The 288,358-nt window shown below is 47.4% G+C and overlaps 2 protein-coding genes, 3 long non-coding RNA genes and 1 other non-coding gene across 8 annotated transcripts; 3 read left to right on the top strand and 3 right to left on the bottom strand.

Annotated features, from left to right (window-relative positions):
* Positions 1–50,304: 50,304 nt before the first annotated feature.
* On the bottom strand, positions 50,305–199,222 carry LRRK1 (leucine rich repeat kinase 1). Of its 3 annotated transcripts, XR_006203399.1 has the most exons (36): positions 199,146–199,222; positions 193,592–193,807; positions 152,420–152,583; positions 143,920–144,091; positions 141,080–141,259; positions 140,489–140,637; positions 119,325–119,551; positions 117,972–118,099; positions 117,695–117,858; positions 116,733–116,870; positions 114,053–114,165; positions 112,889–112,965; positions 107,658–107,787; positions 106,876–106,988; positions 106,228–106,442; positions 104,016–104,180; positions 103,129–103,301; positions 101,967–102,087; positions 101,269–101,428; positions 100,605–100,881; positions 97,156–97,327; positions 94,225–94,388; positions 93,103–93,242; positions 91,070–91,319; positions 87,842–88,008; positions 85,317–85,514; positions 83,196–83,473; positions 81,374–81,568; positions 80,252–80,403; positions 74,643–74,760; positions 73,452–73,568; positions 70,020–70,867; positions 69,538–69,639; positions 67,561–67,734; positions 51,961–53,449; positions 50,307–51,319 (listed from the first exon to the last, which is right to left on the bottom strand). XR_006203399.1 is itself a non-coding variant. In XM_042941183.1 (35 exons), the coding sequence occupies exons 2-35, from the start codon at positions 193,686–193,688 to the stop codon at positions 53,434–53,436; spliced, it is 6,054 nt and encodes a 2,017-aa protein (XP_042797117.1). In that variant the 5' UTR covers positions 193,689–193,807; positions 199,146–199,222; the 3' UTR covers positions 50,305–53,433. The 3 variants fall into 3 exon arrangements, 2 of the variants coding, with proteins under 2 accessions (XP_042797117.1, XP_042797118.1); XM_042941183.1 differs by having other exon boundaries at positions 50,305–53,449; XM_042941184.1 differs by lacking the exons at positions 50,307–51,319; positions 51,961–53,449 and having other exon boundaries at positions 66,345–67,734.
* On the top strand, positions 103,761–105,283 carry LOC122221691. Its single transcript, XR_006203401.1, has 2 exons — positions 103,761–103,802; positions 103,932–105,283. It is a non-coding gene; the product is annotated as an uncharacterized LOC122221691 (long non-coding RNA).
* On the bottom strand, positions 151,599–151,762 carry LOC122223394. Its single transcript, XR_006204271.1, has one exon. It is a non-coding gene; the product is annotated as a U1 spliceosomal RNA (small nuclear RNA).
* Positions 157,209–180,811, top strand: LOC122221690. Its single transcript, XR_006203400.1, has 3 exons — positions 157,209–157,236; positions 162,136–162,328; positions 180,353–180,811. It is a non-coding gene; the product is annotated as an uncharacterized LOC122221690 (long non-coding RNA).
* A 3,452-nt stretch (positions 199,223–202,674) lies between the features above and the next one.
* Positions 202,675–241,797, bottom strand: ALDH1A3 (aldehyde dehydrogenase 1 family member A3). The gene is made up of 13 exons (XM_042941182.1): positions 241,612–241,797; positions 236,396–236,500; positions 234,272–234,412; positions 229,649–229,778; positions 228,828–228,889; positions 226,482–226,610; positions 224,806–224,919; positions 222,530–222,632; positions 219,694–219,878; positions 213,916–214,080; positions 212,561–212,718; positions 211,186–211,260; positions 202,675–204,577 (listed from the first exon to the last, which is right to left on the bottom strand). The coding sequence occupies exons 1-13, from the start codon at positions 241,708–241,710 to the stop codon at positions 204,505–204,507; spliced, it is 1,539 nt and encodes a 512-aa protein (XP_042797116.1). The 5' UTR covers positions 241,711–241,797; the 3' UTR covers positions 202,675–204,504.
* An 11,258-nt stretch (positions 241,798–253,055) lies between these two features.
* Positions 253,056–257,275, top strand: LOC122221136. Its single transcript, XR_006203096.1, has 3 exons — positions 253,056–253,228; positions 255,464–255,652; positions 256,674–257,275. It is a non-coding gene; the product is annotated as an uncharacterized LOC122221136 (long non-coding RNA).
* Positions 257,276–288,358: the final 31,083 nt, after the last annotated feature.

The raw sequence follows: 288,358 nt of genomic DNA, 5'->3' as shown, positions 1-288,358 counted from the left end.
TCCTTCTTGTGGGTTTCAAGTGTGTGGCTTTTCTTCTTGCAGCTGTGCTCTCCCTAGAGGGTTTCCCACCTCCAGCCCAGGAAGGGGAAGCCACCCCCGGGTGTCGGAAGGGGCCGGGCCACTCCCATGGGGGACACTGGTCTTTATGGTTCAGTCCCTTGGAGGGGGACTGCTGCATCCTTGGAACAGGATGGAGGGTGGAGCCTCTGGTCAGAGGTTTTGGGGGCCGGCCTGGCCACCCTGAAAGAGAGGAAGGAGATGGGTGTTGGAATCCTGCTCAGTGGTGAGCCCAGCACCCTGAACAACCCACCCCCAGACAGCATTTCCTCTGGGTGGTAGGAGTGCGGGGAGACCTCCTCCCCACACTTACGTAGTTTGGGGCTTGTACCCTGCAAATGTGTTCCGGTAAGACTTGCTCAAAGACCATTTTTTTTTTAAGTGTAAAACTTTATTTAGAAAACAGATGTTTCTTGCATGCAGGTGTCATGGAGCAAGTTCTTAGGTGCAGCACGTTCATATGTCAGTGGATCATGTGGTACCTTTCACGTTTCTTTCTTTTTTTGCCAGTGCTGTGTTGACCACTGGCTGTGTACTTGGGCCATTAATTTAGGGATGTTCCTGTCCCAATTTCCCCAGTCGTTTTGTTGAGTCCTGCTTCTACTGCTCTCAATTGCCTGTGGCATCGAGAGCCTGGCCTGGGAGAAATGCTCAAAGGGCGTGAAGTTGGCAATAATAATAATAATAGCTAATTAACATCTATGGTGGGCTTTGTGTGAGTCAAGGACTAGTTTAAGTACTTTACAAGTATCATTTCATCAAGAGTTGATACTGAGAGAGATCCTAATTTTGTAATCTACATAGATGTGCATGGGCTGTTACTGACCCCTCCCAACCCCGCTAAGGAGCCAGGGCTCGCCGTTCCTTCTGGAAAGCACGCTGAGAATCTGGTGGGTTTATTCCCAATGTTGTTCATGCCAGTTGCACTTGTTACATTAAGGAAGCAATCTAAATATGATGCAAACTAATGAGCTACAGGGTAATAAGACTGAATTGTTGTCTTTATGATATGTAGATGAGATGCTTTGGAAACACTTGATAAAGGTGAGTCACCTTATAAAAATCTCTGTCAAGCTAGATGTGGGCAACACAGCTATGAAAGATCAGGAAAGCCCAGTCACAGTGACCCTGCCCACGAGCCGCTCGCTTCACACGGGTTTGCAAGTTCTGGCTCCGCTTTGAGGCAAACCAAGTGGAAAATCATAGATGCACATTATAGACACAAGTGATGCAAAAAAAATAAAAGCGGACGTGGAATTCTATCAAGTGGCTCCTTGTTGCGGGCTTGAACCTGAATCAAAGTGTAATTACTAAGTGTGCTTTCAGTTAGAGGCTTCAACTTGTAAGAGTGCTTTTATGATTCCCTGCTTTAACTGTCTTTTTAAATTAGCCCACCTACTGTTTGGGGGAGGGTTTGGCCACAGGTATGTATGGGTGTGGAAGAGGGGTCCTGTGCCTACCACTGTCTTTCGGAGGAAGGTTCCTGAGACATTCCCTGTTTTGGTTCCTATCCCCTTGTCGGGGCAGGATTTTTCCTTCACACCACCCCCACCCCTCCTGGTATCCAGGTCACCTGCAGGCCCAGGTCACAGAAGAGTCCCTGTGATGACTCCAGCTAACCTTGACCCCTCCCTTCTCCCTGGTCTTCAGGAGATGCCCCTCATCTGGCCCTATGAGCACATATCCAGATCTTTCTGTTTCTTACTCTGGCACCTTCTCTGAGACTTCATCATGAGCTGGGAGAGGGAAATGGCCCTCGGGACACCAGTAAGTCAGGGGGAGAAAAGTCCACAGAAAACACTCAGTGTTTGGACAAATGGATGAACAAAATATGGTCCCTCCGTATAGTGGACTAGTACTCTGCCTTAAAAAAGAAAGAAATCCTAACACCTGCTACAGCATGAGAGAGCCCTGAGGACATTGTGCTGAGTGACACGCCAGTCACAAAAGCACAAATCCTGCATGACCCCACTCAAATGTGGTACCCAGAGTAGGCACATTCACAGAGACAGAGGGTGGAATGCTGGTGCCAGGCCTGGACTGTAGGAACGAAGGAACCGGGAGTCGGTGTCTAATGGTGCAGAGTTTCAGTCTGGGAAAATGAAAAATGTCACGGAGATGGACAGTGGTAATGGCTGCACGACAGTGTGAATGTCTTTCATTCCACTGAACCATGCACTCAAAAATGGGTAAAATGGTAAATTTTGTGTTGTGTATAGTTTCACACACACACACACACACACACACACACACACACGAACCATACCCTGCTCTTCAGTGCTTCACCTCAGCGGGAAGCACCGAGGTTGTTTCTGGTGGATGGGATTCTTTTCTTTCTTTCTTTCTTTCTTTCTTTCTTTCTTTCTTTCTTTCTTGTTTCTTTCTTTCCTTCCTTCTTTCCTTCCTCTTCTTTTCTTTCTTTCTTTCTTTCTTTCTTTCTTTCTTTCTTTCTTTCTTGTTTCTTTCTTTCCTTCCTTCTTTCTTTCCTCTTCTTTTCTTTCTTTCTTTCTTTCTTTCTTTCTTTCTGCCTTCTTTCTTTCTGTATTTCTTTTCTTTTTTCTTTTCTCTTCTTTCTTTTTTTCTTTCTTTTTTTCTTTCTTTCTTTCTTTCTTTCTTTCTTTCTTTCCTTCTTTCTTTTCTCTCTTTCTTTCCTTTCTTTTTCCTTTTCTCTTTTATTTCTTTCTTTCTCTCTCTCTCTCTCTCTTTCTTGAGCACAGGAGGGGCAGGGAGAAAGGGAGAGAGGATCCCAAGCAGGCTCTGTGCTATCAATGCAGAGCCCAATGCTGGGCTCAAACCCATGAACTGCAAGATCATGACCTGAGCTGAAATCAAGAGTCAGAAGCTCAACCGACTGAGCCACCCAGGCACCCCTGGTGGATGGGATTCTGGACATCTTAGTATTTTCCCTTGAGCCTTAATATATTTCCCCAACTCTCTGCAAAGAGCACTTATTACTTTAATAATTGAGGGGATGGCGAAGGGCACTTAAAGAATTTAAAAAGCAATAAGAAGTAAGGGAGTGAATTGTCTGGATCTCATCCCCAGCCCCCACTGCCCAGGGCCTGAGTCTTGTGCCTGCGGGCAAGGTGGCTGGATATGCCCTGAGGGTGGACTAGAGTGTCAGGGGGGCCAGGAAACCAGGGTGAAGGGCAGTTGTCCAGCTATCAGCCCTGACAACGGCCCTTGATTTAACCATTAGATAAATAGGTGCTACAAATTTTAGGGCACCAACACTGGTCCGGTCACCAAGGAGGGCTTTATAGGCATTATTTTTAAAATTCTCACAGAAATCCTGTGGTGAAGGATCTTTATTTAAAAAAATTTTTTGTAAACGTTTATTCATTTTTGACAGATAGAGCACAAGTGGGAAAGGGGCAGAGAGAGAGGGAGACATAGAATCCAAAGCGGGCTCCAGGCTCTGAGCTGTCAGCACAGAGCCCAGTGCGGGGCTCAAACCTGTGAACCATGAGACCATGACGTGAGCTGAAGTCGGACACTTAACTGACTGAGCCACCCAGGCACCCCAGCATCTTTATTTTAAATAATTTTCCTTGTAAAATATATGCTACAGATACAGAAGCAGGTATAATATATTTGTACATTTATTTTTGAGTTTTTAATAGGAAATTAATTGCATTCATCAGGGTGACTACTGTAACAAATAGGCCCCCATATGTCTAATGGCTAAAACACAAAGACCTTTGATTTCTACTCACCAAAGCAGGCCAAAGCAGGCCAGGGCAGTGGAGGCAGGCAGAGGAGGGGTGGGCGGCTGTTGTCCACACTGTCACTCAGGGATCCAGGCTGCCAGGGGCTCTGGTATTTCCAGCTCAGGGTGTATGAGGCTGCCCTTGGCATGGACAGGCAGCCGCTTGGAAAGGAACTCACAGGGCAGAGTTTTACAGCCAGCCCTGAGAGTCATGACGTAACTTCCACTTATGTTTTACTGGCTGGAACTCACTCTCATGGCCAAACCTAACTGCATGAGAGACTAAGAAACACAGTCCAGCTGTGCACTCAGGACAAAAGAGAAATGGCTTTGGATTTGGAATAGGGTGACCCTTGTCATTTATCATTCAAACTAAGGCCCTACCACCGACAGGGAAGACTGTGATTAAATTATGCCAGGAGAGCAAGCCCAAACTAGAATGGGGACAGACAATCATTCTGATTTGGGGGAGCAAGAGCAGGCGAAAAATATGTTTTCATATTTTTCTTATTTTCTACAAAAGGGGAAGGCACGGCACGTAGCCTCTTCTATACTTTGGCGTAATTTCTCCGACTTTGCAGTGTATCCCGGAGATCTTTCACGTAGAGATCGTGCATTGGGTGGTTGCTTGCAAGCTTTGGTATGGTGACACTTGGTGAACCTCAGTCCCTACCGAGGGACAGGGCTTGTTTCGATCCTTTGCTATTACAAACCATGGCACAACAAGTCATGCTGTACAAACATCACTTTAGATACATCTTAAATAGTAGGAGTAAAATGAGCACAGGCTGTTAGCACCCTTGTATGTGTGCATCTCAGATTAATGCACTAGATGGTTTTCTTTAGTTTTGTACCTTATAGAAACAAGAATAGATTAAATATATTCTTTTTAAATTCTGTGACTCTCCCCCCATTTTTGCACAAAATGGCTTTGTTTGTTTATTTGTTTTTTGTTTTTGAGAGAGAAAGAGAGAGAGAGAGAGCTCACATGTACAAGAGCAGGAGAGGGACAGAGGGAGAGAGAGGGAGAGAGAATCTTAAGCGGAGCTCGATCCCATGACCTTGAGACCATGACCCGAGCCAAAATCAAGAGTCAGATGCTCAGCCAACTGAACTACCCAGGCACCCCTCAAAATATTTTTGAGATTTATCCATGTAATGAATGTTGGATTCCATTAAGTGAATGTACTGCTATTAAAAAATAATTTAGTCTACATTTGAGGATGGTTTGCATCATTGCTGGTGTTCTGAGCTTTGGACGATGGGGAGTGAATTCCCTGGCCTCGAGTGCACTGTGCATGTTTTCTGTAGGGCTTACACCCTCATAGGGCAGGAATGTATAGCCTCATTAGATGCTGCTAGACCGTCCTCCAGGCTGGATGTGCTGAATGGCACTGGCATTTAACAGACCCCCACCACTCCACATTCCTATCTTAGCTTTCTTTTGCATTTAGAGTTAAGCAAATTTTCCTTTCTTTGTGATTTGAGTTTCTGCATTTGCAAATGCCTCTGTGACCTTTGCCCATTTTTCCCACCAGACCGATATCATCTCCCTGTTGGATTGGAGGAGCTCTTTCTATACGTAGTGAATACTAGCTCTTTGTTGGTTATAATCGCTGCAGATACTGTCAGTTTGCGACTTGTGTTTACCCTCTTCATGATGTCTTCTGATAACAGAAGTTCCTAATGTAGTGTGGTCAAATACATCTTTCCCTAAGGGTTGGTGTTCTGTTGTTTCTTTGAGAAGCCTGCCTAGTCTGGGTCTCAGTCCCCAGTTCACATGGGAGCAGACAGTGGTTCAGATGTTTGGGTAATGTGTTCAAGGCCAAGATTTGGTGCCCAGGTTCTGACCTAGCCTGCTCCTCCTGAGGAGTTTCTAGCACAAACCTGGCCACCCCAAGTCCAGAGTGAGGCTGGGAGAGGCCTGCCCCTTCCCAAACCCGCCAGGGGCATGTTGGAATCTCCTGCTACACAGGAACCCTCTGACCCACTCTGCTGACCACCCCAGGCCGGTCTCCCTGCCTTCACATACCATCATCGGCTCCTCCTTCGGGCCTGGAATTTTATTTTTTTTGTGTAACGCGCTTCCCCATGGTGGGACCAGCCTGTATTCTTTGGGATACAATGCAGGATACAGTCCAGGATGCATCTAGGTGACTGCCACATGGCGCCTTCCTGGGCAGCCGCTCTGGGGCTGGAGTCTCTGAAAATGTGGTTTTATCAGGGGAAATGGGGTTTAGCATGGTTCTGGCTTTAATGACAACAGCAGTGGACACGATGATGCTTTTTGTTGTTTGGACTGCACATGGGCTGAGAGGTAGAGCAAGGATTTTGACACAAAGAAGAAAGCTGGGAAAGAGTTTGAGGGCATTTCTCCCTCTCTCTACCGGCCAGGAGGAACCATCATGGGGGCTCTGGTCTCTGCCTGTTGAAGACAGACAGAAAACCCAATGGCCTCCTTTACAGGCAGGAAGAGAGAGTGAAAGAAAAAAAGAAAAGAGGGAAGCAAGGAAGGAGGGAGGGAGGGTCCCCTGCAATCCCCAAATCCCAATACACAACCTCCTTCCAGGTCACGGGCAGACCTGTTTCATGTCAGTTACTGCACAGGCCATTTTGTGTTGCTCTGTTTGTCCTTGTGAAACAGACATCATTTTCCACAGTCATACAGGAAGTCATTGAGTTGATAGTCACACACTAATAACAGCCATCTTTCTGGTGTTTGGACAGACATGAGGCCATTTCCAGAGTCATCTTAGATAATTTAGTCAAAACCTGCAGCGGGTGGCTTTAACTGTTACTCTTTTTTTCTTCTTTTTAATTATTACCTTAAGCTACATTCTCAGAAAATGAGGTTTCTGAGTAAAAGGGGATGGATTGTTTTTATGGCCTTTTAAAGATAGTGGCAAATTTCTTTTCAAAGATGCTGTGCTAATTTGCAAAACCCAAAATAAGTTTCATACAGTTTTCTAAAGCTAGAGCGAGGCAGGAAGAGCTCACGAGAATGTCTCTCCAGTACCTCCCAGAGGGGCTGTGGCCTTAGTGCCGTTGGAAGATTCTAATCAGTGGTGCTATTTTTGTGTGACCAGGCTGCAGCAGAGGGCAAGGCTTTGTGGCTATCTGGACTGATAAGATTATTGGAGGGCTGTTTCTGGGCAGCCAAAGTGCCCGCTCTGCAGGGCTCCAGTCTGGGGGCCCAGTAAGCGGTGACGGGGCCCTGTCTCCCAGATCTTCCATTTTAGGTGAGAGGTGAAGCAACCAAGAGGATTGCCAACTAGGGTCGGGGAGCCTTGCTTACTCAGCACTCTTGTTTGGTCTCAGAGGTGCAGGCCTGGGTGGTTATGGCCAGACCCAAGGGTGCCTTGAGAGGGTCTCAGCCCTCAGGCCAGTGGCCCAGCCAGGGTGGCCGGGTCCTGGGGGTTAGAGATGAGCCGGACCCTTAGGGAAACAAAAGGAAGGTCCAGGCAGACCAACAGTGCGTGGTACCAGCCAGAACATTTCCCTTCGGTGCCTGGGCCTTCCCAGGACAGACAGGGAGCCACAGCTCAGGGATGAAGGACAGGTGTCTCCACCCTGGCTGGGCCACAGACCCACACGCATCCCCCATCAGAGGCGGCTGATCTTTTTGCAGGTGCCTGGCGTGAACCCAAGCCCACTCTTTGGCCACCCCAGAAACAGGCCAAAACCTCAGCAGAGGCCTGCCCAGGACAGGATTATGGCATCAGTTCACTTCCCCTTGGGGAGCAGGGTGGGAGGCCGTGTGGGGATGGGAACCCTAAGAGGTCTGAACACTCAGAGCAAATGTCACACAAAACTAAACCGCTTCCTGGGTGAGGGTGGGAGGGCGTGCAGCACCTGGGGTGTCGGGGCCCAGCTCGCTGCCCTCCACCCTTGCCCTGCTAAAGTGGGCTTTTGGGGCTCCTAGCACCCGCGGAGTTCAAGACACCCTCCCCTGTTACTGCCTCTGCCACACGGTTTCACAAGCTTCTCTGCCCACTCTGGCATTATCAGCTGCAATGAAAATAATAAGATAGCAATCACTGATACGTCCCCCGCCTGCCAGAGCCACAGCACTAAGTGCCCTATGTCGCCTAGCTGGATGCTGGATGCTGCTCTCATTATTCCCATTCTACAGATGAGGAAAGTGAAGCCAGAGAGGTTAAGAAACTTGCCCCAGGTCACTCAGCCGGAGGGTAGCAGAACTGGGAACCAAACCGAGGCTGCCTGTCTCCCGAGCCTGGGAGTTACCTCACCTTCAGTACTGTAAGGCAACAAATGCCCACACATGTTCTCTAAAGAAATTTGTAGGTGCCCGCGACTGGGTCTAGGGGCACAGTGGTGGTTCCCAGCCCTGACCCAGGAAGGCATCCCAGCACGGCTGCTACCAGCCAGGTGGCTATGCCTAATTACCGTGTTTCTATTAACCTGTTACTTGAGGTGAAATGCGGTATAATCCCCACGTCACAGGAGGCTGGGAGGATTAAATGAGATCACATCCGTGACCATGAACAGCCCTATAGCCCCCGGCCCTGGTGGACATCTACGAAGCGTGGGCTCCAGGCTCCACTCCTCTTCTTTCTTGTATGTCCTCTGAGGGTCCTCTCACTGTCCTGGGTGCAAGAGAGCACCCACAAAACAGTGACAATTCTGTGCATCTTGCCACACGAGGCTGTTGGAAGAGGCAAATGCACTCAGCATCATAAGACTCCATGCACGAGGCTGGTGACCTCTGGAATTCTCTACGAAGCTGTGAACTGTGGGGTTCGGATAATGTTTTCCTGACAGTTCCCTGCCTGTGTGGAGATTTGTGGTTCAGCTGCCTGATGTCCTGCTCTTGGTTTTATAGTTTCATCAGATGGCCCCTGGGGACTAGCCAGCCTGCAAGCCCAGGGCACAAGATTATGTTCGGTAATCATTTTCTTCTTCCAGATTCACCTCTTGAATTCCAAAAAGGGCCATTGGGGAATTTTACTCGTCTTCCTGACCTCCCCATTCTACAGCAAGGTCAGCCTGCCTGGCCAAGGCAAGAGTGAAATATTTATTAATACCATAAAAATTTAATGCTAATTTAGATTTCAGTTTGATTTTTCGATCCACTTAAAAAGATTGGAGGGTTGCAAGTGTGTATAGCTCGCTGTGCCGTGAATATCACTGATTATATTGTTCCTGTTTCAGATAATTGATGGTATTAGAAGATGCTTGGCCAGGTCACTTACTTGCCTGGGCTGCACTCTCTTTCCCTCTGTGTGTCCTTCTTCCTCCTATGTCCCCACAGTGCCGTGTGCTCCTCTCTGAGCTTTGGTTCCTTGACAGCGGTGTCGTATCTGACTTTATTGGCCAGTTTGCTCTTCCACTCACCACCATTTCATGTCTCTCCTCTCTCTCTTAACCTCCCACATCTCTCTGGCTCCCTCCCACTGGCTGATGGCCTCCCTTCACACCACATCGTCCCAAGATGGCTGCTGCATCACCAGGCATCACATCTCCTTTCTACGCAGGAAGAGGAGGAAGGGGGGAGAGTCAAAGGAACACAGGCAGTCTTTCTTATAGCAAGGCTTCAACTTTTTATCTAAACAGGGTTCTTCTCCCCAGAAACTTTCACCTACATTTTGTTGGCCAGACCTGTGTCAGTGGCCACCTCCGAGAAGATGAGTGTTTTTAAAGTTTATTTATTTATTTATTTATTTATTTTGAGAGAGAGAAAGTGAGAGAGCAGGGCAGGGGCAGAGAGAGAGGGAGAATTCCAAGCAGGCTCTGCACTGTCAGTGCAGGGCCTGATGTGGGGCTCAAACTCATGAACTGCAAGATCATGACCTGAGCTGAGATCAAGAATCGGATGCTTAACCCTCTGAGCCACCCAGGCTCCCAGGGCACACTTACTATCCCTTCCAAACCAGGACTCTGTTAGTGAGAAAGAAGGGGCGGCTGGGGGGCGGGGCTGGGGTGGGGGGATGGGTGCTGGATAGGCAGTAGCAGTGGCTGCCTCACAGTCTGCCCCCTTGCTAGCTCACACCTGTCACTCCCTTCCCTCACACACAGAAGACATGTCTGTCTCCCAGGGCAGACAGCCAAGGTCTCAGCCTGCTCCACCCAGGACAGGCTTCTCCATAACGTTCCGGTGGTCCTGCGACCTTTCAACTACGAGATAAGTTATCTGCTCCAACGTTCTCCAATTAGCATTGGTGAGAAATGGCAGAATGCAGAAACAGCTTGTGTTCAAGAAAAGGGAGCAAGGGCAGCAGTAAAATCCTCCTCTGCGAGGACGCCCGGCTCCTCAGGCTGCCACAAGTCGCCTGCTCTGCTCCTGGGAGACTCTGCCTGTAGTAGCCCCTGTGGACTCGGTTCTGCCCTTCAGAGGGGTCCTCCTTGTCCGTTATTCTCCATGGCCACACCAGAGGTATGCCATCTCTGGGGGCCACGCAGCTTCCTGTTGGTGTGAGTTTGGGGACCTGGGGGTAGCTTCAGGGATTGGCTGTTACCCATCAGCCTTGGGTTATTTGGGGCAATACATTTCTCTCAAAAACTTGGTTGGCTTCTGGTCTTTTGGTGGCAGGGGGAGGAGGGGTCAGTTCCATTTGAGAGTAACTCCAGCCAAAGAGCTGTCTGGCCAAGCCTTACATGTGACAACTCCAATTATGTGCCCACTGACCCCTGCGGTGCCCTCACCCTAACTGAATGGTTACTGTTCTGAGGCAATTCAAAACAGTGACCTCGGTGGGAGACTGTCTCTTTATATGCTCTTTTCCAGGGGCCTCTGTTAGTTGGAATTCTTAAGAGAAAGTTCTGGAAAAAGACTTTGTGTCTTAATTTTCTCTCCCACTATGGCTGTCACTTAAAAATTTTTTTTTAATGCTTATTCATTTTTGAGAGAGAGAGGAAAAGAGACAGAAAGAGAGAGTGAGAACAGGGGAGAGGCAGAGAGAGAGGGAGAAACAGAATCCAAAACAGGCTCCAGGCTCCAGGTTCTGAGCTGTCAGCACAGAGCCTGACACGGGGCTTCAACCCACGAACCATGAAACCATGACCTGAGCCAAAGTCAGACACTTAACCAACTGAGCCACCCAGATGCCCCCATGGCTGTCATTTGCAGGCAAGAACTTGCTTTAGTCTGGGATAAAGAAACTGTGTGTGTGTGTGTGTGTGTGTACATGTGCAAGACTGCAAGACTCTAAACTCTGGAACATTCCATCCATTCAGATGGCAGGCCACTGGCAATGGGTGCTTCTCTCAATGCTGTCACGTTCCCTTCTGTCACTGCTTCACATCCATCACTGGTCTCAATTCTTCCTCTCTTGTAAGACATTGCCCAAAGTAGCCAACAGCAACCCCATTCTGGGTTTTCTCTCACATTTCCCCAATTCTACAGACCCAGTTTGCATATAGTCTGTGTCCCACTATGCAGCAGGCAACCGGTTGGCCAAATGTCTTGCAGAGGTCGCCAGCTTTCCATCTTGCAGCGCTGGGGTTCTCAATGCCTGCCCCTTCCTCCCCCCGCAGCCCATCCCTGCAGCCCTCCACTGCCAGCTACCAGAGTTTGGCTTAGTTAGGAGTGCACTTGGCTGTAAGAAAACATGAAAACTGGGGAGAGATTTATTGGTCTCATGCAACAGGAAGTCTGGGGCAGTCCAGGGCTGGCCCAGCATCTGAGAGTGACAGGCACTCAGGCTCTTTCTTGCTTTCTGTTCTGCCCTTTCTGTTCTTTCTAGCCTTTGAAATCAGGCATAATTCTTAGTTTGGGCAACAGAAGCCAAGTTAAGAACATTGAACAAAACATGAGTTTATTAAGAGGAGTTTTGAGGAAGGCTGGAGGAGCAGGCTGGAAACCAAACCCCAAGGATCAGCAACCCCCCCCCCCTCCACCAACGCCATGGAGTAGCTAGAGAGGAAACCACTACCGCTGCTCCACGGACCACCAGATGCTACAGTGGGTCCACTGCCTGGAACTTGACCTTACTGAAGTTGGCATTGGTGCCACCACCAGTGCCCTTTGGTGCTTGGAGCTCAACCACGGCTGCCCAGTGGAGCTTCCTTCTGGACTGATGCCATATGCCCTTGAATCTGATTGGTGGAGCCAGGTCACATGCCTGTGCCTGGCTGCAAAGGAAGCTGGAGAGAGAGTTAGAAATTTCATGAGGTTGCATCTGCTTGTTTTGAGCCCTGGGTGCAAAGGAGACCAGGAGGAGAATTTTCTCCAGTCTGCCTCAGGGGCACGGGACTCTCACAAACATAGCCTGAGTGTTCTCAAAGTATAGGGCAGCCAGAAAACATGACGGGTGTCACCCCATGCACCATTTCCTGTTCGTCACCTCTCGGTCACTATTCTCTCCACCCCCGTTCACCTCCTGTCCCACAGCCACAATGGAGCTGCTCTGGCCAGGCACCAGTGGCCCCCTGTGACCATCCCCGGGCAGGTCTCTGTGCTCATCTAACTTCTCAGCAGAAGGGGACATGTTGACCTCCTCCTTAGAACACTTGTCTCCTGCCTTCCTCAGCACCCTATCTCCCAGGTTCCCCTTCCTCCTGTGGCTACTCCTCTGGCTCCTCAGCTGCCTCCTCCCTTTCCTCCCCCTCCTCCTCCTGGCTTCTATGTTTGAGGGGTCCTGCACCACCTAGATGATTCCACCCGTGAGTCATGGCCTTACATTTCCATCTCTAGGCCAGACCTCTCCCTTAAGACCCTAACACTCCCTGTGTGTACTTGTTCCACAGACACCCCTAACTTCCTCTGTCCACCCCTACTTCCTCTGTCCACCGCACAGCTCCCGATTTCGCTCTTTAATTTCTCAGTCTGCGTACCCCGTCCAGTCACTGACACTGCCATGTTAAAGCCAGCAGCGTGAGGGGTCCTCCTTCTTTCCTTCCAATCTCAGATCCACCCCCAGCAGCAAGCTGCATTGGGCTCTATATTCAAAACTATCCCAGTTCTCCCTACTTCACTGCTATCCAGGTAAGCCTTGGTTTTCCCCCTGGAGTGCTCTGAAGGCCTCTCCGTTGCACTTGTGTCTCTTCCAGCCCATTCTCCACACGGCAGCAGAAGACTGGCAGTGGGAAGATGTGGGTCCTCTGCCTCAAACCTCCCAACAGCTTCCCATCTAACTAAGGAGGAAACCTACACTCTTTATAGCTTGTGTGGCCCCGATCATCTGTTCCTGTGTCTCTTTTGCCTGCGCTAGCCGCCTTAGTCTCTCTCAGGGAGTTGAGCGTGGCAACTTCTTCCCTGCCTCAGGACATTTGCACATGCTAGTCTCAGTCTGCAATGTTTTTTCCTTGCATTCTTCCATGACTGGCTCATTCTCCATTCTTCCTCAGTTTAAATGTCCTGCTGTCAAAGAGGACTCTGATCACCTGGTGTTATAATTGTCTCAGTCTGTTTATCTTCTTGACAATACTTGAGCATTTATGGATTCAGTCATTTTATTTATTCAACCGCCTCCTTATCTGCTCCTCAACTTGAATTGCAGGCCCATGAGGGTGAGACCAACCCTGTCTCACTCACTGACTAGCAGAATACTGGGAAAAGTAGGCTCTCCACAGATTCAAATTGCTTGAATATTATCTGTCTGTCCCTCAAACATAGCCCGGCACCTGGTGCTCCAGAAATCTTTATCGACTCCTCTGGCTCGAACGCTTGGGCAAATGTTGCCTGTAAGATATGTTCTTGTGGGGGAGAAGTGGTTTGGCAAACCCTGTGGCCCACTCAGCTCTCAAACTGCATTTACAACGAATGGATCTGATCTTGAACCTTTTAATAACTAGCAGTGAAATGCAGCCAACCAGCTCGCCCTCAGGTGTGCGCAGGCCTAATCTTCCGCCCGCCAGGAATCCAGGCTCCGTGGCTGTTCACACGCTTGTAAAAGGCGGCTCCCCGGAGGCCTCGGACCTCCTGGTTGTTTGGCACGTTGACATGTGTGATGAAAATTCTCTAAAGACTCAGGTGAAGTGTGTGGGGGAGCAGATCTCCTAGGCAGGTCAAAGGTGTTTTGATTTATGATGTGTTGCCCTTTCCTGTTGAGTACAGGCCGGAGACCATGTACAGCGTGGTTTTGTTCAGGCTTTGTGAAGTTACAGGAGCAATCCCGCGTGCCTCAAATCTCCAGTTTATAGCATTAGAATTATGTGAGAGTGGAAAGGGAGCCCTTTGCGCATGGTAACCATGTGTAGCATTTGCTAGGCGTCAGCTGTATACCAGTCCCCAGATAGGCCTTTATTCACACCATGTGCAATCCTCTTGCGATTCTGAAAGGTCTCTACATTCTACAGAAGGAGGCTCTGAAGCTCTGAGCAGCCCCTCCCCCCACCCCCGGTCCCCCTGCCAGCTCGAGAGTGGAAGAACTGGGACTGTGGTCAGGTCCACCTTTTCCAACCCCCCTGAAGGGAAGCTGAAGCTGAAAAGGCAGCCTAGGCCAGGCTCCTCTTGCAGGTGAGGTCACCCCTTGGGGGTTCTTGGGTTTGTTCCCCTTGTGGGGGTGGAGATTTGGCAGCCTGGGAATGGGACCACAGGCGGGCAGGTGGGGGGCTGACCTGGGTCCCACCTTGGCTGAGTGGCCTGACCACACCAGGTCCTGGGAGGTCACACAGCCTCCCACAACACCCTTAGGGTGTCTGGGCCAGTCCCAGCATGTGGATTGACAGCCTCGCTTGAGAAGCGCCCTCTTGCAGAGGAGGAGGGACCTGGGCAGGCTCCTTAGCACTCATCAGTCTTTATCATTTGCTGTGTCTCCATGGGGCATTCATTCCACACTATCAGAGCACTTATGACACCACCCAGACACTTGCTGTTGTTCATTTGTTTTTGTACCCACAATACTTGGAAGGTAAGAGTATGGTAATAGGTGGATAAATGGATGGATGAATGGAGAGGTGGATGGGTAGGTGGGTAGATGTATGGGTAGATAGGTGGTTGGATGGATGCAGGGGCGGGTGGATGGATGGATGGTTGAATGAGTGGGTGGGTGGATGGGTTAGTAGATGGTTACATGGGTGGATGGATGGGTGGATATGGAAGGGTGGTTGGCTGTATGTTTCAGTGAATGGATGGGTGGATGGGTGGGTAGATGAGGAAGTTGAGATCAGGGAGGGGATTTGCTTCCACTTGCCCAGCCAGCCATCACAGAGGTACTCCAATCCTCAACTGTCTTCCTCCTGTCCCTGTTGGTCTCTCCTCCCTTTGGGCCCCTGCATCAGGCCGACTGTCCATTCCACTGGTGGGTGTGACAGGGCCAGGGTGTGGTTCTGGTCACCAGAAGTGGGGATTGTGGTGAGAGAAGAAGCAAGAGTACTGAATGGGGCCCACAGCTGTAGTTCCCCAGGTGGAAGCTTGAGGATTCTGGACCCTCACCCTCTGGGGCAGAACTGCCAATAGAACTTTCTTCAATAATGGACTGCTCTATGTCCGTGCTGTCCAATATGGTAGCCACTAGCCCATGTGACTATTAAACACTTAAAATGTTGAAATGTTAGTGTGATGGAGGAGCTGATGTTTTAAATTTATTTAATTTTCTTGTTTATTTTTTATTGAGATATAATTACATATAACATTATATTAATATACATGCAATTAACATCCATCACCGCACACACTTACATTGTTTTCTCATGATGAAAAGTTTTAATATTGGCTGTCCTAGAAACTTCCAAATATACAATATAGAATTATTAATTATAGCCACCATGCTGTACATTACATCCTCAGGACTTTTTTTTTTTTTTAATAACTGGAAGCGTGTATCTTTTGACCACCTTCTCCCCTTTCACCCACCCCCATCCCCTACCCCTGGCAACCACTAATCTATTCTCTGTATCTATGAGTTTGGTTTTGTTTTGATTTCACGTGTGAGATCATATGGCATTTGTCTTTCTCTGTCTGACTCATTTCACTTAGAAGAATGCTCTCAAGGTCTATCCATGTTGTCAAAAATGGCAAGATTTCCTTCTTTTTTATGGTTGAGTAATATTCTTGTGTGTGTGTGTGTGTGTGTGTGTGCACGTGTGCCACATTTTCTTTATCCATTCATCTCTTGATGGACACTTACATTGCTTCCATGTCTTGGCTATTGTAAATAATGCTCAAATAAACATGGGGGTGCAGATACATTTTCGAGTCAGTGTTTTCCTTTCCTTTGGATAAATACCCAGAAGTGGAATCGCGGGAATCATATGGTAGTTGTGTTTAATTTTCAAGGAACCTGCACACTGCTTTCCACAGTGGCTACACCAATTCACATTCCCACCAAGAGCGCACAAGGATTTTTCTCCACATCCTTGTCAGCACTGGTTATCTCCTGTCATCGTCATACCTGAGAGCTGATGTCTCATTGTGGTCTTGTTTGCATTTTCCTGATGATTAGTGATGTTGGGCACTAAAATCTATTTAAGTTCAATTTAAATTTATATTTCAACAGCCACAGATGAGTAGTGGCGGTGAACCATTTGAGGAGGCACAGCTCTGGTGGGCTGGGTCAGCTCTAATTTGTAAGACAACCTCATTCAAGGAAGAGTCCCAGGACAGGGATGCCCCTGACTCCTGAGCCTGAAAACCCAGAATGTAGCAGGGGGAGAGATGTCACTGTAGCATAGACATGGGCAGGCACAGCCTTGGGGGGCTCAGGTATCCTTCCCTGTTTTGCAGAGGCTGGAGCCTGTCAGGGCCGGCTGAGCCTGAAGGTCACCTCCCCCACATCCCTTCACCCCCTCCGAAACTCCTGGCTGAGCTGGCTCGTGGCCTCCTGAGCTAAGACCACGTGTGTTCTCAGCCTCCGTGGCACTTGGGTGGGTGTCTTTGTTCTGGTGGAAAGGATGAGAGCAGAAGTGCTGTCAGGAAGCGAATGTGGAACATCCTGAAGACATGTCTGCAGGGTGGCCTTTGCTGAGTGCAACTGTGCTGAGGTCCATCTCTTGTCATGAGGATCAGCCAACCCCCCCACCCCCAGGGATGATGGAGGGGAAAGCCAGAGGTGGCCTGGGCCTCATATTTAAGCACAACTAGCTCACCTGCTGTGGTGGGAAATCCTGGCGGGATGAGGCTTACCAGGCCCGACTCTCTTCTGTCCTCTCCTGACTCCACAGGGGTTCCGTCCATTCACCTCCAGCCTGTGCACCATCGTGACCTGGGCTGAGGGGCTCAGCGCGGCCGCTGCTCCTGCTGCCTGCCACCCCCTCCTCCTGGACAGATTTCTTCCAAGTGGCTTTGCATGCATCCTTTCTTTTGTATGGTCTAACGCCTGTCCTCTGGCCAAAACCCGAAACCAAAACTTTCTCTCTCAAGCTGGGTTCTTGCAACGTGAAGCTTTGGCTCGTACTGTCTTTCCTCTTCCCCGAGTCTCAGCAGCCAGTAGTGGACATCAAAAGTCTACCCATGTGTGCTCTGTGGTCCTCCCTCTGAGGACCACCATTCTGAAATAACCCCCTTCTGAACGGGCTAATTGATGGAGTAAACATAGTGTACAGAACACCCCCGAACAGAAAACAAAGCCCTTTGATTAATATGTCAAGGTAGTATCCTGTCACAAACAGAAATAGCTCCCTGTGGATTGAAAACAACCCTTTCCCTCTTTCTGTTAATGACGAAGAACCTTTTGGCCTAAAAGGTATTTGGATCCCCTGGGGAACAGTTGGGAAGGGCAGAGTGGAGGGGTGGGGTGAGCCCATCTCAAAGGTTGTAGCCCCTCTGAGGTCTTCTGGGCCTACTCCTCAAAGCAGATGCAGCCCGAGTCAGGCCCCCCAACACCTCCCCACCACACACACACACACACACACACACACACACGGACACGGACAACGCCCACACACCCGCTCCACCTACCACTTCTCTTGGCTTGATGTTTTCACTTCCTGCCTCTCAGTTATGTCAAAGAATAACATTTCCATTTGTTGGTACTTTGTTAGGCCCTGGAGACTAAGGCGTTGTGGTGGAAAAGGAAATGAGATTTCTTCACTGACCATCATGAGTTTAATGCATTGTAGCCATAAAGAGCGTCTGTGCCCAGCAGAAGCTAGGTGTTCTACATCTAGCCCCAGGAGCCCCAGGGGGGTCTCCGAGGTTATGAGGGGTGATGCATTTTTTTCCTAGAGCAGTGGGTGGGCAGGGGGTTGAGGCTGCCAGATTGTGACACGTATCTATGCAGTGGTGCCCCAGACCTAGACGGTCCCCAAGGTGTGTGTAAGTCCCCAGGCCCCTCCCTAATGTAGGGTGGCCTCTCTTGCCAACCTTGGGGCCCAGGCATCTCAGAGTCATCTGTCCCATCGGTGACGTCTGCTCTTAGGAACAGTTGAACCCTTCAAGTGAACTCCTCAGGGAGGTTGTACTTGAACAAGGATCTACTCCACATTTAGCAATGAATGGTGGAATTTGAGGCGTCAGCTAGTGGGTGGGCAGCTCTGTTTCTGTGACTGGCCTTTTCCAGTGCTCTTGAAATTACTCATCATCTGGGTTTAAGGCCCTGATTGCAGGGTTAAGACCAAGGATAAGAAAAGGACTCTCACAAGGCCTCCCTTGGGAGAACCATGAGCCGCAGGTTGTATGCCTGGAACTGACCAGCTCAGCAACGCCTCCCCACCCCAGAGAATCTGTGGAGAGTCAAGGGGCTGGACGCTTAGTCCCCACTCTTTCCCAGCTGCCTGTGGGAACTGGGGGCCCCCAGACTCTCTCTGCCATCAGATCTTTCCTCTGTAAAGGGAAGTGGGCCACCTCTGTAGCAGTGAGCACACCGAGAGCCAAATCCTAGGTTCTAAATCCTGCTCCCATGCTGGGGACCCGCGGCTCTTTGGGAGACCAGCTGGTCCTAGATCTGGGGCAGGAACAGCACGAGGCAGGTCTGGGACATCTTGTGCCAGAAAGTAAGCAAGTGCTCAGATTTCTGGGGCAATTGGAGCACTGAAAAGCATAATGACCATAAGTGAGTGGAAAGAACCATACATACAAATCATGGGCCCACTGTGATTATCAAGGAGAGAAAAGAAAGAAAGAAAGAAAGAAAGAAAGAAAGAAAGAAAGAAGAAAGGAAGGAAAGAAGGAAGGAAGGAAAAAAGGAAGGAAGGGAGGAGAGAAGGAAGGAGAGAAGAAAGGAAGGAAGGAAGGGAAGGGAAGGAAGGAGGGAAGGAAGGAAGGACGGAAGGAAGGGAAGGGAAGGGAAGGGAAGGGAAGGGAAGGGAGGAAGGAAGGAAGGAAGGAAGGAAAGAAGGAAGGAAGGAAGGGAAGGAGAAAGAAAAGCCCATTTCCCACCATTGGAGGTGAGCATGACACATTTTTAGAAGAAGCACTTGTTGCCCCGGGGGGTAAGGGAAGCTCTTCTTCACAGAAAAATGTCGGATAATGTAGAAAGGAGAGAATCAGAAAGTCACGAATCTGCAGCCCTCAGTGTGTAACTGATTCAGGCCAAGACCATCGGTGGAGGCTAAAACCATTTAGTGAGATGCTCCTGGGGATTGGGGTATCCATGGGACATGGAAGTATCACGCTGTGGATAACTTGACAATCACAAAAGCAAAAAAAAAAAAAAAAAAAAGCCCTTTGTGAAAGAGATCTAGCCGTCTCTGAGCTGACAAAGGGCTGCCCTGGGCAAGGGTCCCCGCCCCAGCTTCCCAGACCCCTCTGTTAGTCTTCTGGAATGGAGGGCAGTGAGTCTGGTCACATGTGTGGCTCCAGGTACAGGGACAATCCATGGTGTTGGGGATTGGGTTCCTCAGAGATGCCTTCCTCTGAGCAGAGAGGCTTCCTTTGAGGGTGGTGGGCTGGGCCCTGGGGGTCTGACTCTGCTCTCCTGAAGGGTGGTCTTGGAGCAGGCTCCGGACTTCTTGGCCTCCTAACCTGGAAAAACATCGCTGCCGACTCTGGACAGAGTTTCTCGGTCTTTCTTTGCCTCGAGTGATGTCTGAGATAACCCTGCAGTGAACTGGCCCTGTGAAATTTGGCGCTTCCCACAGAGGATGTCCTGGTGGCCGGGAGGAGCAGGGTTGTCCCTAAGTCCTGGTGTTAAGTGACAAAAGCAGGTTGGATCAACACATATGCTAAGAGCCAATCACATGCATACACACACACACACACTCCTCACTTGGGGTGCTGAGCATGTGTACTAAGTATAGAAGAACAGGACCCAGCCCACTCTGCTACTGATGGTGGGGAGGGATCAAGGGTTTGGTGTGTGTGTGTGTGTGTGTGTGCGCACATGCATGTGCCTGGCTTAGTCTATCCTGTATGTTATCTGTGGAATCAGAAGACTCATGATCTGGCATGTGTGTGGAGCAGGGAATCATAAGAAGGCACTGTATGTACCTGTATGTTCGATGTCTCTGTCCAGATCAGACTCCATCACATCCCTGCTCAGGAAGCCATGCAGCCACCTCAGTGACACCACCTTCTCTTCCACCTTCACTAGCGCAAATGTGGCGACATGTGGCGACTTGTGGCGTCATGTTCCCTCTTGGCTTACACAGCACATCATACCTTGACTCCCCACCTCTTCTCAGAGGCAGGCTGGCTTGTTAGGCCCACTCCACAGAGGAGAAAAGTGAGGCTCCAGGTGGCCCCTCCGCTCAGCTCCTGCATGGCTGCCCAGCCCCCTGCTCCCATCCTCTGCTTAGCGGCTCAGCCCTGCCCTCTCTGTGTCCTCTCTCCCGAGTGCCATCCACACTGCCTGGTGCCAGCTAAGACTGCTGCTCCCTGCGGACCAAGTGCTCAGGCCTTGGTCTCTGCCCTGCATTCACTGCCCACAGGCACTACTCAGGAGATGTTAGATCTAGGAGTTCAGAGGCATGACAGTGACTTCTTCCTGGAAGATGCATCTGGTGCATCTGGGACGAGGTGTTCCTCTCAGAGGCACAGAGGCATGAGGTGTGTGTGTGTGTGTGTGTGTGTGTGTGAGATGGAAGACTGCTTGAGGCCGCTGGAAGAGGGCAGGTGACACCGAATGACACCAACAGAGGCCCTCGGACTCCTGCTGCAGGAGTGGCAATAGTACCCTGTGGGTAATGCGTGGGAGCTGAGCCTGGCTTTGCAGAGATGGACAGGTCTGGGGGGCCCATGGTGCCTGCAAGACCTCCTCCTAGCCTTGGTCTCTAACTTGGGGGCCTGGATTTCAGGCTCAGCAAAATACTGAATTACTAGATTATGGTAAGGATGAACGCTGACACTTAGCACTTGTGGTTTGCGTGGCACTGACTAAATGCTTTCCCTGTATGTAATTCATCTTTGTAGGTACTATTTTTTACTTTTTCAGGGAACTCGGCATTACTACCCCTCTGGATCCCCGGGGGTGTTGCCCACAAGAAGGACAGGGCACAGCAGGGCAGGGCAGGGCAGGGCCATGTCCTGGCTGTAGCCCAAGGCAATGCCTCCCCTTGGCCCACCTGTGGCTGGCTCTCACTTCGGTGCAGCCTGCGAAGTGAGTCTGGTGGTCGAGAGACAGCATGACCCTGAGCTGAGAGCCCAGTGCTGAATAAACGGGCCCTTCCCCGACCTGTGTTCCTGATGAGAGTTTGCTAATTTCCCCAAATGCTAGGAAGCCCTTTTGACAGTTTTCTAAGCCTTTTAAAAAAGTGGGGTGCGGGGGCTGGGGGAGAAGATCTGAACAGATACTTCATCAAAGAAGATGCACAGCTGGCCAATCAGCACATGACAAGATGGACCGTCATCAGTTGTTAGGGGAAATGCAAAATAAATTAATGATAAGATGCCACTGTATACCCGTTCGAACAGTGGAAATGAGAGGCACTGAGAACACTGAGTGCTGGCGAGGATGCAGAGCTACTGGAACCTCCTTACGCCGCTGCTGGGAACATAAAGCAGAAAAAACACTCTAGCAAACAGTATGGCTGCTTCCTACAGAAGGAAACATTTACCTACCATATGACCAGTAATCCCACCCCTAGGTTCACCCACGTGTTGAAAACGTAGGTCCTCACAAAAACGTGTGCCTGATGGTTCCCAGCGGCACATTTCACCGTAGCTAAGAGGTTAAACAGCCCAATGTCCCTCAAGCGGTGCACGGAGAGACAAAGCATAGTGTAGCCACCACACAGGGGAACACGGTACCCAGCAGTAAGAGAAGGAAGTTCCAAAGCAGGCACTGATGTACAGGAAGCTCAAAAACACTGTGAGAAAACTAGGCCCGCTTGTTTTATGGTTCCAATTATATGACAGTCTGGCAAAGGTAAAACTCTAGGGATGGAAAAGAGATCAGCGGTTGCTGGGTTTGGAGAGGCGGAAGGATACTGACCACAAAGGCACAGGAAACGTTTTGAGGCGGTGATGTTGCTTCCCTAGATTGTGGTGGTGGTTACATGACCATGCGCTTGTCCCGAAGCATCAAGTTGTACACCGACAAAGGCTGAATTTTACTATATATAGAGGACACGTCAATAAATTTGATTTAAAAATAGTTCCGCCTGGGAGGCGCCTGGGGGCTCAGTCGGTTAAGCATTGGACATGATCTCATGGTTTGTGAGTTCGAGACCCGCATCGATCTCTCTGCTGTCAGCACAGCCTGCTTCAGTTCCTCTGACCAAGCTCCCCGCCCCCCCCGTCTCTCCCCTGCTCGTTGAACATTAAAACATTAAGCATTAAAAAAAACTAGTTCAACCTGAAGGGCCAAACCTCACCATATGATCAGCTGTCAGGCTATGCCGGTGAGCGACCATCTTCTGTACAGACACCCGGGTTGGAGGAGACCACAGGGCAGAGCTGGGAAGGAGAGAATCATACTCACAAAGGAGCCGGGGTTCTATCTCCCAGGCTCTGGGGAAATGGCTTTGTCCTCTGCTTCCTTTACAGGAACACTGGGCAGGCCCATCTCTGGGGAGGGATTCTGTCAGGACTTTTCCAGGCTAGATTCTAGAAACATCCAGCCTGGGAAAGGCCCGTTTCAGCCCGGCCCTGCTGGCTACTCGCTGCTCCCCCGCTGGCTCTGGGCAGGGGACAGGAGCTCCCTGGGGGTAGGCCAGGCCTGCGTGGGCAGCCCCCGCCCTGCCCCTCCTGGTTCCCCAGCCCCGGGGCTGCCTGGCAGCCTGCAGTTTCCTGCCAGGCGCTGCCCCCTCCCACCTCAGGCCCAGTGTCAGGGAATTAGAAACATGTGACTGAAGGGCTTGACAGACAGGGGAGATGTCAAGAGGTGCCGGCAGCTGTGGCCCCTGCCAGACCCAGACCCTGGGACACCGGGGCCCTGTCAAGCGGGAGCATGAGGCTGTGCTAGAGGAGGGTCAGAGGAGAAAGGTCAGTGAGCACAGGGACTTTGAAAAGAGCAAGTGGAGAATACTGCATAAGTCAGGGAAGAGCTGCTAGTCGTGCAGGGCCCCTGTGGTGCTGGGGGCCGTCGGGCCGGGCCAGCGTGGCTGCTGTCTTGTGGGGCTGACCAGAGCCTTTTTCTAGCACATTGTGACCAGGTTTGGGCTGCTGGACTGCGGAGAGTCGCCCCCTAGTCAGCCCCAGGTGCGGGGGTGCATAGACCCCGTGCCACTTGGACCCATGGCCCTTAGCTGTAGTGTCTTTATCCTTGACCTCAGGGATGCCGTGAGGACCGGCAAGGCAAGGTGGTGTGACCTGTCACTTCGCTCCTGTCTCAGGGGTGGGGGTGGGGGTGGGGGCGGTGCTCAGGTGAGAGGGGCTTGGGGGCCTGGGTTCCATTCTCCTTCCAGGGGCCTTGGCCTAGCCTCTCCGGCCTTTCTTTGATGGACAAGGGCAGTCACAACACCCATCCTCCATGAGCAGCTCTTGTGAAATGCCATGGTCCGATGGGGGGGGGAAGGGTCAGAGCTGGCGAGCCTCCTGGAACAGGCCAGGGGAGAACAATGCACCTGCCCCCTCTCTGCCTGCTCCCGGCACTCACTTCCCTTCACTCTCCAGGCAGCTACAGGAGGTCAGGGCCAAGGGGAGCTTCTGCCTGGGTGTGGAGGAGAGACGGCAAGGGGAGGAAGAGAGGCTCCTTGTGGGGAAGGATGGAAGGAAGGGGAGAGGAGCCGTGGTGGGCGCTGCAGCCGAGCCGGGTCCCCTTAACCTGGCCCAGCAAGGCCAGCTGAGGACATCTACATGCGTGCTTCAGCGAGACCTGCCTGCTCCCAATTGCTAAGCCATCTGTTCCTTCGAGCGAGCCTTTGAGTTTGTATGATGTTTTAGTCACCGGGATGCCATGAAGCAGCTGTGGTGGCCTCTCCTGGCCAGAGCCGAAGCCGAGGAAATAGCAGTGGCCAGCATTTATGAGCTGTGTAGCCCCATGCCATCATCCACACCATGGGCCGTGTCCCCTGCAGTCCCCACAGCACTGTTTAGAATGGACCAGAGTTGTCCCTCAGGCCAAGGTGAGACGCAGGCAAGGGTAGTGACGGCCGGGCCAGGACGTAAGCCAAGCAGGGACTCCAGTGCCCACACTTGCCACCGCTCTTACTGACCGCTAGCACCGCTGGCCTGCTTGTCCTCCTCGCGGAGATCAGAAGTGGCCTTCCTGTGGATGCCTGGGGTGGGGGTTTTATAGAAGTGTCTGGTTTGGGGTCCATTCTGGGCCTGAACCCCTGCCTCGCTTAGGATGAGAGCCCCCCTCACCCCTAGGTTTGTGCGGTCGTGCATAGGTTATGGCTGCCCCCGAGCTGGGTGGTCGCCCATGAAGACACTGAAGCCACAGGGATGAATGGCTCTCTCAAGGTCAGAACAGGCCCAGGCCCCCGTGTGCCCCGAAGTCCAGTGTTGATTCCTGCAGAAAAGCAGGCGTGTAAGGTGGTGCTGACTCTTCCAGCCCAAGCTCGGCTCTTCCCTGGCCAAACACCACATTCCCATGGCCGATGTATTATATTTCTGCAACCATTAAAACAAATATTTTTGAACTGGCAATAGTTGTTCGTTGGTACAAAATTCAAAATGTATCAAAAGGCATATGGTAAAAAATATCCTTTCCCATCCCTGCTTCCCCCTACTCTCCCCTGGAGGCAAACCTTTTGCTTGGACTCATTTTCTTGGGTATCTTTCTAGAGACTGTTCTACTTAGCTAAGTAAATACATTTATAGATTCCTTTGACTGCTTTCAACCTGAGTGACAGTATACTATATACATAATGATTTGGAAAAAAATCCATTTTTTCATTTAACATATTATGGAGGGTCTTCCTTATGCTTATAGAATTGCCTCTTCCGTTTTCATGGTTGCATAGTATTTCAGTGCAGGAGTCAGTATTGCTGTTCGTGCAACTCTGGGGAGGTGTCTTTCACGTGGTATTCAATGTGGCCCTGGATAGATGCACTATAATTTATTTGACCAGTTCCCTGTTAATGGACATTTGCTTGGGTATTCATCTGCTTGGGCTGCCGTAACAAAATACCACAGACTGGGAGGCTTCACTCATTTATTTCCTCACAGTTTTGGCACCTGGGAGTCCAAGAACAAGGTGCTGTCATGGTGGGTTCCTGGTGAGTGTTCTCTTCCTGGCTTGCAGGCGGCCACCTCCTTACCATGTCCTCATATGGCAGAGAGAGTGAGTGAGCTCTGAGTCCCTTCCTCTCCTAATAAGGACACTAATCCTACTGGATGAGGACCTCACCCTAAGATCTCATTTAACTCTGCCTCTTTAAAGGTCCCATCTCTAAATACAGTCACACTTGGGGTTAAGGCTTTAATATATGAATTTTGGGGGAATGCAGTTCAGTCCCTAGAGCTTATTTCTGTATTTGGCTATTATTATTATTATTTAAATGTTTATTTGTTTTTGAGAGAGAGCGAGAGAGAGAGAGAGAGAGAGAGAGAGCATGTACATGTGTGCATGTGCATGTGCAGGGAAGGGGCAGAGAGAGTGAGGGAGGCAGAAGATCTGAAGCAGGCTCCGTGCTATCAGTCCAGAGTCCCATGTGAGGCTTGAGCTCACAAACCATGAGATCATGACCTGAGCCAAAGTCGGACACTTAACTACCTGAGCCACTCAGGTGCTCCCATATTTGCCTATTATTAAATAAAAACCAAAAACAATGATTAGGCAGCCAGAAGGTCATGCTGGCTAAGGAGACAAAGCAGGGCCTGGTTGTTTGGCCCTCGGGTCTTACCTCTTCTCGATGCACTTGCCAGCTCCTAGGGGCTGACGGGCCCGCATCTGGCTCCTCTGGGCCACGAAACTGGGTAACTTTGTATGTCTAATTGATAGCCACAGATGTACGGTGTCTTGGATTTGTTTCTTTTCTTGTTTTTTCTTTTTTTTTTTTTACTGTTGTTTCTTGTTATTTCTGACGAACAGTTGGCCTCTCTAAAAATTGTCTCTAGGATTATTGTGCCTGGAATTTCATTGGCTACAGCTGATACGGAAGTAACATGTCAATGATCATGGCAACTGAAGCCGTAATCTTGACCTTAATAGCTGCCTCTTTTCCTAATGAGCTGCTTATGCAAGCCTTCTTTCCCTGCTGTGGACACACATCAGCAATTTCCAAACCCTGTTTTGAACCAACACACTATTTTGTCACTTTGCCAGTTCCCTTTGCTGGGGGGTTAATAAATTTCGACATATGGTCAGGAGCAATTTGTGCTGAGAAATGTAGCTTGAGCACAATTACTAACAACCCCATGACATAATCAGTCGTAGGTCATTCCGCACACATGTGCGTTTCCTTCAAGATGTAGTCCCGGAGTGCGGGGGATGGGTGGTGGTAAGGGCATCCTTACCACCTTCTTCTTTCTTCAAAGGTTGGTAAGTGAACAGCTGCATTTCCTGCTTCCCTTGCAGCTAGAGTTCTAGTTGTGAATCGGGCTCTGCCCAGTGGTGTGTTCAGCCAGCTCTCAAAAAAAAAAAAAAAAAAAAAAAAAATTTAAAAAGTATACTCTGGCCGTGTATACTCCGACCGTGGTCGGTTTCAGTCAAGCTATTCATATTATGTCACTGACTGTGAAGCTGGATTGCTGTGTGCCATCGACCCTTGCTGGGTGAGCCGGCTCCAGCACATGCCCAGATCTGCCAATTAGTTGCATGGGACTATACGTAGTTCAAGGCCAAGAGCATCCCCCCCTGCTGCTTTTGGCTGTTCCTGCTGGCAAGCAGGGTTGTGGTGGTTGTTTCTGCTCCAGTGGAATCCAGGGTCCATTGAGTCCATCTGTGGGGTCAAGAGGCAGGTGTGGAGGCAGCAGGGTGACCTCCTCATCCCCACCTGGCTGCTGGGGCTGAGGCAGCAGCACCCGGCCGCCTGGTCCCCAGGCATTGTTCTGGGCATCTCTCCAATCATCCTGGCCCACGCCTGCTCCTCCAGCCCTTTCAATAAAATTGTAAGCCCATAATTTCCTGTCTAAACCCCCTTTTGCTTAAAATTGTTTGAGTGGTTTCTATTTCCTGTAAGTAAACCCTGGATGATATAAAGTTGAATCTGAAATCATTTTTTTCCTCCTTAAAACAGATAGACATTTTTCTAATCTGTTCCCTAATCTGTCTGTGCAGAAGGATGTTAATGAGTCATGAGGTCTGGGAAGACAATAATAAAGACATCGGCACTTGATGAGCTCGGTAAATCTGGCAACTCTGGAGGGAAGATCTGAGTGCACTGAGAAGGAAAGGCCCCCCTTCCAGAGCGTTCTCTTTTCTCTCACAGCCTCTTCTCCTGGGCCCTGCTCAGCCTGCCTGCATTCACGGGCAGAGGCTAAGCTGTTGGATGCTAGCTCCGGTTGGGGAAGAAGCTAGATTTTCTTGGCCCCACATAACCAGACACATGAGAATGTGTCATGCAATTGTTACTCTAAATGCACTTTGAAGCTGAGTTGTCTTTGGGGTCTCTCTTATCCTCAGGCAGAACTCATGTCTGGGGAGCAAAATACTCCTGAGGTGATATGGAGGAGGAGGGATGTGTATACGGATGATTCTGGCAGCTTAGTAGAGGCATTCTTTTGGCTACTTACGAAGTACTCCCTTTGTTAAAGGCAAATATCTCCTGAGAAAAGAGGCTGTTATCAGCTCTGGGCACCTTAGTGTGAAGGAATTCCCAGGTTCTATCCAGGCTTATAACAGACACTGAGCTGAGGACAGTTTCTTAGGAACATGACCCACCTGGGGTGAGTCTGACAGCAGAAATGTGGTGAGTAGATCAATCAGTAGCAGCAATGAGAGAGGCCAGTCTGGGTGGGAAGCTAGGCCCTGAACCAAAATGGCAGACCTGGCTTCAGGCTCTGATCCCTCCTCCTAGCTCCTGCACAAACCACTCACTCTCTGGGCCTCATTTGTAAAACGGGGACTATAATAGCTAACCTCTTAAGTTTCTCCAGAGGGTTGGCTAAAATAAGAACTATAAGGCATTGGGGAACAGAAAGTGTAGGTGGTGAAGCAAGGGCAGAGTGATGGAGCCTTCGGCTTGGGTTTAGGCAATAAAAAGGGGGCCATCTGTAGAAAACTGGACAATAATGACACTGACACCAAGTCAGACTGCTATCTTTTTTAAAAAGTTATTTTTAAAATGTTTATTTTCGAGAGAGAAAAAGAGAGAGAGACAGAGCATGAGTGGGAGAGGGGTAGAGAGAGAGGAGACACAGAATCTGAAGCAGGCTCCAGGCTCTGAGCCATCAGCACAGAGCCCAATGTGGGGCTCGAACTCACTGTGAGATCACAACCTGAGCCAAAGTCAGACGCCCAACCGACTCAGCCACCCGGTGCCCCAATTTTTTTTTAATTAAAAAAAAAATGTTTATTTAATTTTGGGGAAGAGAGAGACAGGGTGTGAGCTGGGGAGGGGCAAAGGGGGGGGTGACACAGAATCCGATGCAGGCCTTTAAATTTATGGATATACCATAGTTTCTTTATCCATTCATTAGTTGATGGCATCTGAGTTGTTCGTACTTTTTGACTATTATGAGTAATGCTGCTGTGATGATTCATGTACAAGATTTTGGGGAGACATATGCTTTCATTTCTCTTGGGTATATGCCCAAAAGTGGAACTGCTGGCTCATATAGTAACACTACGTTTACATTTTAAAGGACCCACCACACTGTTTTCCAAGGTGGCTTCGTGATTTTGCATTCCCATTAGCAGTGTTTAAGTGTCCCAATTTCTCTACATTCTTGTAAATACTTATTATCTGCCTTTTTAAAATTAGAGTAATCCTAATGTATTTGGAGTAGAATCTCATTGTGGTTTTGATTTGCATTTCCCTAATAACTAATCATGTTAAATATCTTTTTGTACATGTTTTTGTACAAACACTCATTGTAAATCTTCTTTGGAGAACTGTCTATTCAAATCCTTTGCCATGTTAAAGCCAAATTATTTGTCTTATTCTCAGTTTTTAGAATTCTTTACATATTCCAGAAACAAATCCTTTATCAGATGTATGATTCATAAATATTTTCTCCTATTCTCTGGGTTGTCTTTTCACTTTTTTGATGGTGTGCTTTAAGACACAAAAGTGTTTAGTTTTGATGATGTCCAATTGATTTATTTTTTTCCTTTTTTGCTTATGGTATCATATCTAAGAAACTATTGCCTGATACAAGATCAAGATTTATGTCTATGTTTGCTTCCAAGAGTATTTCAGCTTTAGCTCTCACTTTTGGACATTAAAAAAAATTTTTTTTTTAATGTTTATTTATTTTTGAGACAGAGAGAGACAGAGCATGAACAGGGGAGGGTCAGAGAGAGAGGGAGACACAGAATCTGAAACAGGCTCCAGTCTCCAAGCTGTCAGCACAGAGCCCGATGCGGGGCTCGAAACCATGGACCGCGAGATCATGACCTGGGCCGAAGTCGGACGCTCAACCGACTGAGCCACCCAGGTGCCCCTTGGACATTTTTAAAAAATCTATTTTGAGTTAATTTTTTTCTATGGTATGAGTTGGGGGGTCCAATTTCACTTCTTTGCCAGTGCATATCCAATTGTCCCCAAATCATTTTTTGAAAAAGCTTTTCTTTCACGCATTAACTTGTCTTGGCACCCTTAGTGAAAATCTATAGACCATAGATGTAGCTATTTGAAGTTTTATTTATGTTTGTCCCCTCCATCTTATTTTGAAAGATGTAAATTGATTTGGAGTGCTGGGTGGCTCAGTTGGTTGGGCTTCTGACTTCAGCTCAGCTCATGATCTCGTGGTTTAAGGGTTCAAGCCCTGCATCGGACTCTGTGCTGACAGCTTGGAGCCTGGAGCCTGCTTCGGATTCTGTGTCTCCCTCTCTCTCTCTCTCTCTGTCCCTCCCCCATTTGCGCTTTCTCTCTCTGAAAATAAATAAATAAACATTTTAAAAAATTTAAAAAAGAAAAATATAAGTTGACTTGACCTTGACTCTTCTGTGTTGTTTCGGTGAGATATTCTTTCCAAACAGGTCAACAGGTGGCCCCACTCACAACCCTGGTAGTTGGTTGGGCTGTCGGCTTGCTGCCCGGGTTCTCCTGCACATGCCTCTCCAGCAGGTTGGCTCAGGCCTCCTCCCAGGGAGTTCCAAAGGAATGAGAACGGAAGCTGCAAGTATCTTGAGTTTTTGCTTGGAGTCACACGGCATCATCTGTGCCACACTCTGCAGCTCAAAGCAAATTTACAAGTCGGCACATCTTAGAAGGGTGTGGACATAGACTGCCTTTGATGGAAGAAGCTGCAAAGAATTTCCAAAGTATCTGTGGCCATTTTGAATTCACAACAATCTCTAAACACACCAGTTTGTATCTTCTAAGAACGAGGAAATTCTGGATTATACATAGATTACACAAGGCTGTTCAGGGGGTGTCCCCCTTTTCAGGGGAGGGGCCATTTGATAGAAACCTGAGTGAAGGGAATGCAGCATGAGGAAGAGTATTTAAGCCAGGAGGAAGAGCATGTGCAAGGGTCCTGGGGCAAGAAACCATGTGGTGTGTTCAAGGAACAGCATAGAGATCAGTGTGACAGGAGAGAAGTGGTGCTGTTGTGAACATCAAATGGGAAAAAATATGTAAGCAAGTTATATTATGGGATGAGAAAGGTGGGCTATTTCCTATCACTGAGATTCTCCCAAGATATTTCCAGAGGGTGAGAGAAGACAAAAGAAGATACCCTTGGTAATAACATCCAGCTAGATCAGGGCCAGGGACGAGCATCAGGCATGCCACATTCCCCTTAGTGTCCAATGCCTGCTACCCAAAGTGGGCACTGCGTTGGGAACCTGGGCCAGTCCTCCCAGGTAGGCTGAGTACCTGCTTTGGATCCCCTTTCTTCCTGGTTTCTCAGCCCCAGCTAGGGGCCCTCTCATGTGCCACAGCCAGGTGGCTTCCCAGGCTACCCTGGCTTTCAGGGTCCCTGATTCCAGTGACTTCTAAGGGGCAAGAGGATTCAAAGGTCTTAGCATTTTGGGGTACAAGGCTTTCTCTGGGACTGCTATAGGTCCTGGGGCCTGTGATGGGGTCCATGGGAAGCCTGTCATGCTCTCAGTGAGGGCACTTACAGAGCCACACCAGCCTTCTAGGTGACCTCAGGTTGGAGGCAAGTCCTGGCCACACTTGTGCTCTTGGAGCATTTCAATATATTAAAAAAAGAAAGAAAGAAAGAAAGAGAAAAGAAAAGAAAAAAGAAAAGAGGGAAAGAAAGGGAGGGGAAGGAAGGGAAGAAGGAAGGAAGGAAGGAAGGAAGGAAGGAGGGAAGGAAGGAGGGAGGGAGGGAAAGAAGGAAGGAGGGAGGGAGGGAAGGAAGGAAGGAAGGATGGAGGGAGGGAAAGAAGGAAAGAAGGGAGGATGGAGGGAGGGAAGGAAAGGGAGAGAAGGAAGGAAAAAAGGAAGGAGGGAAGAAAGAAACGGGAGAGGGAAGAAGGAAGAAGAAATAGATTCAGAAAAAAACAAGCCGGCAAGCATGGGGTGTGCTCAGCATATGAACAAACCTGACCGTGTTTTAATCCACAAGATACAGCTGAACAAACTAGCACGGTGCGCTATTCACAACACAGTCATGGGCTTCCTGAAAACCTTACTTCATAGCGCAGCCCAAGGCTCTCGTACCGGGTGAGCTGTAGCTTCTGTCCATCCCCTGTGTGACTCCAGGTCCAGCTTCATTTGGGGAGAGGTGGCCCGGGATGCCCTCCAGGGCAGGGTCAGCGAGTGGGAGCCGGGCCTCAGCAGCGGGGAGCTCTGTTCCGGCACGGGTTGGGGCATCGGTCCAGCAGGGGGGCAGCTCAGGGGGGGCCCGGGGTTCCAGCAGGGACCTGAGCGCCTTACTCCGCTCTCCAGCTGCCCTTACCCTGTCTGAGCATTAGAAGGTCTCTCTCCCTCTCCGTCTGTCTCTTGTCTCTTTCTATCTCTGTCTTCTCTCTTCTTTGTGTGTCTTTCTTTTCTCTGTCTCTGTTTCTCTCTCGCTCGTTCCAGAGGCCTTCCTGCCTCCACGGCCTGGCCTCCTCACAATAAAGCTGCATTCGGACATCTCAGGGTTGGAAAACAGCAGAAGTTTGCCGGCAGGGTGGGGACTTTCTTCTCTCTGGCCTGGCTTTCTCCCAGTTGGAGGGCCCGGCCAGCCCTGCCCCAGGACCCCCTGCCGTGTGTGGTGTCTGGCCTGGGCCAGGGCCAGGGTGCTGGTGTCTGATGTCTCGGTGGGGCCCCCACGGGCCAAGGATTCGGGGGAGGCGAGGGCATTCTTGCAGGGCCGCCCACACTCTCGTGTGGAGAGAATGCTCTGGAGAGGCGTTTCCTTTCTTGGTCTCCTTCTGACCTTCTTTCCGGATCAGTCAGTGTTTTCCCCAGAGGCTGGGACGTGGGGATGCGCGTGGACATCACAGCGTTTGTCCTCTTTCTAGGCCAGTCCTGGCCACTCCAGTGCTGGAGGCACGAGGGTGTCATTGTCCCAGCAGGCTGAGGGGGAGTCGGGTTGCCTCTGAGGCCCAACGCGGCCTGGCCCAGCCACACAAATGTGGTGTTTAAATATTTATTTTTAGTGGCCACTGGTTAAATAGAGCCTTCACTTTGATGGGGGCAACCCTGAAAAATAAAAATAAATCAGATCTTTGCCTTGTCAGTACATCGCACTGGTCCCTGCTGGGTGGACCCTGAGCCCAGTCCTCAAATGTCCAGGGCAGTCATCAAGGCTAGTTGAGGGTCCCTCACGGAGCCAAGCTGGTGATGACCACAGCCCCTCACTGGGAAGACCTCAGCCCTTCTGTCCCCAGCCTCCTGGCCTGGGCCCAGCTCCCCTGCATCATGCTGGGTCCTTCAGAGGCTGGCAGGCTGTTGACCGGGACCAGGGGCTTTGGGTCTCGCAAGGGCACCGGCTTGACCTCTCTGACCTCAGCTCAGGTCAGGAGGTCCTGCCTGCTCGGAGAGGCACACAAGAGTCTGTTGGCTTAAACGCTCTGGAAATTCATCTGTGTGACCTGATAGCACCAGCTCCCGGGGTTACACCTGCTGGAGCCCTTCTGCTTTAAGGTCAGGGGCGATAGCTTTTCTTGTGCTAGCCCCGGAGGGCATAGGGGAGGCCGAGTTCACCCTTTGGTTTGGATTTGAGAGCGTCAGATGACAGAGTCCTTGCCTCATAGCCCGAAGGGAAGCTGGCCCCTCGTGGGTCTTGGGGGCCACTGCTCCAGAGGCCCCCGCCAAACCCTCTCCTATCCTGCTCATCAGGGGCCTGGCATCCTCACTGGGGAAGGGCTTTTCTTGGCTCAAGGTGTCTCTCCAGGGTGCAGCACGTCTGCCTTGGGAAGAGTGATGCCAGAGGACAGAGACCACCTAATCTTTACCAGTGCTCTGGTTTTCAGATGTGAAAACTGCCTCAGAGACTCCAAGTTCCTTTTCCCAGGTCAGAGCTCATAAAAGAATGTGAGTTCAAACCCAAAGTTGTCTCTGGGTTTTTGACCATCTTCCAGGCTACTCCCTCACGAAGTTCCTTATTGATTATTGACACCTCAGATGGGATTGATTATTTTATCACAGTGTTTTTCTTAAGTTTATTTATTTGAGAGAGAGAGAGAGAGAGAGAGAGAGAGCACGCAAGCAGAGGAGGCACAGAGAGAGAGGCAGACAGAATCCCAAACAGGCTCTGCACCGTCAGCACAGAGACTGAATTGGGGCTTGAACTCACAAACCGTGAGATCATGACCTGAGCCGAAACTAAGAGTTGGACACTTAACCAACTGAGCCACCCAGGCGCCCCTTGATCACAGTGTTTCTTAAACCCAAATAATGCAGGACCCTCCCCACTCCCCTTTTAGAAGAAAAAATTATCTTGGATGCCTAGTACTGATCTAGATGATTTTCATTATAACGTTCTTTAAGTACATGAAAACGTGAAAGCAGGCATGGCCCTCTTCTGTTTGTAGCTGTTATGGACCCATCCCCCCAAGACCGTTCAAAAGTTACAAACAAAACGAAAAGAAGAGATTCCAAAGAACGGCATCCACCTGATGAGGTGGGTGACGCCATGTTGCAGAAGTGAGTCCCCACTTGCTGTGACAGGGTGACCACTTCAGAGCTTGCCGGGCCTGTGGCGTCTCCACCCGGTGCCGGCACTTGAGCTGTGGAGCCTGTTTGGTACACATCACACGGTGGTGTCACTTGGTCCTCTCCATGTTCATGACACGAGCTTGCTCACCTACCTGCTCCACAGGACAGAACACTGTGGGGGTGAGGTTAGGGCCTGCGCCCTGGCCACTGAGCAAAGCCCCAAAGACATGTGGGGTTGGTCAGGGAAGTGCTGGGGTGGGACTGGAACAGGGACCTGAGTGGCCAGTGTGGACTGGGAAGTCCTGGGCTTGGAGCAGAGGAGATGCGGGGAAATCTTACGGCCAGAGTGAAAATCTCAAGGCCTCCAACCTGCAGGCACATGTGAATGGGTGAAATCAGAATGACATTCCTGTCCTTGTCCCAGGAAAGTTCTAGAGCTCTCCTAAGCAGGTCCTCCGGGGGCTGCTGCCTGCTCTGGGCCCCTAGGGGTGGCCCAATTGGGCCACTGACTGCTACTGGTCCTGGAGGTCCTGTTGGGCCCTCACTGCCCCTGAGCAGCCCCTGTGCACCTCTGACAATGAAGGGGCACAAACTCAGATTACATCCTCAGTGAGGACCTTGCTGGGCTGAGGGGGCAGATTTGAGACAGCTCCATGCTGCCCCATGCTGAGTGTTAGAGAAGGGGGGTGGGGGAGGGGAACCAAATCAGAGAGGACTTCCCTGAGGAGGTGACATATGCCTTGAACTTGAGGGAAAAGATGGGGTTTGGCTAGAGAGAGAAGAGGCCATGGAGGCACCGGCCAAGCAGCTGACAGAATACAGAGTGTGTGAAGAAACCGCAGGCAGGGAGCTGGAGGCCAGTGTCCCCGGAGCCGGGGAGGGCAGGAGGACAGCGGCAGCCCCGGGCCCGGCTCCTGCAGGGGCCCTGGGGCCGGCCCTCTGACTCTGTCTCTGCCCGTGGTATCGGTGTCGTCGGCTGGAAGAGACTGAAGGCAAGCTTGGGAGGACATGCACGGTTGAGAACGGGGGAGGGAGGGGGGAGGCAGGGGGTTGGGAAGGGAGGGATATGGCTATTTTCTTTCCCCTCCTAATGGTAAAGACACAAGTTTCCTCCTGCACAAGCTGGACTTCCTGCAGCTGCGGGAAAATGTACTAATGCCATGCCCTGCGATGCTTGGCCTGGCAGGGTAGGGCCACAGCAGGCTGGCGTGCTCGCAGCCAGCCCTGCTGCCCTTGATGACACGGCGGCTGTCCCTCTGGCCCGGAGGCCCACACGTCCAGGCCGGAGAAGCTTGGCTCCACTTGCTCGTCTCCGAAGAAGTGGTTTTCATTTCACGTTCACCAGGGAGGAACAAAAAATGATCGGGGTCGCCGTTTCGCATATTACTTATGTGATGTTCTCCCATCTCCCTGCCCCAAAGCCACTCACAAAGGGGTCTTTGTTCAAAGTCAGCTCCTCCAACGGGAAACGGATTGGCGATCACAAGGAGGAGACTGAGTTTTCCTGGCTGTCCGACCAGAAATATGGGACGCATCAGGGTTCCGGCAGGAGCCAGGGTGAGTGTGGTTTGCAGGCCGCAGAAGCCAGTGTGAATGGATTTCCAGTGTGAGCCGAAGGCGGGCTGTGGGGGGGGCAGCCCACATCTGCCTCTCTCCCTGCAGCCTCAGCACACACCCTGCCGCCACTGTCTTGCTTCCCCACCCATAGTGTGGGGTCCTCATCCCCTGGAATGAAAGTAAATCAGAGGGTTTCCTTGGTTTCTCGGGGGCTTTTCGGAGGGGGGGTGTCTCATACAGGGCGGGCGGGGCTGGGGCAACCACACCCACGTCTATGCTTCTGAAGTTTTGACTGAATGAACGTCCAGGTCGGACTTTAAGGAGGAAGGTTTTTCAAAGAAAGTTTGTGAAGGGCCGACCTGGGTGACCTTGAAGGCCTAGGAGGTGCTGGGCCCCAGGATGTTGTGGGTGTAGGAGACTCAGAGCCCCGGGGATCTTGTGCAACCTCGAGCAAGGTGGCCAGCCTTTCTGGGCCTCATCTGTCCCTCTGGGAAGTGGAGTCACAGCTGCCTGATGGGAGCTGAGAGCAGGGCTGGGGACTGCAGGCTCAGAGGTGCAGAGGATTAAGACCACCCCGACGTGGACACCTACTGCGTGGTCGAGCCAGCCTTTCCCAGGGTGGAGAGTGTGCCTGTGGCCCCTGTACCATGTCGAGCGTAGGCCCCTTCCCAAAGCATGCCCCTCATGGACAGCAGGGGATCAGGCCTGTGGGCCCTGGGCTGAGAATCCGGCTTCAACCCAAAGGGGACACTCCAGCTCCAACCAGCCTGCAGTGGGGGGCTCGTTCCCAGTATCCCTGAGGAAACTGAGTAGGTGCACTTCCATGATCTCAGCGAAGCTAGGCCTCCTCTCACGGTGGTGGTCCCAAGGGGGGAGGTCAGCCCACAGGGCCCTCCATTGTCAGGCATCAGGACACAGCAGGCCCTCGGGGGCCTGCGGGGAGGATGCCTGGCTTCTTTGGCCATGAACCTGGCCCAGGACCCACGCGTGGCTGGGATTCTTCAAGGCAGCGGCTGTGGCCTAGGCTACCCCCCACCCCCACCCCAGGACCCACTCCCTGGTGCCTGGCCTCTTCTTCCTCCCCTGGTAAGCCTCCCCTCCCTGCCATCCCCTGCTGGCCTGGCTATCAGACTGGGGTCTCACAACTCCCCAGCTTTCGTTCCAGCAACAATAGCCTAGATATTTGGAGGTTTGGTGGAGGAAGTGGTATGTCCGGGTTGCCTGGCCTGGCCTTAGGGCTCTTTTCCATCCCGGGGTGGGGGCTGATGGAGTGAAAGTGAGGCCCACCTGCCCTCCCCTTTGGCGGGGAGCAGTGCTTCCTTGGGGAGGTCACCGGTATGTTTCTGTGCTCCAGGGCCTTGCTGGGACCAAGCAGGGAACTGAGGGTAGGAGTAGGAGGGGCTCCAGGGAAACCAGACCTCCCCCAGCTTCCCCAGAGGAGAGGAGGCTCCTGAGTGAGCTTCACAGAAACTAGAAGGAGACGGAGGGTCCCTCTGAGATCCTTCTTACCGGGCTCCAGGGTTCCAGATCTTTCCAGAGCACTCATCTCAGAGCATTTCCGAGCAGAAGCCAGACCCATATGGAGGCTGATACAGAGGCCCCTCCCCAGGCGGGGGGGCTTTTCAGAAATGGCACTTCCTGTGGCTCCCAAACTGCCTCCCTAGGTGGCCTCACTGTCACCGCTGCTGGCAGCCGTTGAGCTCACTGATAAACACTGGATCTGGCAGTTGAGACATCGGGGCCCATGTGAAATTCTGTGCAGGCTGGAGGTACTCCACTAAAACCACATCCCGGGGGTGGCCTCTCCACTCACACCGTTTATGCAGGAAAGCAACTGTTTTACAGTAACGGTTTCCGCATCCATGGAAAGGCCACCAGCGGAGTTGTAGGTGTATTCTCTGCAATCGTGGGCCTCTGTCCACCTTAGACACAACTCACCGTGGGAGGCCACATGCTCAGGCAGGCTCGCCCTGGGAGGTGCCGTCTTCTACCAGAGGATGGATCCTGATTCTCCCCATTTTACAGCCAGGGAAACTAAGGTTCACAAAGCCAGGAAGGGTTAGGATTGGGGCTTTGCTCCAATCTTGGGGTGCTCACAGGACACACTGCCTCGTAGGGAGCAGGCTCTACACCAGCCTTTATCTGGGTCTCCTCATTCAATATTCATACCACACCTGGACTGTGGGTATTGACCCATTTTACAGATAAGAAACTGAGGCTCAGAGAGCTTAAGTAACTTGTGTTAAGTGAGCTAGGATGGAAACTCAGCCCTGTTTGACCCCAAAGGTCTCACCCACTCCACCCCTGTGGGGCTTTGCTGCTTTCCTGTGCTGCTTCCCCTAAAGCTTTCCCTAACTATCCCCACAGGAGCTTACAAAAGAGCTATGTCTGTACTCCAGCCCCAGAGATTCTAATCTACTGGCTGGGGTGTGGCCTGGATGTCAGGGCCTTCTGCACACAGGCAGCCACGACCTGCCCAGGAAAGCAGGGCTGGGCCTGGGCTTAGGTCCCTAACCTGCACACCCTGAAAGATGTTGAGTCTGGCTTGCCTAAGTCTTGGCCTCCTTGGGTATTCCCCCTTGGATCTGGGGTGATTGCTCTGAGTGAAATCTTGACTTTTTTGGTAAACACACTGAGTTTATTCGACCTCCTCTGGCCTCATGACCACCCAGCCTGACTCTGCACGCCTCACTCCAGGAACCTCTGGGTCCCACTGGCCCTATCCTCTTCCCGCCACGTATCGTGAACTGCACGGATTTTCTCATTTATTTGTGTGCTCATTAATGTCAGCCTCCTGTTGGAATGGATCCCTGTGGCAGGCAGGACCTTGGCTGTCGCACCCATCACAGGGTCCCTGGGTCATGCAAAGTGCCTGCCCCATGAAAGGTGCATGATCTGAGTGTGTGGACAAATGAATCATTGAGAAGAGGGGGATCCATTCATCGGGTTCAGATGTCCTGTCTGGCTTGAGGCTGAAATACCAAGACCCCTGGTGACTAAGCCAGTCCTGAGGAACTCTTGGCCTAGTGGGCTGAGCAGGAAAACACCAGAGGACAAGCCCCCTGCGGGAGGGTAGTGTCTGCTGCTTTCGCCCCAGGGCCCCCCTCCCCCTCTCTGATGACCTTGGAAGGGCCAGGTCCTCTGAGAACCTGGGGTCTTGTCCAGGACAAAGAGGGGCTGGCAGACCCCAGACTAAGCACCAGGTCAGCCTGCACTGGGCCCCAGGGATCTGGGATGTCTTGCTCACCCTCATACCCTAAACCGCCCCTAGGAGGGTTCCCTGAGATTTCGGTAAGGCGCTGATGTGCACATCCCTTGGTGAAGTTAAAACAGCTCAACCTGAATATCGAACACTTTGATCTTTAAATTGTGCCTCTGCAGCTGTGCGGAAGGGTGTCCCAGATGTCCTGTCCTAGATCTCAGCACCATGGTGGGGCTGCACACACCTCCATCCGGAGCGGGCATCCCAGGCCCCCAGGCAGGGAGCTTCATACCAGCAATTGGTAACCAGGGCTTCCTTGACCGTGGTCTTGGTCAGGGGGGCTCTCGAAGGCCTGAAATAATGCCCCTTCCCCCCATCACTCTCCCCGGCAGGTACAGGGCTGGCTGGGGAAGAGGCTCAGTTTCTGGCCCTCCACTCTTGATGAGCCCTGAACCCCTGCATTGGAGGTGCTGTGAGCTCTTCCAAAGACCAGTGCCCACGTCTCCACCAGGGAAGTCAGTCACTGCAGGTGGGACCTGGCTTCAGCGGCTCACAGGGAAAGGACTTTTCTCCAAGTAACTGAGATGCTCTTATTCCTGCTGTTGGCATGTTTTCGTTCTAATCTTATGGGTGTGTTTCATTCCGTGTGATTTCTAGGGCATTTGGATGGCACGTGGGGACACCCGGGTGGAGTTTTTGCTATCAGGATGACCTCAGGAAAGTTAGGGTGTCTGGTGATCTCCTGATAAGCATAAATGCCATGAGTGACAGAAAGGGAGGGGGTACCCCAAGGATGGCTGAGATGGGTTTGGGGAGGTCATGGTGGGAGGGATAGGGATTGAGCTGGGATGGAAGGTATGTAGCTCCTGGAAGGGAGCAGACTGCACTCTAGGCAGGTGCAAAGGGCTACTAAAAGTGGAGAAGTGAGAGGCAGATGGAGTGTCCCGGGAGAACCCCGGGAATTCTAGTTTGCAGGTAAAGGAGAAAAGTGTCCACGCCCTGTGGTTAGGAACCAGCGAATGACCTGGATGAGGCCCAACTGTTAGAATAGATCAGTTCTTGTGAAGGAGTCATATCCTTCAGCATCCTGTGGGGTGAGTTGGACCCAGGCCTGGCCAGCCTCTGTAGCACCCATGGGAGCTGCTGAGAGCCTTAGAGCAGCTGCTGCTGAGCCTGGAGCCTCTCCCACAGTTCTGGGCATTCCCAAGCTGTTCCCACCAGCCCTGGCGATGGTTCAGAGATCTCAGCCGGGACCAAAGACAACCAGCCACCAAGTACATGTCCTTGGGACTACAGCACTTGGCCAGCCTGGACCATAGGATGTGGTCCCTGCACCTGGCTGAGGGGGAGCCGGCTCCTTAAACTTGCCTCCCACCAGGCGGTGCTGAAAACTCCTTTATGGATTGTGCATGGGCAATTTCAAGTGAGGGCTTCATATATACACATATATATGAAGAAGGGTCATCCTTTCAGAGCAAGCAAATGACATCCTTATTGGACAAAATTTTTTTTCAAGTTTGTAAATTTGTTATAAATAGTACAAAATCATTTTTACAAATGTATTACTTATTTACCAAAAATATATATAAATAAAATTTAAGTATGGTTTGTTATTCAGTCAGCAAAGCCACATGAAGAATGACATTGTATAATCAAAGATTGGAAATACTGCAAAGAACGCATCTGTGAATGGGGATATTTGAAAGTTTGAACTGGAAACTTTACCCTCAGCCCTCACAGTCTGGACAGGCTGAAGTTCCCCTTTCTTCAGATTAGCCTGGGGGGCACAGGGCCGCCAATGGATGCCATAATACACCACAGGATGGGCTTGGTGAGGGCTAGGCTTCCCTAGGGTAGGGGTGGAGTGCAGACCCCTTTCCTTTGTATCTACACCCTTCCTTCTGAGACTCTGCACCAGGCCACGCACCCTCGGCTGCCCTGGCGGGATTCATTGCTTAGCAGGGAACATGTCCCAGGAAGTCACCCAAGGTGGGCTGGGGGTGGGGTGGGGGACACTACATTCCTCCCTGGGGGCCTGGGCTCCCCTGGGCCTGCCTCTAATATCTTCAGGCCCTGAAGCAAGGGCACAAGGGGACATGCAAATACGATATGCAAAAATATTTACTAAGTTATAACTTAAGTTATATTTTTAGTAAAATATTTTCTCCCCTCCTACCTTGGTAGATCTATTTTTGTAATGACATGAAAGTCCTGCTTCAAATAAGGGATTTTAGTGCTTTATAAATACTGCATGAGAAAGTGATAGAGAAGAGAGGTCTGGAACCCAGCCCCAGCCTGCTCCCCACCCCAGGCTCTGTCTGTGAGGGGCCATGTGACCAGACATTTGAGCTTTATCCAACTTCCTCATGTGCATCCTAAGCACGCACCGTCAATGGTGTGGCCTCCCTACAGAGGATGGGTCTGTCAAGAAGCCCATGCAGGCTTGTGATGGTAGGGGGTGGTTCTGGGCTCTGGGACAGGGGCTTTTGAGTGGGCTTATCCCCTGCACCCACATACCACTGGCCAAGCTGGAAGAGGGCTTGAGCAGGCCTCACGAACAGTGCCTTCCAAGGTAGGTCCTACAGTCCCCACACTGCCTTTGGTCCCCGCTGCAATTGCTAACTGCTTGCTGGCTGGATACATAAACAGCCCCGATGCCTCTTCTGAATTGGTCCCGCGTCGTGGAACGCACAGAGACAGGACACCCCCGTCCCTCCAGGGGTAGCTTGTGCCTCCTCGCAGTTCTCCTGCTCTGAGAGAAGTAAAGAAGATGCTTTCAGCTTCTAGCTGGGGAAGTCAGTGCTCGGGTGCAGGGTATACAGATCCTGTGGGGGCAGGAAGAAGGACAGCAGCGGCGGTAGGGTGGGCTGGCAGGAGGGGTGAAGGAAGCTTGGAAACGAAGGGGAATGAGACCCAGCAAAGGTCTTGAGTTTGGGGCCCGGGTATGGGGCTTCCATCCCAGCAGCCCCCTGGGGCCCCCAGTTGTGTCTGTTCCTTGCTCCCATCTGATTAGATCTAAGGGGCTTCTTCAGTGTTCCAAGCCTCCCAGAATGATGGAGGTGGGCAGGTCTGGGAAGGAGGAGAGAGGGGATGGGTTCATCCCCCAGGTTCCAGAATCTCCTTCCTTTTTAAGACTAATACTCCATTGGATGGAAAGGCCACATTTTGTTTATCTTTTCATCCATCAGTGGACACTTGAGTTATTCCCACTTCTTGGCTATTGTGAATAATACTGCTGTGAACATCTATGTACTGCTTTTTTTTTTTTTTCTTTAATTATGTCATGAATATTTTCTTTGCTGGTGTCTGGCTACAGTGGGCGTCAGGAAACAGAAGAGATTCCTTGAGAAGGCCAAGGAGGGTTTCCATTGTCTTGCCTCCAAGGTGTCTCCTCGTGTGATGCTGCCTCAGCAGGGACACAACATTTCCAAAGAAGCTCAGAGTCAGAAAAGGCAATGTGATGAGCTCATGGCTCCAGAGTATGGCTTTGGCATGAGTCTGATGTGGGTCGAGGGAAGGGGAGTTCTGACTGTTGAGATGTTAGACTGAGTGTCTGCAAATGGATGATGACAGTGTCACTTAGCTAATATTGGTTAAGCAAATGAACCAGTTGGCAATTGACATTAAACAATGAGACCGGTTTTGAAAAAATAGCCATTTGTGAAAGTGTAGTCAGCCAAACAGAGCATGATCAACTTTTCAAAGACATTTTGGTCCATGTGGAAGGGATGAATGAATAAGAGAGATGTGACCCTGAGAACATGGCAGGCGGGGGGCATAAGATCAGCCACCTTTGAGCAAGCACCCGCTGAGTGCCAGGAAGCATGTGGATTGCTTCTTAGACACAAAGTAACAAAGGGGAGAAAGGTTGGCCCCAGCAGTGGGTTGAAGGGTGACTCCCCAAAACTCATGTCCATGTCCAAGTCCATAGAAACCTGTGAATGTTGCCTTATTTGGAAAAAGGGTCGTTGCAGGTGTAATTAAATTAAGCATCTTAAGATGGTATCATTCTGGATTACCTGGATGGGTCCTAATCCACAGACAAGTGTCCTTATGAGAGACAGAGGAGGAGATACTGTCACATAAAGAAGAAGCTTGTGTGACCACTAGGGTGACTGAGTCACCAGATCATCCCTAGAGCCTGTGGAGGTGAGCATGGCCCTGTGACCCCTTGACTTGGGACTTCCGTCTCCAAAATGGTTAAAGGAGAAAGATCTGTTGTTTTAAGCCACCAAATTTGCAGTAATTATCGTGGCAGCCCCAGGATATCAATATAGCCCCTTGAAAATTAAGTCATTAAAATCTGCCAATGAAGGGTGAGTGATTAAATGGGATTGTCTGTCGGTTTGCGATCACTCAGCACCTGGCCTGGGTGAGGGGGGACAGAAGGATGAAGGGTTAGTAAGAGGGGGAAGTTTGCAGAACAGAGTGGGAGGAAACTGCACGAGGTGGGTTGCAGAATCCTGAGGTTCTGCGGGAGACTGCCCATTTGTTTGATTCCAATTTCATTTATCAGATTTCTAACTACATGTGACCCTTGAACAAAGTGGGTTTGAACTGTGTGGGTGGGTCCACTTATGTGTGGATTTTGTGTAGGACAGTCCTGTAAATGTATTTTCTCTTCCTTATGATTTTCTTTCTTTTTTTTTTTAAGTTTATTTATTTTTAAGAGAGAGAGAGAAAGAGAGAGAGAGAGAGAAAATCCCAAGCAGGCTCGTTGAGGGGCTCCGTCTCATGAACCATGAGATCATGACCTGAGCTGAAATCAAGAATCAGATGCTCAACCAACTGAGCCACCCAGGTGCCCCACCCCTTATATTATTTTCTTAATGTTTTTTTCCTCCAGCTTACTTTATTGTAAGAATACAATATATAATACATATAACATGTGTTGATCTATTGTTTATGTTATTGGTAAGACTTCCAGTCAGCAATAGGCTATTGTGATTTAATTTGGGGGGATTCAAAAGTTATATGTGGATTTTTGACTGTGGGGCAAAAGAGTTGGTGCTCCTAATGCAACTATATTTGCAAATTGTCCTGAAAATCTCTCCCTCTCTCCCTCTCTCGCCTCCCTGCCTCCCCTCCCTCCCCAACATCTCTCTCTCTCTCTCTCACCCTCTCTCATACACACACTCATCCAGTGTGACCAACTATTTACACATCTGTCAGATCTGTGGCATGGGTCTTGAGGGAGGCTCTCTAGTGGCTCTGGAACCTTGGAGGGATTTCTGCATCCAGGTGTCTGAGAACAGGTGGTTGAGACCCATAGAAGAGGGTATCTAATTGAAGTGTGGATGTGTGCTAGTCTCATCCCACGCTGGCTCTGTTAGGGAACTGTCCTCCACTCTGTCCAGGGCTGTGTCATTCTGGTTGTCAAGGGAGTGAATCCTGTGCTTGTCCCTCAAGCTCCTGTGCAGGCACAGACTCTGCAAATGAAGTCGGACTGTGGACGGGTGGATGGCCCTGGGCTGCCCGGCTTCTGGATTATGACCAAAAAACCCCATGTGCTTTAAAACAGTCATGCTATCTGTACGTTCTCTTCTACCTTTATGGCAACTACAACGTGTGCTGCCTAGCACCTGGAAGGGAGCTGCCCCTGTGAGTGCACTCGCAGCTCTGAAGGTTGAGGTGGTGCAGCTTGTGCCTTTGGCTTTGACATTGGTTGGCAACTGTGAAGTGGATGTGAAAGGGAAGTTGCCTTTAATTTGGAATTGATTGAGCATGGTTCCTCAGTTCCTATTAGTATGTGGGGCTTTGAAAAGAGCTCAATAGGGGCACCTGGGTGGCTCAGTCGGTTAAGCGTCTGAACTTGATTTTGGCTCAGGTCTCAGTTAGTGAGATCCAGCTCTGCGTGGAGCCTGCTTGGGATTCTCTGTCTCCCTCTCTCTTTGCCCTTTTCCCAGTCATGCGCATGCATACTCTCTGTCTCTCAAAGTAAATAAATAAACATTTTTAAAAAAGAAAAAAGCTTCAGAAATCCCCTAATATGGCAAGAAATCAATGTTTTCATTTGCATTCAGCGCAGACAGCCATTCCCAAGCAAAAACCTCCCGTCCCAGCGTAATTGGTGTGGATTTTCTAGTTCAAAGCTCTTGGGGAGAGAAACAACATTGCATGCTTTAAATTCCTCAGAGCACCTTTCAAACATTCAAATGTAATCAGTGGGGATGGGGAATATCAGTCTGGAGTCCAGCTCCTCTGTGTCCCAATGGGGAGAATGTCCCAGACTTTATGGTTTGAAGAGGATGGCCGACATTGCCAGTTGATCGCAGCATCTCTGTCCGGCTCACATACCCTTCCCGACATGGTACCTCAGCAACGCTTCCGGTGAAGCAGAAGACGAGAAAGTCCTGGCTGTCGTGAAGTTTACAGTCTAAGAAGGGACCAACGTGGTGAGGGGCCCCCAGGAAAACACACACAATTACACCAGTGGTAGGAGAGGGAGGTGGGACTAGGATATCTTGTTCTGGGGATGCTGAGGAGTGACAGTTGAGTTCTGGGAGGTAGGTAGTAGCTAGGGGAGGAAAGGCATGTGTAGGGAGTGCCTGAGTGGCTCAGTCGGTTAAGCATCTGACCCTTGATTTAGGTTCAGGTCATGGTCTCATGGTTCGTGAGTTCGAAACCCATATCAGGCTCTGTGCTGATGGTGCAGATTCTGCTTAGAATTGTCTATCACACTCTGTCTCTGCCCCTCCCTTATTTGTGCGTGCACACACACACACACACACACTGTCTCTCTCTCTCAAAATAAATAAATAAACTTAAAAAAAAAAAAAAAAGAAAGAAAAGAAAGGCCAGTGTAGCTATAGCAGAGATGGGCTCTGACTCTGGAGAGCTGGAAGGACCAGACCACATGGCCTTGCAGGCCTTGTTGAGAACCGCTGACTTCGCAGAGAAAGAGAAAAGCAGCCCCTGGTGTCCAGGAGCTGGCCTGGCCCCTAGAGCTGGGCCCTGGTTTTCGTGGGACCCTCTCAGCCCAGGCCTGGTGTCCCATAGGCACCATGGAGCACCACCACGAGGCACGATGACCCCGAGGCCGTGATGAAGTGTAACAGAACAAGGCCACTTCATAACCGTGTCTAAGCACAGACACAAGCAAGGTCGGGGTGCAAACCGCAAAACAGCAAATGTCATCTCTCGATTAAAATCAGCGACCACTGCTTCTTCACCTTGCTCTGGACTGCCCTCCCTGCAGACTGTCCGGACACACAATCCCTGACCTGCACCTGCTTCCCAACAACACCAAATCTATAGAGCAAAGTCCTGCTTCCTTGGACCAGCCCCAAAGTCACCATGCAAGCCAAGCCCTCTGCCCTTTCTGACACCCTCTGCCTAGAGGGCCCTTGGTCGCCCTTGGTGTCTGGTCTCTCCCTGCTTCAGCGAGGTACTCACCTGTTTCTGGAGGTGTTCCCAGGAAGCCTGGAGTTGGGGAAAGGGTGATGTCCTCTCTTCCTCCCCCTCCTTATCTTGCTCAGGTTCTGATGCCCTCAGAGGGGAGGAGTGGGGGAGGGCAATCAAGAAGCTATTACTTGGCTGGTACTGTCATTGTCGTTTCACATGTGCTCCTCCTAGACCAGCTGGCTTTTTTTTTTAATGTTTATTTTTGAGAGAGACAGAGATAGAGTATGAGCAGGGATGGGGCAGAGAGAGAGAGGGAGACAGGGTCCAAGCTCTGAGCTGTCAGCACAGAGTCTGATGCGGGGCTCGAACTCACAAACTGTGAGATCATGACCTGAGCTGAAGTTGGGAGCTTAACTGACTGAGCCACCCAGGTGCCTCACCAGCAGGCTTTTTAAAAAGAGCTGTCTTTCCTGAGCACTGTCTGAGCTCTCCAGGGAACCCTACCTTTATACTCTCTGGGATAGGCTCTGCTGAGTGCCTTTGGCCTCAGTGAATGCATTTCCATAAGGCCCAGCATGCCCAGCCTCTCTCTTGCTGGGCCCCTCGGCAGTTATGCATCACATATGGTCCACGGTACTTAACCCTTGGACAGACTTTGGGGGTACAGTCTTGCCTCGCCCTCACTCTGTCATCAGAGCAGTGTGCCAGCCCAGTGCATGTCTCCTATCATCCAGGGGGGTGTCTGTCCATTGTGTGCCCTATGCTGCAGGGGACAATATGAAGGTTACAAGAGGTCCTCTCTGCGCCCTGCTTGTGAGATTTGAGGGGAAGGGGGAACACCCTCAATTCTTCTTCCCCTCTGGAGGGTAGAGAGGGGACTCCCAGGATAGCAATGGCTCTTTCTAAAACTTGGCTTCTCACCCCCTTGGTGCTTCTGACCCTCAGTGTGGGTGAGGAGTCTAAATGCCTTTATGGTTTCCTCCGGAATGTGAAATCGATGGTCTTGATGTTTCCTAGGAAACTTGTATAATATTCAGATGGACCCACTGTCCCCATTTTCTGCCCCCACCACTGAGAGGTACCCTGCCCGGGAATGAATGAGTGCCCGTCTCGTATATCCTCATCCTGGGGTAGCTGCTGATGCTGGTGGTTCTCCCAAAGTCCAGGGTGTTTGCATCTGTCCCATATCCCTTGGCCCCGAGTCCTGTGGCCATCAGCACGGAGTGGAGCTCCAGAGCCAGTGTTGGTGATGGGACCCGGCCGACAGAGGAACCGAGGTACCAGACCACTTCCCCTCATGACAAGAGGCTGTGACAGCCACCAATACACCCGGAGTCTGTGTCAGCCCCTGTGTGAGTTGAGTGGACCCCGGCTGTCCTCCTGAAAAGCGTGACCATTTAGTTTGAGGGGACTGTGGCGTCCCGACCCCCAGCAGTGGCTCTGAAGGCTTCCAGCTGCTTGGCCGTCCTCTCCGCTCCACAGGGGAAGCCGTGCCAAGGCCCAGCTGAGTCCAGTCTGCAGTTCCCAATGCCATCCACTTAGAAAGGGTCTTGGCACAGCCAGGGGCCAGAGTGATGGGGAGAAAGAGCCCAGGTTTCTTTTTAGGAAGTCCCAGCCAAATTAGGCTTGTTGAAACACTTCACGGAGCCCCAAGAGAAAGACCCTTTGCTTCCAGCTCTGAATGTAGGATTCTCGTTCTCATGTGGATTCTCTTCCAGTGGAATTTGGAGAGAGGCCTGGACTTGGAGGCTGCCCCTCGCCGTGTGATCGCAGGCAAGTCCCCCGACCTCTGTGAGCTTCGGTTTTCTTGCTTGCACAATAGGCCACAGGAAGCTCATGGATGGTGAGCAGTTTCTAGACGCCAGGCACCATATTAGGGGCCCTCTCACCTCATGAGTAACACGGTTGCTTCATAGGTGGTGACTGCACCAGGGGCCTCGGGCTGGCCCCATGGGTGACTTACTCTTTTTCTTCTGAGGCAAGGTCCCCAGCCTCTTAGCTGCAGAGATTGTGCCTTCTGAGGCTGGCACTCAGCCCTGTGACTGCCACACGGAAGGTTGCTGACTAGATGTTGCATGGATGGACGGGTGCTCCCCGGGAGGGAGCTTTCACACATAACGTTAGGTTTTCAAGAACTCATGAATCAATGAGAGAAAATATGTAGCATTTTACTGAATACCTTCTCTGCCCGGTGATTTACATTTTCTTATTTGAGCTTCACAGGAGTCCTGTGAGGGGCTGTTTCCCGTTTTCTGGGTGAAGAAATTGAGAAAGCTCAGGCTTGGTCAAGATTAGTCAGTACGTAAGAGGGAGGGACAGGATTTGGACGGAGTCTGACCCCTCAGACTGTGCCCTGTGCATTCCACGAGGCTGCCAACAGATAGACATCTGGCAGATCATGGTTGTCACAGTAGAATCATGGTCTAGCAGGGAAATAATGAACTCCAGACCCAAGTGTGAAGGAGGTGCCAGCGGAAAGCCTATGCCCCCCACAGGCTGTGGGGATAAAGGACTGGGATCGGGGCCTTCCCAAGGAGTGCCTGGAGACTTCTCCACACTGATTGTCTTGGCCCCAACCTGAGGCCAGCCCGGGCAGCAGTGAGGGGAGGCTGGGCCTTGGTCTGCCACCCCTTAACCCCTTGACCCTCTAGATGCTGCATTGCAAAAACCACATTACTCTGTTTTGACTTCCTCTTGGGTTCCCAGAAGGTTTATTTACAGACGTGAGATTGCCTCACAACTTATGGGTTTTTTTTGTTTTTTTGTTTTTTGTTTTGTTTTTACTATGGTAAAATACACATAACACAAAACTTACCTTTTTAACCATTTAAGTTAAAAAAGTGTACAATTCTGTGGCATAGAGGTGGAATCACACAGTATTTGTCCTTTCCTGATTGGCGTATTTCACTCAGTATGAGGTCCTATAGGTTTACCCATATTCCAACAAGTGTTGGAATTTTTCTTCTTTAAGGCCGAATAATATTCCATTGTATGTTTATTGAAAAATGTTTTTAATGTTTTTTAATTTTTTTTTGAGAGAGAGAGAGAGAGAGAGAGAGAGAGAGAGAATGCAGGTGGGGGAGGGGCAGAGAGAGAGGGAGACAACACAGAATCCGAAGCAGGCTCCAGGCTCTGAGCCTGAGCTGCAAGATCATGACCTGAGCTGAAATTGGATGCTTAATCAACTGAGCCACCCAGGCACCCCTCCACTGCATGTGTATATCATATTTTGTGTATCTATTCATCTGTTGATGGACACTTGGGCTGGTCCCACCTTTTAACTATTGTGAATAATGCTGCAATAAACAGGGTTGTACAAATACCTGTTTGAGTTCCTGCTTTTGGCTCTTTGGGCCTATACCTAGGAGTGGAATTTCTGGATCTCACAGTAATTCTACGTTTAATTTTTTGAGGAAACGCTATCCTGTTTTCCATGGATGCGAAATTTTACATTCCCCCCAACAGTGCATGGGGTTCCCTTTCCTCCACATTCTTGCCAACACTTGCTATTTTAAGGTTGTGTACTTTATTTATTCTTAAAACTTTATTTCGAGAGCAAGAGCAGGGTAGGGGCAGAGAGAGAGAGAGAGAGAGGGAGGGAGAGAGAGAGAATCCCAAGCAGCCAAGCAGGCTCTGCACTGTCAGTGCAGAGCCCTATGTAGGGCTCAAACTCACGAACTGTGAGATCATGACCTGAGCCAAGATCAAGAGTCAGACGCTTAAAGGACTGAACCACCCACGTGCCCCTGTTTGTGTGCTTTTGCAAGAGCTACCCTGATAGTGTGGTTTGTGCCTCTTAACTTTTTAGAACCCTCATATCCAATTAAAAAATTCTAGGGATGCCTGGGTAGCCTGGTTGGTTAAGTGTCCAACTTTGGCTCAGATCGTGATCTGGTGCCTTGTGAGTTTGAGCCTCACATCGGGCTCTCAGCTGTCAGCACAGAGCCCGCTTCACAGACTGTCTCCCCCTCTCTCTCTGCCCCTCCCTAGCTGGTTGTCTCTCTGTCTCTGTTTCTCAAAAATAAACATTAAATAAATAAATAAATAAATATTCTATTTCTCCTATTTTACCTGACTCATCATTATTTTTTTTAGTACACATGCAGTGTCTTAACATATTCTTTAGGAAACAAATACGCAGAAATGGACCAGTTGGGTCCAAAGGCACGTGGATTTGAATGTTTGGTGGCTATTGTCAAATTGCTCTGCACGGCGGCTGCTCTTACCTACTTTTCTGCTAGCAGCATCCGAAGGGTAAGCTTTCCTCACAACCTCACCAACATTTGATATTATGAATCTTTTAAAAACTTGACAATCAGCTGGGCACAAAGAGGTGCCCAAGTGGCTAGAGTTCCAAGATCTCCTCATTCGGTCTCTTGGATCCCTGCGGTCCGTCCTTGGCAAGGGCAGGATGCAGCAAGGTCGAGTTGCACCAGCTCCCCTCCCCTCTGCCTGGTTGCCCGGTCTCCTGGTCTCACTCAGTCCTGCATGTGGGTCCCCAGGAGCTGTCCCCAGATCCTCCTTCAGACTGGACCTCAGTGGAAAGACAAGCCCAGTGGTGTATGGAGAAGGCAGGGTGAGGAGGGCAGGGCAGCCCCGCGAGAGGGTATGGGGAGCCTGGGGCCATGGCCAGGAGTTAAGAGGTTTGTCTCAGCAAAAATGCTCAGGATGTAATGAGTGGAAGGAACCTCCAGCTGGGCTATGCTGACTTGATTTCTTTTGAAACCAGAGAGGCTGGAATTCTGCCATAATTATCTTTCTTACTCACCAAGAAGTCTGGAGTCCTGTCCCACACAGCTGGATTAGTGCCATTTTTTGGTCTGATGTGACAATTAGTTGAATGTATGTGACAACATGAGCTCATGACAAATGACCCCTCCACCTTGAGATGTCTAAGTTTTCCGAGAAGGGAAATTGTGGCAACTGAATCAGATCATGGACAAGGAACTCAATCTTTTACTTTAATTCAGGCATCAACGTTGCTGACTGAGCAGAGGGGACAGATACCCGCAGGAAGCATTGGTCCTGGGCGGGAGCTGCGCACGGGTGTCTGGGAATCTGCAAGGGTTTCCGTCGGAATGTGTCCACTCTCTGCCTGGATCTGCCCCTTCGGGCCGTCTGCAAGCCGTGCTGTGTCCTGGAGCAGAATTTTAAAAAGCTGATTTGGTTCAGGCTTTTAAAAAATCAAAACAAAACAAACAGCCGACTGGGGTGAACCACAACTTTTTCCCAGGGAGCGGGCGAACCCCTCGGCCAGGTTGCCCCTGGTGACGACACATTTTGGGTTAGCTGCTCCGCTGGGTCTTTGTTTCCCTCATGCACAACCACCGGGCTGGGAAAAGGTCAGGTCGTTTTCGGCTGCATGTTCTGGGAAGCCAAACCCATACCTTGGGGCCCCTCTCCTGTCCCGGAGCCCCCTGGTGGGCATCACAGCAGGGAGAATAAAGGCCTCTGTGGTGCTGGTTTCCCAAGGCCACTTGCCTGGGAGCAAATACCTGATGGCTAATGAAGACGGCTGTTGACCACCACAGGGCCCTGACTGCTGTGGACAAACCTGGGTCCCCGGAGCACTTGTCCAGGCTTCCCAGCCCAGCCCCATCTCTGCAGCCACAGGAACCTGACACCCTTTTTCTGCTCTTGAAAATCCCCACTCATCTGTCTACTCCCAAGCAGTGAGAGTGGCTGATGGAGAGGAGGGCAGAGCCCAGGCCAACAACAAGGGGCGAAGGCCCGTTCCCTCTCTCAGTTGACCATCCATAGTGGTAGGGGTTTGCTTACCTCTCGTGAGGACTTCGTTGCTGTGGTAACCCATGACTTGAGCCTCCGTCCATCCATCAGGCTCAGAAACACTGAGCACAGCCTGGCAAATGGAGCCCTGGAGCTCATGGTGTAAACGGCCAGTTCTCGGCCACCAGTGCCTTCCCCAGGCCTGGGAGCAGGCAGGCCAGCTTTTCCCAGCAGGACCCACTGACTCTGGTTCCCTGGGCTTGGGGCCACAGGGTCTTATGGTTAAACTGCCCCCTAGGAGACAGCTCCCAGCCCAGAGCCCAGGTCATTAGTGGCTTGAAACAAGGAGGGGCAGCTGTCCAAGGGACCTGTGGCCTCTTAGGTCCCTGCAGCATTTGAGAAAAGGAAAAGGACAGGAGGGTGGATTGGCACAGCTTTTCAGAACCCCACTCGGTCCAGTTTCTGTCAGAAATAATCAGCCATTCCCAAACTTCGTAGTGTACAACTATCTTCCAATGCTCATGGTTCTGTGGGTCTGGAATTTGGACAGGGCATAGGAGGCTGGCTCGCCTCTGCCCTGTGGTGTCTGAGGCCTCTGGCAACAGCAGAAGGGTGACCAAATGGCTGCAATCATCTGAAAGCTCCTTCCCTCATGTTTCCTTCACATGGTGCTGGCTGCTGGCTGGGACTGCAGCTGGGGCTATAGGTAAGGGCACCTCCATGTGGCTTGAGTTTCCTCACAGCATGGCAGCCTCATCATAGTCACACTTATTTATTACCTGGGGGCTCAGGACTCCAGGGGTGAGTGTTCAGCTTCATTGCCTTTTCTGACTGAGCTTTCAAAGTCACACGGCATCATTTCCATGGTATTCCTTTGGTTATAAACAAGTCACAAGCCCTCCAGATTCAAGGGAGGGGGTCCAGACACCCCTCCTCCCCCTTTGATGGGAGGAACATCAAGGCCAGTTGTAGTAAAGCACACGGGGTGGGGGATGCTGTTGTGGCCATCTTTGGAAAACATGGCAGAATGCACCACTCATCGGGTTTCCTCAGTCTGCACAGCTGGCCTTGACCAGGCCTCTCTCATGTTTTCTTTCCCTCTTGACCAGTGGTGGGGCAGGTCCTCAACAGGCCCATTAGTGAGCTGGGCCACACAGTGTGGGGGAGGTCCCGCACCTCTGCCTTCTGACTGCCTGGGCTCGCCCACCTCCCTCTGTATCTGTGGCTGTCCGTGTGGCTTTGGGTCTTGTGTTTCTTGGCTCTTAACCTGCAAGTCTGGAATGAGGGGAGCCAGGCAGAGCCTCACCCTGGAGCCAAGCGGCCTGGGGCCCCACAAGCCCCCACAGTGGTCCAGGGATTCCTCCGTGGATGGTTGCCCCTCGGTGGCTATGGTTCAGGGGTCTTGGGACAGAACCCTTGAGGTGCCCTTTCCTTTTATGTAAAGGTTGGTTTTTTGTGGATGACAGTGTCTGTGGGGCTGAGGCAGAGTGAACTCCAGTGGTGCCTCTTGCTGCCTTTGGTGGCTCAGGAGCAGAGGACCCTGAAAGGATTAGTGGGTGAATTAGCTGGGAGAATTGAGGGACCTTTGTAGTTCCAGAAGCTGCTTTTTCCAGAGACTCTCACAGGAATAATTTTCTCTGGAAAATTATTATCAGAGAAAAATTTAAAAAATTTATTAAATTTAAAAAATTAAAAAATTATTATCAGAGAAAATAATTTCTCTGGATTTTCCAGACCTCCCTCCATTCTTTTGCCTGCTCCCACTGACCTGAGCGACCTCCCACTGCTGCTGACCCTCAGACCTGAGCGATCCCAGAGTGGACGCAGGGCCCCACTCAGCCTGCATCTGGCCGTGCGGCAACACGCACACACACAGACCCACACACTGCACATACGTGCACACATGTGCGTATGCACCGCATATTACGTCACACACTGTGTGCACATGCCTGCATACCTCATGCGACACACTACACACACCCACACCACATGTATATACCACACACAGCACCACACATGCACACACGCTCACCCATGTACACGCCATACTCACACATGTACACACACCACACATTCACGTGCAGACACCACGCGTGCCACACACGTACACACACCCACCACACCATACACACCGCGCGTGCATGCACACACACATACCGCACACATGTACACCATACACTCTCACACGTGGGGACTCACACTACACATCTCATACGCACCCACCCCCTCCATATGCACGTGCACATGTACACATAAGCACACATACACGCCGAGAAGAGACTCTTCGCAAGCCTGTGGCATATGCAGGAAAGCCAAGTCACATTCTTAAAACGTTCTAATACGCAGAGAATGCAAGATGTCGATTAGAAAGTTCCAAGAAGTGGAGAAAATGGGCCACGCCTCTCCTCCAGCCGGGGCTCCTTTGGGCCTCTGCCCGCCCCAGCAGCTTGCTTGAGTGTCTGTATTTACCGACGTCCACACACAGCCGCAGGGTTCCTTCTTCCTCAGATGGGCTCATACTTGGGAATACTTGGTAAAGTAAACTCATCAAGCCCACAAACCCTCCTCAGAGGGCCAGGAGCCCAGAGGCATCCATTTCTCAGCAGGCGCTGTCGAGGCGGGGAGCGCAGGGGCTGGGCCTCCTGGACCAGGGCGCCCCCTGGCCGCGGGTGACGGAACTGCTGGCAGTGAGTCTGGTGAACTTGGCAGGGGGAGGTTGTAGCTGTGAGGAATGGGGGGTGCAGAGGCCGCATCAACTCCCTTCCTCCCCTGGGCTCCAGGGAGGGAGAAGAGCTCTCATGTTTTGGAAAACATCGTATCCTCTGGCTGAGCACCCAGCAGCTGGCCACCATGGTCTGCCCAGTTCTTTCTCTGCTGTGGAAGAGGGTGGGACCCAGCCCCTGGCCTTACCCCAGGTGTTACTGGTACCATCTGGGGGCTACCGACAACTGGGGCAGACTGGCTTTCAGAAAGGGGCCACATCCAGAAGTGTCACACATGCTGGGGTGTGGAGGACGCCTCTGCACCCCAACCTCTACATTGCCCTGGACCAGGGTCCACCTGCCCACCTGTCTCCCTTTAACTCGTAGGTCCTCTGGGCCTGGTCCCTGACTTCCATGCTATCCCTGCTGGGGACCGGGAGGGGACAATGACGGTAATGTTCAGGCATGGTTTTGTGCACAGCCCTGGTCTCTGTGACAGGGATAGCCGTGTGCAGGGGCAGAAGAGGAGCATGCCCATGTGGCTTTGGGTCTTGTGTTTTTTGGCTCTTAGCCTGCAACTCTGGAATGAGTTAACCTGCAACTCTTAAGTTGCATCTAGGTCAGCTCTCCTCCCTGATTTGAGCAGACGTGGACAGCAGGAGATGGCTCTCCCACCAGGGGCTGACACAGCCCAGAGCCCTGATTGTGCCAGCGTGCTCCCACGTGTGTGTGTGTGCATGCACGCGCGCATGTGTATGGGTACGTGCGTCTTCAGCTCTGGTCTGTGGATGTCACCCAAGAAGTGTCAACAGGAAAGGGTCAGAGGCCTCCTGCAGGCACCTGACACAGGCACTGGGAATCAGGGTGGGGACCCCTGGCCCTCCAGAGGTGTTGTGCCCTCAGGGGTTTGACTCTCATGTCGTCCTCTCCACAGTCAAAGGTCGACCTGTGAACATATCCTCACAACCAATTGTTCCAGGCCTGTGTGGGCCCTCAAAACCTGGCCACCGTCCCAGACACACACACAGACACATACACACACACACACACACACACACACACGCTGCTGGGCACACTGCTGGGTCAGAGGCTTTCACTTTCACTTTCACTCACTTTATTGTGTGCCTGGAGCTGTCATGAAGTCACCCTTGTATTCTGTGACTGAAGAAACGGGAGTCACAAAGCTGAGAAACCCTCCTGGGCCTTTCAGGGCAATCGGCAGAGGCAGGATTTGAACCTGGGTCTCTCCGTGTCTCCAAACCCCTCCCTGGCCACCACACTGGGGAATGGGCACTCCCTTAGTCCTCGAGGAAAGTTCGGGGGGAAAGCTCTGGGGCATTTGGCCTTTGGGGGTTTAGAGAGGCCGACGACAGGACCAGGCAGAGACCTCCAGCCACCCCTTCCCTCTGCTTGGGGTCTTGGGCTTTTCTGTTCTGAGGACACACCCGTCCTCCTCACGCGGGGGCTAAGTGATTTACTGCACACTCACCATGGGTTCTTTGTTACTTTGTCACCTAGGAGGCGGGTGGGACAGAGGAGAGGAGGTCCCAGGAGAGAGGGGGCTGCTGTGGGGCTGCCAGGAGGTGGTAGGTGGAGACAAGGCCTAGTTTCCGGACTCCCACCCCAGCCACTGCTTTACCACATTGCACCGTTCATTGTGACCCTGCTCGCTCAATGCCCACCGCTGGACACAGCAGCGAATGAAAGGGAAACCGCGAGTGGGCGGCTACAAGGACAGGAGTTTGGGGGATGGGAGGCCCAGGGGCTGGAAGGGGTCCAGAGATCACCAGTGGCCCTGGGTCCCCACCCAGCAGGCTTCTGTGGAAGGATGTCTCCCTCACCGACGCGTCAGGCTGAGCTCCAGCCCGTTCTCTTTCCCACTGAAGGCCACGGCCACCTAGTGTACTTTAGATCCAGTTTAGACCATTTTGATAAATAAAATCCAGGTAAAATGTGATTCAGTTTCCCTTGTCAAGCTGCACTTGGTTGGAGGCCTCAGTGACCTGGTCCAGCTATTTGAGAGGTGGAGGGGGCTTCTAGTTCCCAGGTGTGGAGTATGTCCTCTGCCGCAGCTTCTACCCCACCCGTCCCCCCTCCCCACTCCCTCATCCCCACCACTGCTCCGAGGGCAGGGTTGACACAGGCTGGCCTTGGCCGGACTTGAAGACAGGCATCCTTTCCTGGCTGGTGGTAAAGATGTCACTTGCCCTGCGCTGCTCACAGTATGTCTGGGAGGCCACCTGAGGAGGAAGTGAAGAAGGTGGCTCCCAGTCCCTGTGCAGTGGAGGCCAGGCCACCAGCCAGAGCTGTTTAGAAGCTTCCTGCGGGACTGGTGTGTACCTGGAGGGGAGGAGAGGGCAGGACGCAGCTGTCCAGGGCCCACGGAGAGCTGCCTCCTGCAGGTTCAAAACGTGCCCTGTCCTCCACACCTGTGTTATTTTCTTTCCAACTTTACTGAAGTATTATTGGCAAATAAAAATTGTGTATATTTAAGGTGTACAACGTGACGTTTTGATACACGTGTACGTTGTGAAACGAATACCATAATCAAGCTAATTGACATGCCCATCACCTCAGAGTTACCACTTTTTTTGTGTGGTGAAAGCACTTAAGATTTACTCTTGTAGCAAACTGCAAGCATAGAATATACAGTAAAACCTTGGATTGCAAGTAACTTATTCTGTGAGTGTTCTGCAAGATGAGGAAACATTTCTAATCAATTTTAACTTGATAAGCAAGCGATGTCCTGCAATACGAGTAGTATGTGATGCCGAATGTCACATGATCACAACTGAGCCAACGGTTCTATTCTCGCTCTCTCTCTCTCTGCTGGATTTTGGGTAATCATTTCCCATGCCCGGATGCTTGATCTCAGGCTGCGGTGTTTGGCAGAAATCAGTGATCCTTCAAAACATTGGAAGGTGCCCACAATTGGCACTAGTGTATCTTTTGTCACTTCAAAGCCCCTATGGACAGTCCTTTGCTTTTCCAGACAAGAGTAAGCTTAGGAATGCTTTGCTTCATTCTAGGTCATTGGATACATTCCTTGTTAAAGTTGCATGAACAGAAAAACATTCCATTGAGCCAATAGATAGCAGTGATAATTCTGTTACTGATGGTGAAAATCGTTCTATATAATAACCCTCCTCTTTTCTCCCTCACACCAGCCTGGAAGGTTTTTCAAAGGTGAGTGCAAGTTAATTTATTTTTCTTTATATTTTATATTTTCTTTATTATTTTGTACTTTATTCCAGTATTGCAATCATTTTTATATGAATATTTTTGGGTTGTAGAATGACACATCTGAGTTTCCATTATTTCTTATGGGAAAATTCACTTTGATATACAAGTGCTTTGGATTACAAGCATGTTTCCGGAATGCATTATGCTTGCAAACCAAGATTTTACTGTATTGCTATTAACTACAGTTACAATGTTGTACACTAGGTCTCTAGAACTTATTACTGAAAGTTTGTACCATGTGACCAACATCTCCCCTTTTCCCGTGTGCCCCAACTCCTGGTAATTACCATTCCACTCTGTTACTGACTTTGACTTTTTCAGATTCCACATGTGATACCATGCGGTATTTGTCTTTCAGCTTCTGGCTTATGTCACCCTTGCCTAATGTCCTCCAGGTTCATCCACAGTGTTGCAAATGCCAGGATTTCCTTCTTCTTAAAGACTAATATTCCATTGTATATATGCATACACACCACGTTTTCTTTATCCATTCATCTGTTGATAGACACTTAGGTTGTTTCTATCTAGGCTACTGTGAATAATGCCACAATCAACATGGAATAGCACGCATGGGGAGATCTCCACACTGTTTTCCATTATAGCTGTAACAATTGAAATGTCCAGAAGCGTACAAGGTTCCCTCTTCTCACATTCTCACCAATATTTTTTATTTTTTGACTTTTTTATAATGACCAGCCTAACAGATGTGAGGTGATATCTCATTATTATTTTGATTTGTATTTCCTCATGATTAATAACATTGAGCATCTTTTCATATACCTGTTGGCCATTTGTATGTCTTCTTTACAAAAATGTCTGTTCAGGTTTTTTGCCCATTTTTAAATCAAGTCGTTTGGTTTGTTTTTGTTATTATCATTATTATTATTATTAATTATTATTATTGTTGTTGTTATTATTTTGCTATTGAGCTTTACAATTTCCTTAGATATATTTTGGATATTAACGTGTTGTTGGATATATGGACTGCAAATATTTGCTTCCATTCCGTAGATTGCCTTTTCACTTTGTTATTGCTTCTTTTCCTGTGAAGAAATTTTTACTTTGATGTAGTCTCACTTGTTTGTGTTTGCTTTTGTTGCCTGTGCCTTTGATGTCAAATCCAAGAAATCACTGCCAAGACCAATGTCAAGGAGATTTTTCCTTATGTTTTCTTCTAGAAGTTTTATTGTTTCAGGTCTAACATTGAAGTCTAAATCCATTTTGACTTGATTTTTGTGTAGGGTGTAAGACAAGGGTCTGATTTCATTCTTTGTGTGTGGATATTCAATTTTCCCAACATCAATTATTGAAGAGAGATGATGCTTTCCCCATTCTGTTTTATACTTGGTGCCTTTTTTGAAGACCAGTTGGCCATATATGGATGGGTTTATTTCTGGGCTTTTGATTGTATCCCATTGGTCCATCTGTCTATTTTCATGCCAGTACCATACTGTTTCAATTATTATAGTTTTGTAATATAGTTTGATATCAGGAGGTCTGATATCAGGAAGGTGTCTCCAACTTTGTTCTTCTTGCTCAAGATTGCTTTGGCTATTTGGGATTTTTTTGTGGTTCCATACAAATTTAGGATTGTTTTTTCTATTTCTTTGAAAAATTCCATTTGAATTTTGATAAGGATTACATTGATTACATAGATCACTTCATATAGTATTTACAATATTAATTTTTCTATCTATGAACACAGTGTATCTTTCCATTTATTCATATCTTTCACCTATGTTTATAGTTTTCAGTGTACAGAAGATATTTCCCCTCTTTCCTTAAATTTACTCCTAGGTATTTTATTTTTTTAAATGCTATTGTAAATAATATTGTTTTCTTAATTCCTTTTTTTGGAGAGTTCATTTTTAGTGTATAGGAACACAACTGATATTTGCATGCTGATTTTGTATCCTAAAATTTTACTGAATTTGATGTTAGCTGTGGGCTTGTCATATATGATCTTTATTATGTTGTGGTACATTCTTTACATATCTAATTTGTTGAGAATATATTTTTTTATCATGAAACAATGTTCAATTTTGTCAAATGCATCTATTGAGATGATCATGTGAATTTGTCCTTCATATGTCCATTGGACATATGCAATATGCAATATGTCCATTGCATATGTTGATACATCCTTACATCCCAGGGATAAATCCCATTCAGTGTGGTGTATGGTCACTTTAATGTGTTTTTAAATTTGGTTGTTGTATTTTGTTGGGGATTTTTGCATCTATGTTTATCAGAGATAGTGATCTGTAATTTTGTTTTCTTGTAGTGTCCTTGTCTGACTTTGGTATAGGGTCATGCTGGCTTCATAAAATGAGTTTGGAAGTGCTCTCTTCTGAATGTTTTGGAAGAATTTGATAAGGATTGATATTAATTCTTCTTTACATGTTTGGTAGAATTCACTAGTGAGGCCATCTTGTCATGGTCTTTTCTTTGTTGGGATATTTTTGATTACTGATTGAATCTCTACCCTTATTTATCTGTTTAGATTTTCTATTTCTTCATGATTCAATCTTGGTAGATTGTATGTTTCTAGGAATTTATCCATTTCTTCTAGGTTATTCTATTTGTTGGGGTACAATTGTTCATAGTAGGCTCTCATGGCCCTTTGTATTTCTGTGGTATCAGTTGTAATCTGTATTCCCTTTGTTTCCAAGTTTATGTGTTTGAGTATTTTGTTTCTTAGTCTAGCTAATCACTTGCAAATTTTGTTTTTTCAAAAAGCGAGCTCACTTTCACTGATGTTTTCTACTGTTTTTCTAGTCTCTGTTTCATTTATTTCTGTTCTGATCTTTGTTATTTCCTTCCTTATGCTAACTTTATTTTTTAGTTTATTCTCTTTCTAGTTCCTTGAGGTATAAAGTTACATTGTTTACTTAAAATCTTTTCTTTCCTTCTTACTGCAGGCATTATCTTTGTAAACTTCCCCCTTAGATTTGCTTTTGCTGCCTCCCATAAGTTTTGGTATGTAGTGTTTCCATTTTTGTTTGTTTCAAGATAGTCTTTGATTTCCCTTTCAATTTTTTTTTTTATCCAATGGTTGTTTGTGTGTTGCTTAATTTTCACATATTTGTGATTTCTCCAGTTTTTTTCCTCTTATTAATGTTAGTTTCTTACCATTGTGGTCAGAAGAGATGCTGATATGATTTCAATCTTTTTAAATTTGTTATGACTTGTTTTGTGACCTAACGTATGATCTATCTTGGAGAATGTTGAGAAGAATGTGAATTCTGTTGCTGTTGGATGAAATGTTCTGCATATGTCTGTTAGGTCCATTTAGTCTCAACTGTAGTTCAAGTTCAATGTTTCCTTATTGTCTTCTGTCTGGGTGATCTATCCATTGTTGAAAATGGGATAATGAAATCCCCTACTATTATTGTATAGTTATCCATTTCTCCTTTCAAAATGTTAATATTTACTATATATATTTACTATATATATTTTGTGCTCTGATATTGCATGCATATATTTTTACAATTATTATATTCTCTTAATGATTTGACCCCTTACATAATGACTTTTTTTTGCTATAGTTTTCACTTAAAGTCTATTTTGTGTGATATAAGTTTACTTATCTGTACTCTCATTGGGTTTCCAGTTGCATGGAATACCATTTTCTATCCCTTCGCTTTCAGCCTATGTGTGTCCTTAAAGTTGAAGGAAGTCTCTTGTAGATAGCATATAATTGGGTCTTGTTTTTTATCCATTCAGCCATTCATTGTCCTTTGGTTGGAGAAATTAATCTACTTATTAAAGTAATTATTGAAAAGGACTTACTTTTTGCCATTTCCTTAATTGTTTTCTGCCTATTTTGTAGTTTCTTTGTTCTTGTCTTCTTGACTTCTGTTGTTATTTGATGATTTACTATAGTAGTGTACTTTCATTCCTTTTTCTATTGTGTATCTACATTTTTGCTTTGTGGTTACCATGAGGCTTACATAAAACATCTTATAATAATCTGTTTCAAGCTGGTAAGACTTAACTTGGATAAAACTGTCTTTAGTGGGCCATGATGCAGACTGTGGCTTCTGGTGGGGGTCTCTGTTCTGCAGCCCTCAGGGTGGGAAAGGGAGGTTCCAGAGCTGCACGGCCGGTGGGATGGTGCCAGGCCGTCCCTGGCCTCCCCAAATGCAGCTAAGTTCCACTCCTTGAAGGTTCATTTGCAGAATCACACAGATATGCACAGATCTCCTGTGCTGATGTTTCTTTTCATCAGTCAGACCTCTTCTGCATCCTCTGTAGATAGAGGGGAGGTGGGGAGTTTGTCCTGGAGAGGGGTGGGTGTGACTTTGGGGGAAAGGTGGGAATAGGATGCCATCTTCTTCTGGATCTTTCTGGCACCTAAGTCAGAGAGATGGGGAATATTCCAGAATTTTAAGCCCCCAAACCTGAAGTATTTTTTTTTCTGTCTCCCTCTGCTTTCAGTTAACTCATATCTGTGAGCATTTCTTGGGTGCAAGGCTGGGGATTGGGCTGTGGGCATCCTACAGGCTCATTTGTTACTGCCTGTACACTGTCTGATATCTGATTAATGAGGCCTGTGGATCTATCAAATACAAAACAATCAACTGATCTCTAAATGTTATACTCCTTATATTCCTAATGTGTAACACCTGAGTTTTGACCTATTTATCCAATTAGATATTGATTTAAAGTTTTATTGAATCCCCCTATAAACATTCAACTAAAAATCAGAGTATGAAATATTAGATGACCTTCAATGCTTTAAATACCATAAAATACTACATCTGTTACCCAAGAGTACTTTAAAACTGACCCAAATTCTACTGCCTTAGATTCACATCTTCCTTGTTTCACATGAGCCTCCTTCTTACTTATAGCCATAGTTCTTCCAAGTGTTTGTGAGCCTTCCTAGGCTGTAATGACAGGAGAGAGGATGGTCATGACTGGGGGGCAGGGAGGGCGTCCTGGCCCTGGGGTTGGACTGGGCTGGGCCTGGGCTGGGGGCTATCACATACCCTCTCTCTCCTGATCCTGACGGGGTGAGAATTGTCATTGCCATCTCACAAAGAAGAAACCAGGGTCACAGGGGTGGGGTAGCTTGCCCTGAGTGGAAGGTTTAAACTTGCAGGACATCAGAGCTGGTTTTTGGGTAAGCAGGCCGCAACCCTGGACCTCTTTGTAATTGTGTTAAGAACTAGACCGTGTCCAGCCCTCATGGTGCAGAAGGAAGCTCTCAGGGCAGGTCTGGCCACAGAACGTTCCAATCCATCATTGCTCAGGTGCGTCTGACTGAACTGGAACAGAAACTTGTGAGGGCCAGCTTGAGAGCTTCACTTGCTTACCTTCAGGGCTCTGGTTGTGCTAGTGGGAAAGGTACCCGAACATCCAGGAATATGGCACTGGGCTGCTGGTAGAGGAGAACTGGGAAATACTCATTTAAACAAGGAAGTGCTTTCCTGGTCTGTGAGGTAATGAGGAGACTGGAGGTCAGCTTCCAGGGATGGCATGGAGGGCTGCCTCCCCATCACTGTCCCAAGGCCTTCCTGGCCTCCCCAGAGGGCCCTGCCATCATGCTCTGTTGAGGACCAGGGAGGCAGAGGCAGGGCCGAAGGGGCTCCCATTGAGTCAGACCTTTGGGGGTGCTTCCTTGAAGCTCTACTCAGCCATTTCCACCCCTCCCTGGCTGAGCTCAGTCCCCGGCCCACCCCCCCACATAAGGGAGGCTGGGAACTGATGTGCCAACAAAAGAAGGGTCTGTTACCAAGCAGTTTCTACCAGTGGTTCTTCAAGGGCTATTTCAATGAACGGCCCACCCCTCCCCTATTTCCTTCAGGACTGCCCCATTCTGCCCAGGATGGGAAAAACCATCAGGCACTTAGGGAGGCAGAGGGTTTGAGGCCCCAGGCCCCGACACTCCAGGAGATGTGGCTCCTTCCAGGACAGCAGCCTGCTGGCATCTGGAGGGGCTTCACGCTGCTGTTTTTCTGTAGCCTTGGTGGGGTTCCGTGTCATCGTGCTTGCTCTGGGGTTCAGCAGATGCTTTCTGCAAGAGGAACAGCAGGGAAAGCAGGACCCACTCCCATTGCTCGAGATGCTGTGCAGGGGCGTGGGGTCTTGTGCATTCCCAGGTAGGGTCACTGCAGAGACTCCAAGTAATCAGTGGCAGTGACTAGCCGGTGATCGTCAGCAAGGCTGCTGCCTTCTCGGGGCGCCTGGGTGGCTCAGTCGGTTAAGCGTCCGACTTCGGCTCAGGTCATGATCTCGAGTTCGTGGGTTTGAGTCCCGTGTCAGGCTCTGAGCTGTCAGCACAGATTCTGTGTCTCCCTCTCTCTCTGCCTCTCCCCCACTTGTGCTCTGTCTCTCAAAAATAAATAAATGTTAAAAAAATTAAAAAAAAAAAAAAAAAGGCTGCTGCCTTCCCTAGTGCAGGGTGGTGGGTGGGAGGAAGCTGGGCGCTATCTGCTGCGGGAGGGGTCTTGACCCTGCAGCTGGGCTGTCCATGTTCACAATACCAGGGCAAGGGCGGACCAGAGTCAGAGCTCACTGGCTTCTGTCAACTGTCCCCAGCCCCTCCCACCTGTCCTCCCACTGTGGACATCCACCTCTGCCTGGGACTCTGCCTACGTCCCAAAGGTGGCCGGGGTGGGCTCTGCTTGAGTCATGCCATGAGGTCAGACGGATGTGAGATTATTGGCCCTGCCCCCTGGGACCTGATACCCTCCGTGGGGGTCAAGTGCCCTCATGGAGGAGAGCGGGCAGAGGGGGACTTCCCTTTACCTGCGGACAGCAAGGCTGAGGTGTGTCCTTCCTGGGGTCCAGGAGAGAAGTCCCTCCCAGCCTGGCTTACCATCATGAAGAGACTTCTATACAATTCCAACAGTGCAGTGAGGAAAGAATAAAGGGAAAGCTAAGGACCTACCACTCTGTGCCCCCTCAATTCTCCTCCCCAGAGGTAACCAAGGTCTACCAGACTCTTGGGCATCCTGTAGGATAGTTTCCCCATGCGTGCCCGTGTAGCTAGACAACATTTTCTGCTCAAATAGTAACTCTATACACACTGCACTGTGAGTTGCTTTTTAGAAACACAATGCATTTATTATACCCTGGAGAACATGTTGGACCAGCATGGTTAACACCACCTCCTTCTCTAACCAGCTGCAGAGTATGGCATTGTGGGAGGTTCAGGCGGTCTCCCATTTGGGGCCATTATAGGCAATGCTGCAATGACACCCTTGTTCTGTATCTTTGGGCACTTGCATGGAAATTTCAGGATCAAATGCTTAAGGAGGGCTGCTGGGGCAGGGGAAGGACGGGACCCAGTTTCAAAGGGTGTGCGCACTTGAAATTTTGATGGATATGGCCAAAGTGCCCCCTTAGGGGTGGCCCCCCTGTAAATATGCCCCCTTTAGGCCATTTTCCACTCAGCAATGTGATCTTTAAAGATAGGTCGTCTAACAACCCTGCTTAAAACTGCCAGTGGTGTTGACGGAGATCCATGGCCTAGAAAGTCAGGCCTAGCGGGCCCACCCTTAGCTCCCCCTTCTTCCAAATGCTCCACCAGCTCTTCATCTTTCTTCCAGCACAGCAGCTCATTCTGGCCACAGGGCCTTTGCATGCGTGGATCTTCTGACCTGGTGCCCTCAGGTCTCCACAGGGATGCCAGCATGAGGGTAGTAAATGACATTTTGTTGCTGTCCTCCTATTTCCTGACTGTTGGGTGACGTTGGGTGCTATTTATATCTTCTACCTTTTTTCCTTTTTGTGTTTTCTCTTTCTTATCGATAGGTATGAACTCTTTGTTTATAAGACAAAATAGCTATTTGTCTCTCATTTGCCACCAATATATTTTCCCAGTTGACTGTCTTTTGACTTTGTGGTAGTTTTTCCCATTTAAGGTTTCTACTTTTTATGTAGTGAACTTCATTACGCATTTCCTGCACGGTGTCTAACTTTTGTAAAGAGGTGCCCTGAGCTGGTTCCATGAGGCCGTTGGCTGATCACCTGGCCTCTCCTCACAGCAGCCTGGGCCTTGGGCTGGGAGGAGGCCAGATTAGAAAGGCAGTTTAGGACTGAATCATGGGGGCCCTGAGTGTCGGCCTCTAGCAGTCTGGCTGCAGGTTATAGGGCACAGGATTTGGGCAGGGGAAGGACAGGACCCTGTTTGCACTTGGGGGGTAACTGGGCAGCTGTGGTGTGCTGGAATGAGAAGGAAAGGAGAGGAGAGCAGTGACCACCAAGGCCCAGTTCAGGGACAGGGCAGGACAATGCTGATGATGTGGGCAGGAGGCATAGCCGAACAGTCCCTGTAGGACTCAGTGCTCAGGCCAGCAAAATGAAGTGGGGAGACTAAGCGTGGCTGTTTCTGCCCACAGAATCTGCTGTGGGACTCCTTGCATGGGGGCAGCTGTGGGCAAGGGGTGGTTTTCCTTTCCACCCCTGCAGGGAGCGGGCCTGGGTGGGACAGACCCGTGCTGCTATGACACGGGCTCTAAGACAGAGGCTGTGACATCGTTCTCAAGAGGGTCTGTTTATTTTCAGATAAAAGGAACCACATTTGCCTGCATACCCCAGCAAATCTTAAGCTTGGTTTTCATAACTTAATTTTAGAAAAAGATTAACAACTTGAACTGGAGTATGACCTCACGGTCATCCTGCCATCCCGGGTGAAGCAGCCTCAAACAGTTACTCTGGGTAACCACACGGTATGTGTGCGTGTGTGTGCGTGTGTGTGCATCATTTGTAAAAATTCTTGCCGTCACACCCATACACCCCCCATTAACAATTTCACTTTTTCTACTCTGCTGTACACATGTGTAGTAAATGTTTAGCAAATACATCATTTGGTAGAAGCCCCATACAATGTGACTTCACAACTGAGGCCCAACCACTGAGCTATTACTTAATTTGTTAAAGTGATAAGCAAGATTATTATGTGCAAACAAACAGGGTTTGCGTTCCAGCTGCGTCCAAGTGTATTTTACAAAGCTATAAACACACAGCCCTTTCTCAAGTCCCGATGATTGAGTTTCCCCTGCCTTTTGTCGGCAGAAGAAGAATGTAAAGGCTGAGGCGGTGCTCTGGGCGCTGGACTAGCTCTGGGCTTTCTGGCTGTGTCACTTGAAGGAACTCATTCATTCCCCCAAGGGTTTCTCACACAGAGACTTTCCTGAGCGGGAGATACCTGATCTCCGCTTGCCCAAGCGGGGCCCCAGGCCCCGGGGACCCAGAGGCTTGTGAAATGTCCTGAGAGCCTGGAGGCCACTGGGGGGAAGGGGCAAGGGTCATCGCCCTCCTCCTACCCTGCCCCGAACTGCTCCCCCAACTGAGAGCCTCTAGTGTAATTCTGTCCCAGCCGTGGGGAGGAAAACGGGCAGGCCTGCTCTGTAAAGGCCCAGCCCACACCCCTACTTTGTGTGACCCAGCACAGAGCAGGATCCTCCTCCCCTGCTCTTTGGAAGTGGATGCAGGAGGCAGGGAGAGTTTCTCCCACCCATCTTCTCTCCGCAGTGGGAGAATGGAGGTAGGCAGCTAACTCCGCCCTGGAGAACCGGAGAACCCCAAAACCACCGCCAGGGTGGTAACTTCTCAGCATTTCTAGCAGCAAGTGGTTCACGGGAGAACCCAGTCTGTCTTCTGGGTCCTCGGGAGGCTGTGGGCTGCAGGCAGAGGGGTCAGGGTGTGGGCCTGGGGCGGCCACTCTGCACAACTGTCATTCCATAGGAATTACCTTCTCTTCCGCATGCAAGCCTCCAGCCGGCCCAGCTCTTCGTAGGAGTGGTAGAAAACATCAAACTCTCTGGTGCCCCAGCCCCTCCAGACAGCCAGGCACCACTCCATGTTTTCGTTCTCAAAGCCACACACAACCGTGTCCTTTGCCACCACGGCCGCATCCACAAGCGCCCTACAGAGAGAGGGGGGTTTGAGAAAACCTACAGGGGTCCCCACCTAGTCGGGGCCAGGACCCCCAGCCTGCACCTTCTTGGGAGCCTGGCTAAGCGGGTGCATCTGTCCATCCCGGCCTAGCAGCTGCGATGTTCTCTGATGCCCTGCTTCGATGGGTGGTCCAGCCTGCGGGCAGAGACTTCCTACCGTCTGAAGAAGAGCCTAGCATGGCAGTGCACATTGATGGGGACTGTCTATAAGGGACTCAGGAAGGCCACAGATGCAACGAGAGCAGGTAGCCTCTATAACTGGACCCAGACTCCCAAGTGTCCGGAAAACACCAACTTTGACTCCTGCTTGTGAACGGCCCATGATGGATTTGAAGCAGTGACTCCCTTCCCTTGCCGTCTGCTCAGGCATGGCTCTTCTCCCGTGCAAAGTGCCCAGCTTAGGGAAACGGGGTGGTATATCGGGCAGAAGACCTGTGCCAACATGTCCTAACTACATACACTAGTTTTTTGAAGCTGTGGATTGTTTTGCTGATCTGTGCACACACCGGTTTTCCTTCTGGGCCTCTGCCGGGCCGTACAGCCCACGTCTGAGCCCTCACTGCCTTGCCCTGTGGCCAGCACGCAAACCGGCATGCACAGGGCCTCTGGCCTCCTCGGGGCCTTGCACACTGCAGGCACTCACTAGCTATTTGCTGAGAGAATCAGTGTCTCAGATGCATTGCAGAGAGCTGGGGGGCAGGGTTCAGGCTACGGCCCGCCTGTCAGCTGGCTGCCTGGGCTGCTTTCTCCCTACAGTGAACATGCCTGGCTCCTAGTAAACCTGTCTTTGGGGGCTGAATAGGAAAAACGACACCAGGGAAAAATTCAGGAACACAAATCATGGGCAGTCTGAGGTTAGCAGGCCTGGGCTCTACGGACCAGCCTGCTCCACCAGAAGCCCCGCTTGCGATCTGGTAACTACTTTGGCCCACAAACTCAGCCGGGACTCAGCGAAAACACCCAGATCTTGTTTCTGCAATCACTGGCACAGCAGGGGTCAATGGATCTGGTGACTCTCTGAGAACGCTCAGTGCGTTCAGGCAGAGGAGGGGACCTGCCATAGATGTTTCCCCTCCCATTGTCATCCCATTCTGGGGAAAATGGGTCAAATGATGTTTGTCCATAAGCGAGATTTATAGCATGGGGCTCAGTAGACAAAGTGAGGTGTGGACACTGCTGGCTGCAGGGGACTCTGAGGATACCAGCTGGTGCCAGCCTCCCATGCCCACAGCCATGCTGTCCTGCCCCAGAATGACCCTCACAGTGGGGTATGACCTGCCTCCCGGTCGGACGCCTCCCAACAGGTATGGAGCCATGGATGAGCCTGGGCTTGGGCATGGTGGAGGGTGGTGGGTGCTAGGTCTGTGGCTCCAGTAGGTGCTATATGGGCAGGTGGAGCACCCAGGAAGGGCCCTCCCACTTGGCGGGGAGGACAGTGAATCACCTGGCTCCCTGTTTCCATTTCAGCTGAACTCCGGCCCCTGGAGACACACCCCAGTCAGGAGACCTGGTCCACAGGTGCACGGGGTATGCCAGAAACAGACAGCCATGACCACTGGCTGATGCCTGGTTCAGATGGTATTTGCTGAGCCCCTAGGTGCTGCCTGGAGGACCCCATTTTGTTCCTTCTCTGCCCTATGGCCACACCGGTAGATGTGGCATTTATTTGCGGAGGCCAGAAGGGCGAGAGGCCGTTGTGCGGGGATGTGGTGGAGGGGCCTAGATTCCCCACATCACACCTCGGGTCCTAAAGGAGGTGCCCTCAGTCTTACCCACGCGGAGTCAGCTCGCGGGCTTTTAAGACGGCGATGACACGGCCCCGCTGGCCTCCGGCGTCCTTCTCCAGGCCGATGACGATAACATCGCCGCCGCGCCTGCGAAACCAAAACCGAGAAGGGGAAACGTTTTGTCCAGGGCTGTGCTCTCCAGGGGAAACGGAGCCGGCGTGCAGAGAAGCACGGCCACAAACGCGCAGTCTCAGTGAATGGATTGAGTTACCGGGAGGGCACCGAAGCCGGCCCCAGAAGGCCTTTCCCAGCGGGAAACCCAATCGCAGCTGACCACGGCTCTGCCTTGTGCTGCCGGCAGCTTCCCTGCGGGCAGGTGAGCGTCAGCGCGGCCCTTCTCAGGTTTGCTAAAGAGATCCCTCCAGGCCCCAGCACAGAGGGGGTGGCCCCTGATGGCCCCTGATGCCACAGCATCTGAAAGCTCCCTCAGGCAGCACAGGAATGTGCCCCACTCCCGGGAAATGTACCTGGGGACCCAGATGACGTCTTTCACAGCTAGGATCCTCACGGCCTGCAGGTGCTGGCTGAAAGCCTCCCCGTCCACGGGGGTCAGGTCATGCTCAGACCTGTCGGAGCCCGCGGTGGGCTCGTGCAGCCTGTCGGAGTCCTCGTAGTTGGCGGCGAAAGGCACGCTGGCAGAGCTTGCCGGGGAGCAGGGCAGGCTTGAGGACGACCTGGGGGCCCGGTGGGGGGAGGATGAGGAGGAGGACGTGGAGCAGTAGTCAGTCAGCGAGTCCTGGTGGGTCAGGATCTGCGTGCCCAGCTCCTCGCTGTACATGATGCTCACGTCCGCGATGGAGTCCCCCTTGGGCTCTTTGGGGCTGGCTGTGTGGCCGCCACGGGGCTCTGGACCCAACGGGCACACGGGAAACATGTCTCTGAGCGGGCTGGGGTCCCCGCAGAAGTACCGGGCGCACAGCTGGTAGGTAGCTGCATGGTACATCACCAAGGAGTTGGCCCTGTCGTCCAGGCACCAGACGACCTCCTCCCCCCTGCACTCGGAGCTGCCCACGACCGAGGTGACCACCGAAGGGGCCGAGTAGGGCTCCAGCCTCCTGCTGATCTCCAGGGCCACACAGTCGATGACCAGCAGGCCGGGCCCGTTGCTGTACCAGACCTCGGAGCCGCTGTTGACCACCTCCATGGCCTTCACGGGGTAGGGGTTCTGCCGTGTGTCTTCATCTGGGATGCTAAACTTGGACCTGTTGGCTGTGTGTGAGCACAGGTAGGAGCAGCTGTCGTCCGGGGCACCCCGCACCACGGGAAACACTGCCACAAGCCCGTCGGCCAGGCCTGCCAACACCAGGTAGGAATTCTGCAAGGAAAAGACAGCACCGCTCATTGGTTGCACGCATTCCAGGGGAGGAAACAGTACGGGTGCAAGACTCATCTCGGCACACACCCCGTGCACCCCAGAGGAGCAAGGCTCCTAAAGAGGCAGGGGCTGCCAGTGGGACCTTCTGGACGTGCTCCCAAGGGAGGTAACCCAGGCCCAGCTGAGCCAGCCTGCCCATCTGGCACTGAGCAGGAGAGGAACGTGTCTGGGGAGAACGAGGCCCACGGCGCCCAGGGGAGGAGCGCATGTGGCCTGAACCACGTGGCCCGCCTTGGCTCAGGCTGGGTTCTTGCAGTGTGACAGGAGGGGTCTGCCTTCTCCTTCAGGCCACAGGAGCCTCCTTCAGAGGCAGGATGTGGCTCCCCCCTGCCGGTGAACTCTGCTGATTAACTACAGGACAGTAGCTGTGGGCAGAGTGTGGGGCTGCTTGCCATCTCCTGCCCGCCAGCCCCACTGGGCAGGCTCTGCGCGCCCACCCCCCACCCTCTTGCCCTGGGTGCTGGCCTGCCACAGGAAGGGCCACGTCTCATCTGTTTCTCTGGCTCCACCCGGTCTTCTGCGCCCGTAGACAATACGAGCCTGCCGACCTTATTTATTCTTGAAATTGCTTCCAACTCAACCCTCTTGTGGAGGCGCTTCTTGGACACTGCCTACACTCCCCAATTAGCACACCTACCCTGAAATGCCTAGCTGGCAGTGCTAGGGTCTGTGGGTTGCTCTCCGCCCCTGCAGTGAAGCATGTGATCTTCTACGGCACCAGAGATCACTGGGCAAAGTTGCAAGGACAACGCTAAATGCTGGGACCCACCCCAGGCATCCCAGGAGCATCCCTGTGGAGCCGGGGACAGAGGGAGGCTTTGACGCCTGGATGCCCAGCTTGGGCTGGGGTGGCACAGGAGAGGTTCGGGAGCACAGAGCCGAAGCCACAACAGAGTGGGGATCCAGGCCTGTATCAGCAAGGGTGAGTGGCAGAAAGCCCCCTTTCTGGGACCTGAGCACCCTGGGAACCCGGGAGGCGGGGCTGTCCAAGGTAACAAGGGAACCAGCTCGAGCTCAACAGTGAGGTCAACAAGCCCTAGGAACATTTATCAAAATCTATCTTCAGAATTTTAGGGAAGAAAACAGCCAAAGCAAACAAGAGCAATGTCTCTATCCGATCCCGGCCCTGGGCCCCAGTTGGGGCGGCGAGCCCCACGGCCCGGCTGGGTGTGAACGTGCGCGTGCAAGAATGCAGGGGCCGCCGTCGCGGCCACAGGGCGGCCTGGCCTCGGAGGGGCAGGCCCCTGACAGGGAGGCTCCGCACAGAGCCGGCTTTATTCCCTCTGGTCGCGAGGGCGGTGGTGCCCTGGCTCGGGGGCTCTGGCCAGCAGTGGCCTTAAATAGCGCTTTGTGTCATGTTCTCCTGTGCTCTGGGGCGGACCGGGTCCCGCACTGCCCAGCCTCACCCTTGGGGCCACAGTCGTAAATGAGGGTGGATTTCAGACATTTTTTTTTTTTTTTAAAGAAATAAACTGTAGTAGGATGAAGAACGTATATATTTCACCACTGCCAGGAAGTAATAATAATGCTCACATTTACCCAAGTGCTTGCGCCCAGAGCTTGGGGCACGTTATGCCCAGGGAACCCTCTCTGACTGCTTCTTATCCTCGATTTGCAGATGGGAAAACTGAAATTGGATGGTGACAGCCAGCATGTTTTAAACAAACACCACCAATAATGACACCGATAATGATTCCTTGAGCATCTACCATGAGCAGAGAGGACGACCAGAGCAGCCTGAGAGCACCACTGGGGGCCTGGGGCCGGGGCAGGCCAGCTGCTCAGAGCAGGGTCGGGGTCTTTGATCTTGAGAATTGAACAGGAGGTCGTCCTGCAGGGGTATGTGGGGTGGGACTGTTGCTAACAGGCAGGGTCTCCTCAGAGTGCAGTGCTGGATGAGGTGGGGAGCAGGGGGCCAGTAGGGGGAGGCTCGCCAGCCCTGCAGAAGGTCAGGGTCCCACTGGAGGAGCAGGAGAGCCCGAGCCCCGGGCTGTGGAGATTACCACTCGGGCTTCCATTTCAGAGAGGTGGGGGCTAGAAGGTCAAGGACATGGACAAAGAGGGACCCAGGTCTCAGGCTGACAGTGGGCACCACAAGTGGGGGGAACCGACTGTTCCCCAGGGGTGGGGGCAGGGGGACCAGCGCCTGTTGAGTGGCTCTGGGGTGGCGCTGGCCCTGACAGGTGGGGAAGTAACCCCCCACACCACTATCAGAAGGGGAAGGGCACACGTCTAACTACTCTTTTACTCTGGGACCATGGCATTTGCAGGTGGAATGCAAGCTTCCACTCAGCCCTCTGCTTTGCTTTGCTGGTTACATAGGTTCTTGAAAAGGCACTAATTGTGGTCTGTCCTCCTAAGGCTGACTGTGACCTGCCCTGGGTTTGGTGGTCCAAGAGGGCCCGGCTTTGCTCCCACTCCTCATACTGTTCCCCCCAAGCTGGGTGGGCAGAGGGAGTCCCACACCAACGGAAGAGGAAGGGGGAATCAGACACCCGGGCAACCACCTTTCCCCTTATCTCACCTTTTTAATAACAGGCACTGCCAATAAGCAGGTGACGACAGCCGGGGTGTCCAAAGCCCGTTGGGGTGTGTTTAACGGGCACATGCCCTTGAGGCTATAGATGTAGATCTTCTGGTCCTGCAGAGGCAGAGGAGCCAACGTGAGACTCAGGCTGGAACACGGCGGCCATTTCCTACCAGGTGCATTCTGCCTTGGGAATCCCTTTGTGCTTTAAAAAGTAACACGTACTGAGGCTATCTGGTTGTCTGTTTTCATATTCCTATTCTTGGCAGAAATGTTGAAAACTACAGAAGAGTTTAAAGAAGAAATGTAAAATCACCCATAACCCATTATTTGGAGAAAATTGCCATGGGGACATGGGGCCCAGACTCCGTTTCCTCTGGGTATCTGTGTGTTTGTGTCCACATTCCGGGCAAACGTGGGACCACACGACTGTGCTGGTTTTCCTCACTGATCTCGCGACGATACCCAGCAGGCGGGAGGAGGCCCTGCCCTGTCTGGCTGGTGAGGGAACTGTGTCCGAGTGCCTCTGTGCTGCCCGTTGCTCAGGGACGCCATAGCCTGGCTAACCTGCTGTCAGAAGCTCAGGCTGTTTCCAGGTTTTCATGACTAGGTGTTTCTCTGGGGTGAACATTCAATAGAACAGACACGTCTGCCTGTTCTCTGCATACCTGGGACGGCTGCACCTGTCCCCCACTGCACCCGTCCCCCACTGCTGCACCCGTCCCCCACTGCCCCACACCACCAGGAGCTTCACAGCATTTGTTTGGGGCATCCTTCTCTGCATTTCTCAGAAGAAAGCTTCTCGGGCTTTCCGCTGACTTCTTTGACAGGAATGCAAAAAGCCTTCAGAGCTGAGTGGATTTGCTGTGTAGATCCGGCTGTGTTATAAGAAACCTGGTCACTTCACTAACCTAATGGGGTTCTCCTGCTGCGATCCTGCCCCTGATACTTATCTCGGCTGAGTCTTAGTCACCAGGCAGGGACAAGGCAGGCTGTTGGCCTTGGTGACACGCTGCTGCTTCCCAGGGCTGCTGCCACTGTGCTGGGGGCCTCACATGTGCAGATGGGGTTCATGTGATATTCAGACTTACCTGGGCATCCTATATTTTTATTTGCTAAATCTGGCTTCACACAGGCTGCACCCTGTGCTGCCCACCTCGATGGCCCACCCTGCATGGTGGCATTTACCTCAGTGGCCGTCCACAGAGAGTTCTGGACCTTGAGCTGGCAGCTTAGTGTCATTCCCGCACAGCTCATCCGCTGCACCTCCATGAGGCCCTTCTCCGTGTTCACCACCGTGTAGTTCCTGCAATGGGCAACCACAGTGTGGTCAGCTCACGGTGGCCAGGGGCCACATCCCTTATGTCGGCTCTTGGCCTGAAGCACCTTGGAGGAGGACGTTGACTACAGGCCTTGAACCCAGAGTTGAATTTTGCCATGTTCTGAGAGACTCCAGAACTGTTCATGGCATTGGGTGCAAGGGGGTTCTGGCCCCACTGGTAGTGCTCGAACATTCGGGCAATGAAAGGGCCTTCCCTTTGGGAAGAGAGACACTCTTCTGTGACGTTGGAGGGTTCAACGGGCTGCCCCCAGTGTGAAGAAGGGGCACAGGGGGCTATACCTCCACCAAAGCCATTCACTGCCCTCCCACTGGCCTTATCTGCTGTACCCCAGTAGCAGGGGAACCCCTCAATATCACAGTAGACAAAGTCAAGACTAAAGATAGTTGGGTGAATTTCATAGTAGGCTGGGGGGCCTCAAAACACGCCTTCCAACCTAGGTGCTCTGAGAACTAATAAGCTGTCATTTATGAGGGCAGCTGTGTGCTCACCAGGTCTGGCCACCCGCTAGCATTTTTGTCTCCCCACTGTCCTCAGTGGCATCCCAGTGTGCTCACTGTCTGAGGCAGAGACTGAAGTTCTTTACCCAGGTCACACACATCTTTTGTCCACACTTCCCCTGGTCTTTATGTGTCTGTCTGTTGACTGACTTCCTTCCCCTCTTTCTCTTTTTTCTCCAGCAGGTTATGTGCTGAGGATTCCAGGGGTGGGGGTGTCCTATGAGGTCCTCACATCCTGGGGTGCCATCTGTCTCAGCCCCCTGCCCCCAATCTCGAGTCTCGGTCAGATTCTGTTTGATTTTTTCAGGTACAAACATTTCCTCATTGGGGCTGTGGATTTCTATTGGGAATGTCTGGTTCTCCTTTTGTGATAGTTAATGATCATTGTCTACATGCATTATTTCAATAGAGATCACAAAAGGCGGACATTCTGTTTCTGGCATTTCTTCCTCATTTATTAGCTTCATTTATTCTCAAAAGAGAAACTTCCTCCTTTTATCTCTTTTGTTACCCTGGGGTACACATAGGAAAGACAGGATACAATCTTGATTCCTCTGTATGTGCCGAGTTTCAAAATAAGGTGTTGGTTCTCTAGGAGCCTCCAATGGTGATCATTGAGGGGTTTTTGTTTATTGGCTTGTTTTTCCTAAACAGCATTAGAAACTCATGAATGTAAACAATTTGATGTACCTCAGTCCACTGCAGTTCCTCTTACTCATGGCCGGCCGACTGCCCTATCTTTGGCCAGTGGGAACCTCTTTAGGTTGGCTCCTAAATCCCTTTAATCTACCCTCATAAGTGTCTGATGGCATCCTTTATTCTACTGTGTCAGATGTTTCTGGCTGTCTTCCTGTCCCAGACCTGGAGTCAGCCACTTCTCAGATAAGCTTTGCTTCCTCATGGTACTTAGAGACCATCATGTGGGTCCCAGAGCTCATCATTGGTAACTGGTCATCGTCTCTAGGCCTTTTCAATGGGCAGGATGAGGAAACATGAGTTCATTTTTCTTAAAGATACAATATATCATGAGCCTAAAAATTTAAATTCAGAACTGCAGCTTTTTTATTTAACCTCTCTTTGATATTTTCCATGCCAAAGAGCCCAATGTGCAACGCGTGACACCATTGTAATTACCCACTTTGCCCTGCAATTACAAGCAAAGCCTTAAAATAGCAATAACAACACTGCTACCAATGATGTAAAAACTGAAAACATATATCTTTACATATATAAATAGAAATTAATAAACACACACACACATATATGTATTTTTTTAGGCCATGGTTCCTTAGACTGTGTCTTAGGTCAGAGCACTCAGTCCCAGTGCCATAAAACCTGATGTGAAGCTCACCTAGGCTGACCTAAGGGAAATGGCAAATTTCCTTCCCTTTATCTCATTGTGTCTCAAGCTTCACTTTGTCTAAGCCTTATCATATTTTAGCACCTATAAATATCTGTCACAAGGCTTACTAGAAGACTCCTCATGCCATGAAATGCTCTCGTGGCTCTGAAGATGTCACACTACGTAGGTGGGAGAGACCACACACCTTGGCCAGGACTGACGGGTCTCATATTAGATGGTGATTTGGGGGAGTCTGAAAAGTCTTTGATGCTCTTTCCAATACCCTGTCATTTTGGTCCGGTGACCTCCTCCTTGTTTCTCAATGATCTTATCCCCACTTTACCCCAGCCAGCCTCTCCCAAAGTTGCATATCAGATCTTGCCTTTCCTAATATTTTCATCCCTCCCACCCACTCAGTGTCAAGCATCTGTTTTCTGACCATTACCTCCTGGTTTCCCAGATCACTCCACCTACTACCATAACTCATTACGGGTGTGTGTGTGTGTGTGTGTGTGTGTGTGTGTGTGTGTGGCGGGGGGCGGGTTTACACTCTGCCAAGACCTAGGATTTCCTGGTACATTCCATTGTTCCTCATCCGTTTTATGGCCTCCCTTAGGTTCTATGATCCATCTCTGTCATGTGCCTCTTGAAAATACCCCCCCCCCCCATGTCCTTCTCTCCTTCCTGGCAAAAACCCAACTCGGCTTAAAACCAACGGTTGCCTATCTTGCAATGTGGGTCAGCAAAGCATGCTGGGGGAACATAACCCCTCTGATGAGTCTCATTTCCAATGCACAATCTCCAACCTCCAGTGGGCCTCAGTGCCATCCTGTAATCACCCTGGTCTCATGTGTCACTGCTCACATCACACATCATCATTTTCTCCTCGAATATTCAAAACCTCTCCCCATGCTTTTGACCCTCCTGCCACTTCACTGAGAAAAAGATGCAACTAGAAGGGAAGGCCCACAAACTCTCATTTAAGGGCACCAGTTGTGCTTGGCTCTGGGTCCCCTGCTCCTCTTGCGACTCAGCAACTGCACTCTGGTGACTGTCCTCTCCCTCCCACCCCCAGCATCATTGACTTCTTCGACTATCAAGCTGCAAATAGCATCCATGTTAAAACAAAGTCCCCTCAGGACGGGAGCACTACTCCAACTAATAAATGACCCCAGGAGTGTTTCAGGATACAAAATAATGATATAGGAATCTGTTGTGTTTTTATACACTATTAACACACTAGCAGAAGGAGAAATTCAGAAAACGTTCCCATTTACAACTGCGCCAAAAAGAATAAAACACCTAGGAATAAATTTAATCAAGGAGGTGAAAAACCTGTACTCTGAACACTTAAGACATTGAGAAAAGAAATTGAAAATGACACAAATAAGTGAACAGCGTGTTTGTGGACTGGAAGAATTAATGTTAAAAGGCCCATGCTGCCCAAAGTGGTCTATAGAGTCAATGCAATCCCTATCAAAATAGGAACAGCATTTTTCACAGAACTAGAACAAATAATCTCAAAATTTGTATGGAGCCACAAAAGACCCCAAATAGCCAAAGCAAGCTTGAGGCAAAAGAATAAAGCTGGAGGCATCACAATCCCTCATTTCAAACTATACTACAAAGCTGTGGTAATCCAAACAGTGTGGCACCGGGACAAAAATAGACACATAGATCAGTTGGACAGAACAGAAAACCCAGAAATGAGCTCACAACTATATGGTCAATGAATCTTTGAATTTGTTTTGACATTTATTTATTTTTGAGAGACAGAGAGAGAGAATATGAGTCGGGGAGGGGCAGAGAGAGAGGGAGACCCAGAATCTGAAGCAGGCTCCAGGCTCTGAGCTGTCAGCACAGAGCCTGACACAGGGCTTGAACTCCTGAACTGTGAGATCATGACCTGAGCTGAAGTTGGATGCTTAATTGACTGAGCAACCCAGGCGCCCCAATGAATCTTTGAAAAAGTAGGAAAGAGTGTCCAATGGGAATAAGACAGTCTCTTTGACAAACAGTGTTGGGAAAACTTCACAGCAACATGAAAGAGAATGAAACTAGACCACCTTCTTACACCATACACAAAATAAACTCAAAATGGATAAAGGCCTAAATGTGAGACATAAAACTTATAAAAGAACACATATGCAGTAAACTCTTGGACATCAGGCTTAGTAATATTTTTTTGAATCTGTCTCCTCAGGTAGAGGCAACAAAAGCAAAATAAACAATGGGACTGCATCAAACTAAAAAGCTTTTGCACAGTGCAGGAAGCCATCAGCAAAATGAAAAGGCAGCCTACTGAATGGCAGATGATATTTGCAAATGAAGTATCTGATAAAGGTTCAGTATCCAAAATATATAAAGAACTCATACAACCCGACACCAAGAAAAGAAACAATCTGACTAATAAATGAGCAGAGGACCTAAATAGGCATTTTTGCAAATAAGACATCCATATGGCCAACAGACACACGAAAAGATGTTCAACGTCACTCATCATCAGGGAAATATGACACAAACCCACAATGAGATATTACCTCACACCTGTCAGAAGGGCGAGTATCAGAAAGACAAGAAACAAGTGTTGGTGAGGATGTGGAGAAAAGGAAAGCCTCGTGCACCATTGATGGGAATATAAATTGGTGCAGCCACTCTGGAAAACAGAATGGGGACGCCTGGGAGACTCAGTCCATTAACCAGCTTCCAACTTTGCCTCAGGTCATGATCTCACAGTTCGTGAGTTGGAGCTCCATGTCGGGCTCTCTGCTGTCAGCACAGAGCCTGCTTCGGATCCTCTGTCCCCCCACCCTAGCTCCTCCCCCACTCATACTTTCTCTCCCTCTCTCAAAAATAAAAATATTTAAAAAAAGGAAAACAGTATGGAGGTTCCTAAAATAGCATATGATATAGTAATTCCATTTCTGGGTATTTACCTAAAGAAAACAAAAACACTGATTTGAAAAGATACATGCACCCCTGTGTTTACTGCAGCATTATTTACAATAGCCAAGATATGGAAACAACCCAAATGTCTATCCATAGATAAATGGATAAAGGCACTTTATACACACACACACACACACACACACACACACACACACACACACACACACAGAATATTACTCAGCCATAAAAAGGAACGAAATCTTGGCATTTGCAACAGCTTGGATGGACCTAGATGTATTCTGCTAAGTGAAATAAGTCAGAGAAAGACAAACACCATATGATTTCAATTATATGTGGAATCTAAAAAACAAAAGAAAAAATAAAGCAGAAACAGACTCATAAACACAGAGAACAAACTGGTGGTTGCCAAAGGGGAGTTGGGGTGAGAGAATGGATGAAACAGGTGATGGGGATTAAGAAGGAAAAACCAACAAAAAGCAAAGCCCTGTGTTGACCCCACCCCTGGCAGACACCACCTTCTCTTTGCTCCTCTTAAGCACAAATGCATACATGCCTGTCATTTGCATGGACTCAGTTTTATCTCTGGAGCAAACTCCATCAGGCTCCCAACCCACCGTCTGTAAACATCTCTCACCGTGGTCAGCCCTGACTGCTCCCCAAGTGCATGGTCACCCCAGCAGGGCAAAGTAAGCCTCAGGACATTACCTGGACTCCTCTTTCCCATCCCAGAACACCACCATGTACTCCTGGCCCTGGGATGAGAAGAAGGCCGTCTGCTTCCCACAGGGTAGCTGGTACATGAACGTTGCAAAGGTTGGGTCCTTCATCTGGCTCACCACCGACAGGGCCAGTGGGCGCTGAGGGAGAGAGGCCACCAGAGCCATGAGCAAGGGTCACGTAAACCAGATTGATGCCTATATTGCCCATGAAACCAATGGTCTTGAACAAGGGAGGAAGGTCTAGAAACTGCTCAAAACAAGAGGCTGAAACAACTTCAGATGCCAGAGTATCTGGGTCATCACTGTCAATGGCAACTTGAACTTTGGTCATCTGGTTGGCTTAAACTCTAAGATTCCAACCTCCATGCCTATAGACATACAGTCTTGTAAAGGATTTTTCTCAGAAGCTTCTTTTACTCCCAATACATTGAATTAGTACCATCTAGTTTGATGAATGCATTTTAACCTTGAAACCACTGGCCTCTTCCCCAAACAGCTAAGTTTTAAAATGATAATAGTCAGGGCGCCTGAGTGGTTCAATTGCTTAAGCATCCAACTTCAGCTCAGGTCATGATCTCGCAGCTTGTGGGTTTGAGCCTCGCATTGGGTTCTCTCCTGTCAGCATGGAGCTCACTTCAGATCCTCTGTCCCTCTCTTTCTCTATGCCTCCCCTGCTTGCACTGTCTCTCTCTCTCTCAAAAATAGACATTTAAAAAAAGTGATAATATGACTCCTGCTCTCATGAGCAAACTTGCTCCCCATTTCTTTAAATAAAAAGAGATACAGACATTCTCTCTGCTCTTGCACGGGGACTGTACTGCTATAAAGGGGCTGGTATGTTTTGCTTGCATGATGGTGTGACATAAAAGTGGGGAGGAAAAAAAGCTCATTTTTCCTGAGAGTGACACACACACAAAGAGATGAGCTGGATGTATTAGGACAGTAAACATCTCTTTCTAGAAGGGATGAGCAGAGGAGGGTTGCCTCATTTGTTCTAGACCTTTAGTGAAGGATGGGCAGTTAGCTGTACACGTGCATTCTGGAGACGCAGACCCTCCACCACTGTGGCAGGAGGTGTCTGGTCCCCCAGGTCCTGGGCCCCCGGTACCTTCTCGGGCTTTGTGTCCCAGCACTCCATCATGAGTGCCTGCAGGCGATGGAACTGCACCTCCTCGGGCTGCCCCAGAACAGGACGGATGCCCTTGGACAGCTTCTTGGCGATCTGAAGCTGGTGGTGGCCCAGCGCTGGCCGCTGCCCCGACAGCAACTCGTAGAGCACCATTCCATAGGAGAACATGTCTACCTGGGCAAAGAGGCAAGCCAAGTCAGGTCCCCTGCCTGAGCCCAGCACCTTTCAGAAGCTGGCCCTGAGATGGAGGGAGCAGGAGGACACAATTAGACAAGGGATCCTGTCCAGGGATACAATCATCAATCATCCACCAATGAATGTATCCATCACTTCCTACCTGTCGAAACATCTGGCCAACCATCTGACCATGCATCATTCTGTCCCTTTCGCCACCCATCTTTCAATCCTTCCTTCCTTCCTTCCTTCCTTCCTTCCTTCCTTCCTTCCTTCCTTCTTTCCATCTATCCATCATCCATCCATCCATTCCCCCACCCACCCACCCATCCATCCAATAAACACACACTGAGAACTTGCTAACTACCAGCCACTGGTTAAGGGCTGCAAGGATGTCATGTTCCTTTATGTTTGACAATCAAGACAAGGCAGGAGAACACGGACCCTCAGCTTAATGTGCTAGGCACTAGAAGAGCAGTGTCTGCAAATCATAAAGAGGGGGATGTCTCCTAAATCATAACATGTTGACTCCTCTAATTTTAATGTTATCAAAAGGCCCAGTAAGGAGAAGTTAGTATAGGCCTCCATGAGGGCCAAAAAATAACGTTTTAGCGGGAGAATGGCTGAGATAGACCTGAGAATTTTCAACATGAAGGTCCCTGTTATAATCTTAGTTTCAAGGTGCCTTGCCTGTGTCACCTGCTACTTAAGAAGCTCTTATTTTTATCACACTGATTTGCCTTTTCTATTTCGGTTAATAATCACAGGCGATGAGTTAACCTACACATGCTAAGGTCATTCTTCTTCCTGTTTTATTTGAAGGTGGTACAAACTTCTAGTTATAAGATAACATGGGAATGTAATGTCCAGCATTGCCATTTAGGCTGTTCCTGAAGCAATTAGCCAATGACTCATCTGTAAATCACCAAATAATGAAAAATTATAGACCAGGGGAGTTTCAGTGCCAGGCGATTAGTGAAGCAGGGATGGCACCAGCTGTAACATGGTTTTTAGTTGCCTGTGTGCCTGCATCTATTTCAGGGAAGAAGGCAAACATTTAGCCATCATGTTGGCCGAGGCGGGCCAGGCAGCTGCTCGGGAGTCCAGTCCTGTCTTGCTAGAATTCACTCTCTTCTGGCTTTGGAGGATGCTGTCTTGGCCATCTCTGCCATTCAGTTCGGACAATGCCTTGTGGACAGCACCTATGGGCCGGGAGCCCTTGCCATCCTTACTCTGTCTGCCCCTCACGAGTCCCCATGAGGCTGGTCCACTGTCTCCAGTTTACCCATCTAAATGGCAGAGTTGGGACCCAAATCCAGACCCATTTCTGTCTTGGGCTCACTGTCCACTGTGTACCACCTTCATTATGTCTCTGAATCAAGGTTAGAGAATTCAGAGGCTATAGCACCATTCCTAAAGCTAAGGAGAGGTCAACTTTGACATTGCTAGGTGGACACAGGCCCCTGTGCATTTCTGGCTCAAGCCATACCCTCCTGGTTGAGCACAGGAGAGGGACAGACGTGTGCCTGGGGAAACACAGAGCTCAGAGGCTGCAGGCTCCTGGCTTCACCAGGGCCTGGGCTTGGCTGTGGGGCTGGGCTGGGTAGTAGTGGGCCAGGGTGGGTACCTTCTCGTCATACACAATGCGAGGACGGATCTCTGGGGCCTGGTAGCCGGGTGTGCCCTCCACGCCGAGGGCACCCTCATGAAATGACTGCCGTGAGATCCCGTAGTCCGACAGCTTGATATTGATGTGGTCCTTGACGTCCAGAGACCAGACCAGAATGTTGTCTGACTTCAGGTCACAGAAGATGATGTTTTTCTTGTGCAGGTAGGCCAGGCCAGAGGCAATCTGGTAGGCTATTTTTTGGGTGAGCATGTGTCCCAGGGGCATAAAGGAAGAATCTTTGCAAAGAAAAAAAAAAAAAGCAAACCATCATTACAACTGTCTTTTCTAACCTTTTCTCTTCCCAGATACTTTATATTCTACAGATACTTCTCATCATTATCCGTGCTGGATATAGGAGGAGACAGAGAATGACTTTCTGAAGTGCAATAGTATTTAGAATAGACATTGCTTGATTCCCGGTATCTCATGCCTGGAATTGTTGGTGTTTTTACTAAAACAGCAAGGATTCAAAATTCCTAGAGTTCACTGTAGGCCAAGTTTACTATATTGTAAGAGGTGGGTTGCAGGAGTAAGAGCTTCATTTTAAAAAAGCTCTCAGGGCACCTGGAACTGATCTCGTAGTTCGTGAGTTCAAGCCCTGCATTGGGGCTCTGTGCTGAGCGCTCAGAGCCTACAGCCTGCTTCAGATTCTGTCTCCCTCTCTCTCTGCTCCTCCCCTGCTCGTGCTCTGTCTCTCTCTCAAAAATAAATAAACATTAAAAAATAAAAGTAAAAAAGCTCTCGGGGCACCTGGGTGGCTCAGCTGGTTAGAGTCTGACTTCAGCTTAGGAGATGATCTCATAGTTCGTGAGTTTGAGCCCCACATCGAGCTCGCTGCTGTCAGCACAGAGCCCACTATGGATCCTCTGTCTCCCTCTCTCTGCCCCTCCCCCACTTGCGCTCTCTCAAAAATAAACATTATGGGGCGCCTGGGTGGCTCAGTCGGTTAAGCGTCCGGTTTTGGCTCAGGTCATGATCTCATAGTTCGTGAGTTCTAGCCCTGCGTCCGGCTTTGTGCTGACAGCTCAGAGCCTGGAGCTTGCTTCAGATTCTGTGTCTCCTCCTCTCTGGCCCTCCCCTGCTCATGCTCTGTCTCTATCTCTCAAGAATAATAAATAAACTTAAAAAAAAATTAAAAAAAAAACATTAGAAAATAAATAAAATAATTTAAAAAGTTCTCTTCCATCGAGGGAGAAACGATTTGAGTTTAATTGCATTTCTTCTTCCTGAATCGAGAGACAACTACCTCTCTCCTTCTGTCAGCTCTTTGGAATTTAGTTACCAATTCATTTCCCAAGGAAAATTATTTTAAAATTTCCTTAAAAACTTGGGGTGCCTGGGTGGCTGAGTCGGTTGAGCATCCGACTTTGGCTCAGGTCATGATCTCGCGGTTTCTGAGTTTGAGCCCCGCATTGGGCTCTGTGCTGATAGCTCAGAGCCTGGAGCCTGTTTCAGATTCTGTGTCCCCCTCTCTCTCCGTCCCACCCCTGCTTGTGCTCTGTTTCTCTCTGTCTTTCAAAAATGAATAAACATTAAAAAATTAAAAAAAAAAAAACAAAAAAAACCTAAGATAAACCTCACCCCAGGGTCTCAGGGTTTTAATGATGATGGACACGTGGCTGGTGGGCTTCTGGGGGCCAGGCTGCAGCCTGGGCCCTCCCTGGCCTGCCTCACTTGAGGCCCTCAACTGCCCCCTCAGTGGGGCTATTATCCCCCTTTTATAGGCCAGCAAACTAAGCACTAATTCACTGGATTATGGCTGAGAACCAGGTCTGGGAACGTGCATGGTTGCATCTGACTCCAAACCCTAAGCTTCTCTAGCCTTGCCAACAGCACCATACAGGGCGTAGACCTGGGGAAGGGTAGGTCTTTGCCCGAGGGGACTTGGCCACATGAGCCGTGGGGCAGGCGTGCTCTGCCCCAGGCAGCCAGGCCCAGCAGGAGGAGGGAACCTCCAGGGTACAGCTTCCCTGGGGCCTGTGCTGCCCAGCAAGGGCTCTCTGGTCCCTGAGGGGCTATATCTGGCCAGGCGGGGCCCCAGGCAATCCCTTTCCAGACTGTTCTGGGTGTGGCTAGTACCTCTGGCATTCTCTGACAGCACGGTGTTGAGGCTACCCAGTGGGGCGAGCTCCAGGGCGAAGCAGAGCGGGTGGATGCTGATGCCGATGAGGGACACAATACAGGGGTGCTGCAGGGCGTGTAGCATGCTGGCCTCTTGCCGGAACTCCGAGAAGTTCTTCATGGCGTCCGTGGCCCGCAGGTGCCTCAGCATGGTGTCTGCGGGGGAGGGCACAGCCATCAGCGCAGCCCAGGGGGTGAGGGACACAGAGCACCTGCTGCCTTGCTGGGAGCCCCTCTAGGGCCACTCGGGGTGGGGGGCCATCCACACTCAGAGCTGCCTCATGGGGACTCGAGAGGCTGGAGGGCAAGATATATACTCTAAGGCACTTAACACATCAGGGATTGCAACACTGTCACCCAGAATTTGGCCCCACACGCTGGCATTCCTGAGGCATTCCAGGCTGGTATCAAACTTCTCCTCCTCAGGTGCTAAACCCGGCCCAACAAAGTGGGCAGTTCCTGCCCCCTCGATGGAGAACCACACACGTCCCTGCCCTTGTCACACAGGTCCCACTCTCGTAGCCCTCACCACACCCACTGCTGGCTACTTGAGGGTCATAGCTGTGGCTTATTCCAGTTCTGCATCCCTGAGTGCCACCCAGAGCCTGGTTCGACCAGCATGACCAGAATGGGGCTGAGCACTGGGTCGTCACTGCTCACCTGGCTCCCTGCCAGCAGCCAGGACCGCCAAGGGCAGAAAGAACCAGCACTCTCTCCTCAGTCAGAGAGAAAACTGGGGCTGTCACAGGCCTAGTGACACGTCATCTCAGGCCAGAGGAGCAAGGTCTGTGGGCAGTGGTGGGCGATCGCCATTCTGGACTGTAACCGGTCTAACCCGTGGCTGCTAAAGTCCCCCCTGCACCCCCACCCGCTGAGGGGTCCCTCCCATCAAGTGGAGGGTCAGGGTGCTGCCCACTGGTCTGTGGCTGGCTCTGAGGTCATCGAACAGGGTCCACCAGGTCTTTCTTGTCCTCTTGTATCCCTCTCTGTTCCTCCCCTACGTTCAGAATTGAAAATCAGGGATGTTTGGATATGGAGGTTTAAACAGCATGAAAAAACCCTTGGCAGTTAAAATGCATCAGTTGTGTCAGATTTGTGTGCAGGCTGGCCAAATTTATTTTTCAAGCACAAAGGTTCTGTTTTTTACATGAGGTCTTTAACCCATTATGAATTTATTTTTGACTATGGTGTGAAGTCTGACCCAAGTCTCTGCCTCAGTTAGGGAAATGTCAGCCTTTCCCCTCTGACTCACGATGTGACCTCTGCTAAGCGCCAGCTTCCCACGCACACGCAAGGCTGTGTCTGCTCCCTTGGCGGGCCTGGCGGAGCCCTGGAGAACACTGCCTTCGTGTCTGTAGGGTTCTAAGTCATGACATCTGCTGGGCAGGCCGCTTTCCTTTGTCTCCTACTGTAGGATTGTCTCAGCTGTCAGCTGTCCTTGGGATTTTGTCATTTCATACGCATATTTCAGAATCAGTGAGATTCCCCCCCCAGCCCACACATGCGCGTGCACACACACGCGCGCACACACACACACACACACACACACACACACACACACCCCTTGCTAGGATTTAAATGGGAACTAAATTGAATGGTATATACTAATTATCTCTCAATACTTTGTGGTTTCATCGCTGCCACGGGGACATTTTCTAGCAATGGGTCATTGCCGTGTGTGGGAACGCTGCTGAATTCTGAGGTTGAGCTCACGTCTGGCAACTTTGTGGAACTCTTCCTGGCTCTCATTTCTGCCAGTGGATTTGCTTAGATTTTCTGTGCAGGAAGTCATTCTCTTCCCATAGCAATAACTTGTCTCTTCCTTTCTGATCTGATTGTTCTAGGATTCTGCTTTTTCTACCAAGAGTGTAAATTACATCAGTGGTCATAAAGATGAATGTGCTAAGCCAGGGGCAGTGAAAATGTGAAACTCAGCTGGCTGGAAGCGAGGCAGCTGCCCAGTACCCGCGCTGGCTGGGTGTTAAGAGGTGATGGGTTGCTCTAGGTAGAGAGCATCTCTGAACTGATGTGCCAAGGCAAGACCCTATCCCCTCCTTCGTGTGGGTGGGGTAGAAGCCACCCCATGCTGGCTGCCCCATCTATTCAGCCAGAGTATCACTTCCCTTCCTTAAGTGCGGATGGCTGAGAGGGGCCCTGCAAGGTAAGGGGTCCACCTGAGGTCTAAGTGTGTGCCCACCATATGCCAGGCCTGTGCTGGCTGTGGAGCAAGCAGATGGAAATTTTAAGGATGGCCCAGGCTCTTGGGGGCTTGCATCTAGACAAGGAAGCAATCTTCCAAAACAACTTCCGGGCCTTGCTCAGCCTGACCTTTCAGCCTGTCCCACATCCTGCCAGGAATAAAGCAGGTTGGCCACCCAGGGGCCTCCGCTGGCCTCACTGACCCTCCTCCCTAAGGTGGCAGGGAGTTTGGACCATGGGAGCACATGTCTGAAAAGAAAGGACATAGGGCCCTCCCTGTTCACCTGCTGGGGCGTTGGCAAAGTTCTTGAATTTCTTGATCTGGAATCGCTTCACTGCCACGGGCTGGCCTTGGTACCGGGCCCGGTAGATGATGGTGCCGCTCCCACCTTGACCCAGGACACTGCTCTCATCCTCGCTGTGCTCCAACTTGCTGTTCTCCAGGAAGAGCCTGCCGGCAACACAGCATGTGGGGCAGATCAGACCTCCCTAACCGTTCCCTTACCCACCCCTCCAGAGGGTCCCACTGGGGTTGGGGGGGAGGTCCCAGGATGGGTGGGTGTGAGGACACCCATGGTCATCTCTTCCTACTGCAGGGAGTCATGGTTCAAAGCCGCCGGTGGGGTCAGACAGATCTGGGATAAACCTTGGCCGTGGGCAGGTCATACAGCCTCCACAAACCTTTTCTGTAAAGTGGGCTCATAATAGAAACTGCCTCCTGTGTGTGGATGGTGGCTGGCACTGGGGGACACCTTAGAAAGTGGCCTACATAGAAAAATAATTCTTCTGGATGTTTTCCTCCAAAAGGTTCTGTGTTTTGAGAACTGGTATCCATCAAACTGCATTTATCTAGTGCTAGGTTAGTTGTTTCCCTATTTCTTTTTATCAAGCAATTGAGACGGGGGCGGGGAGGGAGAGAGAGAGAGAGAGAGAGAGAGAGAGAGAGAGAGAGAGAGAATTCCAAGCAGGCTTTGCGCTGTCAGTGCAGAGCCCGACACGGGGCTTGAACTCATGAACTGTGAGATCATGACTGAAATCAAGTCAGATGCTCAATGGACTGAGCCACCCAGATGCCCCAGGCAGCCACAGAGGGCTTCTCACTGTCATGAGCAGTGTCTGCACAATGGATGACTAGGATTTCACCCAAGGGCAGGCAGTTTAGACCTCACTGGTCTGTGTGTTCTAATCCAGGTAAAGGGAAGATTTCTGTGGGGCTTTGGAAAGACTGCACGTCATTCCTGGAAGGGAGGGAGATGGAGAGGGATGATGGGAAGCAGGGAAGGAGGGGGAGATGCCTTCCCATTTCAGGGCCTCCCCCTGCTCTGCTGAGGTCTGTCTGGGTTCCTGGTCAGCTGCCTACACCAGGTGCACCCACTGAAGCCCTTCTGGCCCCACAGGCCAACCCTGCCAGGCTGTTGTTTCCCACGCCTTCCAGGAACAGATTCTGCAGCTGCTCAGACTTTGCACGGCTCAACCGCACGCACTGCACTCCAGGAGGGTGCAGCCGCACCCACGGTGGACCTCAGTGGTGCAGCGGAAGACGAGCTGGGCTGCTCTCCAAGTGCCCACCCCAAAACCACCTGCTTGGGCAGCGTGGGCACATGGGAGCCTCCCAGGATGGGCATGAGAAGCAGCAGGACCATCGGGGATCCCTCAGGGCATCCGGTTAGGACTCCTGTGAACTCGGGGCCACAGGATGGGGCTCCCTGGATGCCACGTAGTCACTCTCCCAACCCCCACCTGCCCAAACTCGCAGCATGGGGAGTGCGATGCTTCAGGGCTGCAGTTGGGGCCACTGCCCAAGTTTCCAGAGAGCCTCTGCCAGGTTGGGAATCCTGTTCACATTGTTGGGCTTTTCAAGTCCCAGCCAAGTACCGTCATTTAAGAACCATGCCATAGCTTGTAATTAGATCCACACCAATGGGGACATCCAAACTGGCTTTCCAGATTTCATACAGTAGATGCCACAGCCTGGATGCAGTTGGGGCATAAAACCTGACAAGGTTCAGCAAATACATGAAAATCCTAACATTTGGAGCTGCCTAACTGGGCACCCCTCCCTCCCCCCCCACAAAAAATCTGATTCACACATATACAAAACTCTGCATGTGGTCTCTGAGAAGTGATAACCCTCACATTAGAATTCTAGGAATAAAGGGCTCATTTGGCAGAAGAATAGCATTTTATTGCTCTTTCTACCAGTGAGGTAACTGGGGATATTGAAAAGGGCTGTGGGGAGGGGGACATCAACCAATGCAGGAAGCAATTTCTTAATCTGATAGACTCATCCAGAAGCAGGCTTTGGAACCCACATCTGCAGTATCTCCGAGTGCTCTGTGTCTATTCTTTGGGAGAGAGGGCAATCTGGAAAAATGAAAATAACCCCATAAAGTTTACTTTTCTTTAAAGAAGCCAGATCTAGCAATCCTTTGAATAAGATAACAATAGGACTACATAACTCCAAAATAGTTGGTAATGGCCAATGTCAAACTGTCTCCAGGGAGACGAAGTCATACCTTTTGGTTTCCATGACTACAGAAGATTCCTTCTTTTACCAAGCACTTGGATTTTGTGACTGTTTCCTGTTGGATGGGACCTCAAAACATTCTCTATTTCTCCAGCATTCTTTGCCCAGCCATTATCTTGGGTTATAGAATAGACTCAACTTTAAAAACAGATTTAGAGGGGCCGCCTGGGTAGCTCAGTCAGTTAAGTGTCTGACTTCACCTCGGTCATGATCTCACGGTTTGTGAGTTCAAGCCCCGCATTGGGCTCTGTGCTGACAGTGTGGAGTCTGCTTGGGATTCTCTCTCTCTCCCTCTCTCTCTGCTCTTCCCCGACTTGTGCTCTCTTCCCAAAATAAATAAATAAACTTAAAAAAAAAAAAAAAGAACAGATTGGGGCACCTAGGTGGCTCAGTAGGTTAAGTGTCCAACACTGGCCTAGGTCATGATCTCACTGTTCCTGAGTTTGAGCCCCACATTGGGCTCTGTGATGACAGCTCAGAACCTGGAGCCTGCTTCCAATTCTCTGTGTCTCCCTCTCTCTCTGCCCCTCCCCCACTTGTGCTCTGTCTCTCAAAAATAAACATTAAAAAAAATTAACAACAAAAAAAGGAGAACAGATTCAGGGATCCAAATGCTCTCGTTTGCCAGGAAAGGCAAATGCGGCTGTAGGTCTGGAGCGCCCCCTTCCTGAACACCGCCAAGGAGAATTTGCCTCCCATTCCTTGAGCCGGCAGGAAAAGGAGGAATCAGGGGGAATAGCAAACTTAGTGCAAAGGAGCTCAGGCGATGTGATGGAAACACAGTGTGGGGACCCAGAATGGTGTGCCCCTCCAGGTGATCGGCTCAGCTGAGCCTGTTGTGGCCTCAAAAATGGCAAGCTGACAGCCTGGTTCCCTTCGGGCAGCCTAGGACAGGGACGTAAAGGTCACAGGAGATTGTGTGGGAAGCATGGCTAGGGCAGCCCCAAGGTGGGGGCCAGCCATGCAGTGTGGTGCTGTGGCCTACCTGGCCGGGAAGTCAGTCATGAACAGCTCAGGAACCAGCTCCTGGAGAGGCACGGGGAGGTCAGGGTGTCTGGGGCAGGAGATGAAGTCCTGCTCAATGGCTGTCAGCACGCAGTCTTCCATGTCGAAGTACTGTACGCCCTCTGATTTCTCACTTGGGTCGGTGTGCTGGGCCCAGGAGGTCTCGCAGACTGGGCAGGGGACGTACTGCTCCATGAGTGGGGTCCCGTCGCTTTCTGTGGCTGTCAGGGCTAAATGGGGACAGAGGACACAGTTCACATGAAGGTGGCTGCAGGTAGCACCCTGCAACTTTGGGCTGGGTGGGCTTTTCACGGGAGGGGGTCTGTGTGCCCCTGCCTGGACCCCAGGGAGTGGCTGAACCATGACTTGGGTTCTTTTTTGGACAGCGAGATCCTTCACCAGGAAAGACGCGCACAGGGAAAGGTCAGGGATGCACTGGACAGACAGTGGGTGGTCTAGACCCTGAGCCGGCTGGCTGAGGCAGGGCTGAGAGGTTGGGGATCCCTCCTGCACAGCCGGGCCCTGACAGGATGCTGCGGGCTGGGTCGGAGCTATGTCACGCTCCAACAACCGAACCACAACCAATAAGGAGCCGTTCTTAAAATTAGAAACATAAGGCTTGCAATTACTCCGATCCTTCCTAGAAGAGCAATGCAGGGGGGAGAAATGAGTACAAATTAAAATAGAACCTAGTCATTTTACCTGCGTTCCCCCGGGCAGGAGACACACAGCTTTGCTGCCCGCCTCTGAAAGGAGGTGCAAAGAAACAGGCTCCATGGCCCCCTGTAGAGGAACCCTCAGGGTGAGCTGATGGCCTGTCTTGTGCAGGGTAGGAGGGGGACTCTTAGAAGCTTCTGGGCACATTTGCTATCTGCAGCCCTGTGTATAATATATCCTGCTAGCTGGCGGGTGGTGCTCTCTCCTGGGCAGCCCTGTCTCAGGTGCTCGGCCCAGCCCCTCCTGTCTCAGGTGATTATCTAATGCACCCCCTGCCCCGCCCCCCTCACATCTGCAGAAGCACCTGCTGTAGGGCTCTCTGGTTGGCGGGGAGTCATAAAAGCCCAGGGAGGCTCCCTTGGATGGCCAAGCACACCCAAACTGCCTTCTCTTAGGCTCCTTTCTAAGATTTTTGCCTTGTAGGTCAGCTTTTCCATCAACCCTGGAAGGATCCCAGGCCCAGGTGTCCAAAGCATACATCCTGCCGTGTCCTCCGATGACCCCCTGCCCGGGGATGCAGGGATGGCTTCAAGTGAGAAGCCAGCTTGGGGAGGTTAGAAGGCTGGCCAAGCAGGTCTTGGTGTCCAAACCCAGCACTGCCCTCTCAGCTGCCAGCCTTCAGGGGTTGAGGGCTCATGGGGAAGAGGCTGCCTGCTTGGCCCCAGACAGCCTCCTCTCTGCAGGACACCCTGCGGGTTTGTCTCCACTCTGGTAGCAAAACAAACAGAGGGCCTCAAAAGCTTCACTTCAAAAAGTGTTTTCTTTGGGTGGATTGTCAATGGAGAAACTGATCAAAGGGCCATGTGGGTGGTTGATCACCTCTGGGATTTGAGGATGAGGGCAGGCAGGAAAGAAAAATGGGGTCCTTGACAGGTGTGGCTCTCTTGCCTCCCCACCCCTGTGTAAGGGTTAAATCTGCATCCATGCGGTGCCCCCAGATTTCAGCACTAGCCTCACTGTGCAGAAAAGACCCACGTGAAGTTCACACGCAACGTCTTCCTGGACCATGCGTGGTACCCAGGGTAGTCTTCCTTCCCACACACTGTGGGAAGCCAGGGGGTCAAGTTTTGCACACACCCTGTGGGGCCCGGGCCCACGTCTTCCCCATAGCACCCACCCCCATGACACAGCCATACTTCCCCGAGATCAGGATTCTGCCAAAGGGCCATTAGGACCTCTCTGGTTGCCTTGGGCTGAATCCCAGTGAGACTTCTGCTCCCTAAATAATGTGCCCCACCCTGATTCATAAAGAAATATTAACATGAGCAAAGACTTGGTTCCAGAACATTCTCTTACCAGGAAACCACTGATCGATCAAGGAATTGACATGGTCTGTGATAAAAGCCATTGCAGAGAAGTCCCTCATTTCTGACTGGCAAATGATTTTTATTCCTCCACTTTTTTTCTTTTTCCAGTTCACGTCCGAGGATTCCACACTGCAACCCAGAAAGAGTCCACTGTGATCTGCCCGTGGAGGGCCCTGGGATGATCTCCTTGCCGCCAGGGCAAGACCTAAACCCCAGGGACCCCACCATCCCACCCCAGTACCCTGTGCCCAGGCAGGACTGTCAAGGGGACCCCCTCGTGTGCCTGACCCTGCCTTGTGCCCCCACGACTTCCCAATGCCATGAGGTGGATGTAATGAGGCCTTGGCAGTAGGGGATGCTCAGGCTAGAATCAGATCTCCAGGTGTGGCCTTGGGGAAGGTTCTCGCCTTCTCTGAACCACAAGATTCTCATCTGCCAGGTGGCAGCTGTGAGCTTTAAGTGGGAACATCTACATGAAAACCCTAGGCAAAGAGAGGGGCTCAAGTCAGGCCCTCAAAAGAAGATACATTACTCTTCTCTTCTCATGCAACTGAAGAATATTTTGAAAAACTCATTGTAAATATGAAATAATTGTGTGTGTTTATTAAAACTGATTAAAAGTCATTTATTAAACCTCTTGAGTTGACTTTATGTCTTTCTGTCTCTCAAAAAGGTAGACAGGAAAAGGGAGCTAAATGAGGTAACTCGTTATGTTGCACGTAGGATCCGGGCTGGGGAACCAGCGGGGTCACCTGGGCCATTGTCACTTAGGACAAGGGGATAGGGCTAGATGGTTGCAAGGCTCTTGCAGGTGTCACCTAAGTGACCACGGGGGTGGGGGGTGCTGGAGCTCAGTGCCCGCCCACTTCCCTCAAGTCCTGGGCTGTGGTCACCATACCCTCTCTCACAGGGAGAGGAAGGAGGTGAGGAGACAGGGAGCCTCTGGATATTTTCAGGGGAGAGTCTCGTATTTCTAGCAAACTGCCATGATGAGCTGCTCTTGGGAACAGAACTCTGGACACCAGTGGACAGTCTCCCAGAAGAGGCCTCCACGGGGCTATTTCCACGGCACCACGTTGACCCAGTCACGTGGGTTCTCAAGTATTCCTACCTGAGGTAGCCCCCATCAAAAGTGACCAGGAGCCCTTCCTGCCAATAGATGGTCTGATTTCTTTTCACTCTGAACGTACTGCAGCGATTTCTCTGGTTTCCTGTAAAACTATAAATGGTGACTTTCCTGTGTCTGCTTTTAGTATTCTTCTTGTTTTCAAAAAGCTGAAAGACAGAGAAAAGATGCTGCTTAAGTATTCCGGCCTCCTCACTGGCCCTGAACAGAGCTCTGGAGAGACCGGTGTGGCCCCATCGTGATAAATGACCCCCATCTTTCCCACCCCCTCCTCCTGCACCACGCATCCTGCTGCCAAATTAAACACTGCATTATCTGAACGGGTCTCCAGGATACTCTAGGAGCACATTTTCCCCAAAGGATTGATAATAATAGGCTTCTTCTGTTTAAATCTTTTCCCTCCCTGACTTTACGAGCAACAATTTATGTTAGAAAATGTAGAAAATACAGACAAATGTGCAAAAGAACACAAAACAACACTATTTTGGTATATTTTGGTGTATATTAATCCAGGATTTTTTTTCTGTTTACATGTATGTTTAGAAAATAGCTGAGGCCATATTTTCTAAATTTGTACTTCTAATTTTCTAAATTTGTATGCTTTTAAAAACCTCACTTTTCCTATGCCATTAATAACTCATATAAAATTCATTTTTCTAAAGCTCAATATTTTACTAAGTGTAGTAACTTCCCAGGGCACCTGGGTGGCTCAGTTGGTTAAGCAGCCAACTCTTGATTTCCACTCAGGTCATAATCTCATGGTTTGTTCGTGAGTTCGAGCCCCAAGTTTGCACTTACCAGCGCAGAGCCTGCTTGGGATTCTCTGTCTCACTCATTCTGTCCCTCCTCTGCTCACACTGTCTCTGCCTCTCTCAAAATAAATAAATAAACTTAAAAAAAGAAAGCCTTATTTAATAATGCAGACTGTGAGCCAGTAGAATGTGAAAAGTCACAAAACTTTCTCTGATTTCCTTAGTTCACAGTGTTAGCAGTGGGATTATTGCATCAGAGGGTTGGAATACTCTTAGCCCTGGATGTGTACTGAGCAATTGCTTTCGAAACGATTAGAACATATACACTCTGACCACAGGGTATGAACCGCGTCATGATTCTGGGGGCTACTATGGCTTTACTCTTTGCTGATTTGAGAGGTGAAAAGTGGCCAGCATTTCATCCTCGCTTGAATTTGTACGCCTTGATTGCTCCTGAGACTGAAATCCCTCTCATCTGAATTTCAATGGGAGCTTTCCCCCTCATTTTGAGTGAGGGATGCTGCCTGGAAGGGCGCCTGCCCCCCACCCCCAACACTGAGCCCACTTGGGAGCTCAGACCCCACACGATGACGAGGATGAGGACGCTGTGTTGTGACCTCCCACTTAGAACGTGGCAGGACAATGAGTTCAAAGGGAGGGCAGCGTGACCGAATCGGGACTGTAGATGAGCCAGCTCCTGCACCCGCTCTTCCCACCAGTGTGCCCTCCAGGCCTTGCAAACAAGCCCCCCCCCCCCCCCCCCCACCAAACTCCCCATAACATGGGCCACAGCAGTTATGATTTTCAGGCTCTTGTATTTATTTTTTAACATTTCAGTAAAATGGGGAGATCAAAGAATATCTTTAATTAGTCAAGGAGTTGCTAATTCTATAAGAGCCTTTTAATTACAATGTGGTAAAAAATAAATCCATTCTGAATTTAATGCCAATTATTCAATAGTCCAAGTTTATGCCGGGGTGCTCATATTGTAGAGTGGGTCAGAATCCCCTGGAAGGCTTGTGAAAAACAGAGTGCTGGCCTCCATCCTGGGGGTTCTAATGTAGTGGGTCCAGGGTGGGCCCAAGAATTTGCATTTCTAACAAGCTCCCAGGTAAGGCTGCCTCTGCTGGTCCAGGAACCCCACTTTGAGAAACACCCCTCCACACAAATGCTACTTTCATGTTACTGTTTTGCATGAAATTCACGTTGACGGACAGCCAGGACGCCTTTCAACCACCCCAGGTGAACCCACAGAAAGTAACTTCTTGGGTTAGGTCTTTGTTGCTTCCAGACCAAGTTAAAGCTCTACACTCCTGGTTCTCAAGCTTGACTGGATGATGAAATAACCTGCCAAGCTTTAAAAACTACCAATGCCTGGGTGCTGCCCTGAGAGATTCTAAGTTAAGCCGTCTGGGCTCTGTCCATGTCTGTTAGAAGCTCCCCAGGTTCACATTGGCTTCTAGCGCACAGCCTGAGTGGGCAAAAACATGGTTCTAAAGCCATGGTTCTCCAAGTGTGGTCCCCAAACCACCCAGTGGCATCACTGGGGACAAGGGTTAGGTATGCAAAATGATGGGTCCCAGTCCATACCCACCTGATCAAAACCTCTGAGGGGGACCAGCCATCTATGTCCTAACAAGCTAGGGGATTTTGTTTTCTTTTTTTGAGAGGGAGAGAGTGAGAGAGTGCATACACATGCTCACACAAGCAGGGGAGGAACAGAGAGAAAGGGGGAGAGAGAATCCCGGGCAGTCTCCAAGCCCATCGTGGAGCTGACATGGGGTCCATGAAATCATGACCTGAGCTGAATTCAAGAGTCAAATGCTTAACCGACTGAGCCACCCAGGTGACCCCTCCAGGGGAATTTTGATATCGATTGATTTACAACCACTGCTCCTAAAATGAGTATTCTGAGCCAGTGAGGTGCTGATTTGGTATTTGCAGAATGGTTCAAATGGGTCTGCCAGCCTACAGAAGAGAAGGCAGCCGTGCCACACTGGCCTCCTGGCCCTAAGTCAGTAGCTTTGCTGCAGGAAAAGGGGTTTTGATCAAGCCCCTCCCATGAAGGGCCATCTCCTTCCCTCGAGGGCTCAGCTACAGCTGCTGCGCACACATTCTCCACCCCCTCCCCCGCACGCCAACCCCATGCAGAAACCGCAGCTACCTGGAGGTCCATCTCCGCCAGGCTGATCAGCATCCGTGCTATAAACCTTTGCCAGAAGCCAACAGGAACGAAGCTCATCTTAAACACTCTCTGAATGGTATTGGCCTTGGGGTGTCGCATGCCGTGAGTGTCCAGGCCGGGTTTGGACGGAAGGAGGTGTGGCAGAAGATAGCTGAAACACAACAAAGGGGACAGGTGAACAGCGTGGCCCGAGCTGGCCAGGGCACTCTGCCCAAGTCCCTCCCCCCTGGGGCCTTTGGAATTTTACTTTTATAAAGAGACAGTAGTTTCTGTATTGAGAATAAATGCTCCAAGAGAAAATGAAGATGGGCACAGCAAGCACACGTATCAAGGAAGGTCTCTAAGACGGCGACTAGGATATCCCGAGGGAAGACATGAAAACATCTGTAGTCATAAACCCGTCAGACATAGCAAGTCACGGTTCGCGCTCTGTAAAAGTGGGTTGTGATCGGGGAAATCACTTAAAATGAACTTTGGATGGTGGAGGAAAAACAAATACAGCTGCACGGTTCCAAGGACAATGCAGATATTGGGGTCAGAGTAACATTTTTGGCCTTCGAAGCTATTTATTGTTCTTGGACAGTTGAGACAACACAATCGCCTTCAAAGTCAGGACGAGGCTGTTTTTGCACAGAGGGATGGTTTATGAGAGCACTCTTGCTCATCGTAAAAGTGCTGAGTCACCGAGTCAGTGAGCTGTTCATGACTGTGGTCAGTGGGAAACAGCTGAAGCCTGGGGAGGTCCCACTGAGAGCGTGCCTGAAAACCAGCATGTTCTGTGTGTGTGTGGAGCTGTGGAGGCAGGCAGGCACAGGGGAGCCCCTGGGTGTGCCCTTTTCTCAACAAAGGCCTTGCCTTCAGCTCCCCTGATGCTTTTAAAATACATCAGTTTAGGTCCAATAAAATGTCTTTAGAACTTTCTGGAAGAGACCCTCGAAAATACTGTAAAAGAATACTTAATCCCGGCTCTGTGTTTTTGGCATGCAGTGTAACCGTATTGAGATTCCACCTCCCTGACGTGGGACGAGAAAGGACACTTATCCCACAGAGTTGGTGGAGGATGGACAGGGGCTGTGCAGGTGAGGCCCAAAGGGGGCAGGCAATGAAGTGTTAGGTTCTTTTTAGCCACTTCAGATCCTGAGTAAAAGGACCTTCTCAATCACCTTTCCCTCCACCCCTGGCCTTGGCCAGCAGGACACCCTGATTTATTCCTTCATGTTCTGAAAAGTCCTTGTTATCTAGCTGTTCTGTCTCTTCCCCAAGTGGGAGGCCCTTGTCAGTGCCTTGCATGATTTATTCCGCTTCTTTCGCCCACATCACACTCAGCTTGGATCTTACGCTGCCCACGTCTTTGTAGGTGTAAGAGTGAGTGCAGAGAGCTTGCTCTGGACGCAGGAGCCCCCGCAGGCAACACGGCACACACAGAGCAGGGGCTCAATATTTCCAAAGGCAGAGATGACTCAGAAGCCAGCATGGTAAACGAAGAGATCCAGACTGGCAACGGAAGCTCTTCTCAAGGTGTGTGGAGCAAGACCACGGACGCCTGCTGACCTACTTGAGAGCAGTTACTAGCTGGGAAGCCTGAACCAGGGGATAACCACAGTGTCAGCAAGATGGGGGCTATGTTCATGTGCCTGTTGAACATAAAGCCATGAAACCCTGGGCAGGGCACCGGGTCTGTACCCGGGAGCTGGTTCACTCATGCTACACCACCATGACTGCCTTGGTGGGACAGGAGCTCTCAGAGATGGTCAGTAGCATCACTGACCAGATAAAGGCTTATGTGCAAAGAGATGGAACTCAGCCTAGGGCACAGGGGAACCATCACACCTGTGCTAAAATGGAAAATGCTCGGATATTCCTTACTTTATATGAAACCAGATGCCACTGGCTCTGAGTACTTAACACAAAGGAAGAGTGACAGTAAGTTGTACTGATGTCTTTGGAGCCTTCAAGTGCAAGAGATACCTTGAATACTTTACGTGTATTATCTAATTTTATTATTATTATTATTTAAATGTCTATTTATTTTGAGAGAGAGGGTGAGAGAGAGAAAGTGGGGGAGGGGCCGAGAGAGAAAGGGAGAGAGAGAATCCCAAGCAGGTTCTGTGTTGTCAGCATAGAGCCGAACTTGGGACTTGATCTCATGAACCATGAGATCATGACCGGAGCTGAAATCGAGTCAAACGCTTAACCGAATGAGCCACCCAAGTACCCCAATGTGCATTGTTGTATTTAATCCTCACAACAACTATAATACTCGTTGGTAATCGCATTATTCCCATTTTACAGGTGAGGCAAGAAGGGCAGTTGGGGTTCATACTCAGGCATTCTGGCTCTGTGGTCTGACCCGCTGTGCTATAAGCCTCTTTGGACACTTGGCCATGACCTGGCTGATTTTATGGTCCACCCGGACACACATGTGTGGACAACTGCCTTGCCTTTCCTGAGCGCAGGAATTCCCACCTTTCTCTGTCCTGTCGGTAAAATAACCAGAAAATCGTCAGATTTTGGCAATGCTGTCAACTCAGAGGCTGCCTCATGTTGCACGGACCAAAGTCCAGGACACACCCTGGGCCACGGTATGAGGTATCTTGCGGACTCTCAGTTCCTCTCTGGAGTTTCTCTTTTTAGGACTCACTCATGGCCCCCAGGGGGCTGGAGCGACAAGAAGGACTGAGGCCCTCTCCTGTAGTTATAAGGTTGAGTGGAAATCTGAGTCGTGCCTCAGGCACAGCGACTGAGGTCTGGCTCCTGAGAGGCCCCAGTCTATGCAGGCAGAGTCTCTGGGCTGGCCACACAGGGTCCAGGCCAGCTTCGCGGGAGCTCCAGATGACCTCCAGTGGTCATCTCCCCAGAGCTCTGGGGTCGGGGGTGGGTGGTGACAAGGTCTATAGTAGGTGGATTTGGTCTGTGTGGTCTGGTCTATGGATCTGGAGTCCCGGCTGCTGCCTCCTGGGCGGCACTGGTATTAGACCCAGGAGGAAATTAGGGCCAGGAGGCCCTGAGCACCCAGCTGGGTTAGATGTATCATCACTAGCTCAGACCCATGAGTACCCGGCCCCCAGCCCCTGCCCTCTCTGCCTTTTGAAGCCAGGCTGTGTAATTAGCGTGGGCACCCTCGTCACTTAACCCATATGTATTCACCAAATACCCAAGCAGTCAACCCTCTAAAACATGAACTCCCTCCCCCAGCCTCCAGAATATTTTTAATGCCATTCTTGCACGGTTTCCTGCACTTTTTCAATAAATGCATTTTCTTTGAATCCCCTGAAAAGGGAATCCCACGGCACAGGAAGGAGCAGCCAGCCCAGGCAGGTGGGTCCTCACTATGGCCCATCCCTGGACATCTCGTTCCAGCCACCAGTGCCCCCAGTCCCAAGTCCTTCCTCCAGGGAGCAGTGCGGGCAGCCCGGCCGAGGGCTCACCTGTCGTTGGCCACCGGCAGGGCGATCTCGAACTTGGCCAGGAACTGGAAGTACTGCTCCTCTGTCTGCTGTGTGAAGCCGGTCCCCACCAGCAGCATCCTGAGGTCCTCGGCCCGGATCACCCCGTTCTTGGCCACTGAGCGGGAGCCCTTGATGTTGAAGATCCTCTGCAGACATTCGGACAGCCAAATGGGGTCGAGGAAGTAGAGGTTCCTCAGGCCGTGGCTGGTGTCCGGGAAGTGCAGCAGTGTGCCGGTCTCTATGAGGAAGCTGATGGCTGCCCAGGGAAGCGGGCGGGAGGAAGCAGCGTCAGACAAGGGGCGAAGGACTCTGGGGTGGCCTCATCCCGAGGGGCCCAGGCCACACGTTCTTCCTAGGAAAGCAACCAAGGCTCCCAAAACGCATGGCCCTTTAGCCGGGTCGGCCGCCCAGTCTCGTAAGTCTTGCCCATGTGCTAATCCGACGCGGCCAGCGGGGGAGCCCCCGGCCGTTGATCTCCACCTCTCATGGGTTCCAGTTGGGCACACTTGCCTGCTCCTGACAATTTTTTTTGTGGCCCCCGAATCACAAACACCTGAAGTGCTTTGCCAGCCATTCGTAGACACGCCTGTGCCGGTGGGAGTCCACCTGGGCTGCTGCGCCCGCCTCCCCGCCCCCCACTCACCGGACTGCAGGTCCTCATAGTCTTTGATGTCGTTGTCTGGTGTCTGCTCCACCAGCTGCTCCAGCTGCCTGTCCGTCAGGTACTGCACGTCGTCGCTCAGGCTTCGGCGCTGCTGCTCAGCCAGCACTGCCTCCTGGAGGCTCAGGTAGCTCCTGGGGATCTGGGGGGGGGGGGGCGGGGACAGGTGGGTGGCTGGGTCCCCAGGTCCCCAGCCCTGCCTGCCAGCCCCTGAGGCCCAGCAGGTGAACTTCCTCTTTTTTTTAATGTTTATTTATTTGCAAAGAGAGAGAGAGAGAGCACAAGCAGGGGAGGGGCAGAGAGAGAGAGAGAGATAGATAGGGAGAGAGAGAGAGAGAGAGGGAGGGAGGGAATCCCAAGCAGGCTCCACACTGCCAGCGCAGATCCCGCCGCGGGGCTTGAACTCACAAACCGTGAGATCACGGCCTGAGCCGACATCAAGAGTCGGACGCTTAACCGACTGAACCACCCAGGTGTCCCCCGGGTAGGTGAACCTCTCCCCTCACTGCCCCATCCCCTTGCCTCCCTCCCCCCCGCCTCCTGAAAACGGTTCTTGTGTTGGGACCACCGCGCCTGAGGACCCAGCATACTTGTTTGACAGCAGGGAGGGAGGGAAGCTTGGGTTCCCAACGCAATGGGAGCAGCCCCTCTGGTTCCGGTCAGAAGCGCCGGGTACCCACCAGCCTCCCCGCGAGTCTCTGGCAGCCTATGGTGCTGCCCACATCCTTCATGTTGCACGTGACGTGGAAGATCAGCTGCCGTAGCCCTTCCTGGCCTTCCAGACTCTTGCAGGAGAGTTCGCTGCGAGTGTAACACAGAAGGTGATCACTCATCATGCGTCTTCCCTCTGACAAGCCCTGTAGTGTCTCTGTTTCCCCAGGTTTTGTCCCTAATGCTGGCAAGTCAAGGGAGCTCGTGAGAGGTGGGCACGGACAAATGTATCCAGGTCTCACTAGGAGCAACGCGGTATGTGTTCTGAGTGCACCCGTTTTACAGAGGAGGAAGGTGACACCTTGCACACGGGTGCAAGGTGACCTCCAAGCTGGAAAGGAGCAGACTTGGGGTGGACCCAGGTGTCTGGCTCAGAGCCAGCGCTCCTATTGTCACAGGACTCAGGGGTGTTCTCAAGGACACACGAAGAATTCCGGAAATTCTGCATCAGAATCTGCCAGATCCCGCATTCTGAGCGGGGCAGAAGTGGCCCCAGGCTGTCACCTGCACCCAGGTCCGTGGCACTGCACCCAGAGTGAGGGAAGCTGAGAGCCACTGGCACGGCTGTAGTAACACACACTTGATTCCTCTGAGAGAACGCTTACTTCACTCGCTGGGCTTGTTTTACCATCTGTGAAGTGGGCACAACGGTCCCTGTACCCCACGGGGCTGTCGTGAGTCCAAGCTCAGAAGGTGAGAGAAGTGACAAGCCCAGGGCACCAGTTCCATTGGCACTGGCCCAGACCGCTCAGCCCCAATGCAAGGACCAAGACTGCCCGTGGGGTCTGTCCTTGGTCAGGGATCAGCAAATGTGATGCGTGGTGCACGAGCTCAAATCTCCTGGTCCCGTGGGGGCCATGCACACTCAGCACTGGCCCCGGGGAAGGAGGGGACCAGGAAAGAAGCGTGGAGAGGGTGTGCCCAGGCTCTGCCCTGCCACTCCTCTAGCGGCTCCTTGCCCTCCCCAGGGCCGAGTCTGCTCTGGGGGCTGAGCCCGGAAGGGGCCCCCCGAGGAGCCCAGCCCCCGGCTCGGGGAGCCCTCTGCAGGCGGATCCCAGTGTCCCCGGGAAAGATGGACACCGGAGGGAGCAGCAGCCTCAGGCACAAGGTAGGAGCAAGCAGGACACTCACTGTAAGTGTTTGAAGGTGATGTCCGGGAAGCCCGTGGCCCTGGACCCGGAGGGCGAACGGCACAACGCCAGCACATAGGCGCGCAGGGTTGCGATTCTCTCCACTCGGAATTTGGTTTCGATTAAGTCCAGGTGTGTTCCAACCACCAGCACCACAGCGTTGGGGGCCTTGGCCTGCCAGAGAGAACCCCGTGGCTGAGCATCGGGGCACTGGGAAACAGCTCCCAGGTGCCCCGCACTCCTCTCTGCAAAACCTGTTTGGCCCTGAGGGGTTCCATGAGGCACCCCGGAGGGTCTGGATTTCTGATCCCTGCAGCCAGCACGTCAGCTCCCTGGGGCAGTGGCCTGAATCCAGGCTCTCATCACCTCTGCTCGTGAGAGGGGAGTTCTGTTTTCCTTTTGGGTCCAAGGGTGGGGGGCTCTTAAATTTAAGGTAGAAGAAAATTACAAGAGCACCACCAACAACCTGGCTGAGGAGGGTTTTTCACTTTTCTTTTTCTTTTTAGAGAGTGAGAGAGAGAGCATGAGCAGGGGAGGCGCAGAGAGAGACGGAGAGAATCCCAAGCAGGCTCCACGCTCAGCAGAGAGCCTGATGCAGGGCTCAATCTCACGACCATGAGATCGTGACCTGAGCTGAAATCAAGAGTCGGGTGCTTAGCCGACTGAACCACCCAGGTGCCCCTGGCTCAGGATGGTTGTGAAGTGTTTCACTGTGACCTAGGATCCTGGGTCCTCCGAAAACCAGCCCAAACGCAAAGTGTTTCTCCCTGACCATTTCTTTTCTGTTCTCTTTTTTTTCCTCAGTGAAGGGGGATGCTTCAGAGAAGTGGCAGACCCCTGTGACACTCTGAGGACTGGCAACCGCAGGGCTGGCTGGCATCTCCTCACCTCGATGTTGAGCAGCCAGAACTGGAGGTTGGCCACGGCCTCCTCCCCCAGTGCTAGGTTCCAGACCACCACATACAGGGCCTTGTCTGTGAAGAAGCACTGATTGACAGTGGCCATGCTGGCGGGGCCACCGATGTCCCAGACGGTGAATTCCACGGACTCAACCTGCTTGAGCAACAAGGGCAGCGACAGGAGGCATTTAGGAACCAAGGCTGTACAGTTATCGGGATAACTGATCACTTCAGATGCTGGGATTGGGGCCTAAAAATGGCCCAGCAGTGGAAGGGCTTTGCCCATCCTGCTGTTTGTCTCAGGAAGCAAGTGACCCAAGGGAGGGAAAGGGGCCCAGCAGTGTGGAGGTGGACTTCTGGAAGCATCTATCTACCCCTGACAGAGCCCGGGGGTAGGAGGGAGGGCAGGCCTTCCTGGATGGCTGGCTCCCGTTCGCGTCCACCTGTATCTGCCAAACACTGGGGGCTCTGTCCTGCCTCTGTCTCTGCTGCAGACAGTTAGGAGACATCCTGCTGGAGGGAACCCCGGTGCTGACGTCAGCGCCCACGCCAAGGCTTAACCTCCATCTGTGCAAGGGCGAGGCCAAGGAGACGGGCCTCCGGCCTCCGGACTTGAGTAGGCCAGAGGGCGGCGCCCACCAAGGATGATGGGAAACTTCCCCGACGTGGGAATCAAACAAAAGATTAGCTGTAGTGCTGCCGGGAAAGACTGTGTAAACGGTGGTTTCTCTATCGTTCTATGAGCTAAGAGTCTGGCCCCACCAGCTAAGATTGCAGTTTTCTGTAGCAAAGAATCATTTCCAATATGCTGCATTTTGGCCTCCAAGACAAGGCGTGCTGACCTGCTTTTGCAAAGAAATGAAAACGGGCAGCTGTTCTAAACTGGCAGAAGGCCCAGACACACAGGGCGTTACGGGGCTCGGCGTCTGAAACATCAGGTGGTTGTCCTTCCACTAAAGGAGGGGAAATGATAATAACGGCAGAAAGGAAGTAGGGGCCAAAGGACAGGAAAAATGGAAACTGCAATTCACCCCCCAGACGTCAGACAATCATTTGCTAAAGAATAGCTGGGAGAAAGTGATATTGAGTAGTTTTGCTTAAAAAACCAGGAGAGAATCCAGAGATCCTGGGGGCTTTAGAGAACCTTTGGACACGGGGTAGTTAGATTCACTCCTGGGGCCTTTTGGGGGGTTGTGGTGGGGCTGGTATTATTTGACTGTTATGGCATTAAAAGGTGGGGCTCTGCCCTTTAGAGGACCGGTTTCTGAGTCTGCTAAAATGTACAGCCTAAATGCCTAACGACCCGAACCGGAATTTCCTACTTGGAAAGTGATTTTGTAAAAAAGATCCTGCAACAAGACATTGTTGTCTCTAGTTGGCACTGTGCTGGGGGCTGGGGCTGGGGGAGGGGGCGGGTAAACCATGCAGCCTCTGGCCCCAACGCCCCTTGGTTTTCCCCGAACAGCCTCCCTGCACCTGGGTCCCTGTGTGGTTCTGTGTGCCTACAAATACTGCGACAGGTACGGGGGGCATTCCAGGGGTGTGTTCTCCCCTGAGCTGTTGCTCCCAGCGTTCTATATTCTGGGATATTCTACCCCTGCATTCCTCTACAGGCTCTCTTCTCTGATTCCAGTGCGAGGCAAGTTTCATTTTCCTTTGTCTTACGCTGAACGCAAAACAAGATGATTAACAGGTTCACCACATAAGGGCTTGAAAACCAGACTTTTCGGAACTTGGGGTGGAAGCAGGTGTTAGGCAGGACAGTGCATTCATTCCAGGGGGTGGGTTCTCAGCCTCCCCGCGAGGGGCAGGTGCTGCTGGGTCTCACTGTCTATGGTAGCAGTTTGCTCTCAGCTCTGGGGGGCAGCTACCCCAGACCATTTGAATTATAATCCTTAGAGCCAGGAAGGGCAGAGCCTGGCCACTGCTGCCTTCAAAAGCTCATCAAAGAAATCTAACGGACGGCCAAACCACTGGCCCGAAGCCTCAACTTAACCGTAACAGAACTATGAAGTCATATTAAGAAATTATTCACTGGCCCTTGGCAGGAACTTTGAAACAGCACACAGCGGCCCCTGTAAATATCCTGGGCCCCAGACACCAGGCTGTGAAAATCCCAGGCTCTCTGGAGAGGAGACAGAAAGTGCCAGGGAAAACTCCCTCCCACCCATGGGGGACTCTGCACACCGAACATCCTTGACCTTGGCTCTCGAGCCAGCTGGCCTCTGGAGCTCCCACTTGGTGGTCCTGATGGTGGCCTCGCTGTGCACCACCTGGGGGGCCCTCCCCGTCTGTAAGATCTCCAGGAGGGTGGACTTGCCCTGGCGCGGAGGACCCACGATGATCATTTTCATCAGCTTGCACTTCTCTGCTTTCCGCAGCTGAGCGCGCAGGTAAGACAACATCGCTTTGGGGCCTATGCAAAATCACAGAGCGGGGAAAGTAGACACTGTGGACGTATAGACGAGAACATGCTCACGGCCCTTGGGAAACAACATCCTGTCTTGAAGGAACACTTTGCACATGTTCTAATGGGGCAAGTTGAGAGCAGTATTGGGTTTGATGGGGAAAAGGTGTGATACTAATCATCCCAAAAGTGGAGTCCAAAAGTCAAGGGCGTCCAGACAAAATCCTTCCTGCCCACAGAACCAAAGATACTTTTATCATGTGGTCAATCGCAATACCACGGTGCCCAGCAACTATCACTTTCTGGGTAATTTTACAGCACCTTCCCAACCATGGGAGCCCGCAGTTGGGCTCCATGGGACACCCAGCAGCTTCCACCCCAAGGTCCTTAACAAGTGGACTTGAGTCATTTTTCCCAGGGGGCGGTGCTGAGGAAGCCCTACCTTCCTTTCTGATCTCCGTGGGCACGTTGCTGATGTTCAGGTCTTCAATGTCCAACTGCCAAAGGTTGCCCAGCTGCCCCAGCTCAGGAGGGAGTTCTCGGAGGCCAGGATTGCTGAGGGCACACACACACACACACACACACACACACACACCGTGGGAGAACACACACATGTGCACACACACACACAGCAGCCTGTCAGCCTCTGGGGCCCGCACCCCAAGCCTGACATCATGGGCCCCTGCTTTCTCGCCTCCCATTTATATAGTAATTCCAAAGCCTTTCTCCCTGGGAAGCCAGCAGTACAAATGGGAGCCCTGTCTTCTGCAAAGCCCTGTGGCTTAGAACTGGATTTCCACCCCCAACGTCCGCCTCTCTTCTATGTATTACGATGATCCATAAAGATTACTAGTATCTCTTCTCAAAAAGGCAACATAACCTGAACTTTTTTTTTCATATTTTCATTGTTTTGCACACTGTCTGAACCCCCCCAGCAGTGCCTGGCAGTAGGTATCCAGTAAATGGAAGGATGAAGGAGCACTCCTTTCATTATGACTGAGTCAAGTAGCAAATGATGCATCATGGCGTCACTTGCCAGCCTTCCCCCCACCCTCATCCCCCACCCCGATTCTTTGACTAAGCCCCGTTCTCAAAGTCCGCCTGCTGCTTCCTGGTACATAGATGGCTTCTCTTTCCCCGTGTCTGTGTCCTCAGATGGGTTACAGGACACTCTGCCTCCCCGGGCCAGAAGGGCCAGTGTGGCTGCTCTGGCTGGGTACTCACTTTCCCAAGTAGAGTTCTGATAAGTTCTTCAGTAGGCAAACCGAGGGAGGGACTGCATCCAGATGATTGTCGTTCAGACAAAGGACCTCCAAAGACTCACTTAGGAAGGCCGGAAATTCCAGCACACCGGCTGCAAAGAAATGGCAAAGCAGACTGGATATTTGCAGATAATTCTGGACCGTCACAGCCTGGAGGCCAGGTGGCCATACAAAATGCTGCATCCTCTGGAGGGTATTTTGGGCAAGGCAATCTGAATGAGATGCCCATCTGACTGCCCCAGGGATTCTAATTCGAGGGAATGGTCCTACAGATGCCCTTGTCCGTGTGGCAAAGATGCAAAGACAGGACACTCGATGGCACACTGTTTGTAACAGCAAAGACAAAAGATGGCTTACATGTCTGCCCCAAAGGGGGGTAGCTAATGAATAATAGGATAGTATTCAACTATTACAAAGCATGGGGCAGGTCTACACGTGCGGGTATGAAGTGATACTCACGAGCTATTGGTGAACTGAAAAGCAAGGAGGTGGCATCAGGCATCTAGAAGGCTTAACTTGTGACCCACCAAAACGTGTGCAGGCATGTGAGCAAACACACACTCATGCATTTACATGAATGTGTTACATGTATGTGCGGTATATGCACATGGATATGCTATCTGATGCTGTTTATGTGCACACTACACAGGCACACAGGTATATAAGTGTGCTATATGATATTATAGGCGTATGCACACACACCACCCATGTGCGTGCATTTTACGTGCTGCTATAGGCATGTGGATACACACAGGCACGTATGCACGTACGTGTTCTACAAGTATGTTAGACACAAACATATCTGTTACCAGAGACACAGCAAATTCCGTGGTTGTCTCTGGGGAAGGGGATGACTAGGAGGCTGGATATTCATTCCATACCTTCAGCACTGTTCAAAAATTCTGTTTACTGCGGACATGAATTACCTCTCCAGTTAAGAAAGAGCCAGGCAACTAGAAAATAATACGATGGGCTCAGTTTTTAGGCTTCCTAAGATGGCATTCTCTGAAAAAGTAGCCAGCTCTCTAGTATTTCAGTGATTTCATTAATTAGGCTAATTAGGAGATTCCCATTAAACTCATGTCACCTGTGCTCTTTCCAGGGGCGCCGGAGGGTGGGGGCGGAGAAAGACCGTGGCAGGGAGCTTGTGCTTGCACTCTGATGGGGATGAGAGGCTTAGGTTTCTAGCAGAATCTCTGAAGTGCCTTATCCTCCCTGGTCAGGCACAGAGGGGGGCAGGACTGCAGGCCCCCAAGGGTCCCTTTCAGCTCCAGCTCTGAGAACTCAAGATAAAAGACTGGCCCAAAGCCCTCTTCTCCGGCCCTCTGCCAGCCAAGCGAGATAGAGAAGCTGGGATTCTTTTGTTGGGCCGAGCGACTTTCCGCTGTCCTTGATCACAACTTCCTCCCTGTCCTCTGGCTCTCCTCCACACATGTAGCCGAGGTATCAATGCTAATGGGGGTAACCTGGCATCAGAGAATGTTCCGGGAGAGACGATAACAGAATACTGAAAGCAGCGCCCGGAAAACCGATCCAGCTAGCAGCCACAGGGAGGGGACTCAGTGAAGGGGCTCCTTTAGAAACAAAGGTGTAACACGCTTTCTAAAAAAAATGGATTTGGACATAGGAAGATGCTCAAAAGGACTTTCTTTTTTTCCCCCCAGTGAAAAAGAATGATCAACTTCAACCTGCCGCAACACACACTGAAAACACACGCACAATAAGAAAGGCTCCCTTTCTACCCTGAGAACGTTCTCAACACCTGGCCTCTGCGCGTCTCGATTTTCCAGTTTGACCTTGGTGTTTATGAAGCCTCTCTAAGTAACGGACGGAGGGAACAAGCAATTACCACTGCAAACAGAGACAGCACCTGTCACAGAGTTCTCGGCCCGGTGCAGAAACTATGGAAACGGGGCTGCGCGAGCACAGCTCGAGGTATTTATGAACTGTAATTATTTATTCATAAGTAATTTATGACTCTGCTGGTCTGAATTTTACCGTAAAAACGGCTGTCCAAATTATTTTTGGACAAGGCCGCCACACAAACATGACTACTTGAACGTACATAAATCTCCTCGGAATTCTACTCTCCTTCTGCAAATAAGTTATCTTTTACAGATAATTCCTCACCCAAGGATCAACAGCCCTGAGAGAATCGCCCCACCGAGGGAGAATTTGCAATCCCAGGTGTGGGCCTCAACTCACGAGGCGAAAGTTAGGAACTCAAGCGGACTTTGTCGTGTGCTGATGCCTCGGCCCACCTCTGCCAGGGAAACTGCCAAGCCGTGTGGTCCCCCTCACTTCGCTCCCCAGACAGGCTCCTGAGGGGCCACCAGCAAGGTCATTTTCCAGAACGGTGCACGCTCCAGTTACGCTGCTCATGCGTGCCTTTGGCCTTGCGCTCTGGTAGCCTCATGAGGGAGTGTCTGGTCCCGCTCAGCGTTGGGCCCACCTCCGTCTGCGAGGCCTACATTTCTAAACCGGAGACACCTTTCTAATCCACTCATGAAGTACGAGGCTCAACCTGCAGCAATGGAAACATGACTGAGATCCACCTCCACTACACTTCTCGTGTGTTATCATCCCGTTTGGGCATCGACGAGAAGAAAGGGTGTGTTTCTCTTTCCTTCCAAGTGAAATCCTTATGTCTGGACTCAATTTCCAAAGTCCCAAGGCCCTTCATTTTATTTTATTTTTTTTTAATTTTTTTTTTTAACGTTTATTTATTTTTGAGACAGGGAGAGACAGCATGAATGGGGGAGGGTCAGAGAGAGAGGGAGACGCAGAATGTGAAGCAGGCTCCAGGCTCTGAGCTGTCAGCACAGAGCCTGATGCGGGGCTTGAACTCACGGACCGCGAGATCATGACCTGAGCCGAAGTCGGATGCTTAACCGACTGAGCCACCCAGCCGCCCCAAGGCCCTTCATTTTAAAAAGGACCGGTTATGAGGGGCGCCTGAGTGGCTCAGTCGATTGAGCGTCTGACTTCCGCTCAGGTCATGATCTCATGGTTTGTGAGTTCAAGCCCCGCGTCAGGCTCTGTGCTGACGGCTTGGAGCCTGGAGCCTGCTTCAGATTCTGTCTCTCTCTCTCTCTCTCTCTCTCTCTCTCTCGGCCCCTCCCCCACTTGCACTCTGTCTTTCAAAAATGAATAAAATGTTAAAAATTTTTTTTAAAAAAGGACCGGTTATGAAATTCCTAATTGTGTGTCCCCAGTAGTTGGTTCGAGGCCTCATCATTTGTTACAGGGGCCATTTGGACTTCCTTTTCTGCAAACTGTTTATATCCATTGCCCTCCCCTGTTTTTTTTTTTTTTTTTGTCCTATTGGTTTGTCTTTACAAGCAAAAACAATTTGTAAGCAGTCTTTGTATATTAGGACTTAAGCCAGTTTATGTTGCAACAATTTGTGTTGCAAACATTTCTTGTCTGTTTGCATTTTGACTTGGTTTATGATGCCTTTTACTGAACAAAGCTTTCATATTTCTACAAAGCCCAAGATTTTGGTCCTTTTCTAAAGACTTCTGGGTTTTCCGCCTAGTTTTTAAAGGTCTTCTCCACTCCCAGATTATACATATATTCTCTTAAATGCTTCTTGTTTTCTTTTTCTTTTATATGTAAATCTGAAATCCACATGGAAATTTTTGTAGTTGATATAAGGAAGGGACCCCAGCCTTGTGATTTTTCCCCTTCCAACTGGACAGGCAGTTACACCACAGTATTTATTAAAACAATAAAACATTTTTTCCCTACCAAATTGAAATTCCACCTTTGTCATATACTGAATTCCTATATTTACTTAGGTCTGTTCCACTGCTGACATGTTACTTTTTCAATCATATGTAAACACACACACTCATACGTGACTGCTATATACGCATATATCCATATATATACTGAACATATCAGTTCATCAAAAGGCATAACAGGTGAACAGACCATTTGGGTCATGCCTGCAATATGTCTTAGCCTCTGGCATTTCTCGTCCCCATCTTACACCATCTGTACTGAAAGAGCACTTGCCAACATAAATCGAGCCAAAGAAGAACATTATGTTACATTTCAAATGACCTAAATATTGGTTCCAGTTCTACGGGACAGCATCCTGAGGGATATTTCTGTGACCCCTGCTGGGTTTAGAAGTCTTAGTTTTCAGGTTAAAAAGAAAAGGGCCAGCTGAATAGCTCCAGGGACAGGTTCACACCTGCCCCCATACCTCACAGAAGACAAAATGAAACCAGAAAAATTTGTTTTCCTGGAATATTGTCTGCTGAACTGGCCTGGTTTTAAGACCAGTAAAAATACTCTAAGAAAAGTTCTGTTTCTGATGAATTTGGGGGAAGACCCTAAGCCCCCCACAGAGTGTCAGGCTGGCCAGGATAGCATGCGGGGGTGGGGGTGGGGTGACTGTGTGCCCACGTGGACTTCCCGTGGATGCAACGGTGTGGCAGTAAGGACTTCACAGTGCTGCCCTTCCCAACCTCGGGGCTGGAGTGCCACAGTGCTGGGCTGAAAGCTGGTTGTCACCAAGCAGCCGTGTGACCTGGGCATATCAGCCAGGTGCTACAGACTGAACTGTCTTCCTCCCTTCATATGTTGAAGCCCTAACACCCAGAGTGATGATACTTGGAGTTGGAGCCTTTGGGAGGTAATTAGGTTTAGATGAGGTCATGAAGGTAGGGTCCCACGATGGGATTAGTACCCTCACAAGAAGAGACACCGGCGGGCTCGGTCTGTCAGTCGGTCTTTGTGAGAACACAGCAAGAAGGCTCTCACAAGGAGCCGACTGTGCTGGCACCCTGATCTCAGACTGCCAGCCTCCAGAACCGTAAGAACATAAATTTCCATTGTCTAAGCCGCCCAGTCTGTGATGCTTTGTTATGGAAGTTTGAGCTGAATGTAAGACGGTGGAAGCCTCAGTTTCCTCACCTGCAAAATGGGGAACCCCAATCCATACCTCATGCTGTGGGCTTTCAAGAAAGGCTCTAACACGTGCACCATATCTAGGGCGGTGCTCGCTCATGGCAGACCCACCCACACAGCAGCTACCAGTCTCATTGGACCGCAAGCAGGAGAGGGGACTTCAGGATACTTGCAGGCCAAAGGGGGAGAGAAAAGCCCCATGCAAGGGCGACCCCCGGTGGTGGAGCAGGGAACACCCGCCCAGCTGTCTCCTGCCCGCACCGCCTTACACACCTGTCTCCGTCCCAGAACGCTGGCGCCCTCTGGTGGTGAAAAAGGAAATACGCTTTGTTTTAAGTCCGTCTTCATTTCTGCCGGGGCCAAAACCAAAAAAAGGTCAGATTTTGAGGAAAGCATGGCAAAGACATTACTATTTTGCTGTGATTATACAACGCCAAGCCATGCAGAGATAAGGGAGAAAAGTCGATCAGCAGGATGTTTGGGCTCCCCTGCAGCTGCCTATGTAAGCACCCATAGCCCTTGACCGCTAATTGCACTAGTGATGTTCACAAGTCTTTGGGGGAAAAAAACCTCTAAAGGAGGTGATCAAACACTGGCATGATCAATGATGATTTCCTTTCTTGAGCTTCTCCATTTGAGGCAGATGTGAGCGTTTCTGTGCCTGGCAGGAAGGCCTTTTCCAGTGGCTCTTCCATATTACACATTCTCACAGGAGTGGGGGGCTCTCTTTGTGGGGTAAATTCTGCTAAGAAGTGGACTTCAGCAAATGAAATTGGGAGTCTGGTCTCCAGGGCCCCAAGGACCAGCTGTGCTCATCCTCAGATTTTCCTGTTTTATTAGAAGGCTTTGGGAGTGATTTTTATTCATTGGATGCTCATTTTGGCTAGTGATTGGCCAAAATTTTGGAACAGAATGACAGGTTAGGTGGACATGAGAAGAGTCTCCTGGAGCCTTTAAAACTTAGAGATGGCAGGACACTGTTTTGGGTGAGTTGTGCCTCTTTCTTCCAAATTATGTTTTGAAGTCCTAACCCCCAGGACCTCAGAATGTGACTGTATTTGGAGGAGGGGTCTTTAAAGAGGTGCACGAGTTACAATGAGGTCATACAAATGGACTCTGATCCAGTCTGACTGATGTCCTTCTAAGAAAGTGGAGATTAGGACACAGGGAGACCATGCGAGACACAGGGAAAAGGTAGTTATATTCAGGCCAAGGGGAGAGGCCACAGGAGAAAGCAACCTTGCTGGCACCCTAATCTCAGACTCCCAGCCTCCAGAGCCATGAGGAAATAAAAGTCTGTTGTTTGAGCCCCCCAGACTGAGGTACTTTGTTATGGCGGCCCTAACACACCAAGGAAGGCACCAAGCCAAGGGTCGGCTTGACTGTGGTTACACGCACATTTTCGAGCTCGCCAGGGTAAGGAGACCCCATGCTTACTTGCCAAATTGGTTTCTGGAGAGATCCAGGGTTTTAAGTTGTCTACAGGTCCACTTATCTTGAGGTGGCAGCACCATGAGCTGGTTCCCCTGTAACCTCAGGAACATGAGGGCCTGGGAAGGAGAGAGACAGAGAGAGAGAGAGAGAGAGAGAGAGAGTCAAAGGTACCATCAAACACCAAAGGGAGCAGAAACTGAAGAGAAAGGTCATGTGCCTGACAAAATGCACAAATGATTGTAACGGATTCACTTTAGCAAAGATTCCAATAGTGTGGGGCTTCATAGTCTCTTAGAACTCGGAATTATATTGGGGCACCTGGGTGGCTCAGTCCAGCGTCCGACTCTTTTTTAATATTTTAACTTTATTTATTTATTTTGAGAGAGAGAGAGTGAGGGAGGGGCAGAGAGACAGGAAAACAGAGAGAGAGAATCCCAAGAAGGCTCAGGGCTGCCCGCACAGGGCTCAATGCCAAGCTCAAACTCACGAACCGTGAGATCATGACCTGCGCTGAAGTCAAGAGTCAGACGCTTAGGCGCCCTGAGTGTCCGACTCTTGATTTTGGCACAGATCATGATCTCATGGTTGTGGGATGGAGCCCCACAAAAAAAAAAAAAAAAAGAACTCATGAAATTGTATCAAATACAGCAAACGGGACAGTTTATACACTATCCTTCCCTCCAGATCAATGGGAGGCAGTTCATTTCAGGCTGAAAGGAGTCCAAGTGCTTCTCAGCGCTGGGCCTTCTTAAGAGTAACAGTTACTTACGGCCCGTCCTGGGAACAGCAGCCGATGCTGAGGGTCCTGGAGGCCGAGGCATCACACCCCAGGGGAGGGGGCTGCTGCACAGTGCTGGGTCCCCCTGCCTCCCGTGACCTCCTCAGGTGATGCCCCTGGCAGGGGCAGGGTGGCAGGGACACAGAGGGTCATCTGCCCCAGCTGGGTGCCCTCTGCTGGCCAGGTGCCTGGCACCACCCGTGTGCCTGTGGTGCCCCCTGGTGACTACTCGGCCCTCGGCCCTCTGTCCACCCACCAGTCACAGAGGGGCACCAACTCTACCCTTGGACTTGTGACGTGTTTTACTTGGAAGTACAGGGGGCAGATTGTGACCTTTTTTTTTTTTAGGTTTTTATGTTTTAAAGTATTTTTTAGTGTTTACTTTTGAGAGAGATTGAGAGAGAGAGAGAGAGAGAGAAAGTACAAGCGGGGGAGGGGCAGAGAGAGAGGGAGTCACAGAATCCAAAGCAGGCTCCAGACTCTGGGCTGTCAGCACAGAGCCCGATTTGGGGCTTGAACTCATGAACTGCCAGACCATGACCTGAGCCAAAGTCAGACACTTAACTGACTGAGCCACCCAGGCACCCCATATTGTGACCTTTCTTGATGCCACCACTGGGGACACCGACTATCCTGTCCTCTACGTGGTGGCTTAGCAGTGTGAACAGGCTGCCTGCTTTGAACTCCTTACTTCATGCACTTGTCTCTTCCCTTGTCAAAGGGGGTCCACGCCACCCCCGCCATCACAACCAGCTTGTCACCGAAAGTTGTGCAGGGCCTCCCAGTACCCCCACTGGGAGGGGAAGACCGCAAGCAAACATGAATTCCCCCGGGGCCGAACAGTAAGGTCCCAAACAGAGTTCTTTCCCTCCTGATTTGTGGCTTCTGGCCCCACTAGGAACCAGAAAACCGAGTCGGCAAGCTGATGGTGGGAAGAAATGGACCCAGAGCTGGGGGCTGATACAGGCGATCTCCCCAAGGGCGGAGCTGGGGCGGTGGACTGAGCGTATGGCCCGGGGTCCCCCTGGGGGTAGCAGTGACTTCTGTCCCCATTGAAACATGCACACCTTGGGGCTTGAGACTCGATGCCCATCCTCCCTGAGAACACACAGATGCAAGGTGCCCTCCTGGCCCTTTTGGGGTCCCTGAACATGGGGGGAAGCTTCACTTTTCCCTGCAGGAGAACCTGTGGGGACCCAGGTAGCCGGTGCGGCAGGACTGAGGGCCGAGGCCTGTGCCCTCTGCCTGGGGCTGCCCTGATGCCTTCCGGCAACACTCGTCAGCCCCAATCTGGGGCAGGACCCAGAGCCAAGGGATGAATATGATCTATGCTCTAGGCCTTTAGGGGCTCCCATTCGAGTGGGGGGAACAGGTCTGCATATACCCCAAGATAAGAAAGCAGCCCGTGTTGGTGGGTTGGGTGGGGCGGGGGGACTCGGGACTGTGGCAAAAGGCACTTTCCTGAATTCACATCCAAAGAAGCTTCTAACCCTCAGGAATTCCAGCTGGGGAGGGAGACAGGGGTGGGGGGTGGGGGGGCAATAAGGCCCCGCCTACAGTGCTCCCTCTGGTCTGCACACGGGCCTCAGTGGGCCCCAGGGGCGGGGGCGGGAAGGACAGAGCCAGAGCAGGTCAGACAGAGGGCTGCTGGGCTGTGCTTACAAGTTTCAACCCTGCAGAGTCCTGGTGGATAAAACCCCACGCTCCCCCTTCCCCTTCACATAGCTGTTTTCATTTGGCTCACTTCCTCCCAATCTTTGCTCATAAACATGCACATTTTTGACAGCTCAACATTTTTTGTTTTTGGTCTCAGAAGCTCAGGAGAAGCATGTGAATTGCACTGCAATGTAGAGCAATTTCCTCACAAAGGCTGAAAATGAGAAATAGAGGGCCTGTTCGACTCACATCGAGCTGGAAAAGCCCCAGGGGGACTTCTTTGAGAGCGTTTTCTGAGAAATCCGCATCCCTGAGGTGGTTTTTCCAAAAGACAGCCATTTTGTCTGGTAGAGATTCCAGGGCATTTTTGGATGCTCTACAACATTTCTAAGAGTTCGACAAGAAAGAGAATGAGACATTAGTTAGCTTGTCAAGTGCCGGAGGGCCTAGGAGAAAGACTGTTTCCAAACCTGATATTAAAAATCAGAATGCTACAATAAGCTTCTGTCATAAGTGCAACGGAGTCAAGACGCTACAAACTGTTATTGTCCCGTTTTCCTGTCCTTTTGCCCCAAGAAAGGGACGGGAATGGTTTCCTGAGGGAGACAAAGGTGGCTCATAGTCCTTTCCCTTCATTCCAGAACATCTGGCCCATTGTCCTTGGAAATAATGGCATCATTCAGGACCATGCTCCAGAGAGGAACAGTTTCCCACACACATATGTTTCCACCAGAATGTTAATGCTAGTGACAGAGAATTTCTTGGTTCAAAACCAATGGCAATAAAACATAAATATTCTTTATGGTATTCCATCTGTTTTAACAAGCAAACTTCCCAAGAAGCAAAACCACCATTTAATTGGCAGTGCTGTGGAGGCAGATGATTTCTGCTTCTTTATTCTGATTTCACAGCTATCTGAAAGGAACTGTGCCCCCATTCTGGGGCAGAAGTCTTCCTACACCGGACATATGAGCTGTGACTGTGGAAAGTTCTATGGGCGTCATGACGTGAACCTCAAGCCCGGAGCCAGGTGCTGGCTCTCACGTGAGTTACCTGCCTGAGACACTCAGGGGCTGGATGCTCTTGAGGGACACTCTTCCCAGGGTAAGAGGGGGACGGCAGTGCTACTACCCAGTGTGGCCACCCAGGGGGCGCAAGTGAGCGCACTGAGAGAGCCCTGGGTAATGACCAGCTTCTGGCACAATACTAACCAAAGGGCAGGCCCAGGCATCTGGAAACACCTTCAGGTTATTTCTGGAGACATTCAGATAACTGAGTGACTTGAAAGAATGAAGAAAAAGGGCAGGGAGTTCCGTCAATTTATTGTTAGAGATGTCGAGTTCCTGCAGCTTCCGCAAACCGATCCAGTTAGTGGCTAGGGGAAAATAAATAAATAAATGCATCAGTAAACAAACAAACAAACAAAAAAGGTCCTATCAAGAAGTACACCACAACAAAGTAAGTCAGGTTACTGATGATCCAACATACCACTTTCTTCTTCAAACAACTTTTCCAAGTAGTTTTTTGAAGCTGTCAATTTTTGAAGTTTTAAGAGGTGCAAGAATCCTGGTGGGAGATGGGGCAATTTATTGCTGGAAATGTCAATTTCCAGGAGCCTGTGGTTGGAGAAGAAGGAAGGCAAGGCATCAGAACAAAGAGGTAAAGCATCAAGGTTCCGTGTCTCTGCACACGTCTTTCTCTTTTCCCCTCGGACCAAGCTAAAGAGTGTGGGTTGAAAATGCAGAGTAGGGTTGGTATTCATTGCATTAACTGTGTAGACAAAGAAAATCAACTGTCTCTTTTGTGGGCCCTGGTCTCACTGACTCATAGGGTTGCAAACCTTTCTCAATATATGATAGCAAAAGAAGCTGGTGTCCTGAAAGTTCCTGGAAGGCCACAGGGCGGTGCTTTCAGGCATCTGGAACCTGGTTAGGGACCCCCGCTCAGATGGCACTTGACCTTTAAATGTTTGTGTGCAGTTGGGGCACCTGGGTGGCTCAGTCAGTTAAGCGTCCAACTTCAGCTCAGGTCATGATCTCACGGCTTGTGAGTTCGAGCCCCGCATTGGGCTCTGTGCTGATGGCTCAGAGCCTGGAGCCTGCTTCGGATTCTGTCTCCCTATCTCTCTGCTCCCCCCCCACCCCATTCACGCTCTGTCTCTCCCTCTCTCTCAAAAATAAATAAACATTAAAAAATTAAATGTTTGTGTGCAACCTTCTTCCTCATGGGTTATGTCTGACCCTATGCTCTTTGCAACATTCTCCCTTAACTTTGCTTAGAGCCTTAGCTCTAAGGCTCCAGTCCTTCGGAAGATGGGGCTTTGCAGGTAGGCATCATCAGTACATCCATGTGCTGCAGGGGGAAGGTGCAGGCCTGTTCCCACGCTCTCCCTCCCCCCCGCAAAAGGAGACCAGGAGTTGCCCACACTATCCACCCGCTGTTAATTCTTTCTATGATGCCTTTCTCACTTAACTTTCTCTGGGAGGTGGAATAAAAGCTTTGCACCAACCAGGAGTATTTCAGCATCCTCTGATTCCTGTGTGTGAGACCAAGACTGGATGTCTCAGGCAGGCAGGTCTGCATGGCCACCAGTGGGAGTATAAATGTGTGCCGGACAAACCGCCCCTCTAGACTTCTCTGCGTTCACCCCAAAAAGCGGGGAGGCCTTATTCCTCAGAGCTTGTATAAGGGCAGGCAGAACTTCTCTCCCATTCCTGAGAGTTTGTTTTCAAAACCACAAAGGACACTTAGGGAGTACGTGTAGGAGGAGGGCAGTGGTGGCGGCTGGGTGCGGAGGTCCCCATCCCCACTCTGGGAGGCCTGAGTGGGCCGAGTGCCCACCTGGAACAGATGATTTCATCCGATGACTGCACGCCAGGCAGCTCCCCCAGGTGGTTGTTGGAGAGGTTCAGCTTCCGGAGGTTGATGAGTCCCCAGGGGATGACGGAGGGGAGGGAAGACAGGCAATTGGCAGAAAGGTCCAGCTCTGTGATCTGGCAGGAGATGTCTATGAGCCAGTCTAGATCCACCCAGGGCAACTTGAGATGGGACCATTTCACACGCAGCGCCTGGATGTGGAGAAAGGAGAAAAGCACCCACGGATGGTGAGCCCACGGCTAACATAGGCTTGGGATAAAGCAATGGTTTATTCATGTGTGAGTCTGTCTGTTCATCTCGGCTGGAGTCCCTGGACGTCAGGATCTTGGCTGACTTGTAGCTGGCATTGGGGACATACCTGTTCCCATCTGCACCTGTGTCTCACAGGTCATCTCTGCAAGACTCCACCTCACTCTCCGGCCTCTAGAGGGAGCAAGCGTTACCTCTCACAGGGCAGGAATCAGCAGGAATGGCACCTGCTGTGTGCAGGGGGGAGGCCACCCACACTTAGAGGAACCTCCCCAGACTGGAGCAGAAGGCTGAAGGTCTTCTGACCTCCCTCCAGGGGCCTCTTCCCTGTGATTAGAGATGCTGCTGCCGGCAACATGGAGGGCCCCATGTTGGGTGCTTTGTGGATGGGCTTGCAGAGAGAGAGAGAGAGAGAGAGAGAGAGAGAGAGAGAGAGAGAAAGAGAGAGAGACAAAGAGACTGAATACACAATGGCCAGGCCATATGTAAAAAATGGAACTTTGACACACAAGCAGCAACCTGCCCAGAAAACTAACCCCCTTATCTGTAGTAACCAGCCCAGGAAGCCAGCCTGTTCTAAGCCAGACTCATAGGAAGCCAAGCCTCCATGGCTAACATCAATCCAGGAAGCTACACAATAGCTTCTGGAACAGTTGAACTCAAATCGCCAGGGCTTGACTCATAATGGACAGTTTCACTAGTCTTTGGCCCTATGTCCAACTTAAACCAACCAGAGAAAGCCAAAATGCTCCCCCAACCAAACATGTAGAACACCCCCCCCCCCCCAGCCCCGCTTCTATTTAGCTGCCTCCAGCTTTCCCATTGAGAGCCTCCAGTTGGGAAACACCCAAGGCTTTCCCTTTTCCCCACTATGAAGCTTTCTCACTCTTCTGCCAAAACACAAGCGAACGTAGTTGACTCCCTTCCTACAGCAAGCTCTGAATAAATCGCCTTTGCTTTCCTCATCGGGTTAGTTTTTGTTTATTTCCACAAGGCAGAGTCAGAAAGGCCAGAAGCTTGCTGGTGTGTGGTGGTAAAAAGAGATCTGGTAAAAAGAGATCTGGTTAAGTACACACGAACAGGGCTTTTCTCTTTCTTCTGGATTATCAAAGAATTTGGGGCTCAGTTAGGTTTCGGTGGGGGGCGGGAGGAGGAAATCAGCTTCTGGGCTTGTTTCTCCAAAGCAGCTGGAAAGGCGTATGAGAAAATTAGAGGAACAAAAACCAGGGCTTGGCAGATGGGAAAATGTATTCACCAAGCCCATGGCGGGAAAGACCAGTAATAACTTGGGGTAAAGTTTGCTTTCAAAATTGGCAGCAGCAGACTGCTTATGTGGCCACTAGATGGTGATAGTGTGTCGTCTTTATCTCCTTAGCTGAGCTGCCAGGATTGGAAAGGGTCGGTCTATCACGCCCTCTCAAAGCTCTGGTCTTTGAACCAGGGGATGAAGGACTGTGTCTCTGTCTTATTTCTCTCTCCATTCACGTGGATGAAGAGAGACAGGTGATGGCATACTGGATTTCAGGACAAAAGAATGGAGTTTTAATTTCAGCTGATTTTTAAAAAAAGACAAGTCATTCTATTGCTGTTTCTACTGTCATTACTGTTCCCCCCACAATTTTTTATTTTGAAAAAGTTCAGAACTGCAGAAAAGCTGAACTTGGACACAGTGAGCACCCCTAAAATGCCCTGCACCTAGATACCACTGTTACTCTGTTGCCACATTTTGCTTTCTCTCCTTTCTCTCCACAGACACTTTTCATTTTTTGTGGAATCATTTCCAAGTAAATTAGCGCCACCAGGACACTTAACCCCTAAATACTTCAGCATGTATCTCTAAAGAACAAGAATATTTTTCGAGGTGACCTCCATTATTTATCATTTTCAAGGAATGAAATCGATACGATATTATCAAATCTACAGTCCACATTCAAATAGTCCCAGCCGTCCCAGACATGTCTTTTATAATTATTTTATGTCCTGATCCAGGATCCCATCAAGAATCACACACTGAATTTATTGGTCATGTCCCTTTACTCTTCTTTAAGCTAGAAGAATCCTCATGGCTTTTTATGTCTTTTCCAACATTGGCATTGCAATTTTTCAAGTCATTCCAGTTGTCTCATAGAATACCCCACAATCTGAATCGACTCAATTGTTTCCCAATGTTGAGATTCAAGTGAAGCATTTTTGGCAAAAATCTCAGACAATGATGAGTCCTACCAATTGGATCTCATGCGAGGGCAACTGATGTCAGGTTATTCCCCTGTTGGTGATGCCAGGCCTGACCTCTTGTTGAAGGTTGTGTCTGTCAGATCCCTCCTTTATAAAGGTACATTTTGCTCTTTGTGACTAATGAGCAAGCTGTGGGGTGATACTCTGAGACTAGTGAGTATCTTGTGTTCCTACATCATTTCATCCACTGATTTCAGCATCCACTGTTGACCCTGGCCTGACTCAGTTAGTACACTGATGGTTGCAAAACAGTGATTTTTCTAAAATGATCATTCCTTCTACACTTGTTACTTGGCATTCTTCTGTGCAGAAGGGTGTCTCCCTCTCCTTTTAAGTATCACTATGGACTCATGGATTCTTTTTTTACTCAAAGTATTGCCATTACTATTATCATTATTTCTTTTGCTGCTCAGATCATCCCCAGTTTGGCCAGTGGGAGTCCCATCAACGGGGCTCCTGTGTTCCTCTGACATGTCCCTACATGTTTTGGGCACTTCCTTACTTCCTGGCAAGATAAGGTGCTCCAGTCTCTTCTGGTGCTTTCCAACCCCCAGCCCTGGAATCAGCCCCGATTCCCTTTAGCAGAAAATGGTATTTAGAAACCAAGATCTGGTGTTAGGTGTACCCACTGCTACTGGGGTGTCACTGCTTCTCAGCCCACTGATCCAACACAGCTCTGTGTTACACAGGAGTCCCTCCTGATGCCTTCATTTCAAATCCAGCCACATGCACTTCTCCCTAATCTTTCCATAATTCCTAATTGTATCACCCTTCATCTGGCTATTATTGGCTTTCATCTGTTAAATAAGCGGTTTGGACCTGATGATGTCTAAGTCACTTCTGGACCCAGGATTCTGTCTGGCTCGTGTGCTTTGAAGGACAGTGTTCTCCTACCGGGAGCCTTGGGATAAGGAAGACAGCCAACCTAGGAGCAGGCTGGCAGGAAGGTCACTGTGTCAGGTTTTGCAATGTCAAGTCAAAGAAGGCCCTCCAGGGGCCTGGCTGCCTCCTCTTCCTGGGTTCTTGGAGACACACACAGGTCCCAGGCCCAGACAGCTGGACACAAAGCCAAGAGGGCTCAGATTGCAATCTGACTCTCCACTCACCCTGTGTGGCCATTCTGGTCAATCAATATCAAGCGGATTGGACTTGAATGGAAACGGCAGCCAAATGTAAGCTGATGAGGAGGCTGATTTGGGTTTGATTAAAAAAAATTTTTTTTTTTAACGTTTATTTATTTTTGAGACAGAGAGAGACAGAGCATGAACGGGGGAGGGTCACAGAGAGAGGGAGACACAGGATCCGAAGCAGGTTCCAGGCTCTGAGCTGTCAGCACAGAGCCCGACGCGGGGCTCGAACCCATGGACCGTGAGATCATGACCTGAGCCGAAGTCGGATGCTTAACCAACCGAGCCACCCAGGCGCCCCTGGGTTTGATTTTTAACAATAAATCTTAGGTGTCTATGGAAAGTCTCATACATAAAACTATAAGACCATCAAAAGTAAATGAAAATGAGAAATGCATCAGAGTATTACTGTGACACGAACCACTTATGCTACAAATGCATTAGACATCCTTGGTGGATGAGCTTAGGTGTTCTTTCCTCACAATGGCAATCTCCCTCCGGCATCTCCTGCACGTTCTGGGAGTCCAGAGCTGCAGCTTGTAAGTGCATGAAGAGCAGGGACTTGACCTCAGGAGACTCTGAGCCCTGTGTCTGAGCCCCTCCAGGTGGGGGTCTTGGGCAAGTCGCGGTGGATGTGAATACCATCTTGGGCTTGGTCTGGCTCAACTCCCTTTATATGAACTTGCCTGCTGATTTTGTACTGTGCTAACTCAAACTATCTCCTATGCCCCAGCAGGTGTGGCCTGTCCAGAGCCTGGTCCACGTGCACCTCCCTGCAGAGCCTTGACTGACAGTGTCTGAAGGTCAGCAGCATGCCTAGCATGTAGCAGACACTAAATAAATGTTTGTGCACTGACAAGAATCAAACCACCGAGAACCGCAGTCCAATCCATATTCACACCTCTAACCACATCGATCATCCTAAGATGTCAAGGTCTGCTCAGAACTTTTCAGGCTCCCCACACCCCCTGCCTGAATGCAGCAGGACATCCGAGCTCCTTCCCTGGGCAGCCCCACATTGCCAGTCTCCCCAGCCTCTTTCCAGCTTTACACCTCCCTGTCTCCTACCTGCCCTCTGCTTGCCCTTTGCGCTCCTGTTGGCAGAAGGTTTGTGGAGTTAATAATTTGTTGTAGGTAGAAGAAGCTGGGGATGGGCATGCTCCCAAGAGCAGAGGATTCAAGGCCAAGGATAAAGCGCCAATTAAAGCACAGCAACAGCCTGTTCATGAATGAACCACATGGCTCAGAAAGTGGACCCAACACTGAAATTCCTAGGTAGGCTGTGGGGACTAAGGGAGTGTGGCCTTGTTGTCAGTAACTGACTGTCCCATCTGCCAAAGGGCTGCTGGGGCTGCTGATAGTCCCCCCGGAACGTGCGTTGTTTGGTAACACTTGGACATGTGGCAAACACATTGTGGGCGCTGACATTTTTTGTAAAAGCTTCTTCCTGAAAACTGGCCTTCTGTTGATGGTGGGTGTCATGAGGTCACTCAAGGACCAAGTTTCTGCAGGCCTGGCTGGCCGGCCTCTGCCTTCACACTCTGCTCTGCCACTACGATGAAGGGGGCAAGAAACCTCCTCCTGGCTCTGCACCCCGCTCCGGTTTCTCTCCCCTGGAATTCACAGTCCTCTTAGCTCCTGTCTACATCCTACTTGTGCAAGCTTCAGTGCAAGGACTGCCTTCCTCATCCCCAACCAGGGTCTGCATCGCCTCCAGTTACGTGACAGGGACACCACCTTGCTTCACTTGCGTTTGTACATTTAGCCACGTTTGCTTGAGTACTGTGATGTGTAAGCCATTCTGTGAGCACTGGGGCAGATGAGAGAAATGGCTTACCAAGTGGAACCAAGGCGCAGGGAGATTATGGTTTAAAGGACAGAAGTGTGTGTGTGTGTGTGTGTGTGTGTGTGTGTGTGTGTGTGTGTTAAATATGCATCTGGTCGCCCTAACTCATGGGTTTCTTTTTTTCTTTTTTTTAATGTTTATTCACTTTTGAGAGACAGAGACAGAGCATGAGCAGGGGAAAGGCAGAGAGAGAGAGAGGGGGACACAGAATCTGAAGCAGTCTCCAGGCTCTGAGCTATCAGCACAGAGCCTGATGAGGGGCTCGAACTCACGAACCATGAGATTATGACCTGAGCTGAAGTCGGACGCTCAACCAACTGAGCCACCCAGGCGCCCCTAACTCATGGGTTTCTTGATCTTCATGGACTATGAGCAGGTGATGCTGACCACACAGCCACGAAAGAACACTTGTAGGGAAACCACACGTGCTTCTTTTTGGGGGCACTGTTCTAGCAGAAGAAAATCATCAGTAACAAGTGAGTGGCTGTGTGCCATTGAATTCCCCAGACACGAGGAAGAGGGGGAAGCAGATGCTGCCAGTTCCTAATATTTAGCTCTTTCTGGGTCTTACACCCGCCAGAGCTTCTGCAGGGTTGAAATTTGTTAAAGTCAAGCTCCCAGAGAAGTCAGAAAAAGCAGAAGTCTGAAAACAGGAAAACACACTCAGAATATAAACATCCTGGTATTGAGGAGGGCACCTTTTGGGATGAGCACTGGGTGTTGTATGGAAACCAATTTGACAATAAATTTCATATATTAAAAAAAAAAAAGACTATAAACATCCTTGTGAAAAGATTTCTGGGCTTGGGAGCTGCAAATAAATGTGTGAGACTTCTACCTGGTCTTGGGTTGGTGTGAAAACTTTCATTTACAAAAGTTATTTGGGCGCACAAACACTGTAGGGTGCCCAAGCGTTTACGGAACAGTGAAAGGAGTCTAACCCACGCAGAGTTAAGAAGATAATAGTACACGTCACATGGAAACGGAGCCGGGTAAGCCCCGAAGCCTTCATTACTTACTTGTGTTTAGTCCGGGAAGGATCACAATAAACAAGGTTCTGGGGGACAGAAGCCAGCGATTGCATAATGAAATCCATGCACGCGGAATCGCAAAATCAAAGACAGCTGGATGCGGAGACCCCCCCCCCCCCCAATTCACCAGCACTGTGGTTAAGGCACCCCCACTCCAGAGCAAACAGACAGATACGTGTTCCTGTTTGTCCTCAATCACGAGCCCTTTAAATTTCAGGCCAAAGAGAAGGAAGTACTACTCTTCCAGGAGGCACAGTGTGATGGCTTAGAAACATATTTCCTGGGACAGTGGTAGTGATTAGAATCGAATCAAGAAGGACTAGGTGTATGTAAGGGCATGGCTCAATACGGATAGTGATGTTTGGGGTGCTTCTGTGTGTATGAAAAACCTCCTTGTCCCGTAGTGGAGGCTGCGGTCCAGTTACCCGCCTTTACACAATCCTTCTTAAAGCCACCGGACACAAAATGTCACGGTGAGAGAGCCAGTGGACCACAATGATATCACTTATGGTTGCTTTTATGTCAGTGCAACCTTTATTGGTGGAAGAAAAATAATTGGTAAGTGGAGGGCTGTGGTCTACAAAGCTTTCAGCCTGGTTTTTAACGTTGACAGTTGCAGGTTGGTGGGGTGGGGGTGGGGGTTGCGCTGAGGGCCTCTGTCATTGGTTAGGTGGAGAGCAGCCTCACTAGAGTAGAGGTTCGATGTTACATCGTTACTTGTCTCTGCGGGGGCCCACAGAGCAGAATTCGTACCTCTTCTCCCTGTCTTGCCAATTCATCATTCCTCCCAGTTGGTCAGCATTTGACCTGTGGCCTATGGTTAACTGTGTAAGAATCTTCCCTCCTAGAGACTATAAATCCCTTGAGGTAATCGACTGGAGCTCCATGACACTAGGGAATGACACAAAAAGGCAGCTTCTTGAATTAGTCTATTCAATCAAGACGTACATGTTAAAAGGGGATGGGGGAGGGGCACGTGGGTGGCTCTGACGGTTAAGCGTCTGAGTCTTGATTTCAGCTCAGGTCATGATCTCATAGTTTGTGAGTTCGAGCCCCACGTTGGACTCTGCACTGACAGTGTGAAGCGTCCTTGGGATTCTCTCCCTCCATTTCTCTCTGCCCCTCCCATGCTCACACATGGTTCCCCCCCCCTGCCCCAAAATAAATAAATAAACTTAAAAAGAAATAAAAGGGGATGCAGGATAAATAGAATCTTCTAAAATGTATTTGTGAATCCTTGGCCAACATAAAACTCAAGCCCTTCTTTCTATGATTAAGCGAAAATTCCTGGGATGATGGCAGAGGGGTCTTCTCCTTGTTGAATCAGCCAGAAAGACAGGAACAACTTTCTGATAGGGAAAGGAGCAGTCAGGGCAACCAGACCGCTGCGGAGGCCACAAAACCAATGGGTCTAATCTAAACAGAACTGAATTGCTAAAAAGCTTGAGGAATAAACCCAAAGAAACCCTAAAAGTGAAGATGCCTGCAAATGTTCTCTGGGAAGCCGGACTGTGAGAGGAGGTCATGGATGACAAGGGTTTGGCTGGACAGAGGACCAGCATGTTGGGGACGGCAGCTCTGTCCCAGCCTCCTCGTGCGCGTGAGGGCTATGACACATAAGAACCGTCTGTGCCTGCCTCGTCATCCCCAGAGGGAACGCTCCATGTGAGACCTTCCAAACCCCTGCCGCTCAAGTCCCTGCCAGAGTGTAGGGCTCTTGAGAAGAGAGGGAACATTCAGCATGTAAAGATGAGCAGGACACTGGATGTCTGCCCATGCACACAAAGTGGGCACGAGTGGTGGACCCAGGTCAAGGGCAACAGAGCGGCGGCCACAAGGATGGTGTTATGAGCTGAACTGCGTTCCCCATAAAAGATACGTTGAAGCCCCAATCCCCAGTACCTCCAAATGTGAGCTTCATTGGAAACAGGGTCTTTACAGAGATAATTAAGTTAGAATGAGGTTATTAAGGCGGGTCCTCATCTAATATGACTGACTGGTGTCCTTCTGAAAAGGGGAGACTGAGTCACAAAGGCAGATACATGCAGAGAGAGGACGGTGCAAAGACGTGCAGGGGAAAATGGCATGTTGCTGGGGTGACGGGTTTACAAGCCAAGGAAAGTCGCAGACTGCCAGCTACCACCAGAAGTTAGGAAGAGGCAAGGAAGGACCCTCCCCTGGAGCTGAGAGGGAACATAGTCCTGCTGCTGACATCTTGATGTCAGACTTCTGACCTTCAGAACTTGAGACAACACATTTCTCAACAACCAGTTTTTGGTACTTTGTTACGGTAGCAGTGATATAGAAGATAACAAGTGAAACGAAGACTACAGAAGTCAAGACCTGAGATCTTGGAACATCCCATCAACAGAGGCCCACACATTAAAAAAGGAAAACAAAGAAACAGACATTCTTGAAGTCCAAAAGGATGCCTATTGAGATAAGTAGATTAGAAATATGATAAAAAGGTAAGGGAAAGGACAGCAAGATGGTCATGAAATTAGCAAAAAGCCTGGGAGGGCTCCATAGTGTAAAGGAGCGTTTCAAAAGGGACCTGAGAATAACTACAGGGAGTAAAGGAAGGGACAGATAAAGAGAAAGGGGAGGTCAGCCTTCTTTTCAAACTCAGGAGGAAGATTAATTTTATGAGGCAGTTAATGAAATGACTGAGGAAAAACAATGTAATCTGTTCTGAAAAAGCATGTCTGCTCAAAATGCTGCAATATCAGAATTAGTATAGTGGTTCGCTGCCAATATCATTCAAGACAAACAAACACAAGGAAATATTACCATAGAAACCAGATCAATGGGACACAGAAGTACCAAAATAACTTACAAGCAAACCAATGATGGCATGTTCAACAGTATACATGGAACTGTCTGCTGCCTCCAAGGGCACACTCAAGGTCAGACTGTAGGGAAACCGTCTGGAAGTCGAGCTAGGATCACAGGATGACACATTCTTGGTGACTCTCTGCGATGCACGTACCGACTTTCCTGCCCACTCTTTCGGCTGACTCTCACAGTAACCTTGTAAGGTCAGGCACCATTTGTCCGTAAAGAAGCTCAGGGAGATCTGCTCAAAGGTAACAGAACCAGGATGGCGATGCAGGTGCCCAGTGCTCTGTCTGGTCCCATCCTACCATACCGCCATGTTCCCATGGCCGTGGAAAAGCTGACACTGTTTCAAAGGCATGACGAGAAATAACCAAGGCTTCCTGAGAGTAATAAAGATACCCGAACAACCCCCACCCCAAAATACAGCCATGCTAAGTCTTTGTGCTCCAACCCAGGGCAAAAGGGAAAAGAAAAACTAATGAAAATTGAAGAAAAGTACCAGCAGACTAGGACAGATCCACTAAGCAAAAAATGAAGCGAGGAATTCTACAGGTACACACCGCCATAAAAATGGGAGACACCAATGGTAGGAGGCAGGAGAATGAGTTTTGTGTTCAAATAGGAAGGTGCACATTTACTGATTAAATTCTGAGTGTGAAGGAAAAGTAAATAGGAAAAAGGAAAAGGAAAAAAGGGAGCAGGGAGAGGCAAACATCTCTTGAGACAGAAGATAGTATCTTGTCTCAAGACCACGGCAAAGTACAGGTAGAACCAAGGATGGAGGCAGGATTAGAAGGTGGCCAATTCTTTGAACATGAAAACACGCCCTTTTAAGTAATGCGTGTGTGGCAGAGAGAAACCAAGTCACAACAGAATCTATTTTTAGAACAACAAAAACATTAGAAGTAATGAAAAAGAAAATGCACAACTCTGATCAGAATTGCAAAAAGAAAAAGTGAAACATTGTAAACCAGCCCCACCCAAGTTAGAAAGCTAAAAGAAAACAGGAAAATTAGACCAATTAGACTAAGCGTAGAAAAACAGGAAAATTAGAACAAATAGATTAAGCACAGAAAAACCAGAATGAAGTGAAGACAAGGAAGATAATAAAGCCAAGATAAATAAAGCGAATTCAAGGGTCTTTGAAATAATAATAATAAAGTCAATAACAAAAGACTAAATAAAAAAAAGTTTAAATGTACTTTTAATAATCTGAGAATGAAAATGATCATCTGACAACTGTGTAAAAACAATGTTTAAGTTATGGAAGGTGTTGTCCTTGGCCACAGGTAACAAACCAAATAAAGATGTTGAAATTGCAGATTCACTTTCAAAGATAGAAATTCTCAAAGTGACATAAACAGAGAAAAAACAAAATCATGTACATAAGACAAACAAATAAGGAAAATAACTAGTGGCTCACTGCCCAAAGTTTCCTAATTCAGTATGTGTCTTTTTTAGTATTTTATCCCAAAGTTTTAACTTTTATTTTTTTATTAATTTTTAAAAATTCCAATGTAGCTAACGTACAGTGTTATATCAGTTCAGGTGTACAATACAGTGATTCGGCAATTCTGTATATTACTCAGAGCACATCAGGACAAGTGCACCCCTCAATCCCCATCACCTACTTCACCCATCCACCCAGTCACCTCCCCTCTGGTAACCCTCAGTTTGTTCTTCATAGTTAAGAGTATCTGAACGCCAAAAAGTGTTTAATAAAATTTATCACTTTTTCTTCACTAAATTTTTTTAAAATAAAGAGAAGGGCTTTTTTTTTTTCTTTAAACATTCACTGTGTGTTTTTTTTCCCCTGTAGTATTTCAGTCATTCCTTTTAAAAATGGGAAGGTTACAAGAAATATTCCGTCACTAGTTCCAAGTTAATTTTGCCAACATCTATTTGAGAAGGGGCGGGGGGAGGGGGAACACAAGAAATAAAATGTCTGCAGTTAACTAAACTAGCTTATTATTGAGCAAACCTTTGCTTCTTCAACTTAAAATTTTTTTTTTAACATTTATTTATTTTTGAGAGACAGAAGGAGACAGAGCACAAGTAGGGGAGCGGGCAGAGAGGGAGGGAGACACAGAATCCAAAGCAGGCTCCAGGCTCCGAGATGTCAGCACAGAGCCCGATGCGGGGCTCGAACTCACGAGCCAAGAGATCGTGACCTGAGCTGAAGTTGGAGGCTTAACTGACTGGGTCACCCAGGCGTCCCTTCCTCAACTTTTAAACAAAGACAAAAATTTCTACCTTCCAGGACTGTATAGGGGAATAAAGCAGAACGTCTGCCAAAGTTGTCAGCTATGAAGTCTTATGTAAATGGGAGGTTACTGCATCTATAAAATTTCATCCATCCATCCATCCATCCATCCATCCATCCATCCATCCATCCATCTATCCATCCATCCATCTGTCCATCCATCCATCCATTCACGCATGCAACCATCTGTTCATCTTTCCCAGGCCCTACACTGGGGGTCAAACACAAAGCAAATTGGCTAACTCCCCTGCTTTTGAGAAGCTTCCAGTCAGATGGGAGAGCTGACATTATACAATAATGTCCTCCAGACAATCTCAAACCTTGTTAAGTGCTGTGAATACAATGGACAGGAAGCTCTGAGAGATATAAGGGGATCTGACCAGGCCTGTGGATCAAGGAAGCCTTCCTGAGGATGTTGTGTGGGGGTTACGATTTGAAGGGTGTCCTAGGGTCAAGGAACAGTGTGTGCTAAGTGTTGGGGAGACAGGCATGCTTCTTCCTGGCTATGTGGTATCCACCCTGCACGAATGGTACAATTTCGCCTGCTGCTGGACGTTTTTTTCCCTTCCCCTAATTTCTTCTTATTATAAATAGCAGGGTGTTGACCACGTTTGTGGGAATAGCTTTTTTTCCTTTTAAATTATGTCCTAGAGGTATCTCTCAGAAAGGAAATGACAAATTCAGAACAGTTCACTGGGAGAAAGAGTTTTATGGGTTTTGTCACATGATGCCAATAACTTTGCACACATACGGAACAGATTTACAGTGCCAGCAGTAAGGCCTTGGTGTGCCTATTTCTCTATGACCCCGCCAAGTGTCTTACTCAGCATTAATATTTATTTTTGCTAGTTTAACAGGTTTCTGTCAGTTCTTTTAAGTTGCTTTAATTCAACTTTCTATAATTATCATTGAATTTATGTATGTATCCATGCCATGATTTGCTGCCTGTGTTTTCTTATATGTAAATTAATCCTTAATTTCTCTCAATTTCTTACTCAACAGAATTTATGAGCAATGTGGTGGCAAGGGCCATGGTTCTGGCTTGGTTACCCCTGAGTCCCGAGCACGTAGCAGGTGATCTATAAACACTGGCTGAATTAAATTCAGTTATCGCCTGCCATGTACATTCTACCAATGATCTATTTTGAATTTAAGTTTTGGTCAGTTTTTTTTTTTCAAAAATCTTCTATTGCTCTCTTTTTTATATTTCTTTTCAAAATTATATTTTCCTATAAGTGTTTGGCTTTAATATATAAATCACTCATCTGATTTCTGGCGATGTACCTTTATATTTGTAAAAAACTTGGTAATGTAATCATCTCTCTTTCACAACTGGGATAAATGCCCTTTTAAAAATATATTCTGATGGGTTTCCAGTGTTTAACTCACCTGTCTGAAGTGTATTTGCATCGCTACAGATGTAATTGTCTATATACTGATACCCACCATAGCAACCACATCTGATACTGTTTCTTTGCACTCTTTCCTTACTGTGTTTTCCAGTTTGTCATTTAAGCTCAAATCATAGTTTTAATATTTCTGCATCTCTGTTTTATTCATCAGTTTCTTCATTTTAACTAAATACAAGTGGTTTCTTTCACTGCTGTTTCACATCATGGTTTAAGATCTGGGAGGAAGTCTGTCACGAAAGCCTCCTTGAAAGGTTATCCTGTGTCCTTGCTCACTTCCTCTACTGTATAACCTCACTACCCTATTTCAAGTTCTAAGAAGAACTAACAGCATGGATGGTATAGCCAGAAAGCGTCCGGAGAAGGAAGGCATGAGGGCAGGGAAAGATTCAGTATTTGGAAACTGGAGAAAACAGACACGTGTAGAATCATCAGCTAAATTCCTCACAAAAGCACAAGAAAGGTCGAATTGATGGACAGAGGCTGCAACAGTCCTGAGGTCTGAGTTCGTGACTTTTCGAGGGGCTGGTGAAAGGCTTTCTCTTCCTCTCACACAAGCAAGTGGTGAGAAGGGCAGGCCCCGGGTGGTGAGTCTGCTCCCAGAGCCGCCTCCTACCCGCTGGGGTGCTGCTGCTCCAGAGACTGAATTCTGGGGACACCAGTTCCTACACCTGTTACACTGCCAGCTGTGAGGAGGGTGTGAGGGTCTAAGAAGGTGGGAATGTGCATACGTCGAAATACTCTGGAAAGCATAAAACTCTTTTTTTTTAATACTTATTTTTGAGAGAGAGAGAGAGAGAAAAAGAGAGAGAGAGAGAGTGGGGGAGGAGCAGAGAGAGAGGGAGACACAGAATCTGAAGCAGGCTCCAGGCTCTGAGCTGTCAGTACAGAGCCCAACGTGGGGCTCAAACTCATGAACCGGTAGATCATGACCTGAACCAAAGTCGGATGTTTAACTGACTGAGCCACCCAGATGCCCCTGGAGAGCATAAAGCTCTTGAATAAAAACTCTTTGCATCAAGCAGTAGGCCTAACCCAAGACAAGGGTGTTCCCCAGAGGACTCAGTGTCCCTCAGAAAAGGCTTCTTGCATGGAGCATCTGGGTGGCTCAGTTGGTTAAACTTCCGACTTCAGCTTGGATCATGATCTCACGGTTCGTGGGTTTGAGCCCCTTATCGGGCTCTGTGCAGACAGCTCGGAGCCTGGAGCCTGCTTTGGATTCTGTGTCTCCCTCTGTCTCTGCTCTCCCCCACTCACACTGTCTCGCTCTCTCTCTCAAAAATAAACAAACATTAAAAAAAAGAAGAAGAAGAAAGAAAAGGCTGCTTTCCCATGGGATTTCAGGTGCTCTCGTCCGACCTGTCAGTCAATCCGTCAGCCACTCATGAAGGCCCCAGCAACAGCCAAGAGGCCATATTTGCTGCTTCCTATCCTTTCTGAGCATCCTGCAAACACAAATCCTTGGACACCACCCCCACCCCTACCCCTCCCGCCCCAGATCACGTGGATGGAGAAGAGCTGCTTCAGCTCGGAAAATGTGCAGCCAGAACGTTTGTTCCTGGGCACAGACACAGGCATCTGAATGGTGGGCCACCAGGAATTTTTAAGGCACATAAGCCAGAGCTGATCCAAAAAGTGATGATGGTGACGAAGATGATGATGATGGTAAATGATAACCAATGTTCCTCTCTAGGCGAGCTGCCCAATTTAAAACCATTAGAGACTTTTAGAAGGAAATTAACAATTTCTCCATTGGGTTGCCTCAAGATAAATTCCAGTTCTTGTCTACTTGCAATACTCAGAGCAGCCCCAGAAAGCCCTATTGCCAGGCCTGCTAACTGCTTGAATGGAGACAAACATCATGGCTATTCCAGGACCTGCTCAGGCCTTTCCTGGCATTTCTGAGTTTTCCTGTTCCTTTCTGGGCATGCCAAATGTTGCTATTTCTCATGGCAACAAAGCAAACATTGACAGGACCTCTGCCATGAACACAGGCCGTCTCGTTAAACTTTCAGGCAAGGGTTTGGCAGCTTTCAAGAGGGGGGCCAGCAAACCAGAGCCAGGAAACAGCTCCGGCCAGGTCCGACTTGGCTTTGTGTTTGCTCTTCTAAAAGTATGTCCAGACCACGTGGTGTGGGTTCTGGGACCTTCCTCACCAAACACCAACACAACCTAAGCAACCTGCTGTTGCCAGTGGAAAATCAATGTGGACTTTTCTGCACTTCCCCATTTGTGGGCAGAAAAGCAGGTTCTGGCAGTCTGACCCGAAGGCACGCAGGAAGGCTCTGAACCTTCACTGGCTCTGGCTTCCACAGAGGCAGTGATTATACACAAAATACCCACCAGCTGGTGAAGGAGGCAGAGCATAAAGGCACAGAAAACAAGAGGACTACTTCTGCACGGTCACTGCCGCGAACACCAGCAAAGGCAAGGTAGTTTTCAGGCCATGCATCCATGGCAGCAAAGCACCCTCGTAACGGCGGCTCTTGCCTAATATTCTGAGCCCAAAATGCCCAGTTCAGACCCACTGCTCACCTGGAAAGGTAGCAGCACTTACCTCTGGCTCCTGAGTCATCCTTCCTGATTGCTGGGTCCCTCTGGACTGTGCCTGCCTCCCTTTCCTCTGCCAGAAGCACGGAAGGAATGTGCTATCATAGGTTAGAGATCACAGGCAGCCCGACACACCCACTGCCAGACACAAAGGCACTTGCCTTTGAAATTCACGTGAATAATCAAAATACCACCTGTTTTGGGGAAGCCCAAAAAATCCTTATGACTCAGTCTGCACTGTAAAGTTCATTTTCTCTTCTGGGCCACGGAGAAGAAAAGTGACATTGTCTTTTCTTTGTCTACTCCTTCTAACACGCAATAATGACTTTTATGCTCTATGACTATCTTGGCAAACGTAGCAGGATTTACCCTGGAAAAGATGGCAGATATAGATGCCAACCATTTCTGCTTTTAACCTTTAGCCAAGAAAATCAAAGTCACTGGCTCTCAAGCTTGGGGGCACACTGGAATCACCTGGGGAATGTTTTACACTAAACTGATGCAGGTCCCACCCACGATTCAGATTCAATCAGTGTAGGGTATGACAGGAGCACTGGGATTCTTAGAAGTTCCCAGGGAGTCCATGTACAGAGAAATATGATAACCGCTGATGAACTTGGGAGGTACAGTTCAGGAATCAAGAAATGGGAAAAGCCCTGAGTTCAGAAGACTCAGGTTCTGGTCTGAGTATTACTGCTTAGTATTTGCTGTCCTTGGACAAGTAACAGAATGTCTCTAAACCATAATATTTTCATCTGGAAAACAGATTATATCCCTGCAGTTCATACCAAGGTGTTGTAGGGATCAAATAGGGTAAGAAGGTGTTGGGAAAAACACCAAGGACAATATAAAGGTAGAGGCTGGATGGTGACTATTTCCTTTACAACATGAGGTTAATCTTTAACATTTATTGTACATTTACTATTGATAAGAATATTGGTATTCTTTATGTTATTTATTTATTTTCAAAAATTTTATTTTTACGTAATCTCTACACCCAGTGTGGGGCTGGAGCTCACAACCCCAAGATCAAAAGTTGCATGCTCTAATGACTGAGCCAGCCAGGCACCCCTGGTATTCTTTAAAAACTACAAAACCAGCAAATAAGGGACCAGTTAAAAGGAAATAGTGATGAATAGAATATAAAAAGATGGGAGTAATAAGTCAGTATGACAGGTACCACATAAATGTGAATTGAGTGGATTCCTGAAAGACACACTCTCAGATGGGATTAAAAACTAAATGCTGTTTATAAAATACACCTAAGACAATCAAAAAACTGAAGATAAATGTCTGGGAAAACTTATAAAAGGTTGATTCAAAAAAAAAAAATAATGTCCTGGGGCCATGTGAAGAGCAGACAATCCCAATTTTAATGATAGAAGCATGAACAGGATTAAAGCGGTTATTTGACATAATGAAATAAGTCAAAATGGGTCCTAAAGCCATAAACCAGGCATATGAAGCAAAAACTTATAGAACCATGTGACAAGGTAGAAAAAAAAATCAGAAGCAGGAAATACATATATACACATAATACATAAACATGTATTTTATAAATGTTTATGTGTACATCCATGTGTATATTTCAGATTCTGATAAAGAAAGCCAGCACAAATTGATAGCACACAAAATATTTGAATAATGCAAATGACAAGCTAAAATTAGGGGGAAAAAAAGACTGAAGTATTTAACTTAGTAAATCTAAAAAAGAACTCCAATAATAATAGCTATTTTCTATTAGGTACTTATCATGTGCCAGGCATTGTTTTTAGAATGTTACAAATATTACCACATTTAACTGTCAAGCATCCCTCTGAGACAGATACTTTATCTCTCTTTATCTTTCTTATCTTTCAGATAAGGAAACAAAACAGAGAAGTAAAGTTACCATATGAAGGTCCTAGAGCAGTGAAGTCTGGAGCCTGGATTAGCCCAGGAAATCTCACACCGCAATACCCAAAATACTCAAAGACAAACACTCAGTATTCAAAGAGGGAGATGTGATGATTTTAGTATAAAGATAAAATTAATAAGAAACAAACAAACCATTAAATACATACATACATACATACATACATACATACATACATACATACACAAATCTAGCAAGTCCTTTGACAAAACCACTAAAACATATAAATCCCTGGCTGGTCTGATTAAGTTTAATTTTTTTTTTTTTTTAACATTTATTTAGTTTTGAGACAAATAGAGACAGAGCATGAGCAGGGGAGGGTCACAGAGAGAGGGAGGCACAGAATCCGAAACAGGCTCCACGCTCTGAGCTGTCAGCCCAGAGCCCGATGTGGGGCTCGAACTCACGGACCGCGAGATCATGACTGAGCCAAAGTTGGACGCCCAACCGACTGAGCCACCCAGGCGCCCCTAAGTTTAAAAGAGAAAAAGTAAAGTAAAACTGTCCAACATCATAAATGAAAAGGGAAATTTATCATCATCATTTGTTACATCAACAAATTAAAGTAGAAAAGTTTCATGAATGTATCAATAGCTGCCAAAAATTCCAAAAAGGAATTTGACAAAATCCCACAATCTTCCCTTATAATAAAAACTCTTAAGCAGAAAAAAAGATATGGAAACTACCCAAATATAACAACAGTCTATATACCAAAAATCTACAGCAAATGCCTACAGATTGCTCAGGACAAGACCTTTAAAATCAGGAACAAGAGAGATGCATCTCTATCATGATGATTCAACTTTTGACATTTCTAGTGATACCACAGGACATGAAATAAAATGCATTATATAAATATTAGAGAAGGAGAGACAAACCTATTTGGAATTTGCAGATAACTTAATCACATGCCTAAAAGTTTCAAGAACTCTTCTAAAAACTTAGAATTAATAAGAGAAGTTGGTAAAGGGACGGGATTAAACATAAATAAACAAAAGAGCTTTCCTCCATATCAGTAACATCAGGTTGAAAACAGACATGGAAAAGAATTGTATTTTATTCAAATAGTGGGAAAAGCAATAAACAAGACAGGTCCAGGTTCTTTATGAATAAAACTATAAAATCTTTTTAAAGTATGAAAAATAAAAATATAAAATAAAATTCAAAATCTCATTAAAGAACATAAAAGCTACACAGAGTCATTGCTGGAAATGCACAAAATAGAAGAACAAATGTGTAATAACAGTCAATATATTTTCAAAGAAAAAACCCAAATAGCAAGTAGAAAATATGCATTAATAGGCTGTAAGACTAAAAAAAAAAATGTCTATTATCAAAAAAGTATGGCATTTACCTAGAAATAGATTAACAGGCCAGTGGACCAGTACAGAGAATCCCAAAATCCATACAGATAGATCCTGGGGAAAATAGCCATGGTGACATCTCAATTCAGAAGGAAAAGGAAGTTCTATTTAAAAGATTGTGCTGGAATAACTGAACATCCATCTAGCAAAGGTGAAAGCTAGATTCCCTCCCTCATACCACACATACAAATACATATCACAAAAATTAAAGCTTAAAATATAAAAAATAAAAGAATAAAAATATTACAAGATACCCCAGGAGGAGAATATTTATATAAAATTGAGGTGGGAATGACTTTCTTATATAACCCAGATGCCATAAGAAAAAGACATACCTGATTACATATTCTTGTATCTTTGTTATCACAAAAGATAACAGACAAAAAAGAAAAATAAGGAATTGGAGAAAATATTGGCAATATGTATGATTAAAAAACGTTTAAAATCTGATATACAAAAGGTCCTCCAAGATGAGAAGAGATGACCAACCCTTTAGGAAAATAATCAACAAATAGTAACAAGCAACTAATGTGAATGAGGGGAAATGCAAATAGTTCATAAAGATATGACAAGATGTTTGATATTGTTAATAATAATAGCGTGGCCAGTAAAACAAGGAGCTCTCAGGGGCGCCTGGGTGGCTCAGTCAGTAAAGCATCTGACTTCGGTTCAGGTCATGGTCTCATGGTCTGTGATTTCAAGCCCCACGACAGGCTCTGTGCTGACAGCTCAGAGCCTGGAGCCTGCTTCACAGTCTGTGTCCCTTCTCTCTCTGCCCCTCCCCTGCTCATGCTCTGTCTCTCTCTCTCAAAAGTAAATAAACATTAAAAAAATTAACACACACAAACAAAAAAACAAGGAGCTCACATTTTCATCCAACAGACTGATGAAAATTAAAAGGCTTCTGGATATCTAGAGCCAAGGGAACAGAGATTGCCCATATAATGTTGGTGAAAGTGTGAATCCCCATAGGTTTTTGAGAAAGTGATCCACTTTTAGGATTTAGATCTACAGAAGCAAATATCCTAGAAAACCAGGCTGTATTACAAGGGGCAAAGCCGAGAAATAACCCAAATGTCCACCAACAGGAAAAGGGCGGAGGCAACTAAGCTGCATTTACTCGATACATTTATTTATTTGTTTGTTTGATTATTTATTTATGTATGCTTATTTATGTATTTATTTTGAGAGAGAGAGAGAGAGAGACAGAGCGAGTGGGGGAGGGGCAGAGAGAGAGAGAGAATCTCAAGCAGGCTCTGCACTGTCCACACAGAGCCTGATGTGGTACCTGATCTCACAAATTGTGAGATCATGACCTGCGCCAATATCAAGAGTCAGATGCTTAACTGACCTTAACTGACCTTAACTGACCTTAACTGCCACCTAAGCATCTCAGGCATGTATTTAAAAGAATGGCTTTTAGCCACATTGCTAGATTTAAAAAGCCAAATTGGGGGCACCTGGGTGGCTCAGTCAGTTAAGCATCCAACCCTTGATTTCAGTTCAGGTCATGGTCTTATGGTTCGTGGGATCGAGCCCCCAGTTGGGCTCCGCACTGTCAGTGTGGAGCCCACTTGGGATTCTCTCTGCCCCTCCCCTACTTGTTCTCTCTCTCTCTCTCAAAATAAATAAATAAACATTAAAAAAAAATAAAAAGCCAAATTGATGATAATGGAAGTAACGTAACATGATTTTTTGTTATTACAATGGAAAACTAACTAAAACAACATTCTGCATGTTTTTCCAGTTTAATTCAGATATAATTGACATATAATATTGGGTAAGTTGAAGGTGTACAACTTGACTTAATACACTTATATGTTGCAAAATGATTACCACCATAGTGTTAACTGACACCTGTATCATGTCACCTAATCATCATTTCTTTTCTGGGGTGGAACATTTAGGATTTACTCTTTCAGCAACTTTCAAGTATATGATACAGTATTATTAACTGTAATCACAAAGCTGTATATTAGATCTGCAGAACTTCTTTGTCTTATAAGTGAAGTTTATACAGTGTGACCAACATCTCCGCATTTTCTGCACCCTCCAGCTCCCGGCAAAGCATCTACTCTGAGTTTCTATGAGTTTGGCTTTTTCTGATTCCTCACATAAATAAGATCATACAGTATTTGCCTTTCTGCGTCTGACTCATTTCATTTAGCACAATGTCCTCAAAGTCTATCCATCTAGTTGAAAATGGCAGGATGTCCCTCTTTCTTGTGACTGAAAAGTATCCGATCATATATATGTACCACTTCTTCTTTATCCATTCATCCATAGGCAGGGACAACTCACCATTTTTCCCGGACAGTTGCTGGACAAGGTGCTAGCCTCAATGAAGTACTTCCTGAGGAGATGTTTGCTGGGGTCAGGACTGTCCAATAAGATGTAGGAACAGAAGAAGGCCCCATGCCGAAGCAGGAATATGGCGATGTCTTCATTTCCTAAAGGACAGAAAATGGGAAGCTAAGGTCATTCATATGTAGAGTGTGGCACAGCTGTCCAAAATGGCGGACGCTAATATGTGAAATGGGAACGCAAAGGGTAGTTGTGCTGGTAGAGCTCCTCTACTACTTCCCTTGAGGCGTCAAATTCCTGTTAGTGAGAGACTTTTTGTGGGACCCTGACCTGTGGTGTGCCTCCTACTACAGTCCCATTTGCCACAGTTGGTCCCTGTCACTGAAATCCCCTTGCAGGGGTGAGTGGGGCAAATGAGGGAAGGTGCAGACATCTTGAAAAAGAGGCAAATAATGGAATTTTCAAATGTCTCCATACAGGCTCTTTAAGAGCTTTAAGGGTGAAGGGTGAAGCTATAAGGGTGAAGCCACCATCCCACATCTGGAAACTTTGAGGCTTCCCATGGGCAGGATTGGCTGGGGGACCCACCTGACTTGATGGCTGCATAGAGGGGCAAGCGCACAATGACAGGAAACTCGTTCTTCCTGACAGCGTAGCTTTCCGGGTCGGCCCCGTGTGTCAGGACCAGGAGCTTCACCACCCCCAGATGCCCTCTTTGGCAAGCCAAGGCCAGCATCCAGTTCAGCAGCCTCTGGGGGCTGCAGGCACCTGGGAGGAGATGACAGGACAAAGGCAAAGTGTCACTGAAGGGTTCTGGTTTTTCCCACTCCCATGTCCCCTTGGACCATTGATAGAGCTGGCCTGTCTCTAGCTGAAAGTGCCTTCTGTCAGGTTGATGCTGCTTTCTGGAACAGTCCCTCTGAATTGCATGGGACACTTTCCCACATCATTATAAACCCACTTGCTCATCACATAATGCCAAAGGAGAAAAAGCAGCATTTGAAACAGCATATATAGTGTAATTATAACTGAATAAAAAAAAAAAATGTATGTGTGAAGTAAGACTAAAAGGTACCATCCCAGTGTTGCAGCTTTGACTCTGGGTAGTGGGATTATGACCATTATTCCCCTCATCCTTCTCCCCATCCCCATCCCCATCAATAGCATTACATACAGGGACACGGGCTTTGGAGACAGGCAGCTTAGGGTTAAAACATTTCAGCGGTGTAATCTTAAAACAAATTTCTTTGCCTCTCCATGATTCAGTTTACCCATTGCTAAAATGGGAATAATAACACTCACCCTCCCAAGTTTAACATGAGGGTTGCATGACATAATGTATGTCAAGTGCCTGGCTCAAAACATTCTAACTCATTATATGTCATCATGTTTTTAGAGTACTAACACTTTACTGCATTTCTAAAATATCTGTAAGACACATATACTACTTTCATAAATGAAAAGAAAAAAGCTGTGATGAAAGAAATAGATCTAACTATCCAGCCTAGAATTTTGAGAATTACTCCCTGCAAGAACCACCTACTTAATTCCCGAATGAAGTAACATTTAGTCCACTGAATGAACAGAGACAGTGTGGGCTAAAGTGTTACAATATCTTCAAGTTCAAAGGAATGCAATGCCTTTTAGATGTAGCTGCCATGGAAAAATGATCTCATCTTCCACATTGACACTTGCCAAGTGCACTATAACATTGTCTCATTTCCAGAGGCTGAAAGTCCTTAGGAACCAAAGTGGTCCCAAGCATGGAGATGGGGACCCTCCCCTCCATGGTAAGAAATTGACCAGGACATAGGGGTGAGGAGGGGGTGGAAGAAATGAAGATTCAGCACAAAGGGCATCCGGTGCAGTGCCTGGGCTACAGCAGATGGTAAATAAATGTCCCGTCTTCTCCCTCTGGTAACTAGAATTAACAACTCAAAGGAGGTGGTATTTGAACACATATTGACAAGGGATCCCTAACTCATTTACCGCCAGGATATCTAGAGATGAGAAATCCAGTCATCATGCTGCTAACTGCTGTTGAGGATGGATGTACACCAGTCTTAGGAAGCTGTATCAGGCTATATTTCAAAGCTATGATTTTCGAATGAGGAACTCAAAGCTCAGAGAGGTCTGGGAACTTGCCAAATGTCCCACAGTAAATGGCAAAGTCAAGGATTAAGCCATGCAAAACTAAAAGGTTTAAACACATGAAACCAAAGGGTTCTTTCTGAACCATATGAAACCCCCACATGTATTTTCTGAAGTCCCAATCCAGTGATACTCAGAGAGAGCCCCATTTTGGTCTCCATCTGGCCTCTTCCTCCCTTGTGCTATCTCTGCTCAGCTACAGAGACCAGAAATTACATAATGATGTACCCACCCCCTGCGAGCCTCGAATCTCCTCTTCTCAAACCCTCCCTTGTTCTCTAGTTGTGTCTTGTGTGTCTTCTGGTCTTACATTACTCCTAACAATGGCTGCCCTCCCCTCCAGTTTGGGAATTCACAGGGACACACACACACTGTTCCGCCCATCTCTGCACTTCCTGCAGGTTCCAGAACAATGCTCTAGACTCCTTCAGTCCTCAGCAACTCTGTCCCTAGTTGAGTTGAAGATAGGATGCCCCAAGAGCAGCTGAAAACAATGCTCAGGTCCAGCCATGCTCAGGCCCCTTCTCTGCAAAAGTAGGCAACCTCAGCCCTTCCTTCTCTTGTCTCCCAACTAAACTCCTACTCACCCTGCAAAACCCAGCTCAGATGTCATCTCCTTATGAAGACCCTGTCCTGAGCCCAGACAAGCCATTCCCTTCGCGTCTGTGTATTTACACAGACCACTGTGTAAATACTTCAACCTCAGCACAGTTACACTGCACGGAGTTACTCCGTTCTGTTTTGATTTCCTCGGCTTGACCAGGAGCTCTGAAAGAGCCAGGACCACCTTTTGAAAGTCTCCATGTCTCTCAAGTTCCTCAGTTGTAACAAATGTATGACACTGATACAAAGTAAAAATAGCAGGGGAACTTTTTGCAGGGAGGTATATGGGAATTCCCTGTCCTTTCAAATCAGTATTTCTGAAAATCTAAAACTGCTTTAAAGAATATAACCTTTCAATTTTTTTAAAAAAGGGACGTAGATCCACATTCCTTATCAAATATGGCATGAGAACATTTACCTCCTGAGCTAAAGGGAGTGAGATGTGGGATGTGGTGTTGCCATTGGCAGGCAGCTTTGACTTTGGTTGTCAGTTTGATGCCCCAGATTTCTGGAGCTCCTGCTTAGTTAAAAGTGTGAAGAAACCAGCATTTGGAGGGGAAGCCCTCCCCCGCCTCCCCCTCCCCCCCCCCCCCCCCCCCCCCCGAATGCCGATCTGATTCCTAAGAAGAGGGTGTCCTGAGAGGTAGCCAAGAAACTCACACCCTGGCATTTACCTGGCAAAGATTCAAGCAATTCCTGCACCACGTCAGTGTGCCCAAAATGCGCTGCCACCACAGCTGGGTTGTCATCGGTGGGCTCCGTGGGCAGCTCCACCCGTCTCTCGGTGAGAAGGTATCGGACAGTCTCCAGATCCCCATAGGCCGCTGAGATGCTCAGGAGCCGGCCCTGGTCAAAACAGAGCAGGAACAATAGGACTTTGGGGAGCTGGGTGCTGTTAGGAAGTACCAAGAGAATCAACTCGAAATGCCTCGCCAAGTCCGTGGGCAAGACTGGGCTGTGCTGTCTGGGATGGCACTATGGGTCGCATGTGGGTGTTGGGGACTTGCAATGAGGGCTCACGCAAAGTGAGAGGAGCCGGGAGCATAAAATCACGCTTTGAAAATCAATTTTCAAAGACTCAGTCCAAAACTGTCGACGACCTCGTCAATAATTTTTATATTGATCACGTGTTGAAATGATCTTTAATACATTTGGATTAAATAAAATATACGGTTAATATTTCATCTGTTTCTATTTCCTTTTTGAATGTGACTGCTAGACAACTTGATATAAATGTGGCTCCCATTCTGTTTCTTTGGGACAGCATAAGCTGCCATAAGCTTCACGAGGATGGGGACCATGTGAATATCCCCATCTGAGGCAGGATACTAATACATGGACAAGGACGTGGAGGTTCAGAGGGGTTTTGTAGCTTGCCTGTGATCACACAGCTAGAAAATGGCTTTCAAAGACTATAAAAATGGCCTTGGCTTTTCATGGGCTCACTGGGGCTGCCAAAAGAATGCTGGATTGGCATGTGCAGGGTGTGACTGCATTACTGAAATGTGAAGTCCTCCTGGAACTTGACTATTCCCCATGGACTTGGGCATCAGCGGTGTTCAAGGAGGTACACATAGAACCCACATTGGAACTGAGGCAGTCTGTGCCATCACTGACATTTACTGAGGACGTACTGTGTGTAAGAAGCTGGGATGAGCACTGAGGGTGCCAGAACCAATCCGCGGCATGAAAGAGCACATTTTGCTTGCTGAACAGGTTAGGAAACCTGTGCTTTCGGAGTCACTGTAGGGTGATGGACAGGGATGGGTCAACAGAATCCCAGGGATGGGGACAGATATATTAAGCTCTTATCATGCACTGAACATCCTATTTACATGGTCACACTTCATCCTGATAACAGTCTTGTGAGGACTGTATCTGTTGTTGATCTTAAAAAAAGAAAAGAGCCTGGGGTGGCTGGGTGGCTCAGTCAGTTAAGTGTCTGACTCTGGATTTCGGCTCAGGTATTGATCTTGCGGTTTGTGGGATAGAGCCCCACGTCAGGCTCTGTTCTCACAGCTTGGGATGCTCTCTCTTCCTGCTCCTCCTCCCCCTTACCTCTCAAAAATAAATAAATAAACTTAAAATTAAAAAGTAAAGAGCCATTTATTTTACCTGAAAAATGGGTTTATTTGGGAATAGCAGAGGAATTGCAATTCAGGACAAGCCAACTACAGTGAACCATAGCCAAGTCTGGAGAACAGAAGAGAGGGGCTTACTTTTACAAGGGAAAAAGGAAGAAGCTGGGAGGGTGTTTCACTGAGTTCCCATTGGCTGGGCTGTTGCTGGGCAAGGAGAAATTCTTCCTTCCTCCAGCTGCGGTGTGGTAAGTAAGCCTCCTTGGAGAATGCAGGGTTTGCTTCTGAAGGTGAGTGATAGTGCGTGAGAACTCCCCTTCAGGGCTTCCAGACTCCAGTTTAAGTGAGGTTTCTTTTATTTATTTTCACACTGTATTTCCATCCTGTGGGTGAGGAAATGAAGGCTTGCCCACAGCGAGGGAATTTACAGTCTGCAGAACTATCCAGGATTTGAACTGGGGTCTGTCTAGCCCCAAACCTATGTTCTCCCCATTCTACCCAAGACTTCCCAGGAACTGTGGGACCTGGAGGGAGGCCTGGGCTCTGAAGGAGAGTGAATGAGCTGGTGACGTGACATACTCATTCAATATGACCGAAAAAGCAAAACCCACTGGCCTGCCAATCTGCCCGGGGTGGGGCCCGGGAGGCCTGCCATTCCAGGAAAGCACTTGCATTAGGGAGAAAAACCACAGGGATTGATTAAATGATTCACTGCACACAACCAACAGCTGTCTAGACGCTAGTGGGTTGGAGGCTTAAAAGCCCCATCCTCATGAAGTGGTAATTTCCTAGGAGTCAGCCTGAAGCCAAGAGGAACCAGAAGGCAGGAAAGGTCAGGGCTGGCACTCTGGCTGGAGACAGCGCAGAGGCTCTATAGCGTGTATTTATTTTAATTCAAATAGCACAGAAAAGTATAAAATAAAAAAGGAGGCCTCCCTCCATACCTCTACTTCCCAATGACCTTTTTGCAAAGGAAAGTGCTTTTACACAGCCTTCCAGAACATGTTCATCCATATCAACACATGGGTAGTCCCACATGAAACCAAACTCTTTTTACTTTAGTCATTGTAACTTTAAAAAAAAAATTTTTTTTAATGTTTATTTATTTTTGAGACAAAAAGAGAGAGCACGAGCAGGGAAGGGGCAGACAGAGGGAGGCATACAATCCAAAGCAGGCTCCAGGCTCTGAGCTGTCAGCACAGAGCCTGACACGGGGCTTGAACTTATGAACCTTGAGATCATGACCTGAGCTGAAGTCGAATGCTTAACCGACTGAGCCACCCAGGCATCTGCAGTCATTATAACTTTTATTGGCATATAACACACCTACAGAAAAGGACACAAATTGTGTGTTCAGTTTCATGAACTGTTACAAATGAGCACATTCATGTAATGGACATCCAGACCTCGGAACCTAAGATTATCTGTGCTCCAAAGTCCCCCTTCTAGTCACTGTCCTACCTGGAATAACCACTATCCTGACTTTTAACACCACAGATTCATTCTTGGCCAGTTTTTAAACGTTATAAAAGTGGAATTAGACTTCACTTATTTTTTTTTTTTTCTGTTTGCTTTGAAGTAGACACTCATTGGAAGTTGCAAAGACAGTCTTGAGGAGCATCCATGTGTCCTTAACTCAGTTCCCCCCAATGGTGACACCTTACACAACTGTACTTCAAGATCAAACCCAGTAATTTGATGTTAGTACAATGTGGGTATATCATTCTGCACTTGTGCAAACACCACTGTGATCAAGATACAGAACTACTCCGGGGTGCCTGAGTAGCTCAGCCGGTTAAGCATCCGACTTAGGCTTGGGTCATGATCTCATGGTTTGTGGGTTCGAGCCCTGCATCGAGATCTGTGCTGACAGCTTGGAGCCCGGAGCCTGCTTCAGATTCTGTGTCTCCCTCTCTCTTTGCCCCTCCCCCCCCCACTCTCTCAAAAATAAACACTAAAAAACTTAAAAAAAAAAAGATACAGAACTACTCCATTGTGAGACCAGTCTCTCCAGCCTCCCCTCCCCCACTTTACTGTCACACTCACCTTACTGCCCTCCACCATCACTAACCCCAGCAGCCACAAATGTCTCTTCCATCTCTATAATTTTGCCATTTTGAGAGTGTTTATATACGAATGGAATCATACAGAATGTGACCTTTTGAGATTGTTTTTTTTTTAATATCCTGCTCAGCATAATGCCCTTGAGATCCACCTGAATGGCTGCATATTTCAAAGAGTTTCTTTGTGTTACTTAGTATATTTATATTTTAATATATTTATACTATATATTACATTTTATATATGTGTAGTATACTTTTATATTATATTCCATTGTATGTATAACCACTCATCTGCTAAGAGTTTTATGTAGTATCTAGTTCCTATTACAAGTAGAACTGCTAAGAACAAATCATGCACAGATTTCTGCGCGCACATAAGTTTTCATTTCCCTAGGTTAAACGCTCAGGAGTGCACTTGCATAATGTAAGTCTGTTTTTGTTTTTTTTGTTTTTTTTGTTTTTTTTTAATTTTTTTTTTTTTAACGTTTATTTATTTTCGAGACAGGGAGAGACAGAGCATGAACAGGGGAGGGTCAGAGAGAGGGAGACACAGAATATGAAGCAGGCTCCAGGCTCTGAGCTGTCAGCACAGAGCCCAACGCGGGGCTAGAACTCACGGACTGCAAGATCATGACCTGAGCCGAAGTCGGCCGCCTAACTGACTGAGCCACCCAGGCGCCCCTATGTGTTTTTGTTTTTAAAGAAACTGCCAAACTATTTTCCGGAATGGAAATATTCTCACCATAATGAATGAGAGATAGTTTCTCTACATCCTCATCAGAATTTGGCATTCTATTTTTTTTAATTTTGGCCATTCTAATCAATATGTAGTTATATTTCATTGTGTCTTAATTTACATTTCCCTAATGGTTAATGATGTTGAACATCTTCTCATGGATTTATTGGCCATTTGTATATACTCTTCAACAAAATGTTTCTTCATCTATTTCCTACATTACTTAACTGGATTGTTTGCCTTTTATGTTGAATGTCGGGAGATTTTTTATGTATGAATCAGAGATGAGTCCTTTGTCAGATATGTGATTTGCAAGTATTTTCTCCAAGCCTGTAGCTTATCTTTTCTCTCTCTTAACAGGGTCTTTCTCAAAGCAAAAGTTGTTAATTTGTCAATTTTTTCTTTTATGGATAATTTCTTTTTTGGATTTTCTATGTAGACTGTCATGTCACCTGCAAAAAGAGATTGTTTTATTTTTCTTTCAGATGTGTATGCCTTTTATTTCATTTTCTTGTCTTAACTACATTGGCCAGAACTCCCAGTAATATATTGAATATAATTTTATATAATTATTCTCAAATAAAACTATCTATTGAGAATAGATATCCTTGTCTTATTCCCAATTTAGGGGTAAATCAGTCTTTCACCATCAGGTATGAAGTTTGTTGTAGGTTTCTGTAGATATTCATCAGGCTGAGGAAGCTCCCCTCCATTCTTAATTTTCTAAGAGTTTTTATCATGAGGGTATTAAATTTAGTCAAATGTTTTTTCTGCATCAAGTGATATGATAATGTGATTTTTTCTTCTTCACTTTAAGCCTTAATCCATTCAAACTGATATAACAAAATACCACAGACTGAGTGGCAGAAAAATAACAAAAATTTATTTCTTACAGTTTTGGAGGCTGGATGTTTGAGATTATGGTGCCAATGTGGTCAGATGAGGGCCTTCCTCCTAGTGACTGATCTCTTCTGTCTTACATGGCAGAATAGGGCTAGGGAGGTCTGTGGGATCTATTTAATAAGAGCACTAACCCCATTCATAAGAGCTCCAGCGTTATGACCTAATCACCTTCCAGAAGCCTCAACTCCAAACACCATCACTTTATTCAACATAGGCATTTTGGGGGGACACATTCAGTCTGTAGCAGTCTATTAATATGGAGGATTATATTGGCTGATTATTGAGTACTTTACTGAACTAGTCTTGTATCTCTAGAATAAATCCCACTTGATCATGGTGTTTAACTCTTTTCATATATTGTTGAAATCTATTTGTAATATGTTAAGAATTTTTGCATCTATATTCATGATGGCTCAGTCTGTACTTTTCTGTTTTGTACTGTCTTTGTCTGGTTTGGGTATCAGGTATATTGGACTCATAGAAGTGTTGAAAAGTATTCGTAGAGTTGGTGTTAATTCTTTTTTAAACATTTGGTAGAATTCTCCCATGAAGGTATCTGGGTCTATAGATTTCTCTTTTTTTTTTTTTTTAATTTTTTAAAATGTTTGTTTCTGAGAGACAGAGAGAGAGCATGAGCAGGGGAGGGGCAGAGAGAGACACACACACAGAATCTGAAGCAGGCTCCAGGCTCTGAGCTGTCATGTCAGCACAGAGCTCAATGTGGGGCTTGAACCCATGAACCATGAGATCATGACCTGAGCCGAAGTCTGTTGCTTACCTGACTGAGCCACCCAGGCCCCCTTATAGATTTCTTTTTAGGAGGTTTTAACTTGTGAATTGAATTTCCTTAATAGTTAAAGGGCTATTAAAATCATGTACGTATTTTATAGTGGTGAGTTATAGTTTGTACTTTTCCAGGATTGGTCCATTTCATCTAAGCTGTCAAATTTATGTGTATAAAGTTGTTCCTTTACAATCCTTTTGATATTTGTAGGGTATGTAGTGCCATTCCTTGTTTCCTTCCTGATATTAGATATTTTTCTCTTGTCTCTATGTTAGTTTTCCTAGAGGTTTGTCAATTTTGTTGATCTTTTCAAAAAATTACCTTTTTTTCACTGACTTTTTCTATTGTTTTTCTGTTTAAATTTCATCATTTTTCTACTCTTAATTTTAGTATTTCCTTTCTCCCACTTGATTTGGATTTATTTCGCTCTTCTTATAGCTCCTTTAGGTGGAAGTTTTGGATCATTAATTTGAGACTTCTCCTCTTTGTTAATGTAAGTAGTTAGTGCTATAAATTTCCCTCTCTGCACTGCCTTAGCTGCATCCCACAAATTTTGACATGTTGTATTTTCATTTTTGTTCAGTTAAAAGTATTTTTTAAATTGTCCTTGAGACCTTGTCTCTGATCCACGGGTAATTTAAAAGTTTGTGGTTAGTTTCCAGGTGCTTGGAGATTTTCCTATTATCTTTTTGCTATTAATTTCCAGTTTGATTCCACTGAAGTTAGAGAACATATTCTGTCTGATTTTAATTCTTTTAAATGTGATGAGGTTTATCTTATGGCCTAGGATGTGCAGTCTATCTAGAGATATGCTCTGTGGACACTTGAAAAGAATGTGCATTCTGCTCTTGTTGCGTGGAATGTTTTATAAATGTCAGTTTGATTCTGTGGGCTGATGGTGTGAAGTTCTGTATCCTTACTGATTTTCTGCCTAGTTGTTCTATCATTTGTTGAGAGTTGTGTCAAATTATAAGTCTCCAATTATTATTGTGGATTTATCTCGTTCTCCTTTCAGTTATGTCAGTTTTTGTTTCACATATTTTACAGCTCTGTTGTTTGGTGCATGCACATTTAGGATTGCTATGTCTTCTTGATGGACTGACTCCTTCAACGTTATGAAATATTCCTCCCTGTCCATGGCAACTTCCTTTAGTCTGAGGTCTACTTTATCTGATACTTAGCCACTCCTTTCTTTTGATTAATATTTGCATGGTATAACTTTTTCTATCCATTTACTTTCAACCCACATATATCCTCTTTGAAGTGAGTTTCCCATAGGCAGAATATAGCTGCTCATGGTTATTTATTTATTTTTTTAATTATTATTATTTTTTTTAACGTTTATTTATTTTTGAGACAGAGACAGAGCATGAACGGGGGAGGGTCAGAGAGAGGGAGACACAGAATCCCAAACAGGCTCCAGGCTCTGAGCTGTCAGCACAGAGCCCGACATGGGGCTTGAACTCACTGACCACGAGATCATGACCTGAGCTGAAGTTGGCAACTTAACCGACTGAGCCACCCAGGCGCCCCTTTTATTTATTTATTTTGATCTACTCTGCAGTCTCTTCAAGTTTATGTTTTTGGAAAATTTATGTTAATATAGTTACTTACATATTAAAGCTAAGGTCTGCCATGCATTTCTTTGTTTTGTTTTGTTTACTCTTTCATTTTTCTGATTATTTTCCTGTCTTCCTGTGAGCTTCTTAAACATTTTTCAAATCCCATTTTGATTGGTCAATAGTGTTTTTGAGTATACCTCTTTGTATGGTTTTGTTTTGTTTCTTTTCAGGGGAAAGTGCGAACGCAGTCCCCCACTACCACAAATTACGTAGTCCCGTTTCCCACATTTAGGGAAATCGCAGGGGTCAGCACATCTGGAGTGCAATGGATGAGCCTCACCCTGGGAAAACCATCTTCGTGATCATGGTATCTCCCGTGCCAGGTAAGTGTACCTCTTTGTATAGTTTTTAAAGTGGTTGCTCTGGGTGTTACACACAGCTTAACCAAGTCTACCGGTTTCAACATTTCACCAGTTAAAGTGAAGTGTAAACACCTTTCTTGCTTTAAAGCACACACGAATTTATAATCATATGGAAAATGCTTGATATAATATTAGGTGAGAAAAAGCAGCATGCAAAACTATATACACAAAATGACTTTATCTCTGTTAGAAACAACAATGTACGCACAGATCAGCAAATGGAGAGAAAAATATAATGAAATTGTTAAGTGGGACTGTTTGGCTGCATTAGGAATATGGTTACTTTCTTATTCTTTTCCTCTCTACTTTTACATTTTTCTAAATTTTCTTGTTAGCTTGCGCTATTTCATAATGGAAAAGAAATGTAGAGGAATACAGTACATTAAACCTTCAGACTGGCCTTTTGTTGTTCACATTTCAGTTACTGGTAAGGTGAAAGGGTGTGCATAGATAGTGGCAGGCTGAGAACTGGCTTGACAAGACTGGCAGCCATTAAGTTTACATGTGAAATGAGGTAAAAAAAAAATCCCCACTATGATTAGAGGATAACAAGGAAATAATCTGAATGATAACCTTCATCCAAGCCAGATCCCCAGTCTGGTTGAAGGAGCCGGCGTTGACCCTACCTTCTCCAGCTGGGATGTGCTGTCATCACAAGCCTCCCGGAGCAAGTGCCGGGCCCTGCTGGGGTCTCCTTGCTTGTATGCAGCGTGAATGCCCTCCGTCCCCGGGCACCGCGCTGTGGGGTCACTGCCTGGTGTGGACGGTTTGCTGCCCATGTCCCCAGCACCTGAGTGGACGGAAGCACACACACAATGTCACCATCACTTGCCAGTGCCACTCATGGGAATCACGGAGAGGAGAGCAGGATGAGCTCTCCGTGAAATAAATCTGGGGCTTTAGGAAGAGAAAAGGGTTGCCCTGAAATAATGCCAGTGTCACCAAGGACAGCAGACCCTGGGATCTGCAGCCCTGTGGGAGGGACTTTCTGTCTGGGGCTGGTGCTGAGTCAGGCTGTCTGTGCAGCAACACTGTCCTGCCGTGGAGTGGATCCAGGGCACCTATGGCAGCTGCCTGGCTGGGAACTGCCAGGCTGATCTCACTGACAGCGACAGAAAAGTAGGGGTTTGGTGGGAGAGCTGAAAGTCCAGCCAAATTGTTCCCCTTCTGTTTCCCTCACAGGGGTATAGTATCTAGTGGTGGAAGAAAGGCAGGTCTAATATTCAGGATTTGGAAATTTATACTCACTCTGCCTAGAAAACCCCACTAAGTGTGTGGGATTTAGAATCAGCAGCCCTCATCCATACTTACCCCTGCACAAATATGCCACATTCTGATCTTGGTGATCCTCTGAAACTCTAGGCCTTGGGACGCCCTTGGGCCACTAGTGTGACTGGCCCAGGGTGTCCCTAAGATATCTCTTGACTCTGCCAGTCTATTTATCTGAAATGTGGCTCATCCATCAGGCAATATCTTGCTGTCCTCTAATTGTGACACTGGCTGTGCTACTTGGGAAAAATGGCGAGCTTTGCAGAAGGCATGTTGCAGCAATGATGGGGCATTCATTGAGCAGTCATGATTGGCTGAGCACCATACTGGGTGCTGAAGATGTATAAGTAAAGGAAGTCAGCTCCTACCCTCATTGAGCTCTCCCTTTAGAACAGGGGTTTTGTGGACCCCAAAGGTTGATGAACAGCCTTCTGAGGTTGCCTGAACATCCTAAATTGGACACAAAACTCTGTGTGTGTGTGTGTGTGTGTGTGTATGTGTGTGTGTGCGTGTGCACACGCACATGCACATGTGTGTGTGTGTACATTTTTCTGAGGAGAAAATTCAAGGCTTCTACCAGATTTTCAAATGCGCAAGTGAATCAGAGTTAAAAGTTTTACCTCTATAAATATTACTGAAAATACCACAATGAATGAGGAGTTATGTTCCGAATGTGTTGAATGAAATAGGGGGAGAATCCTACCATGCTTGGCCAAGTTCACATAGTCAGTAAAAGGCAAACCTGAACTGAAGTTTGGACCCCTAGCTCTCAGGCTAGGGTGAACCTCCTCCATCTCTCTGCTACCTCTTTGAAGGAATGAATAAAAGAAGCTTCTTCTCATGTGAAAATAATGTGGGGCAAGGTTGGCTTCCAAACTCTCATATCACAGAAGTGAATCACATTATACCAGCTAACATTTGGACAACTAAAAAAATATATATTTATAATAACATACAATTATGCGCTTAGAAACAAATTTAACCAAAGATGGGGAGACCTCTATAAATGAAAAGACATTCCATGTTCATGGATTAGAAAAATCAATATTATTAGCAGGTCAATTCTTCTCAATTTTATCTACAGATTGAATAAAATCCCAGCCATAATTTTAATAGGTTTTGGGGGGTATAAATTAACAATCTGATCTTCAAATCTGTATGGAAATTCAAAGGATTTTAAATATCCAAAGTAATCTTGAAAAAGAACAGCCCTGGAAGATAGATACCATGTGATGTCAAGACTTACTATAAAGCTACAGTAATAAAGGCATTGTGGTACCAGTATAGACAAATAAACCCATGGAACAGCATAGAGAATTGAGAAATGTACCCATACTTGTACATTCAATTGATTTTTGCAAGAGTGCCAAAGCAATACAATGAGAAAAGCAGTCTTTTCAAAAAATGGTGCTGGAACGACTGGACACCCACAATGAATAAAAAGAAACTTGGACTCCTACTTCTCACCCCCGCCCCCCCACACACATTAATTTGAGACAGACCATGGACCTAACATAAAGGTTAAAATTATGGAACTTCTAGAAAAACAGACATAAGAGAATATATTTATGTCTTGAGAGTAGGTAAAGATTTCTTAGATGGGACACAGAAGGCAATAACCATCATAGGAAAAATTACTAAATTAGACTTCACCAAATTTTAGAACTTCTGCTCATCAGAAGATTGAGCTACCATTTAAAAGTGAAAAGGCAACTTGTATACTGGAAGAAAATATTTACCAAACGTAAATCAAGAAAAAAATAGAATGGTATCCAGAATACAAAAATGATTCCAAAACTCAGTAATAAAGGACAGCCCAATTAAAACTGGGCAAAGATTGGAACAGCAGAGGATATTAAAAATATTCAAAAGGCTCAATATCACTAATTATCAGACAGATGCTAATTAAAACCAGAAGCAGACACAGCTATACTCCCACCAGAATCACCAAAATTTAAGAAGACTTACAATAGTTGGTGAGATTATGGAGCAACCAGAACACTCATGCTTTATTGGCTGGAGTGTAAAATGGCACAAATGGAGTGTAAAATGGAAACAAGTCTGGTGGTTTCTTATAAAACTAAACATACAGCTACCCTATGATCCAGCAATTCTGTTTTCAGATATTTAGCCAAGAGAAATATGTCTAAAAAGCTTATCCAAGAATGTTCATGCAGCTTCATTCATACTGTTTCCAAGCTGTAAATAGCACGTGTCCATCAACAGAAGGACGGATAAACAACTACGGTGGTTTAGTAACTACTCAGCAATAAAAAGGAATGAACTACTACTGATCCATGAAATAAGTGACAGGCAGTCTCAAAACATAATGCTGAGTGAAAGACTGATCACAAAATGATTCCGTTTATACGCTGTTGTAATCGATGGGTGAAAAAAAATCAGAATGGTGGTTCCTGGGGGGCAGGGGCAAGCATGAAGTTTACCAGGGCGGGGGCATGAGAAAATTGCTGTTTGTTACTTGTCAAAGCTTATCAAACAGTCTAATGAAGACTTGTGCATTTTGCTCTATATGGATTTTACCCACAAGCACTATAAACAATATTGGACTGTAGTTAATAACACAAGTGCTGAAGATTTTGAGGGTGATGTGTACAGATGCTTGCAACTTTCTTTGAAATGTACTGAAAATATTGGATTGATGGATGGACACAGGGATACAAATACGGGTAGAATGTGAGAGAGCAACTTTAGAAAATGTTAATGGTAGAATTTAGGTAGTGGGTAATGGATGTACATGGTTCAATTCTTTCAACTTCACATTTACGTTTTTTTGCTTGTTTGTTTTTGTAACAAAATGTACAGAAGTGAATCAAAATATCATACCCTAAATGCAGGGCCCACCATATGGCATACTGTGTAAGCGCCACCATCAGGGCAGAAAAATCCTGCTCTGTAGAAAGACAAGGGCTTACAGTAAAGGCGCTTGACACTGTTCAGGGTCTTTACAGCTGATTCTAAACCATGACTTTCACTACTTCAAAGGGACCATTCTGAAAAATCCACGGAAGTGGATAAGCATCACACACCATCTGCATCATTCCCAAAACACCAATGCAAGATTGCTGTGTCTGAGTGGAGATTACTGGGGATCTTTGGTTGTGTATTTTTGTAAAGAGGAATCACAAAACGGCTCAGGGTATAGTGGTTGCACTTGTGAGTAAGACAGCTTTGCTCCCCAACACAAGCTAACTATCCCATTAATTATTTACCATCAGAGACCCTGGGACATCAGAGAGCTGACTGGGAGGAGAAAAGCATGGGCAGGTTGCAAGAAGGAGGTAAAATCAACAGCAGCAACATCCATCGGGAGGGGCACTTAATTATGTCATTGCCCATCTTTCAAAATTAAACAAATATTTCCCTTATCTCTGTAGATTACAAGTGTGAGTGTGTGTGTGTGTGTGTGTGTGTGTGTGTGGTATGTGTGTGTACACAAGCAAATATAAAGTAACCTCTTCTGTTCACGTTAGGAACATAAATAAAAACAGTTCACCTTTGAGCCTCAATTGAGTGACACTGAGAAGGCAGAACCTAGGGTATAGGGTGCATGTCAAATTACAAGGGTGATTTTACTTTAACTTGATTTTTAAATAATGCAGCATATGTGCAGTAAATGATGCAATCGGAACCAAGACTCTTCTCAATTCTATTTATATAATTTTTAACGTTTTGGTGTTTTCAGTTCTGCATCTGATTTTCTTAGGTTGCATGGACAATGCACGTCCACTGTCACTGATGCTGAGGGCTGGGGCGGCAGAGGGGGGGGGTCTGGCACATTCAAATTGTTGGAAAGACATTACAGGAAAAAATCCACTAATGTGCATGCATTTAATTTAATCTGCCAACTTCTCTTAATTTCCTGAAATTATAAAAATAATGGTTAGCATATATTTAAATTGAAAGAAAAAAGACCACAATGCTAATAATTAGTATTAAGGATGCGCTGGGGTGGACTTAATAATGGAATTAGAAAAGATTTTTGTTCTTTATTTCCCCATAATGGAAATAGATGACTATTTTGTTTTAAACCTTAAAGAAATTACACAAGTAATAAAAGAGCACATTCTCACTGAAAAAAAAAAATAATAATACAGAACTTCATGATGTAATAAAGCAGAAGCCTTCCTCCCCACCATCAGACACCTTTCTTGAGGTAAATATTTACTTTCATATTACTTTTCCCCCCAAATACTACAGCTCTGTATTTGACAACTGGTGACTTCTGATTTAAACTTAAAGCGGAGGACTGTATTTACACCACTCAAGATTATTCAGGGATTTGTGCCTGTTAATCAGCCATTGTCCATAATTCTATTCTTCTCTGCAGTAAAATGTGACAGCTCTAAGTATTTTGTTCATACAGATGTAAAGTTCGTATTAAAAATATAAACACCCAAAATGTATCCTATTTCAATAAAATACCAAATAAGTCACTAAAACCACTAGGAAAATAATTGTAGAACATTAGAATGATTCAGTTTCAAAAAAAAATCCCTTTTTGTTCTCTATTGCAATGTCATTATTTTCCTATAGAGCAATGAAAATCCCCTATATATATATATATACATATATATACATATACGTATACATATACATGTATATATATATACATATACATGAATATATACATACTCACATACACTACAAACAGGCATCTCACTTGCTTTTAATGCAAAATTAACATGATAAATATGCTTAATGAAGTCAGTAGACAAATAAAGGAGGAGAAGGGAAAATCAAAAGCACAATTTTGGTTTTTGGTTTGATTTTAGGAATCAATTAATTAGAAGTAGGAGCTAGTGAGGAGAGGCTACAAATAGAGTGGATGGCTAGGGTTATGGATTTGGCCCATGTAGAACTATTCAAGAACACAGGAAACATCTACAGTAAGCTGTGAAATGATAGTGGACATATTCCTGGTTGGTGACAAACAATAATATCAGCATAGCCTGGTATTTAAATGTGCTGGACATGATGCTAATTAAAGTTCAGAATGTGAAGAAGCATTTGGTTAAAACAGTATTTTAGCCTGTGGCATGAGAATATTATTTTGTCCTCGAGAATCACTTTCAATGTAGTACTCTATTTATAAAAGAAATATTTTCAGCAACACTGTGTGCTCTACGTATTCAGCCATTGCTAGGAGAAATGGTTTCGGTTGCCAATAATTCAGGCTCTAAATATCATTTCTGCAATTCAGGTTTTGGAAATGCAGAGTATTCTGACTGTAGGAAAATGAATGGAAATTTTTCTTCTCTTCTATTTTGGGGACATAGTAAAATAGAATTCCATGAATATGATTGAGTGATGTCAACTCTAAAAGCCATATCACTTACACAAAGAGTTCCTCATGAACCTCCCCCCTTAAAGAGAGTCCTCCTTTGTTTGTTGGTTCTGAGTCCGTTAAGGAGAGTCCTAAGGAGAGTCTTTTACCTTTTCTTCTAGAACAACATTTGTTAAGTCATCCCTCCGCACCCAAATATCAGAATAAAATTCTCTCTCTACTGTTTTTCTTCTACAAATCTAGGACAATGGAGAAGTAATACGAAAGTGACTTTAATTCTTTAAGTTCTAAATGTTGGCCTCTCATATATATATTTAATTATGTATAATTATATCAATAATATATATTATATACAATTATATATATTATCGTTATATATATATTATTTTTAATTCTCTCTTCCCCACCAAAGAAAACATGTATGATGGAAAGAGAATGCTGTCTGTCCATTCAAAATCTGTTGCATCCTCTGTATATCCTGGAAAAGACCCTAACATTTTACTTGTACATCTATGGATTTTTTTTATTCCGTTCATCTCTATCAACAGAGTAGCAAAAAGTAAAGACATATCTCTCAACCCATAGTTCACAGCAAAGCACACAAAAGTAAACTTCAGGATGCTACTGACCTGGTCATGATCGCTTACGGACCTTGTCCTGCATCCTTCCCCGAGTCCCTGGGTGGCCAGAGCACTGAGGGCAGGGGCTGTCCCTCTCTGGAGGGGACACCCTCCTGGCTCTGCAGGGGCTCACCTGCTGTAGCCCTGGGTTCACCAACCTTCAGCTGGAAGGATGCTTCTTTCTCTGCAGCTATCACTCTAGGATTTTAGCCTCAGTAGCAGTTTTCGTCTCTGGGTCGTATTACGGTGAAATCCAACCCTTTATTTATTCGGGGAAGATGCAGAGGTTGGGGGATGTGGAGGGTGATGTGACCCCCAGGGTGACCCTCGGTGATAATTCCTCACCAGCTCCAGATGGCTGCTGCTCAGCCCCATCACGCTGGGCCACTTGGATCGACCAGCATCAGAAAAGAAAGCCCAGGCAGCGGTGGCATCCTGGCTCATGGCTCACACAGAACAGCGCTCCGCAATGGACGCTGAGTGTTTCTCGTGCTTCAGAGCCTCACAGCACAGACGCACAGCTTCTCTGAGGATATTCTCACCAAATGGATTTTTGCTAATAAGGGGGGGATGAGCAGTTATATAAACAAACAGCTCACACAAGAGAAAATCACAAGAAAAAGTGCTATTTTCTTTAGAAATAAAAAATACAATTCATCTTAAGATGCCATGTTATGCCCACCGACATGGCGAAAAGTGTAATGAATTCTAACGTGCATTGGCTGGCCAGAGTGTGGTGACATTTGTCACTGTGGGAGGCCTGGCAAATTGTATGACTGTTTCAGAAAGCAATAGCAATACTATATATATAGTATATGTAGCTATATATAGAATACGGTGTTGATGCATTATGCCATATATACATATATATATGTGTGTGTGTATATATATAACATATATAACATGCATTATGCCATATATACATATATATGTGTGTGTGTATATATATATATATATAACATATATAACATGCATTATGCCACATATACATATATATGTGTGTATATATAACATATATAACATGCATTATGCCATATATACGTATATGTGTGTGTATATATAACACATATAACATGCATTATGCCATATATACATATATATATAACATATATAACATATATAACATATATAACATATTCTGGCATACATTATGTCATATATATATAGCAATATATATATTGCATATATATAGCCATATATACATATATATAGCAATATTATATGTGTGTATATGTACATATATAATACATGTATACATATATATGTTATATATATAGCAATATTATATAACAACACCCTATTCTCCTAGGAGTTTATCTGAGGAAATAACATGGCATGCACAAAAAGATACACTCTTAAGCTATGACACTACCTTGCAGAACTACCTACAACAGCAGAGGGAAGAACCTGCTAACCAGGTAAATGGCCGATATCAGGTTTTAGGGAATGGCTTATAGAAAGGCAATGTCTAGGTGCCCTGCACTGACTGCTGCTTGATTTTTGTTATTTAATCAAATGCTCACCGCAGTGCTGTGGGTAGGTGTCATGGCTGCCATTTTACAGATGAAGGGGGCCAGAATACAGACATTGTTCACAGTTATAGAGTTGGCAGGTAGCTGCAAGAGTGGAAGCAGGTCTTTCTGACCCCAGAGTTCATAGAATTCCTGCCACCCTGCTTTCCCATTTAATTCCTGTTGTGGACTGCATGTTTGTATACCCTCAACATCCATGCTTTCATCCTGATCCCCAGGGTGATGGTTTAGGAGGCAGGGTCTTTGGGAGGTGACTGGGTCATGAAGATGGAGCCCCCACAATGGGATTTAGTGGCACAAGTCACAGGAGAGTTTTTTCACAGCTCTCTGCCTAGTGAGGATCCAATAACAAGATGGCTGTCTGCAAACCAGGAAGTGGGCCCTTTCCACAAACAGAATCTGCTGGTGCCTTGACTTTGGACTTCCAGCCTCCAGAAATGTGAGGAATGAATGTCTGTTGTCTAAGTCACCCAGCGTGTGGCAATTTGTTACAGCAGCCTGAGATGACTTTTAAAATAGTGACTCAGGGTAGTTCAAAATGAGCAACTACTATGAGCCATTAAAACATAATAATGAAGACTAATAATAAAAAATACATACATAATATTAAGCTAAAAGTGTAGGACATGGGGCACAGGTTGAGGCATCATTGGTTGACATCATTTGAAAATATGCAGAGTAACAGAATTTAGATTATATGGGATTAAAATGCTTGGAGAAAAAAGGTTTCTAATGTGTACAGTCTATTATTTTTGTTTATAAAAATTCAGTCTGTATATATGACAGTAGCAGATGCCTTCAGCAGGTGCAGTGGATGGAGATTTTTAAAATTTTGTGTTTTCCAATATTGTTTTTTCTTACCAAGCTTGGATTGACTTCGAACTTCAGAAAAAGAAATTTAAAAAGTATATTCAGCCCAAGGGTGACTATTTTCAACCTGGCTTCACAAACCAGTCTTTGATGGCATTATCTAAGCTGAAACAACTCTTTGTCTTGGATATACCAATTGTTTTGGTTCTGGGTAGAGCAAGAAAGTCTCTTGGGACAATAGTCTGTAAGCATGTCACAGATTTCTAAAAGACAAAATAAAATAGTCTAACAATAATAATAATATTTGGTATGCCAGTAATTGGTGCCATTTATTGAGTTCCGCCTGATGTTGTAAGAAACGTCCTCCATACTTCCACCTTCCTGCCAAACCCATGAAGGCAGGGGTTCTATTCACTGTCCTTCATGAGCTGACCAGTGCTCTGAGGGGTCAGAGAGCACAGCTGGGACTTGGACCCTTCAACACCTGCCACCAAAGTCTAACCCCTGACCCTCCCCACCTCCCCCCCACCTCCCCCCACCCCACCCAGGCTGTGTGCTCCCAACCAAACATGGGGTACTTATTTGGAACATAATGTGCTTGGCAAACACATGGAAACTAAAAGGTGAGATGATCCTGTCTCATTAGATGGAAAAACCAGAGAGCAAACGATGGAAGTCAAATTCTCCATGAATTTTCTGCAGCAGCAGAAGAGAAAACCCAGAAACACAGAGCTACAAAGATGAATTCTTTCCTATACTTAGTTCCTCTTCCAAATATTCATTTATTTATTGCTCATTCATTCTAGAAATGTTTAACACCCAGCATATGCTGAGCTAGACCCTGGGACACAGCCTAATGAGACGGAGGGAAGAGCCAGTGTGTGAGGCTGTCTTCTTCCCAGATCTTAAACAGCTACAACAGAAAGCATGCTCGAGAGACAAACGCTGCCCGGGTAAAGAAAGAGGAACCATCCTTCTGGGGAAGTAAAAATCACAGAAGTAAGACAGTTCCTTTGTTTAATACTCCCATAATATAAAATGGCACAATCTGAAGACAGAAAAAGAAAGTGGTCACACTGTGGGGAGGCGATCGTGGGCATACACACTGAGGGCCAGGCCATCCTTTGTCACAGCAACCCAGCTTCTAGGGAACTGACTCTGAGGGAATAATTCTACACATTTAAAGACATTGTGCAAAGGAAAAAAAAAAGTATGCATGAAGATGCTGATTGCGGTATTGTTTCGTAGAGCAAAGAATGGAGGTTATGCCAAGTACCTAATGCATTATAAATGCTTATCATGTTGAACACACAGAGGGACAACGCAACACCACATAGGAAAACTGACAAAAAGGAAAGACTCCAAGAGAATAACGTTGGCTTTCCTTATGTGGTGGCATTTGAGGTGATCCCTTCCCTTTGCTCAGTTTTCCAGTTACTTATGTTACTGCTATAATGGAAAAGTAGTGTTTTAAATATACTTTTCAGGGATGAGCACTGGTGTTATATGTAAATGATGAATAACTAAATTCTACTCCTGAAATCATTATTACACTATATGTTAACTAATTTGGATTTAAATAAAAAAATAAAAAATAAATAAAAATACACTTTCCAGGTTAGCATTGTAAAACTTCTGGCTGACTCCAACTTCCTCTTGGCAAACATGGGCACAGGGGAAGGAAGAAAATATCTCAGTCTAGAAGGAAACTAAGGATGAGGCACCCAGATTCTTTCCAGTGGTGTCTTTTCCCCAAGAACTGTGAACCATGCTAAAACGTGGTGACAGAAATGCCACTCAACTCAGATGAGACGACTTGGGTTCAAGTCCTACCTTCGCTGCTTAATGGCTGCAAGGTTTTGACAAGTATTTATGTCTGAATCTTGTCATCTCTTTTAAAAACAACAACAGGGGCACCTGGGTGGCTCAGTTGGTTGAGCATCTGACTTCAGCTCAGGTCATGATCTCACAGTTCATGAGTTCGAGCCCCACATCAGGCTCTATGCTGACAGCTCAGAGCCTGGAGCCTGCTTCGGATTCTGTGTCTCCCTCTCTCTCTGCTCCCCCCCTACTTGCGCTGTCTCTCTCTCAAAAACAAATAAACATTTAAAAAAACAACAACAACAACAAAATGGCACAGGGAAAAAAAAAACTACTGTGGGGCAGCTGGGTGGTTCAGTTGGTTAAGTGTCCCATTTGAGCTCAGGTCATGATCTCGCGGTTTGTGAGTTCAAGCCTCACGTGGGGCTCTGCACTGACCATGTGGAGCCTGCTTGGGGTTCTCTCTCCTCTCTCTGCTCCTTTCCCACTTGCACTCTCTTTCAAAATAAATAAATGAACTTAAAAAGTTAACAAAAACAAAAACAAAAAACTACTGCAAAATTCGTGACAAAAAAAAAAAATTGGACCAGTACACAAACAGAGTGTTATTTCCAGGGGGTGTGCTCCCCCCCCCTACGCTGCACCCTCATTTCCTCCACGGACCCCAGGCTCCCTCAGCCTTTACTCTGGTGTCTCTCCAACTTGGAAGGAGCTCCTGCCCCTTCCCCATTTATCAAAATTCTCCTTCTGCTTCTAGGCTCAGCACAGACGCTACTCCCCCAGGGAGGACTTGGGCAGGGGGGCTCTCCATGGGCCCCCTTCTCCTTCCTCTACCTGACCAGGACCATCCTCTTGTGATGGGTCTGTCCACCTCCTTTCTGCCCAGAAGTGCCACAGGCTGGGCCCCACTTCCTCAGGGTCGTGGTGCCTAGCACTGAGCCATTCGCACCATAGATGCTCATTAAGAGCTTCTTGGAGTCAATTTGTCCACCGTCCAGAGCTCTCTATGTGTCAGTAGGGGCTTCACCTGTAATCTGGCTCATCTGTAGTATCATTCAGCATGGGCACTGGGGCACAGAATTCTCCTGGTGAAAGAGGAGGAGGACACCTTCAGGTCCTTCTGGATTTACTTTTCATGAACGACTTCCACCTGGCCGTGCTCGCTCCACCCCACCTGCTCCAGTGAGGCCGCTTCAGTGTTCCGACGGTGGGGTTCATGTCAGGTCAAAATGTAGACTGTTTCAAGATAATACTCTGGGGCTTTCCAGCTCATGAAAGTAGCCCAGGACTTAGTCCTACACAGTGGGAGAAGGAGGCCCCAAAACACAGAGAGCCACGTAGAGGAGTGGAAGAGTGGAATGGTCAGGTCACCCAGCTGGGCATCCACATCTACATCACTTCCTTGTGCCTCCTGGAGGTGACAGCGGCAAAGGGTGGTTGTAAGGTCACATGAATGGAAGTATGGAAGCATGGGAATTGCTTAGAACACTACCTGACCCTCAGTGGGCTCTGGATAAATGCTAGCTCTTAAGTATGGCTCTTTGACATGAAGTTAAATGTGGCCTGTGTCTAAAAATTATGAAGTCTGGGGTTCCATCTTATTTCTCAGGCATCTAAGATAAATCATGTGAGTTTAAATGGACAAGTTGGTTGTTTTCTGTACCTTGTTTACTGAGCTCTGGGGCAGACGTGAGTGGGGGCCAGACAGTGGAAGTCATTTCCTCTAGCACCCTTGCTGAACTTTTGGGGGAGCAGGGGTACAGAGGCGCCCCAAATGCCTGGGAATCAACTCCAGACAGGGTAGTATGTGCCAGTGGACACAGCGAGGCCCCTGCACGCTGCCTAGCACACAGCTGAAGCTCAATAAATATGCTAACGGCCAAAATAGGGAGCCCCGATTGTTTACGCAAACAGTGCCCTTATCTAAAAATGCTGCTGAATGAGATCAGCCAAGTTCAAGTAAGTGGCTTTAGAGTTCATTTTGGTTAATAACTCTTCTTTAAAACTTGTCTTATCCCATTAGGGCTGCTCTAACAAAACAGCACAGACTGGATGGCTTATCGACAACAGAATCTTATTTCTTGCAGTTCTGGAGGCTAGAAGTCTGAGACCGGGTGCTAGTGTGGTTGATGAGAACCCTCCTCTGGGTGACTGGCCTCTCATTACATGCTCACATGGCAGAAGGGGCCAGGGAGCTCTGTGGGGTCTCTTCTGTGAGAACACTAATCCTATTCACCCTCGTGACCCAATTGCCGCCCAAAAGCCCCACCTCCTAATACCATCACCTTGGGGGTTAGGTTTCAACATATAAATTTTAGTGGGACACAAACATTCAGACCATGGCAGTGATTTTGCTTAAAAGCATGAGAAATGCCCAAAAATACTCCCATGTAAGAGGTAACCTTACATGGTTATAGTCAATATAGGCAATATAGTTTTTAATCCTGAAGGCAGTGTTCGGAGTTAACCGCTTGGTTAATCACTGTAAAATCCTTGATAGGAAATGATTACTGTGATTCAAAAAAAAGGGGGGGTATTTATTTTTGAGAGAGACAAAAACAGAGCGCCAAGTGGGTAGGAACAGAAAGAGAGGGAGACACAGAATCCGAAGCAGGCTCCAGGCTCTGAGCTGTCAGCACAGAGCCCAATGCGGGGCTCGAACTCACAAGCCATGAGATCATGACCTGAGCTGAAGTTGGATGCTCAACCAACTGAGCCAGCTGGGCACCCAGGCACATTTGGATTTTTCTACTCTTTGGCTATTGTGAATAATGCTGGTATGATTATTTGTGTACAAGTTCTTCCAGTTCTCTTGGGTATATATGTAGGAGTGGAATTGTTGGGCCAGATGGTAACTCTATGTTTAAAATTTTGAGAAACTGCCAAGCCATGTTCCAAAGCGGCTGTACCATTCTACATTCCCACCTGAAACATAGGTTCTAATTCTCCCCATCCTGACCATCACTTAGTGAGAATTGTCCATTTTTTTAATGTTACCTATTTTAGTGGGTATGAAGTGGCGTCCCATTGTGGTTTGGATCAGCATTTCCCAGATGGTTGGTGATGTTGAACATCTTTTCATGTGCTTATTGACCATTTTTACATCTTTTTTGGTATATGTCTATTCAGATCCTTTGCTCATTTGTTGTCATTGTTGACTTGTAAGCAGCCTTTACGTAATCTGGATACAAGCCCTTTACAGGATATACGATTTGAAAATATTTCAACCCATTCAGGGAGTTGTCTTTTCACTTTCTTGACTGATGTCTGTCAAGTATAAAAACTTCTAATTTTTATTAGGTCCAATTTATTTTTTTTCCTTTTGTCACTTGTGATTTTGGTGTCTTATTTAAGAAACCATTGCGTAATCCAAGGTCATGAGATTTAATCCCTTGTTTTCTTTTAAGAGTTTGATAATTTTAGCTCTTACATTTAGGTCTATGATCCATTTTCAATTTTTTTTTTTATATTGTGTAGGTAGGGATCCAACTTTTTTTTTTTTTTTTTTTTTGCATATGGATATCCAGTTGTCTCAGAACCATTTGTTGAAAAGATGATTGTTTTCCCTCTAAATTGTATTAGTAGTGCCCAGGGTGCCTGGGTGGCTCAATTGGTTAAATGTCTGACTTCAGCTCAGCTCATGATCTCACAGTTTGTGAGTTCGAGCCCCACGTCGGGCTTTGTGCTGACAGCTCAGAGCTTGTAGCCTGCTTTGGATTCTGTGTCTCCCTCCCTCTCTGCCCCTCCCCCTTTTTGTGCTCTGCCTCTCTCTCTCAAAAATAAACATTAAAAAAAATTTTTTTTAAGTTGTATTAGTGCCTGTATCAAAACTCATCTGACCATAAATGTACGGGTTTATTTCTGGACTCGTAATTCTATTCCACTGATCTACATGTCTACCCTTACACCAATACCACACAGTCTCGATTACTCTAACTTTGTAGTACATTTTGAAATCAGGCAGTGTTGAATTCTCCAACTTTGTCCTTCTTTTTCACAACTGTTATGGCTATTCTGAATCTCTTGCATTTCCACGTGAATTTTAGGATTGGCTTGTCAATTTCTGTGAATATTTCAGCTGGAATTCTGATAGTAGCTGCACATGTAGATCAATTTTGGGAGTATTGCTATGTTAACATTACTAAGTCTTCCAACCCATGAACACAGGATGGTTAAACTTCTTTCAACTGTGTTTTGTAGTTTTCAGTGTATAAATTTTGCATGTCTTTTGTTACATTTATTCTCAATTGTTTTATTCTTTTTGATGCTATTGTAAATGTGTTTTTTTTTTATTTCATTGTCAGACTTTTCATTGAAAGTATATGTAACTAAAATTGATTTTTACATTTTGATCCTGTATCTTGATAACTTGCTGAGCTGATTAGTTCTAATTTTTTGTAGATTCCTTAGGATGTTCTATATAAAATATTATGTCATCTGCAAATAGAGATAGTTTCACTATTTCCTTTACAATCTGGATGCCTTCTATTTCTTTTCCTTGTTTCATTATCCTGGCTGGCCACTCCAGGATAATGTTGAATAGAAGCTGTGATAGTGGACATCATAGTTTTGTTCTTGATGCGAGAGAGAGAGCATTTAGTCTTTTATAATTACATATGATATTAGTTGTGGACTTTTAACAGATGTCCTTTTTCAGGTTGAGGAAGTGCCCTTTCATTACTGGTTCACTAAATTTTTTATCATCAAAGGGTGTTGGATATTTCCAAATGCTTTTTCTGTGTCTGTTGAGATAATCATGTTTTTTTTTTTTTTCTCCTGTTACTATGATGTATTATATTGATTGATGTTAAACCAGGCTTGCAATCCTTGGACAAACTCCAGTTGGTGATGTTATATAATCCTTTTTATATATTACTGGATTTGGTTTGCTGATATTTAGTTGAGGATTTTTGCATCTGCATTCATAAGAGATATTGGTCTGTAGTCTTCTTTTCCTGTGTTGTCTTTGGTTTTGGTTTTGGGGTAACACTGGGCTCTTAGATCGAACTGGGGAGTGTTCACTCCTCTCCCAGTTTTTGGAAGAGTTTGTGAGGTTGATATTAATTCTTTAAATGTTTAAATGATTTAAATGGTTTAAAAAGCCATCTGGGTCTGGCTTTTCTTTGTGGAGAGTTTTAGGATTACTAATTCAGTGTCTCTACTTATAATTCTGTTTAGATTTTCTATCCCTTCTTGAGCCAATTTAGGCAGCTTGTGTCTTTCTAGGAATTTGTCCACTTCATTTAGCTGATTGAATTTGTTGGTGTACAATTGCTCATAGTATTTTATAAATCTTTTTATTTCTGTACAGTTGGTAGTGATGTCCTCTTTACATCCCCAATATTAGTAATTTCAGCCCTTTCTCTTATTTTTCTTGGCCATTCGAAGTGAAAATTTGCCAATACTGTTGATTTTTTTTTTAATCCAACTTTTGGTTTTACTGATTTTCTCTATTGTTTTTCTAGTCTCTATTTCATTTAATTCTGCTCTAATCTTTGTTCTTCTTTCTGCTTGTTTTGGGTTTGGTCTGTTCTTCCTCCTCTAAGTTTCTTAAGATGGAAGGTTAGTTTATCAATTTCAGATCTTTACTCTTTTTAAATACAGATGATCATAGCTAGAAATTTTCTTCTCAGTACTGCCTAAGGTGCATCTCCTAAGTTTTAGTATGTTGTGTTTTTGTTTTTTTTTTTACCTCAAATATGTTATAATTCCTCTTGTGATTTTTTTTAAAAATATTTTTTAACATTTATTTATCTTTGAGAGAGAGAGAGACAGAGACAGAGCGTGACAGGGGGAGGAGCAGAGAGAGAGGGAGACACAGAATCCGAAGCAGGCTCCAGGCTCTGAGCTGTCAGCACAGAGCCCGATGTGGGGCTCCAACTCACAAACTGAGAGATCATGACCTGAGCCAAAGCTGGACGTTCAACCTACTGAGCCACCCAGGTGCCCTTCTTGTGATTTCTTCTTTAAACTGATTACTTAAAGAGCATGCTGTTTCATTTCCACATATTTGTGAATTTCCCAAATTTTCTTCTGTTATTGAGTTCTAATTTCATCCCATTGTAATCAGAGAACATAGGTTGTATGATTTCAGTCCTTTTAAACTTCTTGAGGCTTGTTTTACAGCCAAACATAAAATTTAAACATGTAAGGAAACCCCCCTCCCACAAAAATCTGTGTGTCCCAAAACACACAAGCAGGGTAAGAAGACAAATGACAAATAAGAAAAAAAAACCTGCAACTTATATCACAGAGACAGGGTCAATATGATGAAACAAGCATGTTCTTGCATTGTTGGAGGGAATGCAAAATAGTGCAGCATTTATGGAAGGGAATTTAACAATACCTGGCAAAATTATATCCGCATTTTCCCTCTTAGCCAACACTCTAGCTTTTAGAAATCTACACCAAAGATTCAATGTCAAAAATGCAAAATGATATCTACACAAGACTATTTACTGCAGCATTGCTGCAGAGGACGCAATGCAGATGTCATAGAGAAATGACTAAATAAACTCTGGGATATGCACAGAAGAGAGTCCTGTGCAGTGGTAAGAAGGAAAGTGAAGTTCTATCCACTCTGGAGTCATCTCCTATTGTTCTATGATTCTCAGGGCATGCTCCTTCTGGGGGTGAGCAGACAACAGTGCAGTCCCCATAACACGATGTGCTGGGTCTGCTCACCCCATCCTGGAGCTAGGAAGACAGAGGCTTGGCCGATGGTGAATGAGACGCTGAACGGTGCCTCCAAGTGGCACCATGCGGTGGGGTAGCTGTGACACTCAGGCCTGGTTTGCTCAGACGATAAAGAGACCTTTGTTCTTGGAAGGAGAGGCCCGCTCTCTTCCTCCCTGTGACTGTGCCCACGGGTCACTCTTCCGAGGACTCTCTTGATGTCTTTCCATAATCTCTGCGCATCCATAAGTACTGATGGTGGGGACAGAACCTCCAAGAGGTGTCCCCACTTTTCCTCCCCACCTCTCAGGCGGAGTCTGAGTGCACCTTCGTTGCAGACACATCCAAACACTAAGGCAAGCTGACTTTGGGGGAAATATTTGGGGATCTCTTGACAGAATGAGCTTAGAGATTGAGCACAGAGACTATATTTTGTGAATTTCTGAGGAAGATCTGGGCAGAGGCGTTTGGGGATTTGGCTGTGTGCTTTAAATGGAATTCCCCACAGATGTCTTGTCAAGAAACTTTAGTAAGGATTTAAGGTGTTTTTTTCATTTTAAGATTGTAGGCTGGAGCTTCCTTGGAATACATCATTGTATTGTGATGACAGAGGCTGCGAAGTGGCTCAGATTTCCCTGGATCTCACATAAATATTCATTTCTCTTCCTTCTCTTCTTCCTCTTCCTCCTCTTCTCCTCCTCCTTCTCTTTCTTCACTTTTTTTTAACAATTAGATTATAATAGGGTTATGTTCTCCAACTTGCTTTTCTGACTTAAAAGTTCTTCTGTATCTGCACATGAAGATCCAGACATTTTATTTCACGGTGGTTCTTTGTCCTCATTGATGGACTTTTAGGGCACTCCTAGTGTCTTTGTAATCCCTTTTCATGCTGTGCTGAACATTCTGTGTGTGTGTTTCTGCTCACCTGTGAACTATATCTTCAGGTTAATTCAGAGCAGCGGATAGATTGAGCTTTAGTTTTTATCAAGATTGTCAATTTGCTCTTCTAAAAGTTGGACCACTTGAACGCTTACTTAGTTATCAACCCAACATCAGTTAAAAATATGAAGAATGGAGGGGCACCTACGTGACTCAGTTGGTTAAGCGTCTGACTTCAGCTCAGGCCGTGATCTCACGGTTCGTGAGTTCGAGCCCCACATCGGGCTCTGTGCTGACAGTGTGGAGCCTGGAGCCTGCTTCGGGTTCTGTGTCTCCCTCCCTCTCTCTCCCTCTCTCTCTCTATCCCTTCACCACTCACACTCTACCTCTCTCTCTCAAAAAATAAACATTAAAAAAATTTTTTTAATATGAAGAATGGAGCAAAAATTATATCCTTGCTATATTAAATAACATCAAACTTTCTGATTTTTCCAGATCTGAAAAGCAAAATAACATCTCATCGTTGGCGTTGGTTTGCATTTTTTCCCATATGAATGACATTCAGCATATTTTCATACACCAACCCACCATTTCTATCTTTTTCAGCAAATAAAAACTCTCTGCTTCTATCTCTTGGTTCATCTGGAAACTGGAGTGTTCTTTTTCCCAATGATCTGCAAGTGCTCTTTATAGTATATGTTGAAAACAGTTTTTACCTGTTTGTTTTTTGTCATTTGAGGAGGCTTTTCCGCAAAATAGTTTCAACTCTTATGTAACCACGTTTATTAGCCTCCTCTATGTTAACTAGGTTTGATGTTTTAGGGAGAAAACGGCCTTCTTCGCTCCAAAATTATTTTTAAGTTATCATATTCCTAGACTTTTAATGGTGTTAATTCTTATGTTTAAATATTTGATTTATCCGAAATTGATTTTGGTCCAGAAGTGAGAAAGCGATGTTATTTCTATCTTATTACCCAATTCACTTTCTTTTCTAGACTGATGTGAAACCTCAAACGGTAAAGCAAAATCAATGTGCGTTTTGGTCACATTTGGTCTGTTTTCGAGTTGCTACTCCGTTCCATCACTCTCTCTCTATAGTCTCCAACCCCTTTCACTACTATGATATAATAAATTCAAACACGTAGTGGAAGGAATCTCCCCTCCTTCTCTCAGCCAACCTCCCCTCCATTTTAATTTTTGTGGCGACTCTCACGTTTATTTTTCCGGGTAAAACATATTCAATTTTGCTCGTGTTTAGGGTACCTGGGTGGCTCAGTCGGGTAAGCATCTGACTTCGGCTCAGGTCATGATCTCACGGTTTATGGGTTCAAGCCCTGTGTCGGGCTCTCTGCTGACAGCTCAGAGCCTGGAGCCTGCTTCAGATTCTGTGTCTCCCTTTCTCTCTGCCCCTCCCCTGCTCACGCTCTGTCTCTCTGTCTGTCTCTCTCTCTCTCTCAAAAATATGCATTAAAAAAACCCATTTTTTAAAAATAAATTTTGTTCGTGTTCTCCCCTCCCCCAATATCCTAATGCTACTGCTCTGAATTACAGAACCAGCTTGTGAAGAATTGGCATATTTACAGTGTTGTCTTCCTTTATAAGAGGAGGGGGTGTCATTTTATTTACTCAAATATGCTTTCTGTCCAAGGCTTGAAGTTTTCCTCAGACGAGCCCTGTATATTTATCATTATTTCCCTGAATATTTTATATTTAATTAATATTAGTTTAATAATTAAATTAAGAACAAAAGTAAAACATTATAGCTCCCTTGAACATTCAACATTTTCATTTCGGTGTTTTGGTACGTTTTTTTTCTTTTCAATTTATTTATTTTTGAGAGAGAGAGAGAGAGAGAGAGAGCGCTCAAGTGTGGGAGGGACAGAGAGAGAGAGTGAGAGAGAGTGAGACACAGAATCCGAACCGGGCTCCACGCTCTGAGCTGTCAGCACAGAGCCCAATGCGGGACTCGAACCCACAAACTGTGAGATCATGACTTGAGCCAAAGTCAGACGCTTAAGCGACTGAGCCACCCAGGCGCCCCTCAGTTTTTTGGTTCTTAAAGTGGATCTCTAGAGGGCATCTATTTATGTGTTAACACTGGATACCATCTAACACAAAGAGCTCCTAGAAACTGAGAAGCAAAAGGTGTGAAGAGGGGGTTCAATAAAAGCAAATATAACCAGGTTTTCCACATGCGAATGCAGGCCGAGCCTCCCTTATTGTAAGAGAAATGCATGTAACACTATATCAAGACACCATTTTCACAGGTCAGACTGGGAAAAACCAAAAGTGTGTGAACAAATACTGTTGCCATGTCTATAGGAAGCAGGCAAGCACATGAGCTGTGGGGGAGGGGGTAACAGGAACAGCTCCTGTGAGGGTGACTGACAGTCCCTGGCAGATTTTTGGAAACATCTACCCCTTGATCCATCACTTTGGGGATTTATTACATGGGTGTGCTTCTGTACATGCAAAGACATTCCAGCATTATTCATTACAGCAAAATACGAGGAACGGCCCAAATGCCTTTTATTATTTTTAACATTTTTTAAATGTTTATTTAATTTTTGAGACAGAGAGAGACAAAGACAGAGACAGAGTATGAGCAGGGCAGGGGCAGAGAGAGAGGGAGACACAGAATCTGAAGCAGGGTCCAGGCTCTGAGCTGTCAGCACGGAGCCCGACGCGGGGCTCAAACCCATGAACCGTGAGACCATGACGGGAGCCGAAGTTGGACGCTCAACAGGCTGAGCCACTCAGGCGCCCCCCAAATGCCTTTTGGAAGAAAGCTATTTAAATAAGTGAGGGACATCTGTGCAATAGAATACTAGGCGGTTGTCAAAAAGAACAATGATGATTGTGATAGCTTTTATGTACAAATGTGTGAAGGCAACAGGCAAGGTACAGATCAGTGGATGTGATCAGCTATGTTCCGTGTGAAAGGAGGAGAAATAGGAATCGGTTTTGCTTGTATACACATAAGGCGATTCTGGAATGACGTAAGAATCTAAGAATTGCAGACCGATACTTAGGGTTCTGGAACCGTGTGATCTGCCTTGAAACAAGCAACGTTTTCTGAATCTTGGCAAAGGGGGAAGAAATGAGGTCATTTGCTCTTCTTTTTCCTCTGCATGTCTTCAGGCAGAGACACACAACCTCAAGTTCACACAACTGAAATTGATTCCAGCTGATTCGCCTCAATACTGGGACTGCCATCTGCCTTCCAAATCCCAAAGCAGGCGTACACCAAAGAGGCAAAACCCAGGATCGGGGCTCCTCGGTGGCTCGCAGAGTTGTGAGTTGGTGTACTTAACGGGTGGGGGTTGGAGGAGAGCCCAACGCGGGATTACAACGTGGCCTCCGAAGAGTTAAAAGCAAAAGCCACAGACACATCTGCGCAGGAGATAATGCTTAACAGAATCGAATGCCGGCAGCCTCTCCCCTTTGCCCTAAGACAGAAACGCTGAGATCTTCAGTCTGAGCAAGGGCTGACTTTCCCGGGAGCCGGGCTCCTCTGTGGCCGGGTTTTTAGTGTGTGGCTCAGTCTGCACCCTGCTGCTCTGTGGTTGTCACCTTCACAGCCTCTTCCTGTATGGAAATGTCCAAGCGCGTAGCTCAAGCTTCTTCAGTGCAGTACAACCTTGGCTGGACGACAATATGGCTCTTTGTTTTTATGAGCGATATCCTCATTATTAAAGCAAGGAGCTCCATGACTCTGTGTAACCGCAAACATCCCAAGAATGCCTGGGCTCCGCCACCATGGCCCCTGGGCCACCGAAACCCGCCTCCCACCTCCGTTCTCGACGCTTCTGTGACCTGTGTTCAAGGAATTCCCTATGGACAGCTTGCGGCTGAACATTCAAGATACTCAAGAATATTAGAATTTTGAGCTTTACTAGGAGTGTTCTTCCATGAGACATACACATTTTGTTAATTGGGCCAAAAAAAAAAAATGCATTGCGAACATGAGACAAGGAAAGATTTTGACGTTAATGAAAAGGTCTTGGATGTAAAACTTTAATTAAACAACCTTTGATTCAATTCCATTTTAAGTAAAACGATTCTATTTTGATGATTAGATTTGAACTCATCACTTTGTAGTTCTACACATATTCGAAAAAGAGGACCGGCCACATTTTAAATCCTGTGCCTTCAAATAAAATCAAAGACTACCCCCTCTTCCATTTTTAAGAACTCCCATATTTTTCATCAATGTTATTATCATTTTCACTCGCAAAAATACAGTCCAGGAGAGGCTAGATAACTTGCCCAACAGGGAAGGAGAAAGAAAACACTAATTGAGGGGCTACGGATCATACAAGCAGTGGATCACATTTGGTGTGGTGCTAAGTGCTCTGCAAATACACTCATGATGCCTGTGTTACCGATGAGGACTAGCGTGTGGAGGGACCAGGATTCGAATCCAGCTCCTTCTGACTGCAAAGCCCACCTTCGTGACACTGTCACTCACTTTTTCCTATAAATCACACATATCAGAGATATCAAGAAGATATCAAAGAGATATAAATAACTTATCAAGAAGACGCTAGAAGAGGGAATTAAGACAGCAGACTGAACCCTGATACAGTCATCAACTCCTGCCCCAATTCCTTGGAGATTTTATAAAAAAAAAAAAAAAAAATTACCACCAAACCATATTAGCATCAGAAAACAAAAAGGAGACCTAAGAGGACAGGAGGTCATGGTGTACAAGTTGGAGGTGGTTTGGGGAGTGCTCCCAGGCTGCCGAGGGTGCACAAAGGAAGTAGGAGGGCCACCAAGGTCACCAGCAGGGGACTGCAGGGAGGGAGAAAGCACAGGTAGAGGGAGCCCCAGCTAGCCTGTGCCAGGCAGTGGAGGGGTCTAGGGTTCTGCCTCTTAAAATTTGTTTTATTTTGGAAGAGAGAGGAAGAGCAGGGGAGGAGGAGAGAGAGAGAGAGAGAGAGAGAGAGAGAGAGAGAGAGAGAGAGAAAGAGAGGGAGGGAGAGAGAGAGGGGGAAACAGAATCCTAATCTGCACTTTCAGTGTAGAGCCCAACATGGGGCTTGGATTCATGAACTGCAAGATCATGAGATCACAACCTGAGCCAAGATCAAGAGTTGGACGCTTAACTGACCAAGCCACCCAGGCGCCCCTCCTTTTCCTTTTTAAAGCTACCTCTTATGTGTCAGATGGGAAGTGTGGAACTCCAGGTGGCAGGTGGCACCCAGGAGGCACATGGAGCTCCCCCAACCCCAGAAGACATGCCCCACATCCACGCCCAGGGAAGCCCACTGCAGCCTCCTTGCCCTTCTCTCCCAGGGCTGGGGTGTCTGATGCTGCATTCACAGACAGCTCCGGGGAGTCCCAGCCACAAAGATCAGCATCCAACGACGCACCCACAAACATTTGAGGAAGATGAACACCATAAGGAGAAGCACCTAGTTTCACCAACCGAGCCAATAAGCAGACGACACGTGAGCAGGAAGAGACCTCCCCACCTCCCACCTCCCACCCCCACACGCAGAAAGTAAAGCTGAATTAACTTCCCTGCTTATAGCCGAGGACCCAGGGCCACTGGAGCACACTGACCACCCAGACAGGAGAAGCTGGGGCATATCTCATCGCAGCCCTCCTCGGGCCTCAGTGTCCCCAAGGGGAAGTGCGCAGCTGACAGTGGCAATGCCTGTACAAGGCAGGGTCTTGCCAGATCTTAAAGCCTGCATTGTTTGCTGCACCCTTACATCACTGCTTGGGGTTGGGCACGGGGAGCTATACAAATAATCCAGTTAAGGGCAAACTTTGGACTCTCCCAGTCCCTGATAAAACAACCACCATCCTCATCCAGGAAGAAAGGACGAGTCCACGCCTGAGCATCTCAAAGCGAAATCTTGGGCTCTGGCTTTCCCGCACTTCAGGGATCCATCCCTACCCAGAACCTGCATTTATAAAACAAGAGCAAGACCTCAGAATGAACATGACTGGCATCTTGGAGAGACATAGATGTGGCATCTATAGAAGGATGTGGCATCTATAAACAAGACTTGACTAAAAAGCTGAGAAATTAACACTAGAAGAGTTGCACTGTAAAACACATGAAATGGAGGGCAGGAAAAGAATGGACAGGGCTGGAGGACACATGGATCATCTGCGAGACCAACCAGAAGGTGCGGCACCCAGACACAAAGGGTACAGACAAAAAAATTAAGAGACACGGAAGATGATGCTCGAAGCTTTCCAAAACGTGTCTGGTAATTATTCCAGAACTACACACTCAAATATATGAGAAGAATGCTCCCACTGAAAAAAGATGAGCTCTCAGAAGTGAGAGGATACTACTCCACAAGTTGGAAAAGGGAAAAGGGAATTTAGAAAAAAAAGAAATAGAAAATAGAAAGAAGAGAAATAAAAAACAGGACCCAGAGAGCTGATTCTTTCAAAAGACTCATGAAACAATCTTATTAGAAGATTGATCAACAAAAAATAAGAGAGGCTGGGGGGGTGAGGAGGGGGGAGGGGGAGGGAGAGAGAGGAAATAGTGTCTGCAATGAGAATGGGGACAAAACTATACAGTAGAGAATTAAATCACGAGATCAGCAGAGGAAGCGGGTTCTTTAAGGAAATGGCAGATGGCAGGAATCAGGCAACAAATTCCAAGCCTGGAATATCTTTTCACATCAGAAAGCAAGACGGTGCTCAAGGACTCTTGGGGTCATGGGAAAAGACAGAAGAACCAACCCAAAAGAGGTTCTACTGGCCAAAGATGAATAATTTTAGCATCAAAAATCAATTAAGTTAAAATTCATGAGCTAATAACGATACTAAGAGAAAGATCCCTCACCGGTAACCTTTGAAAGATACTACTAGGGAATTGACTCATTTTCAGGAAAAGGGATAAATAAATTAAGGCAAAGAATCACACATTTATTTGGACTTTCCCATCACAGAGGTGATGGGAGAAAATCCTTTTAGAGATGGATTTCAGCCAACAGGTGAAGAAGGAATGATAGACTGGAAATATCACCACTTTGCAATCTCGAATGAAGTAACTGATCTAGGCAGTGATCCATGACTAATTAAACTATTAGGTGAAGAGCTGAAAAACCGTTAGGACCTCCGTAATGGATTATCAGAGCAACAACACCCAAAATCACTGAAAAATCTAAACACTGAGGAGAGACAATTAGATATCATTTGACTCCCGCAATGATGCAATAGAAAATATAAACCAACTACCTCGCATTCTTGCCAAAACATCTTACTGAATCTAAGCAGGCCTTTGGATCTATGGAAACACAGAAACAGGAATTTGTGAAGCCACACCCACCAGATGTAATCACCAAGATCTAGACTGTGGGAAACTGCAAATGTGGTTTTATCAACAATTAAATTGCAAGGAAAAAGTAAGTGAGGGAGAAAGGCAGAAATTAAGAACCAAATCACCCAACAGAATGCAGGGACCTTGACTCAAAAAACCGGATTCAGACAAAACAGTGATACAAACACATTATAAGACAATCAAGGGACACTGATATCTGATGTTATTAATGAAACATGTTTTCATTTTTTAAAAATGTATGTAAAATATACTGTGATTTTTTTTTTTGTCTTCTTAACATAGGAAGCCTCGAATTGGGTTCTAAAACAATCTAGAGAGACAGGGAATGGGATATGGAGAGATGGAGGTTTGGCTATGCGTGACAGTTCTGGAAGTTGGAGCTATAGATACAAAGATACTTTTGTAAGGTGTCCAAAATTGTTCATAATATAGAAAATGAAAAATAACTAAGATGAAAACATAACATTTCAAAATTCTGCCTAAGCTAAAGATTTATGAAAAGAAAAACAGCTGTTTTAAATCGAGGCCAAAAAAACTGTGGTTTCTGAGGGGGAAGAAAATCAAGAGGGGGTGCTTTTTTTCCCCTGAGTTTTTTGAAAGAGAAAGGAACTGAAAGACTGAGGGCCAGGGTGGGAGAGAAACTTTTCATTATATTCCCTTTTGTACTTTTTTTTTTTTTTTGAGGGAGAAAGCACATGCGTGAGTGGGGGAGCTGGGCAGAGGGAGGGAGGGAGAGAGAGAGAGAGAGAGAGAGAGAGAGAGAATCTTATGCAGACTCCACACTCAGTATAGAGTCTGACCCAGGGCTCAATCCCATGACCTGGGATCATGACCTGAGCCAAAATCAAGAGTCAGACACTCGACCAACTGAGCCATCTAGGTGTCCCCCATTTTTGCACTTTTGAACTTTATATCAAATGTATGATTTATCTGTGACAAATGAGTAAAATCATTTAAAAATATTTTTGAATCTCAAAGCTACTATGAACTTTATGCTAACATGCTTGAAAATCTAGAGTAAACGGACGGCTACCTAGAAAAACGTATTGCCAAATTTACCTGAAGATGAAATGGAAATTTTAAATAAACGTGTAACCTTTGTTTAGTTTTTTACATGTTGACTTATTTATTTTTGAGAGAGAGAGAGATGTGCCTGCATGTGAATGGGGGAGGGGCAGAGAGGGAAGGAGAGAGAGAATCCCATGCAGGTTCCACAGTCAGCATGGAGTGCGATGCGGGGCTCAATCCCATGACCGCGAGATACAACTTCGAGATCACGACCTGAGCTGATATCAATAGTCAGGCTTCCTGACTGAACCACCCAGCGCCCCAACATATAACCTTTAAAGAAATGGAATCAATGGTAAAACATCTGCCCATAAAAAAAGTACCAGGCAGTGATAGTTTTATAGGCAAAAGGTTTTACCCCGCTTCTTGGAAAACACAGCTCTTATGCTGTACAAACTTAATGTTGGTTGAAAGAGCAAGTTAGCAAAAGACTGGCATGGTATGAAAATACTTACTTAAAAAATTTAAATACAGAAACCATTCTGCGAGGAGCAGCATTGCCAAACGCGACTCTGGTTAGCACCCCCTCCCTGCAGCCATTCCACAAACACAGACAACAAGCCAGTTGAGGGGTGCCCCCTTTTCTCAGCTAAACGGTTGGCGCCCATGCTCAGTTTCCCGTGGGTTCAGGGGCTGAGGCATTGTGACGTGCCATAGCTCTGTCCCATGGCTCGAAGCTGCACAGCCAGCATCACACCTAGCACACCACTGACAGGCTAGCCTTCTGAGAAGGCAGGTCCATGCTAGAACCTCTGCTGGACTGGAACCCACCTCTTTGAAGGCCTGGCATGCCTCCCTAGGAGAGGATGAGAGCCTGGGGACCACATGCAATCCACCTTGCAAAGCCAGGCTTTGTGATTTCCTTTCCCTCAGTGAAGCCTCTTCCTCAACCCAGGCAGATGATGTTGTGGAATTTATGGTGACCCAGGTGGCAGCCCAGAGGGGACTCATCTGGCAGGACAGAAATAACACTACATACTTATGGATATATCTATATCTATCTATATCAATATCTATATATACCTATATAGCAATGTTATAAAACATGGCAAAGGGTTTGAATTATTTTCAAAATAATGGCTACCTTTGGGGGCTGATGGGAGGGCAGAAATCAGGGAGACGCCCAAAGTGGGGGGCTCTAACTACACCTGTCATGTTATACATATGATGCCTCTTTCTTTTCCTCCTCACTTGTAATCCATTATCAAGTTCTGTGGTGTGTTAAAGATGGCCACAAACTTTTTGCTTTTCCTCCCTTTAAGCCGTGGAATCTCTCCCATCCTGTCCGGAACCCGGACTGGCCTTTTCACCTGTTTGAACCAACAGGGGGCAGCAGAAGTGATGAAGAGACAGCACCAGGCCTAACCTTCCGGGAGGCCTGAGAGCTTGTGCTTCTCAACGCCCTCAATCCACCTGCCATGCTGGAAGGAAGCTCAGGCCAAGCGGCTGGATGATGACAAAGCACGTGGAGGGGGAGAAGTCATGCGGAGGAGCACTGAGGTGTCAGTCGTGGGAAGGCTGCCAGAAGAGCCACCCAGCTGTGCCCTGCGGGTTCCCGGCCCACAGAATCCTGGGAAGCCATAAATTGCTGTTGTTTTAAGCCAGTGAATTATGAGTGGCTTGCTGTGTAACAGTAAATACTTAAACAAGTCGTGATAGCTTTCGCTTGGGAACAAATCCTAGGTCCAGCCTCTTCTTCCTGCTCCTGCTCCTGCCCCACCCACCTGGGTCATGCCCCGCCCCCCCATCCCCTAGTTCCCAAATCCAACCGCCAGCTCTAATTACCCTCCGAATAAAATCTGAGCCCCTGTCCTGGCCGGCCAGGAAGGCCCACCTCTCCAGTCCCACCTGACATTTCTAGCACTCTGCTCCAGGCACACAGGCCATCTTGTGGCTGCTCCAATTTGCCCAGCTCAGCCCCTCTTCACAGATTGTGCACTGGCGGGTATCCTTGACAGGAGGGCCCTTTCCCCAGCGCTTTATGGGACTGACTTCCTCCCTCCATTCACCTGATTCTGAGTAGGTGCCACATCTCTCTAAATGTCTTTCCTGACATCTGATCGAAAGACGTGTCCTCTGCCCATCACCCCCCCATCCCCTGCACACTGGTTAATTTTCATTCCTGACAGTGGTGCATACAGTCTATTTATCACCCCACCCCACCCCCAGAAAAAGAAGTATTAGGAGGACATTTTTCCACCTTCCCAGTGCTCAGTTTGTAGAAGGTTCTGATACAGTGTGGAGTGAATGAAGGAGTGAATGAAGGAGCATGGGAAGGAGAGCTGGGCACCTCATGCTATATTATTTTCACTATATTTCAAAATCTCTCTTCTTCCCAGTCTTCCAATGACCCCTTCCTTCCTGGCCAACCAAAGCAGACCTGAAATTCAAAGTCACCTCCTCAGAGACATCTTACCAAATAACAATTAAAAATAGCCACACAGTTTCTTGAGTACCTCCTGTTGCTGTAATGCTATCTTCATCAAGGATCACTCTCTGATTTTTCCTGTTCTTTGTTGTCTGTTTTTCCTGCTAGAATTACAAGCTCCAGGAGTGCAGAGGCCACACCCCTGCTATGTCCTAAGAATCTAGAACAGTGTCCACCACAGAAAGATGCTTGATACCTATTCACAAGATAATGCTGAATTAGTACAACAAACAGGAAGTCAGGCTTTAGAAGACACACAGATAACAAAGGACATTAAAAAGAGCTCCCCAAAGGGCTCCTGGGTGGCTCAGTCAGTTAAGCGTCCGACTTTGGCTCAGGTCATGATCTCACAGTTCAAATTATTGGTTTATCTGGAATTCATTTTAAAAAATTTATTTGAATAAATTTGATAGAAGAGATCAATTTAAAAATTAGCTGAGAAAGTAATACGATTGACATTGAAATAAAATAAAATAAATGACAGTTACGATCCTCAGGAGAATTCAAGAAGACACCTCACACAAAAGGAACAGAATGCTATGAAAGAAACCGCCAAGAATAGGAAAGAGGTTTTCGGAAATCACAAATGGATGCCAAAATGAAGCTTTCAGTACAGGAGATGGAAGATGAAGTCAAGAACATCTCTAAAATTTTCTGGGGCATCTGGGTGGCTCAGCTGGTTGAGTGTCTGACTTCGGCTCAGGTCCATGAGTTCAAGCCCCACATTGGGCTCTGTGCTGACAGCTCAGAGCCTGGAGCCTGCTTTGGATTTTGTGCCTCCTTCTCTCTTTGCCCTTCCCCTGCTCACACTCTCTCTCTCTCTCTTAAAAATGAATAAACATTAAAAAATTTTAAAAAACATGTCTACAATTTTCAGAAGAAGAAGAAAAATCAGAAAATGTGAGAGAAAAGATAAGCAACATCTATTGTAACTAAAAGGAGTTCCAGAAGAACAAACAAAACCAAACCTCAACGACAAAAAGCAGAGGAGGAAGATATTATCAAAGAGAATACAATAAATTTTCCAGCCCTAAACAGCTGGCCTACGCAGTGCCAAGCAGCATGAATGAAAAAAAGACCCTCACCCACATCTTGTGGTGATGAGATTTCGGAAGACCAAGCATTCGGAAGATTCTAAAAGCTGCCACAGAGGAGGGGGGAAGAAAACAAAAGTCATCCACAAAGCAAGGAGAATCAAACTGCATTAGAGGATGATAGAGAGGGCTCTTCCAAGTTCTGAAGGCAGACAATTTCCAGCTGGGACCCAGGGAGGGCAAAGTGAACCTGCTTCCAGGAATGCCCAGTCTCTTGTGTGCGCCTGCATAAGCCTGTGCTAGGAGTCTTCTGGATGATGTGCTTCATATAAGCAAGGGGCCAAAGACTTCTGAGTAGGAGTCAGAAATGGGGGGTGGAAGTAAAAAGAAGAGAACAGGTGTTCACCCCTTGGGCCCCACGGGGCAAGGATGACACTGAGTCCCTGGGCCAAATCGCAGTAATGGGAACATATCACTGAACACCACAAATGCAACCCAAAGGTGCGCCAACACTGATAGAATCAGTATGGGTGAAGCAGCTGGGAGACGTGGCACAGAAGTGAAGGAAATCATTTATCACGTCAGGCAGGCCACGGACACTGGCTCAGCCGATGGAGCAGATGTGCAGGCATATATTCCCTATGTAGAGAAATGGTAATGACCTAAGGAACTGGAATTAGAAACAGGAAATAGACACCCTTCTGGCAGTTGACACTGGCGCTTTGCCTTAATGTCTGTTCTGTGTCACTCGCTTCTTTACTCAGGGGTGTGTATTACTTCGATAATTTTTAATGTGCTTATTCTTTGATCTTGCAATTCTGCTGGGTCACAGGCAGTAATAACTCTTACAATAACAAGCAAAATGTAGAAATAATCTAAGGACACTTTAATGGAAGACTGATTACATCGATTTTATTCTAGTCATGCTATGCACGAGCACATGAAAAAGACTCCAAGACAACTCAAGGAAAAAACGTTGCACAACACATGTACAATTGAATATCATGCATGTAAAACCAGAAACACATACAAAAGAATGGAGTGTGTGTGTGCGCGCGTGCGCATGTGCATGTGCACAAGTGTGGGGGAGGCTGGGAAGGAAACACACTCAGTTAACAGTGATCACTTGGAAAAGATGGAAAAGGAACCAAAAAGTACAGTGGCTTTATCTGTATTGTATGAATGTTCTATGAGAAATGTGTGTAATTATACACAAAAACCTTTTTCTTAACTTTGGGGTGCTTCCTGCCCACTGTGGGGCAAGGGCTCTCTGCTTGCTTTTTGCTTTTGAACCCAGAGGTGCTGGTGATGTCTGCAGCAAGACATGGGCAACTGCCCACCGGAGACTTTCGATCTTGACCGCCAGGCTGAGGTGGAATTGCCTGAGGGCCCTGTCCTGGCCTTCCTCCGCAGGAAGCCACCTGAGGTCACCTGCCAGTGTTTAAGCGCTCATCTCAAGTCCAAAATAAGCTACTAAAAGGAACTTTCCAGTGTCAATTCTTGTCCTTTTGTTTTCAAATTCCAATCTCAAATTTACATCATCACATTGGTTCTTGTTTTTTTTTTTTAATTTATTCATTTTGTGAGAGAGAGAGAGTGAGCAGGGAAGAGGCAGAGAAAGAGGGAAAGAGAGAGAATCCCTCTTGTGCAGAACTTGACGTGGGGCTCAAACTCACACACTGTGAGATCAAGACCTGAGGTGAAATCAAGAGTTGGACACTTAACTGACTGAGCCACCCTGGCACCCTATCACATGGTTCTGTATCCAAAATAATGCACTACAATTTTTCAATACTTTTAAATATCTCTAAAAAAAATAAAAAATAAAAAAATAAATATCTCTAAGTCTCTGATAAATTCAAGATGGCAAAATTAAGTTATTTTTGTTCTTGGTTCTCTTGAAACCACCAGGTGGACGATTTTCAATCAACACCTAGGGACGTGTCCTGGCCACTGGATGTTGGATGGCGGTAGATGGGATAAAGACTGCTAAGCACAACCCCAGTAAGAATGAGCAAAATTAAGTATAATCCTAAGAAGTTATTTACAGTTGAAAATATAATTTCTAACAAGTGTATGATTTTTTTTACATAAATTCTTTTTTTAAGTATTTATTTATTTTGAGAGAGAACAGAGAAAGCGAGTGGGGGAGGGGCAAAGAGAAGGAGGGAGACCGAGAATCCCCAGCAGGCTCCGTGCTGTCAGCCCGGAGCCCGACATGGGGCTTGAACTCACAAACCATGAGATCATGACCTGAGCTGAAATCAAGAGTCAAATGCTTAACTGACTGAGCCACCCAGGCGTCCCTGCTAATGTATGATTTCTTCTATAACATCAGGGTTATGGGCTCAGGATGCTTGAGATGCGTGTTACTGCTTTTTTTTTTTTTTTTTCTTTTTTTTTCTTCTGTCTTCATGATAAATGCCAATATACAACAAGATGTTTAAGTGGAATCTGGACAAACTAAACACAAGGGAGGCCAGGATGGTAAAGGACTTCCAAAGAATATTGGAAGCCCCCTATTTTCATTTATCAGGGTTCCTGAAAATGTGTGTGAAATCCATACACTAAAGTTTGGACTTATATCTTATTGCAGACAGAGGGGTCTATTCCCAGAGAATTAAAGAATTTCATAAAAATCCCTAATTATGGCTGTTTCAAGGTCTGACTCATGTGGACCAGGAAACCAGACAGGTGGAAGAAAATCCTTGTTCCTCTGTACTGGGACCTGGCAATGTCTACACAGATACTTTCCTGCTCACAGGCCACTGATGGCTCCATAGGGGCCCAGGTGCAGGGCTGGGGAAAAAAAAAAAACCCTCTCTTGGCCACTGAATGCATGTCAGGTGGGTCTTGGCTGGTCCCCAGTGAGCACAAAGGCTTTCAGGTGGGACCGCCCTGCCCATCTCTCATAAAGGGAACCGAGTAAAGACCAATGTCGGGTAGGGGAAGATGGGCAGTGGGTAGGGGCCGAGGCCCTGGGTGACCTTCAGGCTCTTGCCACCTAGAATGGGTGCTCCCAAGAGCCGCCATGACAAGATGCAGGGAGTGGGTGGGAGGCAGTTCTTTCCTTGGGCCCAGGTGGCCAAGGCCTAATGTTGGTGCACAGACCAAGGAGCAAAATCCCAGTGATAACCAAGTGGAAGCCTTCTTGCTCTTGAAGGCTGCGGGATGGTTTACTCAGCCTAAAAAAGGAATCCGCAGGGAGTGAGGACAAGACATCTGCTTTTCATTATTTCAAGAAAGGGGTTAAGGAATTCTTATCAGCTAAGGTGGGTGGAGCTGGATGCAAGGAAGGCAGGACTGGTCCCACCACATAAACTTCCGAACAGAGTTGCCCATAGAATGGCTGGCATTATTTGAGCAGTAGTCAGTTTCCCATTGCTAGAGGTAAGCAAGTGCATTCTGGACAAATAATCAGAAGATGTAAGCCACAGACGGAGGTTAATGTTAAAACCCCCATCAAATCCAGAGCTTTCTGCAGTGGGGCAGGGCTTTGTGGGCATGAAGCACAGCTGTGTCAACTGCTACCCATGTGGATGGATGCCCACAGCCGTTTCTCCCACCCCCAGGGCCACGGGTTGGCCTCCCTTCCTTTCACCTCACTGAGTAAGGGATTCCTTACTGGATGCTGGCTGTGGTCCCTGGAAGGCCCAGTGCTGCCCCTGAGGCCAGGCTGAGGTTGGGACATCCCCCTGGACCTCGGTCTCCTTCCAAGCAAAGCCCTGTCCGCCCTCCTGGCTCCCATGGTATGCACACAGCCTGGCAGACGCCAGCAGGACACCGCCTCCAGGCACATGGGCTGGCAGTTCCACTCCGGAAGGCACACGTCAGTGTGGACCTGTCCCCTGTAGGATCTCTTCCAGCGGCCCGCCAAGAAAGCACACTACCACCGGAGTGGCACTTCCTATTTCAGCCTGTTTCCTTGTTCTATTTCTGGAAGGCAAGAAGAGAGCCCCTACTCGAGCAAACCCCTTGGCTCTTAGGAAGTTATTTTTAATACAGATTTGAAAAAGGCAAAAGAAAAAGAGAAGGACGCTAAAAGTGGCTATGTAAAAACCTGGGATTTGAAGAGCTTCTGGAATGTTCCTTCTCCTCCTTTGGTCCATGCTCGTTCAGTGGAGGACAGTGCTCTGAGAGGCAGGCAGCTGAAGTCAGGACTGCTCACAGAGCTGTGGGGTATGTGAGCCACCGCCAGTGACGTCTGCCCAAGCCCCCCTCACCCTCCACGATCCAGAAGAGGCTCACCAAGAGTTCTTGGCTTGAATTATCTAGAAGTTTGTTCACCTCTCAACTTTCCAGGGAGCCTCACCTCAGCTGGCAGGACAGGTTTTTCCACTCTGACTGGTGTCAGACTCGGAAGAATGCATAATGATGTGTTTGTTCACATAGATGGCCCCACAGCCCCAGCCCAGTATCTCACTGACCCTCAATCTATCCATACACACTCTACACTCCTCCACACTTTCTAAATGCTCCTCTTGAACCTCAGGCAAGCTGACTGCTGACAGAGCTAATAAGGTTGCAACAAGCCTTCCTGGGACACAGCTGTGCTGAGCAAACACAGGACAGGCACAGGCAGAACCCCCTGGGACCACTGGGCAACTGGTGAAGTACTTGCACCTTCCTGGGCTTTGGAAGGACTAGCCATTCTAAACAGGCACAAGATGAGGTATACAACCCATACAGGTAAGGGCATGAAAAACACACCTCGTACACATCTGTAAACACACACAAAATGTCTCAGCACCCCAAACTTGAAAGTAAAACGTGAGTTCTTTCCTGATTTTTGTTAATGTTTGGATCTTTTTCTAAACTATGTTTGGAGGCATCATAATAACTTTATCATTTCCAAAGTATGTTATTCTCCAACCATTTTTTTAAAGTTTATTTTGGAGAGAGAGAGAGAGAGGGAGAGAGCGTACGAGCAGGGGAGGGGCAGAGAGAGAGGGAGAGAGGGGGAGAGAGGGGGGAGAGAGAGAGAGAGAGAGAGAGAGAGAGAGAGAGAGAGAGAGAGAATCCCAAGCAGGCTCTGTACCATCAGCACGGAACCTGATGCCGGGCTCAAACTCACGAGCCGTGAGATCATGACCTGAGCTGAAATCAAGAATCGGATGCTTAAGTGATTGAGCTACCCAGGCACCCCTCTTCCAAGCATTTGTAAAAGAGAGAGCTTCTGGAGTGAAAGCAAGCTGCTCCTACATTGACTATAATCAGAGTCTCATTGGTTTGCTTCCTGGCAATTTTCCTTAGGTGGATTGGAGTGGGGGTGGGGAAGCAGGGCTCCCTGTGATCCCAGAAGGTCTGGGAGAAGGTGGGCAGGACACAGCCAGCCCATTTGCTGGGGGAACAACCCAGATGGCGGGTACAGCTTCAGGCTCATGGAGTCAAATATTCCATTTGTTCCAGAAAGAAATTAGGAGGAAAGAGGCCAGCTGACGTGGATTTGACCTTGAAAGTGAGCGCTGAGGTGTGCCAGTTAGATCCTAATCACAACACACTGGTATTTAAAAAGTCAACACTTTTAAAAATAAATTGCAGTGTTATTCTTCTGGTTGCAAACATAATACAAAAAACAAACAAACAAGAAGCAAACAGAAAAAGGAACACAAGTTCAGTGCAGAAAACATAAACCCTGCAGGTGAGCACAGAGCAGTGGCTGTAATGTCCATGTGACTGTGCTACCCTTTGAGTGTCACCTGCCCTCAGGCTGTGGTCTTGGTGTGTGTATTTGCATTTTGTGAAAATAAAATCCAACACGCGATATTTTTAAACTGGGCCTGCAGAGCTCTGGGGTCAAGGTGAAGACCCACAGGTGGGATTCACCAAGCCCACCCCTCACTACTGCCCATCAAAGCAACTCCACTGTTAGCTGTTACATAGGCTCCAGGTAGGAGTTCAGGGGAGGAAGGCACTCTGCTGGCTGCTTAAATAAATAAATAAATAAGAATATATACATAAGGTACATTTGATTTTCCAAAGGACTGAAGCCCGCCAACTCCCATCATCGCAGATGGAACGGCGGACAACAATTTTTCATGTCTGTCTGTATCCACAGCCTGGCCACGGCCTCCTCACAGATGGAGCTCTTGATTTGGGCTCTCCCCTGTGACTTGCTTTGGCCAAGGGCAACGGCGTGCCATTCTGAGCCAAGGCCTTAAGAGACCTGGCGTGCTTTTGCTTTCTCCACTTACATCTCTGCCATTGGTAGGGGAAGAGCGTCCCCTGGTCTCAGAAGAACAGGAGTCCCGTGAAGCAGAGCTTCAGACAGCTCCGTGCAATAGAGCCCCCCCAGCCACCTGCCGGTGTGGAGGCCAGAAATAAACTGTCATTGGTGCATCCCACTGAGATCCTGTGTCTGCCTGAATCAGGGTTCGGAGAAGTTGAGCCACTCAGTGGAGGTCACCCAGCACTACGAATTGAATGCAGTCCCGATTAACCCCACAGGCAGGCCCTTAAGCCCCCCACCCTTCCCCCAACCCTGACCTTACATTGTGTGAATCCCATTGTGTGTCTGCCCACTGCTTCCCTCTCAGTGAAAAGAAAAGGAACACAGTCATGGGGCGCGTGGGTGGCTTAAGTTGGTTGGTTAAGCGTCCAACTCTTGATCTTGGCTCAGGTCATAATCTCACAGTCTGTGAGATCGAGCCCCGCGTCAGGCTCTGCGCTGACAGTGTGGAGCCTGCTTAAGATTCTCTCTCTCCCTCTCTCTGCCTCTCGCCTGCTTGTGTGCACACTCTCTCTCTATCTCAAAATAAATAAATATGTAAACTTAAAAAAAAAAAGAAAACACCATCAGAAGCAACCTGTGGGGTTCAAACAAGACAGTCACAGAAGTCCTCGTCACTCTAGCGAACATGCAATTAGCAGGGCCTCTGGTAATAGATTTAACATCAGAGCCACAGGTAATAGATTTAACATTCCCAGTGCCTGTGGGATCCTGTGGAGGTCCCCATGGTGATGCTGTTCTGTGGAGGGGACAGGCAAGGAGTGGGGGGGTGTCCTCCTCTGCCCTCATTCTTCCACTGCTCTCACGGGGGTTCAATGGTGGCTATAGGAGGCCAGAAGGGGCCTGACGTCTGGCCACCAAGTAAGCAGCCCATTGCCAGCAGGAAGGGAGTGCTGAAAGTCCTCCCTGAGGGTCCCAAGGCGGGACTCCCACCCTCAGCTCCTCTGCAACCACCTGTGGTACCTTTCTACTTTGGGAGTGCGGGCATAAATTTGCACTTCTTCATGGAGTCCTTAGGAGAATTCAATTACTATTATAATTCCTTAACAGAGAAAATAATTGCCGTAATGCTGAGCCATAGGACAGAATTGTCTCATGCATTTCAGGCCACTTTCCTCTTATCTTCTTCAACTCTGTGGTTTATGTGTTTTGTCCTCACATAAACACCTCCCTTAGCATCAGGGATTCACAAGACATCACCTCCCCTGGGGGCCCCCTCCCTCCAACCCCCAGCACCTAGAGCAGTCCCCAGTGGGGGCTGCATGACTCCCATAAGCTCCTGTACCCTTGTGTGTGTCCTATGGTTCATTCAGAGCAGGGTGGTGGCAAATCCTGAGATTCCACTGGGGAAAGAGACCCCTGGAGCAGAAAAGACTTTTCTGAGCCTGCTTCTTCTAAGCTAGTGGGAAACCCTTCTATGGGAGAAGGGTAAAGTCCAGACAGACCTCAAAGGGAAGAAAAAATGGGGGCTGGGTAGTTTCAGTGCTTGGCCTCTCAGTGCACATGAACATTTTCTGGTTATCTGTCTTATCTCAGGCCTGGAGGCAGGGCTGGATCCATGTCTGTTCAGAGTCCACTGGCCCAGGTCCCCAGGATCCATAAGAATCAGTGGGGATCTGTGGACACTTCAGAAAGTATCATCTCAGCCTTGCACTTGGCGGGTAGACCAGAACATCAGCAGGACCTGGGAGCCTATTAGAAACACAGGCTCTGGGGGCCCCCAGACCTACCCAGTGGGCATCCACAGGTCACCAAGATCGCCCGGGGACTCAAGTATATACTACAATTTGGGAAGTGCTGCTCTACGGACCCAACCCATTTAGACCAATTGATTCTCAGTCCCAGCTGCACATTAGAATCATGGAGAGGGGGTGGAACACTTTTTTTAAATGCTTATGCCTAGGGGCTTCCTGGCCAATGGTAGTTTAGACATCCCAGTGTTTCTGAGGGCGAGGGTAGAGAGCCACTCATTTAGGTCATCAACTCTTGACCAGGAAGGGGACTAGGCAGATCCCCTCTAGGGTTTTTTCAGATGCCACAGTCACCCACCCAGTAAACCCCAATGTCCCTTGCAAAGAGGAGAGATAGGTAGAATAATGGAGCTGGAAAGTAGAGGTGCTACCCAAACAGCGGGTATCATGTTCTGCCACAGGTCACCTTTCTAACAAGCAGCCAAAAAGAGAGAAAAAAAAAAGACATACGTCGTTAAGAGAGAAATAACTTTTCAAAGGATGCAAGTCGAACATTCTGGGAACATTTAGTGCTGGGCAATGTCAAGAAACAAATTCTTTTCCCATTTCATAATCTGACTTATGCACAAAGAAATCTTCCAGGAACATCACCCTAGTTAGCTTTTGGGCATTTTCAATGAAGAAAAACACTCGAGTAACTGGACAATATCTGGTGAGCCAGGTGCACTGTTGGATCGCTAACTTGATGAAGGGTACAAACACCCTGGCCCTCTCAAACCCAACATATGGGCCCTCTCATATCCTACACGATGGCCTAGATTTTAAGGGCGAGAAATTCTAGAGTTAAGACACGGTTCAAACAGCAGTTCTGCCACTTATAAATTGTTGACCTTCACCACGTATCTACACATCTCTTTACTCTCAAGTTCCTCAGCTATAAAATGGGGGTAAATATCCATTTTATAGGTCATTGTGAGAATTCAACAACCTAAAACACTGAATCTAGTGCCTGGTATGTACTAGGGACTTAACAAATATTTATTGTTAACAACAGTATCTCTGCCTATCAGATAAAGGGTTAGCATCCAAAATCTATAAAGAACTTACCAAACTCAACATCCAAAAAACAAATAATCCAGTGAAGAAATGGGCAAAAGACATGAATAGACACTTTTCCAAAGACATCCAGATGGCTAACAGACACATGAAAAAATGCTCAACATCACCCATCTTCAGGGAAATACAAATCAAAACCACAATGAGATAGCACCTCACACCTGTCACAATGGCTAAAATTAACAACTCAGGCAACAACAGATGTTGGCAAAGATGTGGAGAAAAAGGAACTCTTTTGCATTGCTGGTGGGATTGCAAACTGGTGCAGCCACTCTGGAAAACAGTATGGAGGTCCCCCAAGAAATTAAAAGTAGAATTACCCTATGACCCAGCAATTGTACAACTAGGTATTTATCCAAGGGATACAGGAATGCTGATTCTAAGGGGCACATGCACCCCATTGTTCATAGCAGCACTATTGACAGTAGTCTAAGTATGGAAAGAGCCCAAATGTCCATCGATGGATGAATGGATAAAGAAGATGTGGTATATACATACAATGGAATATGACTCAGCAATAAAAAAGAATGAAATCTTGCCATTTGCAACAACGTGGATGGAACTAGAGTGTCTTATGCTAAGCGAAATAAGTCAGTCAGAGAAAGACAAATATCATATGACTTCACTCATATGTGGAATTTAAGATACAAAACAGATGAACAAAAGGGAAGGAAAGCAAAAATAATATAAAAACAGAAGGGGCACCAACCATAAGAGATTCTTAAATACACAGAACAAACTGAGAGTTGCTGGTGGGGTACTGGGTGGGGGATGGGCTAAATGGGTGATGGGCATTAAAAAGGACACTTGCTGGGATGAGCACTGGGTGTTATATGTAAGTGTTCAGGGTTCTATTCCTGAAACCATTATTATACTATATATTCACTAACTTGGATTTAAATTTTAAAAAATACTGATTAGGAAATGAAAAAAAATAAAATTAAAAAAAAAAGAATAAAAAAAAAAACCTCAGCAGTGTCACTGCCATCCTCTTAACTTGTGTTAATAGTGTTAAAAGTGGTAAAACACATAGGGACGCCTGGGTGGCTCAGTCAGTTGAGTGTCCAACTCTTGATTTCAGCTCAGGTCAGGATCTCACGGTTCGTGGGATAGAGCCCTGTGTCAGGCTCTGTGCTGACAGTGTGATGCCAGCTTGGGACTCTCTGTCTCCCTCTCTCTCTGCCCTTTCGCCACTCACATTCTCTTTCTCTCTCTAAAAATAAATAAATAAATAAGTAAGTAAATAAAACATTAAAAATTTTTCAAAAGTGGTGTAACTAACTCAACTAACTCTAGTGGAAATCTGGCCATACGTATAAAGAGGCTTAAAAGTGTTCAAACCTAATAATCTCCCTACAAATCTACTTTATGGAAATAGTCTTAAGACTAAGTGTAAAAACAGGAGGGGATGTTTTTGGTAAGATTTAGCAACTAGAAGCAACCTATATATCCCCACACACCCCATAGGAGAGTGAGGACTAGGTCAATCATGTTACACAGTGTTCCCACATAAGATGTTTCACCAGATCATACGAGCTAGGTGACTGGTGAACTTAGGAGGAAAAAAGTAGGATAGTAAACTATACACTATAAAATTAAAACAAAATCCCTGAAGCCCAGAAGGAAGCAGACTAGAAGAGAACATCTCAAGACAGTAGCAGTGCTTGTGTTTAGGGCAGTGGCACTCTGGGCAATATTTTTTTTTTTTTTTCCTACTTCTCTCTTTTTTAATAAATATGCATCATTTTTATCATGAAACCAAATCCCCATCAAAAAAACCTTTAACCAACATGAAGTAATGCCCTGATTCTTAGGATCCTTGACTCCATAGTAAATTTTGGCCCACAGCCCCCTAATGTTTAGAATTTAAGTGAGAATCCCACGATAAGTTTTATAATGAGACTTTCACTTTAACCCTCAGGTTGAACACCCCTGGTTCTAGACTCCCCACAGGACAGGAACTGCAGGTTGTGCCCAGCATGTGAGACTGGCCCTGCTCTTACCATTATGGGTCTCCATGGCACGTTCTGGACACACAGCTGAGCCCTCTGGACCCACACACCAGTACATGCTGGGCGGTCGCCGAGACATGCCAGCCATCAACTCTCGGTGGCTATTCTCCAAGTCAGTTTTGGCCAGGGTCACCGCCGCCACCGCTGCCCGGAGGGTGGACTGAGGCACAGACACGCCGTCATGGCTGAGCAGAAAGCAGTCTCGTTCTGGTGGTGAAAAACATTATAAAATCAGAAAGCTTTTCTTAATTGTCAAGTTCCTTCTTGTACCCTTGCACACATTTACTATTTATTTTATTTTTTTAATGTTTTTTTCTTAAATGTTTATTTCTGAGAGAGAGACAGAGACAGAGCATGAGCGGGGGAGGGGCAGAGAGAGGAGGAGACCCAGAATCCAAAGCAGGCTCCAGGCTCTGAGAAGTCAGCACAGAGCCTGATGCGGGGCTCGAACTCACGAACCATGAAATCATGACCTGAGCCAAAGTCAGACGCTTAACCAACTGAGCCACCCAGGCGCCCCAATACATTTACTATTTATACATCGCACAGGTATTTCTCTTCTTGCAACATTCTTGACATTCTGTCTGTCTAGCCATGCCCAGTCAGGTGGGGGCAGTGAAAGGATGAGCTGCCCCCACCCCAACTTGCACCCCGCTGATCATGTCTACTTAAAAACAGTCCTAAGAAACCCCAACAATGACAGACACCTACTGGTAAGGGCTCAGCCATTGTTTAGTCAACACATAACCCCTGTCAATTGCACAGCGACATCGATATGACTACATGAGGCTTCTGTTTTCAGGGGCTCACACTCCAGCTGGGGTGGGGCAGACTCACTTTAAACTGGTCACAATATAAGGTTTTCCCTCTGCCCAGGACCAGCTCTTCCAGAAGCCCAGAGGCAAGCATGTAATCCCAAAGAGGCAACCAGGCAACAGTCCTGAAGTGAGGGTTCCAGAAGGCATTGGTACTGGTTATGAAGACAAGTCAGTGTGCACCCTGGGGGATAACAGAAAGGAGCCCCACATTTTGCCTGCCTTGATACATCTGGCAATGTCTGTAGGCATTTTTGGTCATCACAACTCAGGGCCTGGGTGCTACAGACATCTAGTGGGTAGAGGTCAGGGATATTACTGAACTTCCTATAATACACAGGGCACCACCCACAACAGAGAATTATCTGGCCCCAAACTAGCACAACTATGGTAAATGCTGAAGCAGAGTGCGGTTCTCTCATGCTGGGCTCCCACTGAACTTGGGGGGGGGGTGCCCCCAACACAGGTGACATCCATTGCCTTGAGGGAAAGACCCAGGTCCAGCTCAGGCCTGGCATGGGATATACTGCACAGTGGGGAGGGGATTAGTATATGAAATGTGTGTGTTTCTATTAGTGTTGGTGTAGAGTCTATACTATCATGACAAGTCCTCTGGGGCAAGACTTGCCAAGCTCCCCCTTCCGCTGCCTTTAGGAGTACAGCCCCCCTGGGCCAGGTGCCCGATTTCCAGGCTCTAGATGAGGCAGCCCCTGTGCTCTTCCAGCCTTATTTGGTAGCTTGCTCAGTGCCCATACTGTTCAGGGCACCTTCTAGAACCTGCTCAGAACCTTCTAGAACCATTACATAAGTAATTAGCAACTATTCTCTGAGACAGATACCTCTGAAATGGAGACTGATAAAGTGTAGTAAAAAAAAAAAAAAAAATCAAGGTCATATAAATCATACCCAAGACAATATGGAAAGGAAAAAAGCACAGTTTGGATGTCAAAGGCTTGGACTGTCTCCGTCACAGATCAGCAGTGTAACCTCAAGCCAAAACTTATGTGTGTCTCAGTTTTCCCATCTGTTAAAAATAGACATGCAGCCTCTCACCCAGGGAACCTCTTGGGGTGGCTATGTGACTTCAAGTAAGGTAAATTTTCTGGAATCACTTTCTACAATAGGGCCAGAGTTGTGGTTCTTACCTACAATACCAGCGGGAGGCCTGGGAGACCAGCAGGGTCTCCCTGCTGCTCTCTGATTAACAAGCTCAGAACATCAAGGCTGGAGGGCAGAGCACTGGGGCTGTCTCATCTTAGGGTCTGGAAATCGGGCACCTGGCCCAGGTGGGTTGTACTCCTACAGGCAGGGGAAGTGGGAGCTTGGAAAGCCTGCCCCAGAGGACTCGTCCATGATGCACCCCCACCTTTCTGAACTAAAGAGTGAAAGGTCTGAGGAAGCCATACATAGGAAAGCTTGTGTCTGAAGTTTGGGAGCCTAAAAATTCCAAGGAGAAATGATCAATCTGGACAAAATTTAGGAGACCATCAAAGCACTGTACATTGCAAAACCTGATTAGGAAAATCAAACTGAGACAGGAAAATCAACTTGAAGACGAAAATAATCTCTGTCTTAAATTAAAGGCTCCAGGGGCGCCTGGGTGGTTCACTTGGTTAAGCGTACGACTTTGGCTCAGGTCACGGTTCGTGAGTTCGAGCCCTGCATCAGGCTCTGTGCTGACAGCTCAGACCCTGGAGCCTGCTTCAGATTCTGTGTCTCCATCCCTCTCTGCCTCTCCCCCCACTCATGCTTTGTCTCTCTCTCTCCCTCTAAAAAAATAAACATTAAAAAAACTAAATAAATAAAAAGGCTCCAAATCCTACAGTAACATTCAGAAACCAAGAGGCACAGTTCCTATCTGCTTTCAAACACCTCTTAAAATCAGCTACCACATACACCTAACAACACCTCAAAATCCAAATGCTAGTAGATGTTCCTTCTGAAAACAGAAGTGTCTTACCATAGAATGCTTTTAAGTGATAAAAAAAAAAAATCGTTAAAATATTTTAGGCCAACCCTTGCCCAGCACATTTTGTTCCCCTTTTCATTTTCAGTTTCCTTTTGAAAAATCACTTTACCAATGAAGGATTTTTTACCACTGGAGTAGTTTTTCAATTGCAATTTGTATGTTGGCTTAGACTCTAAGGTAGAAGTTTTAAAATGAGGTAACTCAGTTTTTGCTCAATTTTTGCCCTCAAACGGATCTTTGCTTCTTCCTGCTCCTTTTGGGTTTAGATCAATGCAACAAATCATGGTTGTAAGTTACAGGTCTATCTTGCCATCATGGTGTATATACATTCTTAAGAGGGTTTCGAGAGGATTTTTTTTGTAATAATTATTTTAATAATCTTTAAAACCTCACCAATTTTCATTTGCCAGTTCTTTATACCTGCATTAATGAATAAACCTGAATACTTAACAAAAAAAGAAAAAAAGGAACTTGACCTTCATTGTACAGATGTTTTCATTGGGCCCTTTCCATGGAGTGAACTGCCATGTAATTCATGAAACGTACAGCTGGTCAGGAAGGGACAGTTACAAAGTTTCAGACACAGGATAAATAGAGAGAAACATAGGAGGACCTGCACCTCCTCACCTGTCTTTTCAGGAGGCTTGGAAAGGATTGCCAGTACCGGGAAGACCCTTGCAAATAAAGCATGTGAGTAATTCTCATATTATCCAGTAATTTCTTTGAATGAGAAGCCTGGTAGGGATGGTTGGCCCATGGTCCTTGACATCCTTTTGGCACTGCTAGTCTCCCTGACTAGTTACTGGCTTGCTACAAAATGTGTTTAATGGATTTGTGAGCCTCAAAATATCATGGAGCTGCAGACCAGAGAAATGTGTGGTCTCCATCTCAGATGAGCACCCAAGGGGTTTGGGAACAGAAGCCCTTCAGGAGTCTGAAACCACAAACGGGTTAAGGCTGTCCATTCACCATTCGATCACTATACCATGTGTCCTGGGCACCTCTTAGTTCTAGGAGTGAAGACCCAGCAGTGAGCAATACTGGTCTGTGTCCCTGGAGCTCCAGAAGAGACTGCCAGGTAATTAAAGGAGAAATGAAATACATGAAGAAGGAACACAACACCAGGGGAGGCTCCAGAAGGACAGCGACAGAGGGTTGTTGAGAAAGAGGCTGAGCTTAACATGCTGGCCATGTGAAGACTCCAGGGCCAGCACTGCAGAGGCCACATGCTGGAGAGTGAGCTGGGCCAGGATGGCTGGTGGGGGGCAGGGGTGGCTTGGGCAATGGCCAGGTGGTTGATGATGGCAGAGGCCGGATCAACTGAGGGGAAGGAGGTGTCCTAGATTTCACTCCAATCACAAGGAGAGAAGCCATGGCAGGGTTCTAAGCAGAGGACTGATTCACATTAAATCACATTCTGGGAGTAAATCACATTCTGATTCACTTATTAAAAAAAAAAAAAGAAAATCACTCTGGCTGTCAAATAAAGAATTGGAGAGGGGAGGATTGCAATCATACCGGAGAGAGATGCTGATACCTTCGGGCTAGGGTTGAGACTGTGGGAAGGAAGGGTTGAGCCCAGACACCTAGGTAAACCCAACAGAACTTGCTAACACTGAATTCAAGGGATGGAGGTACAGGCTGGGGGCGAATTCCCTGCAACTGAGCAACTGAGTTGACTAGGGAGCTATTTCCTGAGATGTGGAAGCTTGGGGGAGGGAAAGTCTGGCTGACCCCAAAACCTCCTTTACGGACAAATCAGGTGTGAGGTTTGTATGTTTTTAACTTAATTCCTTTATTCTTCAGGGACATAAGCAAAGGTAATTAAAGTCAAATCACAAAAGGCATTTTAATGTTAATGTTTTCCAAAATCGTGCTAGTCCACTTGTCCCTTTAATGTCTGGGTACTTTGTTACAATCGCTGGATGACCTCCAAACTCTAAAAAGAGCATATTCTTTGAGAGCCTTGCTGAACACTTCACTACAGGCGCCTGTTTCTCTACCTCTCTTGACTCCTGCGGATCTGTTTGGGGAGAAAATTTCCTGGCCTCCAACTGTGCAGGGCCAGGTGGAGCCGGCCACAGGTCCCCAAACTCTCCCTCACCATCTTCCTCTGGCCTCAGCCTTCCTAGGCTCCGCTCCTTGCCCCGTCCCGGTCCTCACTCCGTCTCCGAACCCCTGCCAGGAAAGGTGGCCCTCAGAGACCGCCACAGAGATGGCGGGTTTTATCCGGACCTGGGCAGAGCCGCGCGTCCCGTGGACTCTTCGGGGGGTGCAGGCGCGCTGGGCCGCCCCCTTCAGCAGAACCTACCCCCCCCCCCCCACCACTCCACGATCGGCCAGAACCTGGGCACACGCATTCACACTCGCCCGCACACAAGAGCGCTCACACTCCGCCCGTGCCGGGCTGAAGGAAGAGGTTCTCTCCAAAGGTGGAGGAAACCTGTGGACTCCCTGGTGTAGCCTCCGACTTTTGTTTCTTGCCCCGGCTCCCGCGGCCCCGTCCCGCGCGGGGTTTCGGGGTTGCACCCCCGCCCCTCCGGGACCGCGCACCCTCCCCCACCCCGCGGGCCAGGGAGGCCGGGGGGCTGCCAGACGGGGATCGCCCGCGCCCGCACCCTCGGGGGCCCCCGGGCAAGGGCCACCTGGGCGGAGCACGAGGCCGCCCGGAGCGCGGGCCTGGGCTGCGGAGTCAGGCTCCCCGCGACCCGCCGCGGGAGGCAGCGAGGCCCCCCCACGGGGCGCGGACCCGGGCACTTACCTGCGGCGGCGGCGGCGGTGGCGGCGGCGGCGGCGGCGGCGGGGCACGGCCCCGGGCGCCTGGGACAAGGGGCTGGGCCCGCGGGCCGGGAGGGGCGGACTCCAGCGGGCCGGGGCCTGGCCGTCCCCCTGCCCTCCGCCCCCCTGCGCCTCCGGCCGCGCGCGCCGGGGCCGGGCAGGGCCCAGACGCACTTCCTCAATCCTGCGGCCCGCGGGCGGGCGGGTGAGCGGGCGGCGCGAAGAGCGCGCGCGGTGAAGGTCGGCCGCTGCTGCTTCTGCCCACGAGGGGCGCCAGGGGTCCCTACGGTGGCCTGCCTCAGTTTCCCTAGCCGAAAGCCGGAGGTGCCAAGATTCGCCGCTCCTACCCTGGAGGTCGCAAGGCCCGCGAGCCCTTCTTGTAGCGCGAGGTCTCCTCCAGGTTTGGGTCCCCTGCTCTCTCGTCTGGGGGCAGGCTCAGCGACAAGATTGGTGGGTTCTCAGCTCAACCCAGCTTTCCCTCTGCTCTGCTCGGGGAGCTAAATATGCCAATTAACCTCAGACTTGCAGCTGTTAGGCGTAGACTCGCAGTAAATATTTAAAAGGCCGGGAATATTCACTTATGTACAACTATAGGGCGGTATGGAAATACATATTTTTAAAGCTTTCGTATTAGGCAAACTGTACCCCTTCCATCACATGAATGTACCAATTTAATTATGGATGTGTGTATGAGGATGTCACTATTTGGTGAATCATTTTTAATTGGGTGGGGCGTTTTGGCGGGGGAGATAAAACATGGAATGTTGGCAATTTCTTAGGTTTCAACCTAATGTAAGTATGTTCATCACACCCCTGCGGCCATTATACCAACGCAGATCGCAAAGACATACGTCCATGCTGCGGGCAGGCATCAGATTTGGCTCCACGTGCCCACCCCAGCAAGAGAAGCCTGCTTGGAATAAAGTAAATGGTTTGCAGCCCAGCAGGACCCTCACCCTAGACTCATGTAATGTTATGACTGGAACATTCCCAGGATTTAGCGTAAGACAGACAAATCGCCATCACCCTCACTGCCATTTCACAAACGCCAGGCAGCCGCAGGGTCCCCCGCACGACCCCCGCACGAACTCGAGGACGCTCTCAGTAGTGGCCCCTTGGCAAGGGCACAATCGGGCAGCTTTGCTCTGCTCCCAGGAGGCCGCGCCTCCAGCTCTCCTGCCACGGAACGCCCTTGCAAAAGGGTGGGTGCAGTTTTGCAATCCTGTCCTCAATACTTCGGTCCCAATTCCAACACTCAAAAGGCAGCAGTGTGATTGCTACCGAAAAGTCCCTAATAATTTGCAGGGCGTGGCGTCGCCTTCCTGAGTGAGCGCGGCAATCGCGGTGCGGCGGCTCCGAGGAGTACGGCCCCGCCATCTAGCGGCGCCAGGAGGAAGAGCACGCCCAGTACCCGGGGCGGACTCGAGCTCCTATGGCCAGTGTGGCAGGGGGCAACTGAACTTCCCTTTTTTACATGAGTTTGGGAATAGGCTAGGGAATGTCTACAAAGTAGGGAACAGCCGAGTGGACTTCTTTGAGCTGATTGCATCCCAGCATTTAACTCTATTCGTTAGGCATGCATTTGTCATGGGTTTGCATGGGAAGGTTATTACAGGTCAGTTAGGATTTATTCTTGCTTTCTTGACCCGCGCTAACTGCTCGTCCTCTAGCTTTTGCTCTGCCTACCCGGGTTCTCAGCATCTCATGTTGGAATGATACTTCCTAAGGTGGAGTCAGGTGGATACTACCTCCCCGACCTAACATTTCTGCCTCCTTAAGGCCTAGTGACTGACTGCTGCCCCCCTCCCCACTCCCACTGTTTTCTGTGGCTGACTGCTCCCCCACCACCCCACCCACACTGTCTTCTAGTCATTTCTTCAGCTGGGAACTCACTTTCCTCAGACATTACTTCCTGGACACCTAAAAAAAATCCCTTAGGGCATCTGAGTGGCTCAGTCAGTTAAGCAGCCAACTTCAGCTAAGATCATGTTCTCACAGTTCGTGAGCTTCAGCCCCATATCAGGCTCTGTGCTGACAGCTCAGAGCCTGGAGCCTGCTTCGAATTCTGTGTCTCCCTCTCTCTCTGCCTCTCTCCACTTGCATTCTGTCTCTCTCTCTCTCTAAAATAAATAAAATTTTAAAAAATCCCTTATTATCCACCTTCAAGCTCAAGTCAGATATATGCTAGGGGAAAGGACATTAAACATTCTCCATCCAGGGGCACCTGGGTAGCTCGGTCCATTAAGCGTGGGACTTCAGCTCAGGTCATGATCTCACAGTTCGGGAGTTCGAGCCCCACATGAGGCTCTGTGCTGACAGCTCCGAGCCTGGGGCCTGCTTCAGATTGTGTCTCCCTCTCTCTCTGCCCCTCCCCCACTCACACTCTGTCTTTCAAAAATAAATAAACATCAAAAAAATTATTTATCCACTATCAGGAAAATCTAGGAAATTCCAAAGTGTCTGCTTTTAGAGAATGTGCCCACCTCTGGTGGCCCCCTCCCACCACAAACACACAAGTGCAGGCATGTACATCCACACACATGGCGGCCAGTCTGTGTCCCCAGAATGGTTCCCGTCAGAGAGCAAACCAAATGAAGGAAAAGGCCATTTTTCTAGAATTTTCTGCTGACATTTAGCTTGAGAAATGGAAAGTCTCTAAAGAAATTCATACATACATTAAGTGTATACATTAAGAGAGATCTCGGGGCGCCTGGGTGGCTCAGTTGGTTGAGCGTGTGACTTCAGCTCAAGTCATGATCTCACAGTCTGTGAGTTGGAGCCCCGCGTCAGGCTCTGTGCTGACAGCTCAGAGCCTGGAGCCTGCTTCAGATTCTGTATCTCCCTCTCTCTCTCTCTGACCCTCCCCTGTTCATGCTCTGTCTCTCTCTGTCTCAAAAATAAATACACATTAAAAAAAAATTTTTTTTTAAAAGAGAGATCTGATCCAAGCCTCCCTTAAGTTTTCTCTTAAAAGGTGGCACCCTGCCACCTCATGGCCAAAGTGAACAAAGGATGCTCTTGGCCCAACCTGTGTCAGCTCAAGACTTGGTGATTGAAGCTTCTTGGTTCAAAGCCTTAGAAACTTAAGGTGGGTGAGACCCAAACACTTAGATCCTCGCGACGAAAATGCAAACCTGTGCACACAGAAGTGGGATGCAGTATTTTCCCTAAATTCTGTTTCCCCTCAATTCCTGTGCTGTCCTTCCCACCCTTTTCCACAATCACACCCTCACCGAAACAGACTCGGGCAGCTTAGGTGACAGCTTCAACTTCACCAACTAAGACGCACAGCCTCTGAAGCCAAGCTTGCTGCCTGCCTCCACCCACAAACCCACGCAAGCGAGTTTCCCACGCAGGCTAAATGCGTGGCCTGATGGATTCAGCAAATGGAATTTTCATCTTCAACTACTGATACTGCTTTACTCCAAGCCATTTTGTACTGAAGGTCTGAGAAAGAGAGAGGCCACCCATAGAATTAAAATGAGTTTGGTCCTTAAAGGAAAAAACACGTTTGTCAAATATCCAATTTTATTTTACCATCGTTGCGTTGTTGAACACAATCTGCAGTTAGGGTCGGAATTCCCAGGCCAATAGATTTTTTAAAACCATACCACAGGAGTAAACCTTAAAAGAAGTGAAATCTAATACTATATAGATTTCCATCTCTAAATACAGTATATTACAGAAGGTTAAATATACCACCTCTGTTTACTTACAACTATAAAAAGATACATTAACTATACCAATTATAAATAATGTAGCATTTCATATTAAAGGCATTATTATACAACAGAAGATTAAGAACCCTCTAATGTATTACTATGAAGGTTAGTGTCTAAAGTTGCTTGAGATAAAATCCTGAAAATTCAGTGTCTGAAGTCAAATCCTGACTTAGCAAGTTGCTGACAGTTTAAGTGATAAGTGTTAACTGAGGCAGAGAAGGTGAATACCGTATTGCCTATTTCTGACAAGAATGATAAACCCATTTCACATAGGACTTTCTTCATCTGTACACTGCTTTTGATGTCGATTTTCATTGTATTATTGCCCTCCCCCCAATTTAATTCTCAAACATAATTTAATTCCCAAACATAAGCACCATTAGAAAAGTACTAGTTAGTAACGGTAAAAGTATCCAAATAACGCAGTTACGTTTGGTTTTCCTTTTTTAAAAGCTATCTGGGAACACTTTAAAACTTGGAATTGCACAGCATTTGCACACACAGGAAAAGAAAATTTCGCAACATGTTAGTGCAGTACTCAGGCCACTGTAGTAGGAGACCCAGTTCTTCCACGGAGTCTGGGTGTTATTTGTTAATTAATCATTAATTAATATCAAAATAGGACTTTAAAAAAGCCAGGCTGTATTTAAACAACGGCCAATGGCCTTTCCAGTTGTGTATGTTTTGCTAGTCTAAAACAGATAACCAAACTGGAGAAAAAGAAAACTACATAGGGCTGATCATAAACCATTAATGCAAGGTAGAAATTGATATTCTGTAAAAGCGGAGTGTGGCTCTGATTTGTCAAACACGAGAGTTAATTATCCTAGCATTGGCTATGCTCTTGTAGTGTCAGAGCACTGGGTCCTTAGCAGCAATGGTGACACCAGCGATGTTCTCTGCCTAAGAAAGTGCCTTGGTTAAGGTCGACCGTGACATAGTTTTAGATAAGCATTTTGGGCGCTGATTCGATCATATTCCAAAAGGAACACTGGTTTTTGAGCTGAGTCCCATGGTCAATGTCGAGATGCAGTCCTTGAAGACGCACGCCCATTCACACCCAAGACCTTCAGTACCCTTCCATAGTACCGGACTCCCCAGAACTCCCCACTTCGGCTCCTCACAGTCCTGCTTTTGTTTTTGTTTTTAACTTAACGCTGTTTCTTTCCCACTGAATGCTGGGAGGGGCTTGTTCTGTGGGCAGGTGACCCTGAGGAAGCCACAGGTGCAGGGCTCTGTTTGCAGAACAACCCGGGAGTTTTTCCAAGTTCTTACTGGAGTCAGAGCCGGCAAAACATTTGTAAGTGACCGCTGGATACTTGAAATGCCACTTCCCGTTGGCCACACCCTGAGCCTCTTTACTGTCCCTGGGGACCTGGTTGAAAGGGAAACACAGAAACAGCCAATAGCTCCACCCCCAGGCAGGACTGCAATTTCACACACAACATAATGGTCAATAACACAGGAGTGTGAGAGGAAAAGAAAAATCGTTCAAATCCAGTAGATGTAAAGTCTCCACAACAAAGTGACCCAGGAAGGCGGGCAATGCACGTTTTCTTCGGCAAGTTTGATCTGCCACATTCGGCTGTCCAACGTTTGAGGCAGGAGCCCGTCGTTCCCTCAGGGGCTCTTGTCATCGAGTTTGATGGTGACTGTTTTCACTTCTGTGTATTCAGCCAGCGCATATTCACCACTGCAATTACAGAAAAGAGGAGAATATAAAATGGGCATGTCACTTAGCCGTTCTGTGGGAACCTGTGTTCAAACGCTTGGTTGGTCACTACTCTGGGGGGCAGTTCGGAGTCTACACAAAAGGTCAGAATGTGATGACTTTATAGAGGAGAAGCCAGGACTGTAACATCATTACTATGTTTAAGTAACGGGATCTATAAGTTAAGTTTAAATATAACATTTCTCGGGGGGGTTTCTGGGTGGCTCAGTCGGTTAAGCGTCTGTCTCTTGATTTTGGCTCAGGTCACAAGCCCACGGTTTGTGAGTTCAAGCCCCGCATGAGGCTCTGTGCCGACAGTGCGGAGTCTGCTTGGGATTCTCTCCCTTCCTCTCTCTCAAAATAAATAAATAAATAAATAAACTTAAATAAATAAAAGAGATAAATAAGTATCACGTTTTTTGGTGTGTGATGCTTTGGAAATATTTTCAGAAGGAATAAGTGCTTGTCTTTAAAGAACAAAAAGGGATGGAAATAAAGAGCTGGATTCCCTGAGTGGGGAGTACAGAGCGAGAAGAGGGCCTGCATGGGTGAACAAGGAGGGGAGCTGGAGATGTGGCCTGAGGATGTGCAAGGGGCAGAGACATGGAGGGCCTGGAGTTGACCTCAGAGTCTGCAGCTGGGGACCAGCTGTAAGAAGAATAAGGCCAGCCCAGAGCGGTGAGGGCAGCAGACATTAGCACAGCCTGGACACAAGGGGGACCACAGCCTTTGAGTTAGCCTCTCTGCTATCTGTCCCTTCTTTAAGTCTGGCAGAGCCCAGCTGACCCTTCTCGGGCGTCATGGGCCATCCTCTGGGCGGTCCCTCTTCCCAGAACTGAGATGCAACTTTGGACAGATTTAACTGCCTCTCCAACACTTGCTCTGCTGTTAAGCACATAAAAATGTGTACTTGTTGAGGAAAAGAGGTAGACGCAGAGGTGGCCCCTGGAGGCTCTGTCGCTAGGAAGACTTGAGACATTGTTCCATTTCACCCCTTAGATCAGGGGTTCTCAAAGGGTGGTCCCCAGGCCAGCAGCCTCAGCAACACCTCAGAACTTGCTCGAAATTCAGATTCTCAGGCCCCCTACCCTGCCCTTGATATGATGCCCCCCTTCAAGGTGACCACATCTCAACCCGCTGCACCTGTGTGGCAAAGGAGAATTAAGGTTGCAGATGGAATTAAATTTGCAAATTAAAATAGGGAGGTTATTCTGGAGTACCTGCATGGGCCCAATGTAATCACTAGGATCCTTAAAAATGTAAGGAGAAGGAAGCCAGAAGGAAATGAGACTATGGAAGCAGGTTCAGAGAGGTGCAACATTGTTGGCTTTGAATACAGAGGAAGGGGCTGCCAGTCAAGGAATGTGGGAAGCCACCAGAAGCCAGGAAAGGCAAGAAAACATATTCTTTCCCTGGAGTCCCCAGAAAGGAAGGTAGCCCTGCTGACTGTCAGATTTGGAGCCTCCAGAACTGTATCAAATCATAAATTTATGCTGCTTAAACCACGAATTTTGTGGCAATTGATTGTAGCAGTAACAAAAAAACTAATACACCCTACTAAAGTGGGATCCAGAAATCTGTGTGTTTTTTTAACGTTTTAAAAAAGTTTGTTTACTTATTTATTTATTTTGAGAGAGAGGGAGCATGCACACGAGTGGGGGAGGGGCAGAGAGAGAGAATCCCAAGCAAGCTCCATGTTCAGTGCAGAGCCCAACTCCAGGCTTGATCTCCCAAAGCCATGAGATCATGACTTGAGCCGGAATCAACAGTCAGACACTTAACCGACTGAGCCACCCAGGTGCCCCCAGAAATCTGTGTTTTAACAAGCCAGGGGATTCTGATGCAGCTCAAGTTGGAGAACCACTGGTTTAGACCAATGTAGCTTAAGCAAGTTCTTTGTCTTCCCTGAGCCTCCATTTCATTATCTTTAAAATGGGCATATCATCACCTCCTTGCAGTTATAATGATTGGAGATAATTTAGTATAGAGCACCTCCTATGTGCTAGGCAAAAAATGAATGCCAGAAAGTAACATCATTATTTTGAATTAATATGTGTCTGAGAGTTTTTGGTAGTTCCCTAAAACAAATAGTTCAAGAACCCATGAGAATGAGTGAATTATTTTGTAATCTTTTCTAAACGTAACACAAAATATAAAAGCCCTATGCAGAATGCTGAATTGAACTTTTATAGAGCAGGAAATCCATCTACCCACCCCCACAAACAAATGACAAACTAGAAAAAAATTATGTTCACAATTCTATGTGAGAAACAGTGCTGTTTTCCTTCACATACAAAGAGCTCTTAAAACCCAATTAAAAAAAAAAAAACCCACACGCAACCAAATGGAAAAATCAACAAAGGGCATGAACAGTCAGTTCACAGAAAAACAAACACAGATTACTTAGTAAGTGTTAAAAATGCGCTCGATACCCTCACAATTAAAGACAGGCAAACGAAAAGAGTGGAAAGCTCATGTTTTGTGTGGCGGATTACCCAATTTTAGGAATTTATTCTGAAAACAATCTCCCACGAGTGCCTAAAGATTTCTGCACAAGAAAGAACACCAGCATGGTTTGTAATAGCAAAAGCGCTTGGAAACAGCACAAGAGTCCATCATGGGAGACGCTTAATGCAAAGGACGGAAGGGTATCCAAAGCCCATTCTCAAAAGCAAAAAGTAGCTTTCTCTCCCATTTCATTTGAAAACAGTAAAGAACGCACACATGCACACCCACTGCATGCAAAGAAAATGCATAGGGCCTTTGTATTTTGTGCTACATTTAGAAAAGATTACAAAATATTTCTTTTTTTCAACGTTTTTTTTTTTTTTTTTTTTTTTTTTTTTTTTTATTTATTTTTGGGACAGAGAGAGACAGAGCATGAACGGGGGAGGGGCAGAGAGAGAGGGAGACACAGAATCGGAAACAGGCTCCAGGCTCCGAGCCATCAGCCCAGAGCCTGACGCGGGGCTCGAACTCACAGACCGCGAGATCGTGACCTGGCTGAAGTCGGACGCTTAACCGACTGCGCCACCCAGGCGCCCCACAAAATATTTCTAACAGTGAGCATATTGTGTTGCACTGTTTAAAATCTAAAGTGGTTGGGGTGCCTGGCTGGCTCAGTCGGTTGAGCGTCCAACTTTGGCTCAGGTCATGATCTCACGGCTCATCAGTTCGAGCCCCGTGTCGGCCTCTGTGCTGACAGCTCAGGGCCTGGAGCCTGCTTTGGATTCTGTGTCTCCCTCTGTCTCTGCCCCTCTCTCGCTGGTGCTCTGTCTCTGTCTCTCTCAAAAATAAATAAACATTCAAAAAAAATTTTTTTTAAATCCAAAGTGGTTAAGGATTTATCAACTTAGTAAACAGAAGTACACCAAATGATGAAAGCACGCTGCATTAGCTCATGAACTATTAACTCCAGTATTCAACCATTCCTATAGGATGAAGTACATGAATCGCCTCGTTCTTCCTATTGCTGCAATCACTGCCAGAGTTCAAGTTCATGCTGCTCTTATTCAACCCACTGTGGCGTCTCCTAATGGGTTTCCTGCCCAGTCATGACTGTCTTGGCATGCAAAGCCATCCATGAGCCCAGCCATTCTCCTAGTAGACCTCATCATAACGTTGCAAGGGGCAGAGACTGGATCATATGTTCACTGCTATGTGCTCAGAACCCAGCACGTGCCTGGTGCGCTAAAGGTGTTCATTAAACAGCTGCTGAGTGAACCAAGGAACACATGAACAGAATGAATGACTGAACAGTAGTGACCGCTAACAAATGGGATTGAAGATCCGTGGTGGGAAGCCTAGGCTTCCCACATGCCTCTACCGTGTGGATTTCTGTTGTTGTTGCTTTCTGTTGTTGTTACTGCACAACAACCAAGAAAACTGCCCAGGAGGAAGAGGACTTGTAGGCTTCAGCCCAAGACCTGCACAGGAACAGCCCCCGGAGGGGCCTGTGGGTGGGCGGCAGATAGCCAGCCCAGTCCAGGCGGCCGGAGGTGGGGAAAACCACGGAATCCACCGTGCAGTGCTCCAGCACAGAGAAAAGGAGAACTAGATGCAACATGAAGACATTAATCAGGAACGACTGAAAATGGAAATTGGTTTGCAAGTCAGTTTCCAGGCTCCCTGGGAATTATGTTAAAGTACTTTATCTAAAGCCTTGGGAAAGTATATGCCAAGGGTCAAAAAAACACATCGAGAAAAGTCCCGACTGTGGCAGGATGAAACATGGGCTGTGCTCCGTGCCAGGCGGGGGTGCTGAGGACCCGGAGGCACAGTCAGAGCAGGGGAAGGGGGACAGAAGTGACACAGGTGAGGAAAGTAATGAGCAATAGTCGGCGTGAGTGAGTGCACACTAGAAGTCAGGTGGGCCCCACACACCCTTGCCACGGCTTCCATATCCAAGGCCGTCTGGTTGGGGGCCCAAGTTCTTGTTGCAGCAGGAAGCTGTGTCTGGCCTCTGGGAGGAGGACTGTGTGGGGTTCTGGGGCCCTCAGCTGTCACTGGTCGAAGACAGCTGAGTAGAGGACACCAATGTCCTGGCTGACTTCATTCCAGGTGGCTCACAGGCGTGATATCCCTGTTGAGGAAGGCCTTGTGGTGTGGTGGGTCCAAGAGTTCAACCCCACCCCTGTCACTTATGGGCAGTGTGACCTGGGAAAGGCAGGGACCCTCCCTAGCACCCTTGGGTTTCCTCATCCAAAAATTAGGGTAGTAGTACTAGCCATCTACAGTGGACAATGTTTGTGCCCACCTATAATTCATACACTGAAGCCCTAACTCCCAAGGTGAAGGCATTTGGGAGGTGGTTATCCCCACGAATAGGATAAGCGTCTTTATGAAGGAGACTCCAGACAGCTCCCCTACCCCTCCACCATGTGAGGACACAGTGAGAAGACAGCCATCTATGGACTAGGAAGGTAACCCTCGCCAGACCCCAAATCTTCTGGCACCTTGATCGCAGACTTCCAGCCTCCAGAACTTGAGAGATCAATGCCTGTTGTTCAAGCCCGCCTGTCTGTGGTGTTGTTATAGCCACCAGAGCACAATGAGACACCATCTCATAGATGGTGTGAGTGTGGAATCAATGAACACACGCGAAAGTGCTCTTACAGAGCCTGGCCGACTCTGTTCTCAGCAAATGCCAGTTGTCACCCATACTATGGCTGTTGGGGGGCCCTGACCGGGACCCAGGTGACCCCGGCCCAGGCCTCATGTCTCTCTTGGGCAGGAGGGTGTGAAAAGAAAATGAAGCAGAGACTCACAGAACACAACACAAACAAGCCACTCAGGGGATGAAACATGATTTCTGCAAAGGGTTTTCACCGCCAAGAATTTACTGAAGTTCCCTGAAGGGAAAACCAGCCATAGGAATTAGGACGACACCAATGGATACACTCTACTCAGACGTTCAGATGGTTCTGGCATATTTGCCATGACTCAGAAATGGATTAGAGAGAAAGACCAACACAGGGGAAGGGACCCCAATGCTGTGGAGACTGGTCAAAAGCATTTGTTCAGGAAGGAAAGCCAGCCCCACTGTTTCATAATAACATCTTTATTAAGAATCTGGAAGGGGAGTTGCCCAAAAGCCCCAATAGGGCCCAAGCTGAGGAGAAGCATTTGAGTGCTCCCACTGGAAGATGCCCAAATGAGGACGAGGTAATGCATTTGTATATAAATAATACAAACTGTTTAACTAAGAGGAAGAGCTTGGAGCCCTTTGAGATGTTCCAGGAGCAGCCCTGCATGTTGTCACAGATGGTCCCCCTGGGAAGAGTGATCCTACAAGCTGTTTGTCCACAAAGACTAATAAAACCCCAAGCACCACCACGAAGGATGTGGGAGAGAAGGCATCGTCCAGCTGGAAACTGCAGTGCGTCCACTCCCGGAACGCTCTGTCCAGCCCTGTGTCTGGACCTTTTATCTCAGGCCAGACACAAGAAGGCCTGTCCGTTAGTCTACGCATGGAGTTCATCTTCCCAGCGGGCAAGATGGAAAGGAGCTCTGCAGGAATATGAGTGGGTTTGATGGAACCACAGAGGACGGGGCAGTATGTCTCCCAAAGCAGCACCCAGAAGGAGCCAGAGTAGCCCAGAGTCTGTCCCCAGAGCCTCTGCTGGTGGGGTGGACAGCACCAGAGCCCGACCTGGGAGACAGCCCATCTCCCCTGCTGAGGGCTGGAGTTTGTGGGAGTCTGGCAAAGAGTGCACTTTTCCAGTTCTGCCCCTGTCCTCACTCAAGGAGCCTATGCCAAGTTTCTATGGAACATCTCCACCTGTGGTGGATGCTGGGGAGGACACAGGAGCTGAGGCTAGAGGTTGGTCCTGGGGCCAGAAGGAGGGAAGCATGAGAATGAGGGCAGGGAAGGGCAGGAGTGGGAAGGTGGGAAGGAGATGGTGGATGGAAGGGATCCATCGCAGCCCCAGAGGGAAAGGGCCACCAGCCTTCCTGACACAGCTGACCCAGCCTGCCACCCAGGAGCACGGGGCAAGGTCACCGGACTGGAGTACATGTCCCCACCACCCGTGAATGTAGTATATTTTTTATCCACCTGCTGGTGGGCGTGCAGTAACAGAAATACTTACAGTTCTCTGCCATTTCCTGACATTTTAAAGCCACCAAATGGAGCCTGTGCGTAGATGGCATTATAGCAATTGATCCTGGAGGAAGAACAGAAGACGTTCATGATTACCTGGAGAAGACCCACCTGGGGTGCGTGCATCTCGGCTGTCAGGCACTTGAAGCAGACTGTTGCCTCAAGAGTGACTTTTGTCTAAGTTTTAATAATGGGAACAGGTGTGTTCAACTTCTGTCTTCTCATTCTTCCCACCAGAAGCTAAAATTCGAACATTTTTTTTAATGTTTACTCATTTTTGAGAGAGAGAGAGAGCATGAGCGAGGGAAGGGCAGAGAGAGAGGGAGACATGGAATCGGAAGCAGGTTCCAGGCTCTGAGCTGTCAGCACAGAGCCTGACGCGGGACTTAAACCCACGAGCCATGAGATCATGACCTGAGCCAAAGTCGGACACCCAACCGACTGAGCCACCCAGGCGCCCCTAAAATTCAAATATTCTCAAGAATAAAGCTCTTCACTGGGATAGGAAGGGAATGTCAAGGGGGAGAAGAAAGGAGAGTGAAATTATGGCATAAGGGAGTAAGATTCAGCTTTGAAATGACCCAGCCCTGACCTCAAAGTTCTCCTGCTTGGTCATAGGATTCTGGTCTTGTTACCCAGCCTCTCTGAGCCCCCTTTCATGTTTATCAGCATTATCATCTTTACAATGAGGATGGGGCGCCTGGGTGGCTCAGTTGGTTAAGCGTCCGACTTTGGCTCAGGTCATGATCTCACAGTTCGTGGGCTCGAGCCCCACACCAGGCTCTGTGCTGACAGCTCGGAGCCTGGAGCCTGCTTCTGCTTCTGTGTCTCCCTCTCTCTCTGCCCCTCCCCACTCACACTCTGTCTCTCTCTGTCTCTCAAAAATAAACATTAAAAAACATTAAAAAATAAAATGAGGATAATGTCATCTGCAGGATTGCTGGTAAAGCAGGGACTTTCACCCACACTTTGAACAGGACCATGCGCTGCTTTTAGAACCAGAATACAAAATTAAAGCGAGAGGGAGTGAAGTCCAAGGGACAGCACGACACGGTGGTCAAGAACATAGACATCAGAGCTACACGGACACCAGAGTTGCCCAGCGGGCTGTGGGCTCTGCTGTGCCACGTACTAGCCGTGTGACCCTAGGCAAATCACCCAGTCTCTCTGTGTCTTGATTTTCTCATCTGTAACATGGAGACGATGACGGTCCCTGTCTCAGAGGCAGTCATGAGTATTGAGCAAAGCACTAAGGCGGTGCTTCACACATAACACACAACTAGCATCTCTCTGTCGACAGAAGAGTAATGAAGTTAGCAAGTCAGCAACTCAGGAGAGCCGAAACACGCACACCCTCTACTCACCAGACTGTTCCAGACTCCAACGCAGAAGCCAGCTTCAGGGCCTTGTCGAGGTTTTTTGTGAACACGGCTGCTGTGAGTCCATATTCAAGGCTATTTGCCCTTTTTATCACTTCTTCGATATTTTTGAACTTCAGTATTGGCTGCACCGGTCCAAAAATCTAGGATTAATTGCAAGAATGGCCATGAGAGTCATGTTCGAACGAAGCACACACTCTGAGCAAACACTGCCTTTGTTTTATGCCTTCTCCATGTGCTTACATGCAGCAGAAATGACGACCAGAGGAAAAAGAATGTCCAGAGATCTTTTTATTTACGTAATGGTTGACATCTGAAGGGAAGGATTACAATGAAAAATTAAAATATCAACTGAAAATATATTTCAGGCTTATGATCTCTTATTGTCATCAGGGCTTCTGAGAAGCCCCAGCCCTTGAGCTTTGGCATAGACCCTGCATACTGACATACACAGAAGACAAAACTTTCCAAGTTTTTCTTGGAGAAAGTTATTGCCAAGGGTGTTTGCAAGGCACGGAACACACATAGAACTGTGTGCCCCGACCTCTTGGTGGTACATTTTCCATCAATGAAGATGCCATAAAATGTTTCCCTAATAACTCCCAGGGGAGGGGATGAGACAATGTTCCTTGTTATGCAAAATAAAAATAAAAATCCCATAAAAATCTCTAGGAGAAAGTCTGTAAAATACCCCCACAGGAAGGCAGTGATTCACTTTCTCACACGTCCCAAAAGACCACATCCCAGGATCGAACCACCCAGGACCCTAGGTGGGAACCAGTTTCCATCTAGATTAATGGTAAGATTGAAAGACAAAGTTAGAATCACACTTTTATGGAGGTCATAAGGAAGTCATATGGAGGTGACCATTTGCAAAGATGCTTATGGTGGAAAACTTCATAGAGAATTCCAGCCATGAGGTGTTCTTTGCATCAACACACTTGTCATTTCAGTTCAGTCTAGGGGGAATGAAGGCAGCTTTGGACTGTGAACCTATAGGCAGCAAGAGCCTTCCAGCATGTGCTAACCCAAGGATGTGTCAGAAGACAGAAGAGGGACGGTTGATCCCCAGAGATGTGTGAAAATGGGGGGTTTAGAACAAACTCTGCACCTGCTATATAGTGCTTGGGGTTCCCAAAGGCAGGTAGGCAAGATGGCTTCTCTCAGGACCCCAAAGGAGAGGAAGAAGGCCACAGGAGAAAAGAAAACGTTCCCTGCACAAAGACTTCTGGGATGCCCAAGCCCTAGAGAAGACTTCTGTTTGAAAGGCCCAGCCCTCTCCCCCTTCGAGTCCCATAAGAGTCCCCATGGAATGAAGCTTTTCCTGCAGCACCCAGTACCTCCTCTTTGGCAATCCTCATGGTGTCAGTAACTTCTGAGAAGACCGTGGGTTTAATGAAGAGCCCCCTGTCTTCCATAGCCGAACCCCCACATTCCAGTTTGGCTCCCTCCTTCTTCCCACTCTCGATCAGATCGAGGATTTTGTCAAACTGCTTTTGGTCAATCTGCAAAACACAATGAGAAGTACAGCCTGGATTCCTTCTGGGCAGTGGCTGCCATCTTATGAGTCCAATGGCCTTTCACAGGATCAGCTGTCCTACCCCTAAATGTTCTTGCCAAGTCATAAGTCATGGAGCAGATGTGCCTTGTATACAAATACTCCTCTGATGCACATATCTAGGCTCTTTGGAGCAGGGGAGAGAGGGGAAGATAGGCTCTTCTCATCCTCCCTAGGTGTAGGGTTTATTCATATGACTGACCTCTTCCATGCTGTTAAGCAAATCCATGAATGAAACAAGATCTGAAGTGGTCACGTTCTTTGCTCTCCCAACTCTTCGCATCCTGGGAAGGCTGCCAGATTTGGCAAATAAAACTACAGGATGCCCAATTAAATTCGAATTTTTGAAAAGCAATAAATGACGTTTTCAGCATAAGTATATACCAAACCAATGTTTGGTAAACGTCATTTATTGCTTATTTGAATGTCAAATCTAGTTGAGTGCCATGTATGTTATCTGGCACCCGTGTGCCCTTCGCACAGGGCACCATGGATCAGCGTAACAGTTACTGGAATTTTCCATCCATAATGTGGAGAAGTAGGAAGGAGAGCTAACCACTGTACCCAGAACCCCCAGAAATACAGCAGAGTAAGCCTGAAGGTGAGATGGATGGGCTGCTTGTTTGTAAGGAGCCAGGTCATCAGAAAGGCTCCACCTTCTGCCACCTTGCCTAGGAATCTCCTGGGCTAGCGTGCACCCTGTATCACTAGCCTAACGCTCTGCTCTTGGACATGGCACCCAAATAGCTGTCAAAGGGCACCCTATTTGCGAGACTGTGCTCAAGGGAAGAAGTGCTATCCTCATCCCCAGTAGGCCTTCTTCCCTAATCCATGGATGCCCTGTTCATGACCATGACCCAGCTGCTAAGTCCCTTCCTCTTTGGCTGAGAGAGACAGAGTTTTGACTGTGATTGGTTTGCGGTAACTGAGATTTTTAGACAGAAAAACTGGTTTTCTTAAAATAATTTTAAACTAAAAAAGAGAAATAAGCAAACCCAATGGTGTATTTGGATGACTGTTCCTGAGGAGCAGGCTGGCTTTTTCAGAACCAGTGGGCACAAATCATGCACGTCCCTAGACCAGTCATCTCCTGAAGTGCGGATCCAGTGTTAAAATTCCAAGTTTTGGATCCTTGTACCGGGATAAATTCCAAACAGATCAAAAATTAAACCATGAAAAATGAACGCAGGGAAGTTCTCAAATTCTCTCATGTGGGAGAATGCTTCTGTAAATATTGGGTGTTGATGGTCTTTCTATGATGTGAAACCCAAAAGCCAAAAAGAAAAGATGATAAATTTGAGTATATTATATAAAAAAATGCAAAAACATCATAAGCAAAATCAAAGGGCAAAAAACAAACTGGAAAAAAAAACTGACAAGTCATTTCATAGAACTAAAGCTAATTTCTCTAGCATTTAAAGAGTTCCTGGTGGCTGGGTGGCTCAGTCGGTTGAGCTTCCAACTTCGGCTCAGGTCATGATGTCACGGTCTGTGAGTCCAAGCCCTGCATCGGGCTCTGCGCTGACAGCTCGGAGCCTGGAGCCTGCTTCAGATTCTGTGTCTCCCTCTCTCTCTGCCCCTCCCCCATTCATGCTCTCTGTCTCTCTCTGTCTCAAAAATAAATAAACATTTAAAAAAAATTAAAGAGTTCTTAGAGGGGTATCTGGGGGGCTCAGTCTGTTAAGCATCCGACTCTTGATTTCGGCTCACGTCATGATCTCAGGGCTTGTGAGATCTAGTCTCGCTTATGGCTCTGAGCTGGCAGTGCAGAGTCTGCTTGTGGTTCTCTGTCTCCCTCTGTCTCTCTGTCCCTCCCCTGCTCTCTATCTAAAAATAAATAAATATTTAAAAATAAATAAGTAAAATAATGAGTCCTTGGAAATGATGAGAAAAATGACCAGAAATATAAGGAAAAAATATGCAAAGCACCTGCAGAGTTTATGGAAAAGGGACTGCAAATAGCTTTTAAACATGATAAGATGTTCTGCCTTACTCCTTATAAGAGATATATGCGTATTAAAACTAAGTGAGATACGGTTCTTAACTCTCGGATGGGCAAAATCCATATCCTATTAGTAAGGCTGGAGAAACAGACAAGCTCACACAAGGTTGGTATAACATAAGTTGGTCCATCCTCTTCGAAGGTAATTTGTCAATGCTTGCAGAAATTACAAATGTGCTCCCACTCGGTAATCCCACTTGGGGACTCTGTCCCACTGATGTCCTTGTATGTTTACAAAATGACATACAACATCGTGTGTAACTGCACATACTGACATGTTCATCAGAACATGTCGTTTGAGGGGTGCCCTGATGGCTCAGTTGGTTAAGCGTCTGACTCTTGTTTGGGCTCAGGTCATGATCTCACAGTTTGTGGGATCGAGCCCTGCGTCAGGATTTGCACTGACAGCGCAGATCAGGATTCTGCTTCAGATTCTTTCTCCCTCACTCTCTGCCCCTCCCCCACTAGCACACGCATGCATGCACATGCTCTGTCCCCCTCTCTCTCAAAAATAAACTCTAATTAGAAAAAGAACATGGTAAGGGCGCCTGGGTGGCTCAGTCTGTGAAGCATCTGACTTCGGCTCAGGTCATGTTCTCTCGGTTCATGAGTTCGAGTCGAGCCCTACATCAGGCTCTGTGCTGACAGCTCAGAGCCTGGAGCCTGCTTCAGATTCTGTGTGCGTGTGTGTGTGTCTCTCTGCCATTCCCACATTCATGTTCTGTCTCCATCTCAAAAATAAATACAATATTAAAAAAAAAAGAACATGTGATTTGAATCCTGGTGAATTCATAAAGCAGGATTCTATCTACCTGTGAAAAAGAATGAGGCAGGTTCTCATGGCCTGGTATGGAAAGGTCTTCAAATTTCTTATGAGAACACAAAAACCAAGGTGCAAGCAGTATAGATGTCATAGTTATCTTGTGGGTGAAAACGGGAAATCAGAACACATATTCCTGTTTGCTTATATATACATAAAGAAATTCTGGAGGGCTATGTGAGAAACTAAGACTGTGGGGTACCCACGGAGGGAAGGTTAAGAACCAGGTCCGTGCAAGAGGAAGAAGGATGGAAGAAAGACTTTTCTCTATTGACATTTAGATGTGCCCTAGGTTTTAACTCCTATGTCTGCATTCCCGCCTAGAGAATGAATTTAAACAACTGTAATGGATCCAGGAATATTTCAAGGTTCTCTCAACTTGTCTCTGGATGAACCTGGTCTTGGGTTAAAAGTTCCAGGACTGCTCTTTCTTCCTCCCCAGAGGCCAAGAGGGCTTGTAGGGCTTTATCAAACTATGGGTCCTGAGTGGCTGTGACCATTCTCTGCCTGTAAGACCAGACTTCTCACCTGTCTGTCCTATAGGCAGTGCTGGGGTCCCCGTGGAAAGCCTGCATATCCAGACTCAACTTTTCCTGATGAGTCCATGTGAACACATTGTCTAAATCTAATAGTCCTCCAAGAAATGGCAGCTGGTGACTTCCAGTGCTGGAAGAAGACCTGCCAGAAGTGAATGGCCCGGTGGGGCACAACACCAGAGACGGAGTCAGACGGACCCCGAAGGACAGGTGGAAAGCTGCACTGGGCTCCGCTGGAGAGGGCACCGGATCCTGCCCCCACCAGGTGGCCTGTGCACTGTTTATGTGCCTCGTTGCCAAATAAACCTAAGAGATTTTGGAGCATTCGGCAAAGCAACTGCCTGCAGTGGACACCGATCTAGGTCAGCTAGCTGTTTTACAGGCATGAGACAGACAGGACTGACTATTTGGACAGCTGTAAATCCTCTCTGAGTAAAAATCTTATTACCATAGATGAAAAAGCACTTTGGGAGAAAAAAATCCAACAGTGTCCTAAAATAATATGCTGAGGTTAGGCGGCTTAAGTGAGCTTTCAAAAGGACTTTTAGCAGCAGCATCAAAAGCACCGACGAAATCAACACCCATTCTGCTTGGATCTGCTCTCTTGGAAGAGGTTTCTGTATCTGGCTTCAAAAGTCAAGCCTGGAGCCTTGGAAAGAGACTTATGAATAATGATGGGGTGAAAGGGTTTCCTTACTATGGGATCAGCTCACATATTTCCCACGGAGTCTGGATTAGCTTTACAATGACGGTGGGTTTGATAATGACTTGTGGCCATGTTTGCATTCAGACCTGAAATCCAACCAAGGCCACTGGACAACTTTGTGTCACTGGCCGCTGGGTTTGGAGCTGAGGTCTGGCAGGGTGGGGAGTTTTGGCCACAAGCTGAGATGCTTCTCTCCACCAGGGTCACATGGCATTGGAGCCACAGAGCATGTGGGCTGGGAAAAGGCAAGGATGGGCACTGTGGCCAGAAATGCACCTTTTCCACGTGGTCCTCCCCCTTCCCCAGCCAGATCATCCCCACGGGATGGTCAAGCAAGACCTGACCAACGTGACCTGAAGTCATGCACAGACATTCATTGCTACCTAGATCAGGGAGGCTGTCATTTAATGCTCAGCTCCCCTCCTTAAAAAATAAAGACTTATTAGGTGCCTTGAAATACTCATAATATTCATCCATTACTCCCATTTTCCAGATGAGGAAACTGAGGTTTGGAAGGAGCTTGGGACTTTCTCAAAGTCATAGAGCCAAACTTGCACTCAGATCCATGGCTTCCCATGTAAACACATGGTGCCACTGCAGTGGGTAAGCAGCAAGTTCCCAGGATATAGACCTAAGTAGGTGAGTCTTGACACGTGATTTGAAACTTCGTGGCTGGGGCAGGACTTTGGCTACGAGAAAAGTGGGTTGCTGTTGAGCTCTATTTCAGTAATGCATGGGATGGTCAGGCTGCCCTCTTTTAAATATTTATCCATCTGCGAGCACTGCATAATTAGCAAGAAAGTGATACAGGATGTGCCCTTTTAAAGAGGTTATTAAACCTCGTGGTTATGATCATTTTCATCCTGCCGTTAGTTTCGAAAACCAGGCCTCCAGTGACATGTTCCGCCCGCCCAGAGAGGCATCCTGGTTCCCAGAGCCCTCTCCACTGGGACTCTTTGGTTTCTAACGGTCACCTTGTCCTATAGCACATGTGAGCTCCAGGGCCCGGAGGCTGAGACTGCTCTGGGTACTTTGCCTCTGCTTGCACTTTGCTGCCTTTCGCCCAGGGTTACAACCCCTCTTTTGTAGGGAAACCAGCCAAGTCAGACAGCCTCTGCCTGGGTCTCTCCTCTGGGGATCCTGGTGGCTCAAAAATTGGATGGTCCTCTTGGCTGGAGGGTGCAAGCATAAGGCCTTCTGATCTGGGAGCGCCTCCCTCCTGCCAAGGCCCTGAGCTTGGCATTATTTGCTGCAAAGAGCAACAAACAGGGGTGTGTGTCCACTCCCACTTTAGAAGCCCACAGAGACCTGGTGGGACTGCACTGTCCCTCCATGGCGCCTCAACAAAAGCCTCAGGAGGCAAGCAGCCTCCCTTCTGCTTCGGGAGGGACCGTGGAATCAAAAAGCGCCAGAGCTGTAAGGGGCTGTGGTCAAAGGGGCTGCCTGGTCCAGCCTCCAGACGCGCAACGCAGGGTTCCCACACATCGGTAGGTTACCTGGGGCCCCTGTTCCGTTCTGACGTCGAAGGGGTCTCCGACGGGACGTTTCTTGGCGTATTCCACGCTCCGCCTGACGAACTCGGCGTACACCTGCTCCTCCACGAACACCCTCGAGGCGGCCGTGCAGCACTGACCTTGGTTGAAGAACACTCCCTGATGGGCGCACTCCACCGCCAAGTCCACTGGAGGGAGGGGAGCGGCGGGGGCAAGAGGAAGCGATTAAGTCGTTAGGGCCGGACTGGTGACAGCTGCAACTCTAATTGCCGGCGCAAGAAAACAGGCCCCGGAATGGCTGCATTTCAGAAATTAATTTTATTCTCGGCATTTCCCAACAGAGAGGATGGGAAAAGGGATTTTCTGATGCACTGGGAGTGGGGGGTTAAGTGAGTCCTGGGACTGCTGGACTTCTTTACTATGCTAATGAACTCGGAGAGTTGTAGTAATCCTCCCCTCCACCCCCCTCCGTTCACCTGCTCGTGGATCCCTCCCCTCCCCCTCTCAGGAGGACCCCAGTTCTATAGATTAACCTTTGGTAAGTCTGGATGTAGGCCAATTGGTGAGAGCTTAAAAAAATTTTTTTTTAATGTTTATTCATTTTTGAGAGCAAGAGAGAGAGCACAAGCAGGGGAGGGGAGGACAGAGAGAGAGACACAGAATCCGAAGCAGGCTCCAGGCTCTGAGCTGTCAGCACAGAGCGGTGGTGGGGCTGGAACCCAGGAATCCTGAGATCCTGACCTGAGCCAAAGTTGCTGCTTAACAGACTGAGCCACCGAGGCGCCCCCAATTGGTGACAGCCCACATTTTCCACCTTGTGCTTCCTTCACTTATCAAGTCCTATTAAGCAAGCTTCTTTTGCTTATGAAGCCTTACTAAGCAGCATGAACTCCATGTAGAACTTATATGGGTTAAAAAAGAAAGCAGGGATCCTGCCTCATGGGGGCTGAATCTGAACTGGAGAGCAGGCACCGAGTTAAAACTAGAAGGGTGCTTAGTAAGTAAAACCTTTGGGGATGTGCTTCATGAAAAAGAAGTGCTCAGTGGGTTTCCCTTTAGGGCTCACAGGATGGCCTCTTGTGTGTGCTCCACTGTTAGCTGGTTTTTCCACATCCCCCACCCCTCCAATGCACACACTGCTGCTTAAGACATGCAGCTTTGCCATGAGCAGGTGATCCACAGACACCCAGCACTGCTCTGGGGCAGCTCTGAGGACTGCTGGCCTCCACTTTGAGAACCGAGCCATTGCTCTCCAGCAGGACAGTCTGTAGAAGTCTCTGGATCAGCAGACAGCACCGTAAGGTTCTGGCTTTCCCTGACCCTCTGTGCCAACTGCCCCTCCCGCATCCTGACAGGAGCCAGGGGTAATGGCTGCAAGTGGTGGGGAATGGGGGCATGTCACCATTGACACTATGTCTGGATGCCAGCGATGTCTGAATTTACTTTTGTGGACTGGTGCTGCCTGGATGAGAAGCAGGAAATGGCTACATAGGGTGTTTATGACCCTTGTAAAACCAAGCCTCAAACATGGAAGGGTTTTGTGTTTTAGCTGCAGTTTTTTGTTGTTGTTGTTGTTTGTTTGTTTGTTTCACTGAGGGGGTAAGAAGATGAGCTGAGGTGCAGATGGGGCACCCAGATATGGTGGCACAAGAATGCAAAACAGGGGTCCTGGCTCTTCAGGATTGGAGTTGGGGAGCCCAAATGTGGCAATACCCAGAACTGTTTCATGTGGCTCCAGAAACCATCAGCAACACTAATGATGCTCCCACAAGGGCTACCAATCCAGGTGAAAAACGAGTCCTGTCTTCATGCCCAGCTTCCCTCTACTTCCTTGAAGCTTGTTTCCTCCCTCAAGCCACTCTCCCATTGAAAGCCAGCTTCAAGGAGAGGAAGTCATATTAGTCATTTACACCTTAGCAAGATATTGGGCTAGGGTCATTTTTCTCAGGGATATTTGTAGTTCCAACCTTATCTGAGCGTGGAATGGAAGGCTTTGTTTCCCATGAGAGGAATTTCTGGCACCAGTGGGCAGGTGGGAGAGGCTACTCTTTAGGGCGCTTCAGGGTACTTGGGAAGTGACACCTTTTGGCGGCTGACCCTATCGGCAGGTGAATGAATGCCCGATGTGGCCCTTTCTTCCTCCTTCTGGACACAGCAGCCAAGAATAGCATCTATTTTCATACTGTGCATCCATGAAGCTCTAGCAAGACACAAACTGCCCTCAAGCAGCTGGGCAGGGTTGCTTTCTCGAGGTGGAGGGAGAGAGACAGCACTCAGACCAGGGAGGTAATTCTAAGGGTCAGCTGCCACTGTCCTCTCATCTGTCAGGCCTGAGACAAAGGAGGAAGAAACATCTCAAGTCTTCGGAGAGCCTCGAAGCACTGTAGGAAATACTGACTGCGAGGGTAGAGTGATTAATGCCTGTGAGTGGGGAGCATCTGCCCTGCTCCTCCTTGTCTTGGCCCCCTCCCTGCACACAGGACTCTGGAGAAGAATCTGGACTTGCTCCCCATGGCCCCAGCTCTGCAGGGACAGGCGACGTAAACTTAATCTTCAAAGGCAGAAACAGGCAGCCTCTCCGCCACCACATGGGACATATTTTCCTCCAATGCAGCTTTCTATCAGCAATAAAACTGGTGTTTTGATCTCCATCTGCCTACTTATGGCAGGACAACCCAAGGTGGAAAAACAGCCTGTGTGTGTGTGTGTGTGTGTGTGTGTGTGTGTGTGTGTGTGTCTGTCTGTCTGTCTCAATTGGTCCTGAATTTGGGCAAGGAAACAGGGAGAGGTTTATGGATCCCGTAAAGCCCCAGCAATGCCCACAAGGGGAGAGACTCACGGTCGGCATCAGCACACACGATACAGGGGTTTTTGCCCCCAAGCTCCAGTGTCACCCTCTTCAGATTGCTCCGGGAGGCGGCTTCTTTAACCAACTTTCCAACCTTCAGGATAAAAAACAGACCAGATGAAACCTCAGATGGGGCCAGGCATGGCCTGAACATTCCAGCCTAGGAGGCAGTGAGCACAGCATGCCCAGGGCTCCCCTGCCTCTCTGCCCAGGTGCCCCGGGCCATGATAGTTGTTCCCACTCCCTGCATCTCATGCATCAGATCTTGACATCACTGGAATCCTTGGTCCAAACTGTTCCACTTACAGGGGTGGAGTGGGAGCCTTTGGAAGGCCCAGCGGTTCACCCACAGCCACACAGCTGGCGAGGGGCACAGCCAGCTACCCGCTTGTCCTGGTGCCTGTCCATCCTGGCAGCAGGCTGGTCCTGCTAGTCTGGCAAGGGGCCTGAGGGGACCAGCCCCCACCAGTAGGCGAGGTGGTTCCGTGTGGCTCTGTGGTATAATCTTAGGGAACCTCCAAATGTTGGGGTAATAGGGAAGCTGACCTTCAGGATGAGAAAGGGCCAATTCTCTGAAAACAGACTGAAGACTGAGGCTTCCCCAGGGGGGAGGGAGAGAATGGGCGCGCTGTGCAGTAACAGAGGGACCACCTACCAACCTCCTTCATGTCCCTGACAGGTCTCTCTTATCAAGCCACGTACTGCTAGAAGCCAGGCTGGGCCCGTCACACAGCTGGTGCCGCACACTCAGAGCTGGGAAGACTCTCAGAGACCAATGTGCACACAGAGGCTTGGAACCAGGCAGCTAAGCTAGCAAGAGGCAGGGCTGGGCTCTTCTAGGGCTGAGGCCGTTTCCCCAAAACTTGAGTGTGAGTGTGTTTTAAAAATTGTCCAGCTCACGGTTGCTGGACTGGAATGATGCTTGGAATAGTTCCAGAGTGACAGTGATTGTCCCCCGAGAGCAACCACAGCAAGACCAGTCTGCCACGGGCTGGCGATTCCTTGTGGGGTTGAGGGGTGCTCTCACAGGGGCACTTAGGGTAGGAAAACATACTGAGTGCCCCCCGGCTGTTATGACGCCATGCAGGGCCCCAATTCGGTTCTGACTAGGCTTCTCTAGCAGGTTCACCCCAGCCGGCAGAGGAGGGTGGTTATGGTACTGCCCTCTCAGGCTCTGAGCTGGACGAATCTTAGGGGGAAGAAGGAGACACTCGCTGCACGGACAGTGTTTATTCTGTTTATTCTGTGTTCAGTGTTCTCAAGGACAAAATATTAAAAAATAATTTGACACGCATATGTGTGTCAGTTAAAAAGGGGGGAAGTTCTCATCTCCCCTCACCCTGTGGCCCAGGACCTGCCCAGAGGTGGCCACAATTGAGAATTTCTTGGGTACCCTTATGAACGATTTCTATTTCTCCACACCCATGCTTTTACCAGTGGGATCGTCCTGAAGATACTTTCCCACATTTTTGTGGGAAATCACAGAAGGGGGACAGTTTTCCTTATTGTAGGGTCTGCAACATGGCGTACAGAATGGATACCGTATACCTGACAGTATACGGGGAATATTTCTGTAACTAGTTGCTTTGAAATGGCATTTCTGGAGCACAAGTTTGACACTTTCAAATTTGTGGTCAGTGCTGCAACATTGCCCTGCATCCTGGTACTGGGGTGGGTGAGTGCCCATTTCCTGGTAACGTCAAAGACACTGGATTCCAATTTTTACCAATCTGATGGACAAAAAAAGAATCTGAATTTCATTGGATTTTGCATGTCAGACAAAACCAGGAACTTAGGTCAAGCTTATTGGACATTCGGTGTTTCTCTTTTCTGAATTACCCATTGTCTTATCATTCAGTGTGCTTTCTGCACCGCCCCCCCCTTGATTTTTAGGGATATTATGGATTTTAAGCCTCGGAGAGCTGCATGAATTATAACTGGTTTTCTCCCAGCTTGCTATTTATCCTTTCCCTTCATTTGTGATGTTGTTTGTCCTCTGGATGTTTTACATTTTTATTTTATCTTATCTACCAATCTTTTCTTCTAAGGCTTCTGAGTTCTATTAGACATTTATTTAGTTTGGAAACTGGACCAGTGACTTTATTTATTTACTTATTATTACGTTATTATTTTTACTGATTGTTCTGTATTAAATAACACGGACATATTTAGAAGGATAATAAACCATAGTTCGGCTCCTCAAAGGAAAAGTTCCCAGGTCTCAGATCATACAGTGACTTTTGCCCACAGCCAGTGAGGAAGGTTACCTCTGTAGACCCCGTGAAGGCTAGCTTGCTGATCTGAGGGTGAGAAGACATGGCTGCTCCCACCGTGGGCCCAAATCCTGGCACGATGTTGACCACTCCTGGAGGGAATCCGACCTGGATGGAAATTGAGGTGGCAGAGGAGGACAACGGACCAGCGTCTACCACAGACCATGCTTGGGCCAACAGGCCAACCGCTGTAGGATGTCCACGAGCCCAGCGGCACCCTCACTGGGAAGCCAGGGCCTGGGTCATACGTCCACCCCAGGGCCCAGCCCCATGCAGCCAGTGTGTGGGCTGGGCCAGGGTGAGGTGCACACCCTTCCTTCCAGGCAGCACTTAATAACCCAAAAGGGCCTCTGACCAAAACGGCGGTGAGCCTCCACAGCCGAGCACCATTCTGTGCGTGTGCACGTGCGTGTGCATGAGTGTGTCTGTGTGTAACTGTCTATGTGTGTGTTGGGAGAAGAGAGATACCTTGCTCACAAGCCCCAAGGCTCAGAGGCACCTGCAAAATATCCTCTATGACCTTCAGCTTTTCATTTTTTAAACCCACCTCATCAATGTTCCAAATGGCAACAGTGTAATCACTCCCTCAAAGCTCTCAGGCCACACCCCGAACTGACAGGTCCTCAAGGTGGGGACTGCCATCTCTTCCACATTCATGCCTCCTGCTTTGCACATCTGAGGCCTCTTTATTAACCAAGAATACCGCAAGTGAATGAGGTCGGTGGGGGGTGGGGGGGAGGATGCTATTTAACAAATGCTTAATTAATTTAATATTTAATGCTCTTAAAACACATTATTTTAAAAGGGAAGAATTTAGGACATGGTGCTTGAGTCTTAGTTGTCCTAGGGGCTGTGTTTTACCAGTTCTGTCAGTCTCATGAATATTATGTAATCATGTCCAACATCACCAGTCAAAGGAAAGTGGGAAACTGGTCAGTTCCTGGCCGCTGCTGCAGCCTTACTTCTAAGCGGTAAATGTCACGCTTCCTGGTCGTATTCGCCCAGCTGAGAAGTGACATGAATGGATCTTTTCTCCCATCCCTCTTCCCTTCCTGTTTCTTTTTTAACCTCTTTGCAGCATACAAGCTGGGCACAGAAGGACTGAAGCATGTTGCCAGGTGTGTCTGGAAGGAGGTGTTTCTTTGGGCGGCTTATTTCCCGGAACGGTGGCTGTCCCGGGGGAGAGGACGGTCGTCGGAGAGCAAGAGCACTGCTGAGTGGGCCCGGCTCAGGCAGCCACTTCCGTGGGAGCCCGCAAGACCGTCCCTCCGGGAGAAAACCAGACCATTTCACACGCCACAAATGCAAGGACCGAAGAACCCCCAAATATTTGGCTCCCTCTCAAGTGCCCCTCCTACAAATTCTCTAGACACAACATTTGCTCCTCAACCATAGGTTTGAACCCATAATAAGAGTTAAGTATTCTCATTAGGATCAGTGGGAGGAATGGAGTTTCTTCTAGCTCAGTGACCGCAAGCAGGAGAAAGAACGTACAGTTGCCAAGTGAGACACAGAAGCCCTTTCCTCCCACTCAGCTGTGAGCAGGCTGGCACTGTCACCCGCAGCCCAGCTCGATGGGGCAGCATTATCTGGTGCCGGTGGCCTGGTGCCTGGGAGTGGAAATGTTATCAACAACGCACACTATTGTCTTTCTCTTTTGGATGCCTTACCTCCTTGATCAGAGAGCCCAGATAAAGGGCCGTGAGGGGGGTCTGCTCCGCTGGCTTCACAACTACGGTGTTCCCACAGCAGAGAGCCGGGGCCAGCTTCCACACCAGCATCAGCAGAGGAAAGTTCCACTACAACAGAACACAGAGGAACTCATGGGAGGGCCTAGATCCACCCTACTCCCCTGTCCTGGAGGCCCCGCGATACCTCCCTGAAGGTTTGCTTCACTTGGTCTAGATTTGGGGCATAAGAGGTAACACGGGACGGCAATGATCAGAACTTCATTCCTGGGGCACCTGGGTGGCTCAGTCGGTAAAGCGCCTGCCTCTTGAGTTCGGCTCAGGTCAAGATCTCACAGTTCTTGAGATGAGCCCCACATTGGGCTCTGTGATGACAGTGCAGAACCTGCTTGGGATTCCCTTTCTCCTTCTTTCTCTGCCCCTCCCCAGTTCATACTCTCTCTCTCTCTCTCTCTCTCAAAGATAAATGAATAAACATTAAAATGAAAAAGAAACTCATTCCTGGCCAGTGCTTCCTAAACTGCATTCTGGGAGATGTTAATAGGTAGTCTTTGCAAAGAGGATTCTGCTGTATGTTTATATTTCTGCTATATGTATATATTTCTTCCCCAGCTCTGTCTGGAATTCCTACCATAGACAACAAACATAAGATCTCAGTTCCCAAGGGTCGATATGCTTGGCTAAATGATGGCAGGTATTGTTTTGGGTTCCCCCCTAATGATTGGGGTCCCCTCTTTACTGGATCTCCACTCCTTAGCATGCAAATACCATCCTCCTTCCCATCTGACAAGCAAAGCCACACCTTCCCTTGGCCTGTACTGCTTCCAGCAGCTCCCTTCCCTCTCCTTGAAGCTTCTTGGCAGAGCTGTGCCCACGTGCCCAGGTCCCCTCCTGTAAGCCCCGGCAGTGGGGCTTCCCGCTGCACCCAAATTTCCCAACAACACTGTTGGTGAGCAAATCTAACAGCTGTGTTTCTGTCTTGTTTAATTTCAAGGAAGGAGGTGACCCCATTGATCACAGGAATGATCAATGTCTGGGAATGTATTCCATTCCTGGGATGCCCTTGACCCTTGCTGCTCAGACTTCTCAGCGGGACCCCCTGATAGTCTTTGGGATTTGGCCCCAGGTCCTCTCCTGTCACTCTACAACCCCTCATTGGATGACCCCCCTCCCAACTTGATGGGTGGGAACACCTTTGTTCTGACCATCGCCTGTGGGTAGCTCCAGCCCTCCCCTCTCTCTTGAGCTCTAGACCCAAATATGCAAATGCCTGATGGGACCCACTGGCCCCTCTGCCTCACCTGCCCAGACTTACCTTCATCTTTCACTTCATTCCACCCAAACCTACTTCTCCCCCCGTCTTCTTCAAGTCAACCAGCAACACGATCCACCCAATTCCAGCCAGGACTCACCCCCAACCTCTGATCAGCCACTGAACTCCACCAACTCTACGTCCTTAGGAGCTTTCAAATCCATGCTTCTGCTAGGTCCTCAAATATTTCCTGTCTTATCATTTTCTTGGCGGGGATACCCCCCTCAGCCTTTTAAGTGACCTGCAAGTTTCTCAGGGACAAGGGCTGGACCCTTTTCCTTCAGGTCTTCAGTACCTGGTACCCTGGTGCCATGCCTGGCACACAGTGGACTCTCAACCGTTTACTGAGTGCACATATCTCCTTCGTCCCTGGGAGCACATTTCCAATCCTCTCCGTACACTGTCACTTGTCTGCCCAGCCTCCCGCCCTGGTGTTGCAGTGGCCCGGGGCTTCCTCCAACAGACGGGCAGCATTACCGCATTCCCTGGCTCCTGCCAGGCTCCTCACTGCAAGGTGAATAAAGTCCCAGGCCCTTGGCAGCCACAGCCCACTGGGTCTATACCACCTGATGTGTACACCTCCTCTTCCTCACTTTGTCCCCATCTAAGTGTGGCCTCACCAGCTGTCCTTGCCCTCCAAGTAGCCCAGACAACCCTACACCTTCACTCAAGCCATTCCTGCTGCTTAGAAAACCCACTTTCCTATTGAACCACTCTTTCTCATCCTTCAAGGCTGGCTTATGAAACTACTGCTCTAGGCTAAGCCTGCTATTCCTGAGCCCTCTGCTTGGAATCCATGGTGCCTTCTCTTGTGCTCCTGGGGTCGGCCCCCTGAGAACAGGAGCGGGATCTAATCTATCCTGATAACTCTCAAGCACTGAACTCCATGCCACAGAGCAAATGCTCAGTTAATGCTGATGTGATCAAATCAAAACACATCAGAAACAGGTTCCAAAGGCTACAGGGGAGTGGGGCAGGATCTACATGGATCTATCTAGAAAAGTCATCATACTTACCGGAGTGATGGCTCCACACACACCTATAGGTTCATGCCTGGTGAAACATACAACGTTGTCATCTGGAAGAGGTTACATGGAGGAGAACACACTGGGATTAATCTAGGTTAAGGATTTTACGTAGCAAAACAACAAGAATCCCAGAAGCCCACAATGGGATCAGCTCCAAGTCTTGTCTAGTCTACAAAGAAGTGATTTTGAACTCAATTTTAAAAGCAAACTTCCTGGGGCGGTGCCTGGGTGGGGTTCAGTCAGTTAAGCATCCAACTTTGGCTCAGGTCATGATCTCACAGTTCATGAGTTCAAGCCCCAAATCAGGCTCTGTGCTATAAGCACAGAGCCTGCTTTGGATCCACTGCTCCACCGCCCCTCCCCCACTCATGCTCTCTTTCTCTAAAATATAAGTAAACATTTTTTTTTTTTTAAGTAAAATTCCTTGGGGTGCCTGGGTGGCTCAGCCGGTTAAGCTCCGACTTTGGCTCAGGTCATGATCTCACGGTTCGTGAGTTTGAGCCCCGAGTCGGGCTCTGTGCTGACAGCTCAGAGCCTGGAGCCTGCTTCCAATTCTGTGTCTCCTTCCCACTAGCTCGCACGCGCACGTGCTCTCTCTCTCTCTCTCAAAAATAAATGAACATTAAAAAAAGAATTAAAAAAGAAAAAACTCCTTAAGAGAAGAAATCAACACAGCACCATTTCCTTTGGGGACAGGGAAGGCGCCTTGAAGGGGAAACCAGGGGTGCTATGAAGATGCTACCTGGAGTGACGAGAAGACAGGGCCCCCAGAAGGCTCAGATGAGGCTAGGAGTCTTGCGCTGGCTCACCTGTGGGGATGGTCCGGCCCTGTATTTTGTCAGCCCACCCTGCAAAGTATCTGAGGGTTTTCACACAGCCCTCTAGGTCGATGAAAAAGGCATGAAGGAATGGCTTCCCTGTGTCCATCGTTTCCAGGGTCTGCAACATGAAGACAACATCTATTTTAGACATAGTTTCCCTTTTGGCTGTTGGGCTGTTAAAGACAGGGGACAGGGGAGGAGAGCACAGCCCTAGAACACTGTGTGTGCAATGTTCTGTGTGTCCCTTCAGAAAGCAAGACACACATTTCCCATAAGACCTATCTCAGACGGTCGAGGATTTCTTTCCCTTCAAAACACCTTGATCTGGGGGGCTGGCCAGAGCATGGGCAGGTGTCCCCGTGAAGGACAGTGGATAGAAGTCTGATCTGGAGCCTCACTGGGAAGGAGGACACGGTAGCATTTGGTCTTCTGTCTGGAGCACAGTTGTCTCGCTCTGTGACCTGGCCACACGTTGTGCATTTCCCGGGAAGCTCCTGGAAGGTTAGGCTTTGGGGAGGCTGGACAAAAGCTGGCTTCCTCTGACAAAAGGGGGGATGCGGTTCTTCTTTCTTGGCTAGGCTGACCCTTGTGGCTGTGGAAAGAGTGACAGAGCCCCGAAGGGTAGTGCCACCAGCCAAAGGCGCAGTCCTCCCCAACTGGGCTGCCCAAGCCGGATGCGCTGTCGGTCGGAAGGGAGCAGGCTCGCCCTTGGCAGTGAGGGAGGTGATTACCCAGGGCGAGTGCGCAGCCACTCAATGGTCCGGATTCTTTTCTATTTCCAGCCGGGGTTTAAGAGAACCCCTTTGTCCCTTGGACAAGCGGCCCCAGTTGAGTCCAGCGCTGAGACCGCCTGTCATCCATTCATCCATCTCTGCAGGAAGTGGCCACCCTGACACATAGCCTGGGGCTGGATTCTCATTTTAGCGTCGATGCAGTGAGAGGGTGACTTACTAGGGAAGAGAGGCCCCCTCCACGTGCACCTGTGTGTGCCTCATCTCTGAGCTTGACACCTGTGTTCCCACGTTGAGGTGCTGACACCATGGCTAACGGAGCCAGGTGATACCCAAGGTCACCTAGCGGGTCAGTGGCACTGAATTCAGGGCATCAAACTTCCAGCCGGCATAGTGACCACTCCTGAGGTGGCTGCCCCCAGACATTTGCATCTGGGAAGATTGGAGAATGGCCACACAGGGTGCTCGGGGCAGCTCTGTCAGAACTGGGGTTCCAAGCATTTCTAAACAGGAGCAACCGCTTCCCTCGCTGAACTGCGAGCCCCTGAATCCCTCTCTGCCTCAGTTTCCTCATCTGTAAAAGGAGAATAATCATAATAATAATAACAATAATACTAATAACTACTACTAATAGTAGTACTTGTCTCATGGGGCTAGTGGGGGGGCTAGAGCAGGGCCCGCCCACAGGAAGTGCCATGTTAACTGTTGCCGGTGACAGCTGTATGATCATGATCATCTTCCTTTCGGGAGGCTTCGTTTTGGGCAATCCTTACTTGGGGACACTGAAGAGAGAGGACTGTGAGTTGCTGAAGATGACAGGGCTGGTCTGGGTCTGGGGTGTGTCCCACCCCCAGCGGATGCTGTTCAGGGACCAAGTGAGGCCAACGTAAGATCCAGTGTGCCGTCCCTTACTCTCCTATCGATTCCATGTTGAAACTTTTATCTTCCCACAGGAAACCCAAGCATTGCAAATAACGCCCCAAAGTCCAGGATGGTCCTACTCCTGACGGCATCTGCATATCTGTCGATGGGATGAGGGAATCATTCTTGGCCTTTTTCTGGGATGGGACAAGGAGGAGAAAGGCAGAAGACTATGGCGTACCATCGTATGGAAGTCCTGCCTCCAGTCCTGGCTTACCTCCTCTGGCTGGATAACCTTGCACAGGTTACCTAATCTCTCTGGGCCTCAGTGTCTTCATCTCTGAAACGGGATAATGAATGCGCAGGCCAATTGCCCACCACAGGCCTGGTACATGGTGAGGATTCGGCAAGCATCGGCTAGCTGTCACTATTAACTTGGGCCACTTTGCTTCCCAGAGGGACGACATGAATTTGCCAGGTTGGTTTTATGGAATCTGTCCAAGCAAAACCAGGGTCATAATAGGTTTAGACAGGAAATTCTTTTGAAACGTTAAAAAAAGAAAAAGAAAAAGAAAAAGAATCGCAGATGAGTGTACGGGGTTGAACCTGAGATATCAAGTGTTAGCTACTGATTGGGACTTGTAAACAGTTATTGTGGCTGGACCAGGAGTGAACCGCAGCTGCTCCTGCGTTTACTTCCTCTAGCATTTTAAGAGAAAAATATGCCTTCAGAAAAACGAATGCATCGTAACCTTCAGATACTAAAGAACGAGGCAAAGTGCGAAGGAACCTGTCCCTTCACCCGAGTCAGTATTCCAAGGCTGAAAATGAGGAGGCCCAGAAATGGGGCTTGGGTTGAAAAGAGAGTCAACAGGGAGGGCCTCTATTTGGGGCGCTTCCAGAGAGAGCACCCACAGAGCCAGAGTCTGGGCCCCAGGTGCCTCAGGAAGGGGGAGAAAGCTGGGGCTGCTGGATCGCCCACATCTGTTTCTAAACATTGAACACAGAAGTAAATACGTAGCTCTGTCAAAACCACTGAGCCGGCAAGAGAACATGATGGAAAGAAGCACTACGCTGCATGAAAATGCAAGAAAACCATATCAAGGTGGAGGGTGAGGGTATTTTCCTATGATGTGGTCCTGGTTTGAAAAACATATTTCCCACTAATTCTCTTGTTCCTTTCACGATGTGGCAAAGAATCGGATCTTGTTTCTCGTGCACAGCCAGGTCCCGACAACACAGGCAACTCGCTCCGTCTGCTATCACGACCCAGTCCTGCCAGGCCCGTGGAGCAGGCTGCCGGCGAAGGTGGTTCTATGGCCACTGCTCCCTAAGACGATACTGACACTTGAGGACAGGGTGGGGAGGGGTGCCCAGGGCACATCCTCTCCCGCCTGCTATTAGTCCCCACGGACATTGCAGACTGATGAGCTCATGCTGGGTGAAAACAGAAATGTTTTTGAAAAAGCCAGTCTGGCAGCTTGAGAGTTGAGGCTGGCTTTCGTTGCAGGAAGAAACCAGAGGCTCCTCGGACAGAAATGCTGACCTTGAGAGGGAGCCACCCCTCACCCGGATTTGGGGCACACATACCGGGCAAGGGCCGACTGGGGAGGAAGGAAGGAAGGAAGGAAGGAAGGAAGGAAGGAAGGAAGGAGAGCTCAGGTCTCTGTGCAGACACACCCTCTGGGCATTGCACCTAAGAGCAGGACCTGAGATGCAGGGTTCTTGAGCCCTCCACCCCCAAAACACACATCCAGGGACAAAAACAATCTCAGTGTCCTGGATGACGCTGTTCTCCATGACGGTAGATATTCTATGGCTCGTTACAGACACCCGATCAAGAAAGGAAAGAACCATTTTTCCAAATCAGAGGCTGAAAAGGAGATTTTTCTCCCCTACCAACTGGGCCTCAAGGTTTGGAGCAAGTTTTAAACAGGAGTCAAAGCCATAGGAGGGCAGCATGTGGAGGGTGCAGAGGACTTCAAGGCAGGAGATGGCCCTGAAATTTCCTCTGCTCACTCGTTGCAAGACTAAAGGAAGGTCTTAGGACCCCTGTGAATAATGCATTTACAACCTATAATTGCCTTCACAGTCCGGTCTGATCGGAGCAGCCCTACCTCATGGGGTGGGCGGAATTCATGTGCCCATTTTGCAGCAGCAGAACTAAGATTACTAGAAATTACTGGCCAGGAGGGTATAGAGCTGGGTGAGAAGCTCTATACCCTCATTATTTCCTCATTATTTATGAGGAATAATTCCTCATTATTTATGAGGAATAATTCCTCATTATTTATGAGGAATGCTGTTACCAATAATACCTGTCATCTAGTTAGTGATTACTGCATGCCAGGACCTCTGCTAAGGATTTTAAATGGAGCACTCTCACAACATTTAAATACAATTCTTACTGATATCTTCCACAAAGAAATATATGCTCAGAGAAGTAAAGCAACTTGTCCAAAGCCACGCAGCTAGCAAGTGGCAGAGGCGGGATCTGAATTGATTTTTAAGTCATAGGGGAACAGTTTTTTCTATGTTGAATGGCAGCATTTATCTTAATAAATATTCAAAAAATATATACACCAGCACATTAAATCTGTAATGTCATGGATATTGTCACTTAGGAGGAAGTTAAACTTAACTTTGAAAGAGATCTCATGTGAAAAAAAAATTAATGTCATAAACATACAGGTGCAGGGCCAGGTTATGGCCTAGCTCAACTGGCTGGCTGTGACTCTGAGTCTGGGAACCGCCAACGCAGCTGAACTGCATCCAGGCAACTTCTTGGTCCCGAATGTGAACTTCAGGGGGCAACAGTCTGACTTCAAAACCAAACAGGTGACGGCAGAGGGCGTGGACACATGCCTACTGCCAGAGAGCCATACCTCAAAGGGCCTAACACATCCACTTCCACACAGAACCAGCGCCCTGGGTCTCCCCCACACTCCGTGGGGGACAGGCCCCCTCTGTGAGGCCAGCCAGTCGTCCCACACCTGCCCGCCAACGCGCGCCTACTCACAGCCAAGACGGTGCGGTCCCTCTCCACAAGGTCAGCCAACTGATTCAGCAGCCGGCCACGGCCCAGCGCATCCAGGCGGCGCCACGGGGAGCCCCTCTGGAAGGCGGCTTGTGCGGCCTCCACTGCTTTGTCCACGTCGGGCTGAAAACCAGAGTGAGTGTATCATCTTTTGCTGTGACTGCATTTTGGGAGAACTCAGCTGTCCCTTCTGGAGAACAGCAGAGACCTGCCTCCATCACACAAGCAGAGGAAGGGGGTTGGTGGCAATCGGAAAATGGCAGCTACATTTCAAATCTCTGGACCTCTTCAGGGCTTCAGCGTGACTTTCTGCTTCTTTACATCTTAGGTCTTTTTCAAGATTCCTACAATGGCCAAGCATGAACCATCCTTCTGATTATAAAAGCGTTTTAAAATAGTTTCTAAAACTACCGACCTTAATTATTTTTCTTGGTGACCCAAGTAGGAAAAGATTTTTCCACTTGCTAGCTCAGTCTGGACACACACTCCCGCAGTTATTCAATTAGGTGGGGAAATGTCTGTCTTTTTATTTTAGCTTGGCATTGTATTCAAGCTGAGGACTCTGGTCCCATAGTGAGAATGGGGCAGGAGTGCTTCTTGGGAACTGACCACATCGGAAAAGTCCACAGACGGGGAGGATCTGGAACTTTTCTCTCCCTTCAGCCTCACCTACCCCCCTGGGGGCAGAAGTATTGCACCATTTTATAGACAAGGAACTGGATTTTCTGTGCACCCATAGAATTATAATCAAAACTTCTTTGTAAAAGGAAGGAGGTGAGAATTATTTAGAGTTGTTTAAGGTCACCCATTCTTATTTCAGGAAAATGAGTTCAAGGGTCTGATTGCTGATGGGCAACGGCTCATCCCCCAGGCCCCTCAGAGCCTCATTTCCCTAGGAAGGTGATGCCGGATGCAATCAAGAGGGGGACACCACCAAGATTCTCTGTCTCCAAAGCATGCTTGGAGGCCACTGAAAACTTGGGCAAAGGAGATATTAAGACTTTGAATTCCTTGTTCTAGGCTCTGGGAGCCAGAGCCTCTCCAGGCACAGGGGACAGGACAGCCTCTGACTCCACGGGCTCAGAGCACTCACACAGACCAAGAGAAAAGCCAGAGCCTGAGGCAGGGATCTCATTCTCCTCCTTGATTCCTGTGTAATGATGCACCTGGGAATCACCCACTGGGAATCCTGCTCTGTGCCCCCACACCCCAGCCACCCCATGTACTGACATCATATAAAGACAAGCTCCCCGATGCTATTATCTTTGTAAACACAGCTTAGCCTGAAGCACTACACACAGAAGGGTCTGTATAGGTAGAACCACTGTGTTTCCTGCCTGGCACAGAACTATTACTGGTGGGATCAAATTCAAGCCTATTTTACACATGTCTTTCACCCTGTCCACATTCGACATTACCCATACGCTTATAAGAACATCAGATGATTACTCTAGTGGTGGAAGAGAGGTTTCAATTTCCCTTCCCTCCTTAGAAAAGCTTTACCTTCAACATTTCTTCTAATGGCACGTATATTTAAAAGATACTTTCCGGCTTTGAAACGTATCAAGGACACATCCAGAAGACATAGATATATATGCATAATTATATAGTTTTACGGTTATATAGTTGTTATAAATAGTTATAAAGACTATAGCTTTACATGATCATTTCAGGTTCTGGCAGAAGAGAAATCTGGCCACTGAGTCTTTTTCCCTTCAAGTCTTTTTTTTTTTTTTTTTTTAAAGTGTCTCCTGCCAGAATGCTGCATTTGGGTGAAACACACCAGCCGGAAATGCTTTCTGGAAAGATTCTTTAATGCCTCCAGGTTCAAATAATTGATAAAAACCTTTCCTTTATCCCTGTGCTGAGGAAAGCTGAGGTCATCCTTATAGATGGGGAAACATCTATCAAAGGAGAGTGACTGTTTGCAGTGGATTGTCCCTAATTGATCCCATTCTGGGCCATGTGTCTGGGAAGCAGCTAACTTAGGTCGTACCCGGAGGACAGGCCCGTTCTGTCTTACAACTGAGCCAAACTGCCTCCTTATCCTTTAATTATCAGCAATTTAATTACTTGGGGGATGGGGGGGGTAGGTGGAGCACTCACCTTATCTCCTTCTTCTACTTCACATATTTTTTCTAGGGTTGAAGGATTATATGTGGCAAACTTTTTTCCACTCTTGGATTCGTGCCATTCATTGTTGATGAATATCTAACCAGGAAAGGAAGTTGTAATGCATTAGGGTTAAATCAAAATCATATCATTCCAACATGCTGAGGACCTTAGGTAATGTCTTGTCCTTTCCCCACCCCCCCGCCACCTACCCACTCGCCCACCCCTTTATAGATGAGACCTGGAGGGGAGGTGGAGTCCCACGCCCACCCCGGATCACCCTCAGAATTAGAATCCAAGTCTCCTAACTTCTAATGCATTCTCAGAGAATTACTTTTTGTCATAATGAAACTAAAGTCATTTAGAATTTTTCTAAAATGTTGTCTCTCTCTTTTTAAAAAGAATTAATATGGATTCATGGAAGAATGGCTAGCGTGTATAGGTTAAATCCAACACCCTCATAGAGTTTGGGCGAAGACTAAATAAGTTTGGACCTATAAGTGCCAAGGAATCACCTACCCCTGAAGGGTAGGTCGGCAGTGAGCACTCCCTTCTGCCTCCTTCTTGCGGAAACCCCCAGCCAGATTGCCAAGGAATTGGCTTTCTACAAGGATCTTACCATAATCCCTAATCTTTGTTAAACGTACATTGGCACTCCTCCCCCATTCTCTTTAAAATGTCTATGTTCATGTTGGGCTTGATAAAAGCCAGTGTTGGAATACAAAGATAAATATCTGGGTTAGGAAATGGTCTGGTTATACGAAAAGATGTAGCAAATAGTCATTTATATCTAGAACCAAGGAGTGCTCGCTTTGGCAGCACATATACTATATCTAGAACCAAGGAATTAACCCACAGAAATCATTTAGCTTGGGGCCTCAATTACCTAGAACACAACTGAGAAGAAGGATGTTAAAAATAAAAAGACATCATGAGCACACGAAAAGGAATTCACAAAGTTCCCATGCTGAAATGTATGTACTATTTACTCTTACTTTACTCTAGCTGCTAACTACCTTAAAAAAGCACCACATTAAAAGAGAGGGCTTTGGGAAAGGAATGAGGAACAGAGGTGACAGCTAACATACAAAACACGTTCTGACAGCGTGGAGGCCCCCGTAACCCAGAGAGGACAGATGATCTGCTGCTGTACCAGCTTGGGACAGCCTTGTCATCACAGCCCATCATGGCATCACAAAGACCCCAGTCACAGATGTGGGTAAGACACCTTAGAAGCATTTCCATCAATAATTTCTAAGTACAAAGCTAGCTCATCCAAGTCCGTTTCTACATCTATATGCGTATCTTTTGCTTCCCTTTCATTAATTTTCAAAGAATTGTGTCACTCCAAGGGCTATTTTCAATTGCCGTGAATTTTATTCATTAGGAACACTTGATTCCCCAGTGATGATAGGCAGGCAGAGCGACATCTCATCCAGCTTGTGCGTGGCTTGATTACGGTCTCTGTCCTGGACTCTGCTGTAAAAATTCCAAAGCTCACTGAGAAGGAAGCGCGCTCTGCGAAGCTGCTGGGGGAAGACCGTTTTGGTAACTCTCTCTGAAAGCAGGGAAGTCTCATCCTGGCGGGGACAAAGCACAGAAGGCCAACTCTTGCCGGGGCAGGTGGGTAGAGGCACCTTGTCCCCCATGTGGAATCCAGGGCTGAGGGCATCCCTTGCTTGTAGGACGTGCCTGTCTGACTTCTGGAAGCTCAGCTTCTTCAACATGAGGCCAGGCCCCCAGGGAAGCACGTGGAATAGGCCAGGCTACAATTACAGGTTTATTCTTCCAGCTGAAACCAAATCCAAGCATTCACTTTTGCCATCCAGCGAGCAATCACTCGGTAACAGCGAGAAATTAATAAGTGGGGAAGAGGGGTTCAGTTAGCGCAGGGACGAAAGCAGAGCCAGAGCGGGCGGGGGGGGGGGTGCCATTTGTCGGAAGATGAAATTTCGTGGGTTAGCAAATAGAGACTGTTAGTGAAAACTGCTGATTCTGGGTCCTTCCTGGTATCAATTCCAAGGGGGAGGGAAATGAGAAGACGGTAGAAGAGAATATAAATAAGGAAGATGGAGACAGATTGCAACGATCAGATGTCTGTTATACTTCATCTCCAAGCATGTGCCTCCAAAAAAAAAAAAAAATTACTTGGTAGGTCATGACATTGGTCTGTAGTCCCTCCTAACCAGCAACTTAAAAAACAACAACAACAACAACAACAACATTCAGACTCCTCAACTTTGACCATATTTTCCCATCACAATGTTGCCAATTTAGCAAGATTTTTTTTTCTTCCTGCTACACTAGTAAAGTAATCTTGGAAGTGGTTTCTAACTGTTGATTTTCTCTCCACGAAAACAAAACAAAAACACAAATAAAGAAGGGGTCAGTAAGTGTGGCTTACCAATTATGCTGCCTGTATTGTCTTGAGCCCCAAATAAGGAGAAAGTCTCCAGAAAAAAAAAAAAATGTTCTCTTCCACTTGTGAATTGGTATCAAATAAACCTCACAGAGGTATGAAATTGTTACACCAAGCTGTAGGCGAACTCGAAATTTCCTGAAGAAGAAAGGCGTGTTCTCCGAACTGAGCTGGAAAACCACAGCTGCTCTGAGGAGACCTGGGTCCAGGGTGGAGAAGACGGGGGTCGTGCAAGGGAGGTGTGCTGGCGCCATTTACAGTAACTTCCATTGGACTCCGGCTAAACTCAGAGGAGTATGTTTTCAGAAAAGGAGAGTTGAGGGCAGTTTATTTTTCACAAAAGAGATCATAAAAACGGGAGTTTTAGTGAACCAGAAACTCTTAAGGAGAATCTCTGTTACCGGAAGAAATTTTATAAGGGAAGAAAAGGGTCCCCCTGAAGTGAAAGAGCTTGGTATCCTCTGAATCTGGGAGGGGGTGCCCAAGGGGATCCTTCCCTCACACCAGGGTCACATAGCAGAGCCCAGTGTTAAAACGGGAGAACAAATGAGGAAGTTCCGACAAGGTCGTCCTTCTGGAAACTGGCCTTACCCTAGGAAATGGCACCCCCAAGGCTGGGGCTCAGACCCGCCGTTTCTTCCATTAGCAAGAAGTACCATGAGTCAGGTTTGAAAAATAACAGGCCTTTACTGGCTCACACACTGCACCCCTCCCCACCGCCTGCCCCGGGCCTCGATGGATTCTGCAATTCTGTGTCTCCTGCTTCTTTCCTAGGCCCCTTCTGCTGTCTCTCCAGCCAGAGGCTCCCTCAGCATTGCTCGCCAGGGTTGCTGTCCCTCAGCCACCACCACACAGGCTGCCTGGGCCCTGCAGGTGCTAGCAGTAGGCCTCTGCGGTGGTGGGTCTGCAAAGACAAAACAGGCAGAGGCCTTACCCTCCACAGGGAAGGAGAGTACAGTGGCCTGACATCAGGCCACAGCAGCCATCGTCACCTGGGAGTCCCTAAGTCTCCAGGTTCTTTGGAGCCTCCCCCTCCCCATCTCTTCTCAGCCTTAATCACATACCCTGTTCTGTTCCACTAAGAAAAAGGGGGTGCCCAGCAAGACAACAGACTGGTCGCTCTGTGAATCTTCTAAGATCCTTCTCTATATACACTTGTAAAGGGCCATAAAGAATCGCAGAGAAAGAAACATTCCATGTGGCTTCCTTGTTCTGATAGGACTCAAAAAGGCAGAAAGAAAAAGGACAATAACATAGGTGATTTCTGGGTTCTGCCTCCTTTAAAAAAAAGCCCAAAACTTACAAAACAAAAATAAAACCAAACGTCACCACCACCAACAGGCAAGCAAGCACCAGCAGTGTTAACGATCTACAAAGACGTAGGTACTATTCTTATGTTCCCAGAGCGTGTGGTGGAATTTTTCGCTCCAAAGCTGATACTACTTACGGAAACTACATTAAAAATAATCTCCAGCGTTTATGGTGAAGTGTCTCCACTGATTACAGAGCCCTCTGAAAACAGTTAATTTAAATGTCATGTGATCTGAGGCAGAGCCGACATTAAGTGCCAAGAGACCCAAATGTGAAGGCCACACATAGTGGCCTACAACTTTCTCCGCTTGATTAAAACTATTTGAGAAGCATAATTGCTACTTTTGAAAGTAAAATTGGGGGGGAGTTTTCTAAGTGCTGTGTCAGCTGGAGTTGGGGGCTAGGGATAAGATGCAAATTAAAAAATAAAAAGGAGGGAAAGCTGGGGAAAGAGATGCCAACGGAGGCTCTCGGCCTGCGACCCTGCAGCGCTCCCCGTGTCCACGGCCTCCAAACAGCCTCTCCGTGTCCTCCCACGGGACGCGCTCCCGGCAGCCCTCCGCGGCCGGCTCTCCAGGCCTCGCCATCTTCCTTTCTGCCCTAGGCAGGTGATCTCACCGCCCTGCAGACGCCCGGCCTCCCAGCCCGGCGCAAACCAGCAGAGACTCCACGGGGTGCGGCGGGGCCTTGCCACCAGCGCGGCTTCCCAGGCCCAGTTCAGAGACCTTCGGGAACACATTCTCCGTCTGTCAGCACCAGTGCTTCTGGGCTCCAAGGCAGTTTCACCAGGGCTCACCTTCCTACTTCCCCTCGCTCTGCTGGTAAGCCAGGTAGGCTAGGCTCGGAAGGTACGACGTCTCTCCAGTTGGCTCCCGATGACATGGTTTTGGAGTCTCCAAGTGGCGGGTCCCCAGTGCAGCGCGAGCTCCGTGACCAACTCTCGGTGTTCTCAGGCACCCTCTGACCCTCCCAAAGCCTGGCCCGTTCGTCCCCGGAAACCTTGTCGCAGGGTCTGCGGGAGACCGGCGGGCCCGAGGGGCCGCGGCCCGCACCTCCACTCGCCTTCAAAGCGGGCCCTGCAAGGGCACGTCGGGGCCGCGCCGGTGGCAGCCTGGAGCCGCACGGGCGCTGCGCAGCCTCCCTCGCCAGGCTCGGTGGCTTAAAGCGCTGAGCCCCGCCGCCCGAGAGCCTGTCTGGGACGGCACATCGCGGAGTCGCCTTCGGGATGCGCGGTGGACGCGCTCCCGCCGGGGATGTCCTGCGCCGGACGCCGCTTGGAGAGGGCCCGACCCAAGCGGAGAGGCTCCGGTCGCGGGAACGCCGGGCGAACTCGACTGAAGGCGCGCCGCCCGCAGCGCCCGGCACCCTCGGAGCTGAGCGGCGGGGCTCCCGGCCTGCTGGCTCCGCATCCCCGCCACCCGGGCCGGACTGCCCAGCTCAGAGCCAGGCGACCGTCGGGTGGGATGGGCGCCCACCTTACCTTGGTAAACTTGACCTCCAGGCTGCGGACGGGGCGCGGCAGGGCAGGCGGCTTCCTGTCCGGCTGCCCGTTCTCCACGGTCCCGTTGGTGGTGGCCATGGCTCTTCTGCGCTCCCTGGCCCGAGGCGCCCGAGTCTGCGGCGCTGGCTCCGGCCTGGATGGTGCGCAGCTTGCTCGCGGGGTGACAGCTCCGCGCCGCTTTATGGAGCGACCCACGCCTCCCGCCCAAGGGGGCCGTCTAATTGGCTGCAGGACCGGAGGAAGGGAGGGCGGGCAGGAGGGGAGGGGGCCGGCCCGCCTCACCCCACCCCGCCCGCCGCCCCTGCGGGAGCCCGGCCACCCCCCGCCCGGCCACCGCGCCGCGCGCGCTCCCCCGCCCCAGAGGCTGCCCTTGGAGGAGCTCCCCCGAAGAGCCACCGGGCCCCGGAAGTGCCAGAGCTCCCGCAGCCGGCCAGGGTAGGGAGCGGGGGCGCCAGGGCCACAGCGCCCGGCCCTTTCCCCGAGTCGGGAGAGCTCTCCCCGCCGCACCTGCCGCCCCCTGCCCGCCGCCGCTCCGCGCACTCGGCTGACTTCGGTCGGCGCGCCGCGCTCCGGTAATGCGCCCCCCCCCCCCCCCCCCCCCCCCCCGCCTCGGGCCCTGAGCCGCGTCCGGGGTCGGGGCGCTCCACGGGGCAGCCCCGCTTCGCTGCCCACGTGCCTGGGCCTGGAGTCCGGTCGCCAGGTCCCCGCTCTCAGGACAGACGCCCGCCGCGCCCCACTCGGCCCCTTGCTGGGACGGCCTCCTGGGCCCTGCTGGCCCAGATGGCCAGGACTTTCCCCGAGGCCCTGGGGCTTCACACGCCGAGGGCCAGAAGGCAAGAAAATCGTTTAGCCCTTCCTCTGGCGAGCTGGGCCTCTGTCCTTAACAGGCGCGGACCGCCCTGCAGCAGGGGCCCTGGACTTTTCGGATGCATAAATTATACCTCAATTTAAAAGAATGAAGTAACAAAGAGAGAAATCACATCAGATCTTTGCAGCTTTGTGTTTTAAGAGTTGGGCGGTTGTCTGGTAGGTTGCTCCTGATTTCCCAGGGAAGCCGAGGCATATTCATCTCCCCCTGGTTTGCCCGTTGGGAAAAGCTCCACCAACCCCAGGGACTTGCCCCGGGCCCCATCTGAGACATGGAAGTGGCTTCTCATGCTTGTCATACCTCGGGTTTCTGGAACAATGATGTGGGGCATGAACTCGGCAACAAAAGCAGTGGTTTAATCCCCAGTTAGGCTCAGCCCCTCAGTCCATTTCCTTCTGTGAGTAATCTCAACGGGGAGACCGGAAATGGCGGCACTCCTTGGTGTCTTAATGTCCTGATGCTCTGTTAGTTTGGCGGGTCTCAGCGTCCCTCTCCCTTTCCTCACTGCAGTGCTACTGTGTGTCCTTCTGAATAGTGAGGTAAACAAGCTTTTAAGCTTTTACAAACTGTTCATCATAACACCTGCCCTCTGGGGGTGAAAGGGTCCGATGCTGTTATGGGTTAGAACACACAGGTGATGCAGGGGAAGGGGATAATGGGTCCCCTCTGTGGGTTAGGGCCGACCCACATCAGTGAGTCTGTCTTCAATGCCAGGCTCATGAACACCGAGGCATCGGGGAGCAATGCTCCTCCCAGTCCCTGGGCTCCCTGCCCTGCCTGACTGGCCCCGTGGCCCCCATTCAGCTCTTGGAAAACTGTGGGTAGATGTCTCATGTCAGGGCCCCTGGCTGGATGCTGAGCCCAGGAAGGCCTGCAGGGTCCTGGCAGCACATTCTCCCTGCACTGGGGCCCAGGCCCCAGTTTAGAGAGTTTCTCAAACTAGCAGCCTTTGTCGTGCTTGGTGCAAGGCTGGTGGGTGCACCAAGCACGACAAAGCCTGCAAGTTTGAGAAACTCTCTAAACAGAACTCTCATTCCAGAAGTTTCTGTGGGACTCTGGATGGTTGAACTTAAATCACTTGTGCCAGGCTTTAAAAAAAAAGTCTAAAGATTTGTAGAAGCAACTGTGTTTATTAAATAACCACTGGTGGGCACCTGGGTGGCTCAGTTGGTTAAGCGTCTGACTTCAGCTCCAGGCATGATCTCGTGATCTGTGAGTTCAAGCCCTGCGTCGGGCTCTGTGCTGACAACTCAGAACCTGGAGCCCACTTGGGATTCTGTGTCTCCCTCTCTCTGCCCCTCCCTCACTCATGCACTCTCCCTCTCTCTCACTCTGTCTCTCTCAGAAATAAATAAACATTAATTTTTTTTTTTTTTTTAAATAACTGCTGGCTGTCTGGGTGGAGGCAAACAGGGTGGGGCTTAGAACTCTGCTCCCTCAGAGAGTGGAGCCTGTTTGCTCGGAGCTAGACAGCTGCCATCTTGCTCATCATGAAGTCAGACACAGAGGCCACCTCAACTCACACCCAAAGACGCCCCTGTGACCTGCAGCATCTGGCCTCGGGGGCCAGTTGCAGTGACGTTGACCACCTCACCTGCAGCTCCTCCTGTTGACAGCCACCCACATGATCCTGGGGGGCTGGGATCAGAGCAGAGCACCCAGACACAGCAGGCAGCTCCCCGGGAACAGATCAGGAGAATGGGCCTGGTTCCAGACTTGTCTAGACCAGCAGGCTGCCACTGCTCCCCTGTCTTGCCACCCAGTGGGAGGGATGAAGGCAAGATGCTCTTCTCCCCATTTTACAGGTGAGTAAACAGAGGCATGCAGATACTTGCCCCAGACATCGGCAGCCGTGGAGAAACCAAGGCCAGACTGTGTGGGGGTGGGTGGTGCAGACTGTGGAGGAGGGATTTCTCTTACCTTCTTCTGTATGTTCTTTCATCGAAGTGAGCACCTGTGGCCTGTGGCCCCATGTCTCTGGAGTGGCATAGACCACAGGGAAGCTAGGGGTACAGAATGGGAGCAGTGACCCTCTAGGATATGCCTGTTAGGGGTCAGCCCCTGAGGTCCTGGCCTCCGAGGTGGTGACCGCAGTTGCTGAGGGAGGTGGAAGGACCATTTTCTCCCACAGTCCGCCACTGGGTGTCTGGGTGCCAGAGAGATTGCCTGAATGCCAAGGTACCAGAGGTCCAGCCCCTTCTGACCCCATCCCCGATCGAGATTCCAGCTGTGTGTTCTTGGCTTGGACATTTCATCACGTGGAGCTTCAGTTTCTTTTTCTTTTTTTTTCTTTTTAAATGTTTACTTATTTTTGAGAGACACAGAGTGTGAGTGAGCAAGGGCAGAGAGACAAAGAGAGAGAGAGAGACAGAGAGACTCCGAAGCAGGCTTCAGGCTCTGAGCTGTCAGCACAGAGCCCGACACGGGGCTCGAACTCACAGACCGTGAGATCATGACCTGAGCTGAAGTCGGACGCTTCACTGACTGAGCCATCCAGGTGCCCCTTCAGTTTTGGGTTTTTTTTCCTACAAAATAATCTCCTTCCCACTTTAGAGTGTCTGGGGAAGCCCAAGCAAGAACACGGTGCGAAGGAATGCTTTACGAACTGTAAAGTGCTGTATCCATGCCTCTTCTTCATTTTCCTGTTCTCCTTGGAGACTGATTCCTCTGAGTTGGCTGTTCTTCTGGGAAGTTAGCAAGGTCTCCTAGCTTCTCTGACTTGTGTGGAAACTTCTCTGGATCAACAGTCACTCTACTAATTTCATTGTAAAAAATATCATTTTTATTTTGTATTCAGCTCTGTGGTTGTATTGCGCTGCTTTCTGGCGTGTCAAATTATGAGCCCAAGACGTTTCATGCTGAAGCTTCTTGGCTTCTTTGCTACCATTTTGCACCCCTAGCTTCCCTGTGTTGCTGCCGAGACATTCGATAAAAGTAATGATGAAGACAAAAACTAAGATAAAATCAAAGTTAGATTACCTCTCCACTCCTCCCCTGGCATTGAAAGCTCAACCGAATTCCATTTTTAAATTCATAAAACACTGTGGGAGATACTGAGGTCTGCAGTAAATGTAATTAACAATGATGACAGCAGTAATGGATCCCACATTTTGTTATACTTTATTTCAAGTCTGCTACCTAAGCCTCCACGGGGGTGCCCAGAGACTTTGGAGGGTTCTCAGCATCCCCACAGTTGGTGGCTGGCTGCAGAGCTGTCGCCCGAAGGCCACTCACCTCACCCAGCTTCTGGAAGTCAAGGCCAGGCTCTGGGACCCATGGGCGTTCGGAACACTTTCATGGAAAGCCAGGCTTCTCAGGCGAAGGTGGTTCTCTGCAGTTGGGAAGCAGTGAGGCTCTTCGGTGCCTCAGGACAGGTGACCTAACCTCAGTTTTCTTGACTATAAAATGGGCTGATAGATGCCCTTGAAATGAGGGAAGATTACCTTTACTGCCAGCATCTCCCCACTGGTGTCCATGAAGTGGATTCCACCATTCATGCGAATTACTCAATATTGCCTAAACTTGACTTGAATAGGGAACTACTTGGTTTTCACAGTCACTATAACTCAAGATCCGTCAAGCCCGCTCTACGCTTCCCCATCATTCTGTCCTCAGGGAACAACCAAACTGAGCTGTTTTCCTGTGAGTTTTCATCCGTGGTCACACCAGAGACAGGAGCATCCAGGCCTGAGGAAGATGAGCCAGCTGACACCCAACCACGTCAAAGCAAAAAGGTCCACAAAACCTCTTTTTCCAGCTGCTTCTTTTCCAGGTCTTTTGTGGACCTGAGGGAAAATCTTCACACACAAGATTGGTCTGAGGTAAATCAGTTTTAGGCCACGCAGAAGCAGAGAATCAACTATATCAAAGCAAAGAAGATACACAAAATATTTGTGGGTCAGGCCTTGGTGAGGCCTCACACATGCTCAGCCTGACAATTTATGCTTCTGGAACTTTCCCCTGGTCCACCTTCTTCTACCAGTAACACCTTCTTCTATTAGTGCCCAGACTAGCCCACAGAAGCATTAAGAGTTGTCATCAGTCCAGGAAAGAGTATGGCAGATAAAGTAGGGACAGCTGGTTGACCGCCCAATTCTTCGCTTCTTTCCTGCCAGTAAAATGTCATATTATTGAGGGCAGCAGTGTGCTTTGATGAGAACAGCGTGCCTCTCTCGCAGACAGGAGTGGTTAATGAGATATAAGCCAAAGTCTTTGGTTTTGGCTTCTGAAGAAGCTCTTTATATGGGGCTGAGTCAGCTAAGAGGCCCTTCTTCCTTCCTGCTGCCTGGAACATAGATACAAGGGCTGGGGCTCCAGCAGCTGTCTTATGACCATAAAGCAATTCTGAGAATGGAAGTTATATGATAAGGAAGTTGGAGCAGATGCACTGGAAGAGCCTTTGTCCCTGATGATCCTAGAACCAGGCTTTCTGCCCTGGATTTCCTCCCCTGGATTTCCTTCATGTGAGCCCAGGGTGAAATCCTACCTCATTTCAGCCTGCGATTTGGGCTTTCTGTAATATGTGGTTGAACCTAATCCTAAGTGATACCACTGGCTGCTTAAATCATGCTATATCACCATGACTGGAAAAACAACTCTAAACTCTTCTAAACTCTGGTGGAGTAATTATGTTTTCTTTATCTCTATATACAATGAGCAGCACATCTGAAATCTTTCGCCATCTCTACCTTCTTTGGCTTTAAGCAAATGTTCTGAATGTCTGCGCTCAGATTTATAGGAAAATAAAAAGCAAAGATAAACCTAACCATGGGATGGAATAAATGAAGCTAGCTCATTCATTCATCCACAGCTTTGATGACCTCAATTGGATGGTGATGTCCTTCCCAGGGAAGAGAATCTTTTTGGTACAAAGGCTCTCATGGGGCTGGGCAGGTAGCTCACCATCCCGTGGTGCCCGGGGGTGTTAGCTGTTGGGGCGTCACCCTCCAGCCTACTGAGGAAGGTACCAATGCTCAGATTGCTGATATGACCGCACCATTCCCTGGGCGACCCAGATCTGGAAGCTGCTTGGCCAGGCCAGCACTCAGGCCAGACTTCTTGTTTTAAAGTACACAAAATGTCACTACATATAATCATTGCATCTCCCTTGGAACACTCCCCACTTCTCAATATTGCCGCTGGACTTTCTCAGTGACGTGAAGAATTGTTTTCAAAATTTGCAACCCTCTTTGAAATTCAGAGATTCTGAGTTTTGAACCAAATTTGAATTATTTTGGGAGGGGGGTGAGCTCAATTTATTCTGGCAAAATGCACTTCCTGGTTAGAAGGAAAGGTATTTAAGGGGCTTATAAAAGGGTTCTGGAAGATTCTTGGACAAAAAGTGGCTTTCACTAAACAATTGTGCTCAGTTAAGCCTAAGTGAATCAGAAACATACATATTAAATTTCCCTTGAAATCCACATGGGTATAAAAATGTTGGGAAAGGGGGCTTAGCAAGATGCAGTTTGCCAAACCCAAAATGTTTGAAAACTAATTTGAGTGTGTTAGTTTGGCGAATCACTCTTGGACTCATCTATCCTAGCCCCACAGTGACAAGACTTGCCTTTCAGCCGGGACTCCCTGTAAAGGAGCATCAATTATAGAAGAATCTTCCTTTGGATCTTTGCCATTATTTGAATCCTGGGGTAAAGATGGGGATGGAGAGTAGAAAAGTTGTTAAAATCAATGTTCTCACAGAATAGCCTGGGGATCCTGTTGCCTTTGCGTCTTTGTGGTATGAAAATTACTTAAGCAGTGCTCTGGAAGGTCCCCTGTAATCAGAAAGTCTCTATAAAGCACATTCATGTCTTATCATATGTTTAGGCATAACAGACGGGAAGCCTATTTAGGTATATTGTCGTGTGGGTTTTTTTTGATACGGTTTTATGGTGATCCTAAAACAGCCACCCTACTCCCAGGGGAATAGACTAATTAGTGAACTGTAGCATTTTCAAATTTCTAATGCTTTTCATTATTGAGCATAATGCAAGAATTAAGTTTATATTATATTATATTATATTATATTATATTATATTATATTATATTTTACTACATTATATTATAATCATTAAACATAGTTTATCAATTAAAAGACAATGGACTGGATAAGGTGTATTTTCCACCAGTGATGGTAAATAAGCGTAAATATTGGGAACAAAAATAAGAATTACAAATTTCACATGGCTTAAGTGTACATCTCATAAGTTCCATGGACACTTCAATTATTGTGCATTTCAGCCCATCTCTTATCCCAGGAAGTACCAGCGTTTGCACCTGCTAGCCAATGTCCGGTGGTTCCATTGCACTCCTCCGGGTGGCCACTAGATGTCATGGGACCAAGTTCAGTAGGAAGTGGCCACTAAAGTTTTTCCCACTGTGAGAAACAGGAATTTCCCAACTTACAAATAAATGGTGTTGCAAAAGTTTATTGATAGTGCCCCAAACTTCAACTGTATCATAGACACAATGCTAGAACTGGAGATTAGTGCCCAGACTAGCCCACAGAATGCCACTCACTTCTTTATGAGCCTGAAAAGGAGTCCTAACTTTGAGATCAGACACATGTGGGTGTGACTGGCACTTGAGCTAAGCGCTTCGCACCTCTTCCTCCACTTCCTTTTCTGAAAATGAGAGTAAAAATGCCTTCCCAGCAAGGTCACAGGAATGAACAAGAGAGCAGGTGTGATGTGCCAAGCACACTTGCAGTAAAACAGACAGGAAGACACCATGCTGCCCAAGTCATAATTGACCTGACAGCATCATGCCAGAGCCCTGTCCTCATTGCCCTCCCAGGCATCACTCCCTTCTGGGTGCTATCCTTTCCTGCCGCTCACACAGGCAAGATGGCCAAGGACCCTCTAATGGAAATTTGCCGAGAGACTGCAGGAAATAGACTTTTTTTTTAATGCCAGAGAATAAATATGTATAAGCCTAGGAGGTCAGCCTTACAGGCAGACAGACTGGATAGGATTCCCACTAAGGCATTTATTGGCCTCATTATTGAAACTTCCTGCGCTTCACTTTCCACATGTGTCAGAAGGGGATGGTGGGACCTCCCTCACAGCCTGAGAAATGTAAATGAGATCACAGATGTGACAGGGCCTAGTCTCTGCCTGGTGTATGGTGAATGTTCCATGTATGCCACCTGAGATGCTCATGCGAGTGAGACAGACCCCAGTCCCTTCCTTCAGCCCTGGCCAAGAAATCCCCAGCTGGGTAGGCAGCTTCTCAGCCCTTCTAGAACCTTCTTCCTGGTTTTCTCTCTGATGGATGTCATAAGTGGCTTTCAGTGGCCCCAGATGCCAGTGGACAGAAACCCTTCCATGGCTGACTCCTGGCCTACTCCCCCTGAAACACATCCCCTCCACATATATTTATGCTTCATCCTGACATTGCAGACACTTCCTGGGCTCCTAGAAATCTTTTTGGTTTGGGGGCTCCTGAAAGTCCCACTTTGCCCTAACTTGTTTCTCTCTCCCCCATTTCATCAGATGTATGTTAGGGCTGATTCTTCCCAATTTTCTAGTGCGTACTGGCCACAGGGTTTTCTTCCAGGCTGACTCTCAGGCATTAGTAGGGCACTTGCAGCACTGCAGAGAAGGACCTCAACTCATCATCAGTGTGGTGATTGATTAGTAATGTCTGTTGTGGGCACAGGGGGAAGCCCTAGAAACCAGCCTTCTCACACTGTACCAAGCACAGGAATCAACTGGGATTTTGTGAGTGTGCAGACGCAATTCATGGGTCTGAGGTCAGGATTCTGCACTACATACCAGCTACTAACAAGTGTGTAAGAAGCGTCTTCTCTAGATTGGCAGCATCAGCATCTCCTGGGAGCTTTTTAGAAATGCAGACTCTCTGGCCCTGCTCTAGACCTACAGAGATGGAATCTACATTTTAACCAGAGCCCCAGGAATTCTGTATGCACATTGTGGCTTGAGGATGTGCCACCAGGCTCTGGTCTCTGGTTGGCCAATACCTGACAACTTATGAAAGGCACCCCCAACCCCACCTGCACCCCTCCCCACCCCTAACCTGAAGCCCACTTTGTCAGGATGGCTGAAATGAGTCTGTTGTATCTCGTGAGTCTCTGTTTCTTTTCAGAGTGGAGATCCACCTTAAGCTCATATTTCACCATGAGCATAAGGAAGGTCCAGTATGCACTCCTAGCCAAGAGCAAACTCCCCCCACTCTTCAGAGGCTTGTTATAGTGTCTCCCAAAGGAATGGCTTTGCAGAATTATAATCAATACAACTTTACAATATCAAAGACCAGAAACACCAGGGCAATACTATGAAGAAGAGGTTGTAACTTCATTACATGGAAAAATTGTTCTTTATACTGATGTTGAATCCTGGGGCTTCAGGAAGTCAGCTTTAGCAGAATGGGATACAGACTTGGAGAAGGTAGGGAAGATCACCCCTACCTTGACCTTTGATGAAGTGGTGACATCAAAGGGGTTAAATGTGGACAGTGGACAGTCATTGGAGAAAATGAGCAGCCAGAGCAGGGAGATGGCACCAAGCCACAGGTTTCTTTGTAGGAATGTCAACTCTAGCCATTGTATATACTCCAGCTCATGGGGTAGCTACATTATAATATACATATGATTTTGTATATGCAAAAGATAATTTTACATCTATTTGTGTAGTCATTGATTCGATGTTGGTTTTCTTTTCTTTTTTTAATTTTTTAAATGTTTATTTAATTTTGAAAGAGAGAGAGAGAGACAGAGCACAAGCAGGGGAGGGGCAGAGAGAGAGGGAGACACAGAATCGGAAGCAGGATCCAGGCTCTGAGCTGTCAGCACAGAGCCTTCAGTACACAGCCTGACGTGGGGCTTGAACCCACAAACCCTGAGATCATGACCTGAGCTGAAGTAGGGTGCTTAACCAACTGAGCCACCCAGGCACCCCTTGATGGTGGTCTCCTTTAAGAGACTGAACTCTGAAGGCAGGAACACTGTCTAGTTTCTCCCCTCTTTGCCTAGCCAAGTGGCCATCACAGCAGATATAAAAAAAAAAAAAATCACTAAATGTTGAGTCAATGCATTGTTTTCATCTTATGTTATGGACTTAGGCCAAGGTTCTGGTATCCAGCATCCTGGCTCCAGCAGTTGTTGGCGGTGTGACCTGGGCAGGCCTCTAATCTTTGGCTTCCTACTCTGTAAAATAGGACAGTTTAGCAGCACACAGCTATGTGGATGGCTGGTGTCAAGGTGCCCCGCTGTTCTGGAAATGGGCCTGTCCAGGTGTGGGGAGCTGGTCAGGCTGGGTGGGTGCTCACTCTTCATCTTCTTAAAGAGGGGTTCTCCAATGCCACAGTGCATACATTGGCCAAGGTCAGGGTCATTTTGCCTCTGATAGGATGGAATGGAAGGCTAATTAAAGGAAGAAATTTTTTTTCTGAGAAACTTGAACAAAGGCTGGAAGAGAAAGAAATATTTTCTAGAGTGGAATTGACTATAGTATGAGAAGCATGCAAAAAAAGAAGGCATGGGGCGCCTGGGTGGCTCAGTCGGTTAAGCGTCTGACTTTGGCTCAGGTCATGATCTCTCGGCTCATGAGTTTGAACCCCATGTTGGGCTCTGTGCTGACAGCTCAGAGCCTGGAGCCTGCTTCCGATTCTGTGTCTCCCTCTCTCTCTGCCCCTCCGCTGCTCACGCTCTGTCTGTCTCTCTCAAAAATAAATGAACATTAAAAAAAATTATTAAAAAAAAAGAAAGAAAAGAAGGCATATAGCATAGTGGTACTATGTTACTCTCCTTTTTGGCTCCTAACCCCTCCCACTCAGAAGCAACTCCTCACACCCCGCAAGGCTTCTCCTGATCTGTCTTTCATCCATGCACACCAGGTGCTGGCTGTATAGCGTTTCTTTCTGTTCTGAAAAAAACATTCATCTAATTTCTACCTTAGGGCCTTTGCAATTGCAAATTGCTTCTGCCTGGAATGCTCTTTGGGGACCTCTTCTGTCATGAGAGTCTCAGCTCAAATGCTGCCTCATCAGAAAGGCTTCCCGGCCTAGCCCACACAACATCCTTCCCTCACAGCATTCTGTTCTACTGTCAAGTTGGCTTTCTGTCTGGACTCCTGCTTCTAGAATCCAAATGTAAAACTGCAGAGACCCCCCCCCCCCCCCCCCCGCCGCAACACAAATACACACACACACACACACACACACACACACACACACACACACTAGTAGCCACCAGGGGGCATCATTGACCCAGGGCAGCTTGGTACTAGATAATGGAAAGTGGCCCCAAATACTCAAAATGCAAACGGTAATTTAATGTTCAGTACATTCATCAACTGTGAGTTGGATAGCTTATTTGTAAGTCTGCAGTGAATGCATCATGGTCAATTTGCTTTCTAGAACAAATTAAAGGTCTTGAGTTGGAATAATACAAACAAGTTTTGTTTGTTTTCCCACCCATTCCTGGGATGTTAATAGATGAAATGACATTCTCTTGGTTAGCCTATGTTGTAGACCTGGTGGAGACCACAGAGATCTCTGAAACCTATTTCTTTATCTCACAGGGAAATCCACACTGGACACAGAGGGCCAACATTGTCCAGAGTCATGGTGTTAGTTGTGACTGAGCCAGGACTAGAACGCCCAGCCACCTGGCTCCCAGCCACGTGGTGACTTCTCTACCAGGCGGAAACCCATGATCCCTTGCATATGCCAAAGCACCCTCTTGGTTTTTATCTTGTGAGAAGTAAAAAGGTAAATCCTGAGTGAAGTGACTTTCTGGGAAGCCAAAGGATTTTATACTCTGTTAAAGCATTTTATGAGCTGGGCATGATGACTACGGAAAAATGGGACATGGTCTTTGCTTTCAAGGAGTTTCTAATTTAGTTAGGAAAGTATGTCCAGGTAGAATAATGTATCATATGCCCTCCTGGGGAGAGATAGAGGTAAGAGATGGTACTCTTGGGTACAGGGCAGATTTTTAAGAAGAGAAATATTCAAGGCCATACACTTGGACCTTTGTGTTGTCAACTCACTTTGACAAAATAATATCTGGCAGCATTGACTCAGCTGCATTGACGGTGCCAGAGTCCCAGCTTCACCTCTGGTGTTAGGATCACCCTGCGGCCGTGGGCCTGGCAAGTCTTGGCTCAATGTATGGCCTCAGCACCCTGTCATCCTTCAGACCTGCCATTTCTGCCTGGCTCCCAGCATCTCCCATGCAAAGCATTTCTAGGGCATGCTTTAAATATGAACAACCCCTCAGGGTATCCCCAAATGGCTGTAAACTCTGAAAGTGCCAAAAATAGCCTGATTTGGGCTGTCACTAGGTGGTGCCTACATGTCTGGATGTGAAATAAAGGCCACCAATTTATAGCTGAGCCGTTTTTCAAAGAAGAGGTAGTACCCTCCCCCCCCCCCCCCCCCAATCTCTCTCCCTCCATTGTCGGGCTGCTTGGTGCGGCCATCTTGGGCTTGCTGCATTTGGGATGCTGGTTCTCAAGGGGGAGAACATTTTTTAGTTATTGCTATTTCTTAAAGCATAGCACACAGCTATAAGCTATCACACATAGATAACTACTTGGGCTCTGCCCCACATATAAGGACTAGTAGACAAACGTACTTTTCTCCCCCAGTTGTGCTGCATTTACTGTCTATTACATACATTAAATATAAAGAAGCTAAAGTATAGGTGGTCTGGCATTCTGTTGTCTGTAACAGCTCTTTCTTACCTACAGTCCTCTCTCATCTTTCAAATGACCTAGCAACTTCCTTTGTGCTAACCTTTGTGATCGAAGAAACTTAGTTTTGGTAACTTTCCCAACCCACAAAACCAATCCCATTTTAAGGTGGAAAAGTGCAGTGTAACAATGGCATTACTGTTTTTTTGTTGGTGACATGAAAATGTGCAAGCCTGACCCTAACACCAGTCACTGTTGAAAGGTACTGCCTTGTACAAAATAACAAACCAAATCCCAAACTGTCTGTTTATGGTCATCACGGTTCACTTCATTAAGCCATAACTCTGATTACATTCTTTCTTCTGCCCTACCCTGAAGGCTGAGCTCTGAGGCCAGGGGGCCTGGCCTGCTCTTCCGTGGTAACTGTTCGTCCAAAAACACATTTGGGCAAAATAGATGCAGGGTGGACAAAGGAAACTCTCAAGCTCTGTGGGGACCTTACTTCAGGGGCTTCTTCCGGGCCCTGGAGTCATGTTTCCGTCTCCCACCTCCTGAGCACCCACCCAGGGAGGCCCCTGGTTCCTGTTGCACCTGCAGAGATTCAATGGGGGAAATTCCTGGCTGAGGAGGGAGAGGGTGAGGTAGGCAAGGTGCATGTGGGGATATATTTTAATCTGCAACAATGATGCAGAGGGAGAAATCTTAAAAGAATGGGATGAAGTGGGACAGAGGGAGCCAATATTTGGAGCACATGGCAGGTGGTCAAAAATAGACATTTTTTTTTGTTATAAATGAATAAATGTAAGTAGGTGGTTTTCCCTCTTCTGAGTCCAAATTAGTCTAAACACGGACTTCTCATGGGCTCTGGCTCTCGATATCCTGGAATCTGGATTAACTCCATGGAAAAGGGCTCCAAGTGTGCCCACCCAAAGGCAGAGCCATAGGTCAGGGGCCTCTCATTCAACAAACATGTATAGGGCTGCCATTATGAGCCAGACTCCAAGGCAGGCACTGAAGCTCCAAAGGTGAAAAGAACAGATACACTGCTGACCTCATAGCTCTTACAGACTGGGGAGAAGACAAACTCAGAAGGAGGAGCTGGAAGTGTAAATAGCCATCAGGAGAAGTGCAGAAAGAGGAGGACTTAGGCTTAGTTCAGCTAGCAACAGAAACTGGAAACCATGGTGACTTAAAGAAGACTGAAGTTTGTTTTCACATAAAAGAAATACAGAGATGGGAAGTCAAGGGCTGATAAGACAGCTCCACACTCAATCATCAGAAAACCTGACATCTCTTTCTTTCTTCTCAGCCATCTTAGCTTGTAAATTCCATCCTCAAGTTTGTCCCAAGATGGCTGCTGGAGGTCCCAACCATCATGACCACATTTCAAGGAGACAGGGAAAGAAGAAAAACTGCTTCCTGGCTTAATTATCCTCCTTTTGAAGAACTTTCTCTGAAGCCCTCCCAATGTCTTCTGCTTACATCTCCTTGGCCACAGGTATCTATTAAACCTGGGAAATGCAGTTTCGTTTGTTCCAGCTGGCCCCACTGCTGCTCCCAACAACATAGGGGTCTGTTGGTCAAGAGGAAAGGGGAATAGGTGTTGGTAGACAACTAGCAGTTTCTGCTACAGAGACCACGCCTAATCCCAGAAGACCATTCTGGAGAAGGGTCATCTTCAAGTAGAAAGAAAGCATGAGTCAATTAGGTGGAAAGCATTGCAGATGGAGAGAACCAACTTCTGCATAAAGCCTGGGGGTAAGAAATTTCATGGAGACTTCAAGGAACTCATAGGAGTCCAGTGTGGAACTTTTGCCCCTAAATCTAATTCCCTCATGTGCTTAACAGTGTACTTTAGCTTAGGCCCAATGGGAACAAGAGCCTTCTTATCCATCCTAAGAAAAATCTGGGGTTGGCATTCACATTAGGGCATAAGCAGGTCTCCACTCTCTACAGAGGAACAGACTTGGAGGATGGAGGGAGGTGAAGAGCTAAGGTGCTGGAAAGGACTCTGCGAGGGGAGATGTATCCTTTCCTCTGGCTTCTGGGCTGAGGGCAAGGGGCACACGTGACCCTCCTAAGCAATGGCTGGGGAGGCTATAGCTGTGAGACTCGGGTGGCATCCAAGAGGACCCAGCATGCGGCTACCTGTTTGCTGATTTCACATCATGAATGTGTGAGACAATATTTTCCCATTACAGCCTCCCTAGCTTTTGGACCCTATGGCAAAGACTAAATGCCTTTTGTTGTGATCTCACACATCATTTCAGCATGTGAAGGGGGCCTGGAGGGAACTCAGCTAGATCTGTAGGCTAGACAAATGTCAAACATGTTGATTTTTTTTCTTTCCTTTCTTTTTAAAAACAAATTATTATTATTTTTATTTTATTTTATTTTATTTTTTTTATTTTATTTTTACCTTTCAACAATTGGGTCTGCCAAGCCCACTCCAAGGAAAGAACCTACATTTTGAGTTAGCCCCATTTTCTGGAACTGGTGGGAATGTCTTCATTTTTCAGGATTCCGCCTGTGGTCACCTCACAAAGCTCCTCGGTCCTTCCATGTCTCATCTCCTCTGCATCCCAATTCCTGCTGGCTTGATTTCTCATCGCATCTGCTGTGGGCCAAGTGCCCAATAATTTTCCACGAATGCCTCTGTACCAAAAGGTTACACAGCTGCAACATACCCAACACATACACTTGCCGCCACCTGCCCCCCACCAACCCTGGCCAGACAGCATTGGAAACTTGTGTTTACCAGGAAGAATTCTGGCTTTGCAAACCAGTGATCACACAGCCCCACTCCATGGGCCAACACGGTCCCAAATACTCCCCTTCTCCCATGAGCTTCCTGCCCCTCACACAGTTGCTGTTTGGAAAGGTGCAGCTCAGGAAAGGAAGTAAAGGTGATGGCATCATAATCTGGGAAGAAAAGGACATTTCCATACATTTCTCTGAGGTCCAGCCTGTTGTACATATTGGGCGAAATGTTTACTGTTGCTCTTTTGATAAGTGAGCTATAACTCTTTAAATGTGTCCAAGTCATCACTTTTAGGAGCTGATTCTCATCTCTTAGAAGGCATTACATTGCTTTAATATGCAACAGTCTAACATAACATTAAATCATTTTTTAAAGTTTCATCTAGTTGAGCCTGAGCCAAGGTATTCTTGGGTTGGGTTTGCACATCCACCCTTTTTTTATATAGTTAAAAAGAAACACACGACAAAATACCTATCGAGTGATTTCACTCTTGCCAGCATCCAAGAGTGATCTGCTTAAGTAGGCCCTTTTGGTTTCCAGGGGCCCCACAGTATGGCTTCACCCTCAGGATCAGCAAGAATTCTTGGAGTGCCCACCACACACACCAGACTGCAAAATGAGACGTGGGAGGACGCGGTGGGCTGGCCACAGGTTAGAAAAGGCACAGTTTTCTAGGGATGCCAAAGACTCGGTTGGAGAAACAGGCTAACCCAGGGCTGGGAGTGAAGTAAGTGATTGCACCCCTTTCATAAGCAATGCTTTAGCAAAGCCTTCCTGTCACCTATGCTCCCTCTCTGCAAAATCTGCTTGGCCACTGAGGCCTGAGTGAGGGCAGCCTTCCCAGGAAGGAGTCTTTCCTCCCACATCAAACCTTTCTCTTTGTTCCTCATTCAGGCCACCTTTTAAACAGCCCTTAGAAAATTCTGCTTTGGGTTAGGATTAATTGTTCAATCTCCTGGCTGGTAAGAGAAGAGCCATGTCTTGATCACCCTAGCAGCTCGTTGGCCTTCCAGAGCTCTCGGTGACCTGGGGAATGCAGCAGAACCTCCCAAACGCACAGCCGGAGAGATGGGGAGTCACAGCTTCCATTGCAAACTCCGACCTCCTATCTGGCACTCAGCACAGACCAAGCACCCACACCCTGTCCAGGTTCCCCCCATTTTGCACTTCGGCCCGACCCCAGTGTTGCCCTGGGCCCTCCTTGGCCCACACTGGGGATCCCCCAGCCCACCCTCTTCCCGCCTGGGTTCTTTGGAACATGTAGCAAGAGGAGGAGAGAGAAACGTGGGTATATTCGGTGGGTGTGAGGGGAACTTCCGCCCAGTCTTGGCCTCTTCCGGGAGAAGGCCGGCGCCTTTGGGAACCGGCTGTAATTAGGAAGGAGGGGTGGGTGAGTAGAAAGGCCCGGAGGCTCGTTTTCAGGGGCCCAGCAACATTTTGAGGACCTCCTAGATAATCCCTGCTCTGCCCTCACACAGGTCCCCGCCCCATGAGAGCCTCTTCCTGGGCCTGGCACCGGCCTGGCCTCTGCCCAGATGCGGGGCTGCGTCTAGAGACCCTGAGACGCCATGAGCAAACAAGGTCCTGTGTCGCAAGCCCGGCCTCTTCCCAGAGCCTGGAAGACAGTCTCCCTGGGTCTGGCTTCTCCTCCCCAGCCGGCTTGGCCAGTCTGGAAACAATGACTGCGGAGAAAAACTGCTTCTCACGGGGGTTTTCAGAAAACCGCGGCTGGGCCTCAGCAAACAGCTTTTGCAAAGGGCTGTGGCTCCCAACTATATGCTTCAACGCTGGGAGGGTGCAGAGGAAATGACAGAGACAATAGACAGTATTGTGTCTTCTCCCAGGAAGCTCTGCTCTGCGTTGCTTTCAGGGAAATTGACTCTGGGGCAGTTCGGTCTGTTCCAAAGCAACAGCTTTATGTGATTATGTTAGTCCCAGGCTAGGATGAACCCGCCCTTCCTACCTCATTAACAACAACGCCAGCAGGGACCAGCCATGCCATGGGGGGCTCTGTGCCCTAATTCATGGGGCAAGGGCTGAGCGTAGGAAGTCGTAACAACAATGCATCTTGGAGCAGAAGCTGTCTGTGGAAGGAGTGCAGCTTTGATGTGGGGCCCTGTCCTGATTAGGCCTGACGGCTGGGGCCCCAACAGTGCTCTGGAAGGTGGCATAAGCCGGGATGGCATTTGGGATGTGGGTTTTTGCACCTGGGTCTGATGAAGTTTGATGAGGTTTAACACATGCAAACAGCGGCTTTTGTTCTGCAGGACAATGGCCTCCCCAGCTTGGACCCAGTCTGAGACCCCCGTGGCACCCGTTTCCTCCCCGTCGCCTCTTGTCACTCTCCTCGTTGAAGTTTAATTAGGACAAGGAGCTTTCACAGGCTCATTTCTCACTCCAGCAACTTTCTAACACTTCCTAATGAGGAGGCCACAGCCTGAGGACAGGGGGAAGGAGAGGAGGCTGTGAGGAAGGAGAAGACGGTTGGGGGGGTGGCTGGGAGGGGCGAGAAGGGGGTGTGTGGAGAAGAGCAGAACAGGCACAGAGGAAGCTCAAAACCACACCGGATCCTTGGGGAACTGGGGATTGATCTGGGAAGAAAAGAAAATAAAACAAATCCTAACTGGCCTTTGTTTTCTGGGTGGCCAGACAGTAACTTCCCCCAAATTCTCTATGGTTCCGGAAAAGAAAGCAAAGGATCAATCAGTGTTGACTTTGTGACTTTCAGAACTGGATCACATTGGCTGTTAACACCTTAAACTCCTCTAACTCACACACAAGCTTTTCCCATCCTCTGGGGACTAAACTACAGGAGCCACAGTGACAGTGCCTGACCTCCGAACATACTCCTGAACGAGGCTTCCTCAGGAGAGAGCGCTGTTCCCTGTGCAGATGGTAGGGATCCCACATTAGCAGTGCAATCCTGATGCCCTCGATGGAGATGCTGGCAGGAAGAAATGGAGGTGGAGGGATGGAGACCCCTTTGTGTCCTTGCTTATGCTCATATAGTTCTGGTCCTGCTGCTGTAACAAACACCCAAAATGTAAGTGCTTACAATCTACAAAGGTTTTTTTTCTTCTTCTGTTACATGTCCGTGGTGGGTTGGCTCAGAGCTCTGCACCACATCATCCCCACTCTGGGTCCTGGGCTGATGGGGCATTGTCCCATTATCAGCAAAATTTACCAATGGTTTGGTAGAGGGAGAAAGAGACCAAGACTGTGCACTGGCTCTTGAGGTGCCTTGTTATGTTTCTAGGAAGTAGACCAGAAGTATTGGTTAGTAGTACCAGTAACTTTTTAATTTAGTTATGTATTGCTGTGTAACAAGTTACTCCAAAACTTTGTGGCTTCAATCAACAAGTATTTATTTTCTTACTCAGGAATCTGGTAGCAGCATAGCTGGGTGATTCGGGATCAGGGTCTCTCTTGAGATTGCAGTCAAGATGTTGGCTGGGGCTATGGTTATCTGAAGGCTTGACTGGGGCTGTAGGGAGATGGAACATTCACATGGCTTTTGGCAGGAGGCCTCAGTTCCTTACCACGTGGGTCATTCCCTGGGCTGCCCAAGAGTACTCATGGCATGGAGTCTGGTTTTCCTCAAAGCTGGTGATTTGAGAGAGAAAGAAAGAGGGAGAGAGAGAGAGAGAGAGAGAGAGAGAGAGAGAGAGAGAGAGAACAAGCAGCCAGCTGCAATATCTTTTAGGACCTAGTCTTATGAGTTGTACACTATTGGGGCACCTGGATGATTCAGTTAGAGGAGCATGTGACTCTTGATCTTGGGCTCATGAGTTTGAGCCCCACATTGGGTGTAGAGATTACTTAAAATAAATAAAAATTTTTTAAAAAGTTCACTTTAAAAAATAATGGAGTTGTACACCATCACTCCTGCTTTCTTCTATTCAGGAGAATGGAGACATTAAGTCCAGCCCACACTTAAGTTGAAGAGAATTAGGCTCTTTCTCTCTTTTTTAAATTTTTTTGATTTTTTTAGAGAAGGAGAGAGCACATGTGTGGGGAAGGGGCAGAGGGAGAGGAGAGAGAATCTTAAGCAGGCTCCATGCTCAGCACGGAACCTGATGTGGGGCTGGATCCTATGACCCTGGGATCATTATCTGAGCTAAATCAAGAGTCAGTTGCCCAACCCACTGAGCCACCCAGGTGCTCCTAGACTCTGTCTCTTGAAGGGAGGAGTATTCAAGAACCTGGGGTTATATCTTAATACCTTCATGCCTGCATGTGCTCCCCAGCTAACTGTCTGGAGCCTGGGACCAGTGTGCAGAGCCATGAGTTCATATGGCCCCAGTTCAGCCCTCTTTAGTTGTAGCCAGGGCTTTTCCATCCATCCCTGTTCCTCTCCAACTTGGAGGACAGTGGGAGGGGAGGAGTGCAAACATTTCAAAAGAGACTCCTGATGAAGAAGGACAAAGAGAGAAAGAAGGGAAATACTTAAGTCCTTGAAGTTGCCCTACCAACTTCTCTAGCTTAAGCCAGTTTTACTCTGCCACTGGTGGGTATGGCCTGTTGGAGTCAGGGGTCTTTGCCTGGGCAGATTGGGATGCCTCTTTGTGCAAAAGGTGAACTGACAATTGGGCTCCTTCACTAGCTAAGTAGATACGAAACACATAAGCTTGCCAGGGCCTGGGTTCAAGTCTGTGCTACAGAGAAATGACAAACGACTACGCACGTAACGCTTTGAGTTATGAGTGAAACTTCAGCTGAACATCCTGAGTGAAACTGAAACATCCTGGCCTGTGTGAAACTCCCAGCAGAGATTTCAACCCATCAGGGCTCCAGAGAAGTGGAAAGAGCAGAAGCTCTGAGAAGAAAGCCAGTGGGAAGTTGGCAAATGCAGCGGTGGAGGCGGGGAGTGAGGTGGCAAGATTTGCTCGGCCACCGGCCTTGACCCAGGGGCTCTGGCCTCCAGTGGCTGGGAGGGCCTCCCAAGTTACCCTTTGACAACCCACACAGCTCCCATCCGCGGAGGAGTCTCAATTTGCAGAGGGAGCAGCAGAAATACTAAACTTTAAAAGCGACATCCTGCTAGTTGTTCAGAAAAGTTGTTGGTAGGAGCAATGGTCTCTTAGGAATCTCCGTATCTCCTTTGTTTCTAGAATTGCTGGGGGTGGGGGTTAGAATTCTCATCTCCCCTGGGATTCAGGCCTATGTAGAGCCCAGAGCTCCAAGCCTCCCTTTTGGGAACCTCTGAGGGCTTGCATATAAATCAAGAGGATGAGATGTGGTCCCCAGAGGGCAGACAGGACCCATAGAGGGCAGCAGGGCCACTGTGGGTTGGGGGATTACTGGCCACAAGGACTATTCCTTAAATAGTTCTGCTATTCACTCTTTGGTCAATCATTAGAAAGATTATTGGAAAAGAGAACATATGGAATTTGATACAAATGAGAAAAGCTTGGGTAACTTACTGAGTCAAGTAGTCATCTCGTGTGAGTGTCCCTATTCAGGGCTGTGACCCTGAGAAAGTCTTGCTTGTCTGGGAAGAGCCTTGGCCACGTGTGTGTGGCCAAAAGCCCTGAGGACGTGAGCTTCCCAGCTGGTGCCACTGGCCATGACTTCCCGACCAGCATGGATGGGAAATGGTCCCCCCAGGGAAGCCCTAGGACCCCTAGGACCCTGACCAAAGCCCACTTAGCCAGGGCGAGCTTCCTCCCTGGGGAATAGTTTTCATTTTGTAAATTGTTTTGTCCTGCCTCTCCTGTCACTCACTCCCAGTGTATTCCCTTTTGGGAACACTTGAGACTTTACTTCCAGTGGTGAGGCTGTGCCCCTGTTGCCATTCACAAGTGCTCAGTGGGTGCCCGGTGGGAGGGATGGTTGATAAAACTTTGCTGGAAAGAGGTTTGGCAAAATCTGTCAGTGTGGTACATACTTGACACCCCAGGAGTTCCACTCCTACCCAAGGGAAACAAGCACTTCTGCCCAAAGACATGGAATTTTCATAACAACTTTCTAAGAACCAGGACACATGCAAATGTATAGATAGAAAGGTAGAATGGACAACCACATGAAGAAAAGAAAAACACACTGCAATGAAAATGTGAGAGCCCAATGTATACAGAACCATGAGGCTGAATTTGATACAGAACTGAAAGAAAGAAGCCAGACAGACAGGGTATATGCTTCATAGGTCCATTTATGTGAAATCCAAGGACAGCCAAAACCATTCTGGGGGAGGAATGGAGGCTCCCTTGGGGGATAGGTATTGACAGGAACGGGTTGAGAGCCTTCGGGAGCTGGAAATGCACTAATTTTTTACCTTGGTGGTAGCCTCACAGGTACATCATAGCTGAAAAAATCATCAAGATATACTTTTTTATTGAAATATAGTTGACACACTAGGTTACTTTAGTTTTCAGGTGTAACGTAGTCATTGGACAAGTCTATGCTGTTATGCTGTGCTCACAACTGTAGCTACCATCTGTGAACATACACCATGATACAACACTGTTAAAACACTGCTGTATTCCCCGTGCTGTGCCATCAAGACAGACGTGCACTTTACTGTATGGGTGCTGTGCCTAGAAAGAAAAACAGTTAATGTGGCGAACAGGTTTCCTGTATGTTCTGGCTCTTTCTGGAGCTTTTAGAGATGTTTCTGTGACAATGAAGAATTGATCACTCCATAAAACAAAAAACCAAAAAGGAAAAAAAAAACAGTACCAATGTCACTTTACCTCCCAGACTAGAGTCCTTCCAGGAAGAAATAATTTTGGAGGAATGACATTCTAGTTGTAGAATTTTCTCTCCCTAAGGAGGCGATCCCTGCCCCCTCCCCTCTGTGTTGAGGTTGGTGCAGCAAATAGTTTCAATTTTCAGATGTCATCTTCCAAGCAAAGAGTTCTCATTATGGTCTAATTACCTCGGCTATTGGAAACAGGAAACGAATAGCTGAGCTATTGAACTTGGGGAAAAAAGAAAAGAGAACCGCTTCCTACCAATATTTTTAAAGTTTCAAAAAGATCACTGCTTAGTCTCCTCAGGGCTATTAGGTACATTAAAAAATCTGCCTAATTATATATTTTAACAGGAAACCAAAGAAAGGGCCAGGGAAAAAGTACAGTTTTAATCTTTTGGATAAATAAAAGTAAATGCGTGGGTGTGAGCTATAAATAAATACGTCTTACGTTTCAAAATGCCTGATCACGTATTTGCTTAAGGAATTTCTGCACATCATGGTAAAAATAAGATATGTCACCTATTTTCCTCTGAAGGATATAAATATACGAATAAATAAAAAACACTCAATTTTTTAAAAAAAATGGGTAATGAGTTCTAGTCAGTAGGGCTCCTTTTTCTTCATGAATTTTTCTGGTTTGTGTGAACAGTCTAGGGAGAAGAACTTTGTGGAAGAGACTGTAGTGACAGAAAATCCCAAGGAATGGGGGGTGCTTGTCTTTCTGGTGAGGGGTTTATATCAAAGCCACTTACCCACCCCCACACCTCTACCGCAGTGAGCATTTCTTCCATGGGGACATGACAAGTGGACCCCTCACTGATTTCTCATTGTTCCCGTAAAATATATGTTACGCCTACAAGCCCAGAGAATGGGCCCTCATCAGAAGCAACTCCATGTCCTGCTCCTGCCAACCTCTGTGATATTGGATACTACATAAAAACTAACAAAGCAAGGAAGATCGACATGGAAACACCGGGAAACAAAATCTGTATATTTTATTTCAAAGGGAAAGTCTTCATGAATGTCTCTCCCTGGCCCTTTGGAGACACGATGAACATAGACATACTTTTAATCAAGTAAATTAAACTTGCTTTAAAGCAAGAAGAAGCAGCCAAATTGCATCTTGCTAGAAAGACCAGCTTCGTTGAGTAAAATCACACTGGGTCCCTTGAAACAGAACACTGGGAAGGAAAGAATTAATAGTCCCCCCACCATTTTAAGGAAACATTCTGCTAACTGCTAGAGCCCTTTATCAACAGTTCAGAAGTAAAGGAAAACATTTTTATTTTTTTAATGTTTATTTACTTTTGAGAGAGAAAGAGAGAGAGAGAGAGAGAGGCAGACTGCAAGCAGGGGAGGGGCAGAGAGAGAGTGAGACACAGAATCCAAAGCAGGGTCCAGGCCCCGAGCTGTCAGCACAGAACCCAACATGGGGCTCGAACCCACGAACTGTGAGATCATGACCTGAGCCAAATTCATATGCTTAACCGACTGAGCCACCCAGGCACGCCAAGGAATACATTTTTAAAGCATCAATCAGGTAGAGATTCCCAATCACTTTTGTGCAAAGGATAGAGTCTTCAGAGTGGCTTTAACTGGTTTTCTGTTCCTCTCAAAACACATCTGTGTAGGGGTACCTGGGTGGTTCAGTCAGTTAAGGGTAAGTGTCTGACTTTGGCTCAGGTCATGATCTCGGGGTTCATGAGTTTGAGCCCTGCGTTAGGCTCTGTGCTGACAGCTCAGAGCCTGGAGCCTGCTTCAAATTCTGTTTCCCTCTCTCTCTGCCCCTCCCTGGCTCATGCTCTGTCTCTCTGTCTCTCTTAAAAATAAATAAACATTAAAAAATTAAAAAAAAACCCACATCTGTGTATTTAGCAAGAATTAATGGTTTTTTATTAAAATTTATTTAAAATTATTAAATATAGCAATAGCTCAGTGGTAATAATATACAGTTCCTGCCATTCTGTAAAAAAGTGTGCATTTCTCAGCTTTGTTTTCCCAAGTCCTATCTAAAGTGTTGTGAGGCATTCCTAGGGAATTGCTTAGATTTGTTTTTGCCATTCACATATAAATGGATGAATTAATGACACAAGAATTAACAAGAAACACAATTACACTTTGTTGTTATTTGGTGGTGGGTGGGGGAAGCTATGTTCACACAACTATCTTGGATACTCAGTCAAAGATGGGAATTTCAACGGATGTGGGAAATTGCCTGTTCTGTAGGCAAACAACTGTCATTAGGACATCCCTTAACTCAGTGTGACCTGAACCAGCCTCTCCAGCATCTCATGGGAGCTTGCTAGAAAAGTGCTGCGTCAGGCCTGACCCTGTCACTGACTCAGAATTTGCATGTCCCCAGCCCCCAGGGCACTGCTGTGCACAGGAGGATTCGAAAGACTAGTTCTAGTCATATATGTGCTGAAGACCACACACTTTTATCTGGGCATCGCAAATGAGGGGCCCAAAGATGGGTGAGAGCTGGTCCTTTCCAGCAAGGAGCCCATATTTTATTAAGATGTGACCAAAGATGGGTTCAAAAAGGTGCGTTTGTGGGTGGATGGTTGTCTGTCTTATGATCGCCTGGGTTCTCCACACTGAGGAGTGGTCTTGTTTTCCTCTCGGCAGGTGAGGTCACCAGGGTCTGCATCCTAACTCCTACCACACCAGCCCTGACTCCTGCCTCCACCCTAGCCCGAGTTAGATTCCTCCTTGGGACTGCTGGATCAGCCATGGTTGTAGAGATAAAAGAAGCAACACGAGGTTTTCTTCTGGAAAGTAAATGTTTTGAGGCAAAGGTGGAAACACAGGGTTTCACTGGTTTCCAAGGGAAGCCATGCACAGATGCACACACTGACTGATCCCATGCCAGATGTCTGCCTGCTCTCTCAGAGACACAGCCAGCATTCTTATCTGGTAATTGCTTCAGGGGGGTCTGAGCGGTCTAGGGGCAGGATAGGCTCCATGCTTCCCATCTCCAAATCCTTAGCTCTTTCTCCTCTGTCTTGTGGAACTTGCCTTGGAGTTTTGGGCTCCTTATCACTGTCGTCTTTCCTTATAGATGCAAGGCTTCCTCGGCCATGGGGCTACAGCCAACTGCAAGTTCCAATGAAACTGGGCCAGACAGAGATGGGAGGAAGCTCTGGGCGGCTGGCCGTCCACAGGCAGGGATGTGATTGGGTCCTGGGAGCCCTCTCTCCACTGTGGGCCGGGGAGGCCCCCCTGGATAACTTGTTCCAGGTGTTCAATCTCAAAACAAAGAAGCTTTTCTCTGTTGCCTGAGAATGAAGAGTCCTCGCTAGTTGCATAAAGTTTTTCCGAGATGGTAATATTTGGTTACAGTAAGATCTGTTATTTCACAGGAAACCCAGCAGAGGTGCCCGTAATTTGATTCATGTAGTAACTGGGAAAACTCCGGGCGGGAGCTGGGGGGAGTGGAGATCCCAGCTCATTAATGCAACGTTCAGTGGGGTCAGTGTTGAGCCCTCTGAGCAGAACCTCCTACAATAGGCTGCCAGGTCCCCAGCCGCCTTCTGAGGTCAGGGTCAGGAGGGAACTTTAGCTGGCATTGCTCTAAGTATAATATCCCAAACAGTTTCCATGACCTGCATTATTCCATCTGACTTCATCTTTCTAGTGATTGTTAATGTGTAACTCTACAGCCCGAACAAATAGCATTTGTTCCAACCTGTAAAAGTGTCGAAAGTCAACTGCTACAGATTTGTTGGGGTGCCATATAGCTGGTACCTGCAGAACATAATTTTATAAAGTACCTAAGGTGACTTGGAACAATACCCACAGATTTTTCTAAACACATTCTATTAATTCATATCTTTCCAGGAATTTTTATTTTTAGAACTACTATATCAATTAAATACAAATAAAGATTCATATCAATTAACAAGAGTGAAATTGAAATAATTGTATATTCCATTTATGATATGTATGAATGGCTTAAAATCTAATTTATTGGAACATATTTTATCCAAGACCAAGAGCATTAAGAAACACTTGCATATAGTGTGAGGGTAATTCGAGGAAGGTTTTTATCTGTTCCCAGATCTGATGATGTATTTATTCAAGTACTCTTAAAGAGTTGGTTCTTGCTGTCCAGGGCCAGGAAGCAAAATGCTGGAAGAGTGGAAACCTTTCTGGAGCAGCTCTGCAAGCCCTCAGATTCACTCTTCCTCACAATTCTAAGAGGTGCCCATGGTCATTTTCTCAAGCACATAACAAGGACAACAGGTGGAGAATTTTTAAATACCTGGATGACAGGTATTGTAGTAAACCAACAGTTAAAACGATTATGTGTTTGTTTCTCATTCTTTTTTTTTTTAAGTTTGTTTTTTTTTAAAAATTTAAGTTTATTTATTTATCATGAGAGAGAATGAGGGGCACAGAGAAAGAGGAAGAGAGAGAATCCCCAGCAGGCTCCTCCCTGTCAGGTGTCACGGTGAGATCATGACGTGAGCCGAAATCAAGAGCTGGATGCCTAACCAAATGAGCCACCCAGGCGCCCTTGTTTCTCATTCTTTTGAGACCATTTGTTGGGGAGCCAGAGCTGATGTGTGACCCGCAGTCATCGATTTGGGGAGTGGGAGAGGACAGTTATGGTTGGGGGTGGCATACACAGGTTGGGGGTAGCTTAGGAAGAGGTTGAAAACCATGAATGTAGGCACTTTGAGTTATTGGTAACTTCCAGATCCGTGCTCCTGGCCTACCACCTCTATCCTAGACCTCCAGTTGGGCACACTCCATGTTGGATACAGATGCATACTGCATTGGTCCAACCAGGGCACCTCAGTCACGTCACAAAGTTGTCATCTGGAAATACATCAATAATGACTGCTAAGATGTGCTTTGGTCCCTTCATGTTGGACCTGGCTTCCCAGAGTTATTTATTGCACCAGGTGCTGCCTGGTTGGTATAAATAACGTAGAAGTACTTGGTAAAATCATCACATTACACCCTCTCTCCATCCCTTTTCCTAGGTTTTAAAATGTTCGCCTTTTGTCCACTCCAGTCATTTGGAACTAAACCCGAGACTGCCTGGCCCACTCACTCTTCCAGTAAAGTCCCAGACCTTTTCTGTTCTTTACTTTCATTTACAACATGGGCCAAATACTCCAGTCACTTATATTTATACTGCATGATTATCTAGCAATATTATTAACTTGTTAAAATTTTAAAACGTCTTAAAAATAATTAGTAAAATATTTAGATGCTTTACACTTTCATTTTTTTCCAACTTCAAAATTGTGAAAGCCATTAAAAAGATGAATACTTAACAGAAATATTTATAACACTGTATTTTAAATAGCTTTTAGCTAAGAAACATATTCATTTTTCTCATCTTTATTATTATTATTATTATTATTATTATTTTATTTTAGAGAGAAAGAGAGAGAGCACGAGGGGAGTGGCAGAGAGAGAGAGAGAGAGAGAGAGAGAGAGAATCTTAAGCAGGTTCCACACTCAGTGTGGAACCCAATGTGGGGTTCGATCCCACGACCCTGAGATCATGACCTGAGCAGAAATCAAGAGTCAGATGCTCAGCCAACTGAGATACCCAGGCATCCCACTTTTCTCATTTTTAAAGTGATGAGGGGCTGAGTGATATCTCAGGTTCCTCTTCCCAACAATTTTATATTCTAAGATTTTGGTTATGAGTCTCTTTTCAGTTAGCACACTCCAAAATAAGTCTAGCCAGATCTATTTTTTTTCCAACTTAAATTATGAAAAGCTTTAAATACCGTGTACATACTACCTGGATCCCACAATTACTAACATTTGCCATATCTGCCTTGTTTTTTGTGTATGTGTGTCCTTGTAAACCTCTGGAAATTGAGTTGCAGACGCTATCATGCTTTATACCTAAAGACCTCAGCATTTCCTAGAAATAAGTGCATTTTTCTGCATGACATGGCACCAAAATCACTCCTAAGAAAATGAACAATGCTGAGATATCATATAACTCTAGTGCCTGTGATACTGTAACATCATCTGAGAAGACACACGATGTCTCTTTAGTTTCTTTTCATCTAAAACAGCCATCCTGCCTCTGCTTGCTCTTTCTGCCATGGCATTGGTGTATATGTGTGTGTGTGTGTGTGTGTGTGTGTGTGTGTGTGTGTGTTTAAGAGATTGGCTTAATGCTTTACTTAAACTGAATGTCCTATTTCCTCATGGCATTCTGTAATTTGTGCTTCTAGAATTCAATCCCAAGTCTGGCTTAGGGGTGCCTGGGTGACTCAGTCAGTTAAGCGTCTGACTTAGGTATAGGTCATGATCTCACAGTTCATGGGTTCGAGCCCCACGTTGGGCTCTGTGCTGACAGCTCGGAACCTGGACCCTGCTTTGGATTCTGTGTCTCCCTCTCTCTCTCACTGCCCCTCCCCCCTCTCAAGAATAAATAAACATTAAAAATTTAAAAAAAACAATAAATAAAGACTGGCTTGGATGCAGATTGCATGTTACTGGCAGGAATATCTCCCAGGTGAGGTGTGCATGTACAGGTCTCTGTAGGGTACTCACAGCTGCCTGAGAGGCAGAGCCAGAATACTGTCCACCGGGAGAGGTGGCCTCAGAAGCCCAGCTGCCTGGCTTCAAACCGTGGCAACTTGGGTGTGTACCTGCCCCCTCTGTGCCTCAGTTTCCTTATCTGAGGAGAGTACCAGAATCTTCCTGTAGTTTTGTTGAGAGGGCTTACAACACTAATACCTGGAAAGTGCTCAGGACAGTGTGGTACATGGTAAGCACGGGTTAACGTGAGGTTTGAGGAAACGTGTGTTTAGCCAGAGGAGATCAATCATCAGAGGAGGTAAGTGCCATTCTAATAGCCTCTGTGCAGAGACCCCAGTACCACACGGTGGGGTTCATTGAGGGCTCTGTGTTGAACCCAGATGCTGGTTCTCTATACCCCGCATAGGGGCAGTGTGGACAGCCCTGGGAACACCGAGGTCATTTTGTGAGATACACTGTTCTCACCATCCCGGACAAACTCCACACTCACGGGCAGCGTGATCCCAATTTGCCAATACTCATCCTCCCCAAGTTACATCACCGAGAAACATGCAGGTACATATGATACTGGGAACCTGTTGAATACGGTTAATTATGTTTCATTACCCCTATCCGCCTGCTGCTAGGTTTACTGTACTTTTTCTTGAATGGCAAATAAGAAGGCTTTTTATTTTAAATGACAGCCGGGGGAAGAATCAGGTTGCTAATTTCCCTGAGGGCGTAATGACTGATAGAGGCTGGAGACCAAGAGTCATTTTCCTTAAAAGATACGACTTGAAAGTCATTCTTTAAATTGCTTGGATCTGACCTAGTGAGTTCCAAGGTCCTAATTAAAAACAGAAGGCAGGAGGGTGGAGGAAGGAGAGACGGTGAGATCCAAGTGGGTAGTCGTCCGGGACATGTTGCTCTTGCAACTCAGAGACCATGTGCAGTGACTTTGGAAGTGCTCTAACACCCTGATTTGGGTCACCAGGAATCACAGGGACATGTTCGGATGTCGCTTCCAGAGGAAGTAGTGGACTCCTGCTGGAGCTTTTGCTTGAGAGGGAGGAGGGGTGGAGTCTGCTCATCTCTCTGGACTTCTTACCAAAAGTTTCAGTAGGTCTCTGTCAGTTTGTCCACCCTGTTTTGTTACTGACCTGATTTGTGACTTCAGGCAAATGAGTCTCAGATTTTTCATGTGCTAAATAAAGGATGAGGGTGAAGTGTCTCCAGCTTTCCCCTCCTCCTGAGGTCTTTGTGAGCTCTAAAATTCGGTAATTAGAATCATACCTAAATTCTGTTTTACATTTCTTCTGATGTTTCATTGTTTTCCACTGTAATCATTTCAGAAAATATATGACATCTTAAACAGCTAATGATCACGCCATTCTGTTAGTATTATCTAGAAGGTTTGCCCACTTGGGTTGGCAAGGTTGTAATAAGAATGGACTTCTGGGGGCACCTGGGTGGCTCAGTCGGTTGAGCATCCGACTTGGGCTCAGGTCACGATCTCACAGTTTTTAAGTTCAAGCCCCACATTGGGCTCTCGGCTGTCAGCACGGTCTGCTTCGGATCCTCTGTCCTCTTCTCCTTGCCCCTCCCCCGCTTGTGCTCTCTCAAAAATAAATACACGTTTTAAAAAATGTTCAAAAACAGTGGTACTGCTTATGGTGGTTGCTCTGGTGGCAGTGGACTGGCCCTAGAATTTTGAAAAAGTAACTTCATGCTCCATATCAGGAGCTATAAAATATTCCATGCTGCTGACTTGGGAATTTATCCTAAGGTAACAACAACAACAAAATACTGTATATGTTAAGGTGTTCATTATAGTATATAATAGCAGAAAAGCTGGAATTAATATATATGTAATATATATAATATAAAATAATATAATATAATATATATACATATACATATATATATATATCAATAGGCCAAATGTATGATATGATATTTAGCAATTAAAAATTATGTAAGTGCAAGAAATGGGGAAAATAATTATGACGTAACTTCTCTTTTGAAAGAGAAGACAGTGAAATTATGGGTGCAACTGTCTTTATTCATATATTATTTCCCCTTTTTTGTTTTAAAACAAAACAAAATCTTTTTTTTTTTTTTAATTAGTAGCTTTGCCCCAGGTTTGGTTCATAATTCTGTTCAGCTTAAGGCATGTGTTAGGAGAGTTATTTACTTTTTAAAATCCCCAGCAACACATTGCATACAAATAAAAACAAAGGATGTCAGGACCATGTCACTGACAGCCTGTTTTTCCAACACATGGTCCAACTCAAAGAGGGCACGGGGCACGGCCAGTATGCCAGCTTTGGGTCAGACACTGCCGAGCCTCAGTCCTGGCTTGGACCTTTCTGGACCTTTCTCGGCTGGGTGGTGTGTTGAAAGTTGCAGATGCTACTTCTGTACAACGGTAACATAGCACCTGTCAGTGCAGAGCACAGGTGTGTTTGATGATCATGTGCCTGGTGAGTATGGGCTCTTAGTAAATAACAACCTTTACTTAATTTTTTTAACTTTTGGGGCACCTGGGTGACTCAGTTGGTTAAGTGTCTGACTTCGGCTCACTGTTCGTGGGCTCGAGCCCTGTGTGTCGGGCTCTGTGCTGAAAGCTCACAGCCTGGAGCCTGCTTCGGATTCTGTGTCTCCCCCCCACCCCCCAGTCTCTCTCTCTCTCTCTCTCTCTCTCTCTCTCTCTGCCCCTTCCCTGCTTGTGTTGTTCCTCTCTCTCAAAGATAAATTAAAAAACATTAAAAAAAGCTTCTTTCATAAATTGAAGCATTAAAAGTTGAAAAAACAATTTTTATAACATCCATCACCATATACAGTTACAAATTTTTCTCTTGTGGTAAGAACTTCTAAGAGCGACCCTCTTAGCAACTTTCAAATATGCAATACAGTATTATTAGCTAGAGTACCATGAAGTACATTCCACCCCCAGGATTCATTTGTTTTCTCACTGGAAGTTTGTAACTTTGATCACCTTCGCTCATTTTGCCCACCCCCCAGCCCTCTCCTCTGGCAACTACCCATCTGTTCTCTGCATCTATAAGTTCTGGGGGTTTTGTGGTTGTTGTTTTTAAGTCCCACGTATCGGTGAGGTAATATGGTATTTGTCTTTCTCTGTCTGACTTAGTTCACTTAGGATAATGCCCTTAAATTCCATCCATGCTGGTTACCAATGGCAGAATGCCTTCTTTTCTGTGGCTGAATAATTTTCAGCGTGTGTGTGTGTGTGTAGGTGTGTGTATCAAAGTTTTCTTTTTGAGCAACTGAAGACGTTTACTTTTTTCTCTTTATTATCTTTGAAAACAATATTAACAGGTGCAACTGGGGGGATGAAGCATGGGTGACTTATAAAGCATCATAATGATGACTGCTCATGAAGCATGGCTGAGCACTTGATGTGCCTCTGCCCTGTCCAGTGCTCCCCCAACTCAACTCACCTGCCTGAAGGGACTCACTCTCTTCTCTTTTTAAAAATAAGTTTAGGGACACCTGGGTGGCTCAGTCGGTTAAGCGTCCGACTTTAGCTCAGGTCATGATCTCACACTCCATGGGTTCAAGCCCTGTGTCGGGCTCTGTGCTGACAGCTCAGAGCCTGGAGCCTGCTTCAGATTCTGTGTCTCCCTCTCTGTCCCTCCCCTGCTCATACTTTGTCTCTCTCTGTCTCAAAAATAAATAAAAACATTAAAAAATTTTTTTAAAGTTTAAGATCCCAAATTTGCATATGCCTTAACCGTATCGGAACACACTGCAAAGCATTCTTAAATGTTGGTTCCCGGAGGTGAGGACAGAGAAGCTATTTCTAAGTGAGGCCACTTCATTAAAAATGGATGGCTTCTAAGTTGAAAAATATGTCATTTTGTTGTTTGTTCATTGGGTTGAGATATCTTTTTTTTTAATAAAGATCTTATTTAAAAATTTTTTTAATGTTTATTTATTTTTGAGAGAGAGAGAGAGAGAGAGAGAGAGTGTGAGCAGGGAAGGTGCAGAGAAAGAGAGAGACATGGAATCTGAAGCAGGCTCCAGGCTCTGAGCTGTCAGCACAGAGCCCAATGTGGGGCTCAAACCCATGAGCAGTGAGATCATGACCTGAGCCAAAGTTGGATGCTCAACATGGGTTGCCCCTGGGTTGCCCCTGGGTTGAGATATTTTAGGTGAATAAAAAGTTATTCTCATTGGGGTCTTGAACTGAACCTAACCATGAACCAAAAACTGAGCTGCCTTATAATTCCTGGTGCCCTGCTGTCTTTCTGAAATACACAGTTGGAGGGTTTTGGTGTGACTGAGCTTCTGCTACTTGAGAAGGTTGTGAAGCACAAGGTCATGTTCAGCTGTCTGCTCACCCTTCTCACCTCTTTCCCTTGCTTCCCTTGGTGATGCTGAAGGGCCTTCCTAAGCTGCCAGAATCAGGCAACTGTGACCTGAGCCCTTCAGGAGCAAGACTAGGTCAGTAGATGGAACCCTCTTAAGTGACTCCATATCACCTTGGGACAGTAGCTCTAAATGACCTTTGGACAATGGTGAAGTATGGCTAGGTGAGGCAAGATACCAGTACATCCTGTCCAGATTCCGAGGCCTTCAGACCTTCACTAGATCAGATTCCAGAGACCCGACATGGGGGTAGCATTCAGGGTGTGGACCACATAGCGCACAGGTGTCAATAGAAGCCATGAAACCGACGTGTAGAAAACACATTGCCGTCACACAAACAACCGATGCTGTCTTGAGAGGAGCGGGCTCTTCAGGGAACCAATGCTTCATTCCAGCCATCCAGCTCTGTCTAACATGTGACTGGATGGCTCAGGGCTGACGCTGCATGATTTTGATTTTTCTCAAGGGTGACAAATATTTGTTCTTTGAGGGTGATGTTGATGTTTGAAAACAGGTGTAAAATCATTCAGATATGGTGAAAAAAATAATTGTGAGTTGGTAATGCCATTTTTTAATTTAAGAAAACCTTGTGATCTAGGGACGCCTGGGTGGTTCAGTTGGTGAAACGTCTGACTCTTGATTTTGGCTCAGGTCATAATCTCACAGTTCGTGAGATCAAGCCCTGAGTCAGGCTCTGAGCTGACAGCACAAAGCTTGCTTGGGATTCTTTCTGTCTCTCCCTCTTTCTCTGCACCGCCCCCCCCCCCCAATAAATAAAATTAAAAAAAAAAAGAAAAGAAAATCTTGCAATCTTAAGAAAGGAATGAAACCACTTTTTTGATGAGGTGTATTAATCAGCACTTCCAAGAATATTCCAAAGCTTCATTGTGAGAGTGGGTGTCCAGCCTCCTGAGGAGGTGGCTTCGGAAGGCTGTGCTCCACTAAATGTGCAGGTTTGGACTCGACTTTTCGGGAATCCTTCTATTTCATTCGTCGGGCCTTACGCTTTCTAACTGTGCTCTCAGACAGACACACGTCATCTTGCTGTCTGTTCTACTCATAGCGTTTCCCCACAGACTGATCCACATGCATTTTAGTTGCTTCCAGATTCAAGAAACATTTCTCTAAACGATAAATTCTATATATTATTAAATTTCCTGAGCCAGAGATCATAGCCCTGGAATTATTTGAATTATATTCTGCTTCCCTTAAAAACACTGTTCCAGGGCTATGGTGGATCAGTGACATTTACAAACTCTACTTACATCCACATTACTTTGAACTCAGCAACAATTTTTTTTCACGTCTAAGTTTTTAGCAGAACCTTCAGTTATTATGTCCACATTATTGACCTCTTTCTTGTTAGTTTCCCATAATCTACCTTAAAGGAACAAGGGCATATTCGATTCCATGACTTGAGTTTGTTTTTATGAACAGAACCCCTAATGCTTAAATAGTCAAGGTAAAGCCAATAATCCAGCTGTTAAATATAAAAAGCTTCACATTTCTTTCTGTTATGTGGTAAAATCTTTCCTTTCCAGGGAGACAGCTAGAGCTCAGTGGTCAAGCTGGGCAACTTCTCTGTGAGTTGTAAGACACCATCACTTTCCTCTAAGAAGATATCTAAACTTCTAACTCATCTTGCTGGTTTTAGACTGGATGTGCTTGTATTTGGGGAAATATGTAAACTTCCACCTTGGCTGTATTTACGTACAATATTTATGTCAACTGTGTGAAGTGGTAAGTTTGCCAGGACCCATCTTCAAAAACGCAGGCAGGGGTGCCTGGGTCGGTCAGTTGGTTAAGTGTCGCACTTTGGCTCAGGTCATGATGTCACAGTCTGTGGGTTTGGGCCCCACGTCGGGCTCTGGGCTGACAGCTCAGAGCCTGGAGCCTGCTTCAGATTCTGTGTCTCCCTCTCTCTCTGCTCCTCCCCCACTCACGCTCTCTCTCTCTCAAAAATAAATAAACATTAAAAAAAAATGCAGGCATAGGCTGCTCTTGCTCCTAAAAGCAACAAGAGAAAGATGCTGTCGTCATAAATTAAGTTAGAAACAAAGAATTTAGTCAAAACATGGGAAATAAAATATGTGCACACAATTTGAAATGACCCAGTCCAAAATTAAACCCGGCAGGAGGAAGACTTTGCAGCTTCCTTTGCAGCTGGGTTTAAAGGCTTCATTCGCTGATTGTTATCCTCTGCTGATTACCTGGGTTTGAAGGTAAAAGCAAAATGTGCTCACGCCTCCGAGGATAACATTAATCCCCTTCGCAGAGAACCTAGCACCAAATCCAACTCGGGCACCCTGGCTGGAGAATTTCACTTTTTGCTTTATCTCTGCCGTCCACCTGGCCTGTCAGGCCTGTCGCATACCTGCAGCCTACAGCCTGGAAATCAGGGACTTTGATGTTCTAAAGGACGCTTTATCTCGGGTAATTTTCGCCAATTCTTATGTTATTGTGTAGGATGCTCAGAGATTCAGAGAATGAGCGATGGTTTTGTCTGCTAAGATCAGAGCAATTTGCAAGCTTTACTGAGGGACAAGGTCTAATAAAGGGACTTTTGAGCCGGAGTCTGTCAACACCACTGGGAACTGGCATGACATCAAGCTCCATGATTACTGATAGCTTAAGCATCAGTGGGCAGAGAGAAAGGCTGTGGGCATGTGGAATCCCTCTTAGCCAGAGCAGAAAAACTTTCAGCTTAGTACTGGCTTAATGCAAGATTTATTTTTTAATTAAAAAAGGAATTCATACACATGGCGGGGAGAAATTCAGACTGTACCATGAAAGGCAAGTCTCCATCCTGTCCTAAATACTCAGTTGAGTTCTTCTCTCCAGAGGAGTCATTATTGCCCAACTTATGTGGGCGTAAGTATTCCAGGAGTTCACAAAATGTGCTTCTCCCCCACCTACAACACCAAAGGGAGTGGCCCCTCACCCACTTCTGCCTCTCGCTTTTTGTAGGTCATTCCTTCGCTGCAAGAATGCCTGACTCTTACATGCTCTTTTTCTGTGCAGGAAGGATATTGTGTTCAGTTCAGTTCCTCCCCTCGACACTCTTATATGGTAGGTACAGTTATTAAGACCACTTTACAGATGTGGAAACAAAGGCATGGAGGGGGGCATGACTTGCCCAAAGCCGCCGGTCTGAGAGGCCAGCCCAGGATTCAGAACTCAGAACCTGTGTGACTGCTACTGACGTTGAAATCCCAGAGCCACCTCATTTCCAAAAGACAGCTCTTATTGCACAATACTTGGTAGGTATGATAGGACCTATAAGGAGTGTATATAGTATTAAGCATAGTAATAAAACTCAGACCTTTGAACCTACTAATGCTGCTTAGAACCAGATCTTGTCCAACACTACGGGGGTTCGTGTGCACTACCTTGCTCTATAAAAACCATTTTACTTCAAGTCAAATGTAAATAAGTAAAATAAAAAAATAAATACCATTTTACTTTATAGGTAATAATCTGTAAACAGGATCTCATCATTTTTGCCTCTTCCTCATTCATTTACACAACTGTGTTGTGTTCCTTTGTCTGGATGTACCATAGTTGACTTCATCTGTCTTCTAACCAATGGCCATTTAGGTGGTTTGGACCAAATTTTGTTGCTGTGCACCTCCTTCTAAGTGAGTCTTGGCACTCCTCTGTGAGTTTAATGAAGGATACAGTCCTAGGTCAACTGAGTCAAAGGGTTGATGGTGCCAAATTTGCCTCTTGAGAAGCTGTACCTGTTGTGGCTGCTGAACGGGAGGCCCACTTCATCACAGTAGTGTGAAATTTAAACCTTTTATATCGGGGCGCCTGGGTGGCTCAGTTGGTTAAGTATCCGACTTCGGCTCAGGTCATGATCTCACGGTCCGTAAGTTTGAGCCCCACGTCGGGCTCTGTGCTGACAACTCAGAGCCTGGAGCCTGCTTCAGATTCTGTGTCTCCCTCTCTCTGACCCTCCCCCATTCATACTCTGTCTCTCTCTGTCTCAAAAATAAATAAACATTAAAAAAAATTAAAAAAAAAAACCTTTTGTATCATTGCCATTGTGAAAAGTAGAAGTTTTACTCTTCTAAATCAAGTAAAATTTATTTAGTTATCACTAAGGTTGGGCAGCCATTTATATTCCTTTTTACATGAAAATAGCCTTACTTATTTCTTTGTTAATTCTTTATTTTCTTTCTTTCTTTTTTTTTTTTTTTTAATCTCAACAGATCATTCCACTTTATGGAAATCAGCCACTTTCCTATCTTATCTGTAACAACTATTTCCCCCTGATTGTCATTTCTTTTTTGATTCTGTTTATGATAAGTTTTCCTAAACAAAATTGTGTGGTCAGATTCATTGCCCTTATTATGTCAGGATATTATATCTTATGTTGAAAGACCTCCTAAAAACACTCAAAGGTATTTATTCGTCTATTTATTTAGTATATATAATAATTACTTTATGTCTTTTTATGCTATGCTATGCTATGCTATAATTTCTGGGTTTTAGTTCTTTTTCTTTATTGTGGTAAGAACACTTAACATGAGATCTACCCTCTTAACAGATTGTTAAGTGTACAATACACCACTGTTATCTATAGGCACGCTGCTGTCGAGCAGATCTCCAGAACTTATTCATGTTGCATAACAGAAATTTCATACCCATTCATTAGCAATTTCCCATATCCCCTTCCCCACAGTCCCTGGAAAACACATTCTACTCTTTGAATTGGACTATTTTAGATACCTCATGTAAATGAAATCATACTACATTTGTTTCTCGGTGCCTGGTTTATGTCACTTAGTATAATGTCCTCCAGGTTCATCCATGTTATTGCATATGGCAGGATTTCTTTCTTTTTTAAAGCTGGATAATATTCCATTGTTTGTAAAGACCACATTATTTTTACCTATTCATCCAAGGGTATTTCTTTCAAATGTTCCTGAGTTTTATTCTAATATGTCAGCAGTTTCATCTTGTATGTGTTTAAATCTTTTGTCCATCTAGAAGTTTTTGGTTCAATGGAATGAGATAAGGATTTCCATATTGTATTTTGCAGATAGCTATGCCATGCCCCAACTCTACTTTTGAATCATCTACCCTTTTACTCACTGATTTGAAATCCAGTTTTGATCATATGCCAAGTTCCCATATGCATTTAGCCTGTTTCTGTACTCATTACACAGTTCCATTGCGTTTTGCCCATTCGTGTGCAAAAACCAAACTACAGCTTTATAATATTTTAACATGTGGTAGGGCAGATTCCCTCTCATTGCTCTTGAGTTTTAACAGTTTTTCTGGAAATAATCAAATGCTTATTTATTTTTCTATGTGAATTCAGGATTAGCTTGTGCAGTTGAAAAAAAAGGTAGAGAGCCTGGCTGGCTCAGTCAAGCGGAACGTGCAACTCTTGATCTCAGGGTTGTAAGTTCGAGCCCCACACTGGGTGTAGGGATAACTTAAAATAAAATCTAAGAATGAAAAAGAAAAGCTATGGAGATCTAGTTGGTATTTTTATTGAGATCACATTAATTGAAGGAAATTACCATCTTTACAAATCTTTACATGTTTTTTCCTACTCGATAAGGTAATGTCTCTCACTTTAAAATCTTCTCTTATGACCATTAATATCATTTAAATTTTCTTCTTTTTTAAGTTTATTTGTTTATTTTGAGAGAAACAGAGATAGAGCAATTGGGGGAGGGGCAGAGAGAGGGAGACAGAGAATCCCAAGCAGGCTCCGCACTGTCAGCTTGGAGCCCCACGTGAGGTTCGAACTCATGAAACCGTGAGATGATGACCTAGCTGAAACCAAGAGTCAGCCACTTAACTGACTTAGCCACACAGGCATCCCTAAAATTTCTTTATACAGCACCTGTACATTTATTATGAGGTATGATTCTAGACATTCCATTTCTATCCTTTTTTCTAACCTTTACTTCCATTTTATTTTCTAATGAGTAATTGCTTTCACATGAGAAAGCTATTAATTTTTTTAATAATTTTTTCACCAGCCATATTACTAAATTCCCTTGTTTGTAATAGTTTTTTTCTCTTGTGTATGTATGTGAGTGTGTATGTGTTTGTTTGAGGCATACTATTCTGTCATCTGCAAATAATGAAAAATTTACTTTCTTCTCAATTTTTTTTTGCATTCTGTTTCTTTTGTCTAATTACATTATTAAATTGGCTAGTAATTCCAGTGAAGTTTTTCATAACTGTAGTAATTGTATCTCTTTCTTGACTTCAATAGAAATACTGCCAATGTTTTTTTTGTCTTTAAGCAAAATGCTTGCTGTGTGTGTGTGTGTGTGTGTGTGTGTCTGTGTGTGTAAAAATTGTGAGCGCCAGTGTCTATTTTATAAACTTGTTAAAAATGTTAAATTATGAATTCTGTTGAAATTAATAAATGCCTTTCCCAAAGCTATAGATAAATTAATTTGACTTTTGTCCTTTGACCTACTTTGTGTTAATAGATTATCTAAATTGGAACATACTCACATCTTGGATCAAACTCCATCTGGCTATGGTATATTTTTCTTTTAAAACATGGTTGGATTATTTAGACATTTTGGAGCTATGTTTGTGAGTGAAATTAATCTATATCTTTCCTTTGGGGCATGTTTTCACATCTTGTTATCAATATCTAATTTTTGCCTCATAAAAATAAACTGTTAAATGCCCACAGAGTATCTTAGATTGGATTCTGGAATTTAAAAAAATGGCCATTACTGAGAAAAGCTGGTGAAATCCAAATAAAGTCCGTAGTTTATAGTTTTATACCCATGTTAGTTAACTAGTTTTGACAAATATACTCTGATTATATAAAACATTAACATTAGGGGATGCTAGGAGAAGGCTATATGGAACTTTTTCTACTACTTTGGCAACTCTTCCATAAATCTAAAAGTATTTCAAATAAAAAATTCTGAAATAAAAAGTAGTTTGGAAGCTTTCCTTCTTTCTTCCCGATCCATGGCAGTTTAAAGAGCACTGTAAGTATCTGTACTTCGGATGTTTGGTAGAATCCATTTACAATACGAACTGGACTGTTTTCTGGAAAGTAACTTTTGATAACTTGTAAACTATCTACGATGCAAGTCATTTTGTTTCTATTTCTATCTCTTCTGGTTTCTATTTTTAGTAATTATATTTTGTTGGAAAATCATAGAGGTTTTCACGTTTACTTTTGTAGAACTGGGCAGGGAAGTCATTTATTATTTCAAAATTTTCCCTTGTAGCTGAGAATTTTCCCTGTTTTTATATTTTTTCTTTCTTCTAGTGGTTTTGTCCTTTTCCCTCCATTTGGTAAATTATTTTATTTAAAATTGAAATTTTTAAATTTAATAATTAGTTTACTCCTTTTTTTTAAAATTTTTTTTTCAACGTTTTTTATTTATTTTTGGGACAGAGAGAGACAGAGCATGAACAGGGGAGGGGCAGAGAGAGAGGGAGACACAGAATCGGAAACAGGCTCCAGGCTCCGGCTCCAGGCTCCGGCTCCAGGCTCCAGGCTCCGAGCCATCAGCCCAGAGCCCGACGCGGGGCTCGAACTCACAGACCGCGAGATCGTGACCTGGCTGAAGTCGGACGCTTAACCGACTGCGCCACCCAGGCGCCCCATAGTTTACTCCTTTTTCCTTGGGGTGTGAGGCATCTCTTAGACTTATTTGGTGGTTGGACCACATTTTCCTCTTATCTCCTTTTATTTTTACTATTTATGTCCCTGAAATGTCTTCAGACTTATTTTATTACTTTCTCCCTAATATTTTTAAGTGCATACTTTATTAAGTACCTGAGGCTATGAAACTTCCTCAGAGTACTGTTTTAGCTGTATTATATAGTTTATGATATATACTTACTATTTTTATTTTCTAATATATTTTTAAAGTTTTATTTATTTATTACCTAAGTAATCTCTATATCCCACATGGGGCTCGAACTTCCAACCCCAAGACCAAGAGTCACATGCTTTTCCAACTGAGCCAGCCAGGCACCCCTATTTTCTAATATTCTATAGTTCTGTTTTCTATTTAATTTAGGGCCTGAGATTTGTAAAAGAGAAAGTTATTAAAAATTGTGGGTATCAGTTGCTTTTCAAAGCAACACTTGCACAACAGATGAACATAGGGGAAGGAAAAGAAAAATAAGATAAAAATAGAGAGGGAGGAAAAACAGAAGAGACTCTTAAATACAGAGAACAAGCTGAGGGTTGCTTAAGGGGAGGTGGGTGGGAGGATGGGTTAAATGGGTGATGGGCATTAAGGAGGGCACTTGTTGGGATGAGCCCTGGGTGTCATATGCAGAGATGAATCAATGTGTCCTACTCCTGTAGCCAAGATTACACTGTATGTTAACTAACTTGAATTTAAATTAAAAAAATAAAAACAACTCTTGCTAGATTGATTATATTTATTTGTGAAAAAGTCCTTACAGGTGAGTAACTGCTGTTAATGTTTTTCTCTATGAATGCTATTTGATCCTGAATATTTGTGATAAATCAAAAGCAGATAAAAGCAAAACACTTATGTTCATTTCTTCCATGCTCCCCGACACTTTGAGAAATTCGACTTTCTTTTCCTTGCTTATTTAACTTTACTTTCCCAATTTACCAGGGGTGGGATTGAGCTTTCAGTTAAATGAAAGGACCTACAGAGTTAAATGATGACATTTTGAGAGGTTGCATGGGCTTAGAAATTTAGCATCTGTGAAGATAGAGACATATAGGACATAGAGGGGAGAAAGAAGTGTTGAAATATTCTCCTAACTCTGTGAATTTCATACCCGGGGAAGCCACATGACTCTAGCCCCCAGAACTAACCTAGGATGTTCTTGGAATCCTTGTTAGAAATAATCCAGGCCCTTTGGTGCCCTGCGGAAGGAGTGAAATTCAGAATCTAGTCAACAACCTCAGAACAGATAAGCTTGGCTACCTTCCTAGATGGGCAGTGATTCTCACTCCATCCCTTGTTTTTCTATGTGCCACTATGGACATCAAGAGCCTCTCCAACAGACGCCTCCCTCCTCTGCCATGCGTCTCCAAGGGATGTTGCTCCCAAATCATTCAGAAACGTGGCGTCTAAAACCTGACCTTGGTTTTATGAATTTTCACATCCAACCTATAAAACTGTGACTTTAGCCCTGAATGCTCCCTTAAGTAATGGAGTTTGATTTGTTCCCCCAAATCTTCCCACAATGACTCAATCTGATGAAAATGATATAATTCTCAGGGGATTCATTTGGTTCCATTGCCCACACCATCTGCCATTTTCCACCCTGTCCCAATGTGGTGGGTCTTTTCTGGTTGTTTCACTTGGCTGGTTGCTGTCCACATCTTCCGTGCCAGTCCTTGGGTGTGCATTCTTTCTTGAGACACATCACCAAATCTGATTACTGTAGTAAGCTTCCCCTTCCCCCTGGACATTTATTTATTTAGATATAAAGGAAAATGACAAATGTGTTTTGTATTACATGCTATCGACTATAGTAGGCCTTAGTTCCACAGGGCTGAGGGGTGTTTTCTATTAAGGTTTCTATATTGCCCCTGTGAGCCAGGCTTTCCTTCCATTGCCAGCTGGAGGGAATGGCCTGGGTCCCCCTAGTCCATCAGGTCAGAATAGAAGAGAGAATACCTTACCTACTATTTCTCCCCTTATACTTTGCCTTGAATGTCTTTTTTTGTTTCTTTCTTTCCACAGCTCCTTTTTCCTTTAGAGCAAACACAGCTGTCTATGAATCTCAGAGTAGCTCACTCATGTTCCTTATAAATTCCACCAGTACTTGACTTCAGTGCCATACAGTAATAATTATTATTATTTTAAAGTAATTACTATTGTTTTATAATTACGAGCCCAAAAGAAACCAGGCATTCTAATGCTTAATAACTTATAATTAAATTCAGTTCTATGTGGTGTGTGTGTATGTGAGAGAGAGAGAGAGAGAGAGGGAGAGAGGGAGAGAGGGAGAAGGAGGAGGAGGAGGGAAGGAGGAAGAGAAGGAGAAGGAAGAGAGGGTTTGCCGCTAATTGGGTCAGTCATCAGTTCATGAAACAATGCAAAATCTCCTGATTTGAACATCTTCAAGTATCGTCAAATAACCATGACAATGATAGTAGCTAAATTTTGTTGAATCTTCAACCTATGTCAAAGCAGTCTTTGCTAAAAGCCTCACAGATCTTCCGTCAGTTAGTGCCTACAACAACTCTTTTAAGACAGGAATTTTTATTCCCATCGTACACATGAGGAAACTGAGGGCTGTCAGGGATTAATTCATCTCAGGTGGGAGTGAGATAAAGCCCAGAATTGTTGCAGTGCCCTAAGGGAAGACAATAGCCATTGTTATTTCCCTTTCTATGACTTCCTAAGAATCTTTTCCCCCAAAGTGGCGACACATCCCTTTCTAGAGTCACATCAGGAGTTTGAGGACTCAGGACAGAGTGAAGCAGTGTTTGGAACAGAAAATCCAGTCCCCTTGTTACCCGCCTGCAATGTCTCTCTCTCAAGAGGGCTCTCCTTTCCACCTGATCTATTTTTAGTGAGCCAAATTGATATAATTACAGGATTTTCAGCTATTTCTTCTTGTTCTGAATGCTAATTTCTATAACCTGTCATTCCCTATTTTGTCTCATCAAAACACAGATTATTTCATTTCTCATATTTATAAAGTGGAGTCTAAGTTTTAGAGTGTGACATTAGTTTTCAAGGTGAATTTTCTTTTCAGGGACAATTTATGTTTTCAACTGTTTCATTTCCTCGAAAGTCATTATTTACTGAATAAACAGTAGATCAAGGCTAAGAAATGCTTCTTAGAATGTGTGGACCTGTAAGTCATCACAAGTTTTCTTGGATGTAAGCCCTTGAATGTGGGTCCTGGACATCGGATTTTTACCTTTCTACCTTACATTAACCTTACAGTTAATGCCAGGGATACAAAAATCTCTTAAACCCATCTGAGAGAATTTTCGCTGGGCGCTAAACCTGCCTAATTAATTGGCAGTGCTCTGTGCCTGGCAGTGCTCTGAGCAAGTCCGGGGACTCTGGTTTCTGAACTCCTTGCCATAACTGCTTTCATCCCCAAGGGTCATTATGGAAAATGAGCTTTCATAACACAGACAGTTCGGAGCATGCCAGGAAGACGGGATTTTTTCCCCTTGAATACACAGTCAAGAAACATGGACTCTGCTTCTTTGGTCATAACAAGAAAGCCATTTTTTAGTCTTTCACACGTGCAGTTTTATGTTCAGAATAATATTTCCTGTGGCTGAAAATCCCGGGAGACCGCGATCTGGGTAAGAAGGAGGTGCAAACAATTACTTTAATGGGACAGAGGCCTGCGGCCCATGGCAGGCTGGAAGCCCCTCCCGCCGCTCACTGGAGCACTGGAAGGCAGCTTGTGACAACCACGCTGCAGCTCTCCGGAGAGGTGCAGTCTGAGATCCCGCAGCGTAATTGCCCGGGCTGCCCTATAATTTAGGGTGCTGAGTGTGATATAAGAGGGTCATTAAATCAGGACATTAACCATGTCAGAAAGTAAATGAGCTCCTTTGTTGGATGAGTTCTGTGGTCTTGAAGTCATCAGGGTAAATCGTTCACAGGAAGACAGCTCCCATGAGGGGTCTGCACCGGCAGAGTCCGTGGGTCTGCAGTCCGCCCAGAAGGCGTGGGGTTCGTACACGTCCCACGCGTGTGCGCACATCTCTGCGCGCCCGCACGCACGCTCCCTGACGCAACTTACGAGGACAATTTTTCACTTCGGCTGAGGTCATTGCATTTTAACGGTGAGCCTGTCTGACCGCTAACTGAAGTGGACAAGGCACCAACTTCATTTCTACAAGAAGGCAAGGATGTTCTTCTCTGGAAGGGTCTCCATAGAGGCCCCTTGGAGACGGTGATGACTGGTCTTTAGTGGCTGAGTTAGACCTGCAAATGCGATTCTAGAATTTAATATCAGGTAATGGATCTTAACATTTGGCCTTGTTTCCATTTTTTTTTTTTTTTTCTAGGAGTGGGTGTGTATTTTTAAACCAGTATTTATTTATTTAAATTTCCATGAACCACATACCAGGCACTGGGCTAGTCCCTTTCACATATATATCTTCTTATTTGAGGTAAGAAAAATGACCTTCAATTTACAAAGAAAGAAAAACTGATATAAAGGGGGGTCAAAAAAGAAGGAGTAAAAATTTGTGTTAATATTGGCTAACAGAACAATTGGACATCCATAAGCAAAAACAAAAACAAAACAAAAACAAGAATCCTTAACAACCAAAAAGCCCTTGACCTCGTACCTTATAAAAAATTAACTCAAAATAGATCATGTAAAACTATAAAACTCTTAGGGACAATGGGAGAACATCTTTATGGCATTGGGTGAGGCAAAAAGTTCTCATATATGACATCAACAAGATGATTGATGGATAAAAGAAAAACTTCATAAATTGAATTTCATCAAATTTAAAACCTTTTGCTCTACAAAAGGCACTATTTAAAGAAAATAAAGACAAGCCACATGCTGGGAGAAAATATTTACGAATCATTTTTTAGATCAAGGACTTATATCCAGAATACATAAAGAACTTTCAAAATTCAGCTGTCAGAAAATAAATGACCCAATTTTAAAACTGGGCAAAATATTTGAATATACACTTCCCCCAAGAAGATATAAGGATAGCAAATAGGCACATAAAAAGATGCTCAATATCATTAGCCACTAGAGAAACACAGATTTAAACCACCCTAAGGTACTGCTCCACACCTACTAGAACGTTTTTTTTTTTTTTTAAGTTTATTTATTTTTGAGACAGAGAGAGACAGAGCATGAACGGGGGAGGGTCAAGAGAGCGGGAGACACAGAATCGGAAGCAGGCTTCAGGCTCTGAGCCATCAGCCCAGAGCCGGACGCGGGGCTCGAACTCACGGACCGCGAGATCGTGACCTGAGCCGAAGTCAGACGCTTAACCGACTGAGCCACCCAGGCGTCCCTACTAGAATGGTTTTAATGAAAAGCAGTGATAATACAAAGTACTAGCAAGAATGTGGCAACAAGCACTCTCATACATTGCTGATGAGAATCTGGCTATTCTGGACGATAATTTGTCAGTCTCTTACAAATGTGATCGCCTGCTGATCATGTGACCCAACAATCTCACTCCTAGGTATTTGTTCTAGAAAAATGGAAACACGCTCACACAAAAACCTATTCATGAATGCTTCTAGAAACAATCTTCGTAACTGCCCCAAAGTGAAAGAACCCCAGTATTTTTGGATGGATGAATTGACAAACTATGGACATGTATACCATGGAACACTACTTACTCTGCAGTCAGAAGGAATGAACTATTGATAACACATGGCAACATAAATGTTTCAAAGGCATTGTGCTGAGTGGAAGAAACCAGTCTCAGAAGGTGCCCTACAGTCCAAATCGATATTGATGACATAGAGGTAAAACTACAGAGATGGAAAACAGGTGAATGGTTTCCTGGGGCTGGCGTAGAGGAAGAATTTGACTGTAGTGGGACAGCACCAGGGAGTTGTTTGGGGTGGTGGAATTTTCCATAACCTACTGGTGGCGGTTACACGCATCTACACATGGATGAAAACTCATAGGACTGTACATCAAGTTAGAGTCAATTTGTACATAAATTTAAATATTAATAATAATAGCAAATAGGCAAAAACATTGGCTAACATTTATTGAGCACTAACTATGTGCCCAGCCCTATACTAAGTGTGGTTGGTTCAAGATCATGTAATTCACTCATTTCAGTCTTGGTCTGTCTTCAGATTGCAGCTCTCCACTGCACCTCAGCTCACTTGCCTTTTTCAGCTCAACTGGCATAAATCCCAAATCCCATAACAACTTAGTGT

Source organism: Panthera leo, chromosome B3 (assembly GCF_018350215.1).
Source record: "Panthera leo isolate Ple1 chromosome B3, P.leo_Ple1_pat1.1, whole genome shotgun sequence".
NCBI classification, from domain to species: Eukaryota; Metazoa; Chordata; class Mammalia; order Carnivora; family Felidae; genus Panthera; species Panthera leo.
Note: the sequence above shows the minus strand (reverse complement) of the source record. Positions and strands in the feature narration are given on the sequence as shown.

Coding starts and splice junctions, on each gene's coding strand:
- LRRK1 (XM_042941183.1), bottom strand. CDS start 193,688: ATGGCTGGCATGTCTCGGCGACCGCCCAGCATGTACTGGTGTGTGGGT. Junction 103,302..104,015: donor TCTGGCTGCTCAACATCGAG/GTGAGGAGATGC, acceptor TCTCTCTGGCAG/GCCAAGGCCCCCAACGCTGT. Junction 91,320..93,102: donor GATCGATCAGTGGTTTCCTG/GTAAGAGAATGT, acceptor GTCCCCATTTAG/CCCTGACAGCCACAGAAAGC.
- ALDH1A3 (XM_042941182.1), bottom strand. CDS start 241,710: ATGGCCACCACCAACGGGACCGTGGAGAACGGGCAGCCGGACAGGAAG. Junction 236,501..241,611: donor TGGAGGTCAAGTTTACCAAG/GTAAGGTGGGCG, acceptor TTTCCTGGTTAG/ATATTCATCAACAATGAATG. Junction 228,890..229,648: donor GGGCCGGACCATCCCCACAG/GTGAGCCAGCGC, acceptor AACCTCTTCCAG/ATGACAACGTTGTATGTTTC.